General features: G+C 38.0%; 2 protein-coding genes and 1 pseudogene across 2 annotated transcripts; 2 read left to right on the top strand and 1 right to left on the bottom strand.

Annotated features, from left to right (window-relative positions):
* The first annotated feature begins 11,504 nt into the window (after positions 1-11,504).
* On the top strand, positions 11,505-18,400 carry C2H9orf40 (chromosome 2 C9orf40 homolog). Its single transcript, XM_076843495.2, has 2 exons — positions 11,505-12,147; positions 16,445-18,400. The coding sequence occupies exons 1-2, from the start codon at positions 11,737-11,739 to the stop codon at positions 16,601-16,603; spliced, it is 570 nt and encodes a 189-aa protein (XP_076699610.1). The 5' UTR covers positions 11,505-11,736; the 3' UTR covers positions 16,604-18,400.
* A 53,885-nt stretch (positions 18,401-72,285) lies between these two features.
* Positions 72,286-72,948, bottom strand: LOC143386359 (peptidyl-prolyl cis-trans isomerase H pseudogene; annotated as a pseudogene).
* A 56,065-nt stretch (positions 72,949-129,013) lies between these two features.
* Positions 129,014-241,014, top strand: Trpm6 (transient receptor potential cation channel subfamily M member 6). Its single transcript, XM_076841511.2, is given in 38 exon segments — positions 129,014-129,123; positions 132,375-132,413; positions 135,825-136,002; positions 138,049-138,262; positions 143,772-143,896; positions 148,855-149,026; positions 152,849-153,017; positions 153,964-154,087; positions 156,358-156,430; positions 156,553-156,653; positions 159,368-159,502; positions 160,475-160,528; positions 163,961-164,101; positions 166,495-166,602; positions 168,052-168,332; positions 170,106-170,334; positions 172,954-173,106; positions 178,401-178,547; positions 181,894-182,022; positions 183,968-184,219; positions 185,786-185,960; positions 186,163-186,277; positions 189,478-189,671; positions 200,457-200,589; positions 207,093-208,237; positions 208,631-208,740; positions 213,631-213,751; positions 216,646-216,737; positions 218,275-218,333; positions 219,980-220,005; positions 221,631-221,681; positions 223,161-223,226; positions 225,253-225,539; positions 225,845-225,927; positions 226,912-227,117; positions 233,208-233,259; positions 237,695-237,801; positions 240,881-241,014. Coding segments are annotated over 38 exon segments (6,090 nt in total).
* Positions 241,015-258,903: the final 17,889 nt, after the last annotated feature.

Genomic DNA, 258,903 nt, shown 5'->3' with positions numbered 1-258,903 from the left:
AAGGGTTCCAGGACCAGCCGTTAGTAGGAAAAGCACTTAGATCTTCAGGGTTTACTTTCCTCAATTCTGAGGCCTTCTCAGGTGCTTCTGTTGAGGCCTCCTGAGAGAGAGAGAGAGAGAGAGAGAGAGAGAGAGAGAGGGAGGGAGGGAGGGAGGACTTGAAGCCACTGTACTCTGGCTTGGCACTACCACTCCTAGTCCTTCCTCCTCTCCCCATCCCTACCTTGTGTACAAAACACAGGAGCCTTTTCAGAGCCCCCTAAGCAGTGAGAAGAGGCCTGTCTGTGATGATTCTCCTGACTTCAGTGCACCATTCTAGGGGAAATATGGAAAATGAAAGTGCCTTTTCTGGGTTAGTCTCTCATACTATTTCAGCAAGTGATTAAAATCTTGACTCTTACTTTTCTTTTGACTTCCTGTTTTAATTCACTGTTGCAACACCTGCCAGCTCGGATTTCCATGGCTATCTTGAGCCCCTGACAATTCATTTCCTTTCCCTATTGCAACCACTGTCCAAATCCTATTCAATTGAATAGAGGTGACTTTTTTCCCTACAGGAACAAGGCCAAGAAGTTTAATTTGTGCATCAGATGCTATAGAATAGCTGCCAAGAGACCAAGATGGAAGTGCCTGGTAGCAGAGACAGTGAGCAATGGTGTTGGGGAGGAAATTTGATTGTTGTCATTTTTCTCCACTGACTCTGTCCCCAGGAGGTTCATTGCCTAAGCACTACTCCTACTTCCCCCCTTTCTACCTTAAGCATCCAATGAGTGTCCAGCATCAGAAACCCTTGCTTTCTGTCCATGCATATATTGGTGATCTGCCTTACCATTTCCAGTTTTGTCCACACTGGCACCCAAAGCCTCATCATTACTAGCCAAGATGGGCTGTGGCAGGAGCCAGGTGTTTGGCTTTGCACTATTAGGTGACTTTTCCTTCACTCACGTTTGAATGGTCACCAGGTCTTGCTACTCTATTTTAACATCCCATCATCATCTTCCTTAGAAGAGAATGAGCAACAATGGAAGTACAGTCATGCACTGCATAACAAATGTTTCATTCCACAAAGGGCATAATATGTCACCTAGTGACATTGTAACTGTTTTTGTATGAGGATGTATGATATTATTAGTATTAGAAAACACCTAATGAGGGGCTGGGGTTGTGGCTCAGTGGTAGAGCAGTCAACCTAGCATGGGTGGGGCACTGGTCCTCAGCACCATATAAAAATAAATAAAAGGTATTGCGTCCAACTAAAAATTTAAAAAACTATAATTCAGGAATATACAAAGATGTATCACAGATCTGGAATAAACTTACCACAACTACCTTGTAAACACTGCAACCTTTCTTCTCTCCAACACTAATATCACTTGAAAACAGTTATCAATGGGGGAACAAGAAACCAAAGGAAAAAAAGAGTAACTCAGTGGTTTGGTAGAAGCAGGGAATTTGGTGCCCTTCACTGGGCTGCTTCGCTCTTCTTATTCTTGCTCTTTTTTTTTTCTCAAGCCCATCCATGTTAGCTCTCAATAAATTTGAGTAAGTCATCTGAAACTTACTTCTTTGGAGTTCACCACTGTGCTTATCATCTTTTTCCCATCTGTTGTTCTTAACAGACCCTTGTTGTTTGAGGGTTCGGTGCCCTCCACAGAACCCTTTCTTGGTGGAGGTTTGGTTTGACCATCATACTACTTACTAGGTGATATACACGCTGCCTGACAACACTTCTGGAAGAGCCTGGTCTTACCTTTCTAAATACTGTTTTACATTTATCCAGTAAACTAAGAGTCAGTCCAACTTCTAAACAGCTTGAGAAATGATCATGTCTCTACAAGAGAAAGCAATTCAGCAGGCCCTGGTGTTAAAACATTTCCTAGAATAATCAGATATTCAGTGGCATTAAAAGGCAGTTTTCAAATAAGTTATATAAAATTTCCTTACAAACATCTGCTTTACTCAAATGTAGCCATTGCCAGTGGAGCAGAGACTTTTTGTTAATGCTTTTGGTTTTACTTTCTTCGTTAAAGTACTACCAACCAGCAAAAAAGTTACATGACTTCTCTACTGATGGTAAAGCTGCAAATTATGAAACCACAAAAGTTGTAATTTAGTGGTAGCATTCAAGTGGTGGGGCTGGGCTTGTGGCTCAGTGGTAGAATGCTCGCCTGGCATGTGCAAGGCCCTGGGTTCGATTCTCTGCACCACATAAAAATAAGTAAATGGATAAATAAAAGTAAAAAAAAAAAAAAAAATGGCCTAAGACAGATGGACAGAAACCAGTTATGTCTGTAACTGATTGAAACTAATAAGTTTATTCAAAATAAAGTTGGAGATTATAATTAGAATTTAAAATCAGATTTGATGACTTTCGTAATAAAACGTAAGCTTGTTGTTTTGAAACTGGAAGTAAACCAGGCATGGTGGAACATCCCTGTAATCCCATTTGATTTGGGAGGTTGAGGCAAGAGGATTACAAGTTCAAACTTAGATTTATGGTCTGGACAAAATTTAGTGGGACCTTATCTCAAAATTTAAAAATTTACAAAGGAGTGGGAATATAGCCTAGTGGTATAATGACCCTGGGTTCAATCCCTAGCACCCAAAAGTGGGATGGGTGGAGGACAGAAGGAAGGAAAAAGGAAGAAATTTAAAAGGAAACAATCAGATGATTGAAAATGAGGCATTTATTAATCCATTTCACACAGACAAGGAGATAAGTGGCAGTCTCTTGTGCTGAAGTTATGTATTTTAAGAGCTTCAAATATAAAACACAAGTGCTTTTTTCCAATTTAAAAATCTAATAATTCGAAAATAAGGCTTACAGTATTTTAAAGTACAGGTTACAAAATGGTGTGCATATACTCTCGTGAACACACCAGGATTATACACTTGGAAAAACTACAAGCAGGATATATAATAAATTTATACAGCAATACATTTACAAAATACAAGCAAACTAAAGGAAGGAATTTTTTTTTTTCCTTGCAGAACCCTTACAACCTGTGGCATTTAAAATTTGTTAGCCTTTCTACTGAGATGCAAATTATATACAACTATATATAGTTGTCTACCCTGGTAGATTCCAACTTTGCTTAACTATGGCTGAAACTTCTCACTTTGTTTTCTTAATGAAGATGTGCTACCTGGCTGTTGACTGAACTATTTGGATTTGATTCATCCAGAGACTAAACTGACAGGAGGCTCCCATCAATTCTGCAAGATGTCTAAACACATCAGCATATACATTTGGATGAAATATTCTAGATAAAAACCAAATGGTGGTTTATTTGGCTATTCTTCAGAAAATTCTATTATTACTTTAAAAGTAGCCTCTTCAAAGTTGGCCTCTTCTGGTCCAAATGTAACTGCATTATACCACATAATGTCGTTTTCAGATGATGTACCATTGATACCAAAAGGGGGTCCTCTGCAGTGCTCCCAGAATGCACAGCAAAGATGAAGAGGGAGCCCAAGCTAACACTAAAACTGGTCTTCTGTCTGTCCTTCTGGGTCCACAGCTAGCCCCCTTAGGGTAATGAGGGGAAGCAGCCCTGAAGTTTTGAGGAGGAATTGTCATCTGGGCAAAGGTGAAGATCCTTTGCCCCTTGAATTCCTGCATGATCCTATTCCAGGTTGGGGCTGATGTATTCCCACAATGCCACATAGTCATAAGTTGGGTTTCTTATTGACAATATATACCTGGGTCTTGCTTTTTTATTCAATTGGCTGTCTTTCAATTAAATATTTAAACTATTTACATTTTCATGTAATTATTGATATGGTTAAATTCAAATCCATTTTGCTCCTTTTCTGCTTGTACCATTTTTTTTTGGTACCTTTTGAATTCAGTGTTTTCCTGATTTCATCCCCACTATTAGCTTATTAGTTCGAACTCTTTATACAAAACAACAAAAAAATACACTCATCAGTGGTTTAGGTAGGGTTTACACATTCAACTTCTTATAGTCTGCCCTCAAATAACAGTATACCACTTTATGTACGGTTATAGAAACCTCACAAAAATCATTCATTTTACTTTTAAGCATAGAGTAACAGAACACATTGGTAATATTTTTGCTTCTGAATAAATTCTTTTAAAGTAATAAAAATGATGAACATGTCTCATGTTTATCATTTTTTCAAAATATTTTTTTAGTTGTCAGTGGACCTTTGTTTTATTTATTTATATGCTGAAGTCAAACCCAGTGTCTCATACATGCTGGGCAAGCACTCTACTACTTAGCTACAATCCCAGCCATTTTTCATAATTTCTAGTATGCGGTATTTTAAAAATATGTTCACAAATTCTTTGTTAATCCCCCCTTCAGAACAGTCTAATTCCCCTTCCCTTGAGTGTGGGCTTGTAGTACTTGACCTTTTTTTTTTTTTTTTTTTTTTTTGCCAGGCGAGCACATTACTGCTTGAGCCACATCCCCAGCCCTGTAGTACTTGACTTTTAATGAATAAATTGGTGGAAAATATGTGATTTCTTTTTTTTTTTTTTTTTGGTGGGGTTCTTTTTTGGAGCTGGGGGTGGAACCCAGGGCTTTGCGAATCGAAGGCAAATGCTTTGCTACTGAGCTACATCCCAGCCCACGTGATTTCTAATTAAAGGACACTGTGGCTTCCACTTTTCTCTAAGACCACTTGTACTGAGAGAAGCCCAACGATAAACAAATAGCCCTGTGAAGAATCCCAAATGGAGAAGAACTTAGGCCTCTTCCAACAGTCATGTGAACTGAATAAGACTGGAGATGGATCCTAGGACCTTGTTGAGTTTTCATATGACTACAACCACACCAACATGTTGACTTCAACTACAGGGGCATCCCTGAGCCGTTCAGCTGATAGTGAATTCCTACACTATCAAGTTTTAGCATAATTTGCTACAAAACAGTCATTTCCTTATATGCATCCAAGTTTCTATCTGGCATCATACTGCTACCTGAAAAACCTCCTTTATGTCACAGGTCTTTTAGCAATGAATTAGCTCAGCTTTTGTTGTCTTAAGTGCCTAGGTGTATGTGGTTTTGTTTCTGATATTCTGTTTGGGGTTCCTTGAGCTTGTTGGATCTGTGGTTTGGTGTTTTGTCATTATTTCTCAAAAGTTTTTTGTCCATTTAACTCTTCAGATATTCTTTCCCATTCTCTCTTCTAGGACTTTTTAATATGAAGTTTAGACTATTTGTTAGACTATTTGTTATTGTACCATGAACTTTATTGTTCTAGCACAGACTTAGGAAGGCTCTGTGTGTCTTAATCTCAGAAGTGGATTTTTCTTAGCAGTCCTATCCTTTTTCCCGACCTATCAGTGGTTGGATTTCACAGGAATTTCCTGCTTCACCAACAGTCCTATCAAATGATTTTCTACCATTCTCCCTAAAATGAAGGTATTTGCTTCTGCTTTTTCATAGAAATAAAGTATCCTTTGCCTTTGTCCTAGAAATGGGACAGTTTCCACCCCTCGTTCCAAGGCAAAGGAGTTTTGCTTCCACTCCAAAAGCAATATCTGTGTCCTGGGAAAATGTTTGTTGATCCTCCATCAGTGGCTTAAAGCTTTTGCTTATAGCAGAGAATGGTCCAAGGAATCAGGTATGGTTTTGTGCCTACCCCTACCTCAGTAGAAGCTATTCTATGCATTCATGCCTGCCAGAGGTTTCTCCAAAGACTGCTGTGCCCCCAAGTTTCTCCCTGGAGGACCCAGAAAAATGCTTATGAGTGAGTATAAACATCCCTTCTGATTGGGACTTCCAGTTACTCTAAACTGAGTTGCTAACCCCCAATCCACAGGAATGTAAAATTTTTGCAGATTCTCCTTTACAGCTTATAAGGCAGTATACCTCTTTATGCTCTGCCAAACATGAAATATCTTGTGTCCCATTCTCCTTTGAGAGGTTTGTCCCTCTTTAGAATTAAGTTGACTTAATTACCCTGCAATGTCAGTTCTAATAGATGTAAAAAAAAATAATGATTAATAGATTACAAAGAAATAGAGAAAGAAGAACAGAGAAATACAAAATTATTTGTTAAAAGGCAGCTTTGCAAAGAGACATAGTCACTGATATATATGGGGACATCTCTCGAGAGGCTGGAAATAGGGTGAAAGAAAATTTATCTACAAGTTACAGCTTGCTCAAGAGGAGATAATTCCCCCAGGCTTCAAAATTGTATGATCTGACCCAGAGGTTGCTGCTGAGACCAGATGTCATGTTCTTTCATGTGGCATTTCATCTGAGACTGAAGGTATCAATTATAAAGGGTCTGAGATTTTACTCTGCTTTCAAGCTAGGATATTAGCTTGCCAGTTTCCAGAAGACTCCTATGTCAAAGACAAAAGGACCATTTACTGCACACAGTAATAGCAGTAAGCAGAGTATTATTAATTCTATACTAGTTCCTCAGTCCTTAATCTCACAGAACACCTCAAGAGTACCAGGTGATGCCTGCACATGCGTTTTGGTTGTATTACAGGAGAGGAACCCCACACTTTGGAAATCTTAATCATTCATAATGAGCTCCAGAAAGCTTAATCTTATAATGAACAAGCAGTCCTCATGTCTGACTTTCCCTAGTGAAAGACATTATTATACTGGACAATAAACAAACCTGCGCTGTGCTCCTGAAAGATCTCTCTCTCTCTTCCAACTCTGTACCATACAAAACAACTCTAAAAAGCTAATGTTGAATAAATCAGCCAATGCCTCTGCTTACAAGGTATGAAGAAGTGCAAGAAACTCATGGAAATTGTTTCCCAACAGAAGAAGCCAGAAACTCTGTGTATTAATTTCTAATGAAAAAAAAAAAAAAACAACAAAACAAAACCTGTAACCCACAAGATACCAGTAATACCAGTGGTACCAGTGAGATAATTTGAAGTAGCCCAAATGTGTTCCATTTCATTTCATTCTTGTTCCCCAATAACCCACCACATAGGCAACTACTGATAATAGTATCCTTCTGGAAACATTCTGCAATGCTTGTTTCCATACCCATATTGGAAAATGTCACAATTTCTAGGGCACTGGATGTGATACAGAGAAAAGCCTTGCCTCATGCATGTTACATTTTAGATAAGTGTCTTTCAAAGGCCCATGTGCTGGCTTAGTTCCTAGTATGTGGTGTTACTGGAAGGTGGTGAAACTTTCAGGAGGTAGAACCTAGTAGAAGAACGTTAGCGTTCATTGGGGATTATCCCTAAAAAGGAATAGGGGACCCCGGCCCCTTCTGCCGCCCTTTACTTCCCAGTCATCATGAGATGAATATACCTCATCCACCACACAATCCTGCCATGATGTACGGTGCCCTCATAGACCCAAAACAACAAGGCTGGCAAAATAAACCTTACCTCCTATAAGTTGTTTATCTCAATTACTTTCTCATAATTATGAAAAGCTGACCAACACCTCAGCAGTGGGGGCTAAATAGCTAGAGAGTCAATAATGCTCAGATCCAACTGGACAGAAGCAAGATCCAAAAGATTTAAACTTTGTATGTACCTTAACAGCATGCTAGAACAAAGCTCAGGAATATTTTTAGGAATATAAAAATATTTACCACCCAACAAACAAAAATTCACATCCAGTGTATAGTAAAAAATTACCAGATGTGTTACAAAATACAAACCATAAAGAGGAGAAAAATCAATCCATTGAAACCAATCTACAACTGACAATGATTTTTGGATTAGTAGAGAAGAATATTGTAATAGCCTCAGTCTATATCATATGTTCAAAAACATGATCTAGAGAAATAAAAGACAAAGAGACCCAAATTGAACTTCTAGAGATGAAAAGTACATTGTGTAGGATGAAAAATACAGTGCATGGAATCAACAGATTAGGCATGAGAGAAGAAAATAAGTGATTTTTTTAAATGCCATTCATTTTGATTTTTTTATTCTTTTTAGGTACACGACGTAGAGTGTATTTTGACAATTAAAATTATACTTATTTTAATTAGGATCTTACTTTGTTGTTGCACATGATGTGGAGTTTCACTGGTTGGTATTCATATATGAATATAGAAAAGTTTGTCTGATTCATTCTACTATCTTTTCTATTCCCATACCCCTCCTTTCCCTTCATTCCCCTTGTCTAATTCAATGAACTTCTATTCTCCTTCCATCCTTATTGTGTTCGACATCCTTGGCAATTAGAGAAATGCAAATCAAAACTACATTGAGAGTCCATCTCACTCTAGTCAGAAAGGCCATTATCAAAGAATACAAGTAACAATAAATGTTGGTGAGGATGTGGGAAAAAGGTTCATTCATACATTGCTGGTGGGAATGCAAACTGGTGTAATCATTCTGGAAAGCAGTATGTAGATTCCTCAGGAAACTTGGATTGGAACCACTATTTGACCCAGTTATCCCACTCCTTGGTGTATACCCAAAGGACATAAAATCAGCATGCTACAGTGATGGCAACATCAATGTTTATAGAAGCTCAAAAATTCTCAAATTGGTCTAAAGTTTCAGTGCAATTATTCACAATAGCTTAGCTATGGAACCAACCTAGGTGCCCTTCAACAGATGGATGAAAAAAATGTGGTATAAGTACATAATGGAATATTACTCCGCCTTAAAGAAGAATGAAATTATGGTATTTGCCAGTAAATGGATGGAACTGGAGACTATCATCCAAGTGAAATAAACCAATACCCCCCCAAAACAAAGTCCGAATGTTCTCTCTGATATGTGGATATTGACACACAATAAGGGTGGGGGGAAGGATAGAAGTTCATTTAATTAGACAAAGGGAAATGAAAGGAAGGAAAAGGTAATGGGAATAGGAAAGACAGCATAATGTATCTGATATAACTTTCCTATGTTCATATATGAATGCACCACCATTGAAACTCCACATCATGTACATCCGCAAGAATGGGATCCTAATTAGAATAAGTTGTACTCTATATATGTCTAATATATCAGAATACATTCTACTGTCTACATATCTAAAAAGAACAAAAATTGTGAAAAAAAATGAATCTGGGTGCTAGGGATATAGGTCAGTGGTAGAGTACCCACCTAGCATGTATCAAGGCCCTGGGGACCATCCCCAGCAGTGCAAAAAAAAAGGTTCATGCAGACTAGAGGGATAAGAAAGTGCTTCATTTTTACATGGAATGGTACAATGTCAACTTTAAGCAGACTGCAAAAAGTTAAAGACATAACATTTTTAGAGCAATCACTGCAGATTAATTCAGTGAATAAACTGCATATTAATTCCTTGAATAAGTGGTTCTGGTGCTATTTATAACTAAGGGTAAAATAACTTAAAATTCTACTTTCAGAGTCTTTTAAGAACCTAGAGCAGCAACAATAACTCAGAAAATGTCATTTAGAGGAGGGGAAAAGGGTACTATCTACAAAATTTATTATAAGGTGCCTAGGAACAAACCTAAAAAGAATGTGTAAGCTTTTTTATGGTGAGAATTATAAAACTCTGCTAAAGACATTTAGAAATTTAAATAATTAGAGCTATATAATGTTCCTGAATAGGGAAGGGCCACTGTATCATAAAGAAAATTCTCCCCAAATTGATCCAAAGTTTTAGTGCCATTATAATTAAAATTCTAAAGGGAGTATTAATTCTAAAAGGGAATGTAATTACAGAAAGTAAATGTGTGGTTACGGATAGGGCAAGGGTTTCAGGGAAGGAGGGAGAAATTACAAATGTCAAGAGAAGATTTTTAGAGTGATATGTATATTGTTTATGGTTTCACAGGTGTATTCATATGTCAAGTGGTACACTTTAAATAGATGAAGTTCACTATATGTCAGACTTCAATAAAGCTGTTTTTTTAAGTCAACAAAATAAAAAAAGGGTTTTAGAAACATATACAGATGTACATCTGTATTATAAATTACAAATAAAAAGTAAAAGAATGATAACTCAAAAAGAGAATTAGTTGGAGTGAGGGAAAGAGTGCTACTGTGAGAAAGGCACCACAGGCAGCTTGTCATGTTCTGGTATTGGTATGACTCTATTTCTGACACTGAGCCCTGGCTGTCTTAGTATCTTTCTTTAAGTTACATGCATATTTTATACAATCTATTGCATAATATTGATAAATTTCACAATTTTAAAAAAGAGAAGGTCAGGGGATAGGAACACAATAAACAATTAGCTTAACTACGTTCAATTGTTCCTAGAGCTGAGTTCCCTTCAAACCTTTTAAACCGACAGCTAGGATTAAGCTCTTTCATTTGATCTGGATCACTAGTTTGAAAATGGCAAACTTTTTATCAAAGAAGAGACAAGAAAAATCAAACAAAACCTATTGCTTACTACCCTAAACATACCGCATTTCTGCTAATAAGTAAACAATCACTCTAACCTTTCACAACCCCCTGTTGTGGTAGGCACAAGTAGTAATTAATATTTAGGCAGTACCTACAACCTGGCATAGAATTATCTTTGCACACATTTTTTTCCCCATAAGATTATAAATTCCTCTGCTGGGTACAGTGGCCCATGCCTGTAATCCCTGCTACACCAGGAAGCTGAGGCAGGAGGATCTCAAGTTTGAGGCCAGCCTTGCAATTTAGCAAGACCCTAAAGAAAAATGGTTGAGGATGAAGCACGATAGAGTGATAGAGAGCCTTTGGGTTCAATCCCAATTATGGGGATTATAAATTTCTCCCTTCAAAGCTGTTAATGTTTCGTTTTCTTCCATCCATTTTTTTTGTTGTTGTTGTTTACTTGTACTGTCTATCAAACTAATGAAATTAAAATATTAAGGCAAATATATTGCGGTTGTTTCCATGTAACTTTGCCTGACAATATACAATTTTGCTGTTAATGGTTTTGCAATCCCAGTCTGACCATAGCAGAGAAGGCAGGGACCTAAGGCTTCCAACAAAATAAGAACAAATCTTAGGTTTCAGTTGGAAGAAAGGAGCTAAGCTGTGCTCCTGGCTTGGTTCTTGCCAATTATTCAGCTGTTTGGGATGAGCTGCACATCTTGTCGGCCACTTCAAGTTTTTAATCAAGAGATCTTGGAAGAATGGTGCCGACTTCACTTTCTACAGCAGGTATCTTAGAACACTGTTTTGGATTCTTTGCATGTTAGTTTTTAATACTTCCTTGGGCCCGTACGCCTTGTGAAGCCTCTTAACGCTAGAGTATTTGGCATCTGCATAACCTGCGTCCTAACCTCCAGGCGCCGTCCCGCGGTCACTGACACAAGGAAGGGAATCCTACTAACACATACATTCGGAAGGTCTTAAATTTCCTGTAAGAGGGTGTAGAATGTAAGGCGCAGCCCGGAGTCTTACAACCGCTATCCCACGCCTGAGAGAAGGTCACGCCCCCTGCAGACAACTACACCGTGTTTTAATCGGCCCGCCGCCGCCTTCCCGCCTCCCTCCGGGACGCGCACTTCCGGCCGCGAGGGTGTTCGGGAGCGCGCGCAGCGAGCCTCCACCAACCAGAGGCCGCGTCTGGTCGGCCCGAGTGCGCGCGCGCACATTCGTGCGCAGGTTCGAATCTCCGCCGCTTCGCGGTTGCTGCCCAACGTCCGGGTCGCACCTCTGAGGCGGCTAAGGCCGCGCAAGAGGGCGACGCTCGACTCTACCCGGGCTGCCCCGCCCCCTTCCCCTCGCCACCTTTCAGACGCAGCATAATCCGGGTCGGCCTCGCCCTCCCTCGCGCGTCCCGCGCTCCGCCCTGCGACTATCGGCGCTGGGTCCCGCGCCAGGCCGTCTCCGCCCGAACCCTTAGGCCCATGGCCAAGCGGCGTGCGGCTGAGCCGCTGACGTTCCACGTGCCTTGGAAGCGGCTCCTGCTCTGCGACTTCACGGAGGAGCCGCCGCCGGCGTCGCCGATTTGGATCCCGCCGTCGGGGCCCTCGCATCCTGGGCTACCGCGAAAGCGCAAAATCGACGCAGGGGCCATGTCAGAGCCTTCGGCTTCGCCCAGCAAGCGCCGCGACAGCGGGGACAGCAGCGCCCCGAGCGGCGGGGAGCGTGAGGGCCGCGGCCTGGAGACGGGCGAGCCACCGCTGTCGCTGCTGCCGGGAGGGCCCCGGGGGCCAGGGGAGGAGCCCCGGGATGTCCAGCCCCCGGGGGGCGGTGGTGACGACGGGGCGGGGCGCACAGGGCCCCCGCGGGAAGACTGGGGGTCCGCACCGCTCCAGGTAGGGGTTGGGGGATGGTGGGAGAAGGGCTTCCCCTTTTCCTAGCCACTGCGCGCCCAGAAAGGAACGGATCCCCCACCCTCAAGTTGGGTCCGTTAACACCCCCTAAAAGGCAAAAAGCCGGGTCCCGGGCAGCACGCGGCGCCCAAAGCCCACCTTGGCAGTATTGGAGGAGTCTGAGAGGAACACTGGTAGACCAGGTGGAGGTAGTATCTGCCAGGGCACTGTGCAGATGTGGAAGCGTGGGCCTGGGCAGGCTGTAGACATTGACTGAACCGAGGGGTGCAGCTCAACGACAAACGTCAGGGAAAGGGAGGGCTCGCCCTCGTAGGGTTAACCAGGAAGAGAATCCGTGACCGGAGGGAGAGTGGTCGGCTGGGAGCCATCTGTTAATTGGGCATATTGGAGGCTTGGTACAGCCCTTTGGGCTGAGAGGAAGTCCTTTTGTGTCTTTGGGAAAGCCCTTCTCTAACTGTTCAGTGTTAAACCCCATCATATGAAGACGGATTGTTGACATTTATGCATCAAAGTAAAGCACTTATGAGAATCACGGGGAAGTTTTCCCTTTTTCGCTTCCCTGCATCTAAGAATCCTTAAAAGATCTGATTTGTCCAGATAGCCCAGCCTCTAGTTGTGTGATCCTATGAAATACTAGAAATGTGACTAGTTCAAAACAATATGTGCTGCTATACGTGCAACACATGAGATTTTGAAGATTTAGTAAGAAAAAGGTAAACTATTGATTACTCAAACAATTTATATGCTATTAAAGTATATTAACTTCATCTTTTTCTTTTTTAGTATAACTATTAGAAAATGCTAATTTTATGGCTCATGTTATATGTTGGGAACTTTGATCTAGGAATTTAGGAATTTGCTTTTTCCTAGTTCTGGGATGACTTACTAGGGGAGTTGTCCACGGTGGAAGAATCAAGTTTAGTTGAAGACTGGAATTCATCAGTCTTCAACCACTACAGTATAGTATCCACTCAACTTTGTTCTATGGCTTAAATGTTTTGTGACAGAGTTGATTAACTACCTTGCAGGATTTTTAAAAAAATGCATTTCCTTTGTTCAAATTTTATAGTTAGAAAAGATTATTTTTTCCTGTGAGAGAAATTATCTTTTAGATGTAATCTCTATGATAACCATTTCTGTATGAAATTAGAAATTATAAGTACTTCTACTTCAATTTTCTTGGAATTTAGAATAAACATCAGCCTTATTTAGGCTTTTTTCTTCAAAATGCTTTTAGATGTTCAGAATCACCTTCCTTAAAACAATGAGTCATCCAGACCTGTTGGTTATGGAGATAGGTTCTTTGTAGTTAAAAATCATACTCTTCAGTTGGTTGTTGGGACCTCACCCATATGAAGGCTTGTCTTTCCTACCACAATGTGGTATGTGTCATATGCCATAGAACTGATAAGAGGGAAATACGAAAATAACAGGCAAAAAAGTAGAGTGACATAAAGACACTTGCTTAGAATCTCCTAGAAACAGCTAGTTGTGTTACACAATTAACTAGATCAGGCAGTGCTCAATTTCCATTAGTTGCTGCAAGCTCATGGAAGGAAGAAGTTTGGCTCTTGGGATTTCTTCTTCACTGAGACTGGTCTCCTGTCGGTTTTTCTTTGAACAAAAACCTGGAACACTCAAATTCCTTCGTTTTGTTAAGTCTCTTCCTTAGGCTGCATCTCTTATGCAAATCTAAGAGATGGATGTGCTTTTTTCTGCCTCCCTCTTAACTTTTTGCTTCCAAAGATCCAGGCTTATTGTTTTAAAGGTATTATAGCTTATTACAAGGGAAAATAGCAAAAAACATGGAGATGGAAAAAGCTTGTTCAGTTCAATGTAATAACTGCCTGGTTTCTGTTGGTGAGAATAAAGCTTAAGTTCCTATCCTCACCCCTGGGGTCTCATTCAGAAAATACTACTTCATATACCTTCTTTCTAAATCAAAAATGCAGTACCAGCAGAATAGGGTACTTCTTTGATGGGGGCGGGGGGGGGTAGGGTACTGGCAATTGAACCCAGGGACATTTTGCCACTGAACTACATTCCCAGATCTTATTAATTTTGAGACAGGGTCTCCCTAATTTGCTTTGTGTGTTATTGAGTTTCTGGGGCTGGTCTCAAACCTCTGTCCTCCTGCCTTGGCTTCCTGAGTTCCTGGGATTACAGGCATGGGTCACTGTGTGCAACAAGGTACTTCTTTTCTGTGCTGAAACCTTAGAATATTTCCTACATTGGTTTCAGATATAGTTTTTATTGGAGAACTTAAAAAGTCAGATATTAAGTATACACATTTTTCATATTAGTGTCATTTTAGGCAAATTCATTGCTCTATCAGTGTTGATTATTATAGCTGTTTTAACAGTAAGCGAATGTTTCACTAAGGAGAAGGTGATTAATGTTTTATATTCATTTTGGGAATGTAATACCTAGCAGTATTGAGCAATAACTGGGCTACCCTTAAATTCCCACAATAGTCCTACTCCAAAGTTACCAGTGAAATCAAGTTCAGAGTTATCCAAACCCAGGTCTGTCTGGTGGCAAAGTTTGTGCTTTTATCCTCTAGGTTCTACTGATGTCAACAAAGCCCCCCCACCCTTTTTAATCTATGCTTATAAGTTGATAATTTTAACAATGGATTTTCCAAAAGAGAACTAGAACTTTAACCTCATTTGTTTATTGAAGTGAAAGTTTATAAATTTTTGACTTGTTACATCTTTTTTCCCAATATTAAGAAATTCCCCAAAGGCTTGATTCTTTAAGCCTTAAATTTTAAGGCACAGAATGAACTTCCCTCTGAGACTTTCTTGTAAACTTGTGCTCTTCAGTACAATCATCCTTAAATATCCATAGCCAACAAGCATTGGAAGTGTGGCTGGGCTGAATAGTGCTGGAAGTATAAAATGCATGCCAGGTTTGAAAACCTAGAAAGGATGTATTATATTAACTTAAAAAATATTGGGTATGTTAATGTTTTAGATATATTAAGTGAAATAAGATGTTAAGGTAGCTGGGCACAGTGGTGCCTGCCTATAATCCCAGCATTTTGGGCAGCTGAGTCAGGAGGATCACAAGTTCAAGGCCAACAGCAACTTAGTTCTTGTCACAAAATAAAAAATAAAATGGACTGGGAATGTATTTTAGTAGTAAAGCACCCCTGAGCTTAATTCCCAGTACCAAAAATATTATAAAAAAGTTATTTAGATTATTTCCTCTGGTTCTTTCTTTTTTGGCTTTGGTTACTAGAAAATTTTAAAGTACATATGTAATTCCCATGATATTTTTGTTAAGACAGTGCTGCTATAACAAATATAAACTTGAAATAAAAGCACAACATAGTAGAATATATTTGGATATTGATCTGAGAATGGTGTTAATTTTTAGAATTATGACCTCATAAGCCTTCATGTAATTCCAGTGCCACTTTCTTTATACAGAGTATTTTGGGGATGCTTAAAATTCTGTGCCAATTTTTAACTTCAATTACTTGGATTAATTTTTTTGTCATTTAGAGTAAGCTGTTAAATTTTTAAGAGGCCATCACTCATTGGGATTGATAAATTTTGATATATTGATTTAAAAGTGATACCTTCTATGAAAGGACATCTTTAATGATCAACTTAACATTTTCTTTCTGTTCACCGTCTTTATATCCTACACTGCTTTAAAACACCAAACCTCACAATAAAGACCAAAACTAAGTTATAAGGGTGTGTGTGTATATATAAAATCTTATTTTTCTTATTAAATTTAAAATTTAAGATCATTTTTAGACATTTGATGGGGGTACCAGAGATTGAACCCAGGGGTGCTTAACCACTGAACCACATTCCCAGCCCTCTTTTTTTTTTATATTTTATTTAGAGACAGGGTCTCGATGAGTTGCTTAGGGTCTTGCTAAGTTGCTGAGGCTGGCTTTGAACTTTGATCCCCCTGCTGCAGCCTCCTGAGCTGCTGGGATTACAGGCATGCACTGCTGCACCCTGCCAAGCATTTTCTTTGGATGAAAAATTAGAAAATTCTAGAAAGCTATTTGTGGGTGAAATTTTTTAAAATTTACACTATTAGCAAATACTTTCACAACCCATAAATATTAAAATGTGCAGATTTAATTGAATACATGAAGTATTTTCATTAGACAAAATTTGAAATGCATACATTTAAAATGCAAAGTGAAATACTACAAGGTCTATTGAGTTTGCTTTTTTAAAACAAGGAAATTTGTTTCTTGTGGGGGAAACCTTCTGAGTTACTGGTGTATTTTTGTCTCTTTTTCTTAAAGCACAATGAAGAATTTTGGCAGTATAATACTTTCCAGTACTGGAGAAATCCTTTACCACCTATTGATCTGTCAGACATCGAAGATGTGAGTGAAAACAACCAGTCAGAAGCAACACTTGAGGGCAAGAATGAAGTGGTTGAGATTGACATGGAGTCCTGACATAAAGAGCTGAAGAAATGGGATTTCCTGAATTTGAGGAGACATCTCTAAGTGAATTCATGTATTTTTTAGGAAAAAGTTGTTTTCCATACTTGATGTAGTATCATTTCCAAACCTGAAAAGTGAGGAAAGGTTGTTTTGAAGATAAATGCCTGTAGTTACTACTGACCTACTAATAGGGATTTGTCAACAATATAGGAGAGTGGTAGGCAAAATATTTATGTATATATTTTTAAAGAAGCAAGTTTTGTTTAGGTTCTGACTTTTAAGAAACTGATCTTACAAAAAAGGATTCTAGAAGTTTTAGGAATGCATGGAAAATACTCAAATCTTTCTGTCATCTGCACCAAAATTTTGTGGCTCATGAATATCATTTTATAATAACTTATTAATAAAATAATTTCTAATACATCTTACTGACTCTTCTTAGTTGAACAAATAACTGACTTGAACATCTATGCAAACTTAAAATGTGGGGATTCTTTGAAAGCTAGTATTGTTTTTAAAGTTTTGTAAAATTGAAAAGTAGTGAGAATTTCAATTTGGGTTTAAATAACTTCCAGTATTTGATATTTGTTGGACTCTACTATGGTTAATCAAAAATGGATAAAGAAAAGTGAAAAGTAAGTCAGCGCCTGGTCACCTCCTCCTTTTCCAATATAAAAGGAAAGAAATTTATCATGACCACTTTGTTGGTTTTGAATTGATTTGAGGGCATGGTTTTTTATTGCTTATTACTTTAGACCTATAGTTCTCAACACTGACAGCACTTAACAAATCTTTGCCTGGGCCCCATTTTAGAGATTTTCAATTATTCTGAGGTGGGCCTTAGATATTACTATTTTTTTAAACACAACTTTCTTTCCTCCATTTAATGTGCAGACAGGGTTGAGAACCACTAGATCAATGTTAGTATTCCTGTTTAAAGGAAATTACTAATTTGAACTGAAGCAATGCCTGTTAATTAGCTTTGTTTTTATTATTCTCCATTGATGACTTTGTCACAAGTAATTTATAGTGTTGCTGTCACTTTTCATTGTTAAAAAAATAAAGCAATTTGTTTTGTAGTTAAGTATCAATGACTAATTAACATTTGTACTGCATCCAGAATGTTGGCTTTGTAATTTAGTAACTTGTCCTTACTTGTATATTTTTTTGTTGGTGATGACAGTAAATCCAAAATTCAGAAAAGGTAGTAAATGCTAGAGGGGAAATTTTTGACATTTTGTATGTACTGCAATATGTAAATATGGGTTGACAATAAGAACAGAAGACAATATCTGTCATTGTGGTTAGAAATGGTTTTAAAGACTGTACTGCCACTTTCTACCTATGTAGCATTAAACAAGTTATTTTTCATCTCTAAGCCTCAGGTTTCTAACCTGTAAAATGAGAAATAATAAATAGTATCTACCTCGTACAGCTTATTGTCAAGCAGTGTTCTAAGTACTTTCCATGAATCATCTTGTTTGATTTTCAACCTTATCTTAAGGTAGGTTGAAAAGATCATTAGAATAATGGTAGTTTGTTCATTTCATGTATACTGTTATTCAAAGTTTGGTAAGAAGTGAAATTGTGGAAAAAAATAAAACGGGAAGATTTTTTCCCTTTTGTTTTAACTCTGAGTATAGGAAAATGTATCTATTTTGCCAACTATTGTATTCCTAATGCTCAAAACGGTGTCAGGCACACAGTAGACCATATTATTCTATTAGCAAATGGACTTTCTTCTCTGTTAATATAAAGTGTTGCCAATAAGTTTGCTTCTTTGAATATATCTTACAAAACTAGGTTATTTGCCCAAAGATGTGTATATAAAAAGTTTTGGTTTTTTTTGTTTTTTTTTGGTCAGGAGAGATCAAATAGTAAAGTGTTAAAAATAATCTAAATTCTGCATGATGGTAGGAAAAAAATCCCTATGATGGAATTCTGTCATTTGAAATGTATTGACTGGAAAGAGCTTCAAGAAGTATTTTGTAGATGATAAGAACAATTTCAGAGTAATACATAGTGAATTCATTAAAATATGCACACAAAATAAGACAGAAGGTACATAGCAAATTATGGATAATCTAGAAAAAAATTGACATTTCTGAGAAGGATAATGGGATAGGGAGTACTTTCACATTTCTATAAACTTTTGTGCCATTTTAGCAGCTTTGTTGACTTGTGATTAATATGCAATTCACCCGTTTGAAGTGTATAACCCAATGGCTCTTAGTATATTTACAGGTATCTAACCATTAGGGTCAATTCTAGAGCATTTTCATCACATAATAAACTTTTATAACCATTAGTAGCCATTCCACATACCTTCCAGCTCCACTTGTTGGCCCAAGGCAATTACCTACTTTCTATATTTTCAAATTGTTTTTATGGCTAAATGGAGTCCTGTTGTATATATATGGTTGATTTTTATATCTTCTATTTTTGTGAATAGTGCTACAATAAACACAAGACTGTAGATATCATTAGCATACTGATGATTTTTCCTTTGGATATCTAACCAGTAGTGGGATTGCTAGAACATAAGATAGTTCAATTTTTTTTCCACATTTTTTATTGGTGCATAATAGTTGTACATAATAGTGGAATTTGTTGTTGCATACTTGTACATACATATTATATAATGTATACAATATCATTCTCCAGTATTTCCTCTTTTCCCTCCAATTCTCTCTCACTCTGGTCTCTTGTACTTTAATCTCCCATTTTTATGAGATCCCTCCCCCATTTTACTTCTCCTTTTTCTTCTTTAGTGTCCACATGAGAAAACATATGACCCTTGACCTGAGTTTGCTTAATGTTCTAAAGTTTATCCATTTTCCTGCAAAAAGCCATAATTTTTATAATTTTTTAGTTGTATATGGGCACATTACTTTTATTTATTTATTTTATGTGGTACTGAGGTTCAAACCCAGTGCCTCACACATGCAAGGCAAGTGCTCTACCACTGAGCTACAATCCCAGCCCCATAATTTCATTCTTTATAGCTGAATAAAACTATTGTGTATATATACCACATGTTCTTCATGCATTGATGGACACCTAGGCAGTTTCAATAGTTTGTTATGAATTGCTGCACTGAACACAGGTGTGCCTCTATCACTATAGAATGATGACTTCAAGTTTTTAGGATAAATACTGAGGATTGGTATAACTGGGTCGTATGGTGGTTCTATTCCTAGTCTTTTCAGGAAACTCCATACTGGTTTCCATAGTGGTTATACATAATGTACAGTCCCACCAGAAATGTAATAAATGTCTCTTTCTCTATATCATCTTCAGCATTTATTATTGTTTGTATTCTTGATGGCTGCCATTCTGACTGGAATGAAATGAAATCTCAGGGTAGGGTAGATTTGATTTGCATTCCCTTATTTGCCAATGATGTTGAATATTTTTTCATATATTTGTTGGACATTTGTATTGTTTTGAGAGGTGTTTGTTTCATTCATTTGCTCATTTGTTAAATTTTTTTTAGTTCTTTATATATTCTGGGTATTAAAACTCTCCCTGAAGAGTAGCTAGGAATGATTTTTCTACCATTCTGTAAGGGTTCTCTTCACATTAGTGTAGTTCTTCCCTTTGCTAGTTTTCACTTTTTAAAAATTTTATCTTCATGGAATATTTTGTTGAGCTTTTAAATTTGATGCCATCCCATTTATTAACTCTTGGCATTTCCTGGGCTTTACAGGAAGTCAACCTATTTGTTGGAATGTTTTCTTACAGAAATTATATAGTTTCTGGTCTAAAGCATAGGTATTTGATTTTGTTGTTGTTGTTGTAGGTGGACACAATATATTTACTTTTATGTGGTGCTGAGGATCAAACTCAGTGCCTCACATATACCAGGCGAGTGCTGTACCACTGAGCCAAGCCACAGCCCTGGTATTTGATCCATTTTGAGTTGAATTTTGTGCAGGGTGAGAGATAAGAGTCTAGTCTTCTCCTTCCACATATGGATAACCAGTTTCCCAGCATCATTTGTTTAAAAGACTGACTTTTCTCCAATGTGTGTTTTGGGCCCTTTCATCAAGGATTAGATGACTGTATCTAAGTGGGTTTGTCTCCGTGTCTTCTAATGTACCATTGGTCTGTATGTCTGGTTTTATGGTAGTGCAATGCAATTTTTGTTCTTTATTTTTCCATTACTTTTTTAAGAATTTGAAGTCATGCAGACTGTGTTTCCTGCATGATTTATTACATTTATTACATTAGAAATCAACCACCTAAAGATATACAGACCCATCCCAACATGTCAACTATTTCAAAATTAAATGGTACAATTATAAATGTCTCAGAGGTCAAAGAAGAAAGAATAAAAAAAGGTAAGTAAAAAGTGCTTTGAACGAAGTGATAATAAAAGCTTAAAATATCAGGATTTCTGGGATGAAACAGTATTTAGATGAACATTTAACAAAGTACTTGCATCAGAAAGAAGATAAAACAACAACCATATTTCAAATTATGTAGTAGGAAGGAAAAAATAAGAGTAGGAGCAGAAATATATGAAATAGAGAAGAAATAGCTAAAATTTGATAAGTCTAATCAAGGTAAAAAATAACAATGGAAAGGGACCTATCAAAATAACTCTACATTGTGGCTTAGTGGTCAAGTGCCTCTGAGTTCAATCCCTGGTACCAAAACCAAAACAAAACAACAGAAAACATCCTACAGATGCTAAAAATATATTAAGGTGACATTACAATTGTATGGCAACATCTGTGATAGCTTATATAACATGGTCTATATTAGAGAAGGATCCATGTGCTGCTGAGATAAAAGTGTATTCAGTCATTGATGGATGAAATATTCTGTATATGTTAAATCTAAATTATCAATTGTATTTTTTACTTCTATAGCTTCTTTATTTAGTTTTTGTTTGGAGGCTCTATCTAGTGGTGACAGAGGCATGTTAAAGTTAACCAGTACTACTGCATTGTGGTCTATTTGATTCTTGAAATTGAGAAGGGTTTGTTTGATATATGTAGATGCTCCATTGTTTGGGGCATAAATATTTACAATTGTTAGGTCTTGTTGATGTATAATTCCCTTTAGCAGTATGAAATGGCCCTCTTTGTCCCTTCTAAGTAACTTTTTGGCTTAATGTCCACTTTATCTGATATGAGGATAGAAACCCCTTCATGTTTACATGATCCATGTGAATGATATGCTTTTTCTCATCCTTTCACCTTTAGCATGTAAATGTCTTTGCCTATGAGATGAGTCTCTTGGAGACAGCATATTGTTGGGTCATGTTTTTTAATTCAACCTGCCAGTCTATGTCTCTTGATTGATGAGTTTAGCCATTAATATTCAAGGTTATTATTGAGATCTGATTTGTATTCCTGGTCATTTGGATTTATTTCTAGTTGTTAGTTTACATTAGTTTCTCCTTTGATTGACTATTCCTTTAGTGTAGTTCTTCCCTTTGCTAGTTTTCACTTTTTAAAAATTTTATCTTCATGGAATATTTTGTTGAGAATGTTCTATAATGCAGGCTTTCTACCTGTAAATTCTATTTAACTTTTGTTTGTCATGGAATCTTTGTATTTCTTTTTTTTTATTTTTTTAAAATTTATTTTTTATTTTTTTTTACCTTTTTAAATTTTATTCTAATTAGTTATACATGACAGTAGAGTGCACTTTGATACCTCATATAAATGGAGTATATTTTCTCATTCTTCTGGTTGTACATGATGTAAAAACACACCAGTCATTATAGTTATATATACACATAAGGTAATTGTGTCTGATTTATTCTACTATCCTTCCTACCCCCATACCCTCTCCCCTATTTTTAATTAATCATGCTATCAAACACACAGTAGAAAGTCTCACCATAACTGCTAAACAATCCAGATGGTCATTTAAAACTCATTCAACTTACTTAAGATCAAACACATCTGCTTTGTCTTCAAAGCTACTACTATACTGAGACGGTTAAAAAAAACACCCAAACACCTTGCAATCTTATTAAATTTCAGAGTAATGACTTCTTGCCTATGTTCTATTTTTTTTTTAATTTTTATTGTTGGTTGTTCAAAACATTACATAGTTCTTGATATATCATATTTCACACTTTGATTCAAGTGGGTTATGAACTCCCATTTTTACCCCGTATACAGATTGCAGAATCACATCGGTTACACATCCATTGATTTACCTATTGCCATACTAGTGTCTGTTGTATTCTGCTGCCTTTCCTATCCTCTACTATCTCCCCTCCCCTCCCCTCCCCTCTTCTCTACCCCATCTACTGTAATTCATTTCTCTCCCTTGTTTTTTTTTCCCCCTTTCCTCTCACTTCCTCTTGTATGTAATTTTGTAAAACCCTGAGGGTCTCCTTCCATTCCATGCAATTTCCTTTCTCTCTCCCTTTCCCTCCCGCCTCTCATCCCTGTTTAATGTTAATCTTCTTCTCATGCTCTTCGTCCCTACTCTGTTCTTAGTTACTCTCCTTACATCAAAGAAGACATTTGGCATTTGTTTTTTAGGGATTGGCTAGCTTCACTTAGCATAATCTGCTCTAATGCCATCCATTTCCCTGCAAATTCTATGATTTTGTCATTTTTTAATGCAGAGTAATACTCCATTGTGTATAAATGCCACATTTTTTTTATCCATTCATCTATTGAAGGGCATCTAGGTTGGTTCCACAGTCTTGCTATTGTGAATTGTGTTGCTATGAACATCGATGTAGCAGTGTCCCTGTAGTGTGCTCTTTTTAGGTCTTTAGGGAATAGACAAAGAAGGGGAATAGCTGGGTCAAATGGTGGTTCCATTCCCAGCTTTCCAAGAAATCTCCATACTGCTTTCCAAATTGGCCACACCAATTTTCAGTCCCACCAGCAATGTACAAGTGTAACCTTTTCCCCACATCCTCGCCAGCACTTGTTGTTGTTTGACTTCCTAATGGCTGCCAATCTTTCTGGAGTGAGATGGTATCTTAGGGTGGTTTTGATTTGCATTTCTCTGACTGCTAGAGATGGTGAGCATTTTTTCATGTACTTGTTGATTGATTGTATGTCCTCCTCTGAGAAGTGTCTGTTCAGGTCCTTGGCCCATTTGTTGATTGGGTTATTTGTTTTCTTATTGTTTAATTTTTTGAGTTCTTTGTATACTCTGGATATTAGGGCTCTATCTGAAGTGTGAGGAGTAAAGATTTGTTCCCAGGATGTAGGCTCCCTATTTACCTCTCTTATTGTTTCTTTTGCTGAGAAAAAACTTTTTAGTTTGAGTAAGCCCCATTTGTTGATTCTAGTTATTAACTCTTGTGCTATGGGTGTCCTATTGAGGAATTTGGAGCCCGACCCCACAGTGTGTAGATTGTAGCCAACTTTTTCTTCTATCAGATGCCGTGTCTCTGATTTGATATCAAGCTCCTTGATCCATTTTGAGTTAACTTTTGTGCATGGTGAGAGAAAGGGATTCAGTTTCATTTTGTTGCATATGGACTTCCAGTTTTCCCAGCACCATTTGTTGAAGATGCTATCCTTCCTCCATTGCATGCTTTTAGCCCCTTTATCAAATATAAGATAGTTGTAATATTGTGGATTGGTTTCTGTGTCCTCTATTCTGTACCATTGGTCCACCCGCCTATTTTGGTACCAGTACCATGATGTTTTTGTTACTATTGCTCTGTAGTATAGTTTGAAGTCTGGTATCGCTATACCGCCTGATTCACACTTCCTGCTTAGAGTTGTTTTTGCTATTCTGGGTCTTTTATTTTTCCATATGAATTTCATGATTGCTTTCTCTATTTCTACAAGAAATGCCGTTGGGATTTTGATTGGCATTGCATTAAACCTATAGAGAACTTTTGGTAATATCGCCATTTTGATGATGTTAGTTCTGCCTATCCATGAACAGGGTATATTTTTCCATCTTCTAAGATTTTCTTCTATTTCTCTCTTTAGGGTTCTGTAGTTTTCATTGTATAAATCTTTCACCTCTTTTGTTAGGTTGATTCCCAAGTATTTTATTTTTTGGGAGGATTTTGTGAATGGAGTGGTTGTCCTCATTTCCATTTCAGAGGATTTGTTGCTGATATACAGGAATGCCTTTGATTTATGCGTGTTGATTTTATATCCTGCCACTTTGCTGAATTTGTTTATTAGCTCTAATAGTTTCTTTGTAGACCCTTTTAGGTCTGCTAGGTATAGAATCATGTCATCTGCAAATAGTGATAATTTAAGTTCTTCTTTTCCTATTTTTATGCCTTTAATTTCTTTCGTCTGTCTAATTGCTCTGGCCAGTGTTTCGAGAACTATGTTGAATAGAAGTGGTGAGAGAGGGCATCCCTGTCTTTTTCCAGGTTTTAGAGGGAATGCCTTCAATTTTTCCCCGTTCAGAATGATGCTAGCCTGAGGCTTAGCATAGATAGCTTTTACAATATTGAGGTATGTTCCTGTTATCCCTAGTTTTTCTAGAGTTTTGAACATAAAGGGATGCTGTACTTTGTCGAATGCTTTTTCTGCATCTATCGAGATGATCATATGGTTCTTATCTTTAAGTCTATTGATGTGGTGAATAACATTTATTGATTTCCGTATATTGAACCAGCCTTGCATCCCAGGGATGAATCCTACTTGATCATGGTGCACTGCCGCAGTCTGGCTGGGCACAATTCAGGAGCCACTTGTCAAAAGAAACTAACTTTATTTTTAGAACCACACAAGATAAACAAAACAGCTCCTCAGGAAAAAACCCTCAGAGCCCAACTGCCACCACCGGCTTCCCACAAGCCACACACCCCAACAACCTCTTCCTCCCACAATCCTCCTGCTCTTGAGGCCGATTGGCTGGGTCGCATGGGCGGAGCCAAAAAAGTCCCCCAATGAGCAGCTCCGTGGTCTGAAAGGGCAGGGAAACAGCCCAATGAGCATCTCCACAGAGGAGCCAATCAGCTAGGTGTTGCTGGGGCCGCTGTGAGCCAATCATCAGCTGGCAGTCTGAAAGTTTGCTGGAGCCCCTTCGGCTGTGGCTCTCAACATCTCCCCCTCTCTGTTTAAACAAGAAGCATGTGGCTTAGGGACCATGTCTGCCTTAGGTTGTTCAATAGTACATATGGTCCTTACCCGTTATTGGATGAGCTGACCTCAAGGCGTCAGCCTCCTGTCTTAGGTTGGTACCATAGTAATTGGATCTTACCCGTCATTGACTACCAGTCCAGTATACAGCCACACCTGTGTAGAGGTCTTCGTACCAGCGGGGGGGGGTGAGGTTCTTTGCCTCACCTCTGTTGGCCCCCAAATTTTAGCTGAACGATCATGACAAACAGAAGGGAGGAAGATACACCAAGCCAACTGACGGCTCCTTTTGGAAAAATTGTACCACCGATGACACCATCAGCATAAATACCCCAACACTACCACAAGTCGCTGCACCAACAGATAGTTCACAATGCATATAAGTGAGTTCACAATGCATATAAGTGATACATAGTCCAGGCAAGTTCTGCAAGCAGTTCAGTGATGGCTATTGCAGAAGCTGTAGATTGGTTTTATCTTTGTCTTCATGCACTGGGATGAAGATAGGAATTCTGGCAATAATGGCTAAAGAAAAATTATATAACATTATATAACATTCCAGAAGGCACTAAAAGAAAACAATTTTCTTAACAATTTACATTGTCTTCACTGAAGATAGGAATTCTGGCAATAATGGCTAAAGAAAAATTATGTAACATTCCAGAAGGCATTAAAAGAAAACAATTTTCTTAACAATTTACATTATCTTTAAGAGAATTATTAAATATAATGAAAAGGAAAGGTGAAAGTAAACAAACAGATCTGTTAACCTCCTTTTTTGTTCACATTTTAAAACAATCTCCAACAGCTGTTTACCCAATTTAAATTAAACCATTTAAATCACGTGAATAAAAAAAAAAATTATTTGGATCCATTTTTTCATGAGTGCTCATCATATATGACATATGGACATATGTACATTCAAATACAAAACACAAGTGTGCACACATAATACATATGACACATAATATAATAGTAAAGGCCTTATAACTTTTTACAGGTGAAATCTCCATTGCAATGTTTAAAAACTCTATAGTCAAAAAATAGAACTGATCAGCAAAACATTAACCTAGGTCTGTATGAGCTCAAAAAAAAAAATATATGGGAAAGGGCAATAATAAAATAGATATTGAAAAAAGCATTCTGGTTCTGTCGCAGATGTAAGAATAACCAAACTGGAGTTCTGGATATCACATCTTCTTTTTGGTCTGTAGAAATCGCTTTAGTTAATCTGTCTGGAATCCAAATCAGCTGCTGTTCTTCCTGTGGAAACATATAAACAGACCCCCGACTCCAGGAAATCACTGGGTCAGGACCTTAGTTAATCTCTCTGGAATCCAAATTGGCTGCTGTTCTCCCTGTGGAAACACACAAACAGACCCCCGACTCCAGACAATTACTGGGTCAGGACCTTTCCATTGTCCTGTTAGAATATCCTTCCAAAGTACCTTGGGCTTATATACATTTTTTGGACACATATGCCTTTCCGCAGCACTAAGCCCTGATGAATCCAAATTTAAAAAGTTTAGAGTAAAAAGGGTTATTTTAAGTTTATCTTTGGGGAATATATACCCCTTCCCAATTCCTTCTTTTTGCTTTAATAAGTACATTTTAATAGTTTGATGAGCTCTTTCAACTATGCCTTGTCCCTGTGGATTGTATGGAATTCCTGTTATGTGAGTAATGCCAAATGATGAGCAAAATTGTTTAAAAGAGGTAGAAGTATAACCAGGGGCATTATCTGTTTTTAACTGTTTTGGAACGCCCACAGTGGCAAAATTTTGTAAGCAATGAGCTATAACATCTTTAGTTTTTTCTCCGGCATGAAGGGAGCCCATCAAAAATCCAGAAGAAGTATCAACTGTAACATGCAAATATTTTAATTTTCCAAATTCTGGCAAGTGTGTGACGTCCATCTGCCAAATATGGTTAGGTATCAATCCTTTAGGATTGACTCCAAGATTAATTTGTGGTAAAAAGGTCACACAATTTTGACATTGTTTTATTATTTGTCTAGCTTGTTCCTTAGTTATTTTAAAACGCTTTTGTAAAGTATTAGCATTGACATGGAACTTTTTATGAAAATTTATAGCTTCTTCTAGTGTAGAGAAAATATTATGTCATGTGTAGTTTTATCTGCTAAATCATTGCCCAAACTAAGGGCTCCAGGCAATCCTGTATGTGCCCTGATATGTCCTATAAAGAATGGATGTTTTCTGTCCCAGATTAGACTTTGTATAGTGGAAAGCAAAAAGAAAATAGTAGAGGAAGGGGAAATCCTACCAGCATCTTCAAGGGATACTATAGCATTAACTATATACTGACTATCAGAAAATAAATTAAATACAGAATTTTTAAACATCACAAAAGCCTGTAATACTGCCTTAAGCTCTACCTTTGAGCTGATTGTTTGGGTACTAAAAATGTAAAAGTTTGATCAGGTGTAACTATTGCTGCTGTACCATTATTTGATCCATCAGTGAATATATTTGGAGCATTCCCCATAGGTGTTTTTCTTGTCATTTTTGGAAAAATTACAGGATGCGATGACCAAAAAGACAATAAAGGATTAGATGGTAAGTGGTTATCAAATGAAACATTAGATTTGCACATGATTATTGCCCAAGTATTTAACTCATTAGCTAACTCATCAATTTGATTCATAGTATATGGAGTAATAATTTTATTGGGAGAAATTCCAAACACTCCCTTTGCTGCTTTTATTCCTTTGAGTATTAATTGTCCTACAGCCTCAGGATACCTAGTAAGAATAGTGTTAGGAGAATAAGATAAATGTATCCATAATAATGGGCCTTCTTGCCAAAATACTCCTGTAGGAATATTTTTTGTTGGTAGTACAATAAATAATAAAGGCAAACTTATATCAATTCTATCCAAATGCATATTTTCCATATATGTTTCAATGATTTTTAATGCCTTTCTTGCTTCAGGCGTTAACATTCGGGGTGAATTTGGATCTGATGGACCTTTTAGGATATCAAATAAAGGTCCCAACTCTCCTGTTGGTATACCTAGATAAGGCCTTATCCAATTTATGTCTCCTAATAACTTTGAAAGTCATTAAGTGATTTGAGTTGATCTACTCGTATTTGAATTTTTGGTGGACGGACCATGGTTGAGGATAATAGAACTCCTAAATAATTAATTGGAAAATTTAATTGTACTTTATCTATTGCTATCTCTAGATTATAATTTTTTAATAAGTTTGTAAGTGTGGCATAACAGTCTAGCAATGTGTTTTTAGCTTTGTGTGCTAATAATACATCATCCATATAGTGAAATATTTGTAGTTCAGGATTTTGATTTCTAAGTGGCTGGATTGCTTTGTTAACATAAATTTGACACATAGTTGGGCTGTTAGCCATCCCTTGAGGGAGTACTTTCCATTCATATCTCTGATCAGGACCTTCATGATTCAGTGCAGGGATAGTAAATGCAAAACCTGGACTATCCTCAGGATGAATTGGAATTGAAAAAAAACAATCTTTAATATCTATAACTAAAACATACCAAGTTTTTGGCAAAGCAGACAATTGAGGAATCCCCGATTGAGCAGGTCCCATAATAACCATCTCATTATTAATGGCTCTTAAATCTTGCAATAATCTCCATTTACCAGATTTCTTTTTGATGACAAAAATGGGAGTATTATGGGGAGATACAGAAGGTTGTATATGTCCTTCTGCTAATTGTTGTTTGACCAGATTATGGGCTGCTAGTATCTTTTCTTTAGTCAGGGGCCACTGAGGAACCCATACTGGTCTTTCTGATTTCCAAGTAATTTTTATTGTCTCAGTGGCCCTTTCTGAAAATCCAACCCATGTCTGTCTGTTCCTTGATCTATTTGTATTGGTGCTGCTATACCTTGTTCTTGTTTCCCTAATCTTTTTCCTTTCCTAAAACCTTGTCTAGTCATAATAGTGGGTGCATTTTGGTTGATGTTATTTGTTAATGTCAAACCTAATTGATCTAGGACATCTCGTCCCCATAAATTTATAGGAAGATGATCCAATACATATGGCTGTATAGTTCCTTCACATCCTTCAGGATCCTTCCAATCTAATACCATTGCACTTCTATGGGGATTAGTCGCCACTCCTAGGCCTCGAAGCGTTTGAGTGGCTTGTTGTAATGGCCAATGTTTTGGCCATTCTTGACGAGAGATGATGCTAAGGTCTGCACCTGTATCCAGTAGCCCATTAAATTCATGTCCTTGAATATTTAGTTTTAGCATGGGGCGAGAATCTAAATTTAAAGACAGCATAGCCCAATCTACACCTGTGGAGCCTAATCCCTTGGAACCTCTTTCTATAGCACGACTGGAAAATTTATCAGCCAATCAGCTAGGTGTTGCTGGGGCCGCTGTGAGCCAATCATCAGCTGGCAGTCTGAAAGTTTGCTGGAGCCCCTTCGGCTGTGGCTCTCAACAGTGCACAATTTTTTTGATATGTTTTTGTATCCGATTTGCCAGAATTTTATTGAGGATTTTTGTATGTAGATTCATTAGAGATATTGGTCTGTAGTTTTCTTTCTTTGAATTGTCTTTGTCTGGTTTAGGAATCAGGGTGATGTTGGCCTCGTAGGATGAATTTGGAAGTTCTCCCTCTTTTTCTATTTCCTGGAATAGCTTGAAAAGTTCCGGACGCGGGCAGCGGCTCTGCTCTGCCCCTCCTCCAATTCGGGTGATGTGTGTACCACGCCTGTGGGCCGCTGGGCCTATTCTGGTTGGTCGCAGGTCTGCCTACCTTGCAGGCACGGGCAGTGGCTCTGCTCTGCTCCTACTCCAATTGGGGTGACGTGTCTACCACCCCGGCGGGCTGCTGGGCCTCAGAATCTTTGTATTTCATCTTCAAATCTGAAGCTTAATTTTGCTGGATATAGGATTCTTGGTTGGCATCCATTTTCTTTCAGAGCTTGGTATTTGTTACTCCAGGACATCCTAGCTTTGAGTGTCTGGGTTGAGAAATCAACTGAGATCTGATTTGACATTTTTCTCTTGCAGCATTTAAAATTCTATTCTTATTCTGAATGTTAGGCATTTTCATTATAATGGGTCTTGGTGTAGGTCTGTGGTAATTGTGCACATTTAGGGGTCCTGTAAACCTCTTGTATTTGATTTTCCATGTCATTCTATAGGTTTGGGGATTTTTCTGATATTATTTCATTGAAAACATTGTGCATTTCTTTGGTTTGTATCTACACCTTCATTTATCCTGATAAATCATTAATTTGGTCTTTTCATGTTATCCCATAGTTCTTGGAAGTTCTGTTCATGGTTTTAAAATATGTTCTCTCTGTGGTCAACTCTATTTTCATGATTATATATTTTGTCTTCATTGCCTGAGGTTCTTTCTTCCAAGTGGTCTAGTCTGTTGATGATGCTTTCTATTGAATTTTTTTAATATTTATTTCTTAGTTGTACACAATACCTTTATGTTGTTTTTTTTTTTATGTGGTGTTTAGGATCGAACCCAGGGCCTTCCATGTGCTAGGTGAGCGCTCTACCGCTGAGCCAAAACCCCAGCCCCTCTATTGAATTTTTAATTTGGTTTATTGTTTCCTTCATTCTTAGGATTGGTGGTGGTTGGTGGTTTTTTTGTTTGTTTGTTTGTTTATTCAGAATCTCTGCCTCTTTATTGAAATGATTTTTCACTTCCTGTATTTTCTCTGATTTCATTTCTTTTACCATCCTTCACAGATAAGGAAGAACTGTCTGCGTTCTAAACTCCTTCTCTGACATTTCTTCCACTATGGTGTTGATGAATTCTGTTACTGGAGTATCTTGGTTTGCTTAGGGTGACTTGTTCCCTTCCTTTTTCATGGTGTTTGTGTGTCTACCCATCTAACAGTATGGATCTGAAGCAGTAGAGTTTCTACCTTGTGGACTTAATAGTGTCTCTCAAGGTTTCCAGTACCTCACTGTTTAGGTGGAGACAAATAATAACAACCAATACAAGCAATATACTGTATTAAACCAAATAGTTCTTACTATGATGTCTACAATGTTAATTATCACAATTAACCAAAATAATATGATCAGTTATTGCCTATAATAAAAACAGCAAGTTTGCAAAGGGTTTATAAATTCAAATGGTGGACAGGGAAAGAACAGAAGTGATATAGGATGTGATGATTATGAAGGAGGAGGAGATAAGAAATAAAAAAAATTAAAGAGTGAAAGAGAATAATAGAGATTGGCTGTTAGTGGAAGAAAAGAGAATCAAGGGAAACTGGAATACACACACACACACGTGTGTGTTTATATATATATATAAGGTAAAAGTTTTTAAAAAAATTGTAAACAAAAGAATACAAAAAAAATCCCTAAATATACTAATGAAATATCCTAGTCCACAAAAAAATAATCTATGAAAAACAACTGGCTTCAAAAATGCTACAAGTGAGAAAAGAAACGAATATGAATAAGTATAAATGTCCATGTATCATTAAGGTCATAATCAAACAGAGAAAAAGAATTTTACAAAAATTTTGATGAAAAGTTAAAAGAATTCTTTCCTTTGGAGTTCAAAATAGTCTCAGTTTCTCTTCTCAGCAGTTTTAGGTGGGGTCCTCTGGATTGCTGGAGTGAGAGAGGTTATCCTGGAGGCAGAATTCCTGGAGGCAGGGTCAGGGTTAGGTGGGATCCATGCTCTTCACTGAATGCCAATTGGTCTGGAGATTTTAAAGCAGCATACCTCCAGTGCCCAGTACTTGCTGGTCCACACTGGAAGACTGTATTGCAGGGATCTCTCCTGGGTTCCACTTGTGTGGCCAGGGACCCAATTCTCAGTCCCCTATGTCACTTTCAGACCCCTCTATTCTGGGTCTTGGGTTCAGTCTCAAAAAAATCTCCTGTCCCTGTCCTTCTGTGTTCCCAGCCAGATGTGTCTCTCCCAGTGGGTCTCACAAGCAGTCAGATTGGAGGGGAGGGGTAGAGCTGGGTGGGTTTCCATGACCAGTTGTCCCCTGTGTAATCCTCTCTCTACATTTGATTTTCTCCTGGTCACTTAAGCACACGCTATCATGCAGTGTGTTTACTACTGGGCCAACTCAGGTTTGTCAGAAATCAGCCCCCTCAACCCCCACACAGCAGCTGCATGTAGTTACTTCCTTTGTCTTCTGCACCCTGCCAGGAGATATGGCGGCCTCTTTCCTTGCACACTGATATTATGCAGTGTGACTTTCAGGTTTGCCTGGTAATGTCCTTGATTTCTAAACACTCCAAATCCAAGATATAGAGTGTTTAAAAACGCAGCTTCTGTTAATTCCCTTGTTCCTCTACTATGTTCACGGAGGGACCACTCTGGCTGGTGTTTCTGGCCTGGCAGCAGTGGCTGTGCCACTGGGGATTTCTTCCTTATTTTATTATATCCAACCTCCTGAGTCCCTAATCTGCTTTGAATGTCCAGTTTTAAATTCCAGTAAAGTCCCCCCACTTTTTTTTTTTTTTTTGTTCACCCACCTTGCAGAGAAACTGCCTATCTGCTTTCTTGGTTTCATTCCACAGAGCAGACGGGAAAATGACCTCCTGTACTTTGCCATCTTAAAAAAATGAGTTTTTTTGTTTGTTTGTTTTGTTATTGTTTTTACTTAGCTCTGTAGTATAATTGTGATGTCTCCAGCATTGTGGGTTTTTTTGTTTTTTGGGGGTTTTTGTTTGTTTGTTTGGCTTAGAATTTTTGGCTTTTCTGGGTCTTTTATTCTTTCAGATGAATTCTAGGATTTTTTTTTTTTCTGTGAAGAATGTCATTGATATTTTCATGGGGATTGCACTGAATCTGTATATTGCTTTTTAATATTATGGCCATTTTAACAATTATTTAAAATGAACATGGGAGTTCTATACATCTTCTGAAGTCTTCAATTTCCTTCTTTAGTGTTCTATAGTTTTTATTATAGAGGGATTTCATCTCCTTGGTTAGATTTATTCCTAGGTATTTTAATTTATTTTTTGAGGTTATTGTAAATGGGGTTGTTTCCCTGATTTCATTCTCAGCAGATTCTTTGTTGGTATATAGGAAAGCTGTTGATTTTTATATGTTGATTTCGTAATCTGCTACTTTGCCAAATTTGTTTATTAGCTCTAGCAATCTTCCAGTGGAGCTTTTTGAATCTTATAAATATATAGTAATATCATCTGAAAATAATGATAATTTGGCTTTTTTTTCCTCCTATATTTGTCCCTTTAATTTGCTTCTATTGCCTAATCATTCTGGCTAGAATTTATAGTACTGTATTAAATAGCCGTGGTGAGATTGGATATCCTTATCTTGTTCCAGATTTTAAATGAAGTGCTTTCAGTTTTTCCCCATTACTATGAGGTTGGCTTTGGGTTTTTTTTTGTTGTTGTTGTTGTTTTTGTATATTACCTGTATGATGTTGAATTAGGTTCCTTCTATCCCTAGTTTCTTGAATTTTTTTTATCATAAATAGGTGCTGAATTTTTCAATGACCAGGTGATTTTTGTCCTTAATTATGTGATGAATTACATTTGCTGATTTGCATATGTTAAACCATCCTTGCATCTCTGGGATAAAACCAACTTGGACATGATATACAATCATCTTAAATGCTGTTGAATATAATTTGCTAATATTTTATTAAGGATGTTTGCATCTAAGTTCATCAGATATATTTGTTTGTAGTTTTGTTTATATGTTCATATCTGGTTTTGGTATGAGTGATGAATTTGTAACTATTACATCTCTTTCTATTTTATGTAATAATTTGAGTCACATTGGCATTAGTTCTTTAAAGGTCTGATAGAATTCAGCTAAGAATCCATCTGGGCTTTTCTTTGTTGGAACACTTTTTATTAATGCATTTATCTCATTGCTGGTTATTAATCTGTTTAGGTTTCCTATGTCCTCTTGATTCAGTCTTGGAAGATTGTATGTGTCTAGAATATCCATTTCTTCTAGCTTTTCAAACTTATTTGAATATAAACTTTCAAAATCATCCCTAATGATCCTTTGGATTTCTGTGATGTCTGTCTGTGGTGATTTCTCCTCTTTTAATGTCTAACTTCATTAATTTGGGCCTTCTCTCTTTTTTCTTTTTCTTCTTCTTTTTGTCAGGGATGGTTACTGGGGATTGAATGCAGGGACACTCAACCATTGAGCCACATCCCCAACCCTATTTTGTATTTTATTTAGAGACAGGGTCTCACTGAATTGCTAAGTGCCTCACTATTGCTGAGGCTGGCTTTGAACTGGTGATCCTCCTGTCTCAGCCTCCTGAGTCCCTGGGATTACAGGTATGTACTACTGTACCCGATCTCTATTTTTCTTTTGGTTAGTTTGGCTAAGGGCTGTTTATCATTTCAAAGAACTAGTCTTCATTTTATTGACCCTTTGTGGTTTTTTATTTCCAATTTCATTTATTTTAGCTATGATCTAATTATTTCCTTTCTTCTACTTGTTTGGGAATGGTTTGTTCATCTTTTTCAAGGGCTTTGAGATGCATCATTAGGTTGATTATTTGGAATATTTCTAATATTATGTGGGCCCTCATAGTTACAAATGTTCCTCTGAGAACTGCCTTTAGAGTGTCCCAGAGGTCCTGGTATGTTGAATCACTATGCTTGTTTGATTCTAAGAATTTAAAAATTTTCCCCAATTTCCTCTATCACCGGTTCATCATTTAAAAGTATAATGTTCAATCTCCATGTGTTTATATAGTTTCTATATGGTTTTTGCTATAGATTTCTAGTTTTATTCAATTATAATCTAATAAGATGCAAGGGATTATATCATTTTTTTCATATTTGCTATGAGTTGCTTTGTGGCCTAAAATATGGTCTGCTTTAGAGAATTTTCCATAAACTGCTGAAAAGAAAGAACATTTGGCTGTGGTTGAATGAAATATTCTATAGATGTCTATTAAGTCCATTTGACTTGTAATTTTTTTGTGTTCAAAGAATCTTTACTGAGTTTATATTTGGATGACTTGTCTATTTGTAAGAGAGGCATATTTAAATCACTCTGTATTATTGTACTGGGGCTTTTCTGAGGTTTTAATTCAGATACTCTCTTTCATATACTTAGGTGCACCAACATCTGAGGCATAACTATTTACTATCATTATATCTTCTTACTGGATTTTTTTCTTTTACTAATATAAAGTAAACTTTTTTGTCTCTTCTGATTAATTTTGGCTTGAATTCTGCTTTGTTGGATATGAGAGTAGCTACTTCTGCTTATTTTCAGGATACATTTGCAAGGACTATCAATTTCTCCCTTTTTTCTTTTAGCCTGTGACTGTCTTTGCCTGTAAGCTGAGCCTCTTGCAAACAACATAGAGTTAGGTCTTGTTTTTTAGTCCATTCTTCCAGTCTATGTTTTTTGATTGGAGAATTGAAACCATTTACAATAAAATTTATTATAGAGATATATTTATTAATTCCTGCCATTTTGATTTATTTTTAATTTTTAATTTGATTTTGTTTCTATTCTTCAAATGAGATTTGTTCACTTGTGAGCTCTGGAGTTTTGTTTTGATTTCTTCTTGTGTGGACTATTTAAGTAAATTTTCTAGTGCCAGATTAGTAGTAAGAAATTCTTTTAGTTTCTGCCTATCTTGGAAGGGTTTTTTGTTGTTGTTGTTGTTTGTTTGCTTGTTTGTTTGTTTGTTTTTGTTTTTGTGGTAGAGATTGAACCCAGGGACACTTAACCACTGAGCCACTTCCCCAGCTCTTTTTTATATTTTATTTAGAGACAGGATCTCACTGAGTTGCTTAGGGTCTTGCTAAGTTTCTGAGATTGGGTTTAAACTTAGATCTCCCTGCCTCTGCTTCCAGAGTCACTGGAATTACAGGTGTGTGTCAGAGGTTTTTATTTCTATTTTGATTTTGAAGGATACCTTTGGTTTTCTATTGAATCTTTTAAGATTCTACCCTTGTTATTTGTGTTTGGCATTTTAATTATGTGTTATGGAGAGGTTATTTTTGTCTTGTTTATTTGGGGATCTGAATGCCTCCTGTATCTGGATGTCCATCTCATTGTCAAGGTTTGGAAATTTTTCTGTTATTATTTCCCTAAACAGGAATTCCATTCCATTAGCCTGCATCTTACAGCTCTTTTCAATTCCAATGGACTCTTAATGTTGTTCCATCATTCTTGTATATTTTGATCATGGTTATTTATTTTCTTTTCTTTAATACTGTCTGTTCAAGATTGTCCAATTTGTCTTTCAGCTGAGATTCTGTCTGCAGCATGGTGTATTCCATCAGAGAGAAATCAACTGAATATTTTATTTGATTTATTGTGTCTTTTATTTCCAGTATTTTTGTTTGGTTCTTTTTTTGCATTCATCCTATACTGTCTTCCTTAGTTCATTCAGTTGTTTTTCTGTGTTCCTTGGAATTCATTGATCATTTTTATAAATATAATTTTGAATTCTTTATCTGATATTTCATCTATTTTAATATCTTAGGAATCAGTTGCTGATGAATTATTAGCTTTAGGAGGCATCATATGTTTTTTTCATATTTTTGTATTCCTACATAGGATTTTATGTATCTATTCAGATGGGTTACTCTTCCACTCTATTTGTGGGCCTTGTTAGTGTACAGCTTTCTCTTGTCAAAGTGAGACCCTAGATATGATATCCACAGTCTTTGTGCTAATTCTGTTTTTGCTGTAGGAGTGGATGGATATATCTGTGTGTGAGACCTGAGGTCCCACCCGAGCTGTTTCTACTTTGGGCCTGGTTATTAGTTGAGGTTTTTCTCTCTTCATTACTTTGTATTAAAGTATAACAGGGGCTGAGGTTGTGGCTCAGTAGTAGAGCACTTTCCAAGCCCGTGCGAAGCCCTGGGTTTGATCCTCAGCACCACATAAAAATAAATAAATAAAATAAAGATATGTGTTCAACTACAACTAAACAATAAATATTAAAAAGTATATATAGCAGGAGTTGGAGTGTTTCTAATTTTGGTGTTGAGCCATGTATGCTGTATTTTGGCTGAGTTTAGTTCAGTAGCAGAGTCTCTTCCCTGTGAACTTGTAGTATCCTTGTGGATTCCCATCACCTCAGAGGAAAGGAGGAAACAAACAGTAGCAGCAACTGAATCAAGCAAGATACAGTATTCAAATAAATACCCAGTGCCCAATATGACATCTATAGCATTAGTTACCACAAAAATAGGAACAGTGTGGTCAGCAATTGCCTATAGCAAAAACAATAAATAACTGTGAGCTAGACGTGGCCTTACAGCAGGGGTCAACTGTGTCATTTATAGCAGTAATAATTTCACAAATGTGAATGGTGGGGGTTGGAGTTACATAAACTAAATTGTTCTAAAAGAGGATAAAATACAGTTCATTAAGAGAAAGGAATGTGATAAGAAGGTAAAGGAAAAGAGTGTTCAAAATGTGGACAGACAGAATTCAGAAGAACTATAGCAATGATAGTTATAAAGAAGGAGAAAAAATAGGAAAAATAAAGCAAAGAGAGAGAAAAAAAAGATAATTTGTTAAGAAGAAAGGAGAGAAAGAAACAGACAAAACCAAAATAAACAAACTCAAAACCCTAACCCTAAAAAGACAAGGCAATAACCATAAATTTTTAAAATGAGGGAAAAAGAAATGCAGGTCCACTCTCACCACTCCTATTCAACATAGATCTTTAAACTATAGCCAAAACAATCAGGCAAGAGAAGGAAATTAAAAGGAAACAAATAACAAAATGAAACAGAGAAATTATCTCTTTGCTTATAACATGATCCTCTATTTGGAAGACCCAAAAAACTTCACCAGAAGACTTCTAGATCTGATTTAAAAAAATACCAAAGTAACAGGATACAAGATAAACAGATATAAATCTATCACTTTTCTTTATTCCAATAATGAATCTGTTGAAAAGGAAATTAGGAACATTCTCTCATTCACAATAACCTGAAAAAAATTAAGAAATCTAATCAAGGATATTAAAGACCTCTACGGTGAAAGTTGCAGAACACTGGCATACATTTTTTGCAAAGTTATCCATTTTTGACCACTAAGAGGGAAGAACAGGAAGCTGCTGTCAGAGCAGCTCCAGGTGTGATCCCTGTGGAGATGTCAGAGATGGAAGGTACCCCAAAGCTGCCCCCTTTGATGAACCTGACCATTCCTTTTCATTTTGGCACACTTTTCTTTATAAAACTGTGTTAATAGCACTCAAAGATAAGAGCAATTCCATATTAGTGCACTTTGTTTTTATGTAAGTTGTATCCATAAGAAGAATTGGCATCTCTACATCTGAAGTCTTATGTATTCCTTCTCCTCTACATTGACAGTCACAATGTCACTTTAGGTGGGGAAGCTGAATAGCAGATGGTGAGGCACCCAGCCACTGCTGCAAGAAAGCTCACCCCTGCCCACTGGCCCATCTCTTCCTTCCCTGCACACACTATTATGAAGATGATGCCATACAATAATCTGGGGGCTTTTGTGACTTCTCAGAGGTGTTCTCTCCAACAGTTCCACCCACCCATCTGCACACCCCGGGGAGGAATTCCTTCTGGCTAAGATTACCAGCTAAAAGTAAGTCAGGTCTATACGGGCTCAAGGGGAAAGCGCCATACACACTGGGTCAAGGTGAGTGAGTCTGTTTGCACTAGGCCAAAGCAAGTGAATGCTCTACACTGACTCATGGTGAGTGACCATCTACACTGGCTAAAAGCTAGTGAGTCCCCATCTATTCTGGCTAAAGGTGAGTGACTCTATCTACACTGGAGAGATAGGCACAGTGGTTCAGCCTTGGAGTGGATGGTTGGTGGGCTCCTACTCTCATTTTGAGGCACCTCCTTTTTACAGTTAGTCTATTATTTTAATCTTTGGAATAATAATTTTATTATGTAATTTGTCTGAAACAAATTTATTAAGAAACATCTCAGAAAAATAGGAGAAAGGACAGAGGAGAAGGGAAGGGGGAAGTGTCCCAGGGAAAACAGTCTCTGATGTATTTTGCAGGTGGGGACAGAGGAGACTCCTGATGTCCTGTGGATCCAGAATTACTCCTGGATGGAACCCATGCAGAGAAACCTGAGGTGGTTTCCACATCATGCTCCTGCAGCTGTTCAGAGTCCACATGAACCATGCCCACACCAAGACACCAGGATGCACCTAGCACAGTATCCTCTGGCTGTCCGCTGGTTTTTGTTTGTCTCCGCTCTCCACTTCATTGGAGCCACACTGTTTATGAATCTAGCATGTTTCTGCCATCTTTCACTGGAGCCACTTTATTGCCGACACATGGCATGCAATAGCACAGTTGTCCGACACAGCTAGCAATCCTCCTAGTCACCCCCTTCCAGCCCTTTCTGTTGCCATGAGGTTGCCTTGTGGATGTATCCTGGGAGGAATTGCTGCTGTCTGCTATTTTGGCTCACCTAATGAGAATCATCCAGGGTTTGGGCATGTGGAGCACAGGGTCAAGCTGGGAGGCTTTACTGGGAGAGGGTCCTTGCACACAGGAAGTTGAGATGAATCGCTGTCAGGCTGGTCCTTCTGCCATGACTGTTTGGCTTCCTCAGGCAGCTGATGCTCACAGGGCAAGGAGAAGGTGTGAAGGGCAGGCTCACTGGCATTTCTCTTTGGGAGGATAGGGAAATTGAAAAGATCTATAGGGCATGGGTAAGGTATAACCCTCAGAAGCCCAGGCTTCCCCTGGAACATGCAGCCTGTCCCCTGGCTTTTCTGGTGCTGGAGTATTAGGTATGTACCCATGGCCACATTGAACTTTCTCTGGGCTAGATAAACCCAGGTCTTGTACAGATAATAACCCATATCAAGTAAGATTGTCATTATTGCTGGGTCTGGGTATTTGAGGAGTGCCTCACTATAGTGATGGGGTAAATACCACTTACCCTCCTTCAGCCAAGGGTGCTGAAAGATTTGCTTGACTGTGGCCATTTCCTGGCATTCACAGTCAGTATTTTGTGGATAAGCCTTTTGACTTGACAGGAACATAGGGAGGGATGTGGTAACTTGCAAGCATGATCTGCCTCAGCAGCTCCTTGGCAGTGGTCCCCATAAATGTGTGGCTCCTGGTCAACATAAAATACAGAATAACACTCAGGCTCCAGACATCCATTGGGAGGTCCTCATAAACTGGCCTTAGGACAATTTTAGGGGCCAGTTATGAGAGAGTACCCCAGAACCTGTTCATCTTCTGCCCAGCTGTAAACCTGATACTGAGGCCAAAGTCCAGGGGTCTAATGTTGCCTCTGGGATCCACCATGATCTTCTGTGGCTTCAAGTCTTTATGCATGATGTCCTTGTCATGGCAGAAACCCACAGCATGTGCTATCTGCCTGAAAAGTCTCCAGGCTTCTTCCTCCTACATGCCATACAGGGGATGTGGTGAAATAGGTGTCACCACATGGGTGACCCCACCTGTATACTCCATCATTATGTAGATATTTCTGTGGGTCTCAATAACCTGAAATATCTAAATCACATTGGGATACTCCAGAGTACTCATCATACATGGTTCAGAGAGGACAGGGAGGTTCTGCCCTAACTTAGTAGGACATTCACTGCTACTTCTGCCTCAGTGAGGCAAAGCCTCACTAGTTTCACCTGGCCAAACCTGCCATGCCCAATGCCCCTCAGGACCTCATAATGGCTAATGAAGACTGACTCATTACAGGAGCTGAGACCTGCAACACTACACTAATCTGACGACTCTGGCTATTCATCCTAAGCAGGAGCACCAACTAAGGATGATGGGGGCGGGAGGCGGAGCAGGGAACCCAAACAAAACTAAACAACAAATCAAAAACCAAACAAGACAAAATAAAAAACCCAAATTAAAAAAATAAAAACAATATCCAAAGACCACAACCACCAAACATGCTATCTCTAATCTAAGAGGTCGCCATCTAAAGCTTCCTGTAGTTGTACACAAAAACCCAGCTTCAGCCACCCTCTTTGCTGTTTGAATTCTCCTCAAATGGCTTCTTGAGAGATCAGAGCAAAAAATCACCCAGTCATTCCTGGGCAGACCCAGTAGTCAACTCCCTTGGGGGCCTCTGAAACTTTTTTTCATTTTCAGAATAGGAATAAGAAAGGACATCAGACATTTTTTTGCTTTAGTGGGTTATGGAGACTGATATTTACTTGTTTAGAAATTTAAATTTGCCCAGTAATTCAATGGACTTACCATTTCAAGTCTAAAAATTTATAATAACTTTGGGCTTTGGAAGATCTCATCATATCTACCCTTAAGGTATTCAATTCCTTTTTCTTCCAAATAATTGATATCAAAAGTATGGTAGCATCTTGCTCATTATGATATTATAATAAAATACTCTGTTCCCTATGACACTGCAGAGCAGTCTTAACACCTATGGAGTTGAGAGGCAGGAAGGGTTCATTATAATTTTCCCATATGGTCCTCATCAGATTTCTCATTTGTAGCCCTGGAATGCAAAAGACAGTGTATTGATATATTCAAATTGATGAAGGACAAAATGTGGAAACTAAGAATCCTAGTAACAGCAAAGTTTCCTTACCAAGGGGGGAAGAAATGGAGGCATTCTGAGAAGACTGGGTCCTTTTGTACTGCTGTAATAAAATACATTAGATGGGGTAACTTAACTTCTCCAAGTTTTTTAGACTGACAAGCTTCTGTTCAAGGTCAAAGCACTTTATTGCTGTACCCTCACATGATGGAAGAGGCCGAAGGGTAGAACTCATTCCCTCAAGCACCCTTCCTCCCCAGCTCCACAAAATACTGGTGATTGAACCTAGGCCCTTGCTCAGTTTAGGCAATTGCTCTGCCACTGAGGTACAATCTAAAGCCTTTTTATTTTAAGACAAGTTCTCACTAAGTTACTCAGCCTGGGCTTAAACCTGTGGTCCTGTGCCACAGTGTTCTGAGTAGACAGGATTTGAGGTGTCCCCCCAAAGCTCCTGTGTTAATACAGGAATATTCATTAAAATGATTGGATGGTGAGGGCTGTAACCTAATCTAACCTCCCTAGATTCTACAGACTAACTGGGTCGCAACTGTAGTCAGGTGGGGCATAATTGGAAGAGGTAGGTCACTGGCCTCGTGCCCTGGAAGTGCACACTTCTTCCCTTCAAACCCTTTCTTTCTTTCTCTGTTCTTGCTGCTGTGAAGGGAGCAGCTTTCTCAGCGGGGCCTTTGACCCATGATGTACTGATTCACCTTGGCCCCAGAGCAATGGAGTTGGCCATCCATGCACTGAGACCTCTCAAATCATGAGCCCTGGGTAAACTTGTAACCCTGTAAGTTGTTCTTGTGGAGGAGTGGGTTAGTTACAGCAACCAAAAAGCTAACAGAAACAGAAATTTGTCCTAAGAGCTTGATTATATTTTGACATGTCCCGAGATTCTATGTGATGCTGAATTTAAAAGCAATGAACTACTTACTCTGGTGGAAGAAAAATTTAAGATGGCTCTGTAAGGATTCTGACCATGGAAATATACAGGACAGGTAAGCAAATTGCTGGGGGAGTGGGGGGACAGGCGCCTTGTTTCCCTTTGTTGGAATATTCTGCAATTTCTCCCAGGAACTAGTAGGATAACTAATACATGTTCAATTCCTAGTTGCTGTGGCAATGCCTTGCATGGGGAGGCTCAGTGCTAGAGTCTTATCAGCCTTGACCTTGATCTCAGGCACTCAGCTCCTGGGAATAAAGGAACTCTCTTGTTAGACAACGACAATGTTTCACCAAGCTCTGTTGAGCCTGAACCTATTCACATAGCAGTAACTTTAAACAATGGACTTTCTTGAGAGCTACACAAAGTTCCTAACATTGCACGTGGAAACTATAGTATGTAACTGAGGAATAAGCTGCATAATGTTGCTAACTCTGTAATCTGCCTAATGACACAATGAACAATAATGTACTACTTGGTGCCAGTGACCTAATGTAACCTATTGATATAAATAAAGCTGGCAGTTTGGACAAGGAGCCTTTCTGCCATTCTGTCATCCTGCTATTCTGCCACTTTGCCTCTGCACCTTGCTTCTGTCTCTTTTTGCATTTTTTTTTTTTCACATGGCACAGCATTCAGTCTCTGGCCTGCATATTGCTGACAGCCTTTAGCCTGATTTACTGTGAGAATGGGAGTGGGGAAAGAATTCAGAGTGAACATAGTTTAAAAACTTGCAGTTTGGCCAGAAAAGTGCATGTAAAGCTGAGGATAGGAAGATGTACTTGTTGAAGAGGAACACAATTAGTAAGAAGCCTTGAGGGCATCTTGAATTTGTAATAACATACCCACTAAGGGCTCTAGGGTACAGAAGATAATATTTCTTTGAAAAGAGATCATGAGACACTCTGCTAGTCCAGAGGGTGCCTCAGAAATTGTTTTACTATGTGGAAGTACATAGGCCCTCAGATGCCACTTCAGCCTTGATTTCCACATACAAGACGTACATATGTAACAGATTGGGGGTAGAGGGGGACAGGGCAGCATTCTCTGTGTTACTAAAGTCACACTGCTATAGGTTCATATCAGAGTGGTTTGTCTTTCTCATATTAAATGAAATGTACTTGGGAACCACAAAGAAATACCTGTAGCACATATCCAAAGTGAAAGGGATGGGAATTCAAATATCTCACTACAAAAATCAACTAGATAGGAGAGAAGATAATCAGATAAAGATGCAAAGAACAGTGAATCAAGAGCTCGCCCTGCTCTCCTTATAAGGAAGCAAGTCCTACTCAAGGATGCAGGTAGACTGAACTAACAACTCGCACTACTCCCATATGAGCCCATCTCAGGTAATTTCTTCATATAATACTATTTCTTTAAAAAAGACCTGATTCCTAGATGTGGGGTTAGAACCTAAACATATGCTTTAGAGGATGCAAATTTAACCTGTTACACTTTATTCCTATTTTTCCAAAACATTTTTTTAATCCACAGGAATTGAATTTTGTCATATTTCTATATTAATTCATACAGTCACATGACTTCCTGCACTTGTCAATAAAGTGCATTATTTAGGGACTTTCATGTCTGTATTCATGATGAACTTTGGCCTGTCAAGTTTAGGTTTCTTTCATTGTTTTATTTTGGCACTACCTTTTCCAGATTAATAATCTGTTAATATTAGCTTCATAAAATAGACTGTGAATTGTTTCCTGTTCTACTTCTGGGAAATAACTGCATAGAGGTAGTGTCAATTCTTCTTTGAAAGTGTGGTAGAATTCTCTATGATATTATCTATACCTGAAGGCGCTTTTGGAGATTTTTAAATTAGAAATTTAATTTCCTTAATGGTCATCCCACCATCCAATATCATTCTTGTTGTGGTAGTTATGCTTCTCCACGAATTGAACTATTTCATCTCAATTGTAGTTTGTGTGTTTTCAACTGTTTGGTTGTACTAATGCATTTTCTGTTATTCTCATGAAACACCTGAGAGTAGACACTGCATAAAGAAAATAGGTTTATTTATCTCACAGTGGTAGATGCTGAAAGTCCTAGATCCAGCCGCTCCATTTGTTTGCTCTCTGGTGAGGGCCAAATGGCAGATGGCATTACAATGGAGTCAGCATTTCTAACACACAAAGGAGAGATTACAGAGTGTGACAGGGAGGCAGAGATAGTGCAGGAGCAAGGCTCATTCTTTTATATTAATTAACTTTTCATGAATTAGCTGGGTTCTGACAAAAAAAACAAAAAACAAAACAAAACAAAAAAACCTAATCCCTTTCCAAAGATAATTCCCAATGGTCCAATAACCTTTTATTTGGTCCACTTCTGAAGGATTCCACACTACCTACCAATATCACCACACTGAGGACCAAGCCTCCAACACATGAACACTTGGGTGTCACACTGTGCCCAAAGCATACCCACAAAATAGTATTTACTCATTACACTTTGATATCTTCAGCTTCTATAGTAATTAATATCCCATTTAACACTTGATAATGAAAATATGTCTATTCTTTCCTTCATTAATGTTATTATAATTCTGTGAATTTTATTAATTATTTCAAACAACCAGCTCTTTGTATCACTGATTTCTTCCATTGTCTTAATTTTCAATTTAATTAAGCTCTGTTCTTATCTTTATTAAATCCTTTCTTCTGCTTGCTTTTCATTTATTTTTCTCTGAAACCACCCCCACACACACTGCCCTAGATTTCTCATGCTGGAACGATTATTGCTTTGAGCCTATTCCTCATTTCTAATGTTTTTAATGCTACCAATTTACCTCTATGTACTGTTTTAGCTCTAGCCTACAAAATTTTGAAGGTCTTATTTTCACTTAGTTCAGTATCTATTTTATTTTCCTTCAAACTTTCTTGACCTGTAGATTATTTAGGAGTGTGCTTATTTTACAAGTTTTTGAAGATTTTCTTTTACCTTACTATCTTCTATTTTCAGTCTCTGTAGTAAAACAACACACCGAGTGTGATTTCAATTCTTTTAAACTTGGTAACTTTTCTTTCTGGCATGGGAGATGGCTTATATTTATTTATCTGGTTTGGGCATATTATAAGAATCAGTATTCTGTTACTGGGTTAAAGTCTTGTAAGTATCTCATATCCTTTGTCTAAAAGGTGTTGAGTAACCATTATCTTTGCTGATTTTCTGCCCAGTGTACTATCAATTGTTGACAGAGTTGTTTATTCTCAAAATTTAACTCTTTAATTCCTCTCTTCTAATTTACCAAAAATAAAGAAAGAAAGGCAGGGGGAACCCCACAACAATGACAAAATTATCCATAACCAATAGAAGTATTAAAATGGGAGTTGAGTCAATAATGTGATATTAATCTCATGTCCTACAATGTTTTGTTACATCTCTTTTAATTACCAGATGCGTGGAAGAACTTACTTATATGGATTCCCTCAGAGTTTATCTGTATACTAGGACAGATTCTGGGTTCTTACTAGAACTTCGGTAAATAATTGTTCCTCAGTCTAGCCTTAGATAAGTGGACTTCCTTTACACCCATATACACCCTATATGCCCCCTGCCCTACTGTTACATTATAGTGTTTAAGTAGATATTATGCCCCAAATGCATCAAAGACCAAGGCTAAGACCGGAAACTATATAGCAGACTTTTCAAATTTGTTTCCTCTGAGTAATTTGCCACTAGAGGGTGCTAGAAATTGCCCTAGTAACTTAAACACTGACACTTTTTGGTGACATGATTGGGGGAAAACTAGCTGAGTCATGTAAAAGACTGTTTTAAATAGTGTATAACATCTTAGTGATTATTTGTCTTTTTATTCTTTTGTTTGGAAAGTATTTTTATTAAAAAAATACATTTTAAAACATATGTTCATTAAATATTATATATATATATATATATATAATGTTTATATAAGTTAAATAATTGTGGGGTTTATGTCATAATCAAAAGATGTTTCCATATGATATTGTCTCCCAAGAATAATTATAATTTTTATTTTTTATTGATGTTGAATTAGGTCATGTTAGCTAGAAGCAGAGGGCAGGGATTTGGGTACCTGTAATTTATTGCAGGAGTGCTACAGGAGGATGAGAGGGAGGGAGGTGGGATGGGCAGGAGAAGAGCCCAGGCAAGCATGTGGTCTGAGCTGGGTCTGGATTCAGCCTGTACCTGTGGAAGTCTTGGGCAAGAGTGGAAAGGAGGCCTTTTGTGTCCCTGTTAGTCACTGGCTATAGACTGCCTGAGTGGAGGTGAGGTAGGGAATGGTAGCATCTAACCTCCCAGGTGGGGTGCTATCTACTTTAGGTCTTTCTCTAGAGAAGGGAGCAGTCACAGGCCATTGACCTCCTGGAAGCTGGGGTGTCAGTGCACCAGCCTGTAGTGGGGATCAGTAGGGCACTGCCAGCGCCCACTACTGATGGTCATTGACTACTGCAGTTAAGATGTAACTATCTAGTGAGGCAAACAACGTGTTTGTTAAGATGTATACAAAGAATGATTTATGAATATGCTTCTTAGTCTTCCTTGATTCCTTGTTTTTTCCTGTATTTTTCCTTTTAATAAGCTCCTCTGGTAATCAAATCCATGGATAATTATCTTCTAAGTTTAGGCCTCACAGTAGGACATGGTTTCTTTGCCACTTTTCTTCTTTTCAGCTGAACCAGAGATGTTTGGTTTTCAAGTCACTTGGGACCAGGGGTAAGAAACAGCCTGTGAATCATATAGGTCATCCACATGGAGGCAGTCAGGAGCTGGCCATAGCAACGTACATACGTGTAACTGCAAGCTGGTTTCGTATATGCAGTCTCAGCTTTCTGAAACTTCAAAAGTATTAAAAGAAAGATTATTGTCTTTAATTGTTTAAGCTAATCCACTATGTATAAATGGAATATATGGGTAGTTAGTTCCTTAACTGTTTTTGTTTTCATCTTCTTACATGTTAAGTTTTTCTTTTTCAGAAGCTGTCGCCATACTCATTTGTGTTCCTGATACTGCTTTATAATTACTTTTAACCACTAAAATGGTTAAGCAAGTGAGTCAGGTGGTTCTGGTTGATTTAAAAACCAAAATTGAATTAAATCTAGAATAATGGCACTTTTATTATGTATCTCTTATCTAAAGAGGATATAAATGTTATGCCTAAAACAAATGGACTACCTCAGTTTCTTTCAGAAAAATTATTGCCTGTAACTTCCTGTGCTTTTATTGTGTCTCTCTCTACTTTTGGCATCAGTTTATTTCATGAAACATGTTATGGGTTCGTAGTTTTTTGTTTTTCTTTTTCTGTTTTGGTACCAGGGATTGATCCCAGGGGTGCTTAACCACTGCCCTATAATCATATCCCCAGCCCTATTATATATTTTATTTAGAGACAGGGTCTTGCTGAGTTTCTTAGGGCTTCACTAAGTTGCTGAGGCTGCCTTTGAGCTCACGATCCTCCTGCCTCTGCTTCCCAAGCCTCTGGGATTGTAGATGTGCTCCACCAGGCCTGGCTCATAGTTTTTTCTTAATGTTATAAGAAGAATTTATTTTTAATCATTCTTTTTACTCATTTATATTGTTATATTGTTATGTATTTATATATGTAAGTATCAATATATTTCATGCTGTCTATGTTTATCTAGAAATATATATTTGTTCATATTTGTGTGTATGCATTTATGTAAAAATGTATTTGTGGCCTTATTTCCACATGATATGATGAATCACTCCAAACTGATAGTGTGTGTCTATACATATAATATGTATAGTTGTATGTGTGTATATATGTGTGTGTGTTTGAATAAATTACCATACTATACACATGCACATTTATTTGTTTACTTACATTTAGATATTATATAAATCTAAATGTAAGTAATATGTGTGTGTGTTTGGATAAATTACCATACTATACATATGAACATTTATTTGTTTACTTACATTTAGATATTATATAAATAGGTATGTTGTACATGCGTACTTGATATAAATATCAAATAAGGCTTTTTCTTCTTAAAAGGCTACAAAGGCCTCAGTCTACCAGTGATGATGAAAAAGACATCTCCAAAGCTTACAGGAATTGAGTCTTCTTTTTAAAACTGTTTTTATGATTTTACAAATCCTTACAGATAATTTTAAAAATTATATTAAATGGTGTAAATTATTCATTTTTATTTTTAAATTACTGAAATAAGTTTGAAATATTTTGTTTCATAGATATAGATTTTTTAATATTTGAAATTCAGAGTGCAATTGAAGGATTTGGTTTTGGTGGTGGTACAGGGATCAATCAATCATGCAGGCTAGACAAATTCTCTACCACTGAATTACAACCCTGGCCCTAGGATGCAATTGGGATATCTGTAATTTAGGTAATTTAGGAATCATTGCCTCTTTTTTACAAATATGTAAAATAAGTGCATTTTATTTTTAATGTGTTTTGAAGTTGACATATTTAAAAAAGAGATTAAGGGAATTTTCAAAGATAGCAAAAAAAAAAAAGAGAGAGAAAGAATTAGAAGGCAGGATGAAGGGAAAGTTAAGAGAAATAGGGAAAGAAAGAAGGAAAAAACCCAGTTAAAGGAAGGTGGGATAGTTCTTATAGACATCTGGGATGAGGTTGACATTGTAATTGAGTCTTAAATTTAACTCTAAGTTACTAAGAGTTTAGGCAAAAGAGAAAATTCTTTGGCCAATATGATTTGCTGGGGGAATATAATTTTATCTACTACAGTGGCTTGTAAGCATTTTTGATTATTACCCATAGCAAGAATTAGGTTTTTATATTGCAACTCATGATGTGTATGTTCATACATTTATAGTCACAAATACACACAATTTTTAAAAAATAATACTTAAATGGTGTTGGTTATTGGCCAGGTCCTATTCTAGATGCCTATGTTAACTTATTTATTTCCCAAACCACATGGTGTAGAAATTATTACTATCCCTATGGAGAAAGTTTAGATGTAGTATTTTAGAAATTTTGTCCAAGGTTACCCAGTTAGTAAATAACGTATCTAGGATTTAAACCCATGCATTCTGACACCAAGAATTTCCCTCCCTCCCTCCCTTCTTCTCTTCTTTCTGCCTTTCTTTCATTTTTCTAGTACTGGGGATCAAACCCCAGAACCTTGCATGTGCTAGGCAAAAACTCTACTACTGACCTACACCTAGGCCCTCTGTTTTCCATCATTGTTCTATACTACCCCCTTTCTTCCCTCCCATGTGCTGAGATTTGTTCACATTCATATGTGTGTGTGTGCATGTGTATGTGTACACATATGCATATGTGTGTAGAAAGAGGAAACAGAAGTTTGATAAAAAAATTTTAGTATATTCAACTCTATAAAATTTTTGAAAACAATCCTACTAAATTGATATGATCACCCACTAATGGACCTCAGCCAATAGTTTGGAAAATACATAGGCTGTATGGAGACTTTTAATACGCTTGGAAGTTATCAAATAGCTGCTGTGACATGGGCATTAAATAATATCATGAAGAAAGTATCTTTGACCAAAAAACAGGTATTCTTGAAAACACAATTTTCTGTTTTATGTGGTTTCTTTAAAGTGACATGCAAAAGATTAAACTTCAATTTACTAAAGTCTTTCTCAGTAGAACTTTACTACGAGTTGTCCAAGTGAAGTGCTTTCAGGTGATGTGTGTTAACAGAGGGTCAATTTTAGAGATCACAGTGTTGTTTTTGATTATGAAGTCTAATCAGATGCTTCACATGAGTCTTCAGATGTATAATATTATGGTGAGTTTCACATGGAATTTTGTGTGTTTTTGTTTGTTTGTTTGTTTGTTTTTGTACAGACTATGCTTCAGTAATGCTGAAACAAAGCTACTTCACTAATAATCCTTTTCAGTGGAGGTTTTACTGAGTATTTGTATGTCCTTCTATAGTGTCACTTCCCATGTACGTGAGGCACACAGAAAGCTATCCAACAAGGATGCAAATCTCTAGTGGCATAGCAAATGAAATTTAGAGTTCCCAGATTATATGTCTTGTTTGGTTCCATTTCTGGCGTTTCCACTGTGGAGTTAATGAGGTTCTGCAGGGTAACAGGGTGGGCATGAGCAGGCAGGTTGATTGTCAGCTGGGAGCTAGGGCCCTTCGTATGTGGGGTTTTCTCCAAGTAAAATTACATGAGAGGAAGGGATGTGGCCAGGCATTGTAATTAGTTCTCACACAGTTGTGGTAGAATAGAAAGCAGTGGCTCTACACAGATGTCACTATGTTAAGGTATTTTCCTGTTCTAAAATGGTGGTAGCTGGGTTTCCTGAGTTCACTTTCACCAGGGAATATAGCCAGGGCTATGGGAATTTTCTCATGCCAGTCCATTGTTCCTTCCCAAAAGGGAAAGAACCACCTGTGGCTCTGCATTGTGGATCGGAATTTGTAGATTCTTTTTCTAAAGACCCAGGTTTGACTTTAGGTCAACATTATCAACTGAGAGGAAGGGATTAGGTAGTACTCCAAACAGCTCATTCTCTAATCTTTGCTTGTTTGTTTGCTTATTTTTTGTTTTTATGACTTTAACACTGAGTTTTTATGATGCGCCAACTTCAAAGTTACTTGTTAATGACATAAGGTGAGTAAAATCAGACATAGTCTATGATTTTGTGAAATTCATAGCCTTCTGTAAAAAGCAATTGCACAAATAAATACAAAATTACATTTCTGATTATTTATATGATAGAGGAGTGTGTGGGGTTATGAGAGCCTAACAAAGAAAATTTAGGGAAATCATGAAAGGATGGTGGAACAGAGGTCTGAAGGAGTTAGCCGAGTGATACAGTGAAAAGATAGAGAGGGAGAAGCCAGATAAGTTAGAAACTTAGGTTATGTTAAGAATGCCCTTTATCATGAGAACAATAGGAAACCAGTTTTTTTTTTTTGAACCAGAAGGGGCACATTTTTTATCAACTTAGATTACAGCCCCAAAGACATGTTTATCAGATGGAAGATGAAAGCAAGTTGAGAGGCACAACTAGAATGATTGATGAGCGTGGCAGTCTTTAACAAGGTTCTAATAATCTGGAAGGATGAGAAGGATGTATTTCAGCCATAGTTAGTAGAAATTCTCTCAAGTGACACAATGGATACTTGTGGTTAATCAAAGACAGCTGGTTCAAGTGAGGGCTGGGGTTGTAGCTCAGTGGTAGAGCACTTGCCTAGCACGTGTGAGGCACTGAGTTTGATTCTTGGCACTGCATATAAATAAAAGTCCATCAACAACTAAAACAATTTTAAATAAAAAGTTGGTTCAAGTAAGAATAATTTCCAAAAGGATAGATAGGTATTTTTAGAACCTTATTTTTACTTAATGCATAAATACACATTCCTTGCCAATCTTTGGATATAGGCTTAAGGCTTGAGAATAGGTTCAGAAACAATGGTTTATTTTATACACACCACACTTGTAAGGCACTATCTCTAAAATGAACAGTATCAGATTCTTGTAAGTGGAGTGAGAACTGGACACATTTGAAGTAATCTGAGTAGAAAATCCTTATAGATTTCCACAATTTCCCCCGTAGCTTTTTATAGTTGTTTCATTCACATCTAATATTTCTGCAGGTCCTTTCTTTGAACTGTTCCCTAAAGCTCATGTGTGAGACATTGCAAGGAAGTTTAGAGGTGAAATGATGGGGTTACGAGAACTTTGACCTGGTCAGTGCATTAATTCGCCTGAATGAATCAACTGGGTGATAACTGTAGGCAGGTGGTATATGGCTGGAGGAGGTAGGTTACTGTGGGCATGCCTTTTGTCCCTGATGATCTCTCTGCTTCCTGGTGGCCAAGTCCTGAGCTGCTTTCCTCCACCATTCCCTTCTGCCATGGTATTCTGCCTCATCTTGGGCCAAGAGCAATGACATTGGCCAACTGTGGATTGAGATCTCTCAAACTGTGAGCCCCAAATAAACATTTCCTCCTCTATATTGTTCTTGTCAGGTCATTTGGTCTAAGTGAGAAAAAAGCTGTCTAAAAGAGCTGGTAATTAAGATGATTTTGTATTATTTGACTCATAGTCATTAACAATCTATTCTATCTCATGCTTATTTGGAATAAAGTACATTTTTCAAGAAATAGGGAAGAATTCAAAGAAACAAATTTTATAGACCCACAGGACACAACAGTGAACCTCCTAATGGCAAGACGTTTGTCAGTCTTTTTTTTTTTTTAATTTAATTTTATTTTTTTATTGGTTATTCAAAACAATACAAAGATTTCAGAATCACATTGGCTACACATCCACATTTTTACATAATACCATAATAGTAACTGTTGTATTCTGCTACCTTTCCTATCCTCTACTATCCCCCCTCCCCTCCCCTCCCATCTTCTCTCTGTACCCCATCTACTGTAATTCATTTCTCTCCTTATTTTTTTCCCATTCCCCTCACAAACTCTTATATGTAATTTTGTATAACAATGAGGGTCTCCTTCCATTTCCAAGCAATTTCCCTTTTCTCTCCCTTTCCCTCCCACTTCATGACTCTGCTTAATGTTAATCTTTTCCTCCTGCTCTTCCTCCCTGCTCTGTTCTTGGTTGCTCTCATTATATCAAAGAAGACATTTGGCATTTGTTTTTTAGGGATTGGCTAGCTTCACTTAGCATAATCTGCTCTAGTGCCATCCATTTCCCTGCAAATTCCATGATTTTGTCATTTCTTAGTGCTGCGTAGTACTCCATTGTGTATAAATGCCACATTTTTTTTATCCATTCATCTATTGAGGGGCATCGGGGTTGGTTCCACAGTCTAGCTATTGTGAATTGTGCTGCTATGAACATCAATGTGGCAGTATCCCTGTAGTACGCTCTTTTGAGGTCTTCTGGGAATAGTCCGAGAAGGGCAATAGCTGGGTCAAATGGTGGTTCCATTTCCAGCTTTCCCAGGAATCTCCATACTGCTTTCCATATTGGCCTCACCATTTTGCAGTCCCACCAGCAATGTATAAGAGTATCCTTTTCCCCACATCCTCGCCAGCACTTGTTATTGTTCGACTTCATAATGGCTGCCAATCTTACTGGAGTGAGATGGTATCTTAGGGTGGTTTTGATTTGCATTTCTCTGACTGCTAGAGATGGTGAGCATTTTTTCATGTACTTGTTGATTGATTGTATGTCCTCCTCTGAGAAGTGTCTGTTCAGGTCTTTGGCCCATTTGTTGATTGGGTTATTTGTTTTCTTATTGTTTAATTTTTTGAGTTCTTTGTATACTCTGGATATTAGGGCTCTATCTGAAGTGTGAGGAGTAAAAATTTGTTCCCATGATGTAGGCTCCCTATTTACCTCTCTTATTGTTTCTCTTGCTGAGAAAAAACTTTTTAGTTTAAGTAAGTCCCATTTGTTGATTCTTGTTTTTAACTCTTGTGCTATGGGTGTCCTATTAAGGAATTTGGAGCCCGACCCCACAATATGTAGATCGGAGCCAACCTTTTCATCTATCAGACGCATAGTCTCTGATTTGATATCAAGGTCCTTGATCCATTTTGAGGTAACTTTTGTGCATGGCGAGAGGAGGGGATTCAGTTTCATTTTATTGCATATGGATTTCCAGTTTTCCCAGCACCATTTGTTGAAGATGCTATCCTTCCTCCATTGCATGCTTTTAGCCCCTTTATCGAATATAAGATAGTTGTAATTTTGTGGATTGATTTCTGTGTCCTCTATTCTATACCATTGGTCCACCCGCCTGTTTTGGTACCAGTACCATGCTGTTTTTGTTACTATTGCTTTGTAGTACAGTTTGAAATCTGGTATCGCTACACCTCCTGATTCACACTTCCTGCTTAGAATTGCTTTTGCTATTCTGGGTCTTTTATTTTTCCATATGAATTTCATGATTGCTTTATCTATTTCTACAAGAAATGCCATTGGGATTTTGATTGGCATTGCATTGAACCTATAGAGAACTTTTGGTAATATTGCCATTTTGATGATGTTAGTTCTGCCTATCCATGAACAGGGTATATTTTTCCATCTTCTGAGATCTTCTTCTATTTCTCTCTTTAGGGTTCTGTAGTTTTCATTGTATAAATCTTTCACCTCTTTTGTTAGGTTGATTCCCAAGTATTTTATTTTTTTTGAGGATATTGTGAATGGGGTAGATGTCCTCATTTCCAGTTCAGAAGATTTGTCGCTGATATACAGGAATGCCTTTGATTTATGCGTGTTGATTTTATATCCAGCCACTTTGCTGAATTCATTTATTAGCTCTAGTAGTTTCTTTGTAGACCCTTTTGTGTCTTCTAGGTATAGGATCATATCATCCGCAAATAGTGATAATTTAAGTTCTTCTTTTCCTATTTTTATGCCTTTAATTTCTTTCGTCTGTCTAATTGCTCTGGCCAGTGTTTCGAGAACTATATTGAATAGAAGTGGTGAGAGAGGGCATCCCTGTCTTGTTCCAGATTTTAGAGGGACGTTTGTCAGTCTTATTACTCCAATATTGGTTTAATGAGTAAGGAGATAATATGACAGTGTTTTAAAATCTTTTAAAATGATCTTATATAGAAGAAGGATTAACATTCTGTTTTGTAAGTTCAGAGGGTCTAGAAGAACGAACAGATGAAGATTTCACATAGGCATCAATATAAAGAACATTTTGTGACATTTAGAACCCCCATCAAAAAAAAAAATGGAGCTACTTTGCAAAACTTTTTTGTCTTAGAAATAATTGCATGGTTCCATCCCACTGCTAGAATACCTCACCTGGATATGCCTTCTATGCAATTTCTGGCTCCTTATTCATTGCTGATGAAGTCATTCAGTTAAGGGAGCAGTTGGAGCTCAGCCAAGGGATGAGCTCAGGAGGCAGGCTCAATGGCAAGGTGTGATCTTGGGCAAGTGAGCCAACTCTCTTCACTTCAGTTTCTTCATCTATGAGATGGCCATCATTGTCCCACCACCTGTAAGGATGCTCTAAGAATAGAACAAGATAATATATATGTAAAGTGCCTGCTGAGTAGTCTGTGGTTAGGTGCTAAGAATCTGCAATCTATCACATGGTCAACATCTGTGCTGAAGCACAAACAATAAAATGTTAGGAAGAAGCAAAACAGCCATGTTACAGTGAAGTTGTAAAAAGATTTCCTGCGTTTGAGAGGATAGATGAACTCCATAAGTTCTAAGTGCCATAGCATTCTGGAGACTTGGAATCTGGGAGGACACGGTGGTGGTACCCTGTGTATGTGAAGTACACAGAAGCTCCACAGCTGCTTAGAGGATGATGCTTCTTCCTCATATGATGTAAGAGCTTCCTTTGTTGGAAGGTATACATCATTAGACTATTTTCCAGCTTTTTTTTTTTTTTTCGTAGCTCTGGACAGATAACTTTTTTTTTTTCCACTTTCATTCTTTAGGTTGATTTGTTAGGTTCTGAAAGTTGTCATTTCCCATTCTGTTCACTTCTACCTTTCTGAAGTCTCAGTCTATAATTATATATATTTTCAATGAGAAAAGGCATAAACCTTTGTCAACTTTTCCCAAAATGCATTCAGTATGTTAAACAGGTATGTATAGGTATATATGTCCATGAAACAATCAGCCCAGCGAGAACAACCACCACAAATATTCTTAATGAAACATGGAAATATTTTCCCCACTGAGGTGGTCAAAATAGTCATTGAGACTGAGGGTCACTGACTATTGTCCTTTCCATTTCTTCTTGCCTATGGGGCGGGGTGGGAGCGGGAGAGGGAGAGAGATATGAATGGGATTGTTATGGGATTGTTAACTCCTTTCTCTTTCTGTGTTGTTCACTGAGTTGCCAGTTGGAGTGGCCTGGTTGAAATACCTCTCAGCTTCCCTTCTCGCCAGTATCTGGTAGGACGGAATGGGAAGGGCTGTGGACTGGAGTTTTGCCTACACAGACCAGATCAATCAATGCACTCCCGTGGTAGTACTCTTGCAAGTTCCATGAAGGGAGTTCTGGCATTTGGGGCTTAGGTCTAACCAGGCCTTAGGGCATTTGTTGGGTGGTGTCTTCTCTGAAGAGGTCAAATCAACACACCTGTGGGCTGGTAGATGCAGATCTCTGCTGGGAGTCTGAATCTCAGGAGCCTCCCAAGAATTCTACTCTTGTGGGGCTGGGGAGCCTACAGATACAGTCTTCCCAGGTTTAGTCCTTGAGTATATTGACACTTGCCTATTCAGACTCCAGACCCTATTCCACTGGTCACATGTGCTGCCAGCCTCAGAGGGAAAATCTGTTGGACTCTCCTTCATTTTTTTTTTTGACTTGAATCCCCCTGGGTACAGTCTTCTTTATGCTGTTTCACTCACTTTCTGCTAGGTACACTGTAGCCCACCCATTACGTGCTTCCTGGGGCAGTATGACAATGTTTCTGTGATCTCCTGTGACCTTCTCAAGATGGCTTCCACCTCAACTCTCTGCTAGTAGAAAACTCCACAGCACTTTCAAACACCACTGTGCAGCTTCTGGGTCAGTCAAATTCAGGCTGCTTTTCTTATCTACAGGTTTCTCCATGCCAAATCTGCCTATTGTGTCTCTCTCTGTGTGTTGACCTTTTCCTCTGTGGTTAACCAGTGCTGCTGCCACAACCAACTTGGCTCCAGTGTACTCTTTCTCGTTCTTTGTTCTGAGTCTCTAAGATACTGTGACTGTCCAGTATTAAATTTCCATGAAATCCCTCTTTCACCCACCTTGCTGAGAAACAGTGCTCCTGTTTCTTGAATTCTGAGCCCCACAGCAATTGGGAAAACAGCCTTCCTCTCATCTGCCGTCTTGAATCTCCTCTATTTTTGATATTTTGGGGATGCTCCTCTCTTCTCCAAAATCAATCTTTCTTTTTCTCTCTTCCTTCCTTCCTTCCTTCCTTCCTTCCTTTCTTTCGTTACTGAGCTATTTGAATGTCTTATAAATTTTGAATATCAGTTCTATTAGATTTTGTACCTCTTCCCTTTTGTAAGCTGTCTCTTCACTTTGTCAATTGTTTCCTTTGTTTTACAGAAGGTTTTTTTTTTACTTTGAGGTAATCCCATTTGTTAATTTTTTTGGTTTTGTTGCATTTTGTTTTAAGGTCAGATTCCCCCCCAAACATCATTGCCAGGACCCATGCTAGAAAGAATTTCCCTTATGTTTTCTTCTAGTAGTTTCACAGTTTCAGACCTTAAATTTTAAGTACTTAATCCATTTTTGAGCTGATGCTTATATATGATGAAAAATAAGGGTCTAATTTTATTCTTTACACGGGGATATCCAGTTTTCCCATTACCATTCATTGAAAAAACTGGGTTAGGAATACAGTTCAGTGGTAAAGCATGTGCCTAGCATATACATGTGCAAGGCCTTGGATTTTATTCTTAGCACCACACACACACACACACACACACACACACACACACACACAGAGTCCTCAATACATATTAAATATGTACTCTTGGTATGTATTTATTTAAAAAAAAACCTCAATTGACTATATATGTATGGATTATTTCTGGGTTCTCTATTGTCTTCTATTGGTCTATGTGACTGTTTTTATTCTAGTACCATACGGTTTTGTTTATTATAGCTTCATAGCATATTCCTGTAGTGTGATCCCTTTAACTTTGTTCTGTTTTTCTCAAGATTACTTTGGCTATTTGAAATTTTCCAGAGTTCCATTCAAATTTTAGAATTTTTTTTATTTCTTAGAAGAATGTCATTAGTATTTTGATAGAAATTGCTTTGAAACTGAAGACCACTATTGGTAGTATGGACACAATATTACTTCTTCCAACCCTTAGACATGGAATTGTTTTCTTCTTCTTTGTTCCCCCCTGTGTGTCCTTTTCAATTTCTTTCATCAGGGTTTTGTAGAGATTTTTCATTGTAGAGATTTTCACTTCATGGTTAAATTTATTTCTAGATATTTTAATTTATTTTTTAGTCTTAGGTGAACACAATATCTTTATTTTACATTTATGTGAAATATAATTATGCTGAGTATCGAACCCAGTGCCTCATGCATGCTAGGTGAGCACTCTACTGCTGAGCCACAATCCCAGCCCTAGATATTTTAATTTTATTTTCTTTTTTGTTGCTTTTACAAAGGGAATTATTTTCTTGATTTCTTTTTCAGATGTTTCACTATAAGTGTTAAGAAATGCTACTGATTTTTGTGTCCTGCAACTTTACTGAATGCATTATTAGTTTTAACAGTTTTTTTGGTGGTGTATTTAGTATTTTCTATATTTAAGGTCATATCATATGCAAACAAAGACAATTTTAACTTCCTCCTTTCAAGTTGGATGCCTTTTATTTCTTTCTTTCACCTAATTTATCTGGTTTGAACTTCCAGTACTATATTGAATAGAAACACTGGAAGTGTGAATGCTATCTTGTTCTGGATCTTAGAGGAAAAACTTTCAACTTTTCCTCATTCAGTTTGTTAGCTGAGGGTTTGTCACATATGAATTTTGTTGAATTATGATATATTTATTTTATTCCCAATATGTTGAGTTTTTATCATGAAGGGATATTAAGTTTTGTGAAATGCCTTTTCTGCATCTACTAGAGTGATGATATGGTTTTTGTCCTTCATTTTATTAATGTAATGTGTCATATTTATTGATTTGTGTATGTTGAAATATCCTTGCATCCCTGAAATGAATTCTATTTGATCATTATGAATGATAATTTTAATGTTGTTATGGTTTAGACATAAAGTGTCCCCCAAAGCTCAAATGTGAGACAATGCAAAAAACTTTTGAGGCCCTTTACCTAATGGATCCATTAATCTCCTGTTGTGGATTAACTGGGTGGTAAATGTAGGCAGATATGGTGTCACTGGAGGTATGCCTCTAGGTTTGTATTTTGTCCCTGGTCAGTGGAGCTCTCTACTCTTCCTGAGCCACTTTTCTACTCCATGCCCTTCTGCCATGATGTTCTGCCTCACCTTGGGTCTAGAGCTATGGAGTTGGCCTTCTATTGGTTGAGACCTCTAAAAGTATGAGGCAAATAAACTTTTTCTCCTTTAATTGTTCTTGTCAGATATTTTAGTCACAGTTACTAAAAAAAATGATTAAAAAAGAAATTGGTGCCAATAAATGGGATTGTTACTCTGACTAAACTGACCGTGTGGTTTAGAATCCTTAGGAACTAGTTTGCAAGGGGAGTAAATTTTGAAAAGTTTAGGTATATAAACTGGAAAATTTTTAGAATGTTGTAAGCAGACTTTAATGGAAGATTCTAGTGAAAGCTCAGAAGACCAGAATTCTGATAGGGCTGTGGACAGTAAAGATTGACTCCCGGGGGTCTCAGAGAAGTAAGACTGTTGGAAATAAAATTCCCCCTTAAAGAAAAAGCAAAGGACCTGATAGCTTCACTGCTGAATCCTACCACACATTTTAAAAAAAGAACTATTACCAATTCTTCACTAAATATTGCAAAAAATTAAAAAGGAAGGAATCCTTCTAATCTCATTCTATGAATCCAGCTTTACTCTGACACCAAAGCAGACAAGGAAACAACAATGACACCAAAAATAGAGAATTTTATCTCCAAATCACTCACATTGCTTGTTACTGGTCGGTTTGGATTTCCTATTTTTTCATAACTCAATCCTGGCAGTTTGTATATATTCAGAAACTTATCAATATCTTCTAGAATTTAGTGTTCAAAATAGTCTTTTATGATTCTGTGAATTTCTGTGACATTGGTTGTAATGTTTCATTTTTCTCTAATTTTATGCTTGAGTCTTTCTGTTTTTCTTATCTAGATGACAGTCTGTCAATTTGGTTTATCTTTTCAAAAAATCAATCCTTCATTTCACTCACCTTTGGTAATTTTTAGTGTCTATTTTGTTTATTTCTGTTTAATATTTATTATTTATTTCCTTCTACTAGTTTTGGGTCTATTTTTCCCCCTAGTTCCTTGAGATGAAATATTAGATTGTTTGCTTGAGATCTTTCTTATTTTTAAGGCCTTTGTTGCTATAAACCTGTCCTAATACTTTTGCTGTGTCCCATAGATTTTGGTATGTTTTCATTTTCATGTTTCAAGACATTTCAAAATTTATTTATTGATCCATTGCTTGTTTAAGGGCATATTGTTTAATTTTAATGTATTGGCTGGGGATATAACTCAGTCCCCAGCACTGGGGAATGCTTGCCTAGCATGAGCAAGTCCTGGGTTCAATTCTCAGTAGAGAAAAAAAAAATTATGTATTTTTGAAGTTTCTCCGGTTACTGATTTCTTCTTTTATACTATCATGACTTGAAAAGATGCTTAATATGATTTCAGTCTTTTGAATCTTCCCAAGACTTGTTTTGCAGCCTAACGTATGATCTATATTGAAGAATGTCCAATGTGCAATTGAGTACATGTATGCTATTGCCCTTGGATGGCATGTTCCATAAAGTATATGAAATTGAACATACATGAAAGTCCCTATAAGGCTTCCAGTTTCCAATCTTGCAGGTATGAAGCTTGGAAATTATTCTGTCCTGAAACTAGTGAAACAACAAACAAAGAAATCGACCTTCTTGGATCTGTCAAAGAAGTTAGGTTATAGAGCAAAGTGCTGCCCTGGAAAATTATAGATAACACAGGAGGATTCAGAGAATTGCAGTTTGCCAGAGGGAAACCCTCACTCAAGAGTGCCACCATGAGAATGAGTACTAGGATAGAAAAACCTTAACTTTAATTGATAAACTGCTGAAGGCTCAGTATGGTAAAGGCCAAGAATTTAAAACTCTATATAGATGAATGGAAGATGTAAAAAGTAGTTCAGACAACTTTTTCAAGCATTTGGTAAATAAACCATAGATTTCCAGAGGAAATATTAGCTTTCAATATATTAAATGTTTAATATTTTCTATGTGTACATGTATACAACACGTATTTTCTAAAATAAACATTTATCCATATGTTTAATGTTATACAACATGTATAAGTATAACATACATGTAGGGTTTTTTTTTGTTGTTGTTGTTTTTTGGTTTTTTTTTTTTGGTACTGGGGATTGAACCCAGGGGTACTTAACCACTGAGTCACATCCACAGTCCTTTTTTTTGTGTGTGTTTTATTTAGAGACATTGTCTCACTGAGTTGCTTAGGTCCTCACTAAGTTGCTGAGGCTGGTTTTAAACTCACAGTCCTCCTGCTTCAGCCTCCAGAGCCTCTGGGATTACAGGCATGGGCCACCACACAGGGCAACATGTAGGGATTTATATCTAGAGAGATATCGGTCCATGGTTCTATAGATTCATCTATATCTATCTTATGTACGCACACAAAGGTTCAAAAAATTTTATTTTTTAAGAAGCTTTGTGGATACTACATAGATATGATCTCAATCCCCTTTCTTCTCTTTACAGTACCTCAATGTACATTTTCACCAATTTTTTGATAAATAAAAGAGATGAATAGCTATTTGTGTTCTCTGGCAATACCTGAAGTTCAAACAAACACTCTGATTAAAGTCATTTTTAAAGAATTCTAGTTCTTGGATTCTCTTTGAGGCTATGGACCTAAACAATAATTTTCTGTTAGAGTCTGTAAACAAGTCTGGATGGCGCCTGGCAAAATGCCAGAGGGAGTGGTTTGTGAAGTAACAAAAGCGAGCCATTAAGTGTGGAGATTCCTGATTGGTTGACTGCTGTATCTAGTTTATGCTAATTAAGATAAGCTGTGCAAAATGTATAAATACCTCGGTTGTCCTACAATAAACGGCTCCTATTCCTGCTGCATCAACGTACACAAGTTATTCTTCACCCCCCGGTTATTTTGCCCAGCCAGCCGGGCTGCGGCAATTTTCTAATTATTTATATAAATTGATGGTTGGGCCCTTTTGATATGACTCTGTGATAGCAGAATTTTCAGATGGCTCCCAAGATTTCTGGCCCCTGATATAACATCCAATTATTTGTTCAAACATTAATTTAGGTATTACTGTGATAAGTTTTGCAGATATAAAGTCTCAAACCAGTTGACCTTAAGTTAGGGAGATTACCCAGGGGAATATGACCTTATCACATGAGCCCTTTAAATATGAGTGGAGAGTCAAAAATGGAGGAAGGTAGAGAGATACAAAGTGAGGGAAGGATTCCGTATGAAAGTAACTCCCCTGCAGGCTTCATAGAGGGACTATGTGACAAAAACCTGAGAGCACCTTTTAGGAAGTGAGGATGAATTCTGGCAGCAAACTGCGAGAAAAACTAAAGCTTCTAGGGTGTGGACTTGGCCAACTCCCTGAATGAACTTGGAGTGTCCAAAAAGGAACTTTTAAGCTATGAATTCAATCTCTTTAATAGCTATGGGTCGGTTCAGGTTATTTCTTTTTGAATGTGCCTTAGTACTTTATATCTGAAAAGAAATTCGTACACTTGATCTAAGTTCTCAATCTTGTGGGAATAAAGTTGTAATATCTTTCTAGAGTGTCCAGAAAGGAACACAGCCTGACAGATTCCTGGATTTCACTTTGTGATGCTCTGAGCAGGGCTCCCTGCACATCATGTTAGACTTCTGACCCACAGAACCATGAACTAGTAAATTGGCATGTTTCTTACGCTGCTAAATTTGTGGTATTTGTTGTGCAGCAACAGAAAATGAATAGACCTTATCATTTTTAGCCTTTCCCCACTTACAAGACAATCCAGTACAACATCTAGCATAGATACTTCTTTTGTAGTTTTCTTCATCTCAGTCCTGGAATTATTTCTCTCAAAAGCCCTGGTTCTTTTTTTCTTGACAATGGTATTTAGAAATAAAGATCTGGCCAGGCACAGTGGTGCATGACAGTAATTCAGGAGGCTGATGCAGGAGGATCATAGGTTCGAGGTCAGCCTGGGCAACTTACCCTGTTTCAAAATAAAAAATAAAAAGGGCTGGGGATATAGCTCAGTGGTAAGTGCCCCTGGGTTCAATTCCCAGTACCACCAAAACCAAACCAAACCAAACCAACAAACAAAAAACAAAAACAAAAATCAAACAAACTGATGAATATCAAGACTGTAGTTACTCTCAACTGACAAAACTGTAAAATATTTTTGTATTTCACAGTCTTATTAAAAACATGATTTTAATAGGTGGGTAATGGATAGGAATAAATAATTATCAAAAAAATATGAACATGAAAAATGAAACTTCTACTCAATTTTGACCCTAAAATTTAAATAAGATACTATTTTCCTGTATTAAATTGGCAGAAATTTCAGGTAGTGCTTGTTTTCTTTTCATTTGGAAAAAGCTTTGTGGAAAGCAATTTGGCACCATGCTTTAATTGCCTTATCATAGTCTTTGAAATGGTAATTTTGAACAAAAAATGTATCTTAAAAGACATAATCAGAAAACTAGGTGTAAATCTGCATGTCACAGTGATAAATATAGTAGTAATATATTAGAAATAAACAAAAATATCTTTTAACAAAGAATGGATGGAGCCAGGTGCAGTGGCGTAATCCTGTAATCCCAGCAGCTCAGGAGGCTGAGATAGGAGGATTGCGAATTCAAAGCCAGCCTCAGCAATGGCGAGGCGCTAAGCAACTCAAAGACCCTGTCTCTAAATAAAATACAAAATAAGGCTGGGGATGTGGCTCAGTGGTTGAATGCCTCTGAGTTCAATCCCTGGTACTCCCTCCCCCCCCCAAAAAAAAGAATGGATGGATAATAGATAATTAAAATATATAATGAAATGATAAAATTCATGTTTTCAGAAATTTTGTGATATAGGAAAATACTTTAAAAATGAAAAGGGCAGACAGGCTGGGGATGTACCTCAGTGGTCAAGTGCTTGTCTATCATGTGCGAAGCCCTGGGTCAACAGAGATTATCCCACCTCAAAAACAGGAAGAAAAATGATGAATACAATGAAAAGAGTCTTACCAAGTTGCAGGAAAGGAGTAAAATGCATAATATCTATGGCATTGGAGTCCCAGATATTACAACTTTATTCCCACAAGATTGAGAACTTAGATCAAGTGTATGAATTTCTTTTCAGAAATAAAGTAAATAAAGTAAATAAAATAAAGGCACATTCAAAAAGAAATAACCTGAACCGACCCATAGCTATTGAAGAGATTGAATTCATAGCTTAAAACCTTCTAAGAATAAAACTCTAGAATCATATAATTTCATTGAAGAATTTTATCAAACTTAAAGAAGAAATAATTTCTTTCAGAAAATAAAATAGGAGAAACCATTTTCCGGATAATTTTATTAGTCTAGCATTATTCTGTCACCAAAATTAGGTAAACATCATTACAAGAAAAAAGCCACATGTGGTGGGCAGGCCTGTAGTCCCAGTTACTCAGGAGGCTGAAGCAGGAGGATTGAGAGTCTGAGGCCAGCCTGAGCAACTTATAGCAAGATCCTGTCAAAATAAAAAATTAAAAAGTCTGAGTTCAATCTATAGATAATAACTCTCATAAATATAAACACAAAAATACTATACATGTCTATTGACAAATATACAATATTAGTTTATTATATGATATTTTAATTTATATATTATAAAAGATAATCTAGATTCTTCTCTGACTTACCAGAATAAGTTGAATGAACATAATTCTTTTGTCAGTTGATTTTTTGTTTACCTATTCCAATTTGGTTTTCTGAGGAAGATTGAGAAACTTTGCAGTCATTATTACTCCTGAACATTTTATTTGAATATTTTTATGGCTTAATGAGTCCTTGGAACACTTGGAATTTTTTAAATAGTATTGCTCTTCATATAAATAGCTCAATACTTGTAATTAAGTCTTTAAAATATGTTGGCTTGCCCTTTAGATTAAATGTGGTAATTATCAGAATTACAGGTCATTATTCTGTAATGTTGCATTGTACTATAATGCTTATTAAAATTTGAAGAAAATATTTTTACTTTTATTAAACTGCAGATGTGATAGTGTGGGAGTGGTCAATATCACCTAATAGCATTCCAACCCTAAGATTTACAAGCATCATTTGATGACTGTACTCCATTGTTAGTCCAGCAGCTGTAAAGTCTATCAAAGTTGTGAACCTAGTATGTAACTCTCCATACATAACTAAATTATAAATTAATTTTAAAAATAATTTGTACTGCTTTTTTTTAACATATATACATATATATGTGTGCATGCAAACACACACACACACACACACACACACACACACACACATTTTGGAAATCTAAGTCACAAAAAGAAAAAAATACCATTTCCCAGAGACAACCACATTAATACTCTGGCTTTTGTTTTCTATCTATCTTTTCTATTTCTATCTTTTGTTTTCTATCTAATTATATACATATATTTGACACCATCATTTTTTTTATTTAATGGACAAGGTAAACATATATATATATTTGATATTTTCCAAATATATATTATTTTTAGGAATACTCTTATATTGTTTTAACATACTTGTGTGAACTTTTTATGAGCTTAAAATTCACAAATATTTTAGTATATAATGGCTGGATTTATTAAAAAGAAGCATACTTAAAAATTTAATCAATACATTTAAATACCAACAAATAACAAAATTGAAACCACTGTGACTTTATAACAGTGTTTAATAACACTAGATGAGCAGTCCATCTAGCACCTCTTGGTAGATAGGGGGATGCATGGATGGAAATATATAGACAGATAGATGAGAGGAAAGGTAAACAGAAATATAATAGTTTAACAAGATACCACTTTACATGCAACTTATAATAAAAAGTATTACACACAATTTTACTTGAATTTAGTTGAATAAAAGAAATTAAAATAAAACAGAAGAAATTGCTAGCTATCAGATAAATGTTTCTTTAATTAAAAAAAAAAAAGACTACTTTTTAGTGTACCTTTAGGCTCACAGCAAAATTGAGGTTAAGGTACAGATACCCCTAACCCTTGCACATGCACAGCCTCCCTCATTATCAACATCTCCCAACAGAGACAGATGATTCTTCGCCACTACACATTTTGCTTAATGAAGGATTGTTTGAAAGTCATAAAAGAAGGATCATGAAGAATCCTCCATGACCCAGATGTTTCAATTTTAAGTCATGTCCGTCCATTTCCTTTACTACAAGAAAAGAAAATTAACATAACATTTTTTCTCTTTCTCTTCTCCTTTAACTTTTTTTTTTTTTTGTACCAGGGAATGAACCCAGGGGCACTTAACCACTGAGTACATCCCCAGCCCATTTTTATATATTTTATTTAGAGACAGGATCATACTGGGTTGCTTAGGGTCTCGCTAATTTGCTGAAACTGGCTTTGAACTCCTCAGCTTCCCTAGCCGCTGGGATTATAGGCTTCCCTTTGTTGTTACTTGTATTATTTTACTTTGTCAACTTTAAAATGTTTACATTCTCTCTATAACCATAATTCTCATGTTTCTGTAGTCTTAATGGATTAAATGCTTGTTATCATATTTTTACTATTTTTCACCTATTCTAGAACATTTTTTTAAATTAATTTCCTGGCTGGCTGATTTCATTGTTAATGTAGTTTTGTTAAAGTTTACTTGTATATACCTTGCTTTGTGTATTTGAGAGTTCCTATAGCCTAGTTTTATACTTGTATTAATCTTGGTATAAATTTCTTTAGTTTCACTGTCTGTCCCTCAGAACATTGTAAATATTACACTACGGTGACATTACTGCTGCCATAGTTCTTTACCAACAGTTTCTCCATTTATTTTTGATGTCTCAAATTCATTATTGGGGTAATTTTTTCCAAGAATAGTACCCAATTACCATATGCCTTCAGTTCTTGCATGGTGAAAACGGTGGTCCGACTGCCATACATTTAAACAGAGCTTGGCTGTGTGTAATATTCTTAGGTCATACTCTTTTCACCTTAGAACCATTTAGGCATTATTCTAAGTAAAATGCAAATAAAATGGAACTGTTTAGAAGCACTAAATAGCGCATGAAATAGTAAAATACTGAACCGCTTTTTCATAAAATCATAGCAATACAATAAGATACATTATTATCATTCTTATCCAACACTGTTTTGGCATTGCTATAAATACAATAAGAAAATGAAGTAAAAATATTTATTTAGTATTTAATGAATTTCTAATAAAATTAAAAGTAGTAAAGAGATGATCATTATCACGGTTTATTTCAAACATTTCTTGGAGGAACCAGCATGGTGTGCATGCCTGCAATCCCAGTGACTCAGGAGGTTGAGGAAGGATTGTAAATTCAAGCCCAGCCTCAGCAATTTAGGGAGACCCTTAGCATAGCAAGACCATCTCTCTCTCTCCTCTCCTCTTCTCTCTCTCTCTCTCTCTCTCTCTCTCTCTCTCTCTCTCTCTCTCTCTCTCTTTCTCTCATCAGGATTGAACCCAGCGGCAGTTAACCACTGAGCCACATCCCTAAACTCTCTTATTTAGGGTCTCACTAAATTGCTTAGGGCCTTGATAAACTGTTAGGTGGGCCTTGAATTTGTGATACTCTGGCCTCAGCCTCCTGAACTGCTGGAATTACCGGCATGTGCCAGTGTGCCCAGGACACTGGGCACAGTGTCTTTCTTAAAATAAGAAAGTGCTGGGGATGTAGCTCAGTGGTTAGGTGCCCATGGGATCAATCCCTAATATCCTCCCCCAAGACACACTTCCTGGAGTTCTGCTCTTAAATATTAATCTTTGTTAGTTAATTAATATCACCGTGTTCATCTGTGTAGTTGTGAAATAGTCATCATGTAACCAAGGAATGTCACATGCAAGAGCAGAGTGAAGGAGCACAGTTCCGTGACTTCATGCTTTGGCTTTGGGGTCCAACTTTCCTACTTCTTCCTTTTTTTCTTTTTCTTTCTTCCTTTCTTTGAGAAGGGTGTCTCAAGCTGACCTTGAACTGAAGAGCTCAGGTCATCCTCTTGCCTCACTGCCTCTGCTTCCTGAATAGTTGGAATGATAGGTGTGAACCACTGCACCTGGCCACATTTCTTTTTATATGGATCATAAATTCTTTCCTTACTTAAGCCACTATTAAATTTTTCATTACTTATAGTGAATCCAGTCCCATCAGACACAGACCTTCTCTATGCTGTCCACCTGTACTTCCAGAGCCTGGAAGACTACCAACTAGAATATAGTTGATGAGTACATGCCAAGTAAATAAATGCATTTTTTCTTTTCCCCTCCTTCTCTCCCTCTCTCCCTCCTTCCTTCCTTCCTTTTTAGATCTGGGGATTGAAACCAGGGGTACTCTACCATTGAACTATATCCCTAGCGGCCTCCCCGCCTTTTTTTTTTTTGAGACAGTCTCACTAAGTTGCCCAGGCTGACCTTGAATTTGTGATCTTCCAATCCCAGTCTGCTGAGTTGCTGGGATTACAGGTGTTCACCACCATGCTTGGGCAAATGAATTTCTTTTTAATGAACCTCAGGCTGGACTAGTTAGGCCTTGCTACCCACACTAAAATTGTATACAACTTTATTTTATTATTTTTCGGATTGCTAGGAATTGAACCAAGGGCCCAATGCATGTAAGTGCTTTATCATTGAGCTACATCCCCAGCCCTTTAAGTAAACTTTTAAATTCATCTTTCCTAGGGTTCAATCAATCTTTTCACTGTCAGACTCAGGTTTTCATCAATTCAAATGTGGAAACATATACATATTTTAAAAACTTTTATTTGTTTAATTTTTACAACTTTATCTCCTCCATTTTCACCTCCTGTGAAAATTTTTGTTTCCAAGTGAGGGCTCAGATCTCTCTTCTAAATCACTTATCTTTCTTTTATTTCTTTATTATTATTATTACTGGTACTAGGGATTTAATCCAGGCGTGTTTGACCACTGAGCCACATCCCCAGCCCTTTAAAAAATTTTTTTTTTAGGTGTAGATGGACACAATATCTTTATTTTATTTATTTATTTTTTATGTGGTGCTAAGGATCAAACTCAGTGCCTCACACGTGCTAGGCATGCATTCTACCACTGAGCCCCAGTCCCAGCACCCATCCCTAGCCCTCTTTATTATTTTTTTATCTAGAGACAGGGTCTTACTAAGTTACTCAGTCTTGCTAAGTTGCTGAGGCTGTCTTTTAACTCACAATCTTCCTGCCTCAGCCTCTTTTCCTTCATGATTTCTATTTCTGTTTATCTACATTATGAGATATTTCTTCAAAAGAATCTGTCAAATTCTACATATTTGATTCTCAGTAACTATCAGGTTTAAAAAATTATCTATTGAATTTGTTTCTAGATTTGATTTCTATCAAAATACTTTTACAAGGCTGATAACAATGTTGCCCTTCCAATTTTGCTCTTCTCAGAGGCAACTATTTTTAACTGATTATTTTGTTTTATAGCTCCAAATCTATAAATAATGTTTTTACGATTTTTTTTTAATTAACTCTAGTTCTTAGGTTTTGATGCCTCACCATGGAAGGTAAGGATTTAGATTTCTTTGCCACACCTATCATACATATCTATGTACTCCCAATTCATTCTCATTTTCATTCTCTCTCTCAGCAATGGGGATTAAATCCAGGAGTGCTTGATGTCACCCCATGGGAATTATTTCTTTTGTGTGGTAAGTTCTTCTCCCTGTTTTGTCTTTACTTCATATTAAATGCTACTTTCGTATCTGGCAGGCCTTTGCTATTTGCTTATATTTAAAGTTTGTATACTAACAAGCTAATTAGTGCTCGGTTCATATGTGAGGCTTGTCTACTATGGTCTTCTTTATGTGGTGGACTGGGGAGGGCTTATTTTGGGGAGCCCCTAGGTCTTTTCTTGCAGTTAGTCAGAGTTCCCAGAGAAGCTTCTAAGCTCCAGTCTAGATGGGAAAGCCCTCTCCAGATTGCATTCCAGGTGTACAACAATGGGAAAGCTGATAATCTGAACATTAGTTTTGAAAATTTCAGTTATCCTATCAATCCTCAATTGTGCTTAGTGTTTCCTAGGCTTAAGACAATATTCTCATTTTTAAAAGGAAATGTTTTAATTGAAATATAATATACCAAAAATTGCACAGATCATGAGTGTATAATTCAATGGACTCTTACACGGTGAACACACTTGTGTAAGCAAAACCAGACCAAGACATAGAATGTAATCAGCCCTCCAGATGCTTAACTTTGTGCATTTTCCCAACCATTCCCCTCACGCCTTAAAAAAGATCACTGATATTCTGGTCTTGCCAGGAATGGTGGTGCACACCTATAAGCTACTTGAGAGCAGCATCAACACCACTTGGAAAATAGAAATTCAGACTCCCAAGCTTCACCTGAGATCTGCTGAATCCCAGTCTGCCTCTTAGGAAGATATACATGTAATTTGTGTACACATCAAAATTTGAAAATCCCCAGTCTAAAACTCTATGATATACTATTATTGAAGTATATGGTTCAGAGCAAGGATACTAGGGAAGTGTGTCCAAAGGAAATTTTATTTGGTAGCGAAAAATATTAGAGAAGAGCAAGAGATATCTATTAGGATAACATGATAAGAACTCATAATAGTGAGGCTGAATGGCAAAGTAGGATCTTAACATTGGAATGAAAAAAAGTAATTTTGAAAGAGAAGGAATAGACAATGAAGGGGAAAATATCCACAGAAGTTTGGCAAGGATTAGATGTATTAGTGTGTGGGAAGAGACATGAGAGAGAGAACTGGAGACAGGTGGAGAAGCATTTGTTCTTCTAGTCAGAAATACCCCCTGCTCAGATTCAGGCTCCAGTTCCATCCATTTACTGGCAAATGCCATAATTTCATTCATTCTCTATGGCTGAGTAATATTCCATTGTGTATATGTACCACACTATCTTTACTCATTAAGGGGGCTTTTACTTTATCTATTTAGTATGAAAATTTTCAAAAATGAGATTAAACATTTAATTTCCCAGATTAAATCTGGGAAACTTGACCAAATCTTTTAAATACTTTCTTTATTTGAGATGAGATCTCACTATGTTTTCCAGAATGGTCTTGAATACATGGGCTTAAGCAATCCTCCTGCCTCAGCTTCCTGAATTAGCTGGGACTCTGCATGCCACCACACCTGGCTAGGGTCTTATTGTTTTGTTTTAAAGCTATACATGTTACTTTGGGGACAACTGGGAAATTTGAATATGTATTAGATATTATATAATATTTTTGTGATTATATACGATTAAGAAGTCTGCAATTTTAAAATGGGAAAGAAGGGAAAGAAAGGAAGGAGGCAGAAAGGAAGGAAGGAAGGGCTAGGAAGAAGAGAGGGAATGGAATAGGAAGGGAGGAAAGAAGGGCAAGCAAAAACAAATATCAAGGCAAAATGATAAAACAAAATTCTGATCAGTGGTGAATCTAGGTGAAAGGTATGTGGGTTTTCAATGGACTACTTTCCCAACTTTTCCTTAGGTCTGATTCAGTCTTGGTCTGGAGTACAGCTTCCTGCAGCTTGGGCTTGTTGTTGGGACCTGTGGGAACATTTTCAATCTTTCTCATCACAACAAATCTCTCAGTGATTTTTCCAAATACTACATGCTTCCCATACAGCCATTCACACTTAAAGCAGGTGATAAAGACTGACAGCCATTTGTACAGGGACCACTGTTTGCCATGGAAAGAAGGCCTGGGGCTAAGAGTCTGGGTTTAAAATTTTCATCTGTAAATGGTACCTGGTAAATGTTGGTGACTCTGGTACCATCTCTATTAACAAAATTTCCACCTTGAATCATGAAATCATTTAGGAAGTTTCTCCTTTGTATCTATCCTATTGGCACCCCATCTTTTCTATAATCAGAAAGAAAGAGACTTGGAATGAAGACAAGTAATCTTTTTTTTTTTTTTTTCCAGTTTAGGATACCCTGGAGCCAAATGGACGCTCCTGAATTCTCCTGTGCAGAATCATCTAACGTTCTTAGCCATCTTAGGTACAACGTCTGCAAACAGCTCAATCTTCATGGCTGCCAATGCTGACATCAAAGAACATCACACGGTTGACAGGCTAGAATTTGCCACCGCCATGGATGGTAGCTGTCCTTCTATGACACTGACCCATTCAGTTAAGGACCTTTAAACCCTAACAGCAGTTTCCCCAGAAAAATATGTAGTTATTTTACATACAATTCTAGGATATTTAAATAACCCTTGTTCTTGTTAAAAATCTGGGTTGAGAATTAATTGGGCACAGTGGTGCACACTTGTAATCCCAGTGACTGGGGAAGCTAAGGAAGGAAGATTGTAAGCTTGAAGCTAGCCTCAACAACTTTGTAAGACACTGTCTCAAAATAAAAAATAAGAAAGTCTGGAGATATAGCTCAGTGATAGAGCATCGCTGAGTTCAACCCACAGTACCAAAAAATAAAATAAAATAAAGAGTCTAGATTAAGAACTCTAGTTTTGAAATATTTTTTTGTGCTATTTTCATAAATTTGTGGACATCAACTTTTTGGGCAACTGAATAATAATGTCAAATGATTATTCATTGTGTATGATGTACCAGGCACTATTATAAACAAAAAGGGTGATTTCAAGCTTGTACATGTTTTTTTTTTTTTTTTTTTTGTGTGTGTGTGTATGTGTGTGTGTGTGTGTGTGTGTGTGTGTGTGTGTTTCTAGTTAATTGTTATAGTCCAGTAAAAGGAACCAAGGGAGTAGCAGTTCTTCCTATAGGGTACCTTCCAATTCAGGCACTACATAAAATATCTGAAACTCATTCAGGGCATCTATTATATTTCAGAGACAAAAAGCAATATTTGTGTGAAAAGAGAGGAAGTAAAGGAATTTATTTAGAATAGGTTTTCGGCACTGATAAAACTTGCCTCCCTGAAATAGTTAAATCTTGCTTTCCTTGGTGGGGAGGGGTGATATTGAGGGGGGAGGACGTCTCTGAGTTCTTAGAACTAACTTGTCATTTTGGGAAAATACTTCAGGAAGGATGATAAGAACTCTGAGTCACCAATCTACTCTTAAATCAGCAATCTAAAGGCTATCAGGAAAGTGAAGTTTATAGCATAATAAACACAACGGAAAACTAGCTCTTAAACTCTTTATACAGCACTGTATTTGAGACCCAGTTTTGACTGTCATTGGACATTTGGCAGGAAATACACAATCTACTTTGCCCTGTAAGGTAGAGTTTCAGTGATGGCCTAAAAGAAGTCGTGTGCTCGTAATGAATGTCATCTCGGGCTCCTCTTCATAAGATCCTGCATAGGTGATAATCTAAACACATCTCTGCCTATCTCTTATCTGAGTGAGTATATGATTTCCTTTCTTCTAAAAGTATATTTATGAAGAACTGGTAATGTAGTTTGTTTTGTTTCTGGTACTGAGGACTGAACCCTGGGGCACTTAACCACTGAGCCACATTCAGCCCTTTTTAAATATTTTATTTAGAAACAGGGTCTCACTAAGTTCCTTAGGGCCTCACTAAGTGGCCGAGGCTGACTTTGAACTTGCAATCTTCCTGCTTCAGCCTCCTAGGCCGCTGGGATTACAGGCAGGCTAATCATGTAAAGAAAAAATAATAATCCTTTGATGACTTTCTAGGCCTCCAACTTGTTTGTGCCTATTAATTAGCTCTCTCACATTTTCTTTTTCATACCCATGGTCTCCAGAGGATAAAGAACCAACAGTTCAAAAGGGTACTCAAGTTTTGGAAATGAGCATAGTTGAGAAGACAAACAAGGTTGCAGGAACAAAGAGAACCTGCTAATGTTACTTATAAACCTTTGGAATTTTAAGAAAAAGGGTCAAAGTGATAATCTGTCTTTTAATGTGGAACATAGAAATGAAAGGCAAGAATAAAACCTTTTAGAATAATAGTTTAGGAAATATGACCACTAATGAAATTTGCAGAAGTCCTCAATACATTTTTATTTATAATAACCTGACTCCAAAGTTGAATTCACTCAGCTAAATGCCAGCTCAGTGGGACTGGGACAGGGAGTTTACAACAGGCATTCCCAGAGTTGATAAGGATCCTCAGAGCCTCTTGTTTTGCTGGGAGCACACAGAGATGACAACAGGAGTGTTAATCATTTTCTCACCAGGTAACCTTAGTCACAAGTTCCTGCTAACAGCAAAATCATCCCTCTGGTTTAAATGCAATTAAAACCTTTTTACTTAGTTCACATTTGAATTCCTCCTTTCTAGGTGAAGCAGATTTGCTGAGTAATTTTTTTACAGCATTTTCTACAGATTCCATTTGTCACTTCCACAAACTGAAGTTTATGTGATCATAGTGGTGGGTGGAATTTCAGAATCAAATTTACTGCCTGAAGTCGGAGTGAAGTTTACAATGGCTGTGATGATGAAGACGGTAAGTGAGTGAGCGTTTTCTTTGCTCTTAAGTTTTTCTCTTATGCAAGATTTTATATGTCTGTAAATGTGCAAGGCATAATTTTGTAATCATAGTTAAATCTAAATCCATTTAGATTGAAGGTTGTGTTTAAGTGATCAGAGATCAAATTGCACAGTGAAGCATGTATGATGAAATTGCTTCTGTTTCTTGAAAAAATGTTTTTATTAATGAAACAGCTTTCTTAATAAATTGAACACTTACTGGAATGTTCTTCTGCATTGATGTAATAATGTTGGACTATTCAGTAATTATACTGGAGACAATTTTAATTTTTTTTTAGTTGTAGATGGACACAATATCTTTTATTTATTTATTTATTCATCCATTTATTTATTTTTTAAAAAGAGACAGAGAGAATTTTTTTTAATATTTATTTTTCAGTTTTTGGCGGGTACAACATCTTTATTTTATTTTTATGTGGTGCTGAGGATCGAACCCAGCGCCCCACGCATGCCAGGCCATACCGCTTGAGCCACATCCCCAGCCCAATATTTATTTATTTTTTATGTGGTGCTGAGGACCGAACCCAGGGCCTCACGTGCGAGGCAAGCACTCAACCCCAGCCCAACCCTGGAGACAATTTTATTTGAACAAAAAAGATGAATAATTTTGATTATTGGAAATAGCTAAGCTGGAAACTCTGCGGAATACCTGTAGATAGATTTTGGTTCTAATAGAAATATTGTTTTATGGTTGTGTGTTTCTATTCAGCAAGATGATGTTTTTCTTGTTTCCTGAAATTTATTTGAAGTAGTTATGGCAATTTTATTAGTGAAACCTATCTTGATATTTCAATTATTTCCTTTCATGGAGAAGAACATGATATTTTGGTATAGTAGAAACACTTTCATTGGAAAAGTGCTGACTCTTTTCTTGCCCATCTCAATTGGGTGATGCTTTATTTCAAGAAATAAATAGAGATTTTTATCCTTTGAAGCCTAGAACAGTGTATGTGCACAGAAGTTTGTGGAAATAGAAATTGATTATTTTTTCTTTTACTCTGCATTCATATTAGTGGATTTTGGCAGATATTTCCTAGTCACTTGTATCAAGTCTTTTTAAAATTAAAAAAATAATAATTAATTTTTATTTATATATGACAGCAGAATGCATTGTGATTCTTATTACACTTATAGAGCACAATGAATAGATGAATTTTTTTTTTTGTACTGCAGATTGAACCCTGGGGCACTCTACCACTGAGCTACATCCCCATCACTTTTTATTTTTTTATTTTGAGACAGGGTCTTGCTAGTTGCCAAGACTGGTCTCAAACTTGCAATCCTCCTGTCTCAGCCTCCCAAATCGCTGGGATTACAGGCATGCACCACCACACCCAGCTTGTATAATGTCTTATTAGGTACAGAATAAGTCAGTGAAAAATCAAAAAGGAAGTAGAAGGTAACAGTCCTTATCTGAAAGGAGTTTAACTCATATCTATTTCACTATGAACCAAACATTTCCATTTTGGAGGACTTAATGCCACTTTTCTTCTAAGTATTTAAAAAATTATAGGGATGAGACACTTGTTTACAACAATATTGCTCATTGTTTTAAAAAACTGGGAACAACCAAATGTGAATGAACAAGGTATGTTAATGAAAAATGGAATGTTATATAATTCATAAAAAAGAATGGAGTGAATCAATATTTGTTAACATAAAACCAGTCAAAGTTATATTGCTAAGAAAAGCAAGCTTCAAAAAATATTAGGTATAACATAGCCCATTTTATATTAAAACAAATAAATGTCTACATTTACAATGTTTGTAGGAATCATCATTAAGTCATTTAAGTGGTCATTTTCAGGATTAAATAAGAAACTTTTTGACTTTGTAGGCACTAGAATGTCATTGGCAGGGACTTCATTTATTTAATGCTGAAACCCTAGTGTATATAATAGTGCCTGGCTCATAAAGGACACACAACACATAGTGTTACATGAGTGGGTAAATAAATTTCTGAATTTATTTATTTAGTAATATTTAAAACAATTATGGTTAACTTGTAGAAGACACGAGTCCACAAAATCTCATATTTTTTAATTTAAAAATGATGTAGAAAACACTCAAGCTTCTAATTCTTCCTTTCTTCTTGTTATCTCTACTTTTCCATATTGGAATGACATGCTCCCTCCCTTTTATACCTCATTTTAATTCAACAGGAAACAAAAATCTAGAGGTTGGGGTGCAGCTCAATGGTGGAGCACTTGCCCAGCATGTGCAAGGCCCTGGGTTTGATCGCCAGCACTGACCACATACACACACACAAAAACAACAAAAAAACCAAAAATAAACAAACAAACAAACAAACAAACAAAAAATTCTGCCTTGGCTTCTTCCTTTGGAATCCTCGGGAATCCATGCATCTAAAATCCTAGATTTCTGCTTCCCTTTTCAAGTGAAGGCCATCTTTCAGATTTTATGACAAACCCTGTAGAATATAGATCTTATCCTACAACCTTTTGTGTCCCCAATACATAACATAGGACCTCCTGCATAGAAGGAGCATGATTTTGTAGCTGGTTATTCTTTCCACAAACATTTGCACAATTCTCAATGATGCTATACTGCTGTAATCCCTCCTTCTATACCAAGCATTGTATGCAATAGGCACTCAACATGTGTTTGTTGAAGAAATGATTGGTGCTTGACTGTGGCATATAATCTTTGTGTATACCAGTGGTTAGATTTGGTTTCAAGGATGATAGGAGGAGGCTCTTGATTTGAGATTCTTTTGGTGGCCAATGACAGAACTTCTGAATAAAACTGGCTATTTTAGTTGGGATTTTGTTGCTGTGACCAAAATACTTAACAAGAACAACTTAGAGGAGGAAAAATTTTATTTTGGCCCATGGTTTCAGAAGTTCAGCCCATGGTAGCTGACTCCATTGGTTTATGCCCAAGGTGAGGCAAAACATCATGGCGGAAGGGAACAGCAGAGGAGTACTGCCCTGCTCATGGCATCCAGGAAGAGAGAAAGAGGAAGGGATCACAGGGAAGATGCACCCTTCCAGGGTACACCTTGTCCAGCTATGCCCCACCTGCCTATAGTTACCACTCAGTTCCATTCAAATTAGGAGGACTAATTAGCTTACAGTACTTGCAATTATTTCATTAACTGCATTAACACAGGGGCTTTTGGGGGACACCTCAGATTCAAACCATAGAAGTAGAAGCAGAAGAGTCTTTGTAAGCCAGTAGAATGAATTGAACATAACTTTCCTATGTTCATATATGAATACATGACCAGTGACCTCCACATCATGTACAATCACAAGAATGAGAAGTTATAATCCATGTGTGTATAATATGTCAAAATACACTCTACTGACATGGATATCTAAAAAGAACCAACTAAAAAAGAAATACATCACAATATTTTGGTATAATAAACTAAACAATAATTACTATTTAAAAAAGATAGGAGTCCTTGTTGGCTCACACAGTAGTTGAATGGTGCACTTGGCTTGAAAATTAGCTAGACCCTGTATCCCAGAATGATCTCTCTCTATCTGTTTGTATTCTGTTCTCAGACAAACTTTCTCCTTGAGGTTATAAAATAGCTACCAGAATCTCTAGGAACTATATTCTCTCACTTTCTGATCAGCAGGAAAAATGGGAGAAGACGAAATGAGGACACTCCCTCAGCATGAGTGAGCTGTGCTCAACACTAATTGTGGCTGGGAGAGTCAACATACAGACCTTATGAGCCTCAAGGGCCGGGGGTAAAGCAGCCAAGACAACCAAGGGCAGGGGAGAGATGAATCCCCAAATAAAAATCAGAGATTTTGTTATAGATTGCCATATCAACAATGGATGCCTGATATTTAAACAACAAATGTTGATCACCAAGGAAGACCATTATTCATTCCCTTCTTTTCTTTTCTCCCTAAGATAAATAGATTACACAAAGAGCCCAATGAACCCTAGCTTTACAGAGAAGTAACATAGCTATTAACTGTTAAAAAGGAAGCAGAATGAAGATGTAAGGAGTAGACTGACTTGGAAGCCTCCAAGTTCTGGTCTCTATCAGTAGTTCTCGAATGAGATGGGGATAATTCTGAATGCCAGGCCATTCTTTATAACAATTACAGAAGAATCATAGTGTTGGGATCTGAACACCAGCATCCTTAGGCTCCCAAGTAAATTGTGTTAGAGCCAAGCTGGAGAACCACTATTCAAAGAGATCTCAGAGAGTATTAATAATAGTTCTAAAGACACCTGAAACTTTGCCTTGGATAAAGTAGGTTCTCAATAAATACTGTATCTATTGATTTGTTTAATGGAGGAAAAGAATAGGCAAAGGAGGGATAATTGTTGTTGACCTACTGTGTGCTAGGCATCATCTTCAACTCTCACTGCATATAATATCTCAGGTCATCCTCATAGTCAGGAATAAAAAACCCTCGACTTACAGTGAAGATACAGAGATTCAAAAAAGCTGGGTAACCTACTGGAAAGCCAACCAATAAATAGATCTGTTAGGCTCCAAATTACATACTCTTTTGCCAAAATTGTAAATGTCAGACATAGATTCAAAGGCAAACTCAGATGCTGACTGTAACAACTAAATTCTTTTGGCTGAAGAATAGAGTATAGCTGGGCATGGTGGCACATGCCTGTAACTCCAGTTGCTCAGGAGGCCGAGGCAGGAGGATCACAAGTTCAAGGTCAGCCTGGGCAACTTAGCAAGATCCTTTCTCGAAATAAAAATTAAAGTGAGCTATGGTGATGCATGCATATAATCCCAGTAGCTCAGGAGGATGAGGCAGGAGGATCTCAAGTTCAAAGCCAGCCTTAGCAACTTAGCAAGGCCCTAATCAACTCAGCAAGATCCTGTCTCTAAATAAAGTATAAAAAAGGGCTGGGGATGTGGCTCAGTAGTTCAGCATCTCTGGGTTCAATTCTCACTATCAACAAAAACAAAAAAATAAACTAAAAGGTCTGGGTGTGTAACTCAATGGTAGAGCACCCCTGAGTTCTGTACCTAGTATGGTGGAAGATGGAGGAAGAGAGTATGGACCAGGCATGAAGGCAATCCTGAAAAACTGACAGAAGTAGCATCATCCAGAGTATGAAGTAGAAAACTAAGCTGAGGGTCAAATCTAGCCTAGTGTTCCATTTTTGTAAATATAATTTTATTGAAAATAGATATGTTTATTTACCTAATATCTATGGCTGCTTTGCTCTCTGGTGGCAGAGTTGAGAAGTTATGAAAACTAAAATTTTATTATCTAGCACTTCATAAGAAAATTTGCCAACTTTTGACAGAGAGTTTACATTTTTATACAATCCACGCGGTTCTGAGGAGGGATGAGTTTATTTTATCAATCCAGGATGATAATTCTTGTGGTTCTATGTGTAGGATTCTCCCAAGTACTGCCATATTCAATCATTAAACATTTTATGAGTGTCTACAATGTGCTAGACATTATGAGCTTTTAGTCTATTGAGAAGATAAAAGAGTAATTGGAAGGCAGTACAATAAATTCTACAGTGAAAAATAGGATATTAAAATATGGTAACTTCTCTCTCTGCCTCTAAATTATAGGAGGGCAGGATTTGGGTCTGGTTTTGTGCATCAGTGTTGGCTTAGCCCCTGGCAGGGTACCTAGTAGGCAGTAGGTAGATCAGGAAGTATTTATTGAATGAACTAAAGAATGGAGGTTAGCATAGGTTGCCAAGGGAATAAACATAACTTGGACTATTAGATTATGAAGCTGAAGAAGAGGAAGAAGAGGAGAAGTGGCTGGAAGTGGGGAGGTGAGCAAAGAGGAGTGGGTTGTAGTAGGAGTTCAGCAGACCCACCTGGAGCAAGTTCTACCTTGTAGGGTGGAGGAAAAGAGGACTGAACCCCAGCAGTACTGCCATAATTTGAAGTGAGATCTAACACAGAAAATCTGTTCAACTCCTGAGTCTACAGTCTCCAGAGCTTTCTACTGCCTACAGGATAAAATTAAGACTCCTTGGAGAACCCTTCACAACCCCTATAATTTGTTTCGCGCTGATTCAATCATACTTCTTTAGCCAGCTCCTATGGTCTAGTTTTATGCTTCCTGATTGTGCTTTATTTAGCCCAAATCTTTTAAAAAGATGTGTGCAAGGTGGTCACAGTGGCACACAATCAGCTACTGGGCAGACTGGTGCAGGAAGATCTCTGCAAATGAACAAGACTCTGTCTCAAAACAAAAATAAAATAATTATTTTATTAAAAATAAAAAAGGGCTGGGGATGTAACTCTACCAGTGCTCCTGGGTTCAATCCCCAGTACCAAACCCCAAAAGCCAAGCTAAAAACCCCATAAAAAATGCATCCCTTCCTTGGGATACCCATTTCTCTCTCTAGTCTACATTACTCTTTATATAAGATCCGATGCAACTGTGACCTTTCTGACAGACTTTTCCCATCTGTGCCAACTCTCACTGATGTCTCTCTTTGGGTGCTCTCAGCTGTGACCGTCATCTACCGTCATCGTGGATCATAAGGTTCTCTCCTATTCTTAGTAATTTATTACACTTAATGCTTGAGTAAACACTTAAGTACTTCTTGAATAAATAAATGAATGGATCAGGGGAATAAAAAGTTATGAAGTTGAAAATGCTGCTAAAAAAGGAAGTCAGAGAATAGAAAACAATTAGAGGAGATGCTAACAGGGTGGGGAAAATGGTGGTTGGAGGTATTCTCAAAAGGCTCAGGTATTGAGGGAAAATATTCAAATTTCTTTAAAAAATTTAAAATAGAAATCTGATGTTGAGAAGTGAGCTAATTTACCTCTCAGTTTATGGCACTTTATCATCTGTCTAAATTCTCCTGTTTTAATGTATATACATACATAGATTTGTTCATTTGTTATATTCTCCTTTATCCTTATTTCCTATTGTCATTCCTCTTTACTCTCACAGCAACCATTCTAGAGTGGTAAATATGTATTGTGTGTGTGGGGTGTGTGTGTGTGTGGGGGTGTGTGTATGTGTGTGTGTGTGTTTCAAACCTGTTTGTTAGCTTTCTGTCTCTATAACAAAATACCTAAGATAATCAATGTATAAAGAGATAAGGTTTATTCTGGCTCATAGGTTTGACAGTTTCAATCCATAATTGGTTGGCCCCACTGTAATCCTGGTGGGAGCATGTGATAGGCAAAAGAGCTCACTACATTTCTAGGAAGCAAAAGAAAGGAAGAGAAGGAGACTAGGGATCCAAAATATCTTCAGGGCATGCTCCAGTGACCTAAGAACTTCTGACTAGGCCCCACCTCCCAATAGTACCCCCCTGGGAAACAAGTCTTTAATACATGAGCCTTGGGGGCTAATCAACATCTCAACCATAGCAACTGTATTTTAGTTTTTTGGCATGTATTTAAAGATTTATAAATGTGGTAATGTGTTATGGACCTTAACCTTACTTTTTTCACTAAGAACTAAGCTTTTTAAGATCTGTATATATTGCTGTGGTACCCATCTATTACTTCAAATTGTTACAAAATATAAATGCTCTGTGGGAGAACTCACCCATTTTATCTATTTACAGTTCCAATGATGAAAACCAATATCACCCCCAACTTACTCCACCACAGAATGTGACAATCCTCATACTGTTATTCTGTGAATCTAGTATGAAAATTTATCTGGGAAATGTCTGGAGCACAGAGTAGACATCTATCTAATTAGACTAAGAGTGCCATATTTCTCTGCCAAATGATAGCTCCAGGTTAGAGCACCATCTTTCCCTGTCAGCCTCATTAATGTACAAAGTGTCTGTGAACTACAGTCCTGTCAACAGCTATCCTCTCAACTTTCTAATCTTTGCTGGTCTATCAGAATTAAAATTGACATTTCATGCTTTAATTGATGTTACTCTGCTTTCTAATGAGTTTCAAAATTGCTTGATGTTTCTCTCAGTTTCTTCTATAAGTTGCCTGTAAATATTTTTGTTAGTTTACATTTAAATGCTTATATTTTTCAAACTGGGAAAATTACTTTAAAGCATGTACCTCTTACTATTATTAAAAATTAGTTTTGAGGGGCTGGGGATTTTACTCAGTGATAGAGTACTTGTCTTGCATGCATAAATCCCTGAGTTGAATCTCCAGCACCATAAAATAAATAAATAAATAAATAAATAAATAAATAAATAAATAAATAAATAAATAACTTACTTTTGTGTTGGATTTGGGGTGCATCTGAGAGTCTGAGACAGAAGAATTGAAAGTTCAAGGCCAATCTGGGTGATTTAGAGAGACCCTGTTTCAAATAAAACAATTAAAATGAAATGGAGTTGTGGCTCAAGTGGTAAAGCACCTCTGGATTTAATCCTCACTAATGCAGAATTAAATAAATAAATATAAATAAAAATGGCACTGGAAATGTAACTCTGTGGTAGAGAACCCCTGGGTTCAATCCCCAGTACCACACACATAAATACACACACACACACAAATTTGTTTTGATTTCTTTTTTTTTGTTTTTTGTTTTTTGGTACTTGGGATTGAACCCAGAGGCACTTAGACACTTTACCACTAAACTGCAAGCCCTGCCTCCCTTTTTAAAAATTCATTATTTTTTAAAAATTTGAGACAGAGTCTAGGTTGCTTAGGGCCTCACTAAGTTGCTGAGGCTAAGTCTTAACCTTGTGATCCTCCTGCCTCAGCCTACCAAGTCTCTGGGATTACAGGCATGCACTGCTGTACCCGGTCTAGTTTTGATTTTGAGAAGATGGCAATGGGTGCATTGTTCTTTTGTTCTCTCAAATCTCCACAAGTAAAATACATGACAAAACATAAAACTTAATAATATTTGTAACGAAACTAAATACATACCCAGTTTCTGGTCTAGTGTGTAAGGATATTGAAAGTTGTTATTCCAAACTCCTCCAAAACTACAACAAAAAGCTTAACAAACTGAAAATCAATAACTCTTCTTTCAAAAAATATTCATATAAAATTCCCAAACTGAAAAGCAAAGAGAAAAAGCATCAAAAAGACAGAACAGTGTGTATGTGTGTGTGTGTGTAATGAAACAGTATGTCCAGAACCTTGGGGACAGTTACAAAATGTGTAAGTGTGTGTAATAGAAATACCAAAAGAAGAAAGAAGAAAAGGAATACAAAAGTAATGACTAGAAATTTCTTAAAATTAATAACACCAAATCACAAATCCAGGAAGCTCAGAGAGCATCAAGCAGGGTAAATACTAAACTAAGGGACAAGTTAACTCTAGAAAACCCTCAATACAACCAGGTAGGGAGAAAGCCAACAATCACAACTAGGTGTTTCATTATTGTGAGGTCAGGCAAGGCGGCAACCCAGAGGAGGCAGATTTAAAAGGCTGCTGAGAGACTTTATTGAGACTCACTCTCGGGCAGAACTCTATCAGATGGACACAGTGGACAGGTGAAGGGTCTGAGGAGAAACGGCGTGGGGGCTCGACAGGTCTGGAATTTTATGGGGCTTATGGTAGGAAGGGAAGGGCTTTGGACAGAAAAGGGGATTTTTAGAGTCCCACGTCCCAGTGGAGTTGGTTGGGGGAACTTGCTGAGATCCAGGATTGGCCAGGAGATCCCACTGATTGACAGCGATTCTGTTGGTGCCTGATTGATGTTTCTTTTGCAAGCGCGGGCTGCTTGGTGCTTTGTTCCTAAGTCACTGCCACCGACCTGACATCCCGGCCTTTTTGATGATATAGCGTAGTGAATTTCATCTGACTATTTCCTGCTGGCTTAGGGGTGCTGGGAGTAAAGGAGTGGCTCGGGTGTTGGTTTGGTGGGGAGGTGACTGTAAGGGTGTAGGAGAATCTGGTTGTAGGTCACTCTGGCAATTTCACCCACACGCTTTCAGGTGAACCTAAATGATGGAGGGTGTTGATGTTCTTTTCGACCAATCCAGTTTTATTGATATAGTGACAGCATTCTTTTTTCAAGAATAGATAGGTTCTTCCTTTGCTGTCAGGAGATCTAGGGCTCAATGGTTCTGTAATGAAACTTGGGCAATGGATGATGCCTTTGTAGGGAAGCGAGAGAGGTGACAGATGCCTCTACCACTTCCCGAATTGTTGTTCAAGCTTCTGAGTAGCGGTTATTTCATAACCAAGTCCTCCTGCCCCGAGTCCGGAGGCAGTGAGTGAGGAGGCCAGGGAGAGTCCAAGTACTACTGGTAGAAAGACAGCCCTTCTTGTCCTGGAAAGGGAAGTAATAACAAGCCATGTTAATTCAGCCTCACCTTACAGAGTTAATTGAGGGACCAAGATAAAAGGAACACAAAAAGCAAAGGGCATGTTGAGGCTTAGATTTTTTTGTTAGAGTACCATTGCTCCAGAAAAAGAACCCCGGCAGAGCAAAGGTTAGGGAAGAAATTAGAACCATCTGGTCACGGGGTGCTGAACCAGAGGCAGTGTAGCAGCAAGGGAAAAAATCCCTGATGAGTTATGCAAAAGAGGTACTTAATGGAGCATGATCCAAACCTGAGCAGAGGAAACAGTCTGAAATGTTATTAACTTTGGATACATTGAGAAGCTGAAGGCCCTGACGTATTAGGGCCATCCATGAGAAAGGGTCAGCTTTAGGATGGGCAACTGCATCCAGCTCATGTTGGAGTTTCTTCTCTTGCTCTTGGATGGTATGTGAATTTGAAGGAACACTTGTATATATAAGTTCTCCATATTCTGATAGAGGCTGAGGGGTGCTTGGCAAAACCCCAAGAAAAATATTTACCATTAACAAGCAGAAGCCCATTTCAGGTTCCATAGGTCCTAAATACTTAATTTGGTGTATGCTTGATTCTCATAGCAAGACTTATCCAGGAAGTGTTTCTTGCATGAATTATAAGGGCACCCACCATAGGTGTTAGGCCAGTGCTTACACGATTCCTAGGTTTGGTCTGATATGAAGCATGGCTTTGCTGAATATAAATGGGATGAGGTGGCTTGGTTGAATCCAGAAATGTTAAGGGTGACCCCCCAACTGCAGCCAGTGGAAGGGCAATCACCTTGACCTATAAACTGAGAGTGGGTGGTGCCATCCTGCTGCCATGTTGCTTGGATGTGGAAGCGCTATCTGTGGTTGGGATAGAAGCTTGAGAGAGATTAATGATTAGTAAAAGAAGGAGGTTAGCGAGAAACCTTGAGTTTGGTGGGCCACAGCATGGTGGAAGTCCAGGACTGGATATTTGGAACAGGTGCTTTCTTAAGGTGGGAGACATGGTACCAAGAGGAGTGGCCCAAGAGCTTGGCCTCCATTGGGGTAGTAAGTATGACTGTATGGGGTCCCGTCCAGCGAGATTTCAATGACTGAAGATGCAGTTCCTGAAGTAAGACTGCGTCCCCCAGTTGAAGAGGGTTCGATTCGGTTTGTGGTTGCGCTGGGATAGAGGTAATGGATGGTGCAGGAAGACACCGATCTGCGTGTTCCCTTAGGAGTTTGTGTAGAAGTGTGAGATACAGTAGGTAAGACACAAGGGGAGGAGGAGTGACTGGAAAGCCTTAGTTGATTAAGAGAGGGCACCCATAGAGTAGATCAAAGAGGCTCAGGCCTGAGGGGACTCTAGGAGCTGCCCGAATTCAGGTGAGGGCCAATGGCAGGAGATTGGGCCAGGACAGCCTGAGTTCAATGGCAAATTTAGTGAGATGATCCTTGAGAATGTCATTAGCACTCTCAACCTTACCTGAGGATTGGGGTCAGTAGGGGATGTGGAGCCTCCAAGTGATGTTGAGGCCTTTGGAGACTAGTTGAACAACCTGAGAAGTGAAGGCTGGATCATTATCTGACTGGATGGAGGTGGGAATTCTGAACCTGGGAATGATCTGCTCGATGAGGATGGAGGTGACAGTGTCAGCAGTTTCCCTGGAGGTAGGGAAGGCTTCTATCTAACCGTAAGAGAGTGCTATCCCCTAGTCACAAGCAGTTAGATCCTGTGACAAGGCTTGCCGAAAGAGATGGGGACTGTCCCTGAAGCCTTGGGGTAGGACTGTTCATGTCAGCTGTTGAGACCTAAAGGATGTAGGGTCTTCCCATGTGAAGGCAAAGAGTTAATAAGAGTCAGGATGGAGAAGCACTGTAAAGAAGGCATCTTTAAGATCCAGGACAGTAAAGTGAGTAGTTGAAGGGGGGATATGAGAAAGAAGAGTTGTAAGGGTTGGGAACCACTGGGTGGATGGGAATAACCACCTCATTAAGTAGGGGGAAATCCTGGGCTAAGCAACAGGCTCCTGAGGGTTTGTGTACCAGCAATATGGGAGTGTTGCAGGGGGACTCAGTAGGAATGAGGAGTCCCTGGGCAAGTAACCGGTCTATGATGAATTTAAGTCCCTTCCTGTGGGTTTTGGAGATAGGAAATTGGGGACACGAAGGAAATTTAGTTTGGGGTTTCAGCTGGATACAGACTGGCTTGTGGTGGGAGGCTATGACTGGCTTGGAGATTTACCAGACCTGGGGATTGACAAGGTCAGGGGACAATGGGACTGTAGGTCAGGTTATTAGAGAGGGTAAGGATTAGAGGCAGAAGAAGATGGGTGGTAGCTTGGGATGTAGTTGGAGAGTGGCTCCTAGTAATTGGAGAACATCTTGCCTAGGAGAGGAAGCAGACAGAATGGAATGACCAGGAAAGAGTGTATGAATGGGTGTCCCTCCAGGGCACAGGCCAGCATAGCAGTTTGGTGTCGGGAGGAGGGTTGCCATCAATCCCCATAACTGAGACCTGGGAAGGAAACAGAGGCCCAGAATGGGCAGGCAAGACAGAATAGGTAGCCCCAGTGTCCACAAGGAATAAATAAAAATAAAATAAAGCTGGACTTACCCATTACCTGGAGCATTACCCTGGGCTTGGAGAGGGTGGTGGAGGTCCTTGAATCTGGGCTTCTTCAGTCTTCTGTGAACCCCAATAGTTCAAGAGAAGGGACCGCCTGGCTGGTCATACCCCCACATAGAGGCGCTGAGGTAGGGCGAGCCATGGTGCAGTCACTCTCCCAATGTTCTGTCTGCTTACAGGTGGAGCATGGCCTGGAAGGAGGCCGTGGGTTTGGGTATTGGTGAGCCCAGTGACCTTTGCATCCACATTTGAAGCAAGCCCCTGGTGGAGAGGTATGCTGGATCCCCCGTGAAGCTCTTGCTTGAGCCGTAGGCCTCAGGGCTGCTGCCAAAGCCTGGGTTTGGAGTGTTACCTTTTTTTGCAATGGAGCCTGCCTTAAAGGCCAGTTTCACCAGATCTCGGATAGGGGTCTAAGGGCCCTCCTCAACTCTTTGAGCTTTTTTCTAATATCATGGGCCAATTGAGTAATGAAATGGGTTGCTAAAACTGTAGCCTGGGTGGGAGACTCAGGATCCAGCTTAGTGTATTTGGTAAGGGCCTCTGTAAGGCAGTTGAGAAATAAGGCTGGATTTTCATGTGGATTCTGGGTGACTTCTCTCATCTTATCAAAGTTAACCACCTTATTGGAAACCGCCTGCATACCCGCTATAAGGTATTGGCCCATGCAAGTGCAGTGATGGTGACCATGTTGGCCATCTTGATAGTCCCTGTTGGGTTTGGTTAGGGGATTGGCTGGTTCGCCTGTGGGGAGAGTCATATCTGTTAAATGAATTTGATCAGCATGATCTCGTGTAGCCTGCTGGATGCAGCTCTCTCATCAGGGGCGTAAGGGTGGAGGAGAGAACGGCATAGACGTTATGCCAGGTAAGACTGTAAGTATGAGAGAGGTATTGAAATATAAGTAGAAGAGTCAGCAGAGAAGGATCCAAGGTGCTTTTCATTCTGGGAAAGCTCTTGCAGTGAGAACAAGATGTGTACTCGGAAAATCCTGTCAGCACCAGCCACTTCCCTAAGAGGACAAAGGAGCTTTGGGCTAGCTGGTGGGAGGGCCTGGTGGAACCGGGTGTGGGAACTGACAGGAGAAGAGAGGAATGAGTGGGAGTAGGGGGAGGGGTTTATCAGTAGAAGGGGTGGGCAGAGGAATTATGGCTTCAGGAGAGGAGGAAGTTGTGGGGGGAGGAGAAGCTGTGATAGCAGGAGGAGGGGGAGGAGGGGTGAGGTGTGAGAGGGGAGGCAGAGCGGATTGATGTGGGTTGAGAGGAGAAGACGGGAAAGATAGGGCTGAGAGCAGCTTGGGTGGTTCTGAGAATGTGAAAGAGAGGTTGAAGACCATGGGAGAGTTTTGGGATTTTCCCTAGCAAGGAAGACTTGAGCAGGAGAACAGGACAGAGAGGAGGACGATAGTGGAGAGCAGAGGGAAGGACGGGAGTGTATCTCAAAAAGCCTGAACCTTTCTGCCCACTTCCCTGTCTGGTGACAGAAATTGTCCAATTCAGTGAGGGTTTAAAATCGAAAGTTCCTTTGGAGGCCATTGTGACCCATTGTCTAAGCCACACTAGGGCCAGGCCACAGTGAAGTAAAAGACCAGGTGGTTACAGCTTAGGTCTTGAGTGAGTCCTAAATTGACAAAATTTGAATATAGACACCCATAGGACTTTGGGGGTCTAAGGAGAGGACTCTGTGTTTCCCCTGACCTTCTGGCACCCTCGGGGGTGAGTGGGAACAGAAAAAGGAGTCCCAAATTCTGCTCACACCTACCTGAGCAAAGGTTAAGGGCCGGGTGGGGATTGAGGTGTCCCTGCAACCACTGGAGGCCCAAACAGATAATGGCCACACAAGATGTCTCCCAGTTCCCAGGGCCTTGATTGGAACGGGTGGGAGTCTATGGCATGAGTGTGACTTACAGATAGACCACCCTGGACAGAAAGGGGCTGGAAGGTCAGGGAAACGAGGAACTTACCCGACTCTTGTCGGCCCGGATGAAGGGAGAAGGGAAGGAGCAGGTTAGGAATTTCCCAGTTCCTTTGAAGAGGAGGGTGGACCTCTACCCCAGATGTAAGGTATCGGGGAGGCCTGAAAACCCCTCCTGGGTTTTGGCAATGGATGTAAGGTCAGGCAACGGTGGTAACCAAGAGGAGGCAGATTTAAAAAGGCCGCTGAACGAGGCTTTATTGAGACTCACTCCCGGGTGGAAGTCCATCAGATGGACAGAGTGGACAGGAGGAGGGTCTGAGGAGAAACCACATGGGGGCTCAACAGGACTGGAATTTTAGGGGGCTTACAGCAGGAAGGGAGGACTTGGGACAGGAAAAGGCATTTTAGAGTCCCTTGTCCTGCTGGAGTTGCTTGGGGGAACTGGCTGAGATCCAGGATTGGCCAGGAGGTCCCACTGATTGACAGGCGCTTCCGTTGGTACCTGATTGATGTTTCTTTTGCGTTTGCGGGCTGCTTGGTGCTTTGTTCCTAAGTCACCTCCAAAGACCTGACAATTATCATCTCTGTGGGAGGTAGCAAAAGGAAACCATGGGGTGTCAGGTGAACTGAGAACAGGAGAAACTCAAAGAAACTTCCAGTGGAGAGGACTATAAAGGAAGGAAAGAAGACCAGGAAGAGGTAGATAAAGGAGATACTTCTGATCTTGGTTATATCATAGTGGGTCCACAGATGGGGACAAAAGGTCCAACCAGCCCACCCAAATCACCTGGACCCAAACCAGGCCAACAGGTGACCAGTTTTTCCAGACGATCATGGTGGGATCCCTCCCTTTGCAAGGTGAACATGGGGCAGAGCAGGGCTTGCTAGGATGGAGTATAGCAGACCTCAGACCTGAAACCAACTATAGTCCTGACCATGGGAGCTCAGCTGAGCAGTAGCTAGGGCTCCCTGGAGCCAGTGCAGCTCAACTCTTGGTGCTGGGGGATCCCAGCCCCAGGCCTAGCCCAGCTGAGCTGGTGAGGGCCTCTGGATAAGGTACACATCCTCACTGCTTACACCTGCCAATACTGACACAGCTGTGCCCCAGGATATAGAGCAGCTTCCTGCAGAGACACCTCCTGTCATTCTCACTGGCTTTGGTCTAGTGGGGTCTTTGTCTTCTTCCCTCACATCCATGTTTTTCTCTCATACTGCTACCCACCCAACCCTGTGCCCCAGAGCAAGCACAGAATTCAAAGAGGTCATAGGGCACTGGCAGGGACACCTCCCACCCTAGCTATTTGGTGCTGCCTCACCTCAAATCCTGAATTTGTTTGCTTCCCAGTCTGCACTCAAACCCAGCTCACCCTCCTTCCTTTTGCAGCTATCGGGGTTCTGGGGAATGCCTCCCTCTCAATGGTTTCTGGAACCAGGCTGGAGTCCCAACCCCAAGGTTGCTGAACTTTTGACCTTAGCTCTCTCTTATTGCTGAGAACTGGGCCCTTGCCTGTGCTTCACGTTATGACCCTCCCCAAGCTCCTATTACAGGGGTTTGCTTCCCCATTCTGGATTCGAACCAGTAATATCAATATGTATTTCTGTGATCCCAGTAACACTGGGCCTCCAGGTCCTGTGAGTTAGAGAAGAAAGATGTCTGATTGTTTTCCTGGCAGATGAGATGCATGGGGCAGCTCCTAGATACACTAAAACAAACCCTATTCTTCTCCCAGAGACAGTGGCTTTTCCTTCTCCTCCTCCTCCTCATTCCCCTCCTCCTCTTTCTCCCTTTCGCCTTCCTCAGGGATTAAACCCGGGGCACCTTACCACTGAGTTACATTCCCAGCCCTTTTTGAGACAGTATCTCACTAAAGTGCTTAGAGCCTTGCTAAGTTGCTGAGGCTACCCTTGAACTTGAGATCCTCTTGCCTCAGCTTTCTGAGTTGCTGGGATTACAGGCTTGTGTCACGGCACCCGGAATTCCCGGAGGCTTCTTAAAGCTACTTTCAGAATCTGATTTTGTTCCAACATTCCTAAAAAATGAAATGCTCTGTATTTCTATTTTATCTAGAAATAATTTTAAAAACACTAAATGAAGTCAAACCAGCTGCCATGGTAAATGCCTATAATCCCAGCTACTCTGGAGGTTGAGATGGGAGGATCATTAGAGCCAAGAAGTTTTCGACTAGCCTGGGTAACATAGCAAGGTTGTTTCTCAATAAAACAAAACAAACAATCCCCCCAAAATATCCAAACCAAAACAAAAACAATACAAAGGCAGGTTAGTTTTAAAATGGTAACCTACCTTGAAATGCTGCAATGTCACCCACGTTTAGGGGAAGATGTCTCTGCACCTTCAGTGCAATATCCCCACCCCCATCTATCTCCCCCCTGTCCCTGGTGATGGGCAATCAGATGACCATAGTCAAGAGAGCCCAAGATTGGAAGCCTCTAGTCCAAGCCCTCTCTGGGCCCCGCATCTGTAGCCCTACTGCTCTCTCTTACTCTTTCTCAGCTGGCCTAGGAGGTAACAGGGGCCAGTAAGGAGCCTGCAGGGGTGGGTAGATCTAGTTCATTTTTTGAGACAGTATCTCACTAAAGTGCTTAGGGCCTTGCTAAGTTGCCGAGGTTAGCTTTGAACTTGAGATCCTCCTGCCTCAGCTTTCTGAGTTGCTGGGATTTCTAGTGGAGAGGACTCTAAAGGGAGGAAAGAAGACCAGAAAGAGATGGATAAAGGAGATACTTCTGATCTTGTTATATCATAGAGGGTCCACAGATGGGGACACAGGGCCCAACCAGCCCACCCAAATCACTTGGGCCCAAACCAGAACTTTCTTGTGCTTCATCTAAGGAAAGAGTGAAAGTAAGTGGACAGGTGTTAGCTAGCAAAATGCTTCCAGGGCTGGAGAGGTAGCTCAGTGGTAGCATGCTTGCTCAGCATGCATAAGGTCCTGGGTTCAATCCTCAGCACTGCAAAATAAGAACAAATAAAAATAAAGTGCATTGCAAAATATAACACAATGTTAAGAAAAAAAGGACAGGAGAGAGCCAAGGGGTATTCACTGAAAAATGCTAGGAGCGAAATCAAAGTTGAGCAAGAGAGGAGAAATAGAAAAAGAGGAAAGATAGACTCTAGATAAAAGTGGTGACAGTGGAGCCTGGGAGTCTAGAAAGAAGTTGTTGTGTTTCTGCAGACTTCATGGAAACCAGAAAAGAGGTAGCTCTGTGCAGACCAAAAGAATATTCTGAACTTCCCTGCCTTCAAATTTTATGAAAATTAATTCTACATAAAATGAGCAACAGAAAAGTGTTGAGATCAAATTCCAAACAAAATTATTGTAAGAAAAAAAAGAGACTAAGGATAAAATAACAATCTTTATAGATAATGAATGCATACCAGAAAATATAGGAAAGATCAAAACCATAACTATTGCGAAACAAACTAATATGTAATGAAGAAATGACAGAAGATGCGAAAAAACATTACAAATCAGAAATTGAGGAGCTCAGAAATGAGACAACAGAACCTAAGAAATAAACAGAATGAAAAAACATTTTTAATGAAGACTGAACATTTAAAGAATGATTAGATAAGACAGTTTAAAAATTAAAGAAATTTAAGAATAAAATAAAAAGTATAAATGAACACAGAAAATAATACCTTATTAGAAAGAGGCTAAAGGGAGAGAAAAAATAGGAAAATGAGAAGTAAAAGGGAAAATATTTGAAAAGAAACATAACTATTAAGACAGGCAAAGATGAGTAATAGGAGCACTGGAGAAGAAAACCTAAGTAACAGAACAGAACAAATACTGAAATAATAATTCAAAAAGTTTTCTTAACAGAACATAGATATGAATTACATATTGAAAGAGCAGGCTGAGTATCTGAGGATACTAACTTAGAATAACTATGATCAAGACATATTATGGCACAATGGCTGAACTTTAAAGAAAAACATGCCAGAGACGATGGTGCATGCCTGCAATCCCAGCAATTTGGGGGCTGAGACGAGAAGATCTGAGGTTTTAGACAAGACTCACCAACTTAGCGAGGCCCTAAGCAAGTTAGTGAGACCCTGTCTCAAAATAAATATAAAAAGGACTCAGCTCAATGGTAAAGTGACCCTGAATTTAATCCCCAATACAGAAAAAAAAGAAATAAAAAGAAAAACATTGTTCATTTAGAGGATGAAAAAGAGCATGTAATATTTTAGAGAAAGAAAATCATGCTATCACTGAACTTTTGTGTAGCAATGATCTATGCAGAAAAAAAAAATGGAGTAACATGTTTCAGTTCCTCAATGGAAGAAAGCATAAGCTGTGAATTTTATGTCCAATAAAATTGACTTTCAAATATGAAGCTCACAAGCTGCTATCAGGATACATAGGCTCAGATAACATGGTTAACTAGAATAACGTTAGAGACAGCATCATTAAGTACTCATGATGGACATTAAATGCACTGTATGGTTACTTGTAGAACTAACACTAAACAGCATTAAAGAGGGAAAACATATAGTATATAAGGGCTCTGTGATCTGATGATGGAATCATGGTTTTTAAAAAAGGGAAAATGGAGGAGGCATTTGCAATGATTATTTCAAACAGTTTTTAGAAATAATAATTATTAGTGGTAGTAGCATACTTTTTTCTACGGTGTGTTTATAGGAGATAAAACAAAACAAAACAAAACAAAAAACTAATGGATGTTTAATTTTATCATCTCTGTCCTTGAGAACCAAGAAAAGAATACAGATTTAAGAAAAAAGCTAAATAAAATTTTAAATTCTGAATTTGGATTGGAAATTTAAATATCTCACCAGGCATTTTATCCCTATACTGAAAAGGTCTAGAAATAATGACCAAAGAAGACCATGAAGCCCAGACCATAGTATTTTCAAGACTTTTCCCAATAAGATAATCCAAGACTTCTTGGGAAAATAGCTGATTCTGGTTTTAGAAAATGTATGAGAAACCCCTAAGATTTTTTTTTCATATATTATATAACCAAGGAGCTATCAAAGACCTCTAGGAATATCTCAAGGGACTAAAGAGACAATTTGAAAAGAATTCCACAGACTAAGGATGGAACAAATTGCATTTCAATAATGATAAGAATTGCAATGCATTCTAAACTACTTCTCACGTGTGGGTAAAATATTATCCCAAAACTTTGCTTAAAGCCAGTCACATTACATCAAAGAGTTTGTGAGGGCCTGGAATCCAGGAACCAAGTAACTGATAGTTCTGTATCAAATTCTCTAATGAATTCGCAGTTAGGCTGTTAGCTGTGCTTGCATTTATCTGAATCTGAATTTGGAAGATCTGCTTCCATACTTGTGCTTGTGGCTCTTGGTAGAGGCCACAGTGTCTCACCTTGTGGGCCTCTTCAATAAGCTACTGACATTGTGGCTCCCCCAGAATGAGTATAGAGCAGGAACACTAAAGATGGAAGCTGCATTTTGTAACCTAATCTCAGAGGTGACATGCCATCATTTCTGCTGTATTTTTTTAGTTACACAGACCAAATCTTGTATGATATGGAAACATACTGTACAAGAGATTTAATATTATATGATTGCTCATTGGAGGCCTTCTTGTAGGCTGGCTCTTATAGTGTGGAACCATCAGATACGCTTTAATCTAGGAGTTCATAACAACAACAACAACAACAACAAAACTAGTTGTCATAGTACAACCTCTATGGAAATCAGTGTGGAGGTTCCTTAAAAGGCTAGACTTTGAACCATCATATGACCCAGGTATAGCAATCATTGGTATTTACCATGAAGAATTAATCAACTCACTACAGTGATACATGCATAGCCATGTTTAAAGCAGCACAATTCACAGTAGCCAAACTATGGAACCCAGCCTAGATGTCCATCAATGAATGGTGGATAAAGAAAATGTGATATATATATATACACAATGAAGTTTTCTTTAGTCATAAAGAAAAATAAAACTATGGCATTTACAGGAAAATGGACAGAATTAGAGGCCATCATGTTAAGCAAAATAAGTCAAACTCAGAAGGTTAAGGGTCATATGTTTTCTGTCATATAAAAAAGGTAGAGAGGAAGAAGAAAAAGAAAGATGGGGTGGATCTTATGAAAACCAAAGGGATATCAGTATAGGAAAGGGACCAAAGGCTGGGGTAGGGAGGGAGGAGAAAAGTGCTGGGGAGTGATATTGGCCAAATTATATTGATATGTTGTGTAATGTGCGCATGTATGAATAAGTGTACACCTGGTAAAATCATAAGAAATGCAAAGGAAAAAAGCTAGTATCATGGGAGGGAATGATTACTGTCAAAGTCAAGATAGTGGTTACTTTTGGAGGGAGGGACAGGATTGTTATTGAGATGTGAATATGGCAAAGCATTTGGATGGGTGGCAAAGTTTTATTTCTTGGCCTAGAAGGTAGTTACACGAGTGTTCTCCTGGTAATACTTCACAAAGACGATTTGTTTTATGTGATTTTTCTGTATCTGTTTTAGTTCTTATAATAAAAAAACCCCAACATTTCTGAAGATAGTATATGGTGTGGTAAATATTGAAAGAATATATGTGTGTTTAAAATTCCCTCTCTCACTTTAAAAGCATAAATGGTAGAAGTAGAATTCTATGCACATCTTCTAATCTTTGCTTATTTCACTAAATATTTTATACATTGTTCTATATCAATAGGCCCCAACTGGGTAAAAATTACCTAGTCAGTCCATAATCCTAAATTACAACCAATATTATCAGACCTACAAATAGTGGTTCAAATAAGCAGCACTTGTTCTAAGAATATACTCTATAAAATCAGTAGATTGCTCAATGTGCAGACTGTTCATATTGATTTTGAAGGTACACATTCCTTATGAAGTTTAAAATTTATCTCCTTTATTTTTCCCCACCCAAGTTTTCAGCTTAGACCTGCTCACGTTCTGATTGAGACAAGGTTACCTGGAGAAAGGCTGGACTGCAGCACCAGCAAGGTGCTTTTTCAGCATTTCTTTCCATGAACTCTCAGAGATATTTTATGGCAAACATTAAAATAGCACACTAGTGTGTAACCTTTGTGCTTCTTTGTTGATAAGAGCCTGTTTATGGTGATAACTAGGATTAAAGAAGCTTCTACAGCCTTTAAGTTATAACCTTGGGCTAATAAATGTTTTCTGGGTACAAAATTATATAATGTTAGGGGAAAAAACCCAACTTCGTTAACTGTTCTCTCCTTTCACTTTTTCCATCACTTAAGTAGTTATTTATTGAACACCTTCCATGGCATTAACAATGCTCAATACCCTGGGGTACCAAAGAAAAAGTTAGAACATATAGTCTTGAAAGATTTAATTTTTATACATATAATGCAGCTTGTGAGCAGTATCATACACATCTTTTTTTGAGTTCCAGTGTAGGCAAAACATATTTATATGTGTGTCGGTATATATATATTCCTATTCCCTATCTCTGCCACATCACTTAGTGTACATGTATATGTGTATGTATATATACACATACATATATACATTCACATACATACGTGTGTGTGTGTGTGTGTGTGTGTGTGTGTGTATACATGTATGCTAAGTGATGTGGCAGAGATAGCGAATAGGTAAGATGCAGAATAGGAATCATTTGAAAGGACAAAACAGTTGGAAAATAGATTCTGGTTATCAGGTGAGACTCTACTGTAGAAAGTTCTGGAACTGAGTTTTCCTTTTCTTTTGAAATAATTATAGACTCACAGGAAGTGAATAGCAAAAATAGTACAAAGAGGTCCTGTTGTACCCTTCTCTCAGCTTTCACTGAGGGAAACATCTTACATAGCTCTAATGCAATAGCAAAAATAGCAAATTGACATTTGGACAATCTACAGACCTTTTCCAGAAGTCACTAGTTTTACCTGCACTCAGAGGCAAGTTTTGATATATGTGAGTTCAATAGACAAAGAGGAGGAATGAGGAAAACCTGGATATAAAGAGCCCTCATGGAGAAATTACTCTGAAGAATTGTTCTCTCTTTTTGTCCTTCTGTTAGTCCACATAATCCTATGTAAATTTACCACACTCCTTTGTTCACCAGGGATTCACTTGTTACCTCCTGTCATAAATATTATTCAAACATTTATTCTTTTATTTATTCTTTATTATTTCTCAACATAGGAAATCTTCCTCCTAGAAATAGTATACCCCCTGCACCCTGTAAGTTAATTTATAAATAAATTATTTAGACTCTAGAATAGATTTTCCCATGGAAAGAGTGGTACCTTGATTATGGCTTCCCTGGTCTACCTCCAGACCTATGGAGCTTTGTATAGAAATATACAAAGCAATATTTATACTTTCTATAAATGGTGGTAATAGTGGAGTTGGCAAAGAAAAAGTGGGGTTTTGGAAGTTAAGAGAAAAAGATCTTTGGTTGGGGTACTCTGAGGTATGTCAGACAGACTGCTATCTTAATTGATAACATTCTTCATTTTTTATTTTTTGGTAACAGGGATTGAACCCAAGGGCGCTTAACCACAGAGCCACATCTCCAGTCCTTTTTATTTTTTGAGACAAAGTCTTGTTAAGTTGCTTGGGGCCTTGCTTAGTTGCTGAGGCTGGATTTGAACTTGCGATCCTCCTGCCTCCACATCCTAAGCTGCTGGGATTGCAGGTGTGTACCACTATGCCTGAGAACAGATAATATTCTTAGTAGATACCATTCCACTGCTACTAACTGCCAACTGCATACAGTAAACAATGTGAAAAGAAAACCCTTTTATTGATACTCTTAGTTCCACACAATACATTTTTCCTAATTTAAGTATTTACCCACTTAACTGTCTATAAAAGAGATGACGAAGGAGGTGCGAAGGAGCTCATGAGAAATACTTGACAAACACTGACATGACAGGTTTGAAAAGGAATTTTCCATAATGGCTATAGTTATTTTAAGGGGTGAAATTGCCAGTGATTCATTTCTCTCGTGCCTCTTTCCCTCTCCCACCTCCCTTCTCTCTGTCTCTCTCATTCTCCCTTTCCCTTCTGCCCTTCTGAATTCCTCCAGTTTTCTAAAACTAGAGTGTACTGCTTTTATAATCAGAACAATAAGAGTGCTTCTGGAAGAAGGAGGTGCATACAACTTTTTGAAGGAGATCCTTGTGCTGTGTAAGGAGAGGAGGTGCTTCATGGAGAAATGTGCCCCTCTAGGGTGAAGGTGTGGTTTCCAGGGTCAGCAGCATGTGTGAGGGTTCTGGAGTCATGCAGCACTCATGTGATTCAGAACTTAACACAGAAGCTGATTCTAAGCAGGGAGGGACCTGATGCCATTATTGTCTTGATTTCCCCAGTGGGATATGAAGCCACCTTTGATCATTCAGGCAGGGTCTTATGCGAGTCAAGCAAAGAATTCAATTCATGCTGGACCACAGAAGTTTGAACCTTGGGCTGGCATCACTATACAGGAAGAAGTTACATTGAAAACCTTATACTTCCACTAAGAAATGATGACAAACATTCACTTCCTCTACTTTTTGAACCAAATCTGGTATGAACAAGTGCTTAACCTCAACAGGGGGAGAAAGAAGGGCATGTACCCACTTATTTCTGAGTAATTTCTTCTTGAAATGTTTATTTTCCTGGGTGATCTTGGCCTTGAATTTGTCCCCTGGTCATGGTGATATATTCTTTTTTGTTTCCATCCACAGCATCAAATATCTGTGGGCGACCTTTTTGGGTCTCACCCATGCTCTCCTAGATGGGACTTTAAGGCTATAGTTACTTGTAAATACTTACACCATATCATTTCAGTATTGTGTACAGCTCATATAAGAGAGTTATTTACAATAATAATCTCCTTTGATTACTAGGGAGGCTGGAGTTGGAGGATCACAAGTTAGAGGCCAGCCTTGGCAACTTGAGACTCTGTCTCAAAATAAAAAATATAAAGAACTGGGATGTAGCTCAGTGATACAGCACCACTGGGTTCAATCCCCAATACTGACAAAAATAAAATACCCCCCGCAAAAAAAACAAAAACAAAAACAAAAAAACACTCCTCATTTTTTTGTTTTTGATTTCTACTCTGCTCTTACAGTTTTTTTTAAACATTTGAAGTAAATGTGATATTAGTAAATGTGCAATGTGTTCATTTCTCCCTGTAGATACAATCATGCTGGACTAAGCATACTAATGCCATAAAAAAATAAAATGCTTTAGCCTGCTTATTCTTCACCTTTTTTTTTTCAAAAGGAAAATTACTGAGTCCTATAAATATGAATGCTTAGCAAGTTGTATTTATTTCTTGATAAGTTTTAGAATGAGGGAGGAACCAGGCATGGTTGCTCACACCTATAAACCTAGCAGCTGGGGAGGCTGAGGCAGGAGGATGGCAAGTTGAAAGCTAGCCATACTAACTTAGTGAGGTTCTAAGCAACTTAATGAGACTCTGTCTCAAAATAAAAAATAAAATAAAGGACTGGGGATGTGGTTCAATGGTTAACTAACCCTGAGTTAAAAAAGAATGAGGAAGGGTAATTTTGAGAAAGTATGGTACTTTAATAGGGAGTAAATATTGCCTGGGGTATAGCTCAGAGGATGAGCCTGTGCTTAGAGTGCAGGAAGCTCTAGGTTCAATCCCTGGTGCAAAAAAAAAAAAAAAAAAAAAAAAGAGAGAGAGAAAGAAAAAGATAAGGTTGGTACTTCAATCTAAATGTTGTTGAATCAACAGTTTTTCATACTGTATCATGTAAATGCTAAGTGAGAAAACAGTTTCTGTTTTTATGGAACATGTACGTTAGACAAAACAAGACAAAAATTGATGATATGAAAGCTTGCTTTTATTTATTCATTTATTCATTATGCTGGCGATTTACCCCAGGGCTTTGTGTATCTTAGGCACACTTTCTACCACTGAGCTGTACCCCCAGGTCTGATGAAAGTCTTTTTTTTTTTTTTTTTTTTGTGGTGGGCTTGAACCCAGAGGTTTTCTACCCCCGAGCTGCATCCCCATCCCTTTTTGTTTTGTTTTGAGTCAGGGTCTTGCTAAGTTGCTAAGAGTCTCCCTAAATTGTGAGACTGGCCACCAACCTGCAATCTGCCATTGTGTCCAACCCCCACCTCCAATGAAAGCTTTTAAATGAATATCTGTTGCCATTGTATCAAGGGAAGTTAGTAGTCTTCAGTGACATTAAAGCAATTGGGAAGAACTTCTTAGCCAAATGGAAGTAGCTTTTAGGAGGATTATATGTGACTTGTAAGGTAAAGTGAGCATTTAAACATGGCAATTTTGAGATTAAAAGATGATGTTATTGAGCTGGGGGTGGTGGTTCACAACTGTAATCCCAGCAGCTCAGGAGGCTGAGGGAGGACAATTTCAAATTCAAAGCCAATCTCAGCAATATAGGTAGACCCTAAGCAATTTAGGCAGACCGGATCTCTAAATAAAAAATGAGGGCTGGGGTTGTAGCTCAGTGGTTGAGTGTTTGCCTAGCATGTGTGAGGCACTAGGTTCAATCTTCAGCATCACATAAAAAAAATAAATGAATAAAATCTCTAGTACCAAAAAAAAAAGGGGGTGCATAAATAGTCATGCCTGTGCAAGAGGCATAAACTGAGTCTCTTTTAGATAAATATGGAGTTATAGTAACTCCACAAGATCAAACTTAGTGATGGGTGCAGTGTCACAGGCCTGTAATCCTAGCTACTCGGGAGAGTGAGGAAGGAGGTTTGCAAGTTTGAGGCCAGTGTGGTGATTTGGCAAGACCCTGCTGCCCAAGTCCCTACTGCAAAATAAAAAAGGCAAGGAATTTCGCTTGGAACTCAGAGGAAGAATGCTACAGGGTTCTATCCCCAGTTACTCCCCCTGCAAAAACAAAACAAAACAAAACAAAAAACAATCCAAGCTATAGCATGTTGTACTCTTCTCTCTGTTTATCTTGATCTGCAATAGTAACACAAATACATTTCCTTGGCAAAGAAATAATTGGCATTATTATTGTGTGTTCAGTTAAATGGCTATTGCCAAAACAAATAATCCTAACCTTCTGGCTAAGAAGCAACAAGTACTTCAATGAGTCATAAAACATAATCGCATTGGTACTAAATCTTTGCCTCAAAGGATCTAGAAAATTAGTGAACTGCATGTTTTATACATCACATAGAATAATCAGAAAAAGTATAGTAGGGGAATTTCAGTCATTCATGTGAGTCATTCTAAGATATATGTGAGTTTCTTTTAATTAATTTTAATTTTTATATATTTATTTTTGGTACTGGAGATTGAATTGGAAGTGCTTAATCACTGAACCACATACCAAGCCCTTTTTATTTTTTATTTTGAGACAGGTTCTCACTGAGTTGCTTAGGACTTTCCGAAGTTGTTGAGGTTGGCCTTGAAGTTGAAGCCGAAGCCTCAGCCTCCTGAGTTGCTGGAATTACAGGTGTATGCCAATGCACCTGGCTTCACTTTTAATTAATTTTAAAATTAAAAAGTAGTTTCACATTATAGAATATTTGGAAGAAATAAACAGAAAGAAACATTTCTTTTTTGTTTTTTTTTCTACACAATTGATGACCTAGCAGACAATATCCATTTTAAGCACCCTTGTTTCACTTTACATAATCTTCATTGTTAGCATTTTTAAAGAGGTACATATATTTTTTCTTTTTTTATTGGTGCATTATAATTATACATAACAGTGGAATTTGTTATAATATATTCTTACATGCACACAATAAAACAGTATAATTTGATCAATTTCATTCCCCAATACCTCCCCTTACCCTCCCCTCCCTCCCCCACCCCCTTCTTCTATTCTACTGATCTTCTTTCTATTTTTTAAAAAATTTGCTCTAATTAGTTACACATGATAATAGAATGCTTTTTGACACACTGTACACAAATGGAGCATATATTTTATTTGGAGACAGGGTCTTCACTGGTTGATCAGGCTAGCATCAAACTTGAGATCCTCCTGCCTCAGCCTCCAGAGTAGGGAGTACCATGTCCAGTAGGATGATCATATATATTCTTTTCCGATGAAGCTTCAAGGCACTTAGAGGACAAAATAGAAAAGTAATTCCAAATGCTTAAGATATCTGATGTGCTAGGTGACAAGCTGCTTTTAGTCCCCAAGCTATATGTAAAACACCTCAGACATTTGTTGAAAAGTGCTATGGGGCCTGGCACTGTGGCACAAGCCTATAATCCCAGTGGCTCCAGAGGCTGAAGCAGAAGAATTGTGAGGTCAAAGCCAGCCTCAGAAACTGAATGAGGCCCTAAACAACTCAGTGATATCCTGTCTCTAAATATTTTATTTAAAAAGGGCAGGGGATGTGGTTCAGAGGTTAAGTGCCCCTAGGTTCAATTCCCAGTATCAAAGAAAGAACAAAAAAGTGCTAGGGGACCCAAGTCCTCCTGCTCCCTGAATCACAGGCCAGTTAACTAGAGGAGAGACAGGTATTGAAACAAGTAAGACTTCTTCATTCAAAAAGCTGGCTCAACTAGAAGATGGAGGACTCTGTCACAAAGTTCACCTTGTTAGAAATCTGATTTAGGAGTGGTTAATTTAGGTGATTGATGGGTGTTCCCAGACAGGTAGATGCCTTTTCACAGTGGGTGGGCCAGATGATGCACATCTGATCCTAATCATGGAGGTGCTTTTCAGTTCTGTGAATCTCAAGAACAAACATCATTATTTCCTTGGGCTATTCTTGCCACTGACTAGTTTGCCAGTGTGCAGTTATTACACAATAAACCGGCTAGAGGGTGTAGCTGCCCTGAAGCACTTTTGCTGATTACCAAGCTCCAGGTAATGAAGAAACCGGACTTCACCTGATTATTGTGGAAGACAAGGGTCAAACGAGGTTAACTAGAAAGCGAGGCACAAGATGCAGCCTCTGTGCCGGGCTTCAATTGGCAGATTCCTGGGCTCCACCCACCCACCCCCACCCAGATCTCTTGAAACAGGATTTCTAGGGTGGGACCCTGGAGTCTGTTTCACAGGTCTCTCAATCAGTTGAAAGGATTGTCTATATCGGAGCTCAGTGGTGCATGTGTCTAATCCCAGAGGCTCAGAGGTTGAGGCAGGAGAATCACAAATTCTAGACCAGCCTAGCAACTTGGTGAGACCTGTCTCAAAAATAAGAAGGACTGGGAGATGTAGCTCAATGGTAGAGCACCCCTGGGTTCAATGCTTAGTACTGAAAAAAAAAAAGAAGAAGAAGAAGAAGAAAGGAAAAGTTGTCTATTAAAGGCTTCTGGTCACAAATACACCCATGCCCACAGGTAGCTATGAAATTTTAAGTTTAGAAGGTTAATTAATAGTCCAGATTGGACTGATTCAGATCAACAAATATTTTCTGAACACAGATTGTCAGCCATCATGCTGGGCACCAGAAAAAACAAAGATGAATGAGACGTTGTCCAATCTGCAAGAAGCTCAAGTTTGTAGAAAGATGAACAATCAGCAATGAAATGGTACCTGGGGCACCACTGGTAACACTCATAAATAGAAACAGTGCTTTATTTCCTTCTCTGTTGCTCCCCTCAACCCTTTTCTTCCTCTTCCCATTCTTCTCACCGGTTTTCTTTTTTGTCCTCTCTTTTTGCCCAGACTTTAAAAATTTCACAGCCTTCTAGCCAGCCCGTCATGCAGCAAACATCGTAAATGTTTGACTCCTGATTCAGAATCATCTTAAGATATTGCTTCAGGAATGCTAAAATTGGGTGAGCTCCTTTAACAAAGTGCTAGGCAAGCTGATGGATGCCACTGTCTCCAGCTTCTTTAAAAGAGTTGACACTCTAGGTTGTGAAAGGATCACAAATTCTTATCCCAGGAACACCTCTCTTTGCAAAAGGACTTGACAATAGCTATCCCATGCAAAGGCAGAATCTCTACTTCCTTAAATCTGAGTTCAATCTGTGACTGACAAAATATATGGCAAAAATGCCATGGTTAAGTTTCTGAGCTAAGCCTCAAGTGGCCATTCTGAGACTGTGGCCCTGGAAATAAAAAGTCCACTGGGGGAGACCAGCAACCCCACAGAACTGCCCAGTCAGCCCTCAGAAAGATGGCAAATTAAAAAAACAAAAACATGTTATAGTAAGCCACTAAATTTGGGGGTTATTTGTTGTGAGACAGCTTATCTTACCAGTACATTGTCCTTGGAGGGTCAGCCACAGTTGCTCATGGAACAAGAACTCTAGTAGCTTAAGGAATTATGCTTTTCCATTTGTGGTAAGAAAACTGAGAGGTAGAAAATAAACAAATTAACCAGAAGCTTTCACGCCTCCTCACTTATCTAGTATCATCTTGTTTTTTGTTTTAAATTTATAAAATTTGTTTGAAATGTATATATAGTGTTAAGATCACATATAGAGTCTGTTGAACTAAACTGGGATTCTTAAACTATTTTATGTTTCAGCTAAGTTTGGTGCAGTTTCATATAATTCCAGTTACTTAGGAGGCTGAGGCAGGAGGATCGCAAGTTCAAGGCTACCTTCAAATTTATTGAGGCCCTATATCAAAATAAAAAATTAAAAAGGCTAGGAACGTGGCTCAGTAGTAGAGCATCCCTGGAACGTGGCTCAGTAGTAGAGCATCCCTGAGTTTAATCCCCAATACTGCAAAAATAAACAAACAAATGAATAATAAATTTCATTCTGTATTGAACTCAGGGCCTTGTGCATGCTAAGCACATGCTCTGCCACCAGAACACTCCCAGTCCCCTAAATTTTATATGTTTTCAATTAAAGTCTCCCTGAAACATTGTCAATGTGTCTCGTGGATAAGTTAATCCTTATTAGGAACCCACCATGTGCTAGACACTTTGCCAAAGGCATTGTTTTCCCTTTACTTTTTGTGGTACTAGGGATTGAACCCAGGGGCACTCTACGAGGAGATACACTCTAGTCCTTTAAATTTTATTTTGAGACAGGGTCTTGCTAAGTTGCTAAGGCTGACCTCAAACTTGTGATGCTTGGGCCTCTACTGACCTCCTGAGTGGATGTGATTTTAAGTATGTGCCACTAAGCTGGCCAATGCCTTATTTTTAGCACATTATTAACTGTCATTTTATAAGATAACTGAGTTTCAGAAAAGTAAAACATTTTGTAAAAGCCACAGGTTGAATAAATGGCAGAACTAGAATTTCAAACACATTTTATATGTATCAGAGTTACCATTCAAAAAATCTTGACTTCCATTTACTAGTGAGTTTTATTTTGTTTTTATTTAATTCTTTAAAACTTCACTTTGGGAAGTATTTATAAACTTTGAACAAACCAACGTTCAGTACAGCAATATCAGCACAGCAAAAAATGTGTACATTTTCAGCATTGATGAAGTCTTTAGATTACATCCTCCTCAAAACAAATTGTATGTGATTTACTTGACAGTAAAGCTACCCAAATATTTCTGTAACATCTGGAAGGTATAATAATTGGAACTTTTTGAGAAGGGAAGGCCATTATGTGTAGATATAGAATTGCTATAGTACAACCATCACATTTATTTTACCATCTTAAGCTCTAGGAAAATGGATAATATTTTACTGACAAGAACAAAATGCCATCATAAAGGACATTGTGACTGAGGAAGATTGTATCTGGTTACCCACCCCCAAAATAACCTATAATACAAATTTTCATAGTAGGATATGTATTTCAAAATTATATAGCACAATAAATTAACCTAAAGTCTGTTATTAAGGAAGTAATAAGTAAATTATTAAATGGAAAAATACTGCAACAAATATATGTGTGTATATATATGACCATCCTAACATGTTCATTCCAAAGAGATGAAACTATGATAGTCACAGTACACTGAGATTCTTTAGCATCTTGGATTCCAAATGTGTCATCTTCTTGGTGGGTCTGCAAATTTCTGAGAGCTTCCAGTCTCTAAGACTATAAGAAAACTAACAGAGGAGGTGAATGAAGGATCCAAATCAAGAGGAATTTGCTTGGGGCTGAAATTGTGGCTCAGTGGTAGAGCGCTTGCCTAGCATGCGTGAGGCACTGGGTTTGATCTCCTGCACCACATAAAAATAAAAACAAATAAAAGAAAAGTGTTGTGTTCATCTACAACTAAAAAGAAGGATTTTTTTTTTTTTTTTTAGAGAGGTACTTGCTTGCCTCAGAAGAACTTGTACACATGTTGAATGTTTACAAATTATTCTTTGAAGGAGATGAATTATGGAGAAAAAAGAAGAATCAAATCAATGATTTAATAGAAAAACTGCAATAAAATACCAACACATATTCCAATTTTCTTTCTTTCTTTCTTTCTTTCTTTCTTTCTTTCTTTCTTTCTTTCTTTGTTTTTTGTTTTTTGTTTTTTGTTTTTAGGCGCTTAACCACTGAGTCACATCCTTAGCCCTTTTTATTTTTTATTTTGAGACAGGGTCTCATTAAGTTGCTTATGGCCTCACTAAATTGCTTAAGCTGACTTTGAACTTGCAATCTTCCTGCTTCAGCCTCCCCAACCACTGGAATTACAGACATGCCTGGCCATATTCCAGTTTTCTAATAAACAAAGAAATGCTCATTAAACCATGTTGAGAAATAGGGGAACAACATGGGGGAGAAACAGAGGGGGAACACAGTTAATAACTATGTCTCCAAATGTGGATTCACTGAACAAAAATTCAGACTGGATATAACAGGTAGGTGTCCCTAAGACACTTGTATGAAAGCATAGTATTGTTACAACACTTGCCATAATGTAAGACTCACTTTGTTCATGAGCTTTGTGTCACCTCTCCCAGTATACTGGGATTCATTTAAAATCACTGACCACAGCAGCCTTTGTCATGATTGCTTTGCTGGGCAGCTGGACTCAGTGGTAGGCCCCTGTAATCAGCAACTCAGGTGGCTGAGGCAGAATGATGGAAAGTTTGAGCTCAGCCTGGGCAATTTAGTGAGACCCTGTCTTGGAAGAAATAAATACATAAATAGTGTTGGGGGTGTAGTTCAGTGGTAAATCACTACTGGATTCAACCCTAGCACAATAAAAACAAAAACAAAACAAAACAAAACAAAAAAACACCAAAACAAACAAGCAAACAAACATGTCTTACTGGATGTAGTGACTACAGGGCTGTCCTCTTAGCTATCTGGGAAATTGAGGCAGAAAGATCACAAGTTCAAGGCCAACCTGGACAATTTAGTAAGGAAGCCCCTATTACAAAATAGAACTTTCATTTTTTTATTTTTTTTTTGGTACCTGGAATTGAATCCTTGGGCACTGAGCCGCTCAGTGTCTCTCTCCCTTTCTCTCTCTCTCTCTCTCTTAAATTTTGAGACAGGGTCTTGCTAAGTAGTTTAGGGCCTTGCTAAATTTTTGAGGCAGGCTTGGAACTTGTAATCCTCCTGCCTCATACCTCCAAGCAGGTGGGATTATGGGATTACAGGTGTGGATCACAATGCCCAGCAAAATAAAACTTTTTTTTTTTTTTTTTTTAAAGGGCTGGGATGTAGATCAGTTTCATTGTGGGTTCCATCCCTAGTACCCTAAGAGGTGTGTGTGGAGGGGAGGGACACTTTCCAGTCAGAAGAATTTACCAAAAATAACAGAAATTATAAAAGCATTTGTATGGTACTCCACATTAAAGCAAAATAAGCACTTTCCTTTGTTCATTACAACTTCCATGAGGGAGATGTTTTGTTTTGTTTTGCTATTATTCTCGTTGCATATATAAGTAAACTGAGACACAGAACTGACCTTTCCAATACCTCACACAGGTAGTAAAAGCAGTGCTGTTAGTTTAAATCTTGGGCGTCCTCACCCCACCACACTGACGCAACAAGAACAATACAATACCATAAAATTTGACAGTGATGGCAGTGAACAATCCCACTTGATCCTCACTATACTTTCTTTGATCAAAGTGAGGTTGCAGTCACCTTCCTTTCGACACAGGAGGTAACTGGGGCTAAAAGGTACAGGACAAATCCACATGGCTGTAAAAGGCAGCTTGTGGAGGTGGAGCCGGAGTCCAGATTTTCCGACTCCACAGTCGCAAGCTCAGAAAACACTTTGGTAGCGGGGCCTGCAAATCAAGGATGGACGCTTCGACTGTCACCGAGCGTTTACAGGTACTCTCAAGCTGCTTCTGCCAGGCGGGGCACCAGGGACTTAGGCAAGTCACCAGATCGGAGCCCAAGGCTGCGGGTGGGGCCAGGCTCACAAATAATCTAAGTAGGATCTAGAATTGCTAGGATTTACGAAATACCGGCTTTCGAGTGAGTTCTTTAGTCTCCACCCGAAGATGATTATCACAGTGGAGTGTGGGCAAGTGTAGAGGACCCTAGCAAGGGCAGGACCCGCAGCCCCTGTTCCGGGAGCTGGCGTGGGGCCAGAGCGGAGGTGGTGTCAGAGCGGAAATCGAACCCGGAGCCGGGGTTCAGCTTGGGGCTGTGGGGAATTTGCGAGGTGGGTCCGCTCCTGGCCGGCGGGAGAGGAGTCCCGAGGTGGCTGGAGCCAGGGCTGGGAAGAGAGAAGGCGCACCACTGAGCTGCCAGACGCACGGATCGCGGGCGGGGACCCGGGCGAGCCTAGGATCACGGCTCTCGGAAGCGACAGAAGTGCCGAAGTCGCCGTCTGCGTCCTTGCGCGGGAGTGTCGGGCGATGAGAGTGCGCGTCAAGGTAAACGCCGGTCCCGCCACTGTGGGCTCCCGCGGCTCACTCGGCGCGGCCGGGACCCGCAGCCACAACTCCCGCGCGTTGGCCCAGCTTCAAGGCTGGCACCCCGCGCGACAGGGAGTTTTGGGGGCTTGGAAAGGAGGGCGCCCCCGGCTACTGGGAGAGCTCTGGCGACGCTTGGGAAAGGAGTGAGCTTGTGGAATTAGGGGAGAGGTTGGTCTCCTTGAGGCAGCCAAACCTTAAACTGGTTACCACTTACCTATTTTTCTGGATTTCCACACATTGTGAATGAAATGCGAAGTACCATTATTAAGCACATTGTGTTCAGATCTAGTACAGGATGCTTGCCAAACGTTAGCTCATTTCAGCCAGGTCTGGTTGATAAGAGCATTTTCTCTGGAGCTAGATAGCCTGAATTAGCATCTCAGGTGTGCCACTACCAGTGACCTTGGGTAAGTTAGTTCACCTCTGTGGGCAGGTTCCTCATCTGGAAAATGGGAGAATACTACTTGTAACTTAAAGATTTAGTGGGACCTTATATGCCATATGCTGTTAGAATAATACCTAATATATTCTGTAGGTTGTAAGAGATTGTGATTTGTAACTATTTCATGCTGGAATAATCCCATAAAGTGTAAGAATAATCACTCCCTCCCCCATTTCTACTAATTTTCCAGTCAAAATATGAGGCTGGAACTGAGACTGTAGCTCAGTGGCAGAGTGCTTGCCTAGCATGTGTGGGGCACTGGGTTTGATCCTTAGCACCGAATAAAAGTAAACAAATAAAGGCACGCTGTCCATACACAACTACCGAAAAAAATCTTTAAAAAATGAGGCTGTGTGAGAAAAGTAGAATTGAGATATGAACCTGGGTCAGTGCCCTAAAACACTGAGAACATGGATATTCTAGTTGCACACATGATTGTCATTATTTGTTCTAGGAAGGAGTTGTGAATCACCCTTAACTGCCAAAGTAAGAAATGGGTTATTCAACTACTTTCCACCTGTATACAGATTTTGATAAGTAATTTTGACATCTCCTTTGGATTTTGCCATGACTGATAAAGTATTAGAATATTTTGGCTAGACTGGAATCGGGGGCTTGACTGTAAGAATCTGGCTGCTTAGTTAGCTTGTTTCCTAGAGTACAAACATCATACAAGCAGTCTCTCTCCTGGTTTAAAATGAAAATCTTTAGCTTTTGCTCTACTAGACCAATGGGCCCATACCCCTAAGATATAGAAGTAGAGCTTCTGAATGGACAAAATAAAATATAATATATCAGAAATATACATACAATAAAATATTATTCAGTCTTAAAAAGGAAGGAAATAGTTGGATACTGTGATGCATGTCTGTCATTCCAGAAACTCAGGTGGCTGAGGAAGGAGGGGTGCAAGTTTGAGGCCAGCTTCAGCAATTTAGTGAGACTCTCACAGTAAAAATAAAACAAGGGCTGGGGATGTAGCTCAGCAGTAGAGCATCTCTGGATTCTATCCTGAATATAGATCAATTAAAAAAAAAGGGCAAAGGAAACTCTGACATATAATATAGATGAACCTTGAGGATATTATGATTAAGTTCAATAAGCTAGTTGCAAAAAGACAAATACTTCATGATTCCCCTTGTAAGCTATCTAAAGAAGTAAAGTTTATAGAAACAAAGTAGAATGGCAATTGCCAGGGTTTAAAACAGGGGAATAGGGAAATTGTTAATGGGTACAGAATATCAGTTTTTTAGAACTTATAATTACTAATGCATATTAACTGTACAAATAAATGGGTTTCACTGGGACTTTTTCACGCATGCTATGCAAGTGCTCCATCACTAAGCCACATCCATAGTCCTGCATGCATTTAGTGTGCTATGCTCCTGTCCACTCTCCCTTCTGCTATCTCTCGTTTTCGCAGTGCTGAGGATCCAATCTAGGGCCTTGCACGTGTATTGTACCACTGAGCTATGTATGCCTCCAGATCCTGGACTTTCAGTTTTGCAAGATGAAAGATTTCTGGAGATTGGTTGTACAATAATGTGAATATACTTAACACTATGGAACTGTACACTTGAAAATGGTTAGGATATGGGGCTTGGTGGTGCTTGTCTATAATCCCAGTGGCTTGGGAGGATTGCAGGTTCGAAGACAGCCTCTGCAATTTAGCAAAGCTGTAAGAAACCTAATGAGACCGAATCTCAAAATAAAAAATAAAAAGGGATGGGGATATGGCTTAGTGGCTAAGTGCCCTTGGGGGTTCAATCCCTGATACAAAAAAAAAAAAAAAAAAAAAAAGAAAGTTAAATGTGCCTGTGTACTTATGTGTTATTTATTTATTTTAGTTCTGGGAATTGAACTCTGATGCTAACCACTGAACAACATCCCCAGACCTTTTAATTTATTTTTATTTTGAGACAGGTCATGCTAAGATGCTGAAGGTCTTGACAAGGTTGCTTGCAATGCCCCTATCTCAACCTCTCAAGTTGCTAGGATTACAGGTGTGTGACACCATGCCTGGCAAATGTTATATATATTTCTACCATAACTTAAAACAAAACAAAGGAAGATTCTCACACAAATTTCTTCATAATGGGATTTGTTTTCTACTTCTTTAAAAATAATGTTCTTTTTTGTGTGTGTGTGTGGAACTGGGGATTGAGTCCCAGGACTCTTGCATGCCAGGCAAGCACTCTACTGCTGAGCTGCATTTCCAGACTTTGAGTTTGGTAATTGAATCGACTTTCAGCTGAGTCTTAACTTTTGACTGGAACCCACAGGTTTTCCAGGGTATCAGGAGGGCAGGGCAATGGAGTACCCTTGGAAACTTTTTTCTGTTTGACTTGGCACCAGAGTATTTTTTAGTCTCCTTGTTTGGGGCAGCCCAGTGTCACTTCCCCTTGCTCTTAATGAGAGTTGGCATTTCCTTATCTCTGAAGAAGGGGTTCTTTGGTTATTTATATTACAGGAAAACTCTGAGAATATTTGAGTGTCACAACCAGTTTCAAGCAGTGGGAGGTAGTAGAATTGCATATCATATGATTTACCCATTAGTGTATTAACAGTTTAACAACCATCATCACAATTTAAAAATATTTATCATCCCCCAAAGAAATACTACATCCCATAGCCATCATACTCTAGTCCTTCCATCCATACCACTCTGGAAACCACTAATCTTTTTGTCTCTGTAGATTTGCCTATACTGGGCATTTTACATAAATGGATGTATACTGCTTGTGGTTGTTTGTGACTGGCCTATATCTCTTGCCATTAATGTGTCAAGTTTCATATTGTAGCATATCGGGTACTTCTTCTTTGTATTGCTAAATGCTATTCCATTTTATGGATATATCATAATTTATTTGCCTGTTAGTCATTTGATGGATATTTCAGTTGTTTCTACTTTTTGGGGGCTATTATGAATAATGCTGCTATGAACTTTTGTGAACAAGTGTTTGTGTGAATTTAGGTTTTCATTTCTCTTTGGTAGATCCTTAAGAGTGGAAATGCTGGACGGTATGGAAAATCTGTGTTTGGATTTTTTTTGTTTGTTTGTTGGGTACTGGGGATTAGCCAAGGAGTGCTTTACCACTGAAGTACATCATCAGCCCTTTTTATTTTTTCTTTTGAGACAGGGTCTTGCTGAGTTGCTTAGGGCCTCGCTAAGTTGCTGAGGCTGACTTTGAAGTTGTGAACTTCCTGCCTCAGCTTCCAAAATTGCTGGGATTATAGGTGTGTACCACCATGCGTGGCTTTTGTTTAGATTTTTTGAGGTACTTCCCCAAAGCATTTGTTGTACCAGTTTTACATTTCCACCAGCAATCTATGATAGTTTCAATTTCTCCCGGTCTTTTGTATTGTCGAATTTCCTTTTATTACAGTCAGGCTAGTGGACATAAAGAGGAAACTTGTGGTTTTGATTTGTATTTTCCTAAGGTCTAATGGATTTGAGCATCTTTTCATGTGCTTATTGGCCATTTGTAATCTTCTTTGGAAAACTATTTAGGTCTTTTGGGTAGAATTTATTTTTGATCCAGCTCTTAAGATATTTTTCCTGAAAAATGACATCCACACAAAAGTCAGTATATAATATCTTAGGGTTCATGACTCCCCTGATAATACTGTGAGTCTGACTTCTGGAGAGAACATAGCAGGGTCTTTCCTCAAAATTTTACCTGCTTGATTTTACTCATTACTACTATCAGGGATCTTAGTGGACTTGTGTGATAATGATTCAGGAAGATAATTTGCAAACCCTAAGACATTACTTTTAAGACAAAATTCTTGACACTAAGGGTTCTCTGAAATAAGGGGTTCAGTGAGCTGTTACAAATGCTAGTCAGAAAAGGACCCAGTCCTGGAACAATTCTGCAACTATCAGCAGTTGGAAATATGTCTATTGGAGTTAAGAGTCAAGAGCATTTTTATAACAAATGTGGGGAGAGTATAAACTGTGTTCACTGAACCTACATTGGCTGTAAATAAGAGGGGCAGAATTTGGGGAGGGGACGACAGTCATAAGAAGTACTTATTACTTCTGGACTGGTTGGGGTTAGTAATCCAGATGTTCCTATGTAAGAATGGGTAGTGGCACCTGGAATCAGCTTCCTAAGGTCTAAGTTATGGTTATATTATACATTAAGGAAGAGGAAACAGTTTTTGCTGTTGATGATGATGATCTTGGCCCATAGCTTTAACTGATTAAGTTACTTTATTTTCCTGCCCCCAATTCTCTGGTCCTTATGATTAAATTTAAGACATCAGAGAATGGATTAACCTTTCTTTCTTTCTTTCTTTCTTTCTTTCTTTCTTTCTTTCTTTCTTTCTTTCTTTCTTTCTTTCTTTCTCTCTTTCTTTCTTATTCTACTACTTCAGGGATTGGTGTTAGCACGAGAATTTTTGTTTTATTTCCAGTTGGGGCCTTGCTATGTTGCTCAGGCTGGCTCAGAACTCCTGGGCTCAAGTGATCCTCTTGCCTTAGCCTCCCAAGTAGCTGGGACTGCAGGTGTGCATCACTGTGCCTGACTTGGTATTGACACAAGTTTTGCAGATAACTGATGGTGAAGTGAAGTTACTGAGGGCACAGACATAAGTCAGACTTCCTGGGTATGAATCCTAGTATTACTCCCCCGCTTCCAGTACTGGGGATTGAAACCAGTGGTGCTCTACCACTGAGCTACATCCCTAGCCCTTTTTATTTATCTTGAGATAGGGTCTCACTAAATTTCTCAGGCTGGCTTTAAACTTGTGATCTTTCTGTCTCACCTTCCTAAGCCACTGGGATTACAAGCATGTGCCACCACACCCAGCCCCCAGTGTCACTTTAATAAGCTGATGTGTCTCTGGGGCAGTTGATCCTCTCTTTAGACTCAATGTTCTTTTTCATACCTTGGAGATAATAATTGAACCCAGTTTCTCTTGGGCAGATTAAGTAAGTTAATAAACAAAATGCTTTGTATTGTGCAGGTGGGCACACAGAGAGTATGGAATATATGGAATAAATTGTTACCCTGCAGATTAGGTTGACCTGTGAATATAAAAAATTTTCCTTCTTCTTGGAGGAAGTAGATATTCTCCATTGATCTTTTAAGGACCAAGAAATTTTTGTCAATTGAAACTTGTAATCTCCTCAGGAAAACCAGTTTTCTTCTCAGATGGGTTTAATCCACAGGTACTTTACAGATCCTTGGCCTGTATCAGTTAATCCTCTCCAACCTCTGTTAACACTGTCAGTATCTGCTTCAGGGGGATTTTAAAGTAAAACAAACCAAACATCAATCTTCAACCTATATGAACTAGAAAAAAAAAAAAAAAAACAACAACAACAAAAAACTAGGCAGCTTTGCTGTTTGGCCCAAGGCAAAGCATGTAAATATTTTTGGATTAAATTAGAAAAGAGGGTACAAAACATTTTTTTCTTAAAGTTTTTGTTTTTGTTTTGTTCACTGTGGTGAGCGTTGAATCCAGAGCCTTGCCTATGTTAGGTAAGCACTCTATCATTGAGCTACTTCTCCAGCTACCTTGCTTTTAAAAATGTATTCATTTATTGTTATTGTTGTTACTGAAGACTGGATGCAGAGGCACTTTTCCACTGAGCTACATCACCAGCCCTTTTTATTTTATTTTGAGACAGGGTCTCACTGGCTCTGTCCTTGTCCCCAATGCCAATCCAATAATGAGGACGCAGTTTTGAGAAAAAAAGAAAAAGAAGATTTGTTACTTTGCTAGCAAAGGAGAAATACAGGGGACTCCTGTCCCAGAGGCTGTGATTCTGCCCATCAGGGGAACATTGGGTTTTAAAAGAGTTGATTCAGAAGAATCCTATTTCCAGAGATTAGGGAGGAGAGATTAGGAAGGCCAGGGAAGAAAAGATCAGGAAGGAGAGGATCAGGGAGGAGAAAAAACATGTCAATGTGAGAGTAGCAAGGGACATATTCAAAGCATAAAGTGGATCACCATTACACTGCCTCAGTCTCCCAAGGGGCTGGGATTACAAGGCATGGGCCACTTTACCTGGCCTTTCCTTTTAAAAAAAGACAGTTTTCTCCATGTGGACCAGACTGGCCTCGACTTTGTGGGCTCAAGAAATCCTCCTGCCTCAGCCTCTGTAGTGGCTGGGACTACAGATGTTCTCCACTGCACTTGGCTCCAAGGATCCAAAATCATAAAATTTAAAACTTTGCCAGGTGAGGTAGTGTACCTATAATTCTAGCTACTCAGGATGCTGAGTCAGGAGGATTCTCAATTCAAAGCCAGTTTCAGCAACTAGGTAAGGTCCTGTCTCAAAAAAAAAAAAAAAAAAAAAAAAAAAGTTTGGGAATGTAGGAATGTAGCTCAGTGTCAGAACACCCCGATTCAATTCTCAGTACTTAAAAAAAAACCTTTCTAAAATTTTAGGATAAACTTTGGAAAGCAAACAAGAAGGAGCCGTAAATTGGCATTAGACTTTATAGACTGGACTTTTTTTTTAGGTGTCAATGGACCTTTTATTTTATTTATTTATATGTGGTTCTGAGGGTTGAATCCAGGGCCTCACACATGCAGGTAAGCGCTGTACCACTGAGCCACAACTCCAGCCCTATAGATTGAATCTTAATTTCTACAGGAAACAAAGAGGCAAGCTACTTGGGTTTGAGTTTCTCAAGCTACTTATAGTTACTTCTCCAGCTACCTTGCTTTTAAAAATTTATTCATTTATTGTTATTATTGTTGTTGTTGTTTGGTACATTTCCAAACATGTTTGAGTTTCTCAGCCTACTTATAGTTACTTTCCGCAAATGGGAAAGCATTTTGGAGAAGAAGCTCTTATCCTGGAGACATTTAGAAGAAATTGCATCTTGCTGGTGGGCACTTGGATTTAACAACCAGCCAGCTGAAGAGCAGGGTTGACAGGTGAAGAACCAGGAGCTCTGCATTCGGAGGGAGCCCTCCAAGGCCTTTTCTCTGGGGGTCCTGTTATTGTGAATGTCTCTTTAAGGGCAGATCTGGGGTAAGGTCCAGGAGGAGCTCTTACTGAGAGGTTCTGGAATCCTGTGTTTAATAAATGGAGGCACTGTGGCAACAACGCTCCCCTCTCCTTCCTGAGTGGCAAGCAAAGTTCAGTCAGTCTCTAAACAGCAGCACTGGGACTTTGAATATCAAGTGTAATAGCAAGAAACAGAAGTTGGGAAACTTTAGCCTAGCAGATAATATTTCATATCTGCTAACCTCTGTTACTCACAGGATTCTTGGTGTCCCACTGACAGATTTCTGAGTCTCAACTTTCTGGACCACAAATATCTTCCTGTTGTGTGTGATGTTGGGAAACTGAGGCAGGAAATTACAAGTTCCGAGGGGACTGGGGGTGTGGTTTGGTTAAGCAGCCCTGGGTTTAATCCCCAGTATCATAAAAACATCTTCCTCTTAGAATTTGGGGGGAATTAATTATTCTGGATGTGAGATTTCTTTTTCCTGAATAAAGTGACTGACTTGAACCCTACTCTAAATCTTTAATTTAGATTTGACAGGATAAAAATTTTAAAGATTTTTTTTCAAGAGCTTTTACCTTAATCTCAGAGCTGGGGTATAGCTCAATGGTTGACCTCATATTCAGCAGGTCCAATGCCTGGGTTGAATCCCTAACGCCAAAATAGAAAACAAAACAGAACAAAACAAAAAACAAATTAACATCTCAAAGATTTCTGTTAAAATAAGTTAAATATTTTAAAGAGCAAGTTAATTTTTAATTTTTGTATTTTAAGATAAAATTCTCAAATTTTAAGATTAAAAAAAAAAAAACAAACCCTAAGATAATAAGCAGGGAGCTGGGAGTGGTGGGGCATGCCTGTAATCCCAGCAGCTGAGGAGGCTAAGGCAGAAGTTATCTCAAGTTCAAAGCTGGTCTCAGCAACTTAGCAAGACCTTATCTGTAAATAAAATATAAAAAGGACTGGAGATGTGGCTCAGTACCAAAATAATAATAATGATAATAATAATAAAATAATAATAATAATAATAGGGAGAATTGTTACTTGAAAATTGGTGGAAATCTCTTGGCAAAAGATTCTCCCACAGTTGTATGTTGTGGAATCAAGTCTATGATACCCTCTTAGAAAATTCTGGGTCAATAGATTTAGAGGAGTCACAGAGTTTATCCCTGCTGGAGAGTCACAATACTTGCACATATTTGTATGGCCACAAAACATTTTCTTTTTCTCCTGTGTAATTCTTTTGTTTGGCAGGATATGTTTTTGGAAGCACTGGGAAAACACTTGTATACCACAATGTCTTCAGGGGCACAGAATGTAGTGGGTCTAAAGAGATCATATCAATGTAAGGAAAGAAGGGAATGAAGGAAATAAAAGGAGTCAACAGTAATTAGGAAATAAAAGTGTCAACAGTAAGTGACACAGGTTAGTTACGGACAGACCTGGGGAGCGAGACCCAGAGGACTGAGACCTGTCTTCTGCTTAAGGCAGATAGAGGAGAGGGAGGAGATTTTTGCAGTTAAACCATTGCTAGAAGGGTTATTAAGGAAGGGTTCTTGTGGTGTTGCCTTCAGGTGTTTTCAGTCCCAGGTAACAATTTCCTTTCTTGTGATGATAGAGCGTTTGGACTTTCTTAGCATGATTGATGGCGTTTAGGTCAGGCTGAGTCAGAGTGACCATGAAGTGATCCTTGTTCGATGGGTGTGTTTCAAAATGGTGCTGCCCTGTCAAGTTCTTTCTAAGAGTCAATGCATGGGCTGGGCACAGACATCTGAGAGGGTATGTGGAAGGGGAACTTGATTCAGATCTGGGAGTTTCCAGAAAGGTCTTCTAGAAGACATGATGTCTAAATTGGTGGAGAGAGAAAGGGAATGTAGAGTATAGTAGAGAGAATAGCATGTAGAGAACACCTGGAGGTAAATTCAGACACTTCCAAGTTGTTTAGTAGTTATAGAATGTAGAGATTGAAGCAGGGAGGAGGAAGGGATAAGGCCAGAGAGCATAGGCAGTGGACTGTGAACCTGTGGAGGTCTTTTAGGGTTTACCTTGAAGACAATGGCCAACCATTGGGAGGTTTTAGAATGACTTATTTACTACAAGAAGATTACAGGGTTTATTGCAGAGAATGGATTGAAGAAGAAAAAGCTAGAGGCAGAAAGGCCTGGGAGACAATTTAGGCAAGAGTTTATGGTGACTAACTAGGGTAGTAATGACATGAACTAGGATAGTGGCAATCAAGATACAGAGACAAGGGCAGATAGAGAAGGCAGTAGTCCTTGGTGGTTGATTGAATGGGAAGAATAGGGAGGAATTAAGAGTGATGCCCTGTTTTCTAAGTTGGACACTGAGGATACTGAGTATACTGAGGAGCCTTTAGGGAGTACAGGAGGGGTAGAAGGTTTTGGTGGAGGAAATGATAGGTTAAATTAGCAATAAATGGTTTTGTTCCTTGGTACCTAATCAGCTAAGTTGCATACAAATGAGCAGACTGCCCATCGCCACAGGGCAGTAAGAGACCATGCACCTCTGTCTTCTAAGTCCTTTCCCCACTTCTCAATTAACACATGACTTCCATAGTATAATCAGAAAATCAGACCATTCTTTTCATTGAAGTCTTCTAGTCTTCAGTTGTCTTCATTGCTTTATTGGTACTGGGGATTGAACCCAGAGGTGCTTTGTCCACTGAGCCACATCCCTAGCCCCTTTTTAATATTTTATTTAAACAGTGTCTCACAGAGTTGCTTAGGGCCTTGATAAGTTGTGGAGACTGGCTTTGAAATTGTGATCCTCTTGCCTTAGCCTCCCGAGCCACTGGAATTACAGGTATCCACCACTGTGCTGGGCTCCAAGCCTTTTTTATTTTTTGAGATAAGATCTAATTAAGTGGGCGGGGGATGTGGCTCAAGTGGTAGCGCGCTCGCCTGGCATGCGTGCTGCCCGGGTTCGATCCTCAGCACCACATACAAACAAAGATGTTGTGTCCACCAAAAACTAAAAAATAAATATTAAAATTCTCTTTCTCTCTCTCTCTTTAAAAAAAAAAAAAAAAGATCTAATTAAGTGCTGAGGTTGCCCTTGAATTTGCAGTACTTCTGCCTCAGCCTCCTAAATCCCTGGGATTACAAGCAAGTGATGCTATGCCCAAAAATAACATGTTTTCAAAGGTGTGCTATAGATATTTTTCAACTTCTGAACATTAAAAGCATTGTGAGAAGTAGACTGATCTTCTGGCAATAAGGATTTTGTTCATTTATTTTATTTGTTATTACCATTATTTTTACATGGAAGGAATTTTGTCATCTCAAAATTCTTTTGGAAGGAAGTTGGGTATGAATAGTACTCAAATATTTTAGTTCCCTGAAGGAATAAAGTGCATTATACTTAGTGTATTCATGATTGCTTGAAAGTTGCTAATAATTCATATCTTTTGCTTATACATTGGTACCCCTCTATAGAGGGCAAGATGTTAATGTTTGAGTTGATTTAGAAATTTCACTTATAGATTTATATTCTGTAGTAATAGAGACACATGAAAGCTATGCTTTCATAGCCAATTTGCATAAAATGAAATATAACATGGATATACATGAGTAGGTAATTGGCTAAATAAATTATGGGGCTTCCATACAAAGGAATACTGGTCATCCCCAACAAGAATGAAGTAACTCTATATATTCAGATGTGTAAGATTATTACTGACCATTATTAATAAGTAAAAGAATAGCAGAGCAGTGTGCATGAGTTACCTGTATTTATGTAAAAATTTATTTGATATATGCTTATAAATTCATAGAGTATCTTTAGAAGAACGAACAGTGAATGAACAGTTAGCTTTTGAGGAGGGAAGTTGATGGCTGGGATGCAGGAGTTGGAGGGAGGCTTAACTTCCGGTATCATCTATTATCTCTTGTGGATTTTGTACCATTTACAACATTGCCTATTTTTTAAAAATTGCTATTGCTGGGTGCAATGGTGCAGGTCTGTATTCCCAGTGACTTGGGAGACTGAGACAGGTGGATCACAAGTTCAAGGTCAACCTCAGCAATTTGGTTAAACCTTGTCCCAAATAAAAAATAAAAAAGGCTGGGTGTGGTGGTGCACACCTGTAATCACAGTGGCTCTGGAAGCTGAAGTAGGAGGATCCCAAGTTCAAAATCAACCTCAGCAATTTAGCAAAGCCCTAAGTAGCTTAGCAATACCCTAAACAGTTGGAAATTACTCACCAGGGAGAACAAGATTTCTCCATTTTGCTGAGAGAGATTATCCAGAGGCCAGAGGTGAAAGCAAATATATCTTGATTTTTTTTTTTCGCATTGACCCTGTCTCAAAATAAAAATAAAAATAAAAAGCTCAGTGTACAGTGCCCCTGGATTCAATCCCCAGTATCCAAATAAATAAATATACAAATACAAATAAAGTTATTTTTATTTGTATATTTACCCCCAATTCTTATTCCCTTAGTCTAGATGTTTGCAGACATGAATATTATGAGGAACATGCTTTGAGGTTCACCCATCAGGGAAATCCTTTGACTATTGTATTGCAGAAATATTGTATTCCCCATAAGATGTCCAATGGGATACCATCAGTTTTCCCCATCTATATTAAATTTGGTGATGCTTAATTGAGAAAGAATTTCATATGCTCTTATGATCTATAGAACATACTCTGGAAAGTGCATCATACTGTGTCATGGTACTGTTAGGAGCTGGTTCAAAAAGAGACTTGGAATGTGCATGTGTGTCTCCCACCTTCTTCTCTCTCTCTGGGTAAGAGGTAAAAGGCAACCTTCAGAGATAAATGGGCTGCAACTTTCTGTAGAATGTAGTTTCTAGGGTCTTGGGCAAAATTACCAAGTACAAATATTGTCAATATCAGAAGAGGAAGAATTTTCAAGTCTGAACCCTTCTTCTTTTTGTAAAATATATATTTTTAGTTGTTGATGGACCTTACACGTTTTTATATGTGGTGCTGAGAATTGAACCTAGTGCCTCACATGTGCTAGGCAAGACTTTACTACTGAGCCACAACCCCAGCCCCTGAACCCTTCTTCTTGATGGTCCATGCCATCTCTTCACACCCACCCACCCAACCCCACACCAAGATCTCTTAAGCCATTTTCATTCTCTCTTTATCTTCACCTCTCTCTTCATTGACTTCTCCTTTGTCTGTGAGTACGGTTTTACTTTTCTTCACATAAAATAAACTTCCTCTCAACTTCACCTGTAAAACATGGTGTAAAAGACTTCTAATATTGGTATTAGAATCTGCTTCTATGTACAAGGGAGTAAATGTTATTAGTCATACAATTATGACTATTACTTTAGCTACAGCACACAAGAAATTTAGCACAGCCTTTGGCATATAAAACACTTTGTAAACGCTGATTTTGCTTTATAATGTTGATTTAGTGGATATTGTTTTTAATATTGCTTCTCCCAAGAGTGTCTTTCACCACCTCCCTGCCTCTTCTCTTTTACAACCCAGTTCCTGAATCTCTCCCATTTGGTTTGTTCGTCATGGACAAAATTACCGCCATCTTTACTTTCTTTGCAGTATTAATCACAGAGGAAGTATTTCTTTGAAATTTCCTACTTTTGTATGATATATACATTTTTTCTTGAAGAGAGGCCTCTTTTCCTATTTCAGCATCACGGCTAATAACTCTGTTCTTTAGTTCCTGGACTGTTCTGCACCTTTAGGCTTCGATGTTTCCTGAAGTACCTGACTCTTTCATCTTTTCTATTCTCTGCTTCTCAGTTTCCAAAAGGCTTTTATCATCACTTTAACAAGGATGCTCCTGAACTCTCCAGGCCGAAACCTCTGTGTTTCTAACTAATGTGGAATTCCCATTCTTGTCTTTCAAGGATTTTCCTGTATCCCATGTCTTGCATGAAGACTTCCCATGTGTCTGCAGAAGGAAGAAGGGATTCTCTTTCTACAGATTTTTTCCCCCACATTTTTTATTGGGGAATTATAGTTGTCTTTCTACAGAGTCTCATGGCCTGTGCTTATGCCATATATTACTTAAGCCCTGTCATGGTATCTACTTGTAGACAGAAGTTCTTCTGTTCTGGTTTGAGTTTGAGTATTTGGACATTGCTTTATTTATTTACTTACTTATTTACTTGCCATGCTGGAGACTGAACCCAGGACTACCTTACACTTGCAAGGCAACACTCTGCCACTGAGTTATGCCCAAACCTTATTTATTTTATTTATGACAATAATTTGAATTGTCAAAGTATTTTTTTGATGAATGATTAAAGCTCTTGTTCTTACAGTTATCAATGTTTTTGTCTTTTGGTGATACTGGGGATTGAACCCAGGGGTCTCTACCGCTGAGCTATATCCCTTTTTTTAAAAAAAAATATTTATTTTTTAGTTCTAGGTAGACCCAATATCTTCATTTTATTTTTATGTGGTGCTGAGGATCCAATCCAGTGTCTCATGCATGCTAGGTGAGCACTTTACCTCTGAGCCACACTCCAGCCTTGGGATGTCATTTTAATGACATCTTTAGGAGGGTGGGTGTGATATGCTCTGAAGTCAGCTGTAAGGTTAAAAATAACATGCCTTCAAAATGATCCTTGAGAAGCTCCTTGCCCATGAAGTACAGTAAGTACTTGATGATTTTCATTGGGAACTACTTTTCCCTCTATGTTGGAACTTTTTTTTCATTGAGACCAGATGGAACAGGTGACCATGAAGTACCAGAATCTATTCATTTTGCAGATTAAGACTTGCTCGCATGTGAGAATTGAGGCCAACTAGGGAATGATGGATTCTCTTCTCCTCTCCTCACCTCACCTTGGGCCTGTATGTAGTCACTTGCTGGCAGTAGGTCTCTGTGTGTGGTTCAAGGACTCCTGAAAGTCCCTGAAACTCTTTCAATGGTCCTAAAAGTAAAAATGACTTTCATAATGGTACTGATAGGAGATTTGCCCTTTAATTCATTCTTTCATGAAGGTACTTTAATAATGAATCCAAAAAGTTCTAAAAAGTTCATTAAAATACTTTCTTTGGGGCTGGGGTTGTGGCTCAGTCGTAAACACTTTCTTAGCATGTGTGAGGCACTGGGTTCAAACCTCAGCACCACATAAAATAAATAAATAAAATAAAGGTATTGTGTCCATTTACAACTTAAAAAATTAAAAAAAAACCCAAACCTTTCTTTGTCCAACTACATGTCTATGAGAGGCCAATTTTCTTATATACTTCAATCCAAACTATTCAAAAATAGACTGAATGCAGAAGCAAATATGAAGACCTAGCTGTCCTATTCCAGAAATGAGAGATTTGCAGAATTGCAGGACAAGGCCCTTCTCCCCTACTCCTGCCCCCCACTTCCTTTTCACCCTCTCTTCCTCCATCTTCTTTCCTGGGGGTTAAATCCTGGAGTGTTCTACCATTTAGCTACTTTCCCAGTCCTTTGTATTTATTTATTTTTACTTCTGAGATAGGATCTCACTAATTTGTTGAAACTGGCCTTGATCTTGTAATCCTCCTGCCTCATCCGCACAAAGAGGACTACAGGAGTGCCACTGTACCCTGCAAGAAAATGCTCTTCTAAACTTTAAATGTTTTTTTTTTTCCTTAAAAATGTTATTTATGTTAACATGTTTTAGACTAATCATTATTTTTTTTTAAATGAACTAGTTAATAAATACTTTTAAAGTCCCAATTTTAATTTCTAATATGGAAAATACTGGTAGACTCAATTCAAAGTTTTTTGGGGGTCGTTGGTAATTTTTATAAGTATGAAGTGATCCTAAGTCCAAAACATTTGAGAACTGCTGCTCTTGGGGATAAGAGACACTGGAATGTGGAATGGTCACTAAATTGCCCACAGTGTTAAAATTGTTTCTGCCTCACACTTCACCTTCTAGCTCTCTCTCACATTCTTTCAGCAAAAATTTTGGAATTGTCTAATTAAATATGTGGTATGTGTACCCACCAATTTTTTTTTTTTGTCTCTGCCAAAGTTGAAGAAGTAAAATCCTGTTCTCTTTCTGTTGTACTACCCTGAAAAAAAAAAAAAAAAAAAAAAAAAGACAATCTCCATTGCCATGGGAGTCATAAATACCTTTTAAACTATTTAGGCTTTATTGTCCCAGATGATGATAAATTTCTTAAAAATCAATCATTTAAAAGTATAGTTTAATTAGTAACTCCAAGAAAAGTTTGTTATTGTTGTTGTTTTTGTTTTATTAGATTACACAGATCATTCAGATGTAGTCCTAGTCAAGTTCTGGATAATTTAATAAGCTACTCTGAAATAAATACCATGTGTGTGGGATGGGAGTGCATACCTGAGGTCAGTGGTAGGGCACTTGCCTTGCATGTGGCATGGTTTTGATCTCCAGCAAAATACACACATACACACACACATACAAATAAATGAAAAGTAAGTGAAGACCATCTATGTATGTACATAATAAATTTGCGGGTATTTTGCTGCTCGGAAATCAGAAAGGATTGAGTTCATCAAATTGGGAAATCTTAGCAGATTAAAGTGGTTATATAACAACTAGGTCTGACATTTAGTTTAAGCTCTGTATTTTTTTATTCAGGGACAGTTGTAAAGAACAGTAATAAAAGAATCTTCCATTTCCTCTGTATTCCTTATCAAAATGATTTAACGTGACCTGAAGTGAAAAATGTTTTATTTGTGTATTTTACTCCCCAGGAGACTGGGCAGCCCTGACGCATGTATGACACTTGAGGAAAAGGAGATCTTTCACTGCTGTTTTGAAACTGGGTTTTTGGACTGAAATAATGAGGGATTTAGTTCATGGAGAGAGGAAGGAAGGGGTGTGACATCACTTTGGTTTGTACCTTTATGATCTACTCTGTTGGGAGGGTCACTGTTGAATTCTTCTAATTCCCCAGTTGGCTCTGTGGAGAATTCATAAATGCTTTCTACTCATTTACTCATGAGTTTATATGATCTGGAAACTCATTCTAAGGTGCTAAATACCTTTGTCCAAGAAGGCAGTACAGGAAAGGGTTAGTAAAATCTCTCACCTCTGTAGGAGAAGTGGCATTTTAGAGAATTGTGGTTTATTTAGTTGACATCATATTTTTAGAGGTTTTCCTTTAAAAAAGAAAATTACTACCAACAAAAGAATGTTCACCTTTTATTACCAAAAAGGAAAAAATAAAAGATGTAAGATTATTCTGTGGTCTCTTTCAAAGTATAGTGCTAAATGCTGCCCTCTGGAAAGAGTATTTAGTGAACTGGGTGGCACATAACTATAATTCTAGCAATGAGGAGGCTGAGGCAGGAGAATAGCAAGTTGAAGGCCAGCCTCAGCAACTTAGCAAGACACTGTCTTAACATTAAAAAACTGGGGAGGGGGGGTGGCGGTTTGCTGAGAATGTACCTCAGTGGTAGAACACCTCTGGGTTAAATCTCTGAAAGCACCAACATAAAAAAATAAAAAATAAATTTTTAAAAAAAGATTATTTAAAGGAAAATCAACATACCTCATGGTAATGTTGTTGCAACAGGCCTTTAATTTCTGGATACGTTGGGTTTGGATGCTGTTTTTCTGAGTGTTCCTCTTGGATCCAGTGAGTGAAATGAGGCATCCCTGCAGAGTTCAAACAAAATTCAGGACAGGGCTCTGAGCTGATGCTTCCGGTGAACCAGCCAGCTTTGCACTGATACTTTTCCTAAGCCAAAAGATTGTTCGCGCACCTGCAAGTCCACGTGCCTGGCACTCAGTCTGAAGGGGTCTTGCTCCAAGGAAGGAGCTCTGTGGAGAATATAGCAAACATCACTCTGGAGTCTGAAAATCTTCCTTCTTCATTTAACCTATTCTGTTGCTTCCCCAAAGACTGCAAATTCCAAGATGAATAAAGCAATGCCTCTTTTGAGGTAAATTATAATAAGGTTAATAAGTAAAGATAGCAGACCAAGTACAGTCAAACTTCAGTACTGTGATATGTGAATAGAACTGTTGGCATCAAAATGGGAGCAAGTCATCAGTTCATCCAAAAAGTATTTATTAGATGTTGGATTTTATTTTCTAACTTTATTTTGTTTATTTAGTTATTTATGTGGTGCTGGAGATCAACCCAGTACCTCACGCATGCAAGACAAGTGCTCTACGACTGAGCCACAACCCCAGCCCAGATGTTAGCTATTTGAGGGTCCAACCTCCACTCTTTTTTAAAAAAGAAAACAAATGACCTGTTGTTACCTGTCCCTTCTCATGCCCAATCGTACAGCACTATGGAATTAAAACAAATAAATCAATTTTCTGAAAGCTAAGGAATCTCTCTAAGATTATGCCTGCTCAGAGATTTCCCTGAGAAAATGGTCTGGAAACCCTCAAAAATTGTAGGGTAGACATGCTGTCAGGGAGGGGCTGAGGCTGGGGCACTTATCTGGAATGGGTGAGGGCCTGGGTTTGATCCCCCAGCACCACAAAGGAAAAAAAAAAAAAAATTACTGTCAGTTAGGAAAGTGTTATTTTATGTACAGCTGCTGTTGGAGGACCAGTCTTTGGAACAATTCTTTCTAATTCCTGGCCCTCACCTGAGGCCTAAGATTGAATGTAAAATCGGATTGTATTTTAGGGTAAAGCAAACTGAAGTCAACACTATTTTTTTTTCCTCCCCCAAGTAACAATAATTAAAAAACAAACAAAATACACCCCTTCTGTGAAGGTTGCCACAGTGGCCACAGAAATGGCATAGTCCCCACTGTTAGCTACTATTGTGTCAATGGTTTACTACTCCATCAGAAGAAGCTAGCCCATTGGGCATTTGTCCCATCCATATTTGGGCTACTACATCAGAACCAGCAAACCTGACCATGGGGTCTCTCCAGGGTGTGTTGGAGAGCATATTGAAAATGAGACCATTATGAAAGCAGAAAAAAAAAAATAAAGTTTTAAAGTAAGAATTATTTGAAATACTTGAAAATCGAGACTGCTTTTCTCTTGCCATAATTTTGAGCTAAGGTATGGGAGTTTAGGAAAACCAATTCTATGTTCTTGTTATACGTGTGCTTCCCTGTTTATACCTGTGGAGGAAAATTCTACAAAGTGTACCTGAAGTTCTATTTTAAATGTGTTCATTTTGTTGCCCATTCAAAAAGCAGAATGACTGGCACTGGGACATTGGGAGCTATCGTATAAAAGTAGGCCATAAAGGACACTAAATTGTATTATGAGTGGTCCTGTGAGGGAGATTTAAAAGTCAGAATGTATTTTCTGTGGGAAAAAAATACATTAAAGTTAAATTCTCAGGCTACCAACCAAAAGCTGAGTTTTACCTTTGATTTAACTAAAAATATATAACATGGAATTAAAAATATTTTCATATTAGATAAAGACCAAGCTTATTGGTTGGTGGGGTTCTGTGGTGGAACCAATGTCATCTGTCTCTAGACTTTTAATCCAGCTAATGGAAGAGGTTGGCTATGACTTGCATTTTGTGGAATGGGACAGATTTTATTACAAAGGAAGAAAGAATTCCAGTGAACCACTTGGATTTTGGGACAGTTAAGGGCTGTGTAACATGAGGCAATACTGCCAAGGTAAACTAGGTTTATGGACTATGTATAAAATCTTGCCAAGATGGCATCTTTCCTCTGGACTTTTTCCTGCTCCCTGTGAAATCTTAGGCAAAGGAAAAGGTTTTATGAGTGAGATTTTTGAAGTTTTGAGAGCTAGATATTTATGCCGTAGGAGTATGGTGCAAGATATAAAAGTGATTTTTAGCTGACTTAAGAGAACCCATCAGTTATGTATTTATTAGGATACATGTTGCTCAAAATGAGATAATGGATGAATTGTATTTTTGTGTTCACATTTGGCTTATTTATGTAGTAGAAATCAGCTTTGGTTGATCTTAGCATTTTAATGAGTAGCCATGATAACTAAACATTATCTTGCTTAGCTGAACTACCGTGGTTATGCTTCTAACTTAGACACTTTCTGTTCAGTCCCAGAAATCCTGGATCGAAGGAGTGTTCGACAAGAGAGAATGCAACAAAATCATACCCAGTTCAAAAGACCCTCACAGGTATACTTTTTAATTAAAGTTTTCTTTTTAAAACAATTTGACTAGCAAGACTATTTGTAGACATTTAGAAATACCACTTGTCAGAAGATCTGGTAATATCTATAAAGTTAGCATTAATTAATTTTAATGAGTGTTTGTGTTTTTTCCCTTTATAAAAGAACTATATGCTTATTGTAGAAAATCTGCTAAGAAAAGGGACCTTGTCAATTTTGTGCCTCACTTCAGCCCCAGTGCCTATGACAGTCCCTATCCCAAATGAGGCTCCTTATAAGTGCCTGATCATTGAATTAATGAAGTATAAAGAAGAAAGAAGTTAAACACAGTGATATCACTGTTAATATTGTGATGAATTTTTTTTCTTTCTCTTTTTTGATTGGTAATGGAGATTGAGCCCATGGGTGCTTAATTACTTTATATTTTAAATGTAAACCCTTTATATTTTTAAGTTGGAGACAGAATCTTGCTAAATTGCTAAAGCTGGCCTTGAACTTAAATCCTCCTGTCTCAGCCTCCTGAGCTGCTGGGATTATAGGCATGCCCCAACATGCCCAGCTGTGGTGGATTTTATTCTACTTGCTCTTGTTCCTCTTTATGGGGGAGTTAGATGTTAAAGGAAAATAATACATCCATTCCATCAAATTTGGATAAATAATTTATAATATTTGGATATTAAATGTTCAAAAAATTGTGAATATTCCTCATCCTCAACTGAATTATCTGTGACTATTTTGGACCTATAAGGATACTGTACTTAGATTATTTGAACAGGTAATTTCAGTTCTATTTTCCTCCCATAGGTTTTCTGTTTGAACAAAAATGGTCAGTAGAACAGAGTAGTTTGAGTTTGACTACTTTGTGTTCTTGACAGCCCTCTGGAAACTCCACTTGCAGAACAAAGTTCAATAAGGCAGCCTGTGAAAGATAGGGGAAGAAATGGATATGGAAAATTCCCCAGGGCAATCAGATCCATGGAATTAAGATTGGCTATCTTTGCCCTTGGGGCAAAAACTAAAAGGAAAATAGAAGAGTCACATTTTAATTAGGGGAGCCACTCTATACTTAGGTTCTTTGAGCCATTGGCCTTAAATTCATTAGAGTGTAGAAATCATAACTGTGTGCTTAGGAACACATTGAGGTTCTTGAAATTCTTTTTCTTTGGGGATGACTAAAATAGTGTTCCTTGCCTTTGTTAAACATTGACCAGTTCCACCCTCATCAAATTACCTGCCCTCTGTAAGCCCCGTGATTGGAAATTCTCATTTTACTTGTTTACAAAATGTTTATAGATGCCAAGGCAACCTTGTTTTTCTCCTTCGTCTTTTATGATGTCTTGTAATGTTATGTGGCTGCAGTGGAAAGCAGACTACGTTCCAAGTGGGTCATTTTGCTTCTGAAAATGGAAAATCGTCTTCATGATCACCTTGAACTTCACACACACACACACACAAAATGCTAAATCAGTTAGACTCAAGAAGAACATCAGTGGGAGCCAAAGGTATAGCTCAGTGGTACAGCACAAATGTAGGAGGCATGAGGCCCTGGATTCAATCCCCAACATGAGAAAAAAAAAAAAAAAAAAAACCAAACAAAACAATGATCCTAATTCCATGAATGATCTAAGACCTGATATGTTTTATGCAGAAGAGAGCTAACTCCATCTTTGTGAGATTATAAAAAGTTACTGGATGGCAAAGGCTTTTTTCTTAGATACTAGTAAGATTCTCTAAATTGTAGCTTTTATGTAATTTTCTTCATTATAATGGAAAAAATTGGCAGTATTTCATTATTATAAATTTCAATAAAATTTATCTTTGATTCTTTCTTATTTTTACTTCCTAATGAGAACCAACCTGATAGACTCAGTTATAGCATCTTTTTCCTCTTCCTTCTCAACATGCTCTAGAGGTAAAACTTCTAAGCACAGACATTCCCTGAAGGCAAGGACAGGAAGACATGAAAAGCCTGAATATGAGTTTCGGAATTACAGAATGACCCTTATTCTATGAACACTGCCTTTGTTTCTATTATTTTAATTTGAGTTTCCTGTTAAAACTTCTTTACACTGAAAATATGATCTTTGATGACCACAGTGCTAACCCCCAAATCCAGAAGGTTCTTCTGAATCATAAAAGGAAAGATTAACAAGGATAAAGATCATAATTATGCCAACTGCCTTCCAAATTGTTTTATAAATTTAATAAAATACCTATCAAAATCCTAAAAGGGCTGGAGGTGGTGGCTCATGCCTGTGATCTCAGTGACCCAAGAGTCTGAGGCAGGAGGATGGCAAGTTCCAGGCCAGCCTCAGCAACTTTGCAAGACTCTGTCTCAAGATAAAAAGGGTTGAGGTTGTATCTCAGTGGTAAAGCATCCCTAGATTTGTTCTCCAGTATCCTTCCCTCTAAAATATTCTAACAATATATTTTTTTCAGGAAACTTGACAACAGTTCAAAATTCATATGAATGTATAAAAGTGTCCAGAAAAGTAAAATAATTTTTAATATTTTGTTTTTGGAACCTAGGGTTGAACTGGGCATTTCACATGCTAAACATGTACTCTAGTCTAGGAAAGTAAGATAACTTTTTAAAAACAAGACTGTAGTATTGAGGGCTTTCCATATCCAGGGTCAAGATACATTGAAAAGCCAGGTGAGGGGGCGCCTGTAATCCCAGCAACTTGGGAGGCTGAAGCAGGAGAATCAAGAGTTCAAAGCCAGCCTCAGCAAAAGTGAGGCCTTAAATAACTGACTGAGACTCTGTCTCTAAATAAAATACAAAATTGGGCTGCGGATGTGGCTCAGTGGTTGAGTGCCCCTGAGTTCAACCCTTGGTTACACCCCCTCAAAAAAGATATTGAAAGCATAATAGTGAAAACATTTCTTCTTGCACATGCAATGATGTATTGGATGCGTGCCTGACAAGTAATGAGCTTGCCAAGCTCAAATAATCATTTTAATTAATTTATAGGGCAGATGCTATTTCCAACTGTGAAAACTGGGACTTAGAGGAATCACTAAATCAATGAGATTTAAGTCTAGCATATTGGTTTCAAACTCCAAAATGTTTTAATAATTATATCATTGTTGTTACAGTATATGTAGTAAATGACATATGGAAAATACATGGTATAGGAACACTCAGCAAATCTTGATTACGAGACTATGGAAAATAATAGGTATTGACTATATAATCATTAGGTATATTTTTAAATACAAAAGTAAACTAATAGATGTTTGGTTTCTTTCATTTAGATGTACTCCAGGCTGCCAAGTTTGCCAGAATTTAATCAGGTAAGATTTGTATAAATAAGCTTCTTTTTAACTTTGAGGCATGTGTTTATGACTCAATAGGATAGTTTCCTTGCATCTTGAATGGACTCAGTACAAAGTCTATGCTATTTGCTTTTCCAAGGAAGGTTTTAAAAATGAGATTTTTTTGATGGTGAGTGATTGTTTGAATGTAATTGATTATTTGAATTACTTGAGACATTAACCTACATAACTGAAGGTCTTTGACAAGAGTTGCTGCCAATTGAAACATGGAAAACATTAAAATTTTATCTTAATATTATCTTGTGCTTGGATAAAATAATATGCGTCATGTGCTTGATCCATGGCTTGCAAGTAAGTTTTATGCATACCAAGCTCTATGGGAAAAACATTTGTACTTATTGAAATTCAAAGTGCAATACAAATTTTAACAATGATGTATACTTTAAACTATGTGTTATTAACTGATTTTACCTTCCTTTTTTAAAAAAAATATTTTAGGTAATTTTTGGTGATCAATTTTACCTTTCCTTATTCTTCCTTCTTTTTTTAATATTTCTGGTAATTTTTATTTTTTTAAAATTTTTGTTTGTTTTTTTTAGTTATATATGACAGTTGAATCTATTTTGATATTTTATACAAACATGGAATGTATCTTATTCTAATTAGGATCCCTGTCTTGTGGATGTACATGATGTTGAGAGTCACTGTTGTGTATTAGCATATGTACATAGGAGAGTTATGTCAAATTCATTCTACTGTTACTTTTTTTTTAGTAGAGAGAAATAAAATTACCTTAATTCTGATTATATCCTTAGGTTTACATTAAGAACTGGATAATGAAAAATAAATTTTTATAAAATAGAGTCCTCAGTTTAGCAAGTCAGATGAAAAGGAAAATAATATACACAAAATTTTAGAGTGTTTGAGAAACACCTACTAAACTCTATAACACCAGATAAGCATTGGTTATTGTGGTTGTAATATTACACTTAATGACTGATTTGACTGAATTTGGAAAATACTCTGGCACTTTTTTTTTTGTATCCAGGAAAGGACTTTGATGTCTTTAGCCACATATGAAGTACTTTCCAGGTGGATTAGTATCTGTAATTATGTGTTGATTCCGTCTATCTGCATTAGTTTTAGTTGCTCATAAGAATCTTTGCAAGAGCTGCACACAACATCTTTAAATCATACAATATGTTCTCTTCTCTCACAACTCTCCCTCACTTTTTTTTTTTACCCCCCAGTAGTGGGAATTGAACTCAGCACCTTGCATGTGCCAGGCAAGCACTCTACCGCTGACACTGAGCTACATCCCCGGCCTTTTTATTTTATTTTGAGACATGATATCTTTACCCAGGCTGGTTTGAAACTTGTGATCCTCCTGAATCAGTCTGCTGAGTTTCTGGGATTATAGGCATGTACCAGCATCTCACAATATACACTCTGGAACGTTGGTCATTAAATTGTGATGTATAAACTCCACAGAATTGAAAAAAAAATACATTCAGGGATCCTGAAGAGAGACTGGAATTTGTATTTCTGTTTTTAAATCTAAAAGATAATTAAAATTCACTAATATATTTTTTCAACATGCTGTAGAGGTAAAACTTCTAAGCACAGACATTCCCTGAAGGCTAGGACAGGAAGACATGAAAAGCCTGAATATGAGTTTCTGAATTACAGAATTTTAGAGTGTTTGAGAAACACCTAGTAAACTCTACAGCACAATTTTCAATTTCACATAGTTCAAAACTAAAGTTTAAGAAGATTTATAGTGAAAAATGTTTATCTTATTCTTGCCCTAGGGTGGAGGCAGCCCATTCCCACTTACCCTATTCATGGTTCCCATGATTATTAGTTTCTTGTGATTTCTTTATGAGTTTTTAGTACACACATAGCAAAAATGAATGTGTTAAATTTTTCTTCATTCCTCTGTTTTCCACAGACACTAAGACATAGTAGAGGTACTCCCTGTGTGCTTTGTTGAATGCTTCCATACACCTTAAAATGCTTTCTGTAACAGGATAGAGAGAGCTCTGGATGCCCCATGAATTTCATGTTTGATTTTCTATTGAAGAATGATGTTTAGGTTATCTAATTATTTGCAATCTTTTGCAATTGTGAACCAAACAATAATGAATAACTTGGGGCATTTGCAATTTCACTTATGTCTTGACTAATTTATTATGAAGATTAACATTAATATACACTATAATTTATACATAAATATATAGTTATTGGGGTGCATTCTCAAATGATTTTTGGTGTTGATAAAGTGGTCTTTACACATTTTACTGGGTATGTATCATTAAGTTTTGGGGAGTATGTACATCCTAGCTCTTTCTTAATGATTTTAAAGTATAGAGTTCAGTAGTGTTTAGTACATTCCTACTGTTGTGTAATGGATCTCCAGAACTTTTTAAAAATTATTATTATTTTTATTTGTTCTACTTTGTACATGACAGCAGAATGCATTTCAATTCATCATATGCAAATGGAGAACAACATTTCAGTTCTCTGGTTGTACAAGGTCACACCATTTGTGCAATCATACATGTACCTAGGGTAATGATGTCCATTTCATTCATCATCTTTCCTACCCCCATAATTCCTCCCAGCCCTCCCCTTTGCTCAATCCAAAATTCCTCCATTGTTCCCATCTGCCCTCCCCCATCATAGATCAGCATTCACTAATCAGAGAAAACATTTGGCCTTTAGTTTTTTGGGGATTGGCTTACTCTGCTTAGCATAATATTCTCCAGCTCTGTCAATTTACCTGTAAATTCCATAATTTAATTCTCTTTTAATGCTGAGTAATATCCAGAATTTTTTCATCTTGTAACACTGAAACCCTATCCACTACGTGTCTCTCCTTTGCCTTTTTCCGCAGCCACTGTAACCACTATTCTACTTTCAGTCTCTATGAATTTGACTCCTTTAGATATCTCATCTAAGTGGAATCACATCACATCTGTCTTTTCTGGCTTATTGAATTACCATAATGTCTTCAAGTTTCACCTTTGATTTAGCATATATCAGAATTTCCTTCCTTTTAAAGGTTAAATCATATTCCATTGTATGTATACGCATTTTGTTTATCCATTCATCCAAGATGGATATTTGTGTTATATCCACCTCTTGGCTATTGTGAATAATGCCTCTATGCACATGAGTATGCAAGAGATTTTTAACATTTTAGAAAAACATTCCCCAAAATGATACTTATGTCTAATCAAAGGAGAGAACCAAGGAGGGTATTTCTAAATTTAGAAGACAATCCAATGTAATGTAATTAGTCTAATATAAATATTAATGTAAACTTGTAAGGCTTATTAACATATGGCATCTGTATATTACTCTGGGAAAATGTAGAAACATTGCATTGATTTTCTATGCTAAAGTCATTTGTTTTCTGGAATGTAGGTGTTGCTGTGGCCGATTGATCCAAGACCATCATGGGATAGATTATGCCTGGACTTGCTCGGCTGTCAAGGGTAATGAAAGTGAACAGTGGTCTGTTGAAAAACATACAATGAAAACCCCTACAGATACCTTTGGCACTATTAATTTCCAAGATGGAGAACACACCTACCACTCTAAGGTTTGCTAAAAAGATTAATTTTGACTCATAATGTCAGAGGTTTCAGTCCATGGTCACTTGGCCTTGTTGCTTTGGGCCCGTGGTAGCACTGGACATCATGGCAGGAACACATGATGTTCACCTCATGGAGGCTAGGAAGCAGAGAGAGAGAGAGATGAGAAGGGCCTGAGGTCCCAACATTCCCCTCAAGGACATGCCCCCAATGAATGACCACTAGGACCCACTTCTGAGAAGGCATCTCTAATAGTACCTTAAGGTGGCAGCCAAACTTTAACATGTGGGCCTGTGGAGACACATCTTAACCACAGCACATAGTAGACAGGCTAGCCATCCTTCAGGTACTTTCTCTTGAGCATGTGAATTCCCTGTTGTTTGAATCACAGGCAGTTTTCCCAGGTAAGCCCACTGCAGGAAAACTGTGCATCAGCTGTACCCTGGAGTGTGACCAGCAGGTGGATGGATTTCAAACAAAAGTTCATCCTCGTGAATACAGTTTTTTTCTTTTCTTTTCTTTTCTTTTTCAGTCCTGAAGATTGAACTCAGGTGTGCTCTACCACTGAGCTACATCTGCAGTCCTTTTAATTTTACTTTGAGACAGTCTCTCCCTGCCCAGGCTGGCCTTGAACTTATGATCCTCCTGCCTCAGTATCCCAGTTTCTGGGATTATAGATGTGTGTGACCATGCCCATCTTTCTAGTATTTTGTTTTTTCCATATTTTTTTTTGGTGCATTATAGTTGTACTTAATGGTGAGATTCATTGTTACATTTCTGTACATGCACATAATATAGCCATGTAGTTTGGCTAATTTTTGTTATTTTAATATGGCAGCGGTGTCCTAACTTATAATTTAAATCATGATTATTCTTGGATTCTTTCAATTACATATTTGGTGATAGCTTTCCTATCCCAATATTCAGAAATTCAAAATTTTAATAATGAAATAAGGGATGGTGTATTATGAATTTCAAAGATGAATAGCTACCATTTGCTGGGTGCAGTGGCACACATCTATAATCCCCAGCAGCCTTGGTGGCTGAGGCAGGAGGATGGATAGTTCAAAGCCAGCCTCAGCAACTTAGCTAGGCCCCAAGCATATCAGTGACACCCTGTCTCAAAATAAAAAATAAACATGGCTCAGCTGTGGCTGGGTTCAATCCCCAGTTCTCCCCCATCTTGTCCCAATTTCTACCATTCTGGAGGATAGTGTGAGATCCCTACCTGCAGGTATGATTTCTACCTGTGGTTCTTCTGGGTTTCTTATTGCTCTAATTTCATTCTATAAATCTGGACTATTCTTATTGCTTTTTGGACATATACTTGAGGGAGGCAAGCCCATCTCAATATTATAGTATTTGAATGGCCTATATGTGGCTACATCTTCCTGGACAAAGAAGGCCAGTTGTGCCATGTAAATCTTAGGCAAAATACAAAATGATCCGGAAGCTACTTGCTGGTTTGGATTTCCCTCATCTTTTATTTTGCTTGCATTGACTATTCAGAGATGACTGTTCTGTGAAAAGAATTTGTTTTGGAAAAGAAAATGTTTTTAGAAGGACATGATGAATAAAGAAAATGATTGGAAGGTTAAAAACTTCAAAATAAGTTCTTGTAAGTGCTTCTGAATCTTTTGTTATGTGAATATGTGAAGGGGTCCAGTGGATGTAAAGCCACAGCATTTATGAAGTCACATTTCACCTACTTCTCGCAGCTTTCTGTTACCAGGTTTGCTGAGGTGGTGATTTTGGCTAGTTGTTTGAAGTGTTTCTGCCTCCCCTCAGGCCTTCTGGAGGACAGTGGGGGCCAAGCCTCTAGCCAGAGGAAACTTTCCTACAGTGACTTAGAATTCCCAGAAGGAACTTAAAGGGGGTGTGAGATCTTTTAAAAGTAAATATTTCCAATATGTGAGGATGAACTTTAAGAGAGATTGTAGACACTTCCTTGCAGGTTTTGGCCATTTTGGTCTCCCTGCTGTGTGCTCATTGTTTCCATGCTTGGTATGTATTTTTCACTGTTTTCTGTTCATGGATATGTGTCTGTCTTCCAGTATATTAGAACTTCTTATGATACCAAACCGGATCATCTATTACATTTAATGTTGAAAGAGTGGAAGATGGAGTTGCCCAAGCTTGTCATCTCTGTCCATGGGGGTCTCCAGAACTTTAAGATGTCCTCTAAACTTAAAGAGATCTTCAGCCAGGGTTTGGTCAAAGCTGCAGAGACAACAGGAGCGTGGATAATAACGGAAGGCATCAACATGGGTAAAGCACGCGTTCATCTGTCTGTCTCTCTTCTCTCCCTCCCCCGCTTTCCTTCCTTCTTCTTCCTTCTCTCCCTTCTTTTCTCCTCTTTTTCCTTCCTTCCTCCTTCCCTCTCTCCCTGTCCTTTCTCACTGTGCAGCAGGCATTATGGCATCTAATCTCAGGTCTGCAGTTCTCCCAGGACATGTGGTGATGTGAAAGGGAAAGATAAAAACTTGTGACTGGGGCTGGGGATGTGGCTCAAGTGGTAGCGGCCGCATGCATGCATGTGGCCTGGGTTTAATCCTCAGCACCATATACAAACAAAGATGTTGTGTCCACCGAAAACTAAAAAAAAAAAAAAAAAAAAAAAAAAAAAATTAAAAAAATTCTCTCTCTCTCTTTAAAAACAAAACAACAACAACAACAAAACAACAACAACAACAACAACAACAAAAAACAAAACAAAAAAAACTTGTGACTGGAAAATAAGCCCAGAAAAATGACAGACTTTTCCTAGAATGTTTTTATCATTGTCAAAATATGCTATATTAATGTAACTTCAAGTAAACTTCTGGCAAAAAAGTAGTCTTTCTTGAACCTAAGTCTCTTAAACCAAAACTCTTGAGACCAAGGGTTCTCTGCAATAGTAGGGTTCATTGAGCTATTCCAGATGTTAGCCAGACGAGGAGCTGGTCCTGAGACAAGTTCTACAACTACCAGCAGCAGGACCAGCACAGTTGGAAATGTGTCCACTGGATACAAGAGTCAAGAGCATTTTTATAATGAAAATTTGGAGAAGGAAAGCATAAATTGTTCATGTTGAATTCACATTGGTGATATATAAGAGGGGTAGGATAATATGAAGGAGAGAAGAACAGTTTACAGAATACGATTGTTCCTGGTTGGGTTGGGGTTAATAGTCTGGAAATTTCATTTGTAAGCATCATGTGGTGACCCCTGATCAGCCACCTGGAGTTTTGAGTCAAGGTTTCAACATACATTCAGGAATGTGAAACATCCTTTTGTTCCTTTCTGCCTATAGCTATTAACAGATTAATTTCTCTTATCTCTTCCCACTTCCATCCTCTGGTCCTTGTAACTAAATTTAGGACATCTTTTAGTCGGGTGTAGTGGTGCATGTCTGTAATGGTAAGTGACTCAGAAAGCTGGGGCAGGAGAATTGCAAGTTCGAGGCTTGGGCAACTTAGCAAGACTGTCTCAGAACAAAAAATAAAAAGGACTGACAGTGCAGCTCAGTGCTAAATTGTCCCTGGGTTCAATCCCCAGTACTCCACCATCAACAACAACAAAAAAGGACGTCACAGAAGTTTTCTTTTATCAAGGCTGTTGTGAGATTAATAGGAACATCAAACCCATACAAATGTGTAGTGTGTGTTGCCTATATAGTAGCTAAACTCAGTCATTGTCAAGTTCTTAGATATTGGAAACATGCATAAACATTGCATTGATTATTTGGGGAATGAATAGACAATTACTTTTTTTTTTAATGACATGATTGTCAATACACTGTCTATATCATTGACTTTTATGTTTAATTAAATTTTATTATTATTATTATTTTTGCAGTTCTGGGGATTGAACCCAGTGATGCTCTTTTACTGAGCTATATCCCTGGCCCTTTTATTTTTCACTTTGAGGGTCTTGCTAAGTTGCCCAGGCCAGTCTCAAATTTGCCATCTTCCTACCTCAGCCTCTAGAGTTGCTGGGGTTATGGGCATGTGCTAACACCCCTGGCTAATTGACTTTTTTTTTGTATCACAGATATAACCCAGGGGTGCTTAACCACTGAGCAACATCCCCTTTCTCTTTTTATTTTTCATTTTGAGATAGGATCTCGCTAAGTTGCTGAGGCTGGCTTTGAATTTGCCATTCTCCCACCTCAGCCCCCTGAGTCTCACTGCAATCTGACATTCAGGAACCTCATATAGTGGCCTTTGAACCTTATTCCTTTGCATCAGTTTATGAACATCCTGCACATAAGAATCCTCTGGGGAACTTAAAACAAACAAACAAACAAAAAAACCCAGAAATAAAAAAAACAGATGCACATGCTCTTCCTCAGATGAATCTGCAGCTTCCAAGGGTCTAGCTTCTGAAGTGAATCTAATGTGTAGCCAGGCTTGAGAACAAGTGACTCCCCCAACCCTCATCTCTTGCTGATCTGTTGCTAACAGATGGCTTTCCATCTCTCTTTACTCTTCTCTCTTCTGAATCCAAAGTCTCTGATTAAATCATGCCCATCTTTTAGGGCTGACACAAGATGTCAACACATTCATGAAGCAGCATCTGATGTCTCAACTAGAGCTATTTACTTTTATCTCTTAATTCCTATAGCAGTGATTACCTGCAGCCCGTGTCTGTTTGCTTCACACATTAGCATGAGTCTGTGTAGTAGCTCTCTGCCCTGTGGTGCACCAGAGGCCAGCCTACACCTTTGTCCAAGTAATTATCAACATGTGCTGATTTAACAATTTCTTTTGACTGAAGAGGAATGAAGGAAGCAAATGATAAACAAATTAGCAACAAATGACCACAAAAACCCATAAAAAGCAAAATGAAACAAGAGATTCGGCCTGTCACTAATAGGAACCTGATAGTTTGCCTTGTATATTTTATAGATGATTATTGTTTCACATTTTGACATAAACTGAAGCTGGCAGAGTTCTAAGTCTATTGTATGGTACTTATTTTATTTCCTGTAAAAAAAGAGAGTGGGGAGGAGAACTTTTAGAGAGCTCAGAAAAAGGTCAACTTGGAAAAGACAATTTTTTGTTAAATAACTGCATTACAGGTTTCATTTTACTTATTGCTTTTTAGAAAAGAAAATTTAGGTGAGGGTCACCAAACCTAAAGAAAAGCATAGACAGTAGTGGGAAGATGATTTAAGTAGATTATATGAACAAGAGAGATGATGGGAAATGAGGAAGACTTGCAACTCCTCTAAATAACCATCAGTCTGATTCAACCAGAGCTCCTAAACAGATCTCAGGTCCTACCCCAGACTCACAGAATCAGTATCTGCATTTGAACAACACCTTGGATGATTCTTGCACATTTAAATTTTCTTTTGCACATTTAAATTTGAGAAGCTCTGCTTATGAATGCCTGTCTATCTTGAGACGCTTCTGAACTAAAACTGAACATTTTTTTTTGGCACGGCTATTTGACAATTACTGAGTTGAATGCCACCAGCCTTCAAGATCTACTAGGTCTAGAACATTTGGATAGGTGTGGATGAAAGACAAACATGTGGCCCTAGGTGAGGGACACAGGTGGGCTGTGACAGCAGACAAAAAGCAACTGATTAGAATTTGATGCTGGCAGGGTTAAAAAGAAAGTTTGAGGAAAAGGAAAGGGAGGATGAATTCTGTTTTGAACTGAGGGCCCCTTTAAGGCTTGGATGAGGATACAACACATGGATTGGTCTTCAGCAAGGCAGCGGTGGCACTTCATCATGAGAATCACAGAAAGAGATCAACACAAGTGTAGAGAGAAGTGATAAGGTCACTGGCTGCAGTGTGTGCCATGTGGCAGGGCTCAGGGACAGTAAGGGAGACTGGAGCCAGATTGGGTGCTGTGCTCATGGCCTGGCTTTATTCTCTGTGTGGCAAGGGGCTTTTGAAGGGTTTTGAACCAGAGAATGGATAGGGGAATGATATGGTCAGATTGAATTTTGCAGAGACTCTCAACAGAGTATTTGTATTAGGATAGCAGGTGGGTTTCTTAAAACACCACCACCACCAAAAATAACTGTACAGTATTGCTACCCTAAACCAGGCCAAACTTCTGGAATCAAAATCTCTATTGGGATGGATAGCTCAACAGTTGATATACAAGTGTTCCTGAAGTTCAGAACCCAGGTTCTACAGATGAATCTGGCAGAGTTTTAATGGATTGGGGGAGAAGATGCCAGAGATAAGAAAGTGATTTATACGCTCTTCATCAGATCTATGAAATATGAAGGTGTCTTTCTTAGTCTGTTTGTGCTGTTACAAAAGAACACCGACACTAATAATTTATAAAGAACAGAGCTTATTCTCTCACTTTTTTGGCTGAGAAGTTCAAGATCAAGGGACCAACATCTGATGTGGATTTTCTGGCTGTTTCCTCACATGGTGAAAGGTGGAAGGGCAAGAGAGAACAAACCCATACTCAGAAACCCCTTTTATGTATCATAAATCCATTTATGAGGAGGAAACCCTCATGACCTAAACAATTCCCCAAAGTCCCCATTTCAGACACTGCTGCATTGAGGATTAAATTTCCAGTGCATAAACTTTAAAAGGGACACATTCAAACCATATCAGCAGGTTTTTTCCTCTCTGTGCTAATGACATATGTAAAGTCATTAGCATACATAAGGAAGACTGTCTTAAGATGCAGTGTTGTAACTAAAGGTCAGAGTCAAAGTCAAAGGACTACTTATTGTATGATTCCAACTATGTGACCATCTGGAAAAGGCAACTATGGAAAGAAAGATCAGTAGAAAGAAGATCAGTGATGTCTAGGGCTTAGCAGAGAGGAGGGATGAATATTCAATGCACAGAAAAATTTCAGGGCAGGAAAAATATTCTGTATGATACTACAGTGGTAAATAGGTGTCATTATACATTTGTCAAAACTCATAGAATATGTGACCCCAAGAATGAACCCCAATGTAAACTATACCTCTGGTTGGTAATTGATTATAACAAAATGTACCACTCTAGTGGGGGTTGTTAGTGGGAGAAGTTATGTTTGTGAGATGGCAGTGGGCATAGGGGAATTTCTGTACTTTGTGTTCAAACTAAAACTGCTCTAAAAATAAAGACTATTTTTCTTTTAAAGAGTCAGATTATCTAAATTGGAATCTTAGCTCTACAAATTGACAGCTCTATAACCTTGGGCAAATTATTTGACCTCTCTGTGGTACCATTTTTGTCTATAAAATGGACTAAAAAAAAATCCTAACATGTAAATACTTGTAAAATAGTTAACACTTGCTGAAATCTTATGTTCTAGAAAGGGGTGGCTACTATAATTATTATTATTAACTCCAGGAGATCAAACATTAATGTACTATTTCTTAATGTATTCTCTCTGAATTATTTGTATATATGAAGCTATTAAATTAGTTTGCCTTAATGAAGCCAGGGATACATCTGCAGGGTGTTTTGCTGAGATATTACAGAAGATTAGAGATAAAAACATATAGAACATTCATGATATCAGGGCTGGACTTTCTGAGAAAGGACAATGCACAGAACATTCTGGTAATTCAGCAGGGTCAGAGCTGAGATTGTAGGCAGAAATTGCCCAAAAGGAGAGGGAAATTCTTTAGGTACAGAGGTCAGTGATAAGAGAAAAAGGTGTCAGGAGAGAATAGGGGAAAATGAGATACCAGAAGTCAATTCCACTGTGCCAGCAACTTTCCTTAAGAATAACCTTTTGCATTATCTGTATCTATTTGACTCTGTTTTATGTGATTTGTGAGTTAAAATTTGACTTCTGAACTGTTTGTGCCTAGGAGTGTCCAAGCACGTTGGAGATGCCCTAAAAGCCCATTCTTCTAAGTCATTGAGGAAAATCTGGACTGTTGGAATCCCTCCTTGGGGTGTCATTGAGAACCAGAGAGATCTCATTGGAAAAGATGTAAGTAGACAATCCTTTCAAAGCAAAAGGAAATGAATGCAAATTCAAATTGCCCATGTAACACTGCAGCTAGGTGTCTGATAGACCCCTCAAATGTAGTAAATATATCCCCAGCCAATTCCTGCCTTCCTCCTACATCCCTCATCCTATTTTATTCTTTTACTTTTTTATACTTTAGTATTAGGATTGAATCCAGGGGTGCTCTACCACTGAGTTACACCCCCAGTCCTTTTTATTTCATTTTTTGAGACACATTCTCCTTCAATTGCTCAGGCTGGCCTTGATCTTGTGATCCTCCTGCCCCAGCTTCCCAAATGGCTGGGATTATAGGCATGTACCCCCAATTCAGCCTTCATCCTGTTTTAGAAAATGACAATTCCATCTTTGCAGTTGTTCAATCCAAAAACCCCAGATGAATTCCAGAATGAGCTCTTTGTCTCATGCCTCAGACCTGATCCATCAGTAAACTACTTGAGCTCCACTTTTGAAATATGCTGAAAAACCTGACCTCTTTTCATTATCTTCATTGTTAGTGACCAGGTCTAAGTGACCTTATGATGCTAAATGATTGTAATAGCCTTCCTTCTTCTTATCGTTTTCTCCTATTACAGTCTAGTCTCAACACGGTAGCCAGAATGTTACTTGTAAAATAGAAATCAAATCATGCTATTTCTCTTTGTAAAACTCCTCAATGGTTCCTGTCCTTCAAATAGCCAATATATTTGGAATGGTTTGCATGTAGTAAATCAAGACAGATTCTTAATTTGGCTCTTGCTAGTTCTTTTCTCTTATTTCATATTACTCTTTGCTTCATTCATTCTTACGTATTGATTCTTTGATACTATCTATGTGTTTATATTAGGAGGGAATGGATGTGTCTATTTATAAAGCTTTTTTTTAGTAAGATTATTGGTATTAGAAAGGATATAAAGAAGAAAGATAACTACTGTTAATATTTTGGTGTGTTATGATTCCAGAATTTTTCTCTGAATATGCCTATCTATGTTTTTAAAAATTGCCTTTAAAAAGTAACAAAAGAAACTCACTGCTATGCTTTTTTAAAATTTAACTATTTAGCATAGTTATTTCTCTATGTCAATCAATGTAGTCATGTTTATGGTATATTTTAACACTTATTTTGGAAATTTTCAAATGCATTAAATAATAGAGATATTAGAAGAGTGAAGTCTTGTGTACTCTTTCTCAGCTGCAATAGTTATCAACTCACTCCCAATTTTGTCTCCTCTATGTCCTTATCTATTGCCAACCAACCCACTCTGTTATTTTTTTTTTCCTTTCTTGGTAATGGGAACTGAACTTAGGGGCACTTGACCACTGAGCCACATCCCTAGTCCTGTTTTTTTTTTTTTTTTTTTTTTTTTTTTTAAATATATTTTATTTAGAGACCAGGTCTCACTGAGTTGCTTAGCACCTTGCTTTTGCTGAGGCTGGCTTTGAACTCATGATCTTCCTGCCTCGGCCTCCCAAGTTGCTGGGATTACAGGTATGTGCCACAACCTCTGGCTCAGTAGGCATTTTTTTTAAGTTGTAGAAGGACCCAATACCTTTATTTTATTTATTTATTTTTATGGTGCTTAGGATTGAACATGGTGCTTAGGTCTTGCACATGTGAGGCGAGCGCTCTACTGCTGAGCCACAACTCCAGCCCTCAGTAGGCATTTTTAAAGTGTATGAACGGGGCTGGGGATGTGGCTCAAGTGGTAGCGCGCTCACCTGGCATGCGTGCGGCCCGGGTTTGATTCTCAGCACCTCGTACAAACAAAGATGTTGTGTCCGCCGATAACTAAAAAATAAATAAAAAATAAATCTCTCCTCTCTCACTCTGTCTTTAAAAAAATACTCAAATGAATTAAAATATGTTTTAAATAAAATAAAGTGTATGAACAATTTAAAAATTACAATGCTGTTATCATGACTAAAAAGAATAATTCCTGAGTGTCATTAACTATTCTATTTTGTCAAGTTTTTCATTGCCTCATAGTTAATTGTTTGATTTCATCATTCAAAAATGTTCTATACATAGTGATCAGTTAATAGGTCTCTTGCTTCACATTTTTTGTCTTTCCTTTTTTTGGTACTGGAGATTGAGACCAACCCAGAGATGCTCTACCACTGAGCTACATCTCCACATCCCCCTTCCAATTTTTTTTTTTTTATTTTGAGAGTCTCACTAAGTTGCCCAGGCTGGCCTTGGACTTGGGATCCTCCTGCCTCAGCCTGCTGAATCATTGGGATTATAGGTGTGTGCCACCATGCCTGGTTTGATTCACTTTTCCCCATTCTTGTAATTCATCTCCTTTTTTCCCCCCTTCAGTTTGTTTGTTGAAGAACTTGGGACATTTGTCCTGAAGAGTTTCTCACAGTTTGGATTTTCCAGATTTAACCTTTTGTAGCAGACTTAACATGTTTCCTTGTTTCTTGTCTTCCTTGTAAATTGGTAGTTTAGTCAAGAATAATGGTCAGACTTGGATTCTTTTTGTTCAGGTTTATGTTATGGGAGGTGTGCCCTTCTTCTGTAACCTTTGATCACCTGTCTTTTCTTGGTTTTAGCAATCATCACCTAGATTCATTATTTCAATAAGGTTGCAAATGCTGATATTTAATTATAGCATTCTCCTTTCAATTATTTGCTTTGCTATTCTTTGAAGAAAATAGTTTCTCATCAAGCACTTGTCTTACCTTGTACAGTTGGATAGGAAAGGCAGAAAAAAAGTCTGATACTTTATTTTCCAGTTTTCAAAATAATGGGATGATTATTTACCATCCTCCAAAGGTGAAACTTACTTTTTCTTTAAATTCATGAATTTAAACCTATATATTTCACTGTGCTAGTCATTATTGTTAGAATTTTTTTTCTTCATTGTACTAGGGATTCAACCCTGGGGTGCTCAACCATTGAACTATACCCCCATACATTTTATTTTGAAACAGGGTCTTGCTGAGTTGCCCCACTTGGCTTCAAACTTGTGATCCTCCTGCTTTGGCTTCCTGAGTTGTTGGGATTATAAACATATGCTGTCACCATGCCTGGCTATATAATATTTTTTATCATACTTAAATTGCTCCATTTTGTCTAGTAGAGGCTTTTAGTCTCTTGTTGAGTCCCTTTGCTCAATTCTTTCATCTCATAACTTCCTTGATTTTTTAAGATGAAAAAATATTCTGGGCTTACTGTGTATAATTTTTGTTCCCTAGAGATACTGCTGTTTGCTTTCAGTGGGGCATAGTGTTAGGGGACCACAATTTGGGGCCACAGGTGCCTTTGATAGTGTTCTACCGTTTTATAGTTAATTATTCCTGTATGATTGCCCTTTCTTTCTCACTTTTATAGACATTATTAATATTGTGTGAGATATACAAATCTTTGGTACTGTCTTGCTTGTTTCCTTAGAAATTGTTCTCAAAGAGCAGGACTTGGTCCAGTTGCTGTGTATATTTAAAAACATGAAAGGTTGTCTTACACGAAACTGGTAAAGAAAGAGTGATTATTCACAATGTACCAAGGGGGTATGTGAGTGCCTGAGTGCCCAAGTGCCCTGTTCCTTGGCCAATTAGGAATCTTCTGTGTTTAAGACTTTTTTTTTTTTTGCCATTCTTATAGGTATAAAGTCATATTCAACTGTTCTTATTTACATTTATCTGGTTGCTAGTGAGGTTCAGTGTCTCTTCACATAGTTTTTTATTTATAGCCTAGTAATACTTTTGTCATGTATACTACATTTCTCTCAAATTTTATTTTATATTATTTATGAGATTTTTCCATAAATATAAGATATATAGTAATTCTGCCAGTCATTTTCCTTTTGGTTTCTGGTCATATTTCACAATTATAAAGGTGATTTTTTTAATTAAATTTGTTGTTTCTTTTTAGTTTTAAATGACAGTAGAATCCATTTTGATATAATTAGAGCCTAATGTTAGCAAAATTCATAGTGCTTTTTACATCCATTATTTCTTTGAAGGCTCATGGCAATCCTCCAAAGTAGGGATATCCTTGCTCCTATACATGAGGAAAATAAGCCTGAGAAAGGAAGCAGGAGTAACCCAGGGTTAAGGTCAGCAGGAACTTAAACTTGGTCTTTCTGATTAAATACCATGTCCATACATCTAAAAGCAAATAAGAATTGGAGCTGCTTAAAGGGGTGTTCATAAATGTTAAAAAGACCTTAAGGTTTTTTTTTTTTTTTTTTTTTTTTTTTTTGTGTGTGTGTGTGTGTGTGTTTTTTTTTTTCTTTTTGTACCAGGGGTTCAACCCATAGATGCTTAGACACTGAACCACATCCCCAGCATGTTTCATTTTCATTGCTGAGGCTGGCTTTGAACTTTCGTACCTCCTGCCTCAGCCTGCCCAGCTCCTAGGATTACAGGCGTGTGTCACCACAACCAGCTGACCTTGATATTTTTTTTATCAAATAAAATGACAATTGGCTGGTTGATTGTTAACCTCTCACTTCATTTGGAATACTAGAAAAAATCAGCAGCACAATATTATTCTGTAGTAGATCTACTAAGAGACAGCGTGTTTTGTATAGTGGTGCCAATTCTTGAACTGTTTTTTCATGGTCTGAAACAAGGTGAGTATGGAAGTGGAAAATAAATATTTAGAACCTTTTTAGCAATGCAACTGTGCTGAGGTATCTTAAGTGTTTGGTGGGTGTGCTGACTATGGTGTATGTGTGTGTTTGAACTTGTGTTATGAGGCTCACATACAATGGGCAGCATAGTAGTTGTGCATAATAAGAGCACATTGGTATTTTATTGGCCCATAAGAAAGGGTAAATTTAAAAATTTGATCCCTCTCCACAGAGAGTTTGAGAAGCACTATGCCAAGTAGCAGGTAATAGTTTTTAAACTTGACAGCTGTTCTGTTAGTGCATAGAGCAGCTGAACCTGGGGAAGTTGAGCTCTGACCCTCTCTTGTCCTTGCTGTCCTTCAGGTGGTGTGCAGATACCAGACTCTGGGTAACCCCCTCAGCAAGCTCACCACACTCAACTGCATGCACGCGCACTTCATCCTGTCCGATGATGGGACTGTGGGCAAGTATGGAAATGAACTGAAGCTCAGGAGGAACCTGGAGAAGCACCTCTCTCTGCAGAAGATACACAGTCGTGAGTTGTGTCAGGGCTCAGCTGACAGGTCTGCCTGGGGGCCTGCTGATGAGCCCAGTCCAAGCCAGCTCCTGCCTCCGAGCAGCCAGAGAGACAGAAAGGGGGGTGTAAGATGGTGCAGAATTATGGGTGATAGTGAGAAAGAGGATCACAAGTTAGGGGGACAGTATAGGCAGGAGAAGTTTCATAGAACAATGGAGACACTAGCAAGGCCTCCAAGAGTCCATAGAGTTGGGCAGTTGGAGTTTGGGAAGAGAGAGGGTTTCCACAGGGAAGACGATAAGGAGACAAGCCTGAGAGGAGCAGGGGTCAAGGAAGACTATGTTTCATGTGTGTGTGTGCGAGGGGAGTAGAGCTCAGGCATGGATGTGGTTCAGACCTGACAGGGCTTTTAGAAAGTAGGGCGTGGAAGGTGTCGGGTTTGTGTTGTGCTAACAGTGGTGCTTCAGATGGCCATTTTGGGTTGCTGTGTTCAAGGAGCCCAGAGCTTGTGCAGGGCAGCCGTAGCTCAGTGGCTGACACTTCTCTAGCATGCATGAGACCCTGGGTATGATTCATTTTGATGGCATCTGTGGAGTGGGAGTCTTTGGGCAGTGAGGAGGGCTTCTTTATAGAGAGGAGGAGAGCTGGATGCTGGCTGGAGAGCTGGAAACTTTTTTGGCCCATCAGGAGCAGCAGAAGGTGGCCTTTGCTTCTTGTGATGAATTAAATCTTCCACACAATATTTCAACCTTCTGGGACAGGCCAGGGAGTGAGAAGGCTCTCCAGGAGGCTTCAATTCTGTTCAACCTTTGAGTGTTGGCTGAAAATACTGAAGGTCCTTTTAGTTTTTTGCCTTGATACCCTGAGACAGTAGGAAGCAGTGAGGTTAGACAAGTCACAGCTGTATTCCACTGCCTGTGACCTTGGGGGATGGAGTTCATGTGGTGAAACTGCTTTTTTATTATGAATTGGAAGGACCCTTTTACCTCTAACTGTTGTTGCAAGAATTAATTGAGAAAAGGTATGTTAGATGTGCTTAGAATAGTGTTGGGTGCATAGTATCACCTCAATAAATGTTTGTTTCTTTCCTTGTCTTCCCTTGGTACAGTGGTCATCTTGTGGTTGTGGGGTCAGGAGGGGAGGGGAGGGGCCATGGAAATCGCTACCAGTCACTTATGGCTAGGGTGAATGAAGGTCTTGAGTCTCATTTAGGTCAGGAAAAGGGGAGGATTGGGTGTGTGGTCCTCTGTGGGACAGAGGTGGCTAGGGGAATAGAAGACCAACGGAGCACAGGGAAAGAGGAAAGGTTGGAGAATGGCCCTGAAGAAGAAGGGAAAGATCTGTTAAGTCTCCAAAAGGCTAGTTATTTGAAGTATCCCGTGGCTTCTGTTGACCTGCGCTCACTACCTGAATTGCTCAGGTTCTGTGCAGCACAGTAATGTATGCTTCATGAGGGTCTTTGTCTTTCTGGTGCCCTACTGATTTTCCATTTTTTCCCTCCAGTATTGGGAATTGAATCCAGGGGCCCTTAATTACTAAACCATATATCCAGTTCTTTTTCATTTTGAGACAGGATATTACTAAGTTGTCCGGGCTGCTATGGAACTTGGGATCCTCCAGCCTCAACCTTCTGAGTGGTCAGAGGTGTTTACCTCTATGCCCAGCTGATTTTCTATTTTTGTGTGAATGCAGTCAACCCCAAGCTGAAGCAAGTGATGTTTGTACTTTCAAAGACTTTGAAACTTAGGACAAGCTGGGTGCAGTGGTTCGTGCCCATAATCCCAGTGACTCAGGAGGCCAGCTTCAGTAATTTAGCAAGGCCCTAAACAACTTAGCGAGACTATGTCTCAAAAAGTAAAAAGGGCTGAAGATGTGGCTCTGTGGTAAAGCATCCCTGAGTTAAATCCCCACTACAACAAAACAAAACAAAACTATAACAAAAAAAAAAACCTTTAGTCATACCTGGAGGGCTTCTCTGACTGTGGAGAAAGAATGTGGGGTCCATCGTAGTGGATTGGTAACATCCTTATTCTAAGGAGAACTCATATGAAAATAGCAAAACCAATAATCACTCCCCATACAGAGCAACATTTTTAAAATGAAAATTGGGATGATAAGATATCTATGCTTGTTTTGTAGTCTCTTCCTTCCCCCTAAACATGGATGCATTTTCATGTTAATAAGCATGCTAGTACATTTCTAATGACTATGCAATATTCTATTGTATGAGATATAAGAGATTCTCTTAGAAATTTTTTTTCTGTCACAAGATTAATGGAATATTTTTCTAAGTTTTCTTTCTTGCCTTTGTGCTTCGATAAAACATTTTCCACATTTAATTTAGTTTAGATAAGATGATATGATTGGAAGACCCTATGTCTACTGGTTGATAGATCCTAGATTTGCTTTTTGTGATATGGAGACAATAATAAGGAGGTGGAATTGGCAGGTATGCTGTTGCCTGCTAATTTTTCTTCCTTTGAAAAGTAAAAGTAAAAGTATTGATTTAATAGTAAAAATCAGTCAGGTGTTGGTGGCACACACCTGTAATCCCAGTAACTCAGGAGGCTGGGGCAGACAGATTACAAGTTTGAAGCTAGCCTGGGCAACTTAGTGAGATCCTGTATCAACAAAACAAAACAAAACAAACAAACAAACAACAAAAAAAGTAGAGCACCCCTGGGTTTAATCTTTAGTATTGCCATTGCATAATAAATAAAATTAATATATCAATCTGGAGTGCATTTCAGTGTTAAAGTGTTTTCTAAGCATGTGCAAAGACTTGTATTCAATGACAACGCCACAAAAAAGTAATATATCCATGAGTGTATGGTATTAAAATGTAATAAGAAATCTGTAAGATGAACAGATTTATCCAAACCCTCCCCTACCTTCTCCACTGCTAATAGTTTGATGTATGTCCTTCTAGATTTTTCTAGTCATTTATATAACATGCTAAAGATATAGGCATATGCATGTAAAATATATAGGCAATTATAAGGTTTTGAAAATAAAAATTGGATATATTATTTATTTCATTCTATATGTATATTTTTCACTTAATGTCTTTTTTAAAGGAGTGACTTGGTTGCCCCTTATTTTTTTCTTCCTTGTTGTAAAATAATTAATGCTGCCAGGAAGAATTAAAACTGTTAAAAAACAGAATATATTGAAATATAAACATCTTTGAGGGTTGCCCAGTTCATCTTGTTTAAATAATGATAACTCAAATAATGACTATTAAAAATTTATTGAGCTGGGTCCCATGCTTTAATCCCAGTGACTTGGGAGTCTGAGGCAGGAGGATCACAAGTTCAAGGCCAGCCTCAGGAATTTATCAAAACCCTGTCAATAAATAAATAGGACTAGGGATCTAGCTCAATGGTAGGATGTCGCTGGGTTCATTTCCGAGTACTGCAAGAAAAGGAAAAAAAAGATTTAAAAAATTGATCATATTTATAGAGGAGTGATGGATACATTTGAATCCATCATATAGTTCTGTTTACTTTTCGATGTTTGGGATTTCCCAAAATGAAAAGTTTAACTTTCTTGAAGACAATGTCTTTCTTTCTTTTTTTAAATCACTGAAAGACTTGAGTTAACTTTTGTCCTGGCAAAAACTTAAGGAGGCCCTCACCATATTTTATGCTACATTTTATTTGAAGTTCAAATTTATGGCTTGACTTCATCTAAGCAAACTGGGTAAATTAAGAGACAGGGGCAGGTGCAAGCAATGAGGATATGTGGTAGTGGAAAGACTTGTGCCTAGAAACCAAAGGGGCTGACTCTCGGAGAGGGATGTTTTGTCGCAGTCTGATGATGGTTTGTGATCTGAAACAGGCTCACGACAAGGCGTGCCTGTGGTGCAGCTGGTGGTGGAAGGAGGTCCTAACGTCATTCTCATGGTGTGGGAGACTGTCAAGGACAAAGACCCAGTGGTGGTGTGTGAAGGTACAGGCAGAGCTGCCGACCTCCTGGCCTTTACCCACAAACACTTAGCAGATGAAGGGTAAGTCCTCAACTCTTCTTTTTAAAATGACAGTAACCTACTTACTTTTCCATTTTAGATCTTTAAGCCATACATGATGTGGGCCGGATATCCTTGGAGTACAGAGGGTGACACTGGAAATCATTTTTGTTCATTAGTCCCTAAGTGCCTCCCCAACAATGAAGGCTGTATTTTCTTAGCTGAGGAATGGCTTTCCTTTATTAGGGAATCTTGAGCCTTGTTTGAATTTCCAGAAAAGGCATTTCCATGGAAAGCAATGTAGAGATGTCCCTGCAATTGGCCCTTATATTTGAGAGAGCTCTGCGGGGAGGGAAGGAACCAGTATTAGCCACAGATCTCCTTCAAACTCATTTGCCATTAGAAAAAATAGTGTGAATAGGGAAAAATTAACATGCCAGCATTTACATAACACATGTTGTGTTTACCGCAGGCTTTCTGTTCCCTTTTTAAATGAGAAAGTTTTTCTCCATGCCATTCCTATGGGCAGCATGAATCTTCTTTGAAAGCAGGTTTATGCTGTATAAATACAGTGCCTAAAAATAAAATGCCAACTCTGTTAACCTATTTGGTAAATGTATTTCATGCTTATGTTCTTCTATTAGCTCTCGGGGATCGCTTTCCTTCTGATTTCTCTTCCCATTCAGACTTCAGCCACTTATTTCTACCCTGTACCCCTCTCTGTCTTTTCATACCTCTCCTTTTCCTAAAGTCACCTGGATGAGTGGTTCTTAAAGTTTTTAGCATTTCTCATCCTTTTACTCATGTTCCAGTTCAGCCTTCTGCTAGATCCCTCCTTGCATTTTCTTCCTGCTCAATTGCTCTCTGGCAGAACTATCCATAGAAACCTTTTCAGCGGGGCGGGCAGTTGGGTTTTCTTGAATTGAAGTTTCTGGCTTGGTGCCTTCTCTGGGTTACATCCAGTCCCGACCATTTATTTCTCTTTCAGGATGCTGCGTCCTCAGGTGAAAGAGGAAATCATCTGCATGATTCAGAACACTTTCAACTTTAGTCTGAAACAGTCCAAGCACCTTTTTCACATTTTAATGGAGTGTATGATGCACAGGGATTTTGTGAGTATGAGTTGATGATTCAAACTGACTTCAAAGAATGACAGTTTGCAGACATTGCATTGTTTAATTTTTTCAGTTTTGTCCATATTGAACTTGAGTAGATCTAACTCAACAGAAATCAACCTTTCATTGAGTCAACTTAGCTTTTTCATGCTTCACCCTCACCTCTACCCCAATCCTTCATGATTCAAATTTCAGACTCTACCTGGGAGAAGGTCCCTAGGATAGGTCCCTGGATAGAATAAACTGTATTACAGAAACATCATAAAACTTGGTGAAAGTTACACATAAATGTTTTCAGAGAGTAAAGGAATAGCTTCCTGTCTTCAGTGAACTCAAGTCTGCTGAGTTCAGACGACAGCATCACAAACTGTCCTGGAGGAGGTTGTTGGGATTGCACTGGACAACAGGAAATGTGAAAATACACACTGGAATAGAAAACAGAGTCCATAGGCTATGGGCGTGGCCATGTGCACACTTTGGAAAATTATTTAGTGTGTCAGGGACTGGGATCAAAATTTTTATCAATTTGAATGATATAAGGCTGAAAATTAGCCTGACCTGGTGTACGCCTGTAATCCCAGTGGCTCTGAAGGCTGAGGCAGGAGAATCTCAAGTTCAAAGCCAGCTTCAGCAAAAATGAGGTACTAAGCAATTCAGTGAGACCCAGTCTATAAATGAAATACAAAATAGTACTGTGGATGTGACTCAGTGGTTGGATGTCCCTGAGTTCAATCCCGAATACTCTTCCCCCAAAATAAATATAATAAATAAAGCTGAAAATTACAGCACATATGCAGATATGTCACGATTCAAAGTGAACTTTCCAGAATTGGAAGAATTTTGGTGATATTATAGTACCTAGCCTCAAAAAACTGTTGAATAGAACTAGACTACAGAAATTGTGGTAAAACATGTAATAGTGACCTAATAACAATCGGGTTTATAATTAGCATTGTGCTTTTGAATATATTTTTCTCCTGAAATAGCCCCATGAGTGAGTTCAGTGTAACAGAGGTACTGTACTTCAATTTCAAAAATGAAGCTGAAAGTCAAAGAATCTAAGTGATTTGCACAGCCTTGCAGTTAAAAAATGTTAGAACTGAAACTTGAGGTCCAAGGTGAAATCTTGTTCTTAGTCTACTACACTTTTTATTTCCACAATAATCAGTAAATTAAGAAAAGGACGGGTTAAAGAGGATGCCATTGTGCTTGCCCCTTCCTGTCATCAACGAGTGAAATGAACAGTGTAATGACTGGGAGAGTAGGGAAGGCACCTAAAGAGTTTGCACATTATAGCAACTGGGTTATCAGCTCCTGTGCCATTGAAGGTTGATTTTATTCATGTACATTGTGAAGGGAATGAATGTGTGAAGCTGTAGGAACATGATATTTATATCTTATAGGAACTGTTTTAGCTCTTCATCCCTGAGACAAAATGCCTCATGAAATCAACTTAAAAAAGAAGGGATTTATTTTGGCCCATGGCTTTAGAGATTTCAGTTCATGGTTAGCTGACCCCATTCATCCTGGGCCTGTGGTGAGGCAGAATATGGCAGAAGGTCCTGGCAGAGCCAAGCTTGTCAGTCTTGGCTCTTTTTTGTTAATCCAGTTTCCTCTGCTATATGGAACATAGTTTCATCTGGAAAGGCTAAAATATATTCATTAGTTTTTATTTGTCTTTAAAAAAAAAAAAAGACATTCACAACCCAGAACACTCTGGGAACTTTGACATTGTGAACAATGTCCATGCTACTGTTCATTGTACTTGGTCACTAAGTCCATTGTAAAATTGCCTTGCTTGTTTCAGGACAAATGTTTGAGGATTCATTTCTCATTAAAAAACAAAAGTCTTGGTTTCTAAGTTTAAGTGAGCAGAGGATCCATTTGGTATCCCTTCAAAAGGAAGATTGATCTTATTTTCAGTAGAAATAAACATTGAGGTTCTTTTTCTTCTTCTTCTTCTTTTTTTTTTTTGTAGATGAACATGGCAAATTAATATAATATTGTTTTTCATACATGTTTCTTCTAATACACATGGAGTTTATAAAGTTTCTTCTTATTCCAAGCGCCTACAATTTTTTCTTATTCTATTTAAAAATATTTATCATTTCTATAAGTAAAAAAAATTAAATTACATTTTGAAATTACAAAATGAGGAATGATTTCTTCAATTCATTAGCTTAAATGTGAATTCTATGAATATTGATTGAGAGCATGTCTTTGGTAGTTTCTGAATAAATGGCTTTTTAATTTTTCAATTGTTATAGATAACCATATTTGATGCTGATTCTGAAGAACAGCAAGACCTTGACTTAGCAATCCTAACAGCTTTGTTCAAGGGTGAGTGACTGAAGAGATTTGTAATTGTTCCTCACTTCCTGTTCTCACATTCCAGGGCACCTTGTGCTTGTTGCCTGGATATTTTGAATAGAATATATGATTGTTCCTTTCTTTTACCACAGGCACAAATTTATCAACATTAGAACAATTAAATCTAGCAATGACCTGGGACAGAATGGACATTGCCAAGAAACATATCCTAATTTACGGACAACATTGGAAGGTATGATGAAAACGGTGTTGTTTGGAAAAATATATCTTGCATGTTTTGTTAGGGAGAGGCAGAGAAAAAAATTAAAGGAGAAATAGATAGGTTTGGGAGGGGTATAGGAAGAGCATCTTGATGTCTGGGCACCCAGGAATGGCTAGGACATTTCTGTCAATACTTTGCCTCCCTGAAAATAACTTTTCCCTAACTCTTTAGTTAATTTAAGCTGGAAAAGAAAGTTGGAAGAAAGACAGAATGGAAGGATTTTTATTTTATTTTTTGAATGGGTGGATTTTTGTTATTTAAAACTTAAAAAATATTTCTATTTCCATGAATATGTAATAAATACTCACAGTAGAAATTAGTGGAAATAGGAAAAAATGATTACCTGTAATGGTAATGATGATCACTATTAACAGTTCATTAAATAATAAAGTTGTTGGGCAGGGCCTGTGGCTCAGTGATAATGCACTTGCCTGGCATGTGTGAGCCACTGTGTTCGATTCTCAGCACTGCATATAAATAAACTAAAGATCTATCAACAACCATATATATATATATATATATATATATATATATATATATATATATATATATATATATAATAAAGTTGTGACTATATCTTGGGTAAATTATATTTGAGTCAAATGATACATGCACATTGTTTAAAACATCAAATGGTATTAAAGGGCTTTTAAAAATGTAATTCCCTTCCAGAAGGAGTCTACTACTTTTGACATTTTTGGACTGTTCAGTTCTGACATTTACAAATTTTAATATTTCTCTCTCTCTCTCTCTCTCTCTCTTGTGGTACTGGGGATTGAAACCAGGGATACTGTACTACTGCACTACAGTTTCAGGACAGGATCACCGAATTGCCCTTGGTGGCCTAGAACTTGTCATCCTCCTGCCTCAATCTCCTGAGTTCCTGGGTTTACAAATGTGTGGCGTGCCACTGTGCCTGGCTAAATCTCCCCATTTCTAAATAAAGTTGTATGGCTATCTTCTGATTCATCAATTTTAGAAGACTCTCAACATCTGCCTTTTGGGGGCCTCATGGCTGCAATGTGGGCAGATTGCCTCTATTCCTGGTGCTTGGCTGTACTCCTAGAATCTACCTCCATCATGCTGGGAATCTTTTTCTCTCACTCCTCTGGAAGAGTGCCTGTTTTCTGTTCATGAGGACTTCCTCTTTGTTGATTTATTCCTTTATTTTGATGGCATGCATGCTTGGGTAACTTCTAAGAAGGGACTATGAGAAATAAATATTTTGAGGATCTATATGTTTTTCTATATTTTAATCTACACTTAAGTAAGTTTTTCTACAGAATTTTGTGCACTCAGCATTGCTGTTGAGAAATAGAAATTTGTTTTCAGATCCTTTATGGCCATTTTCCCCTCCTGCTGTAAGTTTAAAAAACCTTTTTCCAGTGTTCTGAGATTTCACAATGATATGTGTTACTAAGAGTCTGTATATCCATTATATATTATTGGCACATGATATCAGCTTGGCATGGATGTTTTCTTTCCTTTCCATTCCATTCTGTTTGTTTTTTGCATTCTCTTTGTGGATTCCTATATTCTGAATGTTGAACCTATGGATTGCTGTTCTAATCTTCTTATCTTTTTCCTCCTATGTTCCTTATCTTTTCTTTAGTAGATTTCTTCAACTTTAAGTTTTCTATGAAGCTTTTCTCTTCTGAGAGCATATAGTTAATCTAGTAATTTCCCAGAGCAAATATGTTCTCTGATAGTATTCTCCTACCCTTTGTCCTCATTGGCATCCATTATATGTCTTATTTTATCTCTTTGAGACTATTAATGATAGCTTTTTGTAGGTTTCTCCATGCATTATCTGATTTCTCATTGTTGATATTTTCTTATCTGTTGGCTTTGGTCTTTCTGTGGAAGGGTGGAGGATGGAAAGCTCATTAGCAACTCTGAGCCTCTAGTTGGAGCTTTCCTGTAGATGTGAGCTTCACAGTAGGTGATGTGCCATTTGTTGTCGGACTCCCTCAGATGTCAGCAGATTCATGTGTTTTCTCTTGCATCGGTGTTATTAACCAGAAGAGGATCTTTTGATCCCCTGCCTGGAAGTCCAATGGGGAAGACGATAGGGAAGGGCCCAAGGCATTTATTTCATCTTGGTGCTGCTGGAATTCAGTGGCATAGATCTTATTTGGTTCTTGACATTTCCCAATTGAATTATTTGGCTTTCTGGAAACTGCTAAGTCAATTACCACTTGACTAACTGCTTTCCAACTTCCAAAATGTAGCACTGTTGTCTCCACTTTGGCCCTCCTTGTGCTTGTGAATTTCTTTCTTTCTTTAAAAAAAATTCTTTTGCTGTCGTCTTAATGGTGGGACAAATTTAGAGAAGTATGTTTAACTTGCCGTTTATACTCAGAAACCAGGTAAAGCTTAAATGGAAACATTATGTTACCAACAATTAAAAAAATTTTTTTTAAACCCCAAACCAAAAAATCCTTTGGTTTTTATTAAAATTGCATTAAGCCTGCACATCATTTTGGGAAGTTCTGAAATCTTTATCATAGTCAGTTTTCCCATGAAATATTTCTTGATTTAGTCAAGATGCCTTCACTTAGATCCTGCACATTCTTGGTAAGGCTGTATTTTGTAATTACTGGGTGTGTATGGCTTAAGTGCAAATATGTAACATTCCTTAGTTCATTCTACATTAACTGTCTTTTAATTTGTACCTTATGAAGCCTGGCACACTAGAACAAGCAATGTTAGATGCCTTGGTGATGGATCGGGTGGATTTTGTGAAGCTTTTGATAGAAAATGGAGTGAACCTCCATCGCTTTCTTACGATCCCCCGACTGGAAGAGCTCTACAATACGGTGAGTATAGAGCTTCATCAGCCATCCGATTGAAGGTTTATTTACTAATTAGCTTAGAATTTACCTATCTCTTTGAATGTTCAGGTACACAGTTTATAAAGATACAGGCTTTTCAACCGAAGGAGAAACCTTCTCACCAATTCTGGTTTATTCTACTAAGACATAGATAAAGACTAAAATGTGAATAAGAACAAATTGCCTTTTATTGAGTTACTTGAAGTATCTTAACCCAAGGCCACTGTTAAAATGCTGTTACTGCAACTTCCCAATGCAAATCCTTTGTTGAAACTAGTCTGGCTTATTCATTGTGAAAACACCAGTTGCTGAAGCAGTGGAAATATCTTTCCTCGATCTTTGAATATTATTCCCTCTTCAATGTCCTACTCAAGCCCTGTCTTCTTGATTATGCCAGTTAGTTCACAGCAGTCTGTTCCTAGGGTATGGATTAGTGATAACTCTATTTGAGCACCCACATATCCATTTTTTAGTGTAATTACTTACTGCTTTCTATTTTTATAAATATGCCACTGAATCCCTTAGAAACCTGGTTGATCATAATAAGGTTTCAATAAATATCCAATGTTAAAATGTACTTGTGTCTTAGGATTTGTAATAGTATGAACATTTATATATAATAAAGAATAGTTACAAATTACTTAAAATGTATTTCTGCCTTTTATCACATAAAGCTAAAGCTGACATCCTTAATGTATAGATAGATAGATAGATAGATATCTTGTTTTGAAAATCTTTTCATCCAAAGACAAAAGAAAAAGAAAAATATTTCATCTAAATACATCTTCTCTAGGGAGAGTTCTTCCTTAAAACCAACCAGCGTAAGTTTCATTACTAAAAATGTTGAACGAAATTTTCCATGTTGTGCATTATTTACACACTTGGAAATAAAGGGTCCCCCCCCCCCATTTTACCACGATTAAAGGAAATGATTCTTTCTATTATTCTTTATCACAGAAACAAGGACCAACTAATATGCTGTTGCATCATCTTGTCCAAGATGTAAAACAGGTAACCTAATTACAAAGATGTGGAAATATCTTTATATATTGCCTTAGCTTTGTGATTAGAGGAGTAGCCATATTTTGCTTCTTTTGATTTTCTAGTGAATTATCTACCCTTTTACATATATATGGTTCTAGGCAATTTTTTCTCATCAAACCACACTCCTACATTTTTTTCCTTTAATTTACTTTATGTTTTTAGTTTGGATCTACCAAGTAAGTGACATTAGCTAATAAAGAACAAAATGTGAGATATATACACAATGAAGTATTCCTCAGTCATAAGGAAGAATGAAATCATGATATTTGCTGGTAAATGAATAGAAATGGAGAACATCATGCTAAGTGAAATAAGCCAGACTCAAAAAGCCAAAGGTTGAATGTTTTCTCTGGAAACTATTCCAAAATAAGGAGAGGGGAATCAAGGGTGGAAGATTCCATCAAAAAGGAAGGAAGATGTGGGCTAGATGAAGGGGACTAAGTGGGAGGGAGAAGAGATGGGATAAGGGAAGAACAGAAAAACGAATCTGACCTAACTTTCCTATGTGTACACACATGAATACACACCACTGAATCTTACCATCATAAATATCCACAGACACTAACCAACAAGAAAAAAAAAAGACTTAAAGTAAATAGCAGAAAGATCAGTGGAATAGAGGGAAGGGAACAGGGAGAGGAAGAAAGGAAGGGAAAGAGAAAATACTGGGGACTGAATCAGAGCAAATCATATATCATGCTTTTTTAATTATGTCAAAATGAATCCTAATGTTATGTATAACCAGAAAGAAACAATAAAATATGTGAAAAAAGAAATTGCAAGAAAGAAGCAGACAAAAGCATGAAACAGAGACATGTAACACTTCCAATCAGAACTTCAGCTCTACATGACAGGGCAGTGGTGCCCATGGTGACAACTTCCAGCAGAAAGAGTCTGTGGTTCTCTTGTCTTTATTGGAGGACTAACGTGATTTCGTTGCTGTTGTTGATACTGTTTTGAATATTTGTGACAGCTCGGGGACTCTGGCACATTTTTTCTGGGTCTAACCACTGTTCTAGGGAGTCTGGAGGGACCCCACTGCTCAACACCCTTGTTCAGATTTTGCTCCTGGTCTTCTCATGGAACTTTGAGTTACATCAGACCCAGGAATTGGGACTTCCTTTTTTCCCCCGGTCTTGTCACTCTGGGTTAAAATCGACTGAGGCACATTTTAAAACTTCCCTCCTTTCTTTGAAGCCTAGTATCTCATAGGATGGAATGATAGAGTGTGGAATTTCTGCTTATGTTGACTTGGAAGGAGAACCAGAGCGAAAGAAATTTACTTGGCAAATTTGTAATAAGCAAAAGTGTCTTTGCTGAGGTGGATTTTATTTATATTGATTTATGCTTTGTCAAGATAGTTTCTTAAATTATTTCTTTAAACTCTATCAGTAATTTGAAGAAAAAGGCATAAAATAGGTTAAAGATGCTCTTATTAATTTATTTAATCATTGTATTTATTGGGGATTGGATCCAGGGGTGCTTTACCATTGATCCACAAACCCAGTACTTTTTATTTTTTCCTTTGAGACAGGGACTTACTGGGTTTCCCACACTGACTTTGAACTTATGGTCCTCTTGTCTCAGCCTCCCGAGTCCCTAGAATTATAGGTGTGCACTACCATGCCCAGCAAATTTATGCTTTTAATTAGCAGCAAGTAGGAATGTTATTTATTTATTTATTTATTTTTCTACCAGGGATTGAACCCAGGGGTGCTTGAACCTTGAGCCACATCCCCATCCCTTTCTATTTTTTTTTTTTTTCGAGACAGAGTCTTACTAAGTTGCTGAGGCTGGCTTTGAACTTTCAGTTCTCCTGTCTCAGCCTCCTGAGCCACTGGGATTGTAGGCATGTGCCACCACACTTGGTTACCAGGAATGTTATTTTTTGATGTTCTTTGAAAAAAAATAAATTATAAATGTGAAAAAAAGAAAAGTATATATGGATATACATACTCCATCTCTCTCTCTCTCTCTCTCTCTCTCTCTCTCTCTCTCTCTTTTTCTCTCTCTCTCACACACACACATACACACAAAAAACTAATTTCTTGTTCATAGCTTTGTGAATGTTATTCATAATTTGTCCATTTTAGAGACCTTGTTTAACACTCCACCTTAAAAAATTTACTATGAATGGCAGTTTAGACGTCAGCAGCTATACAATTTGAGGTGTAGGGGGTCAAAATAATTTTCACTTAGAATAAGAGCCATGTACTTGGAAATTTGCTGTTCAATCCTGCTGTCAGCTATAAAATTTCTCTTGGCACAGTCTCATGTTTTGAGATATCATTTGACTCTGTAATTCTGTGTTCCTTCTTTATGTTTGTTCTACTTCCCTCCACATTCTTGTTTTACATATGATGTGTTCAACACTCTGCAAGGTGTAACAGCCATTTCAACAGAAGCTGAAAAGTTAACCCAATATAAACCGGGCATGGAGGTGCATGCCTGTAATCCCAGCTGAAGCAGGAAGATCACAAATTCAAGACCAGCCTCAGCAATTTAGCTAGACCCTAAGCAACTTAGCAAGATCCTGTCTCAAAATAAAAAATACAAAGGGCTGAGGATGTTGCTCAGTGGTTAAGTATCGCTGAATTCAGTCCTTGGTACCATAAGAAAAAAAAAGTTAACCCAATGTGAATTTTGGATTGCCTACATTTACTATATACTTCATGATTTTACTTTTGTTGTTGTAGTTATATATATATATGTAATACAAAACAATCTATAGATTCTCTATAATACTAGATTTAATTGTATCTTATTCAAATATATGTGTGCCATGTCCACACAAACCACATTTATTCATTCTTCTGTTAATGGAGGTTTTGGATTTTATATTTTTCCTAGTTTCACTGGTTTTGCTATGAGCATTCAGGTACAAATAAATGTTTGAGTATCTGTTTTTCATTAATATGTGTTTATAGCTAAGAGTGGAAACGGTAGGTCATATGATAAGTTTATGATTAACTTTTTAGAAACCATCAAATTATTTTGTATGCTTACTGTACCATTTACTTTTTTATCAAAAATGTGTGGGTGTCCAACTTTTCTACATAATTACCAAGAATTTATTTTCCTATTTAAAAAAATGTAACCATCAAAAAAACCCAACAAATATATGTGTGCATATGTTTGCATTCATGATAGGGAGAGGGAAAGAGAAGATAGATGTAGGCGTACATTTGCTGTCTATGAAACTAAAAAGACATTAAGGCTAAGATTTTTTTCTCCTGAATAAGGAGATTCTATCAATAGCTGGCAATATAAATCAATTAGTTTGTAAAGAGGATTAAAGTATACCTCATTGAAATTAACTTGGTTATTGTCTGATAGCACGGCCAAAGAGGCAGAGAAAGAGAACTGAAAGTCACAACTCCTTGCGTGCTTTTGTTGCAGCACACCCTTCTTTCAGGCTACAGAATAACTCTGATTGACATCGGATTGGTGATAGAATACCTCATTGGTGGAGCATATCGCAGCAGCTACACTAGGAAAAGTTTCAGAGCCCTCTACAACAACCTCTACAGGAAACACAAGGTAATATAATTAACAAGTGCCCCTAATGAAATTAAGAATAATTAGAAATTATAGGTTTAGAAAAATGGTTTGTTATGTTCAGATGTCAATAGCTTCTAACATGGACGTTCTATTTGTGAACCTTTTTTTACCTGCTATATGTAAATACTGTGCTTTGTGCTGGCATGCTGCGATGGGATGAACATAAAGATCAGGAGTTTAGAAACTTCTAGATGATATAGATTTATGAAGAACTAGCCATAATACAAAACAGAACATAAGTGATATATTGAGGGGTGGGGTTGTGTCTCAGTGGTAGAGCACTCACTCACCTAGCACATGTAAGGCCCTGGGTTCGATCCCCAGCACCATATAAAAATAAATGAATAAAATAAAGGTATTGTGTCTAACTACAAGTAAAAAAATAAATATTTTTACAAAATAAGTGCTACATTGAGATAGAAGTAATGTGATGAAATGGGACTGGCTAGAGAGAGAAATGGCCAGTTCTTTTCTCTTTGTTTTCTTTCGAAAATATAGAAGTTAAAAGCTTAATAGGATTAGATCTATAAACTCTTTAGCCCACAGCCAGATGATGACAACCTTGGGATAAACACAGGGATTTTATTGGAAAATGCAAACAGAAATTTTTTAAAAATAGAAACAAACATTTTATTTTCTATCATATTTTTGAAAATCTAAGAATAAAAATTTAGAATTGTTATTTAGTAGATTAGCACAAAAAAGTTGCTTGTGTTTTGGAATTTCCATTGTAGACTGTACAGTAGGAGCCGAACTCCTCTGAGAAGATAAGAGCAGAAGAGGGAGTTTGGGGTATTTATGTTGACAGGAGTAGGAGCAGCGAGGGCCTCAGCACTCAGACACCAGGGTATGTTTTTTGCAGTGACAAGGAGACCTTTGTCACTGGAGAATAAGTGCCAGAGGCACAAGAGATGAGATTTGAAAGGTGGTTGGGATCAGATCATATAAAGAACCTGGACTATTCAGCCACTTTGGCCCTTTATAAAAAGTAATTAGAAGTGGAAACTGAAATTGGCTTTAGAACTTGGAAAAAACAGAACAATGCAAAACCGATAGAACCCGAAAACTTACCCGGAAAATTCTCTGTTAATATTTCAGAGGCATAGGGATGTATTTAGGAGGTACCAGCTATTTCATTAAGAAAAAAATAATATATATATATATATATGTGTGTGTGTGTGTGTGTGTGTGTGTGTGTATGTGTGTGTATATATATGTGTATATATATATATATATATATATATATATATATATATATATATATATACATATATAATGTTATACCAAATATCTCTCTCTATATATATTGCTGAGTTTACTAGTGGCAGATATGAGGACTGATTGTAGCCTGTAGTTTTTTTTTTATGTGTGTATACATATATATGTGTGTGTGTGTGTGTGTGTATGTATATATATACATATATATATATATAATTTTTTTAGAGACACAGTAATGTATTTAAGAAAGTAGAGACACATTCAAGGGAGAATGTGGACTTTCTTAAGAGTGAGAAACATGGGGAATGGAGATAAAGCAAAGAGTATACATTCAGGGGAGAATGTGGGCTATCTCAAGAGCCAGAAGTAGCCTGTATTTTTATGTCAATTCTTTTAAATATACTTCTTTGTGTTTTTGTTTCTTATTGATGAACACTTGATGCTGATAACAATGACTTATGTTCTTATTGGGCCCAGTCACTGAAACTCTAGATTTAAATATAAATCTAGAATAAAACTCTAGATTTATATTTAAATATTTATATTTAAATATAAATCTAGAGTTTATAGATCTAATCCTATTAAGCTTTTAACTTCTATATTTTCGAAAGAAAACAAAGAGAAAACTATATAACATCTGGAGAAATTTCATAATTTTCTAACTTCACTTATTCTTGGAGCCGTTTGTGAATGGGAACTTTTTCTTATCAGAACTATAAATCTTTATTGCCTATTCTGAACTTGTTCCAATGATAGAATATCCATTGATTCCATGGAATTTCCACATAGAGAAGGAATGCAAATATACAGTAGGGAGCAGAAGTGTGTGTTCTCTAAGATGTTAGAAAGTAGCAGTGTGCTTAATAAGAGGAAGATTATGAGAAGCTCTTGAGTAATTAGACTCCAGGGAGATGAAATGCTCATGATGGATGAGAGGCATAACCATTAGATATTTGGTAGAACATTATATTTATTTTTATATAAAAATATAAATATATATATTTATATTTATTTATTATATATTTTCATTATTGTCTATGAAAAAAATATTGTTACCACTATGACTTTCTTTTTTTCTGTTTTCTTTTCTTAAAAAAAAACAAAATAACTATATATGCCAGAGAACGACCAGCTTTGCTCAAAGCTTCTCCCAGCACCCTCTTCACCAGCGATGTTCTTTGTCAAATAGAAACAGAAACGAGTCTGCAGAAAACACTTCACATTCCCAGTTCTTCAGAACTGCCCAGCCTTATAAATTCAAGGTATCACTCATTTGTTTTTAGAATGGACAATAAATTATTCTCTCAGACTGAGATTGTTTCTTCATGGAATGTTGGAGAAAGCAAGGTGCAAATAGAGGAACCATTTACAAGCGCCTTAAACAGATGGCACAAGTCAAAAAGCATAACACAGCTGTCCTCTGACAATCAGGAGCAAAGACCTAGGATATAGCACTGGCAACCCAGTGATTGTCTGGGCTTGCACTTTGGTTTCTCTTTCTTTCTCCTAGCTTTGCCATACCCAGACGGTGACTCAGGCTGGCAGTCTATGCTATAGTATTAAAAATTTATAATCGTTGCCCAACACTACATCCTTGTCTTTCCTGAACCAAGGTTAAGCTGTATGAGAACTGCTTCCTTCTCCTTCAGTGCTCTCAAAAATGCCTTTTTGTGTATTCCTTTTTCCGTTCTGAGGTTTTTTTGAGATTAATTTAGCCTGTCATTATGGTATAATGATAATTGCATGTGTGTGTGTGTGTGTGTGCCTGCACATACACAACAACCTTAATATTTCCCTTTGCTTCTTACTTCCTTAATCCCATTTTCTTCTGGAGATAAATGATTTTGCTTAAGCATTTCCATAGAAATATTTGCCATGTTGGATGAAAGAGATTTGCTTTCCAAGGCTCCTGGGATGAACATATATTTGATTACCCTTGGCCATCATTAATGAATACAGATGGAAAGAGAGAAAATAGATTAGAATTCTTTTGCTATGATCCCTCAAATTGCAAAGAATAATTACTGAGTCGTTATTATATTTCCAAGTATTATGCTGGCTACTAGGTTAAGTTTGGGAAGCAAGTGGGTCAGAAAAGATATGAAGATGACTCAGAAATAGTTCCATTTTTCTCCAGGTTATACGGTAGTACAGTACGAGAGACAATGAAATAAAGACATATGAAGTGACATCTGAGATGAGCTAAGAGTGACCTCACCAGGAGGAGAATACTATTTAATTATTATCCCTAGAGAAATATAATTAGAATAAGGGAAAGAAAACTTAAAAACCAGTCTGTTTTGATGCATGTTTGGAATACTAGTTACATCCATTTAAGGGGAAAATTATAAATCTATTTGATAAAGTGAGGTTAGAGATCTTTAAAATAATTTCCATATTTCCAATATATTATTTCAACACACTTCCTTGAGAAATCAAAAGTTGTCATATAGTTACTGGGTATATCCCAAAGTAGTTGTGCCATGTGAATTTAAAGTATCTCAGCTTAGGTACTCTGGATACCTTAAATACAACAAGAATACATCACTGTAGAATGTTTAATTTTTTCTTGCTGGTTATTAAGTCCTATCAATATTTCCATGTCTTTTTTTAAGTGATTTAAAAAATACCTCTAAGATACTTGCTGTGTTATATTAGATAAAACCTCATCCTAGTATTTGGAAATGTAATCCTATTTTGCTTTCCAACAGGAAAAGTCTGGAGTCTCTCATAAATCAAGGAAGAAGTCAAAAGAAAGACAAGACATTACAGATGACCCTGAGTCCACTGGCTTTATTTATCCATACAATGACCTGCTTGTTTGGGCTGTGCTCATGAAAAGACAGAAGATGGCCATGTTCTTCTGGCAGCATGGAGAGGAAGCCACAGTTAAGGCAGTGATTGCTTGCATTCTCTACCGAGCAATGGCCCACGAAGCTAAAGACAGCAACATGGTGGACGACGCCTCGGAAGAGTTGAAAGATTACTCAAAGTAGGAGTTATCTCTTCACTTCATACTAAACACGGACAGTTCTTAGAATGGTTAGACACTTTTATCTCCCTCACCTTAGAACTTGTAAGACAAGTAGATTTATTACCATGTCAGTTAGTCAGGATTCTCCAGAGAGACAGAACCAACAGGTTACGTAGGTAGATACATGAGAGGGGATTTGTGTTGTGTGATTATGGTGGCTGAGAAGTCCCATAACAGATTATCCATAGACTGGAGACGTGTGGATGCTAATAGCATGGCTCAGTCCAATTTCAAAGACTTCGGAACCAGAGAAACCACTGGTAGTACTCTCAGTTCCAGGCTGAAAGCCTGGGAAACTGGGGAGGGTGCCCTGGTATAAGTCCTGGGTCCCAAAGGCTGGAGGGCCTGGACTTCTGTTGTACAAGGCAGGAGGAAAAAAGCTTGCCCCAGGCCTCAGGGAAATAGACCCATTTGCTTTCTGTATTTGTTCTCCCCAGCAGATTGGGCGGTGCCCACCAGTACTGAGGATAGATGTCCCTGGTCCATTTCAGACTTACAGACATACCCCAAATAATGCTTTATCAGTTTTCTAGGTATTCCTTAACCCAGTCATGTTGATACCCAACATTAACCATCACATGGTACATTTCATGGACTCTCCTGTTAAAAGGTCTGTAGGGATTTTAAGGACCTTTGTGGGATATACAAAAGAGAAGAGGACTTCAGGTCAGAAAAGCTGGGTCCTAAGTCCAGCTGTATACTAACTGGACAGGTCACTTGACCATATTTCTCGGCTTTAGCTTCCCATCTATAGTTAATGATTTTGAAATGAATGATGTTGAAAATTTTTCCCAAATCTCAAACTCTTTGACATTAAGTGAAATTAAGACTTGTTTGTAACCTTAAGTATCTCTCTTGTTGGGAAAATGAATAAATGTATTGTGTTTAAGAACCAGAGAGTAATGGCAGAAGACAGAAAAGTTGGGAATGTTTTTGATGTTTTGATTACTAAAGTATTGTGGTATTAAGAGGGGAAGCCTAGAGATAATGGAAACTCATTTACAATTGTGATTTAAAATTCCAGAGAATGGCAGTTTTTTCCAAAGGAAACATCCTCCTGGAAAATCTTCTGACAATGTCTGTAGGTCTAGCTTTTTATTTAAGTCATCTAGGTATCTGGTAAAAATAAAAAAGAAGGGCTGGGGATGTGGCTCAAGTGGTAGCGGGCTCGCCTGGCGTGCGCAAGGCGCTGAGTTCGATCCTCAGCACCACATACAAATAAGATAAAGATGTTGTGTCCACCAAAAACTAAAAAATAAATATTAAAAAAATTCTCTCTCTCTCTAAATAAATAAATAAATAAATAAAAATAAAAAAGAAAGAAATCTAGAAAGAAGAAAAGTGGTTCTACAACATTCCTTAGATGCTAGCTTGATTTTGAACAGTGTTTTTCACCAAATAATTCTCTATTAGGTCTTACCAGGAGTCCCACACCAAGCCTTCTGTAGCTTGTTGCATAGTGTGTACTGACTCCTCCCTGTGAATAAGTCAGGTGTCAACTAAATTCCATATGCTACCAGGGAACTCCTGAGGTTTTGTTCCTTCATGAAAAGGAGAAAAATCCCTTTCCTAAGCAGCCTTTCCTTTAACTTCTGCAGACTGAGATTCTTAATGTTTCTTAAATAAAGCCTAATTGACTGGTGCTTTTTGAGTCTCCTATCCAATCTTTTAAAACATTTCTGGAGCTCTCCCTTGGCCTTGCATTCTCCGTTCACCACTGTGTTCTTGCAGGCAGTTTGGCCAGCTGGCCCTGGATGTGTTGGAGAAGGCCTTCAAGCAGAACGAGCGAATGGCCATGAAGCTACTGACATACGAACTCAAGAACTGGAGCAATTCTACCTGCCTGAAACTGGCTGTGTCTGGAGGGCTGCGTCCCTTTGTTTCACATTCTTGTACCCAAATGCTGCTGACAGACATGTGGATGGGGCGCCTGAAAATGAGGAAAAACTCTTGGCTGAAGGTAAATTGACTTTCCTTACAGAGTTTAATATTGGTTCAGTAGAAAAGTCTATATTCTTGAGCTCCATTTTTTTCATTTGTTCCTGCAAGGCACCCACAGGAAAACCAGTTGCTATCTTCTCACGGGTGAGGCAGGATTTTCACAGGGCCATCTCCAGGGGCATCTCCAAAAACTACTTTGTCTGCTATTGCCACAATTACTTTTCAAAAATGGGAGTAATTGAACATGTCCAGTCCAAGACAGAGCCATGTGAAGGAGGGGAGAAGTTGTTAAGCAGATATAAACATGCAGGTGTTGTTATTATTACATGCCACTGCCTGGGAGAATCCTCACAGAAGTAAAGGAGACTTTTCAGGGAAATTTTTCTTTTTTTTTTTTTTATTGGTTGTTCAAAATATTACAAAGCTCTTGACATCTCATATTACATATATTAGATTCAAGTGGATTATGAACTCCCATTTTTACCCCAAATACAGATTGCAGAATCACATCGGTTACACATCCACATTTTTACATAATGCCCTATTAGTAACTGTTGTATTCTGCTGCCTTTCCTATCCTCTACTATCCCCCTCCCCTCCCCTCCCCTCCCATCTTCTCTCTCTACCCCATCTACTGTAATTCATTTCCCTCCTTGTTTCAGGGAAATTTTTCAGAATACTTTCTGGTCAAGCTGTAATGAAAAAGACAAAAAAACAAAACAAATAAACAAACAAAAAACAATAATACTAACAGAGGCTGGGATGTAGCTCAGCATGTGTGAGGCCCTGGGTTTCATCCCAGCACCAAAACAACAACAAAACAAAACAATAACAACAAAACACTAATAGATAGTAAGCTAAATAAAATTAGCAGTACCATGGTAATTCTCATCCAATATACTGTTTCAGGGCCCAGTAAGTCTTTTATAAAAAAGGCTGCCCTGAAACTCATTTCTTCACACCACTAACCATCTCCAAATTCTTTTCTCCTCCTTCATCTTAAATTACCAAGAGGGAAATGAATTAAGTAAAAAGGACATTTAACCTTTGACATGGAACCTAACTTAAAGTTTTAGGTTGTGGTCAACCTATAGAATGCGTTTCCTAAACTGAATAAAAGGAGATAAATGATTAATATTAAGAGCTACCTAAGAATACACACATATACACATATATACACATATGTATATATGTTTTTAAAGAATTTAACCTTTATTTATTTATTTATTTTTTATGTGGTGTCAAGATCAAACCCAGTACCTCATTGTGCTAAGCAAGCGCTCTACCACTGAGCTGTTCCCCCAGTCCTAGAGATTCCTTAAAGGGGATCATACTAAAACAAAACAATAAAATAAACAACCCAGCAGGAGCTGGGAACGTAACTCAATAATAGAGTACTTTCTTTGCTTGTGTGAGTCCCTGGGTTCTGTTCCAGCACTGCAAAAGAAAAAAAAAATTTAAGCATGATAAAAAAAGATATGACTTCAGTTTTTTAAAACTTGAATAGTGGGTAGTCAGGCTTAATTTTATTTTTGGTCACTCAAACCCAGAATACTGAGGCTTAATGTAGCATTTAGCAAGTTGATCTTTACAGCATTTATTAAATCTTCTAAACACTTCACCTTGAAGGCCATATAAGTTGGACATAAAAAATCTTCTTCTTCTTTGTTTTGGGGTGTTGGGGATAGAACCTAGGGCCTTGTGCATGCTAAGTAAGTGTTCTACTGCTGTCCTACAGCCTCAGACCTTTTCATTTAATTTTGAGACAGGTCTCATTAAGTTGCCCAGGCTGACCTTGAACTTGCAATCCTTCTGTCTAAGGTTCCCATGTAGTTGGGATTTCAGGCATGCACCAGCACATAGTTTAAAAATAATTGTGAAAAAAACTGTTAATAATTTATAAATGATAGTAATATAATGAAAATATTGGGTCTTACTGGCAGACAATATTTGTGTAGGTTGGGAGATAGATATGAGTTGGTGTTTTTATATTCTTGATTTAAAAATATGAATAAATTCTAATGCTTTGTATGGTAACATATACTTAGAGGTTTTTAAAAATTATTAAAACAATGTATTCATTGAAAAATAATACTTGCACTGCCTTGTCCAGGTGCTGCTGGCATAGTGTACTGTATAGTATGTTATACTACATATTTCTAAACTTTAAAACGCATATATGTCTTGAACGTATATTTAAAGTTTAATTTAATTTTTTTTTTTACAAAAATGGGATCACTGTTCTATGATTTTTTTTTTTTTGCCACTCAACAATATTGCCTGGATAACATTGCATTTATTATTTAATGATTGAGTACTATTTCATTTATAGATTGTTCCATGCTGACTGTCAATGTATAGATGAATGTTTAGGTTGTCACATGAGTTTTGTGCTTTTGTAAATAACCTTACAGTGAATATCTGTATCTGCATATGTTTGTACTCTGGAGTATTTCTTAGGGAAACACTTGTAGAAATGAAATTGCTGAATCAACAAATATGAATAGAATCAAGATATAAATTGAACTGGGAATGGATCTGATATATTCTAGGCATTTAAAATCTTAGTTTTGTTATCTGAATACTACATCCATCTTGTGTATCCTTTTTTACTTATTTTATTTGTTTTCTTTTGCAGATCATCATAAGCATTCTTTTACCACCTACCATTTTGACACTGGAATTTAAAAGCAAAGCTGAGATGTCCCATGTTCCCCAGTCCCAGGACTTCCAGTTTACATGGTATTATGGTGACCAGAACCCCATCAGTAGCAAAGAAAGTGCTTGTATGGTTAGTGTGACATAGTAAATTGAGTTTTTATGGTATTGACTGCACACAAATAGACATACCACAATGTTTATTTATATAGTAATCTGGTAAACAAAATTCCTGTTGCCAGGGGTGTGCCCTAGGGTTATGCATTATTCTCAAATGCCTGACTCATCAATCAAGCACATGGTTCTCTTCTGCCTAATCTTTTTTTTTTTTTTTTTTTTGTAGTTGTAGATGAATAGAAAGCCTTTAGATTATTTGTTTTTTATTTTTATGTGATGCTGAGAATTGAACCCAGTGCCTAATGCATTCGAGGCAAGCGCTCTGCCACTGAGCTACAGACCCCAGCCTTCTTCAACCTAATCTTAATCTTATTATATTGTGGACAAGTGTGATAAATATGAAAGGCCTAATTAACAATGGAGTATTGAGCAAAATACTCCATTTCTAATTTGAAGCCCAAATCAAAGACTTTATTATACTTACCATGTGTCTAAGTTTTCATTTTCCTTTGCAACTAGTATAGTAAATTGACTCACTATTCTAAAGCAACAATGAGAAATGCCTCATGTTCCTAAAATCCTTGTTCCTAAAGATCTGTGTTTAGAATTTGTGCCAATCTTCCCAGTTCCATTCCACAGATCTTTCCATACGTTATATCCAGTGGCCGAGGGGAGTTATGAGTTCCACATGTGTGGTCTGTCTGAGCTACTTCTGCCACAGCCCATCTTAACTGCAGAGTTTCCAGTATGCTCTGAATATGTTCTTTGCTTTTTATGTTTCCAACTGGGTCATTGCTTATAAAATCATCATTTACTATGAGGTGTAGTAATGTCTTCTTAGGTACTTACACATGAAGGAAGTATCTTTAGAATCCTGTCTGGTGTACTTTTGCATTTATAAAGTATTTATTATAATATTTAAAAATACATTCAGTATATGATAAGTGAAAATTAATTATAATTAGTGTTTTATGATTGGCATCTGTTGTGTTTGGTTGAATGGCCATTCTGATTGGTTGATGCTTCTTTCAGATAGGTAGTTAACTATTTTAACCATCACTATCATTTGGGTATGTGTGTGTTCCTTTCCCCTCCTTCCTTCTCCCCTTCTTCTTTCCCTGCCCCTTCCCTATTTTCTACCTCCTTCCCTTCCTTCCTTCCTTCTGCTTGATAGTTCTATCAGGGATTCTTAGAATCCAAGAGGCCAGATACATTTCAACCTCTGTAGAATGTGTGGGAAGTCAACTCCCACACACCTGAGCTAGTCAAAGTCATTACATTTATGACTGTAACAGCCAGATGATACCTTTACTAAGTTTGGACCATTTCAAAAAAAAATTAAGGAATAAGAATAAATATAGTTTTGATTTAACCCCTTTAGAAATAGAATACTGCCAGGCATGCCTATAATCCCAGTGGCTTACCCCACCCCCCAAAGAATGCCATCCTCATATGGAGGTATTCAGTTTATGCCTTTCTAATTGTTTATGCCTGTCTAATTGTTCACATTGTTTAGTTCCATTATTAAAGCCAACAATAAAGAGAGATGAATTTTTCATCTAAATATCTACAAAGAAATATGAATTAGATTGGCACTTTCTTACAGGTTGTAGCAAATAGTACTTTGCAAATGGGTGTAACTTCACTTTTGACTCTCAGATTTCATGGGATGAACTCAAAAACACTTAAGGCACTATATGTAGCTAGAGCATTCCACCAAACAATCATCTTTAAAGGGGAGACTCAGAAATGAATTCCCCCTTAAATGGGAATTAAGCATACTCTTAATATTAAAAAAATACTGTAAATTTCACAATTTCCTAAAAAATCACATTTTGGTAATATAGTGGTTGTCTTCTAGCAGTTGCTTACTGAATTGGTTTGGATATGACCATATCAATTTATTAAGTCAATGAATATTTAATGGCCTCCATCCATATGCCAGACAAAATAGAAAGTTCTGAGGTACAGTGCCATTAATTGAAGCAGATGTGGCCTCCGCCCCTCTGGACAGTATGTCCATGATGTCTCACCATTATTCAATTTAAATCATAAATCAGTTATAGAAAAAGCATTTCACATATGTGTATTACAAATGACTTATAATCATAGGAACAAGTTTTCTTTAATCTTTGAATTTTACTTAAGCAACACTTATTGATAAGCTGACTAGGTTTTAGAATTTTGCTGGATAAAGATGAGAGCAACACTTTGTTGGGATACACAAGATTTCATAATGCTAATTCAGCCAATGTGATTAATTAATTGAGGAGCATAACTTGCATTATGTATTGTGGGAGAGAACTAGAGGCAGGCAAAAGGTAGAGGCCTTTAGAGTGCCTTTGAAATAATAAATATAAATATAATGAGAATATGTATAGTAATAGGAGAATGAAGGCCATTATTCTCGTGCTGAAACTAGACAGAATCAAATACTGCATTTGCTTTGTGAGGCTTTGTAAAATTCCTCATTGAAATTTGAATGGGCAAAATTACTTTGCCAAGAGAAATTTAATTTTTCCTAGTTGCCAGTCTCTTAAAAGCAGGAATTTGGATGCCATGGGCTGTCTTAGGAATGAACTACAGGAGGAGGCAGAGTGGGCTTACCCGTGGAAGATGACTTCTCAAGTAGGGGCCCGTAGCTGAGGGTTAGGGGTTGGTGACAGCTTCATGATGGACGTGGTGTTTGAGTTGAGACTTGAAGATGTGGAGAGGGAAAAGAACATGACAACAGGAAGTGGCACAGAGACAGGAAATAACAAGGCATCAGTGAACTTCACAAGTGCCATTGTTTGTTATGGAGGATATGTAGGCATGGAAGGATCTGTAGGCATGGCTGGAAAAGTAGGTTGAGGTTAAATTGTGGAGGCTCTTGTATGCCCTATGAAGGAAAGAGTTCTATCTTTATTATACGTGTTATAATTATACATGACAGTGGCATTCGTTATGCATGTTCATTCATGCACATAATTTGGTTACTTTCATTCCTCAGCACCTTCCCTCTTCCTCCCCTCCATCCTCCTCCGGATCTGCTTGCTCTACTCTACGAATTCCATTTTAATCATTGGAGAACCAGTGAACGTGTATGACTAGTAGGAAAATTATACTGCCTGCAGTGCATAGGATGGTTTAACACCAAGACAGGATGAAGGCAGGGAGAGCATGGGTCAGGAAGAACACTCCTGTGAGAAGTAATAAGAGCATTAGCCAGGATCAGTAGCAATAGATTTGGAGAGGAAACGACAGATTTTAATGAAGAGTCAATTGAGCATGAGGAATGGGCTAAAGGAAATGGCAAATGTGATTGATAAATTGGTGGGTACACAAGGAGCCTTGAAAGGGATGCAGGAATGAATGAACATGGAGTAGGTTTGGAACAGGAGAGATGAACTCAGTCTTTGGTTGATAAATAGCAATTGAAAAAAATTAAGCAAGTTGAATAATCTATTCTACCTGCATCAGGGCTGAGTGTTGTGGTTGTAATTTTATTTTGTGTACTTGCTGGTATTAGAGAGAAAGAGAGTGGAGGAAAGGAACAGAGAGAGGGAAGGAGGGAGAGAGAGAGAGAGAGAAAGAGAGAGAGAGAGAGAGAGAGAGAGAGAGAGACCTGAATGGAATGAACAAGCTAACTAAACCAAGTATTTTTGTCTCTGCCGTCCTCTAAAGAAAATGAACAGAAGTCCCATATTGTCTTTCTGATGGCATTTGTTTTTGACAACTCAGAGATAGGCTCAATTGTCACTTTATATACTTTATAGTCCATTCTAAATTGTCAGGAGTAATTCAGGCCTAATGAAACACTCGTAGAAAAAATAAGAGAAGTCATTGGATAGAAAGATCATTACTTAAATTGATTTCTGGGGTCTTTCTGAAGTGGTATTGGTGTCATTAAAATCTCAGTCAATGATGACTTTTCTAATTGGTTTTCAGCCATTTTCACTCGAGGCTTGTTCAAACCTGTTAGGAACCGGGTCAGTTCCCACATCTCTAAGTCACAACCTCAATTCCACTGCACAAAGTGAAGGAAACTGAACAATCAAACAGGCACTAAAGATAACCCATCTGGATGCCCAAGGCCTTGAAAATTACATTTCTGCTGTTCTATAAACAATTCAAACAAAATTTGATTCATTTCTGAGCTTGAAAAATCTTGCTAACCTTGCAGGATAGATATTAGGGAAGGAACTTTTGTGACTAGGTTGAAGGAATGGGTTAGGGTGAGAAGAGCAGAGAATCTTCCTTTCTTTTCTTTTAGTATTACTTTAAAATTATGAAATGAATGCATTTCCCAGTAAAAATTAAAGTCCCATAGAAATAAAGTAGGGTATAGCTCTCCTGCTTCCCTTTTGCTTCTGTATTCTCCTTCATCATGACAATTAGGCTACAGGTGCTTTTTTGTTTTCATATTGTTTCTCATGTTTCCTTTTTCAAAAGCCTGCTCTCTGTGGGCGTGGGTGTGGTCACACTCAGGCGATCGTGCTCTGCCACACAGGTTCTCATGCTCATCACCTACAAGGGTTACTGCTTTTGGGCTGACATATAATTTTTAAGAAGCTGATGAAAGGTTTAATTATTTTCCTAAAAAACAATCAATATGCACATACAACACAAATACCTGCTTATAGTTGCACAGTGTTCAAGGAACTCCTGAGCAGAGGGCCTGTGAACTCCAGGCTAAGAGCTTCTCAGCTCTAAATACGTGGAAAGCTGCCAGAGGTCAGAATCCTAAATGAACACTGTGGCTGACTTCCCATGATCTGGAGTAGAGGCATTATTGATTTCATGTCCATTTGTCCTCTTGTATTAAGGAAATAAATGTAACATGTTATTGCTTTTACCAGGAAGTTCCAAAATTACTGCTAAAGGAGATTAATCAGAACAGGAACAGCGAACATTTGTAATTCCTTAGAACTATTCTTACTTTGGGTTTGATTACTAGAAATTCAGTCTGCATTTCAGAAATATCCTATGTTCCTTACCTGGTCAAATATTTATGTAACATATGCAGTTTTAAGGCTCTTTCTTTTTAAGGCTAAGACTAAAATTTGGACAATTCATTTATATCATTTATGATTAAGGATAAGACTATAGTTTGGACAATTCATTTATAATATATCATTTACGATGTTTTGGATGTCCATACCTGTCAACATTTGAGTTAAGCTGCCTACAAAAATGATTTATTATTATTATTAATTATTTTGGTGGAAGTGCTGAGGGTTGAACTCAAGGTCTCATAGAAGCAAAGCATGAGCTCTACCACTGAATTGCACCCTGAAAATTGTTTTTCTTTTTTTTTTTATTTTACAGAAAGACTGTGATTTGGAGAGGGGCCCTGATGAGAAAGTGAATGAAAATCAGCACTTTGATTTAACAAATGGGCCCAAAAGCCTTCCTTGGACTAGGAAAGTCTATGAGTTCTACAGCGCTCCCATTGTGAAGTTTTGGTTTTACACGGTTGGTTTCACTGCAGCAGTAAAAATAGTATTAATGACCATTAGGAGCTCATGGTAAAGTGGACACTGATGTACCTGATTTTCCAACTTGGGATAAAAGTATAGAAATGCAGGGAAAAAAAAGACAAAGGAGACAGCAAAGAGGATTGGAGAGGGCATGGGAAGCCAGAGTAGACTTTGGGAATTTGAGAGCATGTGTATTTTTCTCTCTTAGAGAGTTTGGAGTTAGCACAGATGGAACTGAGCATCTGGAACTTTGAGAAACAACAAGATTAACAGCAGTGTCTGTAGGATTAAGTGGATTCTTTTCCTGTGTGGGGCAAGAAAAATCAGCAGTTGAATCAAGCTTTTCTTTGTAGGAATGCTATTAATATTAATAATAATTGTTTGTGTGATATAGACAAAAATGCAAGTGTTTGTTTTTGTCTTCAACAGCATGCGTGGATAAACGTAGAGAGGATAATAAAAAGTTTAGAATCTGAATTGTGCCATCAAATATCAACTCTATTATAGATAGCAGAGATTCAGAGAAAGTGTGAACTATCCCTTAAATGAATTGAGTGCTTTCACATTGTTAGTAACATTTATTTTTCTAATGCTTAGTTATACTTAAAATGTTCTTGGCCAAGGTTTTGTATTTCTTAAACATTTGAAGTGTGACTATTAAATAAGTTATATTTCACAATATGTACTTGGCTAACCACACACTTATTTCATATATTTATTGAATAAATATCTAACTCTGAAAGACTTTTATCGGTTTCTAAAAATCAAATCTCACTTCAAAGGATATGGTTTCACTACTATTTTGAATTTGCAAAAAAAATATTTGAGAAACCAATAGGAGCCCTGAGAGTTTTTTTTTTTTTTTTTGTACCAGGGATTGAGTCAAGGGACACTTTACCACTGAGCCACATCCCAGCCCTTCTTTATATTTTATTTTGAGACAAGCTCTTGCTTATTTGCTTAGGGTCTTGCTAAATTGCTTAGACTGGCTTTGAACTTGATCCTCCTGTCTCAGCCTCCTGAGCCACTGGGATTACATGCATGCGCCACTTTGCCCAGTGCTGAGAGTAGTACCATTATTGAGAAAAGAGTTAATCCCAAAAGACTCTAAGTATCTGCATGTTTCTTTCCTTAGAAATTTCCAACCTCGAGAGCTTTTAGAGGGTGGAGGAAAGCTGAGCAGTAGATCCGAGTCATCTGGATCTGCCCACCATAACAGATGGTGCAAGCAGTGCACTCTAGTGTTTGAGTCTTGGCTCCGCATTGCTGGACTCCGCTGTGTGTGCTGTACTGCATCTTGCTGCAAATGTGATGTAAAAGCAAAAATGTAAACATTTTTTAGATCACTTTTTTCATATTGGAAAGAAACAAAAAGAGTCAAAAGCAAAACCATAAGTAACTAGAGAGTTTTAGTGCAGCCTTGTTTTGCCTAGAGGTGAATACTTGGGTTGTTTGCAGCCTTGTAAAAGGTCACTCTAGACTAATGAGCAAATGGACTGAAAATAGCGGATAAGAACCCAACCTGTTCTTAATTAGAGGAACTTGTGCTCCATATATTCAGTTCAAGCTCAATATCTATTTGTTGGATGCATGTATTGTCTTTTTGTTTGTAAATCTGTTATGTTCATATAGTCATACCTACATATGTTAGAAGAAAAAGTATTATGGCTGAAGATGACATAAGGTCCAAACCATTCAATTACATTTAACTGACAGCTTATTGTTCTTTCTGAAGCACAGGACTAAGCACGAGAGGTAGGTGAAAAGCAGGTTATCAAACATAGTCGTTGCCCTCCAGAAGCTTGCAGTGGAGTAGAGGATACTATTTCTGATTATTAAATGATAAATGATATATATTAAATTATATATAATAATATTAATTATATATTAAATTATATAAATTATTCAAATATAAATCAGGGGGTAGGCAAGTATTAATACAAAGGAACTATAGACAAATGGGTGAAAGTATAAATAATGTATGAATAAAAATACACCCTGGAATAAAAATTAAGGGATTAATTTTTCTGGTTACTATGAAATCAATGATGAAAATGCAAAAAAAAAAATATAACTGATTTGGTAGAATAAATTTATTTAAATTATGTCCCTAGGAAGTCATAAGAGTAGACATTGAGACATAAGACAAATATAGAATTAGTTAACTATTACTGTTATATATAACTGTTCTATAGTTCCTTAACTTACAGGCAGTTAGATCTATAGTGGCTACCCACAAATGCCACCTTCTGTAAATAATATCATTCTAGTGTAGTCAGAAATGGTTTAAGCCATTTTTTTTGTTACCTGTACAGAACTAGACTTGGAACCAGACTTAGAACCAGAATACCAACTTAGAATTCAAGGAGGCATGAAAAATAAGGATCAAGGTTAAACTGATGTTTCTTGTGAGAACAGAACAGACAGTTTTCTCTCTGTGGATTTAGGATTTTTAGAAATAAGTATGGGTCAGCAAGTGCTGTGTCTTCTCTCCAAAGCTGTTTAAACGACTGCATGATTCATAAGTCGTTGGTGACAATGTAAATTGGTAAAGCCTTTCTGGTGGATAATTTATTAAGATTTGTCTCAGTTCCAATGTGTGTGCCCAGCTAATCTGCTTCTGGGTATAAATCTTAAGATAAGAATACTAAATAAGATTACAAAGCTGTTACTCACTATGTATATTTATGCATGTGTTTATTATGTTTTAATTCATTGAAGAGATTAGAAATCTAGGTATAATATGTAACATGGATTGAATGTCTACCATGTGTCAGACATAATTCTGAGTGCTGATAAGCCACAAACAGTCCATAGTTACAAGGGATTACAGTTGGGCAAACTTTTCTGTCAACCACAATATTTTAATCAACATAAATTGATATTCCCAGTGTAGTAAATGTCACAACTCATTGTATTTGAAGACACACTCTACTGATGTTGCTCATTGGACATATTTGGCAGACATACTGTCAATGTTTAAATTGAAGGGAGCCATGAGATTCTTCTCTGGCTTGCCATTAGTCTGCTAGTATTCACATTGGAATGTGCAGGGTACTGGAAATTCCAGTGTGAAGTAAACAGGATGAGACAGTATCCTCTTCCATGCATCTGAGAGCAGTGATTTTCATTTCTGCCACCAAATTTTAGACTAGAAAACCATAGATTCTTGTGATTTCCTTGATATTAGGTCACCAATAATCTGAAGGTGGCACCCCATGTGTTTTTGTGTTATCATGTTGAAATTCATGGCTGTGTTTCTTCTGGACTCTCTGTGTGTCTGGTTGGCATCCTCCATGACTGCTGGCACTCACATTCAGGGAATGTGTGTCCCCTCACAGATGGCATATCTGGCATTCCTCATGCTGTTCACTTACACTGTGTTGGTGGAGATGCAGCCCCAACCCAGCGTGCAAGAGTGGCTTGTTATCATTTACATCTTCACCAATGCTATTGAGAAAGTCAGGGAGGTGAGTTTTCCTTCTATTTTTTTTTTGTTAGTTGCTCATGATAATACAATGATCTTGACATATCATACATTTGAATCAAATGGAGTATAATTTCTTGTCTTCTGCTTACCTGTGGTAGAGTTGTTCTCAAGTCTGATGATGTAAAGGGACAGCTAAGGGTGGGAGAGAGAATATTCTGATACTGATTTGCATGCTCCAAGAAGATCCTTGGGGGAAAATTCCCCGATTTTAACCCTTCATCCTTATCAAATACTTTCTGCTGGTTACTGGACTTTGGAAGTAGTTATCTCTGAAGCACTTATCTCTTAAGGACTTAGTATGTTTGTAAGTCCTAGAATAGACAGGTGATGCATCTAATTGTTATTAACCCTCCAACTATTTGATTTCCATGAAGTGCATATTTTTTGTGGGATTGATTTTTTATGACCTAGTATTATCTATGTGTTATCAATTTTACATGACAGAGCGGTATGTAAAGGCTGAAGTTGCAGAAAACATAAGGAATTCATTTACAGCATTTGAAAGTTCCTACTAATCAACTTTGAAAATTGAAGCTAAAAATCCCTTTGGACTCATTGCAAGTAGTCTAAAACACAAAGCAAACAAGCTTTCATTTCTAGTTTGCACTGAGTCACTTAAAAATTAACATTCGTTTGCAGTTATAGCTACAATCACAAATAGACTGTTTTAGATGTCATTGTGTATGTATTTCTTTGTCTATGCACTTATATACATTTATTTTGTCCTATTACCATTTGAGCAACATTAAATACTAAGTATAATAATAATCACATATAATAATATGTAATTAATTATAATAATATTAATAACTATAATAATAATAATACTATAATATATAATAATACTATGTGTTTTTAGTAATTATATCTATATTGCCTACTAGTTACTTATGTAGTGTTCAAAGATTATAGCAAACAATTCATTATAGAAACATTTGAATTTTTTAGGATTCAGGGAGAACATGTTTGCTATTTTACATTTCAGTTTGTAAAGCATTTCAAAAGTGATTTCTTATGATTGTAAGCTCCAACATCATATTCCTGCTGGTTTGTTAACAACTTGCTAAATAGCTCTGGTAGGACTAGATTTTTTGGTTTTAATCCAGTATTCTCTGCACTCTGTTGATCTCATGGAGTGGAATCATAGTGATGTGGATCCATTGCAATACTGAGTTTTATTTTTATTTTTTTTTTAAACAGAGAGAGAGAGAGAGAGAGAGAGAGAGAGAGAGAGAGAGAGAGAGAGAGAGAGAAAGAGAGAGAATTTTTAAATATTTATTTTTCAGTTTTTGGTGGACACAACATCTTCATTTTTATTTTTATGTGGTGCTGAGGATCGAACCCAGCGCCCTGCGCATGCCAGGAGAGCGTGTTACTGCTTGAGCCACATCCCCAGCCCAATACTGAGTTTTAAATTGTCTTGATGCTTCTCATCTTAGTTTTGGATTAATGAAAGCTAGAAAAGTACTATTTTCCTTTTTAAAAAAATTTCTAGGGAAGTTTCAATTAACTAGTATTAATGCTAGACATTATTAATTTAATTTTTAATTAATTTTAATTAACAAGCATTAAAATATATTTATAGAATTGTTTAATCATTTTTTTAATATTTATGTTTTAGGTGTAGATGGATACAACATAATGCCTTTTTTTTTTTTTTTTTAATGTGGTGCTGAGGATCGAACCCGGATCCCGCTCATGCTAGGCAAGCGCTCTACCACTGAGACACAATCCTAGCCCCATGTTTAATAATTTTTTTTACCTAGAATAACTTTTGTTTCAAATCCCTGTGTGATGTTAGGTTTGGCAGTGCAAAAAAAGATTGAACCCAGGACCTTCTGCATGCTAGGCAAGCACTCTACTTTTGAGCTGTACCCCCACCCCTCTGCCTCATTTTTTAAAATTTCCCTTTCTTTCTTCTTCAGATCTGTATTTCAGAACCGGGGAAGATTACTCAAAAGGTGAAGGTATGGATTAGTGAGTACTGGAACTTAATGGAAACTGTGGCCATTGGCCTGTTTTCAGTTGGTTTTGGCCTTCGGTTGGGTAGCCCTCCTTTTCACACAGCAGGAAGACTAATCTACTGCATAGACATCATATTCTGGTTCTCACGGCTCATGGACTTCTTTGCTGTGAATCAACATGCAGGTCCATATGTGACCATGATTGCAAAAATGGTGAGTGCAATCTGGTTTCTATATGCAAGTGTTCTTTGTTAATGGTTCTGCCTCGTTTCATGGTTCATATAGAATAGTTTCACTTTGGGGATTAGTTCTAGAAGCATAGACAGATCATTTCATCACTGTTTTCTATATAACCACAAATTCATATTTAATATGAATGATTTAATATGAAGGATGACACAATGGGCCATTGATCCAGAGACTCCTTTGGTTAATATGGAATTGAGTCAAATTAGTCTTGGAGCATAATAATTTCATGTGTTAGATTTGTGTGAGGCTACCACCAAGAATATTTTCTGCTGAAGTGTTAGTTAGTCTTTTATCACGTACCCTTACCACACTCAAATATAGTACTTACTATGGGCCACACACTGTACTAAGTACCTTGTGTATATGAACTTTCTAGTTGTCATAACAACTTTATGGGACAAGTATCATTATTAGCCGCATTTTACATACAAGGAAATGGAGGTTAAGTAAACTCAAGGACATGTGTAGGGGAGCCAGGATCCCAAAGTGGGCCACCTGGCTCCGTCTGTCATCTGAGCTTGCCGTATGGTTGTATCAGTTTCTCCATCTGACTTTTGGCACATACCCAAGACCATTATTATTGGTTTTTCCTTCTAGACCACTTGCTGACAGGGAAGGGGCAAGTTCTGGAGAGTAGGAGTAGTGCAGAAACATAGGAGGGTGACAGAGAAGGGAGAACCTGCAGGAGTCCAGAGACAGATTTTTCTTACTTTTCATTGTTTACTCTAGTCTTGGTGACATTCGTATTTATTAATGGACTGTATGATGTAACTAGTATATCTCAATGTCTTAGTACAAGGTCATGGGTCTCTATGTAGTCACTCAGGGGGTATAGAACCCCTCAATTTTGTGGCATAGACATATCCCATTTGTAGCTTCTAAGGTTTCCCATAGCAGAGAATGACAGGGATAGAGAATCTAACGGCTTTTTACACCTCTGAACAGGAGGTGACCCAAGTTTCTATCACTCTACAGCCTGTGAGCTAGAATGTGTCTCATGGCCCCAGCCTAATACCAGTGAAATAAGGAGTGTGGGAAAGCATCCAGGTGCAGTGGTGTACCTGTAATCCCAGCTACTGAGTCTGAGGCAGGAGTATTACAAGTTTGAGTCCAGCCTGGGCAACTTAGCAAGACCCTGTTTCAAAATCAAAAATAAAAAGGGCTGGGAATGTACTCAGTGGTAAAGTCCCCTTAGGTTAAATCTCTAGTATCACAAAACAAAACAAAAAGTTGGATATTAACTAAAAGCTGCTCACATTTTATATTTACTACTGTTTAAAAAAAGAAGCACGTATTCTCTACTCAGCATATTTGTGTGGTTCCATAGATTAGTTTGACTTGAAACACGTACTGTGCAGAGAAAAGGAAATAATTTGCCAAAGAAAATTCAGTTGTTTATAGAGTAGGGCATTTTAGTTAATGACTAGACAATGTTATTGATAAATATAATTATGATGGCTGCTAGTATCTATTTTTTTTTTAAATTTCAAATCTGTGGTAAAATTCCAGTTGACCTGTGCTATTTTGCAGGCAGCAAACATGTTTTACATTGTCATCATGATGGCCATCGTCTTGCTGAGCTTTGGAGTGGCGCGCAAAGCCATCCTTTCACCAAAGGAGCCTCCGTCTTGGAGCCTCGCTCGAGATGTTGTATTTGAGCCATACTGGATGATGTATGGAGAAGTCTACGCTTCAGAGATAGATGGTACATAGGGGATTTGGCCAATATGCAGAAACTGAACCTTCATAGATACTCAGTTAAAAAAAATAATCTGGAGAGTACTTATCTGAATCTAAGAAGTGCATAAAGTTTGGCATTTTGCAAAGTTCAAGTGCTCAGCATCTGGGGAGGGTTTTGGGACTGTGGTTGATCATCTCTCTTGCTCATTTACATTCTCCATGTGTAGTTTGTTCAAGCCAGCCAACTTGCCCTCCGGGTGCTTTTCTTACTCCGTTCCTGCAAGCTGTCTACCTCTTTGTGCAGTACATCATCATGGTGAACCTGTTGATTGCCTTCTTCAAGTAGGTGATTTTAATTATATTTGCTTGTTTTATTTAAATAAAAGCTGGGGACAAGCATGTAGAGGAGATTTACATGTATGTTGAGAATATTACCCCTGTTTTTGTGTTTCATGTTTTATTTACTGTGGCTTTAAAAGCATAGGCACGAAAATCCTGGTAGGAAGGAAGAGAGCATGTGAGGCAATGAATCATTATCAATAGAGAGAAAGTGTACTGAGAGCATCATGGGAAGAGATCTTGAGTTGTCATTAAGAGAGTCAGGTTAATGAAAGAGCAATAGTTTATGGGTCCTTAATTAAGGAGTTCTTAATGCACCTTTTACCCATGGGTCTCAGAATATCTCGTTCTGTCTTTTCTTCTCTCTCACTTTTCACTTTATCTACATCTCCTTTTTATGGATCATCTTTGTGTCTCTGCTTTTCCTTTATGTATGTATTTATTTATTGTGATCTTGTTCAGTTCCTGTATATCTGGATATTCCACTTTATATCTCTAGCCTGGCTCTTCTTAGATTTAACTGTCCTTTTCCATCACTAGTCAGAAATGTAGTAGTTTCTTTTAAATTTAAACTGTCCAGACTCTTGATTCCTCTCTTTCTCAGTGAATACTTACTCTATTACTAGTCGATTGCAAATCTGTGGGGAAGAACATGAGTTTCTTTTGAAACAATATCTTTTCAGCTGTTTAGAAACCTGCTGGAGTCATTCTCAATGACTGTTGTTATCTCTGTCTCTAAACTGTTAGAAACTGAGATTGAGTCAGCCTTTGCCTGTTTGACCACCTCTTACTACCCTGCTCTTACCATGGAGCCTCCTCATTTAATTTTCTGCTTCAGTCTTTGGCTCCTCTATTCTGTTCTCAACACAGTAGCTCAATTAAAACCCCTTAAAAACATAACTCAGATGAGGTCACTCCTCTGCTCCAGACCCTTGAGTGGCTTCCAATTTTCCTTTGAGCAAAAATCAAAATCCCTACAATGACCCATATGGCCCATGTGATTTGGCTTCCGATCTTCTTAAATCATCCTTCATCCCACTTTTCCCTTTAACTTATTTCTGTTTTAGTCAGCTTGTTTGCCACTGGGACCAAAATACCTGACAAGAACAGCTTAAAGAAGGGAAAGTTTATTTTGGATTTTGGTTCCAGCGATTCAGTCCATGGTGGGCTGACTGCATAGCTCCTGGCCCATGGTGAGGTAGAACATCATGGGGGAAGAGTGTGGAGGAGGAAAGCTGCTCTGTTCATGGTGGCCAGGAAACAGAGAAATAAAGGGAAAGGGGCTACAGGGAAGGACCTCATACCAAATCATATAGCATTCTCCAAACATACTGGCTGCTCTCAGTTTTTCAACAACACAGATGCATTTACACTTATGTTCCCTATGGAGTGCTCCCCCATCACAGCCATGTGGCTCATTCCCTCATGCCCTGCTAGGCCTCACTTAAGCATTACAGTTCGAAGTTAAGCCCTCTTTACTCTTCCATATCCTTGGCATGTCTTGTTCCCCTTCTTTGTTTTAATGCTTACAAACAGTATAGACATAATCTGATTTATGTTTTATTTATTTATCATGTTATTCTGTTATTCAGCGCCTCTACTCCACAAGAAGAAATATTTTTCTATATTTTTTTGCTCATAAATTTATCCCAAACACAGAAAAGAGCATCTGCTTATTTAGTAGATGCTTTATGAATGAAAGCCCAACTAGTGCAGTATTGGCAAAAGGCATTACTATGCCAATGCCTTTTATATGCCAGGCACTCTGCTGGGTATTTTATTCATTGATTATCTCACTGAAGAAAGATAAGAAAAATAAAATAAGTGCATGGAAGCTAAGTTAAAAAAAAAGTAGAGAAGGTAGAGACTGGAGGTAGGCAAAATAAATCATATCTCCCCCAAAGTGCATGTTGGTTTTGCACTTGGGTATAGAGGACATATCTTCCCACTTGTTACAAGACTATATGTTAACTGTCATCTCTCTTAGCCTGGCTGTTTTATGACTGCACTACATTTATTGATATTTAAGTATACTATGGCTATTTTTGATATCTCATATAAGATTAAAATAGGATGTAAGATTTTTGTTTCTCAAACATGTTGGGTGTCAGCCGGGCACCATGGCACACACCAGAAATCCCAGCAGCTCGGGTGGCTGAGACAGGAGGTTTGTGAGTTCAAAGCCAGCCCCATCAACAGTGAGGTGCTAAGCAACTCAGTGAAACCCTGTCTCTAGATAAAATTATAAAATAGGGCTGGGGATGTGGCTCTGAGGCTGAGTGCCCCTGAGTTTAATTCCTGGTACCCCGCCCCCCCCAGCTCCTGCCCTCCCCACTATGTTGGGTGTCAAAAGAGAGGCTGAGAAATCCTCACATGGACCCATATTCTAATTTTAGAGATGAACACAAGGAGGACCAAACAAGCTGACTGACCCCCAGATCAGACCACTTGATCAGGGGCCCTTTAAGGCAATTATAGCAATTATTAAAGTATCTGAAATATACTATGAATGTCGCCATCTGCTGGTGGACAAGCAGTAGTCATGTTTGGACCGACAATTTGTAATAGAGTGGTTCTCACCACTCAAATGAGTTTCTAATTCAGTAGTTCTGGAATGGGGCCTAAGGATTTGCAACTCTGGCATGTTCTCAGGTGATGAGATGCTGCTGGTTCGGTGGCTGCACTTTGAGATCCACTGTGCCAACCCAGCCACCTACGTGTGGGTTGTTCACTGGATGCATCCTATGAAACTTCTCCCATTTTCTGAAGCTGGCTTTTCCCAGGATAGTTCCAATTCCTTCTCCTTATCATGGCTCAAGTTTAGTTTGCCTGTGCTTTTATTTGCTAAATTGAGCCACTCTACTCAAATTTAACTCTGCTGTTAAATTTTGTTAGTTCAAGCAAAATGCTAAGGTGGATATTCCATCATACTCTCCCCCCAAATCATACACTTAAGTAATCAAAGATCATATGTTATTTTGAATAACTACCATTCACCATTATTTCCATCTTGAGTTTTATAGTGTCAATATTTACTGTCTTCCTATTATAACTGATGTAATTTAAGGGAAAATCCAAAGTGACCTATAAAAAAGAGGTGGAAAAGGAGGATCAGAAAAATTGTACTCTAAAGAAAGAATCTAACTGCTGTTGTTTTGGGATCCCACATTAAAACCTTGTTCCTCTCTTTCTACAACTTACAGCAATGTGTACGTAGATATGAAATCCATTTCAAACAAGCTATGGAAATATAATCGTTATCGCTATATCATGACGTACCATGAGAAGCCCTGGCTGCCCCCACCATTCATCCTGCTCAGCCACCTGGGTCTCCTCCTTCGCGGTCTGTGTTGTCACCGAGCTCCACATGATCAAGATGAGGGTGATGTTGGATTAAGTAAGTTTTTATTAGTGGGGCAGGAGGAAGGAAGAGAATAAATGGTGGAGGTCCATGGTAAAGACACATTGGAGCACTGAGAATTAAATCAAGGGCCCAGGATGAAAGACAGAGTTAATTAACAATAGACTGTCAGCGGGTGTACCTGGTCTAGGTAAATACATTGACCTCATTTTTGGCCCTTTACCAAGATAAGTGATACTTTGAAAGAAAGGAACAGGTAGGAACAGAATCTGTGTTTGACTGTGGAAAAGCTTTCTGTTATCTGGAACCTGTGTTTTCCCTGCTGACCTGGTAACTCACTGAAGGAACTCCTAGGGAGTCGTCACCTGATCCTTACTCATTTCCCTGTTGTGGAAGGTGGAATTCAAATAGAAAGCCATTCCAGAAGGCCTTGGGGTCGAAGGAAAATACAGAAGCAAGGCTTTTCTTAACTGATTAACTAGAGTTCTGGGTCTCTGGTTTTCTCATCTGTGGAGGATGAAGGGAGTTCTGAAAAGGATATTTCTAATTTTTAAAAACTTAATTCAGGATGCAGAAATATGGAATTATGGGTTCTCATTTTTTGTTCTTTTAGAGTGCAAATCTACATATTTGGACATTTTACTAGTTCATCTTGTTTAGTTGTTTAGCCTAATTAAAAAAAATTTTTTTTTCTTTTCATGGTGCTGGGGATTGAACCCAGGCCTTCCAGCATGTGTAAAAAACACTCTACCACTGAACCACAGCCTCTGCCCTTTTTAGCCAAATCATGACTATGATATGACAGCCCACTCACTATCCTAAGAGAACATTGCCCATTGTGCTGTACAGACCCTCTGTGGTGCCTGTCAAAAAATCCCACAGTTGGTACCAGGTCCATTTCTAGATTAATTCCTACACATAGCAATCCGTGACATAAAGTCACGATACTTTATCCCAATTCCTTAATCCAGAATACTTCTGAAAACTGAAAGTTTCAATTTTTTTAATAAACTGGGGAAAATTCACTTGGCCAGAAAAGGTCCAGAAGAGGAAACTTCAGTATTATTATTCATTGATTTTGTTGTAGAAATAGTAATGTTTTGATTTTGAGGAATGTTCTAGTCTGAACTAAGGAGTTCACATTATTTATACTGTATACACCATGTTACTTTTCTAAAACTAAAAAAGAAAAATTTTGAATTATATTGCAGATAAGGGATAATGGACTATTTATATTAATAGGGGGCCATATTGTCCCCTACAATGTTGCTATGGGGTTGAAAAGTCATCATACTCTTTCGCTAGTTGTAGCTGGTTTTGTGAAGTATTTTCTTTCCTCATGAGTCACTTTGAAGATTTTTAAAAAAATTTTCTTCCCAATAGATTTAGCTTTTAGAAGGAAGCCAAGGCACAACTGAAATTAAGTTGGAGACTTATAATTATACTGTAAATTTTAGGCTTCTAATAGAGAGACATCCCCGGCATTGGCTGCAGAACCACTGCAACCTAATAGGGTGTGAACCAGTGAAGAGATCCCGGAATCGGTTAGGCTTTGCCCAGACTTTCTGGTGTCCTATAAAAGAGGCTTTCCTGGGCTTACTGTTATCATGGCTTACAGGACAATTCCATTAAAAAACTCAAGTAAACTTTTCAATTGAAGGTGACTTTGACCCCGAGCTCTGGAACATTTTCATGGTGTTACTTCCGATTCTTTGTATGGAGGATAGAGATATTTACACACGGGGCAGCAGTGACACCTGGCGGATAGTCGTAGGAATGCTCCACATTTGTAAGGTGCATCCATCTCTGAAATTGCAATTTTAATAGTTTGCTTCCGGCGTCCACAGCAAAGACTCACATCAGGACAGTTTTTAAAAATTTTTCTATAGCCTGTATATTTATTATATAAGACTATATAACACGGAGATAAAATGAAAGATAAAAATGATATAGTCCCAAATATCAACATGGTTATTTCTGAATGGTGCAATTAGGATTTTTTTTTTTAACATTTGCTTATTTAAATTTCTTAAAGGCTCTGCAATCAGCAGATATTACCTCATATGAAAAGTTAGAGAAATGAAAACTAACTATTCTTTCAGTCTTCCTTCCTTCTGCATCTGTTCCTTTGCCATCTACAGGAAAGGCCTGTGAGAGTATTATTTTTTTCTGAACCATTTACCTTCTTTCCAAATTTTCACGTTGTATATGGTACTTAATAAATGATTCTCTGTAAAAATCTCTTCTTTTTAGTTACACATGACAGTAGAATGTATTTTGTATATATAATTTTATATATACATAGAGTATAACTTGCTCTATTTAGGATACTACTCTTGTGTTTGTACATGATATGGGTTACCCTGGTCGTGTATGCAAATACAAGGCTAGGAAAGTTATGTCCTATTAATTATTCTCTTTCTTAGTCTCCTGACTCCCTTCCCTTTGTTTCCCTTTGTTTAATCCAATGGATTTCTGTTATTCCCCTTTCCAACCCTGCTTGTTTGGGTTAGCATCACATATATCAGAGAGAATACTTGGCCTTTGGTGTTTTGGGACTGGCTTATTTCTCTTAGCATCAGATTCTCCACTTCCATCCGTTTACCAGCAAATGCCATAATTTCATTCTTCTTTATGGCTGGATAATATTCCATTGTGTATATATACCACATTTTATTTATTCATTCATTCATCTGCTGAAGGACACTTAGGTTGTTTCCATAGCTTGGCTATTGTGAGTTGAACTTTTATAAACATTGATGTGGCTGGGTCACTGTAGTATGATGATTTTAAATCCTTTGGGTATAGACCAAGGAATAGGATAGCTGGGTCAAATGGTGGTTCCATTCCAAATTTTCTAAGGAATCTCCATACTGCTTTCCATAATGGTTGCACCAATTTGAAGCCCCATAAACATTGTCTGAGAGTGCCTTTCTCCTCACATTTTGGCCAACATTTCTTATTACTTGTAGTCTTGATAATTGTGATTTGGATGGTAGTGAGATGGGTGCTCAGTATACTTTTAATTTGCATTTCTCTAATTGCTAGAGATGTTGAAAATTTTTTCATTACTTTTTGTCCATTTGTATTTCTTCTTCTGTTAAGTGTTTGTTCAGTTCCTTTGCCCATTTATTGATTGGGTTATTTATTTTTCTGGTGTTGAGTTTTTTGAGTTCTTTGTATATCCTGGAAATTAATCCCTTGAACATTGATGCAAAAATTCTCTATAAAATACTGGCAAAATTCATACAAAAACATATCAAAAAGATAGTGTACCACGATCAAGTGGGGTTCATTCTAGGGATGCAAGGTTGGTTCAACATACAGAAATCAATAAACATAATTCATCACATCAATAGACTTAAAGACAAGAATCACATGTTTATCTTAATAGATGTAGAAAAGCATTTGACAAAATTCAGTGTCCATTCATGCTCAAAACATTAGAAAAACAAGGAATAATAGGAACATATCTCCACATGGTAAATGCCACATGTGCTAAACCCAATGCAAACATCATTCTCAATGGAGAAAATTTGAAAGCATTTCCTCTAAAAACTGGAACAAGATAGGGATGCCATCTTTCACTATTCCTATTCAACATAGTCCTTGAAACTGTAATCAGAGCAATCAGACAAAAGAAAGAAATTAAAGGGATACGAATAGGAAGAGTTCAAACTATCCCTATTTGCCTATGACATGATTATATATTTAGAAAACTCTATTGGAAAGCTTCTAGAACTCATAAACAAATTTATCAAAGTATCACAGTATGAAATCAACTCCAATAAATCAATTGCATTTTTATACACCAATGATATATTAGTTGAAAGAGAAATCAGGAAAACTATTCCCTTTATGATAGCCTCAAAGAAAAGTATTTGGGAATCAATCTAACTTCAGAGGTGAAAGACCTGTATAATGAAAACTACAGAACACCCAAGAAAGAAATTGAAGGAGAGCTCAGAAAATGGAAAGATCTGCTATGTTCCTGGTTAGGCAGAATTAATATTATTAAAATGGCCATACTACCAAAAGTGCTATGCAGATTTAATGCAATTCCTATTAAGATACCAATGATCTTCTTCATAGAAATAGAAAAGGCAATCATGAAATTCATCTGGAAAAATAAGAGACCCAGAATAGTTAAAGCAATCCTTAGCAAGAGTGAAGCAGGTGGCATCACTATACCATACCTTAAACTGTACTACAGAGCAATATTAACAAAACCAGCATGGTATTGGCACCAAAATAGACTTTTAGACCAATGATACAGAATAGAGGACACAGAGACAAACCCACATAACTATAGTTATCTTATTTTAGTTAAAGGTACCAAAAACATGCATTGGAGAAAAGATAGCCTCTTCAACAATAGATGCTGGGAAAACTGGAAATCCATATGCAACAAAATGAAATTAAACCCGTATCTCTCACCATGCATAAAACTCAACTCAAAGTGCATCAAAGACCTAGGAATTAAACCAGAGACACTCCACCTAATAGAAGAAAAATTAGGCCCAAATCTCCATCATGTCGGATTAGACCTGGACTTCCTTAATAAGACACCTATAGAGCAATGATTAAGATCAAGAATCAATAAATGGGATGGGCTCAAACTAAAAAGTTCCTTCTCAGCAAAAGAAACAATTAATGAGGTGAATAAAGAGCCTACATTTTGGGAGCAAGTTTTTTTATCACATGCACATCAGATAGAGTACTAATCTCTAAGATAAAGAACTTAAAAATTTCAATACCCCCCAAACAAATAACCCAATCAATAAATGGGCCAAGGACCTGAACAGACATTTCTCAGATATACAATCAATCAACAAATATATGAAAAAATGTTCCACAACTCTAGCAATTAGAGAAATGCAAATCACATCAACTCTAAGATTTTTATCTCACTCCAGTCAGAATGGCAGCTATAAAAAATACAAACAACAATAAGTGATGGCGAGGATGTGGGGAAAAAGGCACACTCACACATTGCTTGTGGGACAGCAAATTGGTGCAGTCAATCTAGAAAGCATTATGGAGATTCATTGGAAAACTGGGAATGGGACTACCATTTGACCCACCTATCTTTCTCCTTGTTCTATGCCCAAAGGACTTAAAAACAGCATACTGCAGGGACACAGCCCCATCTGTGTTTATTGCAGCACAGGTCACAATAACTAAACTGTAGAACTAACCTAGATGCCCTTCAGTTGATGAATGGATAATGAAAATGTGGTATATATACACAATGGAAAACTATTCAGCATTAAAAGAGAATAAAGTCATGGCATTTGCAGGTAAATGAATGGAGTTGGAGAATATAATGCTAAGTGAAGTTAGCCAATCCAAAAAAAAAAAAAACAAAAAACAAATGCTGGATGTTTTTTTTCTGATTTAAGGATGCTGATTCATAATAGGATTGGGGTGGGGGGAGCATGTGTTGATTAGATAAACTCTAGATAGACCAAAGGGGAGAGAGGGGTAAGGAAGGAGACTAAATTAAACGCCTTAGAGGCGACTGTTATAGACAGGAACGACAGTGGAATGAGATAGACATCACTACCCTAAGTACATGTATGGAGACATGAATGGTGTGACTCTACTTTGTGTACAACCAGAGATATGAAAAATTGTACTCTATATGTGTGATATGAATTGAATGCATTCTGCTGTCATACATAACAAATCAGAATAAAAATTGGAAAAAAAGAAAGTATGTTCTCTATATAAATCATTTTCAAAGAATAAGTGGGAGAGACTCAGCCTGGTGTTTCCATCTCTTTCTTTTAAAATTTTTTTTATTTGTCCTTTTTACTTATGTATGACAGTAGAATGTGTTTTGACATATTATACATACATGGAGTGTAGCTTCCCATTTTTGTGGTTGTACATAATGTGGAATTACAAATGGTCATGTATCCAGCTGCTTTTGTGTAGTACTTCTCCATTAATATTAAGAATACAATGTGACAATCTTATATCATACAAGCTACATTGCTATCATTTTTAATTTTAAAAGCATTTGTTTGTTGATTTTTGTGGTGCTGGGGATTGAACCCAGGGGCTTGCCTATGCAATGCATGTTCTCTATTCCTGAGCTACACACCTAACCTAATTCTATGATTTTTAATACAAGGGAAAGAAAAACCTAATATCCTCTACTATGTGACCAGCGCACTGGTTTCATTAATGAGGTTCTTGGCATAAAAGTTAGCTAGCGAGATCGAAATAAAACACACAGACTCAGTTACCTTTTTTTATGACCAGGTCTGAGACAGCTCCCCCTCTGGTTCCCACCTTGAACCACCTGGCAGGGCAGCAAGGATTACTTAGGGCTAGCAGGAGAGAGAGAGAGAGAGAGCACGCCAGGGAGTAGCCTTTTATTGGGGAACAAGAAATTCAGGGAAGAATTCCCAATGAAGGTTGAGGGGGGCCGCACTCCAAGCTCAGGGTCAGTGATTGGCCCCCAGGGTCAGTGGTCAGTCATACCCCCACTCGGACAGGCTCTCGCACCAGGAGGGGGTCGGGAAAGCTCCGACACAGTTTAGCCAGAGCGCTTCAGGCCCAAACCGGGAGTTGCCCAGTCACGTGTGAGAATGGCTCCCCACATATTCCCCCTTTCTTTTCTTAAGAATGAGGCGGCGGTTCACTTTTTGGAGTTTATGTATTTTTGTTCCGAAGACTCACCATCCTATAATTACAACACAAAAGAGAATTAACAGCAAAGAGAATAATCTAATAATGTACCAGGCCGAGTGTTTAAGAATATTTTTAGGGTTGAATCCATTCAACTCTTTTAATATTTGGTTAGCCAAAGAAGAAGGATCTGAAAAATCAGCTCTATTATTTTGAATGTCTTGGATATGGTGATGAAGTTCCAGAATATCCAAGTTATTATTACTATTTTGCCAAATACCTAACAAATGGTTTTTAACCTTCTCCCAATCCCAGACAGAAGCATTGTACTTGGCAGCTGTAACACACACATATTTATAATTTGTATGGCATTTAAGCCTTTCTTTAAATTTTAAAGCTGAAAGTTTATTACCTATGTCTATAACAGTCGCCCCTAAGGTGTTTAATTTAGTCTCAATCCTTTCATCAATATTTACTTGATTATGCAGAGCCTTGGAAGTATTTTGAGCTAAATTATTAAGAAATTTTGTATGTTGAATATTTTGAGACAATGTCAGAGATGCAGAGACAGTGGATGCAATAAAAGAGACTAGCGCCAAAACACCAACAATTATAATTTCAATAGTACGTTTAGGTCTTGCTAGCTGGGCATGAATTTGCTGCAAGACTTGTAAACCAGCATCAGCATACCATGGCTCTGAAATATTAGCAGGTAACAAAACGAAAGAGGGCTGATGAAGTATCAGCACTTTTTTTTAAATTATACCTAGTAATACAATTGGTTAGGTTATATTTATTACAAGTAACAATATATCTGTCATCTATCCATTTAACTTTTACATTTTTAATAATTAAAACATAAGGAGACTGGACACAGGCTCATGAGCCATAGCAAGATCCCTCTTTACAGTTCTTGCCAACAAATTTTGGTAAAGGCTTGTCTGTAAAATATAAGAATTTTGAGGCAGCAATTAAACGCCAAACATCTTTTTGAACATCACCTTCACTATAAGTCAAAATATTACTAACAAATCCTGCAGGTGTCATAGCAGAATTTCTTCGTAATTGTCTCTTATCAATTTTTGGAGACCAGTCTAAAATATACCCACTATCTTTAGACACCTTGTGTTGTACAGGAAAGGTATTTACACAATCCATCCATCTAGGAAAGGTGCCAATCTCAATTGTAGAACTATTTGGACAGTGGGGTATTCATGGAGGTTTTGCAGAAATGACTGGCTTATTATGGGAAAGTCCCATCTTAATTACTGATCTAGTATAAGGTTTTAAGTCTCCATAAATAGAATTATTTGTCAGTCTAGGTCTACCAATCGCTGTCTTTTCCTCGAATGATACTTTTAGACAGCCAGCATGTTTATCGTGGGACCAACACAAAGGTAATTGGGCACTGTAGCCAGAATAATTAAATCTAGTCACATGATTGGGAGTAATATGAGTATCTGTAAATCCTCCCATCATGAATGAGTCATTAGTAAATACTGGAATAGATTCTCCAGTCCACACAGTTGGGTGTACCAGGGGTGGATCTGGGAAATATGTCCAGTAGGTGTCTATTTGATCCCCCTTTACCTGACAGCCCAGTAGGGCAATTACTGTTGCTACCATCATCACTGGGGTCCTGTTCTCTCCTAGGTCTCGAAGTATTCAGGAAGCCTGGGTTGTTAGCTTTTTTACATCTTCCCATGAAATCAGCTTTTCGGCTGGGTCAATCTGGTCTTCATCTTTTTTTGATATCTCTTCCTTTTGGATAGGGGCTCCTCCGGGTCGATCTTCAGTCGCTTGAATCTGGGTTCTATCTCTTCCATGTCTGATAGCGCGTTCAGGCACCCAAATAGGACGAAAAGCACCTTCTGGGAAGATACAAGCATGACCTCTGCCCCACATCATCACTGGATCTGGGCCTTTCCATTGACCGGTCTGTAAATATTTCCACAAAACTCTGCCTAAAGGGCTTGTTACTGAGGGAGACATTTGTCTCTCAGCAGCAGTGTGACCTTCTGCGTCACAGTTTAAAAAATTTAAAACGAACAAAGCATGATTGAGGCTATTTTGGGGAGTCATAACCCTATTCCCCCCCTTTAATTTTTGTAATTGAAGCTTAATAGATAAATGAGCTCGTTTCACAATGGCTTGACCTTGGGGGTTATAAGGAATTTTTGTTTTATGATTAATTTTAAACTCTTGGCAAAATTGTTGAAAAGAAGAGCTTACGTAAGCTGGAGCATTATCTGTTTTAATCTGTATAGGGCACCCTAACACAGAAAAAGTTGTTAGGCAATGAGAAATTACATGTTGAGTATTTTCCTTAGTACGTGTTGTGGCAAAGATAAATCTAGAATAAGTGTCCACTATGACATGTACATAACATTGTTTACCAAATTGAGGAATATGAGTTACATCCATTTGTCATATTTGATTTGGTTTTAATCCATGGGGATTTACCCCTCATGGTAAAGATGGAGTGTGAATAACACACTTAGGGCATTGGCTTACAATTTGACGAGCTTGTTTTCTGGTAATATTAAATTTTTTATGTAAGCTAGAAGCATTTTGATGATGTAGGGAATGGGAAGCTAGTGCACAGTCATATGAAGACATCTGTTGACAAAAAGTTACTAATTTATCAATTTTATCATGACCTGAAACTAAGGGTCCTGGAAGATTAGTATGAGCTTGTATGTGTCCTATGAAACGTGGGTACTTTCACATTAGCACTGCCTTCTGTAAATTATGAAATAATTTAAATAACTTTTGTGATGAAGTATACCCAATAACTGAAGTTTTAATATTTTTAGTAACTCCGACTGTATATAAGCTGTCAGAATAAATATTAATAGGCTTATTTGAAAAGTAATTTAAGGCACAAATCAGAGCTTGAAGCTCTGCTGTTTGGGCAGAGGTATAAGAAGTTTGCATTACCTCTGTGTGAACACGACTATAAAAACCTGTTTTACCTGAGCAAGAACCATCCGTGAACACGTGTAAGAATGGTTCCCCACAATATCCTTTGTCCATTTTGTGTGTTGCTGTTGCAAAATACCTGAAACTATTTCTAAAGAAAAGAAATTTACAGTTGACTTTGTACTAGTTTGTACTTTAAGGCTCCCCTTTTACGCAGATTTTATTTTTGAAGATTTGCAACAATCTGAAAAACTTGAAGACATTTCTACACAGTATAAATATCAAGAAAATAAAGAAAAAGTTATGTCATGAGTACATAAAATAGGTATAGAAAGTTGTCTATTTTATCACTACATTAAAATATACACAAAATATTACTAGTACAAATTATGCACAAAATTATATAAAAACTAAAATTTATAGAACAGTTATGGTGCCAGAGTAGTTATGGTACCATTTGCAATCAAGGAAATTTAAACAAATGTAAAGATGCAGCATTAAATCACAACTACATCACAGTAACTGTGCTACACACTATACTATTGTGATTATCTTGTAGCCACCTACTCCTGTTGTGGTGAGCTCAAGGGTTTTAACTATCTACTTAAAATGCATGAAACACTGATTATCACACAAGCAGTTCCAGTAAATTGCTTATCACAGTAAAAAGTGATCTCTCACAGTTCTTCCAAAATTTTCACAATATATCATACAGAACACGTATTAATCATATATTTGGTAAGATTGTCAACTGCAGGCTATTAGTAGTTAGGTTTTTGGAAAGTCAAATGTTATATGTGGATTTTTGACTGCATGGGCCTCGGTGCCTCTAACCCTCATGTTGTTGAAGGGTCATCTCTATTTAGTAGGTGGCTTTGGAGGCTGAAAATTCAAGATCAGGTGGCTTCATCTGGTTGGCCTTTTGTGAGGATCTTGTAACATGGTGGATGACATCATGTGGTGGGGATGCATGGAGGTGGTTAGGTACACGGAAAGACAGGAAGCAAGGGGTGGAGGTCCAGGCTTGTTCTAACTGGTCCTGTGAGATCTACATTAATCCCTTCCAAGGATGGCGCCCCATAGTCTGATCATCTCTCAAGGGTCTTACCACCTCAGCAACACCACAGTGGGCACCAGGCTTCCAGCACATGATCCTCTGGGAGACACACTCAAGCTGTATCCAAACCACAGCATACCCTGTATCGACTTCCATTAAGGGAAAGAATAATCTTTTTTTACATATAAAATTTATCACCACAGAACTCTATCTGAGTAAGGAAGATCTGAAAAAACTTCATGATTTTGAAGAACAGTGTGTGGAGAAATATTTCCATGAGAAGATGGAAGGACTGAACTGTAGCTTTGAGGAAAGAATCCGAGTGACATCAGAAAGGTAAAAATGTTTATCTGTTTTAAAATTTCCAAAGCCTGATTCTATTAGACTATCTAAAAGAATAGAAAGATCCACTTTCAAATCCCAGAAGTTTGAGTTCTCTACAATTTGAATCGTTTTTTAGCTTATGCGATTTATGTAATCGATGTGTATTTACTGAGCATCTATTATATCTCTCAGGTACCCTTCTCATTTCTAGGAATAAGTGGAGAATAAGAGACTGTCCTCTTTGAGGACTTACATTCTAGTGTATGTGTGTAGTGGGTGAGGGATGAAAGAAATGAAAGAAGTAGACAACAACAACAAAAAAGCAAGGAAACATAATTTAATATTAGTAAAAGAGCTATGAAGAAAAATGAAGCCGTTTAAAGGAATAGGAAATGATGGTGGTGTGAGGTCTCACAGAGTTGGGAGTGTTGGGTTGGACTGTTGTAGATAGCCTTGTTCAGGAGGGTCACTGTGAGGAGTTTGAGGAGAGGCCCAAAGGAAACGAGAGGAGTGGGCCAGGCAGGGCCACCTCATGGAACAATGAACTCCACCGAAAGAACACGGATGTAGTCACCGGGGTCTCCAGGGGTGGAGTGCAGTGTGGTTATGAGGAGGCATGGGGTCTCAGGATGGGCAGCTGCCTGACCAGCAGTTGGGTGGTGGAGCTGCTGGCAGCCTGAGGAGTCCTGGAGACAGCGATTACAGATAATGTTTGTTACAAGTTTCACTGTGAAGGGAATCGAGATGGAATATAAGGACATGATGAGCTCCTGGTGTTTTGTTTCATGAGGAGAAAACAAAATAAATAAATATGGTCCTGGAAATGCACCATCAAGGGAGAAACTGCAGAAGCAAGGAGGAGGCAGTTTGCTGAAAGGAAGTCCCTGAGAAGCTGGGTTAATGGAGGACCCAGCCTTTTCCCCCAGGAAAGGAAACGGGAGAGAATATGGCTGGTGCATCTGAGGAAGCAAACAGGGTGTGGGCACACAGCTCTTGAGGCAAGACCATTGACTGAGAGTACTTGTGGGTATGTGTATTTTGGGGAGAGGATGGTGCTCTTGGGAGACCATTCAAAGGTTTGAGGAAAAAGAGAAAGATGCCTTGGAGAAAGTGAATACAAGAAACCTGATGACCTCCAAGGCATTGCGGGTGTGTTACCAGTTGCAGATGCCTGGCCTGTGTTAAGATGTGGAAGAATTGTGTGTGACTATATACATTTTTAAAAACAGAATTTCTCTGTGTTCCTTCATTTAAAAAAAATATAAGAAACTAGTTAGGTGTGGTGGTGCATGCCTTTAATCCCAGTGGCTCAGGAGGCTGAGGCAGGAGCTTTGCAAGTTCAAAGCCAGCCTCAGCAACTTAGTGAGGCCTAAGCAACTTAGCAAGACCCTGATAATAAAATATATATATATATATAAAATAAAATATAAAAAATAAAAATATAAACAAAATAAAATATAAAAAAAGCTGGGGTTGTGGCTCATCGGTAAGGCGTCCCAGGTTCAATCCCTGGTAGTAAAACAAAACAGAACACCACAAAACAATAACACCAATGAAACAAAATAAAATATACAAAAAACTGAATACAAAATGTTAAATCTAATTCTGCATATATTTTTCCATCTATTTTAGATAGACATGAATTCTTAAATATAACTTTATTTGAAGCTGAATCATATTATGAACTTTCTAAATGGCTCACCACAGGCAAAAGTTCTATATATATGATTCTATACTTTTCTATTGATACCATATTTATGTAAATGTGTTCATGTAGCTGATTGAACTTCAGGTCTTCAGAAGATGGGTCCCACAGCCTGACCCAGGTAGTGGTGGCGGGAGAGAGTGAAGAAAAAATCAGAAAAGACAATTCGTGAGGCATGGTGGGGGCTAGATGGAGCCAACGGAGAGAATGGGATCCAGGATGACTGACTGTGCGGTCTGTCACAGAGGTGGTCAGGTGAAAGGTGGCACCACCAAGATAGAGCATACACAGGGTATAGGGAAAAGCAGCTTAGATCTGTGGAGCTTGAGATTCTTGGGGCACATCCAGCTGAAGATGTCCAGGAGGCTTTGGATGAATGGATCTGAAGCCCTGGGGCAAGTTGGAATAGGACAAAGAGACCTACTGCCTCTTGGGAGAGTTAGTTGTAGGAGTCACCTGCTTGTTGTTGCAAACAAAAGGAATGAGGAAGCTCATTATAGAAGCTCTAACTTTAAAACCTCATCCATTTTCCCTCTTGATGTCTTAACAGCACAAATTTTACACTGTCCTCCTTGCTGAGGTCATTTCTGGGGAGCACATAAATAAGGTGTGGGAAAGAGAGAAGAAAATTTTCTGAGGTAACTGAGCCACAGTTTGAAGAGCGAAGAGAAAGGAGATTAGGGGCCCAGTCGCGTCTGCCTACCTCTAAAGAAGATACCACCTACAGCCCTTCCAGAATGAAATAAGTTATGAAGGTGGAACGAGAGCGTGCATTAGGGCCGTGTGCTGTCTTGAACACCTTATGTGGAACACCAACTTCTGTGGTGACCTCAGTTGTGCAAACTAGCTTTTCTTTTTCTTTCTCTTCTGTGGAATAATATTTTTCATATTAAGCCTGTTTCATGCATTATATTTGGGAAATCCTGGGGTTCCTAAAAAATGTAAAAACTCTGTCATAATGTGCATTGTGACTTAACTGTAGGCTTGTAGCTTGAACACCCCTCATCATTATTTGACCACAAAACCTTATTGAGGAACATCCGTGAACAACTCCCCAGCATGGGAAGAGTTGGGGACCCTAGGACCTCCAAAGAAACTTGCCTAGATCCTGAATGAGTCTCTGAGTAGTTCTATGCTGAATGCTCTGGCAATGGAGTTGCATTGTCTGAATTTGATGCCCAACCCTGTGACTCTGGATATGTGAACTGACCTCTTTTCTGTGAAAGGGATAATAGTCCCACCTACCTCATAGAGTTGTTATGAGGGTGAAATGAAATAGTACGTGCAGAACCTTATAAAATGCTTGGCACCTGGTGAGCATGCGGTAGATATTATGATTATTATGATTATAATTATACTTGTTATTATCTCATTTTAAAATATCCTGTCCAAGGGCCCACAATAAAAGTTACCATCCTCATCTTTCCTCCACGCTCAGACTTTGCAAAGAGGAATCTAAAATGATAAGAATTTATTTTATGTGTCAGAATGACTGAAAGGCTAGATTAAATTAATGTAGTCGGTGGTCCAGGATTATAATTAAAATATGTTTCACAGGACATTGTGCTTTAGGAAATAAGTACCTGTAAAAGCAAGAAGACCCGATTTGAGGTGACCAGGTTATTTGTCTAACAGGTTTCTATTGTAGCCTGTTACCTGTTGCTGTGAATAGTTGCTGGTTTCTATTGTATCCATTTGATGTAGCTGCAGCTAATGGAACTTAATGAGTCTCCATTACTGCTATTCGGACTGTACTGTTTTTGAATTAGATGAAACAGTGTGCTGGGTGGGAAGGCTCCAATTAAATATATTTGGAAGGGAATATACATACACTTTGTGATCATCCTTGCCAATTCTAACTTTGCAGGTTCCAGAAGGTCAGGAAGCATTTATTTAGCCACTATTGAGTTATAGAAGTTGAATTCTATAGCAAAAGCAAGAAAGAGAGGGTTCTAACCACATAGAATACAATAAGAATGGAAGAGACCACCTGCTTGATTCTCTATTTCTTTTCTTCGAAGCTCCCAGGAAGAAGAGGGTCTTTAAATCCCTGTGCCTTGAGATGTGTTCTAGAGGTAGGGAGTCTAACGCTATTTTGGGACTTTCTTGCTACAGCTGAGCGTTTCAACTCCCCATGGAGTGATCTCTGCTTCTCTCTGTCCCACATAAGACTGAGGATCATTTTTTTTCAATAACTGCAGATGGTCATATGAGCTGTGAAGCTGTTGGATATATTTCCTTCCTTGTTGTTTTTTACTTTAATTTTGTTTATCAAAGATTTTCATCATTGAGAATTTGGAACTGTATCCCTCGTCCCTACCCCCAAATAAAAGAACAAAATGAGAGATGAAGACAAAGAAAAAACACTGTCAATAAGCCAGAGCTCTCTGTAAAAACTTTGGCCCCTTTCCCTTTAAGTCTTTTAATATATTTTCAGTTAAGATTATACCATATTGTTTTCTATTTATTTCCCTCCATATCAAAAATCTGTTCTGCAAGTAATTAAATATTTTTTGTAAATATATTTTAGCTTTTATTATTCCTTTACTTATAAAATTTCATGCCAAATTTAAAAACACACAATGTAGAATATAACAGACATCTACAGCCCGGCCCATGCCATTAGAAACAGCTAAACAATTATAGATGTCAACATCCATAAGTGTGATTTTTAATGGCTTCATAATATGCTATCTCATAATGTAATGAGTATTTATGTTCTTTAGCATCGTGAAATTATAGCCTCTTTATAGATATTGTATCTCAATATTGGTTTGTCACTCTTGAGTTGTTTTAATTTGCTAAGTTAAAACAAATGTTGTTACAGTGTAGATAAAGTCATTGTCATCTTAATTTTCATCTCTGATTTCCTAGTGAGGTTGATTATTTCATCATGTTTTCTAACTTCTGCATTTTATTTTTGGTAAATTATTTACTCATATTATTTGGAGTCTTTGTATTTTTTCCTTCAATGATTTGCAAATGTTTTGACTTATTGGAGGATATGAATGCCTTTATCATATTTGTTAGAATATCAATTTTCCAATTTATTTTTGCTTTAAAAATTTTTTGGGGGGTGGTATCAGGGATTGAACTCAGGGACACTCAACCACTGAGCTACATCTCCAGCCCTATTTTGTATCTTATTTAGAGAGAGAGTCTCACTGAGTTGCATAGCACCTTGCTTTTGCTGAGGCTGGCTTTGAACTTATGATTCTCCTGCCTCAGCCTCCTGAGCCACTGCGATTATAGGCTTACACCACCGTGCCCCACTCATTTTTGCTTTAAAATTTTGTATGTTATTTTCACATCCATGTTTATTTTATGTAATCAAATTAGATATATTTTAAAGTTTATTTTATTAATTGTTAAGCTTTGTAACTGTATTAGTTTCCTAGGGCTGCTGTAGGAAAGTACCAAAACCTTGTTGTTTTACATCAACAGAAATTTATTGTCTGACATTTCTGGAAGCTAGAAGTCCAAAATGAAGATGTGGCAGGACCATGCTCTCTCTAACATCTTAGGAAAGAGTCCCTCCTTGCCTCAGTTTCTGGTGTTTCTGCTTGGTGTGTGTTGTATCACTCTGGTTATAGCCATCTTCTCCCCATGTGCCTCCACCTCCTTTTTCCTGTGTGTGTGTCTCTGCCAGGATTTTCCCCATTTTATCCAATATATATATATATATATATATATATATATATATATATATATGGGGGAAATATATATAAGTTGTAGATGGACACAATACCTTTATTTCTTTTATTTATATTTATGTGGTGCTGAGGATCGAACCCAGTGCCTCACATATGCTAGGTAAGTGCTCTACCAGTGAGCTACAACTCCAGCCCAGGATTTACCCTTTTTATGTGGACATCAGCTATATTGCATGAGGGTGCAACCCAGTGACCTCATTTCAACTTGATCACCTCTCTAAGGATCCTGTATCAAAATAATAGTTACGTGCTGGGGTGTAGGGGTTAAGACTTCAACATACCTTTTTTCGGGGGGTGAGGGGTTGCTCACAAAATGAAACTCCATAAGAGACATTTACAGAGACATATACAGATAAATATTGATCAACAGTTTCTTCTTTCTCTCTCTCCCTTTGAATGAAATTGTTTCACTTAATTCAACTTACTTTTTTCTTTCATAAGTATACATTGTGCTGCTTTTATATGAATCAGTGGCTAGACATCATAATTTTATGTTAAATTATTCCAAATAATCTAAAAAATTCGCCTCATACTTTCTCAGTGTAGGTGTCCTAAAATGAATTCTGTTTGGAACTTAGAAAGTCTGTTTTAACATACAGTGGAGTTTTTTCTTTTTCTCTCTTTCTTTTTTTTTTTTTTTGGCCCCTAGTTGTTTTTCTTTCTCTAGTTCCACATCTGATTTTTGATTTGGTTTCTTTCTGCAGATTTCCCATCCAAATTGTACAGTGATTGCCCATGGGAGATGCATGTTTATCATGTAAATTAATGAATATATTAGTGAATAAAAATGGAATGATTGATCAGATAATTGCAGAGATCACTAGCTGCAACCTGGAAATGTGGTTCTGAAGTATTAGAAAGAGATCAGAGATAAAAATGCAAATGTGCAGTTTTTCCTTATTGGGGTCATAGTAGAAATCCTAGGAGTGGTGTAATCATCTGGGCTGAGAGAGAAGACAGTGAAAGGCAGATTTAACTTGGGGAAGCAGCTAAGGTTTAGCAATCTCCTAAGGATGGGAGTAAGAGAGGAAGAAAACAAGAAAAATTCTCACTGGTTTAATGTGTTTATTGTTTTTTTTTTTCTTCACCTCCATTAGGGTTACAGAGATGTACTTCCAACTGAAAGAAATGAATGAAAAGGTGTCTTTTATAAAGGACTCCTTACTGTCTTTGGACAGCCAAGTGGGACACCTACAGGACCTCTCTGCCCTGACAGTGGATACTCTAAAGGTCCTTTCTGCTGTGGACACTTTGCAAGAGGATGAAGCTCTCTTGACTAGCAGAAAGCATGCCACTCGCAGAAAACTTCCCCACAGCTGGAACAATGTCATCTGTGCAGAGATTCTGGGCAGCATGGAGATCCCTGGAGAGAAGAAATACCAGTATTATAGCATGCCCCCTTCTTTGCTGCGGAGCTTAGCTAGAAGCCAGCAACCCCCAAGAGTGCAGAGAGGCACTCTTTTTGAGATTAAAGACAGTCAGAGAGAGGCCTCCAATGTAAGGGATGACCAAGAAGAGCAAGAAACAGAAAAAAGTATAGTTGCTTCTGGAGTATCCCCTGATAGTCAAGCATACTCCAAGTATGGCCAATTTCTCCAGGTCCCTTCTTATCTAAAGCAACTTCCTTTTTCTGCAGAAGCTGTCTTGCCTCTGTCCAAACCAGCTGTGGAAGGAGATGCAGATATGCTGGCAACTGAACAGGTCCCTCAGAATGAGGTCCCTGTTCATCTGACTTGGCAGACCCCAGCTGTCTCAAGCCAGGTAGCAGAGGCTGAACCCAAAGGGCAGATTGAGCCAATCGCTCAGATACCAGCCAGACAAGCCAAGGCCCAGCAAGTTCTGCCCACTTTGAGTTGCACACCTGCACCCATGTTGATGGCCTCTCTTCCTTCCCAAGCCAAGAGCATGCAAGCTGGAGGTGGATATGTGAACTGGGCATTTTCGGAAGGTGATGAAACTGGTGTGTTTAGCTTCAAGAAAAAATGGCACACCTGCTTGCCCTCCACTTGTCCTAGTGACTCTGCTCAAAGTGAACAATGCAGGATCCAGATCCCAGGCAGATCCCTGTCTGATAACTCAACCAGATGGACCCGGAGCTGTGACTGCTCAGAAGTTGTGGGACCATGGCTGCAGCCAAACACATCCTTTTGCATCAATCCCCTCCGCAGAGACAGACCCTTCAGGAGTCATAGTTTTAGATTCCATAAGGAGGAGAAACTGATGAAGATCTATAAGATTAAAAGTAAGGAGGAAAAATTTAAAAAAAATAGTCTTGCGAGGTGCGGTAGCGTACACCTGTAATCCCAGCAGCTCGGGAGGCTGAGGCAGGAGGATCACAAGTTTAAAGCCAAGCCTCAGCAACATCAAGGTGTTAAGCAACTCAGTGAGACCCTGTCTCTAAATAAAAATCAAAATAGGGCTGGGGAGGTGGCTCAGTGGTCAAGTGCCCCTGATTTCAATCCCTGATACTAAAAAAAAAAAAAAAAAAAAAAAAAAAAAGTCTTAAGTTCTTTGTATTGCTGCCAGCTTTTAAAAACTCTATGACTTTTGAATGCATTATCAGCTCTTTATGTAAAACAAATATCCTCCTCCCCATAGTCTGTTAACTTTCTCATGAAAACCAATTTCCTTACAGGCCATTCACGAACCTCAGAGATAGGGTCAGTGTGGGCCAAAGCAAAGATGTTAACCAAGGACAGGAGATTGTCAAAGAAAAAGAAGAAAACTCAAGGACTGCAGGTGCCAGTAAGTGTATTCTGTAATTTAGGTTTTTGAACAATTGAAGCAATGGCCTATTTTACCTCTGTTTTTCTTTTATTGTAAAATGTCACATACACAAAATCGCATTGTACTGAAAAGAATGAAAATATGAGCTATCGGAGTGAGTATATCATGATTTATGTATCTGCTCATGGGTTGAAAAACATTGAGTTGTTTTCATTTTTTGGCTATTACAAAAAAGGCTGGCACTTATATTTGTGTACATATCTTTTTGCAGACATATATATTTTCGCTTCCCTTTGGCAAATATTTAGGAATGTCAGTTATGGTGTTTTATTTTTTTCTGGTACTGGGGATTGAGCTCAGGGGAATTCCACCACTAAGTCACATCCTTAGCCCCTTTTATTTTATTTTGAGATGAGGTCTCACTAAGTTTTACCCAGGTTGGCCTCAAACTTGTGATCCTCCTGCCTCAGCCTCCTGAATAGCGAGGATTACAGACATGCACTCCCATACCTGGCATGATGTTTTAATTTTTACAGAAACTTCCAAACTGATTGTAACATTTTATATGCCCATCAGTAGTTTTTGAGCATTATTAGTTATTTTTCATCCTTACCAGTCTTTAATATGCAGTCTTTATTTTAGTTATGTTAGTGAGTGTGTAGTGATATCTAATGGTTGTTTCCTTAGTATTTCTGTAGTGGCTAATGCTGTTAGGAATTATTTCATGTGTTTATTTGCTACATCTCTGTTTTTTTGGTGTGACATCTGTTCACATCTTTTGCACATTTTTGAAGTTGGGTTGTTGTCTTGTTATAAAGTTGCAAGTTTTTTTTTGGCACTGGATACAGTGGTACACACCAGTAATCCCAGGTACCGGGGAGCCTGAGTCAGGAGAATCACAAGCTTGAAGCCAGTTTCAGCAATTTAGTGAAGCCCTATGCAACTTAGTGAGATCCCTGTCTCAAAATAAAAAATAAAAAGAGCTGGAGATGTTGCTCAGTGGTAAAGTGCCTCTGGGTTCAATTCCAAGGTCCAAAGAAGAAGAAGTAGTAGCTTGGCTGTTTTATGTTCTTGGAATTTCCATATACATTTACAATCAACTTGTCAATTTTTACAGAGAAACCTGCTAGGATAGTGATGGAATTGCTATGAGTCTATTAGACAGTTGGAGGAAACCTGATGTTTTAACAATAACAAGTCTTCTGATCTATGAACATGGTTTATCTACCCATTTAGATTTTTCATTTCTGTAATTTTTTTGTAGTTTTCAGTGTACAGGTCTTGTACATCTTTTGATACACATATCTCTAAATATTTCATATTTTTAAATTTTATTATAACAGTTATTTAGAATTTTTAATTTATGATTTCTTGTTTCCATAATATAGAAATATATTTATATCTTGTTTTTTTATTCCATATTCTTGCTAAACTTACTTATTTGAGTAAGTTTTTTTATAGCTTTTGAGAATTTTTTAAAAATATGAATGACCATATCATCTGCAGATTTAGTTTTACTTCGCCCTTTCAAATCTGGATGTGTTTTCTTTCTTTTTCTTGTTTGATTATGCTGGCCAGAACCTCCAGTACCATATTGAAGAGAAGTGGTAACAAATCATATTTTTTCCTTATTTCTGCTCCCAGAGGGAAAGCATTTAGTCTTTTACCATTAAATATGATATTAGCTGTGGGCTTTTATATAGATGCCTTTTATTGGTTGAAAATCTCCCCTTCTTTCCTATTTTTCTGAGAATCTTTGTCTTTAGTGAATATTGGCATTTGTCAAGTGCTTTTCCTGCATAAACTTAGATGATTAGATGGTTTTCCTTTGCACTCTGGATTATATTAATCAATTTTATCATGTTTGAATAAATGTTTAGGATATTAAATTAACCTTGCTTGGATGAACCCCACTTGGTCATGTATCTAGTTTTACATATTGTATTCATTTTGCTAAAATTTTGATAAGTTCTTTTTGGTATCTGTCTTCTTGAGGGATGTTTGTCTTGGTTGTACTATCTTTGTCTGGCTTTGGTATCAGTGACATCACCCATGGTGAAAATCAATCAGTGCCCAGTTCCATTTCCCTAGATGTTAACACCTGAGAAATGCTGAGGCAAGTATAGAAAGCAAGTTTTGGTTAAAGGATAGCACAGAGACAGTCTTCTCCGTAGAGAAGGGGTCACAGAGCTGGGTATCCAAAGAAGCAGGGGTGTCCTGCCCCTTTTATACATTTTAGAATTCCTTTGTACTCATGGTCTCTCCTTGTCCCCTTATCTTGTCTCTTTCCTCTCCCATCCTACTTAGGAGACAGGTGACCCAAAAGGTGGGTCAACAGGTTGAGTGATCCAGGCAGGAAGGTAGCAGCCCAGGAGGCATTAATTAACAGCTCCCTGGAGGGAGGAACAATCTCTGGGGCAGGTTACCTTAGCAACAGGTTGGCGAGGGTGGGGAAAGGGCTTTGGAGATATCAGCAGTTAATTTATTTCCTTTCCAACCAGCCCCCATCTTCTTAATCAGACCCAATTACTTATTATCTACCTGGACTACCTTTTTCCTTGGCTTCATCAGGATGGTGCTGGGTTTATGGACTGAGTTGGGAAATATGCTTTTGGTTTCTTGGGTGAGTTTACAAAAAAATAATATTCTGTCAACCTTAAGTATTTAGTAAAATGAACCATTAAAACCATCTTTGTGGGAAAGTTTTTAATCACAAATTCTTTTTTTTTCTTTTATGTTTGATCCTGGGGATGGAACCCTTGAATGCTTTACACTGAGCAACATCTCCAGTCCTTTTTATTTTCATTTTGAGATACAGGATCTTACTAAGTTGTTGAGGGTTTCGCAAAATTGCTGAGGCTGGTCTCTAACTTGCAATCCTTCTGCCTTCGCTATCATTTGTGATCCTGCTGCCTTAGCTACCTGAGTTGCTGGGATTACAGGGTGCACCACCACATCTAGTTTAACTACAAATTCAATTTCTATAGTAGGTATAAGGTTATATATGTCATCAAAGTCTGCCTGAGTGAGCTTTTCTTTGTGCATTTCAAGGAGTTTGTCAATTTTAAAAAATTAGTTAATTGGCATAATATTGTTTACAACATTCTCTTACTGTTCTCTTATAGCCTGTGGGACCTGCAGTGACATTGCTTCTTTCATTCCTAACATTTAAAATATGTTTTTCCCTTTGTTTCATAATCAACCTGGCTACAGATTTTTCTATTTTATTGATCTTCTTGAAACAACAACAACAACAACAAAACAAAACAAAACAAAAAGCTCTTAATTTTATTGATTTTTCTCTGATTTTTATTCCACTGATTTCTCTCTTTAGTACTTCCTTTGCTCCATTTACTTTGAGTTTAACTTGCTCTTCTCTTTCTAGGTTGCTAAGGTAGAAATTTTGGTCACTGATTGAGACTTTCTTCTTTCCTAATATAGGCATTTAGTGCTATAAAATTCTATCAAATCAGTGACTTAGCTCTATCCTACAAATTCTGATGTATTTTTTTCATTTTTGTTCAGTGAATTTGAATTACCAATTCTGTAAGCATTCATCTTTTATGGTCTCCATATCTTGCTTCATTTTTCTTTTTTACACTTATTTTTGCAAATAATAATCCAAGTGCATTTGAAGAAACACCTCAGCCCCCTGAGTAAAGACATAGATATTGAGACAATTATGTAAGACCACCTTTTAGAGCAGAGATTAGCTTGAGGAGGAAAATTACTCTTTCAGAGAAAATGCCTTGAGTTGCTGGAACCCTGTGAAATATGCATTTAAGTAGGTGGTTTTTTTTTTTAATAGTTCAAATAGCTAGAGTTTAACTAGGAATTACACTGAACTCCAAATACACAAGCTTACATTAATTTATTGCTTTGTAGTTTGCCATTGTGCCCTTTGTTCTTTGTTCCTGGTAAGTATAAAGGACAGCCGTATTATTGATTGATTGATTGATTGATTGATTGATTGTAGTACTGAAAACTGAACTCAGGGGCACTTTACAAACTGAGCTACATCCCCAGCCCTCTTTATTTTTTATCTTGAGAAGTGGTCTTGTTGAGTTGCCCAGGCTGGCCTGAAATTTGTGATCCTCCAGCCTCAGCCTCTGGAGTTGCTAGGATCACAGGTGTGCACCTGGTACCTATTATTTTAATAATTGAAAGAGTAAGGCACAGAGACTTTAAATGATTTACCCAAGTTCACATAGCTTTGACAGGGCTAACTCAAATTGTTTGGATCCTTATTCTATTCCCCCAACACTTGTTTTGTTCTGTACCACTGGTTCTCCAACTATAATCTCCTACCAGCAGCATGAACTTCTCTTGAGAACCTCTTAGAAATTTAAATTCTCCCTCTCCCCAGACCCACTGAATATAGATCCTGCTGATGGGATCCAGTTATTTGAAGTTTACCCCAGGTCCTCCAGCCTTACCCTGTCGGTCCTGTTGATTCTGATGCAGACTCAAGTTACAGAACTTCTGATCCACACCTTGTTCTTTTTTTTTTTTTTTTTTTTTTTTTGGTACTGTGGATTTAACCCAGAGGCACTTTACCACTGAGCCACATCTCCAGCCCTTTTTGTATTTTATTTTGAGACCCGGCTTCCCTAAGTTGCTGAGGCTGGCTTTGAACTAGAGATCCTCCTGTTTCAGCCTTCTGAGTCACTGGGAGATTACATTAATGCACCACCATGCCCAGCACACACTTTGTTCTTAATTATGTCTACAAAGAAAAAAATCACATGGGTGTTTGTATCTTGCCAGCCTGAGTGATGGGACTTGTCAGAATGTCCCAGGGAATTTGAACATGCAATCACTGCTTTCCACTATGATGCCTCTATTAATGTGACTCAGAATGTCTTCAGATTAATGTCACTGTGTTCCAATAAGTAACTTTCTCTCCAGGTCATAACTGTCAATGCCTGCTGTCAAAATGATCAAATGGATTCAGAACCAGGAGAAAATAACATCTCAGAAAAGGGGTGCAGCAAGAACTGGCTCACGGTGTCCAAGTTTACCCAGATAAGTATGTACCAGTGTATGTTCTTGGATCCCCAGAACCTTGACAGAGTTTTCTTGGAGTATGGTCTTTAGACCATTGGTGGCTTCTATTTTATTTCAATTGCAGAAATGGGAAAGAAGGTGGCAACACTCTTGAAGAAAAACAGCCTTTTCTATTTTTAAATTTTGAAGGGGACAAAATTTCATTTGTTTAAAGGAATACTAATCAGGATCTGGAAAAGAAATATTAAGATTAAGGCCTGGTACATACTTATAATCCAAGTGGTCCAGGAGGCTGAGGCAGGAGAATCGCAAATTCAAAGCCAGCCTCAGCAATATAGCAAGGCCCTAAGCAAGTTACAAGACCTTGTTTCAAAATAAAAAAGGGTTGGGGATGTGGTCTGTGGTGAAGTGCCCCTGGGTTCTATTCCTGGCACCAAAAAAAAAAAAAAAATAAAAAATAAATAAATAAATAAATAAAATAAAATAAAAGATTTGGGTAATTTCACATATTCAAAGAGTGATTTCTTAGGAGAGTGTTCATTTAGTTGTATTTATGAGGTGGGAAGTTTGTCTACTTTTATAAATTCTTAAGGTTCACGTGACCCTAATATGGATCCTTACTCAGTGGATTGAGTTATTTTGGTAATTTTCTACAGCCCACCTTAAGTATTTATTCTGTGGACAAGTTTCCCTTAGGCTTAATGATTGTAGTGTTTGTGGAGGAGGGAAGACAACCATCTAGGTGTGAAAACCATGAGCCAGGCTTGGAATGTAAAGTTCCCCTGGATGGGGAGGGAGAGAGGGCAGATCACAAACAGAAATTAAAGCAATGATCATAACATTGAACTTTGTTTTACTATTCTTAAAAAGGAAGAAATTATGATAGAGATACCATAAAGAGAAAAAATTGTTTAAAATAATAAATGTAAAGGTGGAAGTAAATTTATATTAAGTGTTTATGCTTTTATACATTTTTATAAGGCTTGCTTACTCTCACGTCAGTGGTTCTAACCACTGACTTTGTGACTTTGCAAATCCCCACCCCTTCCTTTGGCAAGGTCTGGAGACCTATTGAGAGGTCATCACTAAAGCAGAGGGTCGTGGCATCCTGTGGCAGAGGCCAGGGAAGTTGCCAGATATCTTGCAATATAAGAACTAATCCTCACTCTAAGGAATTATCCAGCCCCCAATGTCAATGCCAAGGTGGAGAATCCCCAATTTATATTTAAAAAAATACTCAGCTTTCTGTTGACCCACCGAGAATCAAATGGACTCTAACCTGAAGGAGAATTTTGAAGTTAAATTATTCTAAGCCGTCTCAATTTATAAATCAGGCTCAAAAGCTTAATTGGTTGGCCTTAAATTACAGTTTACTAGAAACCATACGTTAAAAAAAAAAGAAGGAAAGAGGACACGTTTCTAGGACCAGTTATAAATTTATACATTTTTTAAAATAATTATCAACATATTATGTATTTTGTTTTTATAAATAGTATGACCCATGTTTAGGTTCTTGTATATCATTTGTACTTAAGTTATTTAAGCTCTTTTCAGCAAATTTCAAGCAAAGACTAAAATGCAGTTGTCAGGAGGGTTCTGGGAAAGACTCTCATAAAGTTGGACAGCCAGTCAGGGAGGCAAGGCCAGGGATACAGGCTGAACCTGGGCTCCGCTAATCTGTGTAGGTGATGAGGCCCAGCATCTCTCTGGAACCACACATTGACTTGAGAAGCTTACTTTTTTTTTTTTTGTTTTCCTAAACATTTTTCTGACCCAATTGAGAAGAAAATTAAAAAGTTTTAAAAAATGTTTGGGGATTGGGAAATACCTATCAGGTAGTTTTCTTTAAACACAAGAAATAAAGCTTTGAGGAAATTAACTATGAAAAGAAAAAGTATATATTTAGCTTTTCCTGTAGGTATTTTAATTATCATACTATACTATGAAATAACTTTTATCATAATTTTGTGGTATTTCAATAGGCTATTGCTTTTTATGATATATATATAAAACAAAATTAATACCTCCCCAAAAAAAACGTCCCCTGCAACTATGGTCTTCTATGCTCAGTTAGAATCCTCAATAAGTAGTATTCTCAGAATTAATTTCATCAAGAATTCATTAAGTGATTATTATGCACTTACATAGTAGGTACCAACTATAAAAATATAATGTCAGTAATAATTTTCATAATCCTTTTGAAGAAGAAACTAAAACTTAAACCTTTTTGATAGCATTCCTGTTTTTCTTTTGCTGTTGTTGTTTGGCCTACTGTGATACTTGATCCAGTTAATCAGAAAGGACACCTAACAATTTGTAACTAAAGTTTCATATTCTATTTATTTATTATCTTTTATTAAAAATATATATATATTTTTTTTGTGGTACCAAAGACTGAAACCAGGAATGCTCTACCATTGAGCTAGATCCTCAGCCCCTGAGACAGGGTCTCCTTAAGTTTCTGAGGCTGGCCTCAGACTTACCATCCTCCTGCCTCTGGAATTACAGATGTGTGCCTTTGTACCTGGCACATAAAACAGGCTGTAAGATGTAGGAGTGGGTAAATTTTAAAAAACAAATAAACAACAACGACAAAAATAAAAAATAGCCTACTTAGAGTTGTTTTGTAGACGGACAGGTTATAGATCATGTAATCTTTGACTTTAATAGAGAAGTATAAAGTGTTTATAAATGTAAAGTTACTATAGAAGAATAGAAATAGAATATATAGCTTTTAATTACTTCAGAAAAAAAGGATGGAGGAAACTTGATAAAACTTGCTAAAAACAGAAAGAGAAAAACTACATCCAAGTTTAAATGAATGTACTGTGTTCAGATTTTTCTATTTGGGAACTGTGATTTGAATGTAACACATTTCAAGTATTTTCTAATTTTTATCTTTTTTTTTAAAACAAGGTCTAGAACCTTATATATATCAGAAAATGAAAACTAAAGGAATTGAGCAACGTACTGTGCAAGTCAGTGATTATCTACAGCAGTCTAAAGAGGTAAAAATATTTTAATAGTTTTTATAAAAATCATCAGTGCAGGCAACACTTCACTGGGCCATATTATTTTTACATTTATACCATTTAATTGGCTTCTACTTTTTACTGGCATTGAATTTGAATCTTTGTTTGAAACTATGCTCAGGTGAATCCCTGTGTGATTTTTTTCCCCCCACCCTTTCAGATTGTTCCTTCCTTGTCCTCTTTGTGCAATTTACCTATCCACCTAGTTTTCTGGGGATGTTTAGCATAAGAGAGACAGAATTCAGGAATTAGTAGAATTGTTTTCAGGTATATGAAAGTTGTCATATGGAAGAAAAATAGGACATTTTAATAGGTTTTTAGAGGTGGATCTAGAATGAGCATGGAGAATTTACTGGGAGACAGATTTCAGCCCAAGCTGAGAAGAAATTTTTAGCAACTGGAGCTTTCTAAGGATGGAATGGTTTATTTCTGGAAGTAGTAACTTCCTGCCTAGTGTGGTTAGTCCAGCAGAGGCTGAAGGAACCTGTTTGCAGACATGGTGGAGAGGATTCAAGCATTGTAGGGTCAAGGCCCCTTGGTGTTTCTCTGAAGCTAAGATTCTCCAATTCTGTAGTCTGCTTTTCTTACCATCTACAGATCTATGCCTTGTTTCTGTGGTACCTGCCATTTGTGATTTAGTTAGAGTAACCCAAGAAATCTAATTTTGGTGTTATTTGAATATTTTCTGTTTGAACTTGGGAACTATAAGAACATTACCTATATGAACAATCTTAGATGTTCTTGTTGGGAATGGAATCTGTGAAAGGTTTTGCAAGTAGATAGTAAGACTATATGAGGGCAATTGAGTCAGGAACCTGTGTTCACATCCCAACTCTACCATTTCCTATGCTTCAAAGCTATGTCTATCAATTAACCTATGAGTTTCTTTATCTATATCTCTAAAATATTATCTTTATGAGATTGTCAATAGTAGTCTACAAACATAGTACCATGAATAATACCTGGAATACACTGGGTTAAAGAAATATTAGTTTGATAAGTAGGAGGTAGAATGAAGTAAATTAAAGGTTAATATCTTTTTTTTTTTTTTTAAAGTACTAGCAATTGAGTCCAGGGCCTTGTAAATACTAGGCAAGCATTCTACCACTGAGCTATGATCCCAGGTCTAATGTAATTTTAAATAATTCTTATCACCTGGCATATCATCTATAGATGCTAGGACAGGAGTCAACTTGGACCATCACTTCCTTTTCATGTCATTAACTGATTTTGTATAGTCAAACCTAATTCTGTAGAAGTTTTCATATATTACATTTTCTTTTCCATGTCCCCATAAAAGTAATTTTATTTTGTTAAAGTCCATCAGCACATTAAGCTACTCTGATATTATGCTAACATGTAACATGGTTTCAGTTTGTTTATTAAGAGAAATATTGAGCTAGGGAAAGAGAAAGAGCTATCCTCTAAGGAGTGTGTTTTGCAAGTACGTTACTGGAAGCTTGGAGTGGCAGTGTGTTGGATGCACATGTAATGGTCTTTCTTTTCTACTCAGGATCTGAGCAAAAACTCTTTATGGACTTCCAGGAGCATCAGCCTTACTAGGAGCCCAATGTGAGTATTTCTAAATGTCTCTCCTTAAGAGTCTTTGGATTCTATTTTTTAACTTGATTGGGAACAATTTTTTTTTTTTTTTGGTCAGAAGAGAAAGACAAAGGGTGTCAAGTGATAACATTTTTATTTTATTAGCAAGAATGAAAACAATTTATTATCCAGGTTTTTCTGTTTCTGGCACCAGCACCTTACCTGAGTCCCTTTTAAAAATACCACAATGAAACACATACTCCTACAACAAAATAGACATTTGCTTTTCAGTGTCAAAAAAGTTACTTGGAATAATGATTAAATATCTTTTCAGAGAGGTAAGATTGTAAATTTTCTTTGAAGAGTAGAAATAAACGTCTTGCCTAAAGAAAAAGTCCGAAATCCTTATTATATTTATTCTTTGTTTTAAAAATTGTTCTTTATCCCCCTCCAATGTTTTACTTTTAGTTTATGAAGTTGATATGTTTTGGATTTTTTTTGTAACATCCTAATTGTCAAAGCAGTAGTCTGTGAAGGATTGAGACTGGGAGGGAAAGAATATGGAATGGAAAGAGTGTGCAGAAAACACAAATGGGTATCCTCATGGGGTTTTATTTATTCAGAAATAAAATTAGAAAACTAACCAAGAATATATTATTCTATTTTATTTTTATTTGTATTTTTTTCCAAGTGATGGAGTCTTGCTATGTTGCACAGGCTGGCCGCGAACTCCTGAGCTCAAGTAATCCTCCTGCCTTAGCTTCTCCTGAAGCTTGAAATATGGGTGTATATCACTGTGCCTGACTGACAATTTCATTTTGTTTGTAGTGTTTTTTGGACTTTTCTAGTGTTGTTATCAAATTAAATGTACATAGAGTTGTGGGGAGCAGAATTCAAAACTTATCTTCAGGTACAAGGTGACTTTCATTTGCGGTCAGCTCTCTTGGAGATGGCCTTTCTCTGTGATCTCCGTGCAAGCCTGCCTCCAGACTTAAAGGACATATGACTTTCTTCTCCCAAAGGTTCAGCAGTTTGTGCTCATGCAGAGTAGTGGGTTATTGCAGCATGAAATTAAACAATAATTGTAATTGTAGTTTCTTCCCTAAGGACCTTAAATACTGGAGATATTCTTTGAATGCATTTATTCAGACTTGCCCATGGCCACTTGTGCACTTGAGCAGGGCAAGTAACAATTTAAAGAGAGCTAATTTCAGCCTGTGAACATTTAGGGGCCACGTGGGCTAATGAAACTGATTTGTAGACTTGTCCAGAGACATTCACAGGCTCATTTGTAGGCATCTCCTTTGCATAGTTCAGGAACCCTTTAGTTTAATTGATCCAGAATAACACAAACACAGTTAAATCTTGTATTTGTGGTGTGATCACATAGCTAATTAAAAAAAACAACCTCTGTTAATTTAGCTTTAGGCATATACAGTGAATGACTTACATGCATATCTTATGTTTATTTTTCAAGGAAAATCATTAGGGGGATAAATTCCTGTATTAGTCGAAGTGGGGATCAGATGTTACTGATAGAGTATGTATATGTAAATTCAAATATATGTACATATAAAATTTGTTTGCTTGTTTCACAAACTTTCTCCTTTCTTTGATCATTGAAAGATTTTAAAGCAGAATTATCTATATAATTTTGTTTTTTTTTCCCTAAACAGGTTGAGAAGTTCAAATGGAGCTGACAGTAAGTGTGTATATTTAAACATTTTATTTTTATTTTTGTCTTATGAATGGTGAGGTTCAGTGTCCTGCTGAGACTTCTGTAGTTCTTTAATTAGTATTTATAATTTTTGTCTAATATACAAAGTAGAACATTCAGTATAAAGGTAGAAAGTTGAGTATCTTTCTCCAAATAAATCAGGGCCGATATGTGATCTGTTCTTTTCCATTTACCTCTTTGACTGTGATTTTCATGTTTCCTTTATGAGTGTGGGGATACCTTCTGACTTCATTTTGACTTGTCAGCAATTCTGTCATTTTTCTACACTTTGCTCATTAAGAGCAAACCATTCGGAAGAGTATATGTGAATGCCTTTTCCTGTGCAGTTTCAATAGCACTTTATGCCCCAAATTGCTAAATAGTGTTAAGTCATATAACCAGAAGTCTTATCTCTTTGCTCCTTCTCTTGAGCAAGCATAGGCTAGTACCTGGTATACAATAGGTGCTTAGTAAGCATGTGTTGAATAAACACAAATAAGGTTTCCCAGCTTCTTAAGTGGTGAAGTCCTGCTTGATTCAGCTTTATCACACTCTTCAGATATTTACACCTCCACGAAGGTCCTCCCTCCAGGTAGAACTAATGTGGTCCCAAAACCTTGGTACACACACCTCTGTTATATTACTTAGCAAACTGTATTGTGATTCTAGTTATGTATCTTTTTCTCTAGTATGTTGCATATACTTTTCTCTTATTCCTATCTCTCTAGCCTAGCAAGACCCAGAGTGGGTGCTGAATATATGTATTTGATTATTGAATGAATTCAGAAAGGAATAATCTTTTCTGCTGATTTTACTATTTTACCATAAACCCCAAAAGAAGTGATGCCTGCTCTTTTCTTCTCCAGCAACAAGAAGGCATTGAGATCTGTGAGACTGGGCTCATTATGCTGCTTACTCTACTAGGTATAAGGCAGTTGCCACCATGAGACTAAAATTTCTCCACTTTAATTTTGATTTTATGAAATGGCAAAACTGTTGCAGAGTCTTTCTCTGGAGCCTTGTAATTTAGCCTGGAGCAGATAGAAGAGAATGAGTTAAACTTGGAGGGGTGTTCCCAGCACGCAGAAGTTGCATCTCCAAGCAAATCCCTTGGTGCTGTTATCCACCCACTCCTTTGTTTCTGGTATATACCCCTTAATGTGTTTTCATCATTTTGCTGTTATTTTAGGTCAGTGAAGTAGTCTGCTAATAACTTGGCATTAATAATGTCTTTCTGTGGATACTGCGTCTTGGTAGGGAGCTCAGAGAATCGTGCTTCTGGGATGTTGTGAAGTGTGATGGGCAGCTTAGTGCTTTTTTGCAACCCTGAGGTGTAATTGGTTCAGAGGAAATACATCTTTGAGGCTAATATTACCTGTCTTTCTCCAATTCCCTATATAAATATGTTTGGAGATATTACATTGATGATTGGAAGCTGTCAGGGTACCATGTGCAATAATGTGGTTAAAGGATATTAGGCAAGCTTTTTCAAATCCAGAGAAGCCATTCTGATTAACCTGTTCAATAATAATTTTGAAGGCAATATATTCATAAGCATGTATTTATCTCCAGCCCAGTAATTAAAATGCCAATCTTCTCTATAATTTCAGAGATCTCAGCCTCCTTAAAAAGCCCTCAAGAGCCTCACCATCATTACTCAGGTAGGAAGTGTGTGTGCATAGAAGGTCAACTGAACTCAATGTCTGTGATTCTGCGCTTGGAAAAAGAAATATAGGGTTATTGATATGGCTCCAAACTTGGAAAATTGTTCACTTTGTTGGAGAACAACCTTTACGTTTTTTTTTTTTTTTTCCTAGGCATTGACTTGGAAAGGCAAATTGTGAGGAATTAAGAGGATTTAGATTCAAAGTTTTTATTGGCAAGTTCCAAATTGTGAAGGAGCAGGATGTCCTGGAGGTCTACAGATTCCTTGCATATTCCAAGGCAACCTAGAGCCAGAGATCTTTTGTATTTTGTATTGAGGGAAAGACAGACCTGGAAGTAGTTCTTTGAGGGAGGGTTTCGTGCCCTCCGTGGGCCCTCAATAAACATATCCATGGAATAGATGTCACCTCACCTAGAAAGTTTAACAAAGATGCCTTACACATATATTATTAAACAAAGATGTCCAGGGTCTCGACTCTCTTAAGCAATATCACATCATAGTGCTTCAGCTGTCTTTCTTTCAAAGAGGGAATAACTGTACTTGCTTTTCCTGAGGAACAGTCTGCCAAAGGGCTGGGGGAGAACTAAGAGGAAAACACTTTGAAATGCAAAATAGAACAACCCACTGGACTTGTGCCACTGGATGGTTTCTTGGAGGTCGCTGCTCTCGACCCTGGATGACATAATACATAGGTCAGCCAGCCTTTTATACAATCTAAAGCTCAGGACGTGGGCAAGACCTTTTGCTAGAGTTACCATTCTTATTATAATGAAGGTCATTTTTTAGGGTCCAGCAATAGACTGCCTCATCCTGAATTCTCCTCTGTAGTGAATAATGTGTTAGTGGATTCCTCATCCCAGGCTCTTATAACCCGGTCTCTCAGCTCAGCAGTCATCCATTATTTTGACTCCAGCTGTCAAATGAAGAAAGTCTCTGGTGAGGAATACTGTAACTCATATTGACTCAGATCTGCTAGGATATGGCTCTTCTCAGGAAAATGCAGATCTCTTGCTTCTAATTAAAATGAGTCTTCACATCTCTTTGGGAAAAAGAGTGAATTGCACAAAATCACCAGTAGGTGTCCCCACAGTCCACTGTGCATTGAATTTGCTTTGGAAAAGGAAAACCAGAGAATGAAGACCACAAATTAAAATGCCATTTAAAAGACAGTTCCACATATGTATGGGTTGATGTGTGGTTTGCCATTCAGGAGAGCAGGGGACACAGTCCTTCCTTGAACCATGACATATAACCTCATATAAAATGTTCCTAAGATTGGGATTATTATTGGCACTTAAGACATAGTATATATTTAAAAATGGTATGATTTATCATCTATTGATAATGGCAAAAATAAGAGGCCTTTGAAATGAAATATTCTAGCAATATTTGACTATATTGATGGGGGGAAGATTTTCTGTAAATTTAATCCAATGTTTCAGACTTAAAAGAGTAAAACTGTTTTTGTTTGCAGCCATTGAAAGGAATAATTTAATGAGGCTGTCTCAGACCATACCGTTTACACCCATCCAACTGTTTGGTGAGTAGCATCTCTACCTTCTTGAGGTCACACCAGGGCAGCAGCATAGGACATCAGAGTGAATCAAAGGACAAATCATGATACAGCATTTTACTTGAAAAATTTCCTTTGACCATAAATATAGATTAAGATTCATTTCCTAAAATGGAAACTTGTTGTGGCCAACATTTAGGGTCAAAATCTGATACTATGGGATGAGATCTATAATGAGCAGCAGCTGGGAAGAAAGGAACAATGTTGCACCTGGCATTCACTGACTGAGGCTGGAAGTACACAGTAAAAGAAAAGAATAAACCAACCACATATAATAAGCACAGAAGAGAGCATGAAATGTCAATATGGTGAAAGCCGACAGGCATCTAAAGAGAGATACTTTGTATGTTGTTTTTTTTATTTGTTTGATGTTTTTACATACGGATTGATCTTACCTCAGACTGTAAATGTCATTTTGAAAGGTTGGAGTAGTAAAGAACAAGTTTGCTAGAGCATAAAGTTCAGAGGATAAAGCAGGAACCAATTGACAATATAACAAGGTCCCCCATGCTGCCCTTGATTTCCATTCTCTTCACACAGTTCACATGGAACAGACCAGGTTGGCTTCTGATTGTTCATGCAGACACCTCTTTCCAGTTGGTTCCATTGCTGATTTTGCAGATCACTAGCTGTGCTCCGAATTCTCTAGGGATCAGGACTCCAAAGAGATCTCCTGTGGCATTTGTCTGGGCACCAAGAATAAATATTTGAAAACTAGTTACTAAGCATTCCCCAGATGTGTCTACTGGTAAGGAACTAGATACAAGAGTGAGGGAATGGATTCCTTTCTAGGTAAACCAGTACAGTGTTCACAACAAACACACAAATAACAAAAAACAAAGTAACAAACATTTGAAGCAAAGATGTAAGAAAAAAAATGAGACAACCTCAATGGAAAGTCTATCATGATTCTGATGCATCTGTCGTGAAGCATTAACACTGTTTTGATGGAGTCCAGGTTCAAAAAGAATTGTGCCTATTCAATAGCTGAATAATAATGGAAGCTGTGTAGCAGTTAAGTACCATTTTGTCTAAATTCCTTTGAGATTGAGTTTGTATCTGACTTCAGCCATGTCAGTGTTTTTAATCTTCGCAACAACCCATTTCATCCTCATTTTACTGATGAAAAATTGAGGCTTTAAATGACTTGTTCAAAGGCACTAAGGGAAGAGGGAGAAGCTGTAGGTATGACCCTGGTACTATCTGACTCCAACTGCCTCAGTGATATAATAACATCCCCAAAGGAGAAAACCACAACCCTTATTCTTCTGTAAAAACCACATCATATATATATATATATATATATATATATATATATATATATATATATAGAGAGAGAGAGAGAGAGAGAGAGAGAGAGAGAATATAAATATATGCATATGCATTCTTAATTTTTTTTTTTTTTTTTTTGCTTCTGGGGATTTAACTAAGAGGCACTCATCCACTGAGACACACCCCCAGTCCTATTTTGTATCTTTATTTAGAGACAGGGTCTCACTGAGTTGCTTAGTACATTGCCATTGCTGAGGCTGGCTTTGAACTTGAGATCCTCCTGTCTCAGCCTCCTGAGCTGCTGGTATGCAGGTGTGCACCACTGGGTGCACCACTGTGCCTGGCTGCATTCTTAATGTTAATTAGTGATAGGGAGAGCAATTATGGAAACAGGCCTAATAAAGTTTCTTTAGGAATGATAATGAATATCCCTTTTAAAACATTTCTGTTTAATAAAAGCATTTCCATACTACTTTGATACTATTTCTGTCCAGTTGTAGTCTACAATAAGACTAACTTAATTCTTACATGTCATCTGATACTGTCCCTTCTTCCCTCCCAACCTTTATAGGACACTAGCTTGATCCATGTCCTTATTCTGCCCTAGTCCCTTCTTCTCTGATCAAGGAGACTACTGAACTAATTCTGAGCTAATATCAAGGATGTTCCCTGTCCCAGACCTGATGACCTCATTGAATCTGGCCTTCACTTCTCTTTGCAGCTGGAGAAGAAGTCACCATCTATAGGCTGGAGGAGAGCTCCCCTCTGAACCTTGATAAGAGCATGTCCTCTTGGTCCCAGCATGGAAGAGCTGCAATGATCCAGGTGTTGTCCCAGGAAGAGTTGGACGGGGGCCTCCGCAAAGCCATGCGAGTCATCAGCACATGGTCTGAGGATGATGTTCTCAAACCGGGACATGTTTTCGTTGTGAAGTCTTTTCTTCCTGAGGTCGTGCAGACTTGGCATAAAATCTTCCAGGAGAGTACAGTGCTTCATCTTTGCCTCAGGGTGAGTCCGAAGTTCAGAGACTCAGAGACCAGAGGGCCAGGCCAAAGAAAGGAGATTTGGCTACATCTTTTCTAAGACTACCATCCAACTTGAAGGAAATCTAGTATTATTTTGAAGGTGGTGAATTTTGTTATATTTGTTTTGTAGGACTTTCACTTTTGAGGGAGTGGTGGTAGCTACATAAGGTGAAAAAAATCACAGGTGGGAAGCCTCTAGTGAATTCTGTGATCGTTAATCCATAGGTGTCAGTAAATGTACACACACATACACACATTTATATAATATCCATAATCCTTATTTTGTAGGAAATTCAACAGCAAAGGGCTGCTCAAAAACTAATCTATACCTTCAACCAAGTGAAACCTCAAACCATTCCCTACACACCGAGGTAAGGAAATCTTGGCAAAATGGCCCTTCATTTTAAGTAGGAACTCCTATTAATCTCTTCTCAGCCCATTAGTTATGAGAAATATCAGACCCATGGGAAAGTCTCCCATGGCTTTATTTTTGGGGTTCTTCCATAGTTATATAGACTGGAAAAAAAAGGGAATTAGATGCCCCAGAGATGTGTTGGCCTACATCACTAAATTTATGGGAATAGAAAAAAAAAGAAGTTCAGGTGGAAGCCATCACCACTATTTAGATTATGCAAAACAGGCAGATCCTGGATATGTTACTAATGTCCAGGATCAGTGTGGCAGAAAAGCATCTCTATTTTAAGCATAGTTTCTCCCTCAGTGTCTTAAAGAAATTAGGAACTCTGTAGGATTGAACTCTGGTTACTTTTAGTTGAGTCTTTCCAGAGAATTGCATTCACTCATCAAAACGCTTAATAATTTGGTGCTGAGGACTTAGGGTAAAACTTCATTGCTTTACTTACAAGAAATGTCATGCAGTGTGACAAAACAAGTTGGGTCTAGCCTGGTATGGTGGTGCATGCCTGTAATCCCAGCAATTCGGGAGGCTGAGGCAGGAGGATTGCAAAGTTCAAAGCTAGCCTCAGAAACTTAGTGAGGCCCTAAGCAATTTAGTGAGACCCTGTCTCACAAGGAAATAAAAAGGGCTGGAGATGTGGTTCAGTGGTTAAGTGCTCCTGGGTTCAATCCCTGGTACAAAAAAAAAAAAAAAAGTTGAGTCTAGGATTTATAAAAGGGTTAGAAAGTTTTCTCGAAGAGAAAGGAAGCATGTAAACATGGGAGAAACCCTCCTTGTCTTTCTATTCCGTTCCTTCCTTTCCCACGAAGGGCAAGGTCAAGTTCTCCTAGATTTCATTGGTCAGTCTTAGGCGAGCTCTCCTGCTGTGGACTGTCCTGTAAGGGAAAGCCTGCTTTTGCTATCTTCTAGGGGATCATGGCCTCTTTTTCCCTTACAGGTTCTTGGAAGTTTTTTTAATCTACTGCCACTCAGCCAACCAGTGGTTGACCATTGAGAAGTACATGACTGGGGAGTTCCGGAAGTACAACAATAACAATGGAGATGAAATCGCCCCCAGCAATACCCTGGAGGAGCTGATGTTGGCCTTCTCTCACTGGACCTATGAGTACACTCGGGGAGAGCTGCTGGTTTTAGATCTGCAAGGTAATTGATGATGCATAACTTGATACAATAAGTATGAGGCGAAGTTCAGAGAGATCCAGGTTGGGCAATGTGTGGGGTTGCTCTCACCAGCTTTGAAGGGAGGTGGAGTTATTGGGCAGTGGTGATCATGAATACTTACTATGTTGTTTCCTACTTTGAGGGGAAAATGTCAGGAGACAATTAGCTGCTTAAAATGTAAAGACATCTTAAATTTTAAAATAAATGGGGAATGATTTTTGTATGAATTTTTACAGTTTTGTGGCCTTGCCTTGCTCTTATGTTCATCGTAAAATTTAGGCACACATTTGTACACATAGGGAAGTTTAAATTCTGGGCATTTTGAGTTTATTGCCTTAGCACTTTGTAGTTTAGCTTGCTCTCTTTGCTCTGTCCCTTGATATGACAGTTCATGAAAGAACACACTCAGCCTGAGAGAGGCAACGCACTGCACTCTTATTTAATGGAAACCTTTGATCAGCACATCTCCCCACTATCAACACCTCACATGTGACTTCTAATCCTACAGCACAAACAGTATCTCCAGCAGACTTTCCTTGCAGGGACAGAACAAAATATGTATTAAGGTCAAAGTTTTGTCCTTGGGCTCACTGACTAGGGCTTTGGTTTTAAATAAGGGATTTAGCACAGGAACTTTCATAGAATTATATCATTTAATCCCAGAAGCAGCACCTCAAGGTAGATATTATGGGGAATTTAGGCCCAGAAAGTTTAAATAACTTGCCCAAGGTTGCACAGCTACTTAAAGGGAAGCCAGGATGCAGATTAAGCTGGATTGACCATCTGTGTTCTGTTCTTTTCACTGTTCTTTTTATTCCTTTAAGGAGTTTCTTACCTAGAGGACGCAACCATCTTATGGCTCATTTAAACTACTTGGGCCTTTTTCTTGTCCTCTATGACTTTCTCTCCAGCTCTCCAGTTCTGGCATTTTATGCTGAAAGCCAGTCTTGGAGTCTGGGGAATGTTGAGATAAATAATCCAGGGGAATCATGAGCAATGTCCAGTAAGACCTCAAAGTCACCTTGAAATTGGTGTCTCATGCTCAAGGATGTACATGCACTTTTTAAACTACAAATACGTACTTCTGACCTTTGAGATTTCTGCTGTTCACAAGATCAGATTATATTTCTATCCCTCAAACACAATATTTCAGGAAGCAATATAAACAAAATTAAAATGACCATCATGATTCAGCTTTTTAAACCAACAAGAATTGGATCCATATAAACTCTGAGTGAGGCTGCCTAAGGCAACTGTTTTTGTGGCTCAAGTTTGGGAAAGGTTGATTGTTTTCATCTGTACTTGACTGTTTGTGCTTTGAGTTTTGGGTGGAGTTGATTCTAAAACAAAAGCAGAAACAAACAAACAAACAAACAAAAACAACCAAAGAAAAACTTCAAGGAATTAATGATGACTCTTAGGTGCATTTTGTATTCCACTTGAATAGGTTTTTGTTTAATGATGTTTATGTTTGGGGATTTTTATGTCTCTTAGTAATTCAAAGTGACATTAAACAGAACAAATACTGTGCTGATAGTCTTGGGGGAAAAAAGGGAATTAAATTTATTCTTTTACTGAGCAATTATGTCAATTGCAGAAATAGGCCACTCCAAATAAACTATGTCAAAACATTGACCTTCAAAGAAGGGAAGAGTGGACATCAGAGAATGATCATGATGAAATCTGAGATGCTTATCAGAGAGTTGTGGCTAATTGGTTAGGCCTGAGTTTAGGAAGAATATGAGTCCTGTAACAGTAATTATAAGCAGTTATACTATTACTACTGCTAGCTAACATTTACTAAGAACTTATTTTGTGCCAGGCACTTGGCTAAAAACTCATGTGCAATATCACGTTTAATCCAAACCAGGTTGGAAAGAAGAAAATATAACATGTTTTTAAAATCTCATAATGGGTTTTCATTCAGTTTTATATTGTATTTACTTTATTTGTATGTCTGATCTTTGGAGAGAAGAGGTGAATTGCCTAAGAGGTGGGGGTGAAAGATGCGAAGCTGGGTAGAAGCCCTTGGGAGGAGGAGCTTTCAAGTTGCAGTGCCAGAGTCTGACTCCTGGCTCTACCGTGAATTGATTTCATGACCCCAGAGTCCGACCTGCCTCTTTTGTAAATGGGAAAAATAATATTATGCACTTAAGTCATTAGGCTATTGAAGAGTTCAGGTGAGACAAGTTCTTGCAGGTAGTAAGTCCTCAATAAATGTGAGTTATTGCTATTTTTATCTCAGTTTCTGCAAGGTTCTTTAAGATGGAGGTTACTCATCAGTGGGGTTCAGAAAAGTGCTGGTAGCTTAAATTGAACACAGAGGTGCAACCAGCACAAATTATACCTTATTTGCATTAACTGGTAACTGAAACTTGTCATTTTCTTCAGTTACAGTAGACCACATACCACATTGCTGTAAACTCCAACTTAGGTCTCTGTTCTCTACTGCATTGAGGAGAAGAAGGCAGGGAAAATAGGCAGTTTATTCTTTCAGTCTCCCTTCTTTCTCCTCTTAAATTTCTTACAAGAGAGTCCCAGTCATTAACCCAGAAATTGCCACACCAGGCCAAGAAACTGAGCTCTAAGGAGAGGTGTGACCAATTTCACATCATTTGTAATTATACTGAAGCTTTCCGGTCTTTTTCCACTTAAAAATCCTGCATATGAGGTTCTGAATCATCATCATTATACTTGAAATCCACTGTTTAATTCCCAGCAGTAGAAATTAAAAACAATTGTATTTCAAATTACCGTGGTGCACAGCTTTGTTTTTTTTGTGGTCCATAGCTCATTATGTTTTTCAAGGGACTTTTGGAGATACAGTATTAATTTCGTATTCAACAAAGCCATTTCCAGAATAAGTCAATATCCACCGCATTTTCATAAATTGTACATCAACAAAGAAAGTAACTTCTTTGCACAGATGTAGAAGATAATTGATGGATTCAAAGTTGATTCAGATCAGAATGCAAATTTGTGAGTTTTCTCATATTACCTGGATACTGTTACAGTCAGTAGAGAGACGCCTTGGGGACTTTTAGATGTTGAAATACATTTTTCCCCATGTTTTCCAAATGTTCAGAGAATATATGTGTTAGGGGGTCATGATGATAGTTTTCTATTTGGATGTTCCTGTGTAGCTGGGAGAAACAGAATGGCAGTGGTGGTGGGTGTGACTATGTGGATGCTGGTGGTTCATTGGTGTTTGGGTGCTCTCTCTCTCTCTCTCTCTCTCTCTCTCTCTCTCTCTCTCACACACACACACACACACACACACACACACACACATATCAGAAGGCCCATATTCCATCGAGGGCTCCAAAATATATATTTAGTAGTTAAGCTTTGAACTGTTCAGTTGGGTTTGTGGATACTCTGTCCTCATTCTTCCAAGGTGTCATGTTTGTTAGGAAATGTAGTGCTTTAGGGAAATAGGATAATCAGAAGCATGATTTTACCAGTGGCAAAAATATAAAGTTTAATTTTATAAGAGGTCCTTGATAGAATAAATATGATAAAAATAACAGTTAATATATTTTAGCTTCATATGTGTCAGATAATCTGCTAAACAGTGTGTATGCTATTGTTCATTTAATACTCTCAGTAACCCTATAAGATAAGGCACAGATTTCCCACTTTCAGACGCCAAAACTCAGCTTCAGAGAAATGAAGGAAAGTCCCCAGGTCCCCCCTACTCGAAGGTGCTGGAGCTGTGAGTCCTTTGACTTCTGTGACTCTAAAGGAAACAGGGGCTGACAAGATTTTGATGGATTTTTTTTCCCCCTACAAACCCCCTTTTTGTCAATTGCTGTTATCTCTTCAGCTATGGTGTGTCCTCCTAGCTTAAATTCACACTTTACTTAGATACCAGCCTAAGTTTTCATCATTGCTGTAAACTCCAGGCTTGATGTTAGGTCTACACTCAAACAAGTAAAAGATTTGTTAGCCTCTCGACTGGTGGTACTTGGGGTATCTTTCTGCCTGTCGTGCTGTTTACTTAATTCATAAGCAGCATCTCTCTAGGCTGTTCCTTTCTTATAGGAGTGGTGAGAAGAGCACGGAAGGACCAGCCTCTTCCTGTGGTTTTATTCAGAAAGGATAGGGGATGAGCAGAGCAAGTTTTGCATACTTCCTTTGAGCTATATTTCAACCTTACTTTATTTTTTACCTATTCAAAATCACTGTGAAGTTAATATGCTAGGAGTTTTTTAAGGTACTCCTGGGTCAAATTCAGAGGGTATATGGATTTTGATGAGAAAACAAATTATACCTTATTTGCATTAACTGGTAACTGAAACTTGTCATTTTCTTCAGTTACAGTAGACCACATACCACAGTGATATTAGCAGTACTTGTGAGTGTTTACAATAGAAATTACAGATATTAACATAATATTTACAAAGATGGCAGATATTTTAAAATATTGTTAGTATTTGTCACACATTGGATGTTATGGTAGTTAATAGATCCAGGAGAAATCCTGTTATTTAATTTACTCGTAAAGAAGCACATGTATTGTAATACTGTAATTGAAGAATATTTTGATAACTGCATTTCCATGTCATTGGTTTGTTTTATAATCCTACATATTTAAATCATATAAAACATTATTCTGAGAATGGGGTCCCTTACCCTTACCAGACTGACAGAGAGGGGACATGACACAGGAAAAAGTTAAAACACTGCTGCTCTAAGCTCTGACTTGCTCTATCATTTTCCTAGGGAAGTCAGTTTTTAGGGGAAAAGTCTGTAAGGATTATATTTTCTTGTGGAAAGTTTAACTCATTTAAATATACAGAATACAGAAATATTTTAAAAATAGTGTTTAGACAGAGCTGTGGCTGTGGCTCAGTGGCAGAGCACTTGCCTAGCATGTGTGAAGCACTGGGTTGGATCCTTAGCACTGCATACAGAAATACAATAAAATAAAATAAAGGTATGTTGTCCATCTACAATTACAAAGAAAATATTGGTTAGACAACACGAGTTTTAAAACAGTGGTTAGAAAACATGAGTTTCTTTCACAAAGTACAATACATACCAATGTTGTAAAGTTCACATAAGTTTTAAATAATCTTCCCACAGAGCTAATCTCTTTCAAACACAGAGCTAGAGCAAGTTAGAGAATGATCTCAGACACTGTAACATGGTGCCCGATTATCTGTCCAGCTGCCTGCAATGTCACCACCATTGGAAATCAGCCTCCTCGCCACTTGAGTTTTATGAGATTCACTTTCGGCATTCATCCCTGTTTTTTTTTTTTTCTTTTAAATACACTTTGCTTTAAATTGAACCTACATTATCTGTTAAGGCTTTGGTGTCACCTTGTAACAAGTAAATTTTATTGAAGACTCATATATTCAGAAAAGTGCTGGTAGCTTAAATTGAACACAGAGGTGCAACCAGCAGCTGATCAACAACTTGGTGTTGATTCATTGTAGTGTCTGTAAGTGGTGTAAATAATTTGATGTATCCCTTTGATGAAGCAGAGGCTGTACTTGCAAAACCTCATAGCACCTTGCACCTTGCTGAGCACTGATGGAGTCCATCTAAGGGGACCCTGAATCAACGGGAGGAACACGACTTACCTCAGCTTTAATCTGGTTATGATCATGGATGATCCAAGAGACCTTTGACAAATTACTTAATCTCTTTGAACATCAATGTACTCATTGATGTAAATGAGATTCACATGTAAAATTAGGATATGAGACTAATATCTTATGATTGCTGAGAATTAGAGAAAATACAACTAGAATGTCTAATGTGCATAAGTGGCAAATTAATGGCAGATGTCACTCTCAGTAACTGTGAACACACCTCCAAAACATTCATTTGTGGTCTACACGTTTATTATAACAGAGGGGATTGTGGGAGACAGTGCCTTCACTAAAATTTCCAAACATTCCTGGACAATTTTTATATTAGATTTAATTCATATGATGTTTAATTTACTACACAGCGATTGTAAGATCAACAAAAAGAAGCTAAGACTTGATTATTATTTTCTTGAACTTATAAAAAAGAAAAACCTCCATTTGCTAAGTGAATTTTGTTTCTTCTTTTGAGGTGTTGGAGAAAATTTGACAGATCCATCTGTTATAAAACCTGAAGACAAACAGTAAGTTAATTTATGTGTTATCATTTAGAAAATTACATTTAACTTGTACATGTTTCTTTTTAATTATTCTTTAACCCTTACATAAAAATGTAAAAATTATACATATTAATAGGAAACCATGTAATGTTTCAATATATATATACACTGCATATTGTTTAAATGGTACATGGTTTTTAAAATAATTTATAAACATACAGCTTGTTGCCTAGATCCTAGAAAGATTTAGAAGCAGCTTTTGTATATAGGTCTAAAACAATAAGATTTTAGATTAGAAAATGTGGGTAAAAGGAAAGTATGGAAATAAAATCATTAAATCTAGAGTTGGGTTAGTATATATAAATGGAAATTATATAGTAGTCAGAATTTGGTTGCAAATTTGATGCTGAGTTTCCTAGTGTCCCAAACACAAGAGAAATGTGCTTAAGTTTAGCTTGTGTTGGCTTTGACATGAAAACAGTGTCCTGTGAGAAGCACAGTTGCCTTTGTTGTCTTCACAGTGGAATCATAGCATCTTATCATGGAAAGCATCTTCCATCACTTGCTTATAAAATGACAGCTGAGGACATAAGTGTGATATCCAGTAACAGCAAAGCTATGAGAGGTCAAAACAATGGGGCTGAAATAACAAGCATCAGATTGTCCAGCTTAATTTACAGCCAAAGTTATATAGAAAGAGGAGTCATCTGCCTGTCCTTTGAATTCCCCAGGGCATTTTGTCCCATCAGCAGGCTTTTTGAAACACTTGACACTAAAGGATCTGAGGTTGTGTTCTTCTGTTAAAGGTGGAGTAAAAAGAAGTGATGGTGCCGATTGAGGACTGATCAATACGGCAGACAACAATGGTTCTCAAATGTGAGTTTGCATCACCATCACCAGGAGAACTTGTTAAAGCGCAGATTGCTGGGCTCCACCTCCAGAGTTTCTGATTCAGTAGGTTGGGGGTGGGACCAAATAATCTGCACATCTAACAAATTCCCAGGTGACTCTGATGCTGCTGGTCCATAGACCACACTTTGAGAACTGCTGGCATTTAACATTTTTACTTCTTAGTCATCTTAAGTATCTATATGTGGTTCCTAGGTGGTAGAAAAAAATATAAAACTACATATGTGGGCAGTCCTTATACAATAAAGTCTGACGTTTTTACTTTTCCTCCCCCAGAACTCCTAGATGTGCACTGCTGTAATGCTCTGTTATTTTACTGAATCTAAATATGGTCCCGCTTATAGATTTCTATGCAAAAGCCTATCTACTAAGTGTATGTTGGATATTTAATTGGATTAGGTGAGCTAGAGAAGGTGAGGTGATCATATTGCTCATATGCATCATCTAATTCTCATGATCTTTATTTGACTATGGCATCCATGTTGTAATCATTAGGGTACACATTAAGGCTTTATTATTTTTCACCTTAATAGGGCTAAAGTTTTTTTTTTAACCTAAGAATATTATTTCTTCAGTAGCCCTGTGTACCCTGGGTTTATAGTGGGATCCTTGTTCTGTACATTCTTTATAATTTTGCAGTGAAATTTTTTTGCACATATGATGAACCTAGTTTATATATACTCTCATTCATTAAATTCTGACCTTGGCATATATCACTTAATATGACCTGAATAGCCCATATTTTTAGGATTCCAAGATTCTATTATCCTACTTGACAGTTAAGTATTTAATTGCATTCTATGGGCAGTAAGTCTCAGTTTTTATTAAGGTCTCCTAGGGAAATTAAAAAAAAAAAAAGATGCGCAGGATTGGCATCCAATTAGAATCTCCAAAGATAGGGCCCTTATGTCTGTATTTTTTAAAAGTTCCCCATGTGATTCTGTGGGCAACCAGAGTTGAGAATTTTCTGTCTTATGGCAACTTTACCTTTTATGACTTGAGGATGAGAACTCTGGAAACTGATGGGATGGCATTACCAAGTCCTGCCTGGTTTTGTGGGACCACCCAGTTTTGGGTTCAGTTAGTCTTCATGGTGACAATAACAGAAAGTCCTATTTTCTCATGACTCATTAGTTCAATGAGAATGATATCTAATTAATTCAACGAGGCACTTCTTGGTCAGAAACCCTGGCTACACAAAGCATGGACCTAGGACCAACAACAACAGCTTCATGGGAGATTGTTACAAGTGCAATGTGGCAGAACTCCCTTAAACCTATAGAATCAGAATCTGCGTTTTTGACAAGATCTTCCAGTGATTTGGTGTGAATTAAAGTTTGAGAAGCACCAATTTAAGCCAACACTTTCACATATGTTATTTATTTTAGCCTTTGCAACAACATTGTAAGTAAAGCATTTTCAGTCCCAGTTCGCAAATGAGAAAATTGAGTCTCAGGGAAGACAGGACAATAACTTGTGTATGAGGAAAGGGAGTGAAGATAAGGGAATAATCCACTATCAAAAGGGAAGGTGTTTTTTGTGGTATACATTTCTAATATTGTTTCTCATGCCTATTATCTCAACTTTCTCTAATCTTCTGCCTGTTTTATTGGTAGTTTGAGTTTATATCTTTTTAGATTACTGCCTTGATGGTTTTGGGCATTTGACAAGCATGAAATGATGAGATGTTCTTTAGTAAATCTATGTATAGATGGCACTAATTAGCGTTTCCTCGCGTGTGGAACCAAGCGACCACCTGCTTTTCCTATGTTGTGAAAAATCTGGAAAACAGCTAGTTGCATTTTTTTTTTCCTTAACCTGATTATCTGGACTGCAGGGCCCTAGGCTTTCTGTAGAGTGTAGATACAAATGAATGTGCTCGCAATCTTTTACCCTCTGCTGCATGGGGGTGGGAGCAGTCGAATCCCTGATATATTCATTTTGGAGTAATTTTGGTTCTTTTGTCTTGACTTTCACATAGCTCCTAGGGGAAACTGATTTAGCTTAAGAGCTTTTATCTGAGAATCAATGTTATTTCTAAGTTGGGGGTTTTCATTCTTTTTTGGGAGGAAAGAAATGGCAGGTATGAAAGGCAAACAGGGACATGATAGAGAGATTAAGGAAAGGAATCCTTTGATGGGAATGACTAACTAATGCCTTTAGTTTTCACTAAATTGGAATTGTAGAGTTCTGGTCTAAATACCGAGCAATTCGACTTTTTTTTTTTTTTTTTTTGCCACCTTCTATTTCACCTGATTGAAGAAGTGCCTTACCAGATGGGCTGAAAGGGAGGCATAGCTAACAAGAGACAGCTTATGAAGCCTGGTAAACACCACCAGAGCTGTACTTTGTAAGAGCGATTGAGTGACCAGGAAAGTTAATCCTAAGTGTCTTTCCACTCTGTCTTCCCAAGAGATTTCCTCCACCTACTCACCACAGAGCAAAGAGGCAATCTGAGATCAAACTGACATCAGCCCTCATTCTGAGCTTGGCACATCTTCAGAGCAGCTACTGTTCTTCTGCCAAAAGGAAGTGGAAATTGAGATAAATGTTTCAATACTTGGATGGAAAAAAGTCCATTTTTACACCATGTCCCCTTTGAAAAACCGCATTCCTTAGAAGCGAAGTTTATTGTTTCCTTTTGTGATAGTTTGCTTTGCTTTTTTCTTAAGACGTGGTATTTAAGAGTGGTAATTGAGTTCAGACTTTTTAAATGTGCTGTTTCCACTCTGCATGTCATTAAAATAAAATATTAGCTTTCATAAAGTTTCTTTGGAAGTGTTTCTGGTGTGCTGTGTTCCGTGGTGTGCAGAATGGCATGGTCTGAAGAATCATGGTTATTGGCAATATGATAACAGATGAACATAATCCTAGAATCTGCTGGAGATCTATTATAATGATAGAATATTTGAAATGTGCCTCCCATATACTGATTCTATTCGATGAGCATACCTGGTTTACTTCCATGTGCACATGGTCTAATAGTAGTTTTGTTGTCCCGTAAAGAGCCCATTTACAGCAGTTTGCAGCTCAGAAAGTGGCTTTTGAAAAAGCCATAAATACTGTCTCTAGGGTTCAGACAGGTATTTATTTTTGAGGAAGGTTATTTTGAGAAAAGTATTTGGGTTTGCAATGATGTATATGCATCATTTTAGAAGGTGTGTTCTAATAGCAATTTTACTTTATACCTTACCTTTCGATATTTTACTAGAACATTTGGTAATGAATGTCACTCTCTCACCCCATATGCATTAAAAAGGGTTTCACTGTATTTTGTTTTAATGTGGTACATAGAAAATTCACTCTTCTATCAGATTAGCGTTGAAAATGAGTTTCACAGTAGGTCTTGGAGTTGGGTACAAAGATTTAAGTGCATTTGAATTTTAAATTTGCAAACCTAACATTGTTGCTTCCCCAAAGTGCTCTGTTCTTTGTTGGCTCCTTCAAGTTACTGGGTTACTATGGGATACTGTTCGGTATCTTAGAGAATCCTAGTTGAGCTCCTTTTTTCTTAGCCATGATCTAATTGATATTCTGATATTTCCTCTAGATCAAGAGGAATGGTGTTTGGACCAGCCAATTTAGGGGAAGATGCAATTAGAAGCTTCATTGCAAAACATCGTTGCAACTCCTGTTGCCGGAAGCTCAAACTCCCGGGTATGCCACAAACAATTCTATTTTTCTCTAAGTAAATCTCTCATAGAAACAACATCTATTGTAACCTGGGATCGAGTCGGAAATCTTAATCACATTTTTATCTCATTCACAGTCATTCGCAGAGCCTGACTTTCTGACTGCAAAATTTTCAAGACTCCGAAGGGATTAAAAGGACAGGGATTTACTTTAGGTTCTGCCAAAATGCGATAAAACAACATGGGGCCCAGTACTTGTCACAGTCACTCCCAGGGAAAAGTTTCACTGACTGAAACATGCCCTGGCCTGCCCCTTTGATTCCAGCTTGCTCCTACCCTGGTACCCGTAACATTTCAATTTTATTCTATTTTGCCATTGGACACTTAGGAGGGTGGAGTCTAGAGGGAAACAACAACTGTCAATTAAATTGTGCTTCTCACAATAAAAACTTGTCACTTTATTTAGTTTTTGCTGTGCTGGGGCTCAAACCATGGCCTGGTATTTGCAAGGCAAATCCATTAGCACTGATCTACAACCCACCACATTAAACACATCTTGTGATTGCTGTTTTAAAAATCTGGCTAGATAATATGGCATAGCTTCTCTGAAACCAAAACAGACACCATGGAAAATATCCCTGATAAAAAAGCAAACAACTGGAGGTCTCTGCCCTCCAACCTGACAATCCCAGCTCCATGATATTCTTTTAATTTTGTCTCAGGAGGGGAGCTTCATGTCTGCCTCACTCTTTTCTTAGGTCACATCAAACTTGATCTGATACTGGACTTTCACATATTTTAAGCTAAGTAGCCCTTCCTGCCATATCAAAAATTATACCCTTGAGCTGTCTGTGGTGGCCATAACTCTATAGTGCCAGTTACTTGGGAAGGTGAAGCAGGAGGTTCCTTGAAAAGCCCAGGAGCCAGCCTGGGCAAGGTAGTCAGACCCCATCTATTAAAAATCTATATCATACCCTCAATTGGAAATCAGTATGAGTACTGGTCATTCCCTTGAATGAAGCAGATATAAATTTATAGTGTAAAGGGAAGGAGCGAGGGAGAACTTTTTTTTTTTTTTTTTAATTGTAGAAGGACACAACACAATACCTTTTATTTATTTATTTACTTATTTATTTACGTGCTGAGGACTGAACTCAGGGGCACTCAACTACTAAGCCACATCCCCAGCCCTGTTTTGTATTTTATTTAGAGGCACTGAGTTGCTTAGTGCCTCACTATTGCTGAGGCTGGCTTTGAACTTGCTATCTCCTGCCTCAGCCTCTGAGCCTCTTGGATTATAGGTGTGCACCACCGTGCCCAACATATTCTATTTATTTTTATATGGTGCTGAGGAAAGATCCCAGCGCCTTGCACATGCTAGGCAAGTGCTCTACCGCTGAGACACAACCGTAGCCTGGGAGAGGGAACTTTTGTGGGCAAAATTTAGCAAAAAAACCCTGGATTTTAGAGTTGGCCTCCAGTTCCAGTAGGAATATAGTGCATTAGCCAGTGTAGGGGACCAGGGTGCATATGTTGGCTGGGGAGGTCAAAAATGGAGCAGTAACAGGGGTAAAGCCCAATTCTCATAGCTACCCAGACTCTGTCTCACAAATCAAACACCAGACTAGCTGAGAGATCAGTACCCAGCATTTTATCCTCCCCTCTGGTCAGAAGCAGCCCAGGCTGGGGCTGGGCTGAGAGGTCTTAGGGCCTCCCATGAAGGCCCTATGGGAGGCAGGAGCTGACAAACCCTTGAGTTATCCCATGATTGCAAGTTGGACTCTTTAGCTGCATGTCCTCAGGCACTGGCCCCACCCTAGCCTGATTCACTATACCCTGGACAGGGCAGTTTCCATTCTTAAAGACACAAGCATTATATCTAATCAGCCAGGAGCCAGGGAGACTTGAACCATCATGTACTACTTCCAGTTCCTGAACCCAGTTGGCTGTTCTGTCCCATTAAGGTTGAGATCATTTTTTAAATACACTGGTGGGTTTCAAGTAAGTGATTTGATAATTTCTCCATCTTTAGACATAATCTGTGTTTCCCTTCCAAATCTTAGTTTTAAACCAACATTTAAATGGAAATAGGAAATATCTTTGTTTACTCGGATGTTTATGATATGGATTTTTAAAAAGTTTAGTGTGGGAAACAAGTTTAGAATTGACTTTTCTGTCTTACTTTTCACCCTTACTTATTTGTGGAGAGGCAGTTTAGAACAGTGTTTAAGAGTCTAGGACCTAGAGCCTGGCAGTCTGGGCTCACACACCAGTTCTGCTTTTTACTAGCTACAGGAACTTGGAGTTCAGTACCCTCATCTGAAAACTTGGGGTAACAGTACCTGTCTCATAGAGTTGGTGTTTGGATGGAGTTAATAGATATATTTGTTCAATAGATGTTGATAATTATTAAAATCTGTATTAGTTTTATGACCAGAGAATCCCCATTTAATATTAAAAAATGCAAAAAAATGCATTTTACCCCTTTGGTGAAGCTGGAACTCGGGGCCTCGCGCACACTAAACATGTGCTGTACTGCTGAATGACACACCTAGCTCCCTGGATATATACATTTAAGACTACCAGATTTAATCAGCGCATCACAAAAAGTTACCCACATGTTTAAAGCTCATTTTCCTCCAGGTCCTTCTCCCAAAGATTACCCCTATGAATGTTTTTCCAATTTCCTTTTTCGAATGGAAGATGGAGGGCTCAGGAAACATAGGATCTGATAATTGGATAAAACTTTTGTAGGTAGTGCTGAACTTGAGGTATGTTTTTGTTACAGAAAACTGACCCATTTTGGCTGACCTCCCTGACCCTGCCCATAATTAAATAGTTTCTCTTTCTTAACTCTGGCCAGGTTATACCTTATGGAACACTGTACATGAAATCAAACTACCATATCTTTCCTCCATGTGTCTAGTGCTCCCCATAGCAAGGGAGTTAGAGTTACACATGGGCATTGAGGGAGGACTTGGTTGGATCATGGCCTGGGGAAGTAGAACCCTCCCTGAACACTTAGCAGAACCTCAAGTTGAGTATTTCTAGAGGATATAAGTATGTTTGTGGGATGTCCTAGGATTGTCTTATCTTCCTTGCAGATTTGAAAAGAAATGACTATTCCCCTGGAACAATAAATTCCAGCTTTGGATTTGAGAAGGAAAAAGAATCAACTGAGGGGCCTCCAGCAAGAGAAAGGAGTAGAAATTCCCTAGAAGATCATACACGACTCTAAAAGGGGGAGAAGCAAGAAGATGATGGTCCTCCACCTTTCTGCCATGAGTTTTTTGGTGAAGTAGATTGATGATGCAACACTGATTACATCAGATCAAGGGATCAGGATGGCTTTGTACTGAAACACATCTGTTCCTGCCCAGAGGCCTCATTGGTATATAATGAACGGATTCTCCAGGATGTTGACCTATGAAGGATGTTTGGCATGCATTCTCTATCCTCCTCAGGTTCCACAAGAAGACACTTGGAGAAGTCAGCTGGAAATACTGTTTTTTTTTTTTTGATACCTCATTGCTTTAGCTGCTCACTTGGAACCCTTGGAGCAGAGTGCTGTGTTTAAGGAACTAGGGGGATGAATTTAATTTATTTTCTCACTGTGTATGCAGACTGTACCCCCCACTGCTGTTCACCACCTCACCCACACATTGTTCTTATGTGTGTGTGTGTATATATATATGTGCATTAAGAAGTTATTTGACTTCCTCCTCTATTCTATTCAGTAGCACAGAGCTTTGACCAGCAACAACAAGGAAACAATTGCTAGTTTGACTAGCAACAACAACAACAAAAAACAAGGAATAAGGGTGTATTTGCACAGATCAGAGCACACTCCTGTACCAACTAACCAGTAAAAGTTAGTATCCTGGTGAAATCTAGTTGGGTTTGAGTATTGTCAGTAATCTATGTGATATCTGGGCATTTCGGGTTTCTCTAAAACAAAAAATGAAGGGAAATCTAAAACAAATGCCTTTCCTTTTATTTTTTATTTTTTTCAAGGAATTGTAAAAGTGGAGATAAATTAAGAAAGGGTTTCCCTTCCTTGATCTTAGGGATGCTGTCAGTCATAGAATTGATTAGGTCAACCTCTATCAAGCTACTTTCTTTTCCAGAGCTCTGTCTGTAATATTACAGGCTGAATCACTGCGTGTCGGGTCTTATGAAGAAATATATGCTTTCAGACTGAAACATGTTTTGCAGGTGTTTACTTCGCTCCAAGATGGAGTTCCGGTGGTTTTAATCTGGCTTGAAAATGTGTCATCAGTTTCTGATGCCCAAAATGAAGGATCTCTGGAAAGTACACTGTGTGGCATTTGGGAGGGGTCAGTTGTGCTTCTTGCACACTAGGTTGGGTTGCCCTACCTCAAAACAAGTATGAGCTTTGCACACAAGCAGAGACGGAGGGCTGGGAATCCTCTCCCCTCTCCCCCTGCCTCTCCTTTCTTATTATAACATGTTCCAATCTGCCAGCAGCAAACCTCCTGGGTTTGAAAAATTTCAGCTTATCTTTATCTTTAGTCTTTACATTACATATCTTGCTTCTGAGCCTGCTTTTCAAATATATGCTCCTGCATTCTTAGGTTATACTTCAGGGAGCCTGTTGCACAGTGGGTAGAAAATCAAGGATTTTGTTTGCAGCGATTTTGTCTGATTCTTTTAAGTTTGAGTTGCTTGCTATAAGGGTTAATCTATATTCCTTTGACTTTGGTCTGGGATGGTAGACAGTGGGAAATTTGGGTGATTTCTTGATTAACAGTGAGGGCAGATAAAATGTTAATATTTTATTCTATTTTATGAGTCAATAAAGATCAATTGCTTCTTACTTCAGTGCTGTATTCAACTCAAATGGAAAGAGGCAATTTGTCCAAGGACCAAATCAAAGGCATCAATTTATTGGCCAACTACTTGTTACCTGGGATAGAACCTGAAAGCAAATACATTTTGATTTCAAATTTTTGTGGTGTGCTTAAAAAAAAGAGTGAAGAAAAATCTACAGAATAACATTTTAAAAAGATGAACTGCTAAGGGGTGGGGCTGTGGCTCAGTGGTAGAGCACTTGCCTAGCATGTGTGAAGCACTGGGTTTGATTCTCAGCACCGCATATAAATATATGAATAAAATAAAGGTCCATCAATGTCTAAAAGAAAAATTTTAAATAAAAAAAAAGATGAACTGCTCAGCAAAGGTCACTAGGATTGCTTGGAAGACAGCTATGCTCATCACTATCCCACCAATGCAGACAACTAGGATGGCTTGAATACAATGTGACAATAACTTTGATTTCTGATCACTAGAGTGAAATGTTTATTGTTTCAATTTTATTCAGCAGATATTTATTAAGTGCCTTTTCTACATTGCATGAATGATGAGGATACAGAGATGAACAGGACATACCTTTGCCCTTAATGAGCTTTATGTCTCCTACTTACTTTTGTTTATTTCAAATTTGCACTTCTACCAAGTGGTAAAATTTTTTATTTCTGGGCAAATGTTGAACTCAGAGATGTTTCATACCCTACCTGCCAGGGCAGTATGTATACACTGAAACAAGAGAATTATGGCAAATAAGAAGACATAGCTAGGACTGGTTTTAGGAACCTGCGAAGAAAAACAGACCGCATAGTCCTTTTCTGAGCACAAAGTCTGCATCACAGATGGGATCTGAATCTGGGGACCAGAGAAACAGGCAGGATCCAGGAAATTCTCTACTGGGGCACTGGGCACATAGGATTTTCTTTCCACGAGGCTATACATGCCTGGAGTGACTTCTGCCCCTGCTATCTTAGAGCTTTCTTACAGCTCTGAGGGATGAAGTTTGATGTGGTTTTGAGTGTTTCTTGCCCTGTTGTCTTCTGAGGCTTTGTTAAAACAAGTACTGGCTGACCCAGACTTCCCAACATTCAGTCAATACTTTAAAAACTTTCTGTTATTGTTGCTTGTGACTGTTATTTTAGAGGAAACTGGCTACTCTGGTTCTAGAAGTCATGCCACAGATGTTCCTGTTATGTCCTGTGCTTTCAGACACCCACCCACATCTAGCACAAAGCTGGGCACATAACACACTTTCAACACTATTTTTTAAAAAGAAGTAACAAAACCTTCAAATGATAGTGGATTTCATTCACTAGGTAATAGATCAGATTTGCATTTTTAATCTAGAAGAAAATGATTACCAATTCCTTAAGACCCAACACAATTCTTTTGATCTCTCTCTGTTTTAATTTTCTAGGAAATAGCTTTTAACAACCTACACCTTGTCTATTGAATTCCCAACCAGTTCTTGCCCTTATCACCATCAGTGACAGTGCCAGAGTGCAGTCCTTTACCGGTGACTATTGAAATGAGATGATAACTTCCCAGAAACTGCCTAGGAATAATCATCACTTTATTACCCTTTGAAAAGAAGATTGATAGAAAAGTCATTTGAAAGATGGTTCATTACCATGCCCTAGTACGATTTCTTTACTCACATCTCTCCAAAGCATGAGAAAGGGAGGATTATTCTCTGAGGTCGGAATTTGAAGGCTGTGTGTTTGCCTCTTTGAAGTCTTGGTATTTAATTTTCTGTAGTCATTTCTTGGGCAATTTTCTAAGAAACTAGTTGAAGCTAATTTATCATAAGTTAAAGTCAAATGACAGAAAAGATTTTTCCCCCTTAACAGCATTTTATTCCACAGAGGTTAGCTTCTGAAGGAAAATGAGACTTAAATAGCATTTCAAATCTCCAGCCACATGGGTGGGTACAGAGAATAGAGAGAATTCTGGAAACCACACTGGCTTTTTATTTAGCACAGTTATTATTTTGTGACTTTTCTTTCTAGACCACGATGTACAGATAAAATATTGTGTTTTTGTGAAACACCCTCCTAAAAATAATTAGATAGGTTGCTTAATTTTTCAAAGAAAAGCTGTTAGTCCTCAAGGGATAACAAATCTTGGTATCTATCATTTTCAGACTTGTAATATAAGTTTATATAATTTGGTTCACCTTTCTGTTAACCCCTAACTCTGAAATGGAGATGAAGATACTTACCTTTTCAAATGAAGGTGAATGATAATGAGAGAGCATTTATAAAGTCCTTTGAGAATCTCATTTAAAAATCTTCTTGTGAGCATGGGATTCAGTTCAATAAATAATAAGGGGTTTTCATTTTTGATATGGTGTGATCATTATTTAATGTTTACAGAGGATACTCAGTGGACCCGTTTCATTTCAAACACAAAAGTGATTCTGCTGTTTCTCCCTTCCCAAGGGGTAAAAGCCCATGGCTCTCTTTTTGGTTTGAAGCTTAATTAAATAGTTTTAAATCAGGAAATTCACAATATCACAGCATCTGCTACTTATTTTGCTTTTTTTAAAAAATTGATAGATTGATTGATTGATGATTTTATACGAATCTGAGAATCAAACCCAGTGCCTCACACATGCCTGGCAGGTGCTCTAACACTGAGCCACAATAACCCCAGCTCCTTATTTTGCTTTTTGATGGATTTAATTTGACTTATAGTTTTTGTTTGTTTCTCTGTGTCCAAAAAAAAAAAAAAAAAAAAAACCCTTCTAGGACAAGAAGTAGTGTCCAGCACTGGCATTGGTGATAGTTTTGAACGTAAATAGCAACTTTAGAATCTTCCAAGATCATATAAGTACCCAGAGCTAATCGATTACACCACTGGAGCCACTGTGCAAATTTAGAAACTTACTGCTTGTTAAATGATGATTTTTTAAAAGTTCAAATTAATGGTGATTTAATTTTGTCAGTGTAGGTTTGCTTAGTAATAAGAAAATTCTGCCTGAGAACTGCCTGTAAAATTCTCATGTTCTCCTAGTGAATTTTTTTTATTGTGAATCATTAGAAATTATATGGGATTCCTTAGAAAACTTGGAGTGCAACCACCATTTGACCCGGCTATCCCACTCCTCAGTCTATACCCAAAGGACTTAACAACAACATACTATACTAACACAACCACATCAATGTTTAAAGCAACTCTTTTCACAATTGCTAAACTGTGGAACCAACCTAGATGCCCTTCAATAGATGAATGGATAAAGAAACTGTGGTATATATACACAATGGAATATTACGCAGCACTAAAAGAGAATAAAATTATAGCATTTGCAGGTAAATGGATGGAGTTGGAGAATATTATGCTAAGCAAAGTAAGCCAATCCCCAAAACCAAAAGGTCAAATGTTCTTTCTGATAAGTGGATGCTGATCCATAATTGGGGGGCATGGGAATAAAGGAGGAACTTTGATGGGGCAAAGGGGAGGGAGAAGAAGGGAGGGGCCATGGGGGCAGGAAAGATGGTTGAATGAGATGGACATCATTACCCCAGGTACATGTATGACTGTACATATGGTGCTACACTACATTGTGTACAACCAGAGAAATGAAAAGTTGTGCTGCAATTGTGTACAATGAATCAAAATGCATTCTGCTGTCATATATACCTAATTAAAACAAATAAATTAATAAAAAATAAAAAAAGTTGTTTTAAGAAATTACATTAGTTTCAAAGTTTTAGCAAATATTATGGTAAAAATCCTTTTGCTAATGAATGTCCAAATGTGGATATAGTGATTGTCTTGGATGGAGGGATTGGGGGGAATCATCCTTAATGACATTTTTGTTTGAATGTTAGCTTCTAATGGATCTATTTCTCTGAACCCTATTGATAGCCAAGCAAAAGATCACAAATCCTAGGAGTCTTTGGAGAACCAATGAAATCCCTGGTAGGTTGTCATTTTGGGGGATTCCCCTACTCGCCCTTGAAAATTTGCAGATTAGGACTTGGAAGTGCTGGTAACAACAATGGAGATGAGGAGAAGAAATGACTGTGAGGTGTGTGTGTCTGCTGTGGGTGAGGTTACAGAGTCGTGGATGGTTGGCAGGATTGGTGATGTATTTTACTGAGAGAGTAGGGAGTGGTGTTTTCTGGAAGCACGTTGCAAATGCAAACAAACACGGGCTAGGCTTTGTGGGATGAGATGTTTGCCTACTGCTCCGGAGCTTCTGGGGATATTTTATGGTATAGGGTGGAAAGAGAGGTGTAGTCATTACTCAGGGTTTAGTTCTTAGCTTTGTGGAAATGTTCTTTTCTATCCAACAAACTTTTTTGAGCCTTATACCGTGATGTCCTGACGCTAAGGTTAAATTTGCGAGACGAAATATGTCTGCTGCAAGCTTCTCCAAGACAAATCAGGAATTCACCATACGTTGATTTACCATTGTTACCAGGTAACATGTATTGTGTGCTCACTATCTCCTCTATATTGTGCTCAGTGCATATTGTACACAGTCATTCAATCTGAACAACAACTTAATGGCCATCTCTACGAGGCTTTTTATATTGATTTGAAAATGTTGCATATGAGTTAAGTAACTTGACTAAGTCAGCAACCCAAGGAGGAGCTGGAATTTCGTGCTGGAGCTAATCAATGACATAGAGAACAATGTGATCTTGACCAACACACTTAAAATTACTACAATGCGACTCGACAACAATGACTGGAAACAGAGATTTGAAAGTTGGGAACCAACTTTGACCATCACGTAAGAAAAATCTAAACTGGGAATTGTAGAGTGTTTCCTGGTGTCCTCTTTGCTTCTGTTATATCAGGAAAATCTCTCTTGGGGCTGGGGATGTGGCTCAAGCGGTAGCGCGCTCGACTGGCATGCATGCGGCCTGGGTTCGATCCTCAGCACCACATACAGACAAAGATGTTGTGTCCGCCAAATACTAAAAAATAAATATTAAAATTCTCTCTCTCTCTCCCTCTTTCTTACTCTCTCTCACTCTTTCTTTAAAAAAAAATAAAAAAAAAGAAAATCTCTCTTGCTCCTTAATGCCATCTTTGGCCCCTGTGAGTCCATAGAAAAGCCACTCCCCATGGCATGTCTTGAGGTACGTGCAGGAAAATAGTTTCTTTGAGGCTGGCATTGGATCTGCTAGCAAATTTTTTTCTGCCTCCACCTCTGTTTCTGTCATGGCTCCCTTTGGCTTTCCTAGACAATTAGATATTTGTTGGTCAACACAATAATACTTACCATTTGATATCATCTCGTGACCTGCTAGCTTATCAATTTATAGTGAAAAATAGAACCGATGCAAGCTTTACCAAACTGGCCCTTACACTGTGTCTCTCAAGGTCTTGGAAGCTGGATTCTAATAAGAAGGTTGCTCGAAGTACATGGAATCAGAACAAAGATGGGTAGATCAATCAACTTTTTAATGGTGTTGGCTAAGATTTCTGTTCATCTCATCTTCTGCTGAGGGATAGGCCTGCCAGTCAGAGTAGAATATTCAAAGTCTGAAATTCTTCAGCTTGATTCTAAAGGATGCAGCAGAATTTCAAGCAACTCTTAGATGAGCCCTGAGAAACATGGATCATGATGAGAAAGTATTTTTTTTCTTTTTAAAAATTCTTTCTCTTCATTGTCTCTTCCTTCCCTCTCTCTTTTTTTTCCTCTTTCTTTTCTCTAATTTCCTCTTTTTGTCACATCTTTTTACAACACACTGGCTACAAAGGTAACCCAAGATATATCATTAATTTTCCAAATGAAGCACCGATTTTCCCAGAATTGTAGATTTAGAAAACATGAGAGCCAAATAAAGATAGATGAGGACCGAGAGATTAAAAGAGATTGTGCTTCACTGAAGTTAACATAACTATTGTTAAAGGAGAGAATTCAGGTTTCCTAAATCACTATCAGTTAGCTTAATAATCACATTAATACATTGAACAAATGATATCCTCTTATTTCAAAATTTTGTTTTGAAAAAAAATTCCAGATTAAAATTTTATGATTAAATTTTTAACTGGGAAAACTTGTGATTAAGATGGAGTCAAGTGAGATTTTTGTCTGCTTTTCAGTAAGACTAATTCATTAGATATGTGACTTCAGAGTGCTATAGTTGCAAAATTAGATTGTATGTTAATTATCTTTCCAGTTTTCTTGACTTATTTGCATGTCTGTGTGCATTTGTGTGTGTGTTGTGTGTGTATGTGTATGTATTTATATAAATAGAAAGTAGCTATTTGGGTGACCATAGAATCTTTTAAATGAAAAGTCTAAGACTTGGATTTCAGTGAATGGTTCAAATATTTAATTTTATTTGAATTATTTATAATTATTTCCTTTTATAGTTTGGAACTGGAATGTCCCTAGAGGCTCCAGTGTTGAAGGATTGGTCCCCAGCTGGTGGTGCTATTAGGAGGTGAGGCATAGTGGAGGAAATAGGTTCCAAGGGTCCTGTCTTTGAAGGGTATGATGTGAACCCAGCCACACTGTTTCTGTCTCTGCTTCCTGGAAGCTATGAAGTGAGAAATTTTGCTCTCAAGCTTTTTGTGTTATGTTGTTTTGCCTCATCACAGGCCCAGAATAATGGAACCAAGTGATTATCGATTAAAACTATGTTGAGATCCCCACTGAATTCTCTGAAATTATGAGCCCAAATAAATATTTTCTCCCTAAGTTGATTGTCTCAGGTATTTCATTATAGTGATGGAAAACTAACAAATTTCCCATTGTCAAAGACAGCCTCTTAGATCTGTGGAGCCTTATTCCCAGAAGAGTCCAAATGGAATGGTAGAAAATTCTCTAGGCCTTTGAGTTGGTGTATTGGGTTTGAAATGAGGCTCCGCCATTGAGCAGTTGCCAGTCTTGGGCAACTTGTTTGGCATCGTTAAATTTTGGTCTATCATCTGAAGACGGCAGGACAATCTATTAACATACTGACTTGTGTTTTCTTCTTGTTATCGCCATCCCAGGAAGGTAGGTGGATGGATGCTGGTGCTTTGGGACCCTGATGGCGTTTCACAGAGGTTGTGAGGTCCCTAAATGACAACTTTCCTCCAAGACTTCTGGGGAAATTGATGGGGCTGTAACTTGGAGTTGCTATGGATACAGGAAGACTATCTGGGAAAGAAAAGAGAGGCTTATTCCTGGAGATGGGAAGATGAAAGTGTTTTTGGTTAGATGTGGAGGGCTAGTTCATGGTTGTTAAGAGGACTAAGTTGGAGCTATGGCCTAAGAAGTCACACGCAATGATTGGTGTCCCTGTCAGTCCTGGAGCAAACCGAGAAGGTGGCATTTTTGCACCTGAGTGTTTTGGAGGAAATTTATCACATTTATAACATAATGTCTTACCAAACAGGATCATTTTCAGAATTAGAATGTACACCAAGCACTTGGTGTAGTGACTGGCATACAACAAACAGACCTGATGAGGAATTGTTAGTAATCATTGTTTATATTTCTTTTGTCTCATCCAAGATGATCTCCAACCCAAGATTGGTGGAGCTGGAGCTGCTTCATATGAGAAACTAGATTGTTCATGACACAGATGCTGGAATGTCACAACTAAAAGGGTTCTTTACTAGCATGAACCTAGGCAAAAATAAACAGACATGAAAATGTGATGACTTAGCACAGTAGATATTTATTTCTTGTTTTACATAAAAGTCCAGGGCAGCCTATGATGAGTGGGGGTTGGGGGATTTTCTGCTCCACTTTAGTCTTTATGGTATCCAGACTGACAGGGCTCAATCATCTTCAAAGATGGATCCCAACACAGCCCTGGGGCTCCTCAGCTGGCATACAGAAGGGGATAAAAAGGTAGAGGAGCACCATGGGAGATCTTATGAGAACCCCTACAAGGAGCACACATCTTTTTATTCACATACCACTAGATAGAACTCATTTTGAGTCAAGCCCACCTACAAAGGAGACTAAGAAATGTCACTTAATAGTATGTCCAAGAAAAAGAGAAGAAGGACTTCAATGAATAGTTAGCAATCCCTGTCAAATTGGGGATTGTATATACAGGTCCAATTCTTCATTTGATTTACTGGGGCTGTTGAAATTTAATATGGTTTCTGAGAGATGTATTCCAAGAGAATACATCTTAATAAAAAGTTCTATGTATTTAGGCACACTTTTGAATAGCTTTCCATATCTTCTTGCATATCTTGGAAATCCCATCATATGTGTGTGTGTGTGTGCGCACACACACACACACACACACACACACACACACATATATGTTTTTGTTTTTCCATAATTCACTTATGCTGGCAAAATCTATTGAACACAAAAAGTAAAATCTAATTGGAAAGAGAGCTGGTTTTATTGAACACTGTTGGCTCAGTGACGACTATAAAATATGTCCATTGCCACTCTTCCCCTCACTGCTTGACCCCCCATCCTTACCCTCTTTCTATCCCTCCAAGCAACCATCGTGTTGCCCTCCTTTCTAAATTGCACAACCCAGCTTGCTGACAAATAAGCTCTGAGGTAAGAGTAGTAATTTACATATGGAGCCTACTAATATACTATACAAATGAGGGTCCTGTGGAGAATGTTAATTCATTTTCTACCCTGGATGGCCTTGATCACTGTAAATTTTCATCATGGCAAGGGCTAAGATGGAGATGGAAAGATTGGATATACCGGAGGGATGGGGACTCACTAAACTCAGTGAGGAGCGTTCAACATCATGTACATTTCCCCCAAAATAGAAGATGTGAAAGTTGGATTCATAAGCTTGAAAATGATATTTAAGATTCATCCTGGATATTTTCTTGGAGGGAAGTGACTGGGACATTGAAATAATTTAACAAAATATTTTGATTTATCAAATTTTAAAATTAGAAACATTTCTACTATGAAAATTTATTCATGATTTACCTTTTTTAAACACCCAAGACCCTGACAGAGCTTAGGTAGACAGAGCTTCTGATCTTTCTGAAACTCCCTGGGGGTTGCTTGATTCCTTTATTGGTTCATTCATGGATTTATTGTATTAACTACAATAAACTTTGTGCCTAGAATTTGTTGGCATTATGCCAAGATCATAAGTTGGGTATTGGGTAGGTCTGTGAGAAGATAGACATATACGCAAACCTCCATCCACCCAACAAGAGAGAGAATTGAGACCTTTGCAAGATGTTGTTGGAGAGAAAAGGAAAGGCTTCCTGAAGAACGATAAGAAGTAGTTTACCTGGTGGAGGGAAGAGCATCTGGGAGAGGCGTTTGGGAAATGTTGAGTAGCTGCATGGCTAGTTTGAGGGACAAATGTTGGATAAGGTAGGAAGTAACAAGACGACTGGGAAGAATGTGCAGGTAAAGTTGCTAAAAGTCTTTCACGTTATTGTGTTAAGTTTGAACATGCATGTTAGGGAAGTTATCATATATTTTAAACATGATTCTAGGTAGATTAGTTGATTAATTCAACAATTATTAATCACCTACTGTATACAAATTTTTGGCCTTAGAAGTATGATACTGAATAAGATATAGACCCTGCCCATAGGAACTTGCAGTTTAGCGAATGATAACAACTAGTAGAGATGGCTCTCAAGAGTTTTTTTTTTTTTTCAAAAGGGCTTTAATTGCTCCATACCATCAACCCCTTCCAAATTCACCTCATATCCCCATTTATGTTATCTTTGATAGGACTAATAGAAGTTCTCTCAATCTTATATAAAGCGTGCTTTTTTGAAAGCACACACTTATTGATCTATGGCATAACACTATATAAAAGCATTGCACCTATTATATAAGCATGAAAGGATTCCTAGTCTACACTTTCCAATCTGTTTGCCTCCTTCCCACATCTGTCCTGTGTAGTTCCTCTGGAGTAGCTGTGATGGGTTTCACTGTATACTGAGATAAGGTGTGCTACTATGTGTGTCCTGAGGGATGCACATCTCAAATCAATTGTTATAGCACCAGGTGGTAATTGCAGAAAGAAAGAAAGCAGGGGCACTTAGGGTATGTAGTTGGGGGGAGACTTCCTGGAGGAGATGTTGGGGTAGTGAAAAAAGGGGCATTTCAAACAGAGATCAAGCCAGGCAACAAGGGATGGTTGGGTTTGGCTGGGGCATTAAGTGTTCCAGAATGATTCTACCGGCTGCCTCTGAGGAAGAGATATTAGAGGCTGAGGATGGGAGAAGGTTCAAGACATCTTGATGACTGAAAGGTTTTGAAGATGATATTCAGGCTCTTTTGGCCAACACCTGTTCCCTTACAATCATCCAGTAAATTCAAGTAAGATTTGGGAGGGAAAAGGGAAGCCCATTATTGACTCAACAGAGATCTCTCATAAGTTCTTGCTCTTGTTTCAAGAAATCTCATGGGGGTTGGGGTAGCTCAGTGGTAGAGTATTTGCCCCATATATGTGAGGGCCTGGGTTCAATCCCTAGGAACACACACATATACATGCATGACAAAGTTTATACTGTTTTGTAACCCCAGTATAAACTGCTGCTAGAGTTCACCAGTGTTCCATAAGTGATAGCAAGCTTAATTCCCAAATTCATTAATGATACATGGAGTTGGGGCTATTGGTAGGTAATTAGGATTAGATGAGGTCCAGGGGATGAGCAGTAGTGACTCTCTAGGAAGAGGAAGAGAAACTCGAGCTAGCATACTTCCTGTCTCACCATGAGATGCCCTCTGCCACGCTGTCATGCAGCAGGAAAGCCCTTACAAGATACCGAGAAGATGCTGATGCCATACTCTTAGACTTACCAGCCTCCACAACTGTGAATCAAAAAAGCTTCTAGATCAAGTCTCAGGTTTTTTTTTTTTTTTTTTTTGGTTTTGTTTTGTTTTAGCAACAGAAAATGGATTAAGAAAACTGCCAAACATTTCATCTGTGAGATCTGTGAGGCTATTTTTCAAAGTTGTTGGTATCTCCTTCCTGATCTTCATGCCCTGGTCTAAGAAGTTAAGTGTTGTACCTTTGACTTTAGGTTTCCCTTGGCCTGAATGGACCATCTGGATTATTAACGGATTGACTTTCATTGGACCACAGGCCTGAACTGGGACTCTGGGGAAGAATACTGGGGAAAAACACACGAAAAAGACTGTAGGTGTGCATGATTTTAAAAGGTGGAAAATGTCCTTGCCTCTATTTAATTCTTAGAGACAGCAGAGAAAACTGGAGATTAAAGATTCTAGTGGGGAAGTGACATTTCAGTTGATCATATAAGATTTCTCACGATGCCAGGGACCATTGGCCTTTCTCTCGTTGGGGTCTTGGGACACGCACATTTTTTAGGAGTGGGACACATCTCCTCTGCTAGTTCTGCCCAGAATTCAGTGTTCACCAAGGCAAGACACGACCAAGAGTTTGCCTAACGGAGCAAACAGAGACACAACAAACTGTCCTTAATTTTATCACCTTTCCTAACCCTGAACATTTCAAAATGTCCCGTCTAACCCGACACTTCCAGGAGTTTCTCTTCCTGCCAATATTAACAAACTGACATGAAACATCTTTGATTGGTTGCCCGATCCTTTGATCCCTGACTCCTGACCCTTGCTCCTCTCTGAAGCAATTCCTAAGTAGTGAATAAAATTTTAAACTGGGCCTCTCTGATGAGGTACCCTGGAATCCTGAAGGAAAGCATTTTATTGGGCTTTAGAAAATTAGCTGAAAACTCTGTACTGTTGCGGGGCAAGGGAAGATCCCCACAGCCACTTGCATACCAGGGCAGGATGCTTTCCCACTCTCGGGGAGGAAGAAGGCTGTAGAAGGTCAGGCAGTACCAGCAGGCCTTGCCCCTGTCTGCTGACACAGATAGCTTTAGTGCTTCTCATCTTATTTTTGGCCTCACTTAGGTACGGTAACCTCCCGCTGGTCTAGCCGTGATCAAGACATTCACCCTAGCCTCCATTCTGAGCCTCCCAGCCCGAGCTAAGATTTGAACTCGTGGTCCCAGAGTGCAGGATGGATTAGTGCTCAAGGGCTCCCACGCTGACTCCATCAAAGCTTTTCTCCGCACATCTCCATTATGTGAACAGCTCTGTTAACCAAACCTATTATCTTTCCCCCTTGGTTTTCAACTTGAGAAAGGGAAAGCAACTTCTTTAATGGCCCACAGATTGATGATTAACATTTTACATGTCCCTGCTGCTAAGTAAAAGAACTGCTTTGTGGACAGCGAGAATGCCCAGGAGAAGGAAGCGGGAGTCAACTTGGTTTATTAAGTTGTGCTGCTTCATTAATCACAATCTTTTTTTATGGCAGTGCTTAAAGGCCCATCCATTGTACTTCTCGGGAATGGGGTAGATCAAAACCAAGTGCTTTTAGTGCACCTTTGACATCTGGCATAGCAGCCGGCTATCTGCGATATTGCTCTCCAGCAGGATGGGGAGCTGCATTTACTGTGACCATGCTGGCCCCTCTGATTTAAGCTACTGCAGAGGGCAATGAATTACCTTAAAGGAGCTCCACTGCAGAACTCCAAGTTTTATGCCGGACCCCTGCCAGCTTCCCCACTTTATGAGTATGAACAATCAGACAATTGAACTGATTTGACTTTGCCACTCCTGGAGTTTCATTGCTGCGAACCTGGGGATGTAATGATGGCAATGCTAAGTGCCGCTCTGACTAGCAGCAGTGCCTGCTGCCCGTTCAAGTAGGGCACCCATTCTTGTTAGTGGAAAACGGCTCTGATTTGCAGCAAGGGGGAAAATAGATCCCATGCAATCACATTAACTCAACTCTGAATGTTATTTTCATTTAACACTGTGGAACCAGGCAGTGTCCCAATTTTTTTTTTTAATGGTAAACTCATTAAAAGGCAGGGTTCTTTTGCAAGGAGTCTTACAGCACTGATGGAGAGGCACCTGCTAAGTCTGATACAGATTGCAGACATATACGCTTATAGAAACTTACACACATAACACACATATTTACCTATTTCACAGATAGGCTCAGGCTGTCTTATTCAAAGAATCAGCACAATAAATATTTTTTGAATTGATTAATTAATCTAAGATGATAAAGCAATTCCTCTTCAAGACACGAAAACTGCATTGACTTTTGCAACAATAAATGCTTATAAGACAATAAAATGCTATTTACCAGCTTTCAGAGAAGGAAAACAAATTGTTATCCAAGAATTCTATATCCCACCAATTTATTGTACCTATGTGAAAATGACAAAAAGATTCAAATGTGTGAGATTGCAAAAGAATATCAGCTACACACTTTTGCTGGATAAAGAAAAGGATTGTCTTCAAAGACATTTGCCAGAATAGTCAAAAATGAGTCAAGCACAAAGAAGAAAATGATAATAATAATCGACGGTGCTAGGCACTCTTCTGGGTCTGTATGTTAATTCATTTAGTTCTTTTTGTTCAATCTAATAAGATGCCTTACACTATTGTTCCCCATTTCTAATGAGAAAGCCAAGGCATAGAGAGGTTCTCTTATCTTACTGCTCTAACCCATACCTCATGTAAGAGGGGATGCCAGGGTTTGAACCCCAGCGGTCAGACTTCAGATTTCACACTAAACTCTTATGTTCTATAGCCCTGAATAAGCCTTTAAACACACTCACAGAAATTAATATTGATAATTCCAAATGATGACTTCACTTATTATTTACTCAATGCTAAAAGAAGAAAAAGATTGTTTTGTCTCAAATGATATCATGCTGAACTCTAGAAAAATATAATGAAAACAAAGGAAATGGAGTAATACACATCTTCAAAGCAAATATACTAAACTCATTGCTCAAAAGGGAAAACCATAATCATAACTAATCATAATATTTTTAAAATATATTTTTTAATTGTAGTTGGACACAATTTATTTATTTTATTTTTATGTGGTGCTGAGGATCAAACCCAGCGCCTCCCATGTGCTAGGTGATCGCTCTACCGCTGAGCCACAATCCCAGTCCCTAATTATATGATTTTGATACTGGTGATTAGATAATTATAGGATTAAGCATATTCTAAAAGGAAACAAACAAACAAACAAAAATGTCACTGTTGGAGTGGCAAGGGAGTGGCCAGCCATACAGATCTTTGGGAAGAACATCTCAGGCAGAGGAAGCTACAAGACTAAAGGCACTGAGGCAGAGCACAGGTGGTCAAGAAGAACAGGAGCTCATTTTAGCTAAAGATGGGTGAGCAGGGTGTGGCCTTTTGGGGAGATGGTGAGTAGCAGAGGGAAGGTCAGCAGGGGCTGGGAAAAGGCAAATCCTACAAGTGACCTTGTATGTCTGAGATTTTGCTCTGAGGGAGATGTGGTACTCCTAGAAGGAATTGAGCAGAGGGAAGACATGCTACAATCTGTTGGAGTCCTGTATGGAGAGTAGTCTACCCAGAGCAGGGGAAGAAGCAGAGACCTCAGTTACGAGACTACTGCAATAGTGAAGAGCCAAAGTGATGGTCCCCGGTTTTGGATGGGACAGTAGATGGGGGTGGGGGTATTCACTGGATCTGTCACTTTTTTTTTTTTCCAGTACTGGGTATCTAACCCAGGAGCATTCTACCTTTGAGCTACCTCTCTAGCCCTTTTTAAAAATTTTATTTTCAGACAGGGTCTCATTAAGTTGTTAAGACTGGCCTCAAACTTGCCTCAGTCTCCTGAGTTGCTGGGATTATAGGCATGCGCCACCATCCCTGACTTGGATCATCATGTTTTAAAGGAAGAACAGTTAGGATGAGCCGACCGTAGGATGGATGCTTGAAGATTTTTTAACGCATACACATTTATTGCATTTATTTAATTATGAATCTCCTTTTAGCAAGTTGCCTGTATCACATGGACCCTCTGGATCTGAAATCTTTTTATTTTCTCAGATTACCCTCGGTCATTCCTCCTATTTGATTTGTTCTGTTTTCTTCCTCCTTTATCCAGAGATCTCTGATTTGTTCATTGCATCCAGTTATCATTTCTCAAATCATTTTTATCTCTTCATTCTTTCTCTGGCATTCTCTAGGTGCTTCCAACATTCATCTTTTTGTTTTGCTTATCCTGTTAATCAGAAATTTACATTTTTTTCCAGTACCAAAGGAATCATTCAGTGCTGAATAACCAATTAAATGGTTGTTTCTAAGCCAGGGTAGACCACAGTCTTGAGATTGGAGACAGGGAGGGAAATGACAGCACAGGCCTCAACATTCAGTAGAAGGGGATACTGAGGCCTAGGGATCCTGGCAGAAGGAAACCCTGGACCAGGGCTGGCCAAACAGCCAGGGAAGGTCAAGGTCATGCTTAATCCTATACCTGCTCCTCTTTGAGTCAGCAAACAGGTTCAAGCAGACTCAGCTATTGGGATTCAAGTTTATATATAGAGAGAAATGGGTAGGAACAAATGGATTCTAGATTTTTCTTTGCCTAAAGACAGACATAAATCAATTTAAAAATTATGCTTCTCAGAATAACAAGAAGAATTGATAAAATTGCCAGCTCAGATAAATGTGTAATTCAATTCTCATTCTAAATGTTGATGTCTGTAATCTAGTTTGAATGTGTGCTCCAGAAATTCATGTATCGAAAACTTATCCCCAATTCCGCATGTTCAGGATATTTGGAGGTGGGACCGCAGGAGGTGATTAGAATTAGATAAGCTCATGAGAGTGGGTTCCCTTTACAGCATTAGTAGTTTTATAAATGAGACTGTTCTTGCTGTGTCTCACCATGTGATGCCCTCTGTCATCTTAGGACACGTCAAGAAGACCCTCAAAGGGATGGGGATATAGCTCAGTGACAGAGACTTGGCTGCACTGTGTGAGGCTCTGGGATCCATTCCCCATCGTGGGGGAAAAAATAATAAGGGTCTCACTAGATGCTGGCTCCATGCTTGTGGAGTTCCCAGCCTACAAACAACAAACAAAACCAAGAGCCAAATAAACCTTTATTCTAGCAACAGAAAGTGGATTGTCTTTTTCTCATTCTCTTCCACCCTGTCCAATAATTTGATTCATTAAAAGTTTGTCTGTTTCATAGTTTTTCGAAGAGTCAACTTTTTGTTTTATTGATCAACACTATGTTAGTTTGGATTAATTTCTGCTTTTTTGTCTGCAGTATTTCCTTCTTTCGATTTTATATGAGCTTAATTTCTTGAGCTAAAAGTTTAGTTCAGTTTAAATATTATTTTCTAAAATGTATGAACACAGATTCTACTAAGCTCTATTTGGTTACATTCCATCAGTATTAGTATTTAGTATTCACATTTTTAAAATTTCAAAGTCACTTGTAATTGAGTTTTGAGTTCCTCTTTAATCCAAGAGTTACTTAAAAGTTTGTTTTTAAAAATTTAAGTTCTTCAATTTTTCCTTTTTTGGAAATGCTAGGGT

The sequence above is a fragment of the Callospermophilus lateralis genome, chromosome 2, assembly GCF_048772815.1.
Source record: "Callospermophilus lateralis isolate mCalLat2 chromosome 2, mCalLat2.hap1, whole genome shotgun sequence".
Taxonomy (NCBI): Eukaryota; Metazoa; Chordata; class Mammalia; order Rodentia; family Sciuridae; genus Callospermophilus; species Callospermophilus lateralis.
This window is presented reverse-complemented; position numbering and strand designations above follow the sequence as displayed.

Coding starts and splice junctions, on each gene's coding strand:
- C2H9orf40 (XM_076843495.2), top strand. CDS start 11,737: ATGGCCAAGCGGCGTGCGGCTGAGCCGCTGACGTTCCACGTGCCTTGG. Junction 12,148..16,444: donor GGGGGTCCGCACCGCTCCAG/GTAGGGGTTGGG, acceptor TTTTTCTTAAAG/CACAATGAAGAATTTTGGCA.